The sequence below is a fragment of the Protomyctophum parallelum genome, assembly GCF_964188405.1.
Source record: "Protomyctophum parallelum genome assembly, chromosome: 21".
NCBI classification, from domain to species: Eukaryota; Metazoa; Chordata; class Actinopteri; order Myctophiformes; family Myctophidae; genus Protomyctophum; species Protomyctophum parallelum.
The window spans coordinates 34494280-34782637 of record NC_139713.1 but is presented as its reverse complement, the minus strand read 5'-3'; the positions used below and the strand labels follow the sequence as shown (position 1 = coordinate 34782637).

General features: G+C 42.3%; 17 protein-coding genes across 24 annotated transcripts in view; 5 read left to right on the top strand and 12 right to left on the bottom strand.

The window, feature by feature from the left end:
- Positions 1-4761, top strand: part of LOC310878959 (retrovirus-related Pol polyprotein from transposon opus) — a gene marked incomplete at both ends in the record, with an annotated part of 5713 nt that extends 952 nt beyond the window's left edge. Inside the window, 2 exons of the mRNA XM_083793375.1 lie at positions 341-3503; positions 4701-4761. Coding sequence (XP_083649501.1) covers positions 341-3503; positions 4701-4761 — 3224 coding nt within the window. The remainder of the gene's footprint in view (positions 1-340; positions 3504-4700) is intronic.
- Positions 1-9420, bottom strand: part of mfsd14ba (major facilitator superfamily domain containing 14Ba) — a 26622-nt gene extending 17202 nt beyond the window's left edge. Inside the window, exon 1 of the mRNA XM_083794060.1 lies at positions 9332-9420. The gene's annotated coding sequence lies outside the window, so the exon portion shown is untranslated. The remainder of the gene's footprint in view (positions 1-9331) is intronic.
- On the top strand, positions 8112-19805 carry LOC310878958 (uncharacterized protein; the record flags this gene model as incomplete). Its single annotated transcript, XM_083793374.1, has 18 exons — positions 8112-8173; positions 8339-8411; positions 8932-8974; positions 9353-9431; positions 9960-10048; positions 10897-11043; positions 11169-11220; positions 11948-12048; positions 12620-12705; positions 13573-13654; positions 13922-14007; positions 14592-14679; positions 14777-14825; positions 15111-15204; positions 15546-15646; positions 16727-16811; positions 17862-17966; positions 19701-19805. 18 exons carry the CDS (start codon positions 8112-8114, stop codon positions 19803-19805), a joined length of 1527 nt encoding a protein of 508 aa, XP_083649500.1.
- A 5994-nt stretch (positions 19806-25799) lies between these two features.
- On the top strand, positions 25800-38675 carry LOC310878957 (spindlin-W-like; the record flags this gene model as incomplete). The annotated part of the gene is made up of 5 exons (XM_083793373.1): positions 25800-25907; positions 30648-30791; positions 35359-35476; positions 36790-37041; positions 38406-38675. The coding sequence occupies 5 exons, from the start codon at positions 25800-25802 to the stop codon at positions 38606-38608; spliced, it is 825 nt and encodes a 274-aa protein (XP_083649499.1). The 3' UTR covers positions 38609-38675.
- Positions 38676-83872: 45197 nt separating this feature from the next.
- Positions 83873-115090, bottom strand: fsd1l (fibronectin type III and SPRY domain containing 1-like). 4 transcript variants are annotated; one of them, XM_083793082.1, is made up of 15 exons: positions 114962-115090; positions 110880-110975; positions 109651-109782; positions 97264-97365; positions 95636-95658; positions 93734-93855; positions 92883-93098; positions 92359-92457; positions 91264-91393; positions 91135-91167; positions 88718-88824; positions 87352-87421; positions 86978-87162; positions 86306-86394; positions 83873-86063 (listed from the first exon to the last, which is right to left on the bottom strand). In XM_083793082.1, the coding sequence occupies exons 1-15, from the start codon at positions 114974-114976 to the stop codon at positions 85941-85943; spliced, it is 1542 nt and encodes a 513-aa protein (XP_083649208.1). In that variant the 5' UTR covers positions 114977-115090; the 3' UTR covers positions 83873-85940. The 4 variants fall into 4 exon arrangements, with proteins under 4 accessions (XP_083649208.1, XP_083649209.1, XP_083649210.1 ...); XM_083793083.1 differs by having other exon boundaries at positions 88718-88821; XM_083793084.1 differs by lacking the exon at positions 91135-91167.
- A 1627-nt stretch (positions 115091-116717) lies between these two features.
- LOC310879145 (ADP-ribosylation factor-like protein 15) lies at positions 116718-124773 on the bottom strand. The gene is made up of 5 exons (XM_083793586.1): positions 124406-124773; positions 122116-122266; positions 120228-120287; positions 118653-118861; positions 116718-117666 (listed from the first exon to the last, which is right to left on the bottom strand). Exons 1-5 carry the CDS (start codon positions 124415-124417, stop codon positions 117511-117513), a joined length of 588 nt encoding a protein of 195 aa, XP_083649712.1. The 5' UTR covers positions 124418-124773; the 3' UTR covers positions 116718-117510.
- A 642-nt stretch (positions 124774-125415) lies between these two features.
- On the bottom strand, positions 125416-136546 carry LOC310878725 (hydroxysteroid dehydrogenase-like protein 2). The gene is made up of 11 exons (XM_083793100.1): positions 136322-136546; positions 132979-133142; positions 132018-132116; positions 131629-131743; positions 130641-130744; positions 130369-130467; positions 129851-130045; positions 128868-128939; positions 128589-128729; positions 127639-127767; positions 125416-126337 (listed from the first exon to the last, which is right to left on the bottom strand). Exons 1-11 carry the CDS (start codon positions 136336-136338, stop codon positions 126222-126224), a joined length of 1251 nt encoding a protein of 416 aa, XP_083649226.1. The 5' UTR covers positions 136339-136546; the 3' UTR covers positions 125416-126221.
- A 5417-nt stretch (positions 136547-141963) lies between these two features.
- On the bottom strand, positions 141964-161109 carry ptbp3 (polypyrimidine tract binding protein 3). The gene is made up of 14 exons (XM_083792900.1): positions 160964-161109; positions 154089-154149; positions 151166-151332; positions 150223-150369; positions 149657-149857; positions 149128-149238; positions 148714-148879; positions 148332-148400; positions 147300-147427; positions 147157-147190; positions 146053-146145; positions 144965-145181; positions 144085-144162; positions 141964-143901 (listed from the first exon to the last, which is right to left on the bottom strand). The coding sequence occupies exons 2-14, from the start codon at positions 154111-154113 to the stop codon at positions 143769-143771; spliced, it is 1569 nt and encodes a 522-aa protein (XP_083649026.1). The 5' UTR covers positions 154114-154149; positions 160964-161109; the 3' UTR covers positions 141964-143768.
- A 2939-nt stretch (positions 161110-164048) lies between these two features.
- wdr36 (WD repeat domain 36) lies at positions 164049-184122 on the bottom strand. The gene is made up of 23 exons (XM_083793481.1): positions 183832-184122; positions 182145-182172; positions 181604-181704; positions 180778-180895; positions 179770-179902; positions 179568-179622; positions 178879-179011; positions 177908-178083; positions 177610-177730; positions 177328-177393; positions 176469-176552; positions 175298-175452; positions 171275-171389; positions 170820-170985; positions 170518-170626; positions 169932-170011; positions 168618-168725; positions 168365-168462; positions 167105-167247; positions 166497-166610; positions 166300-166381; positions 165600-165787; positions 164049-164969 (listed from the first exon to the last, which is right to left on the bottom strand). The coding sequence occupies exons 1-23, from the start codon at positions 183991-183993 to the stop codon at positions 164820-164822; spliced, it is 2685 nt and encodes an 894-aa protein (XP_083649607.1). The 5' UTR covers positions 183994-184122; the 3' UTR covers positions 164049-164819.
- A 1096-nt stretch (positions 184123-185218) lies between these two features.
- ugcg (UDP-glucose ceramide glucosyltransferase) lies at positions 185219-199481 on the bottom strand. The gene is made up of 10 exons (XM_083793795.1): positions 199252-199481; positions 195843-195981; positions 194689-194791; positions 193804-193905; positions 191193-191305; positions 190282-190460; positions 187821-187907; positions 187462-187569; positions 186957-187035; positions 185219-186486 (listed from the first exon to the last, which is right to left on the bottom strand). Exons 1-10 carry the CDS (start codon positions 199347-199349, stop codon positions 186316-186318), a joined length of 1179 nt encoding a protein of 392 aa, XP_083649921.1. The 5' UTR covers positions 199350-199481; the 3' UTR covers positions 185219-186315.
- Positions 199482-202918: 3437 nt separating this feature from the next.
- slc25a46 (solute carrier family 25 member 46) lies at positions 202919-212594 on the bottom strand. The gene is made up of 8 exons (XM_083793789.1): positions 212183-212594; positions 210220-210262; positions 210018-210075; positions 209480-209557; positions 209121-209221; positions 206925-206981; positions 206660-206717; positions 202919-204959 (listed from the first exon to the last, which is right to left on the bottom strand). The coding sequence occupies exons 1-8, from the start codon at positions 212418-212420 to the stop codon at positions 204390-204392; spliced, it is 1203 nt and encodes a 400-aa protein (XP_083649915.1). The 5' UTR covers positions 212421-212594; the 3' UTR covers positions 202919-204389.
- Positions 212595-214465: 1871 nt separating this feature from the next.
- pja2 (praja ring finger ubiquitin ligase 2) lies at positions 214466-224181 on the bottom strand. 2 transcript variants are annotated; one of them, XM_083793142.1, is made up of 11 exons: positions 224094-224181; positions 222572-222680; positions 222406-222472; positions 221991-222139; positions 220430-220965; positions 218315-218440; positions 217825-218049; positions 217640-217745; positions 217366-217471; positions 215913-216025; positions 214466-215311 (listed from the first exon to the last, which is right to left on the bottom strand). In XM_083793142.1, exons 2-11 carry the CDS (start codon positions 222674-222676, stop codon positions 215174-215176), a joined length of 1671 nt encoding a protein of 556 aa, XP_083649268.1. In that variant the 5' UTR covers positions 222677-222680; positions 224094-224181; the 3' UTR covers positions 214466-215173. The 2 variants fall into 2 exon arrangements, 1 of the variants encoding a protein (XP_083649268.1); XR_014570919.1 differs by lacking the exon at positions 214466-215311 and adding an exon at positions 217108-217227.
- Positions 224182-224868: 687 nt separating this feature from the next.
- On the bottom strand, positions 224869-244795 carry fer (fer (fps/fes related) tyrosine kinase). The gene is made up of 20 exons (XM_083793527.1): positions 244640-244795; positions 242304-242551; positions 240553-240693; positions 239610-239783; positions 239202-239301; positions 237490-237673; positions 237072-237209; positions 234529-234648; positions 233724-233846; positions 232586-232760; positions 232309-232404; positions 231583-231789; positions 231138-231260; positions 231000-231056; positions 230390-230505; positions 230210-230304; positions 229923-230046; positions 228574-228728; positions 227206-227328; positions 224869-227039 (listed from the first exon to the last, which is right to left on the bottom strand). Exons 2-20 carry the CDS (start codon positions 242388-242390, stop codon positions 226903-226905), a joined length of 2475 nt encoding a protein of 824 aa, XP_083649653.1. The 5' UTR covers positions 242391-242551; positions 244640-244795; the 3' UTR covers positions 224869-226902.
- Positions 244796-246671: 1876 nt separating this feature from the next.
- On the bottom strand, positions 246672-249989 carry atp6v1g1 (ATPase H+ transporting V1 subunit G1). Its single transcript, XM_083792893.1, has 3 exons — positions 249739-249989; positions 247707-247807; positions 246672-247420 (listed from the first exon to the last, which is right to left on the bottom strand). The coding sequence occupies exons 1-3, from the start codon at positions 249818-249820 to the stop codon at positions 247247-247249; spliced, it is 357 nt and encodes a 118-aa protein (XP_083649019.1). The 5' UTR covers positions 249821-249989; the 3' UTR covers positions 246672-247246.
- Positions 249990-250824: 835 nt separating this feature from the next.
- Positions 250825-261609, top strand: ncaph2 (non-SMC condensin II complex, subunit H2). Of its 2 annotated transcripts, none has more exons than XM_083793804.1 (20): positions 250825-250896; positions 252682-252805; positions 252910-253011; positions 253235-253296; positions 253985-254066; positions 254450-254512; positions 254610-254689; positions 254895-255058; positions 255322-255481; positions 255733-255826; positions 256302-256365; positions 256936-257034; positions 257792-257836; positions 257936-258006; positions 258753-258873; positions 259136-259204; positions 259512-259549; positions 259671-259772; positions 260944-261093; positions 261205-261609. In XM_083793804.1, exons 2-20 carry the CDS (start codon positions 252698-252700, stop codon positions 261331-261333), a joined length of 1803 nt encoding a protein of 600 aa, XP_083649930.1. In that variant the 5' UTR covers positions 250825-250896; positions 252682-252697; the 3' UTR covers positions 261334-261609. The 2 variants fall into 2 exon arrangements, with proteins under 2 accessions (XP_083649930.1, XP_083649929.1); XM_083793803.1 differs by having other exon boundaries at positions 259500-259549.
- Positions 261610-270573: 8964 nt separating this feature from the next.
- slc31a1 (solute carrier family 31 member 1) lies at positions 270574-281818 on the top strand. 2 transcript variants are annotated; one of them, XM_083793493.1, is made up of 6 exons: positions 270574-270753; positions 276877-277053; positions 277905-277977; positions 278187-278355; positions 279067-279111; positions 279977-281818. In XM_083793493.1, exons 2-6 carry the CDS (start codon positions 276877-276879, stop codon positions 280176-280178), a joined length of 666 nt encoding a protein of 221 aa, XP_083649619.1. In that variant the 5' UTR covers positions 270574-270753; the 3' UTR covers positions 280179-281818. The 2 variants fall into 2 exon arrangements, with proteins under 2 accessions (XP_083649619.1, XP_083649620.1); XM_083793494.1 differs by lacking the exon at positions 279067-279111.
- Positions 281819-282402: 584 nt separating this feature from the next.
- cdc26 (cell division cycle 26 homolog) lies at positions 282403-285071 on the bottom strand. 2 transcript variants are annotated; one of them, XM_083793597.1, is made up of 3 exons: positions 284959-285071; positions 283083-283168; positions 282403-282709 (listed from the first exon to the last, which is right to left on the bottom strand). In XM_083793597.1, exons 2-3 carry the CDS (start codon positions 283161-283163, stop codon positions 282533-282535), a joined length of 258 nt encoding a protein of 85 aa, XP_083649723.1. In that variant the 5' UTR covers positions 283164-283168; positions 284959-285071; the 3' UTR covers positions 282403-282532. The 2 variants fall into 2 exon arrangements, with proteins under 2 accessions (XP_083649723.1, XP_083649724.1); XM_083793598.1 differs by having other exon boundaries at positions 283083-283171; positions 284959-285066.
- Between the last annotated feature and the right edge of the window lie 3287 nt (positions 285072-288358).

Genomic DNA, 288358 nt, shown 5'->3' with positions numbered 1-288358 from the left:
AGGCCACATCCAGAGGCGCTGCCCACAGGAGAGGAGGCATTTAAACTAATAGCCCCAGCCACTGGGAGTCAAGTGGTTGGGGAGGGGAACCAGGGGAACCGAGCAGAGGAGAACGCTATTATTGGTACGTGTCCAGGGGTGGAAATAGCCGTTGCAGGGGTTAAATTACCCTGCTTGCTCGATACAGGTTCACAAGTAACATTGTTCAGTGAATCCTTCTTTAAAAAATGGCTCGGTGGGGAACAGACACGGGACCCACAGGATCTGTACTGGCTGACCCTAAAAGCTGCCAATGGCCTACGGATCCCCTATACTGGGTACGCCCTCTTGGATTTCACAGTGGGAGGGGTCACTGTGTCCGGTAAGGGGGTCATCATTGTCAAAGACGAGTGCCTGAATGCTGAGAAGGGCATTCTGGGAATGAATGTGATCTCACACTTCTGGAAAGAACTGTTCCAGGGAGTCCACCCAGGGCTGACGGCATTTGGTGCTACCATGTCCCGGCAGGCCAAAGGTGAGTGGGAACGGGCCTTCGCCGTCTGCCAGAGGGTGTCGCAGGCTGAACCATCAGATGGACAAGTTGGAGTGGCCCGGTTGACCCGCCAAGATCCAGTCTACGTCCCTCCCAACAGCGAGATGGTGTTATGGACACACCTGTACGGGACAAGGTCCAGTTCTGACTTCTGCGCTCTTGTGGAGGGCCCAGAGAGAGATGATGAATGGCAGGTGGCCCGGTCCGTTGCTTGGGTGGTGAAAGGGCGCCTCCCCATAAGGATACGCAACGTGAACCCATACCCCATCTTAATACCTCAACGACGCCCCCTTGCTAACATCTTCCAGGTCGATGCAAGCCAGGTGCGGGGTGAGAAGGACCTGGTGTTGAAGGCTTCAGACCCAGGGGTAGTTGAAGTTGATGTCCAGGTGAACCAGGTCACCACAGAAGACCAGCACCCAGTCCACCTACTGAAAGGCGATGGGCTGTCCGCAGAGCAGCAACAGACGATGGATTCCTTGCTGCAGCGATGGAAGGCTGCCTTTGCAGCAGGAGACGAGGACTTCGGACAGACTGATGCAGTCCTCCATTCAATCCCCACAGGCTCAGCACCACCTAGCAGGGAGCGCTACAGGCCGATCCCACCAAGCCTCTACCCAGAGCTGAGAGGGCTCCTCCAAAACATGTTGGACACAGAGGTCATCAAGGAAAGCTCCAGCCCTTGGGCGGCACCGATTGTCCTTGTGAAGAAGAAGGATGGGTCATGGCGCTTTTGCGTGGACTACAGGAAGCTCAACGCCCTCACACACAAAGACGCCTACCCTCTACCAAGGATAGAAGAATCCCTCACCTGTCTAAAACAAGCGGCCTGGTACTCCACTCTCGACCTCGCCAGTGGGTTCTGGCAGGTGGACGTGGACCCGAAGGACAGAGAGAAGACTGCATTCACCACACCCATGGGCCTCTACGAGTTCCAGAGGATGCCTTTCGGCCTATGCAACGCCCCAGCGACGTTCCAACGTCTGATGCAGCGGTGCCTGGGGGGGCACGTCAATGAGTCTCTCCTAATCTACTTGGATGACGTGATAGTCTATTCTCCGGATTTCGATACCCACATTGAACACCTGGAGCAGGTCTTCGAAAAGCTGGTAGCCCATGGCCTGAAGCTGCAACCCAAGAAATGCCACCTGTTCCAGAGGAAGGTAACCTACCTTGGCCATGTCATCTCCAGTGAGGGGATCTCCACTGACCCTGGAAAGACCGCTGTCGTAAAGGACTGGGCCGTCCCTTCAACTGTCAGCCAGGTACGCTCATTCCTGGGGTTCGTGGGGTACTACAGGAGGTACATTAAGGGCTTCTCCAAAGTAGCTGCACCCCTTAACGCCCTCCTAGTAGGCACAGCCAGTTTGCAGAAGGGGAGAAGCATCGACTGGACTCCGGACTGCCAGACGGCGTTCGATGCCCTGAAGACCGCTCTGGTGAGTGCCCCAATTTTGGCCTATGCCGACTTCTCAAAGCCCTTTACCCTTTATACTGATGCTAGCCTAGGGGGTTTGGGGGCCGTACTATCACAAGTACAGGATGGCAAAGAGAGGGTAGTTGCCTACGCCAGCAGAAGTCTGATCCCGACAGAAAGAAATGACCAAAACTACAGTTCCTTCAAACTAGAGTTTTTGGCCCTCAAGTGGGCCGTTACAGAAAAGTTTAAGGACTACTTATGGGGCAATAAGTTCCTGGCCTTTACTGACAACAACCCCCTTGTCCATTTGGACACAGCACGCTTAGGGGCTGTTGAACAGCGCTGGGCAGCCCAGCTGGCAAATTTTGACTTTGAACTGAAATACCGCCCAGGTACTGCCAACCGTAACGCTGATATCTTGTCCAGGTTACCGCAGGAGACTGGATTCGTCCAAGCCGCAGCGGCTGCAGTGGAATTGGAGGAAGCCCCGGAAATGGAAGACCAGTGGAAGAACTGGCAGGATGGAGACCAAACCCTGGCCCAAGTGAAGGAGTGGGTTGCAGGAGAACACCTCCCAGGAGCGGAGGAAAGGAAAGACAGCCTGCCTGTGGTAAGACGCCTCTTGCGAGAATGGAGCCGCCTACACATCCAGGAAGGTGTGTTGAAGAGGAGAGCGCAGGAGCGCAACACCGGTTTGAACTTGGCTCAAATTGTGGTACCCTCAAGCAAGACCAAGGAGCTGTGGGAGAAGTACCACAACTCCTCTGGCCACATGGGAGTGGCCAAAATTGAAGCCCTACTGAGGAAGACCTTCTACTGGCCAGGGATGATTACTGACCTGCAGGAATGGGGGTCCCAGTGCGCAAGTTGCGTCCAACAGAAACGTGGCCCAGAGGTAAGGGCGCCTTTGGTGCCAATTCTCACATCTTACCCCATGGAAACTGTCTCAATTGATTACTTATCTCTTGGCCGGCATGGCGACACCTACCCTTACCTGTTGGTTATGACTGACTTATTCTCCAAGTATGGGTGGGCCATCCCCACGAAAGACCAGACAGCAGCCACTACTACCCGGGTTCTCTGGCGCCACCTCATCCAGGCGTGGGGGTGCCCGGAACGGATCCTGTCTGATCAGGGGGCAGCGTTCGAGTCAAACCTGGTAGCACAGCTGTGCAGCCTCTACGGATGCTCCAAGATCCGAACTACACCTTACAGGCCTCAGGGGAACGGGGCTTGTGAAAGGTTTAACAAGACTATTCTGTCTCTCCTAGGAACGCTGAGTCAGGTTGACCAAGCACACTGGCCAGATCACTTGCCGACTCTGCTCCAGATGTACAACAACACCACCCACGAGACCACCGGACTGACCCCGCACTATGTCATGTTTGGTCGACATGCCCGCCTGCCTGTGGAAACGGTCGTAGGAGCACCGGCGCTGACCCAAAGACATGACCTGGAAGGCTGGGTTCATCAACACAACCAAACACTGCAGAGAGTCTACAAACAGGTTGCAGTTAAGACCAGAGAAAACAGAATGAGGGACAAGGATAGGTATGATGAGAGAGCAAAACACCTACCCTTGTTGCCTGGAGAAAGAGTGCTCTTACGCAACTTCCGCCGCAGAGAGCAAGGCAAGCTGGCACCCCACTGGCAGCCTCAACCCTATGTTGTTCTCGACCAATCACGCCCCGGCGTGCCAGTCTTCCAGATCAGGCCAGAAGGGAAGGAAGGACCCGTTAGGACAATCCACCGGAATCACCTTCGACCATGCCCTTTCAACCCCCCTGAAGTGGTACAACAAGCCCCAGAGACTGAAACAATGCCCTCTTACCCAAACGAACACTTTAGGCCAATATTGTTACCTCTGACCTTTGTGCCCACAGCATCTACAGGCCCAAGAGAAGGTGACCCAGCAACCCCGGCTATAGCTCAAGATGATGGACAAGAGCAGGAACACGAAGTACCTTTGCGACGGTCACAGCGACCCAATAGGGGTAGGCCTCCAAACAGGTACGGTGACTAGACGTTGTCGGGACGACAACGGACAAAGGGGGGAGGTGTGTCATAGAGTGGAAAATGTCATTTGGTTTAATGTCACAGAATGCACAGTGCCACGTAGAGCAGCATGATAAATGGTTAACTTTATATTGTGTTTTATTGCTTTATTTATATTTTGTGTTTCATTTTGATTATGCATGCTGTGTTTCATTTGTGTTATTTGATGAGTGCCGTGCGCTATGATAGCGATGGACAATGAACATTATGCCACAGTATTGTTTACCTGTCAGGTGCTCTAACCAAGGCGTGTGCACACTGTGCAGCCTATCAGACACAGACTGAGTCAAGACATTCATTCGCCAGTGAAAACTCCACGCCCAAATAAAAGGTCCACCTAGATCCCACCTCAGGGCTCTCTCTGCTCAGACGGTGCCTGCTGCCGCCGTTGTCGGATCACGCCAGACCTCTCTCTCATGTCCTCTTCTCCCTACATGTTGTAGGCCAGATAGTTATCTCCTCGTCTCTCCACGCTGTGCTCGCGGACCGGACTTCTCTCCTCCTCCTATACTACACCGTGGGTCCGATGTCCTCATCGCCTCCTCCACGTCGCTGAGATTGATCATTCTGCAATGTCAACGCTCTCTATCATCTGAATTAAGGAAAGTAACTATATGCCTCCGTTCTATTGAGTGCGTGGCTCTTTACTAGTGTGACAGTAAAGTTGATTCGAGTTCCCGTTTCTGTGTTGAGGTGCTGGAGCCAGCCGGATGTGGTGACGGCGGTGGAGCAGCAGTCCGAGATTGATTATTGATATGCTCGTCCTACTCCTTTTGAAAGGAAAGTAATAATGCCAGCGTGCGTGTTGTATCACAGTTGAAAGTGCCGGTTGTGAGAGGGCTGTCACTTATTGCACCATTCTCTTTGCCTAACAGCGGAGCGTCAGGACGCCCGGATAGCGGCGACGCGGAAGACCCGGACTGTACAGTGTGGATCGGACTAAACTAAATTAGCTGTCTCGTCACGGCTGTGGCGAGGCGCAAAACCCGGATCGCATCCACTACTGGACTGGACTGTGGTATTTCTAACCCCTGACTCACTGACTCTCTCCCCTCTAGTTTTAACCATTGCTGCTTGCTATTTTAAATGTGATGAATTGATTAATGTGTTGAGTTGATTTATTGTTTTGTTTTTAAAAGAGGGTACCCTTGCATTATAGTATTTGTATTGTTGAATGAATTCATATGCTTAGATTATAATAAAAAGGCTTTTGTACTTTTATACCTTATCCTATTGTGTCGTGTCATTTGCTCCGTACTGGTGTGAACTGGAGTCCGAACTTTAGAGTAGTAACAACTCTCCCAAAAACCTGTTACATTTATACCTTGCTTACTGTATATCGTTCTGGATTAAGAGCGCCCATAAAATTGTAAATCGAAAGGTGCTGTGCACACAATGCTTATTCCTATAAAACATCCATTACAAACATCTGTGTGCAATGCACGTAAACACTGTGATGTGACCTGTGCCCTTGGAATTGATCGAACGACGCATGCACGCACGCACGCACACACGCACGCACACACACACACACACACACACACACACACACACACACACACACACACACACACACACACACACACACTTTTGGCATCAAGTTGACGTGTCCTTGAGCATGACACTGAACGTGCTGCCTGCAAACAGGCTGATGAATACACCTTGCATGGCGTGTGTGTGCGTGTGACGTGTGTGTGACGTGTGTGTGTGCGTGTGCATGTGCATGCATGTGCATGTGCATGCGTAATATACAATATACTTATTAACTGATACCCATTCGAGAGAAGAGGAAATGTCCGTGATAATTCTCTGATAGTGGAGGATCGAGCCTAGGGATATTTGCATATGTTGGGCAATTTGCATCACCCTTATCTCTCCCTAAGCTCCTCCACTATGAAAGGAGAGTGTTGGAGAATTTGTAACTCTGAGAGTATGCAAATGATGGTCGCATTAGCACACGCTCACAGTTAAATTAGCAGCACTCAAAGGTTTATATACGTCGTGGTATTGCAAGAGGTGATCTAAGGGGCCATCCAGACGAGGACATATTTTGAGTTACCTGGGCAAGTATTTAGCCGATCTGCCCTTTTTGCCACGCGGAGACGGCGTTTTGGGGGACTTAAACTGCTCATTTTGAAACCACCTTCCAGAGTGGGAAGGTTTGGAGACGCGACTTTCTCGTCTCCGTGTGCATAGCAAATGCCGTCTAATTTGCTGATACGTTCCCAGGTGACTGCTTTAGTATAGCTGTTTGCTGGATCGAGTTACGCAAGTGGCGCATGAATAATGCAAACTCAGCAAGTCATCCTGCAGGGCTAGTCAAACCTCATGCACTGCAAGCTCATTTATATTGAATCGAATGTACACTGTGCGTGTACTAATCATAATATATTATAATATATATATATATTGCATTGGTTGTCATCGTGGGGTCTGGGGACCCCCAAGGTCCTTGAGGTGGATTATGTATTATGTGTTCATGTTTACAGTTAGCTTTCAGCATGATCACAGGTTTAAAAAGACGTGGGTGGCAATCAAAAACACGAAAGGGACATTTCATGGCTGGAAGGAACTGCAGTCACTCCATAATAGTATTTGTAGTAGAGTTGCAGTTGCACGGCCCCTCCTTGTGGAGAAGGGGAGGCTGCGTGGAGGTGTGACATGTAGTCCAGGAAGGAAGTGAGACCAGAGTTTCATGACAAATTTTGTCATGAACTAAATCATCATGACTAAAATATCTAAACACATATTACACACATAAAAACCCCAGGAAAGTGTTACTTGTGCCCTAAACATATTAAAATAAGATCTGGTTGCAAAAGTTAAAGTTTAGTTAAAGTGGCCCTTTAACTAAAGTATCTTATTACTTAAAGTAATATTATATTAAGATTTTACAGTAACTATTAATAATTAATTAAGTAACTAATTACTTAACATTTTGAGTAATAATTATTACTTCTAATATGTTATACTATTTTCCAAAAGTAACCAAAAGTGCCTTAATTGGCCTTGAGTGTTTATTAATGACAGACTGGGTTGGGATGGAGTTGCTTTGCAGGCTGCTGGTTCAGTCTAGATCCAGACTCTATAGGGCGGCTAAGGAAACGATGCGCACTTGTCTGTACGTGTGAGGAATGGCGGGCCTTAAACCATCCAGAACAAACTGGGTATAGTGTGAGTCTTTTGGGTACAAAAGATGCAAGTATTGGGGGCAAGAAAAATAATTAGTAACGTAAATGCAAATTCAAATCGAATGACCTAAAACACAAATCTGGTTTCAAGGGGGTAGTACCCACTGCCCCGCAGGTAAAGTATTGATTGTTAGGAACCAAATGGACCATTATGGGTCCCTTAACCCATTCTGACCTGAGATCAGATTCATACGAGGTTTCCACTGGACACACACTGGTCTGATTAACCCATTCTGACCTGAGATCAGATTCTAAAAATGTCAGTCGCTCTTCGATTTTTCAAAAATAGCAGACCTACAAGCTCGTATCGCGCCACTCGGTGGCGCGATATGAGCTTGTAGATCTGCTATTTTTCAATAGCTAAAGCATAACATGATGCTGACACCAAAATGGGTGCCCGTTCAGAATGGGTTAACTTTAACTCCAGGAGTTAAGGAGAATTACGGGCTTTTTACTTGTAACAGAGTAGTTCTATATTGCAGTATTGACACTTTTTCAACCATTTCAATAAGTCAGTTTATACCTTTCAACCCATCGGAGGTGTCTGTGTATCCTCCTCGCGGAGCTCTGTTTGGAGTGGTGTTGCTAGGCAACCTTTGCAGCTATAGCCAAACAGCCAGTCTGTCGGGTGGTTGAAGTGACGTTCACCTGTGGATTCATTCATTCCTCCCCAGATGTCAGACTGTGAGTACAGGCCGAGCTGTCAAAAGGACAATACTTGAGTGTACGTGGCTGTAGAATCCATAACAGTAAGTCACAATGAGAAGCTTTGTGGATATTGTTGTTTATGGAAGGGTTGTTCATGCTTTGGCATAGGACGGCTCAGTCTGAACATACAGTAGTAATAATTGTCTGTGTGTGTGTGTGTGTGTGTGTGCGTGTGCATGCGCGCGCGTGTGTGTGTAACAGCAGGATGGCCTTAGCCAGTGGTCACTGGATGGAAAAGGAGATTAAAGGTGAAGCACCATGTCCTAGGTGGGTCACAAATCCTGGTATATATATTTGTACCTCTCTGTGTGCGTGCGTACGTACGTGCGTGCACAACCTCATTAGAATAGTTTTGCATGATTTTGAAGGTCAACTAATAACATTACATGCTCAATTAAAGGTGACAGTTTACCATTTCCCTGTGTCCTATAGACATGGCCATGGTTTAGCGGTTGCCGGAAACATCGCTTTCTTGTTTGGAGGAGTGTGTACCATCGATACAGGGGTAACCTTTTTTATTGTACTGTAGTGTACAGAACATTTACTCTCTTTTTCATTCAGGCCCTGCAATTCATAGCTTGAGCGGGCAAATGTCCACACACTGGTAGCCTATACTGTAGAGAGTCTGCAGACATACAAGTCCTCGTCTTGTGTACCAATGAGTATGCCTTTAACCCATTTCAACCTGAGGACGCATCTGTGTCGCCTTATAGCTTTTAATCACTTTAACCATTATTTGAAACTTTAGCTGATGAAAAATAGCCGATCTACAAGCTCGTAGGGTGGCACAGAGTGGAAATCTTTGATTATATATTCTTTCCCAACGAACGTTTTTAACTGAAATATTTGCTTCTGGAACAACATATTTTCAGGTGGGGGTCCGTGGCCAATTACATATACTTTTTGGGGTCCTTGACATGAAATGGGTTGAGAACCACTGACATAGAAACAGGTTTTTCAGATGTCATGATTTAGAAGACATTTGTTGAAACGGCTTGAGGTCTTAACTGTTTTTATTTGTTTAGGAAGAACTGCCATTTTACCTGAATGACTTCTACATGCTCACTGGTACGTGGTGCACCCTCAGTGCAAAGAAAGGGAATACAATACAATAAGAACATACACTGTAAAACCATCAGTGTTCATTGAACTCGCATAGGAGTAGTTAACCCCCCCAAAAAAATGACTTATTTTTGATCGATTATACACCCCTGAAGCCTTGAATTCGTGGAGTATTTGTCCCATTCCTAAGCCAATCAATCAATCAATCAATCAATCAATCAATCAAACAAACGACTGGCTCAGGAATGTTGCGTGTAATGGAACCAAATGGACCCGTCTTAAATCAACACTGAGGATTTGACAGTGTGGGTTGTCTCTAATACAAAAAAACAAAGAGCAGACCAGACATGAGAACTAACTCACCTCGTATACTGATGTTTTCAGTGTCACCTGACGAGGTGACGTGGGAGGTGATGCCACAAACTGGACTTGTACCCTCAGCGAGAGAAGGACACACTCTCTGGTAAACTATACCTGCAGTGCACAAGCAAACAAAGTGCCCTATTATTAGTACCATAAAAAACACTTGCGACTTCATCCACTCACACACACAGTAACAGCTACAAAATGCACATACAGTATTTAAATGTAGTGCTTTGTGAGTGTGTAGATTTATACAATGAGTATCAATTAAGTAATGTCCAATTGTGTATTTACGTTGTTCTTGCTTATTGTAAATCGCTCTGGATTAAGACCGTCTGCTAAATGCCTATAAATTGTAAATTGTCAAGGCCAGTTTTTTGCCACTCAGTCAGTATAGGCGTTCCCGCATAACCTCTCCGGGTACGATGTTGATGCCACGCACATAGCCTCTATAAACGATAATAACGCCTTATCGCCCCATCTCTATTCAATCTCAATGCTCTGCTCAAGAGCACCTTGAGGCCCGGTAGTCGTTGAGATATCGATGCTTTTTCCATGTGACATGTTTGCTCAGATGTGTCTGAGGGTGGGACACACTGGTCACGTGCCTCTTTTGTTCTGCCCACAGTGTGGTGAAAGGCAAGATTTATCTGTTTGGAGGAGTGTCCAAACCTCATGCCATAGAATGTCTCCCAGGAGTTTATTGCTTCGACATAGGTGAGGAAAGGAATATTGTAGGATATTGTTTGCAAATTCCATAAATTAGAAAACCAAATGTTTAAAAAGTAGTGAAAATAGCTGATCTACTGTACCAGCTCACAACACGGCTCGAAGGCAGCTTGTAGATCTGATATTTTCACTAGTTTGGGCCTCGGGCTGCAAAAACGTTTGGGGAACCACTGTTGTAGAACTTACAGTATGTTACTGTATCTGCTCTGCTTTTATGTAGGCCTATCTATCTGCCTACACTACAGTATGGGCAACCACACATACCGTCATTGCCTATCTATTTGTAGTAGATTAAAAGTAGCACAATTTGAAATTTGCAGAAAAATTATGTAGTCTGTCACTGTCTGTGTGTATTTGACTAGGGTTTGACTGGATTGCTGGATTACTACAATGACCATAATGCTTTGGTGCACTCACCCCACCTTGTGGAGAGGGGGAGCCGGGCGGGGAGGGCTTCCAGGAAGGAAGTGAGACCAGTGTCTGTGACATCACAGACACTTTGAAATACTAAAATATCTAAAAACAAATATTAGCCACATAAAAAACCCCAGGAAAGTGTCCTGTCTTTTTGAGTGGTGCAGCCACTCCAAGGAACAGCAATGTCCCTGGTCCGTCCATCCCTATATCCCTATGTTTAGGGTACCAATAGGGGCAAAAGTGGCGCTGTTGTGCTAGGAAGTAGAAACAGAGAGAGATAGTGTTGCACTGTTGCCTGATAATTACAATGTGGAGCGTGCAAGCCGTGCATGAGAGAGAGAGAGAGAGAGAGGCTACATACCGGTAAGTAACAAATGCGAGTACTTGTTCTTCCACTATACCGTCTCCTTCTCTCCCAGTCTCTCTGACGTGGGAACTCCTAGCGACAGGGGGCATGGCCCTCAGAACAGTGTCACACAGCTCCGTTGCCGTGGGGGACAACATCTACGTCTATGGAGGGATCCTCGGTGGTGTGCCGAGCGACGACCTCAAGGTCTTTAACACAGGTCAGACCTGTCTGTCTGTCTGTCTGTCTGTCTGTCTGTCTGTCTGTCTGTCTGTCTGTCTGTCTGTCTAATCTTACAGTTTTGGTGTCACCTGTCTCAATAAACATTGCCTCTCCACTGTTCAGTGTCACTTAACTGGACTCCGGTGAAGACTACAGGATCCTTGCCCTCTGCACGGTAACACTTACGTCTCAATGACAATCCCGCACTGAGAACAACTATACACTAAATGGAACAGATCAGCCTTCATTAGTACCATCAGTAACACCTGTGAAGGAAGGTTAGGGTTTACTCTAGATCAGTGGTTGTCAACCTTAGGGTCGGACTTCCAGGGGGGTCCCCCACATAATGTTTGGGGGAAAATGTAATGCCTACAGTCACACCGCGGCCTAAAAAGGTTGAGGGCCCTATCTTGCGCTATCTTGTGCCATTTTTTACAAAAACCTTTTCAAATAGTTCAACTAGCCAATCTACATCGACACGTTGTCAGCTTGTAGATCAGCTATTTTAACTATTTTAAAGGTTTTTCAAAATTGTAAAAAATAGCAAATAAGTTTAGGGATCAGTGGTACGGGTAAGGGGTAACAGATAACCCAGAGTCTATATAATACAATACCAGTGTTATTGAACTCAGAAGAGGTCCTAGGCAAATATTCCAAAAATGTTTGTACATTTCCGGATGCATTTACTTTCATCAACTTGCTCTGAAAGTGACCCCAACAATATCATTGTTGGTGTGTGTGTGTGCGTCTGTGTGTGTATGCGTACATGTGTGTGTGTGTGTGTGTGTGTGTGTGTGTGTGTGCGTGCGTGCGTGTGTGTGTGTATGTATGCGTACATGTGTGTGTGTGTGTGTGTGTGTGTGTGTGCGTGTGTTTGTGTGTCTGTGTGTGTGTGTGTGTAGGTACAATCAGAGCTTTGCCCTGGTTGCTGAGCAGGTGATAATGTATGGAGGTTGTGGAGTTGATGGAGAATACTTTAAAGATGTCCATGTTCTGAACACAGGTAAGAGAAGCCAAACATGATTATAAGTGTTCACATCACTGCACTCACTTGTGAACAGTGGCGTACATTTAAGTACATATATATATATATATAGTACAATTTTGAGGCATTTTTACTTTACTTGAGTATTTCCAATTGTCAATACTTTTACTTATTGTACTTTTACTCAACTAAAATATTATTTGAAAACCTATTTACTAGTTATTTTGTAGATCTGATTATTATTAGGCATACACAACATTCAGTAACCACTTCAGGCCTATATACATTTTGGTCATTTGAAAATAGTCTTGAATCGAATGCGTTGCATTGTGAGCTTGTAGATCGTCAGAGATAGCAGATCGACAAGCATACAAACGTATGTGAGCTTGTCGATCGGCTATTTTCAGCAGAAGCTTTCCACACAATAACTTAGTTAGGCCTACAGCCTACTTACGTTTTACACAATAACAGAAAACAGAAAATACAGGAGGGCGACTATACACTCAACAATATGGGGTTTAAGTGGTAATATTAGCAGTGATATGAGACTGTGTTTTTTCTTTGACCTTCATTATAATTATGTCCTCAGAGAGCCTGGTGTGGCAGAAATGGGAGGTGAAGGGAGAGTGTCCCCAGGCCTGTGTAGGACAAACCCTGTCAGCACATCACGATAAGGTAGTATTTACCATATAGGTCACCATGATAAATACTACCATACTGTGTAGGACGCACCATGATAATACTACCATGCATGGGCGGAGCTTGGGGGGGTTCAGGGGGTGCACTGCACTGCACTGCACCCCCTGAAAAAAAAAAAAAAAAAAAATACCTTCTGGCTTCTGACTGTAGTTTGTAATCATCTCTCTTATCATGATATGATGACTCGCTGTATGGCTGTAGTGCATGTGTGTGAGCTGCTGTATTACCTAAATAACTCATTTTTAGGGGTTAGGGCATTGTAAAAACGCTAAAATAATGGCCAAGCAGGCGCACCCCCCAGCGTCAACTTCAAGCTCCGCCTATGCTACCATGATACTGTGTATAGGACATACGGGGGCCGCATCCACCTTCACTAAATGCGGAATCGGAATACTGATATCATATGAGGGCAATAATACAAGTACAAATAATTCACCTGTGCTAATTGTTGCTACTATACTACTTTGGGATGTGCAGCAGTACAAATGCATGTACACACACACCACACAAGACAACTCTGCACTTTGGGTATGTCATATGACTATATTATAGTAGGCCTACATCTTTTATAACAAACAAACGCTCTAAGAAAGGTTGAGGATGGTCCTCTGCCTTTGATATCCCCTCTGGCCATTCATTGTCATGGCCGGTGGGGATTATTTTTTTTATCCCTCCATGCTTCTGGTCAGATTGAATTAAATACATGCAAAGTCTGTCTGATTTATATCACAATTTACATTGCAATTCAATTACCCGCACATAAACCATGGTGTCCACATTTCGATAAAAAAAAAGAAAAAGGAGCAAGATTTGTCAAACTTTTTGTGTTTTTTGTTATTGTAGGATGTGTACTTGTTTGGTGGAAACATCACTGGTGATGATGAAAGTGTTACGTCAAACAATGAGATCCATAAGCTTAGTATTGGTAAGTTGTATAAGGCTCATTTATACTTTGTCTTACAAGACTATCATCAACTGATGCTCAATTTTAGACTAAACTGAAAAAAGTGGTGATTTGTACACACTTTCTGTCTGTCCACACACACACACGCACGCACGCACGCATGCCATACAAATATGTGCACGCACGCATACACACACACACACACACACACACACACACACACACACACACACACACACACACACACACACACACTTTCTCTCTCTCTCTCTCCCTCTCTCTCTTCAGCTAAGATGAAATGGAAGGTACCTCTCTACGTGGGAATCCCTCCAGCTCGCAGATATGGACACTCTGCTTTCATTCTGCACAGCCATGTAATTAGAACTGTCACTGTATGTGTGCATGCGCTGCACCACATTTCCAGCATGCAACCAAGTGTGAAATAATGACTTATCCCATTCTGACCGGGCACCCATTTTGGTGTCAGCATCATGTTATGCTTTAGCTATTTAAAAATAGCAGATCTACAAGCTCATATCGCGCCACCGAGTGGCGCGATACGAGCTTGTAGGTCTGCTATTTTTTGAAAAATCGAAGAGCGACTGACATTTTTAAAATCTGATCTCAGGTCAGAATGGGTTCATCAGACCAGTGTGTGTCCGGCGGAAACCTCGTATGAATCTGATCTCAGGTCAGATTGGGTTATACTAGTCCCTAACATTTTAGTGTAGCTTTTATTTGTTGGAGAAATTGACATGACCACAATTTAAATGTATTCATAGAAAGGTTATATAGCGCCACTTTAAAATAAATGCAGAGAGCTAATTTCAAGAAAGTACGTTATGTACTTGTTATTAACAATACAGTTTCACCCTGTTTATTGGTAGATACTTTCATGTTGCACAATGCACCCTTCAACTCAAACACAGATTATGTTTGTTCTGCATTTGATTGACAGCTGTATATCTTTGGAGGGAAGAATGAAGAACAGGAGTTTAATGACATCAAGGTGATGAAACTAATCAACCCCTCAGAGAGGCAGCCAGGTACTACATGTCTGTCTGTCTGTCTGTCACAGACCTTTCCATACACCGAAAAATGTAATAAATGGTTTTCATTCATTCATTATTGCATTCTCTCCAGTAATGAAGGAGATTCTGTCCGAGTTTGGTCTCCAAGGGCTCAGTCATGGGTGAGTGCAATCAACTACACAGGCAACTTGGCAAGGCAGATCTGTGTTTGTGCGTGCGTGCTTACACATTACATTAGTTACTCGTGTAACGATTAGTTACATTAGTACATTAGTTACTCGTGTAACGAGTAACTAATGTTTACAAATAGTGGGGTAAAAAAAGATATAGAAGTAAAAGTAAAACATATCTCAAAAGTTTACTTTTTTCTATCGATTACTCACCCCATGGAGGCTTTAATTCATGGTGTGTGTATATATATATATATATATTTGTCATTGTGTCAGGTTTGCTCCTACAAAGGTCCCCAACGTCAAATATGGACTGAGTGACGCGGCCACATCGCCGGTGGCGACCAGGAAGACAGTCACTTCCTCACAAGTAGGCCTATGTCTTCTCTCACAAACACACTGCACTCACCCTTTTTTTTATTCTTTCTCGTTCACTGGAATAAACTGAATTATTTTTATTAAATATGGGTTACAATAACAGATATTTGTAAATACCATACCCACAGAGATTGTTTAAGGACTATCTAGAAAATGAAGGTATTGCACAGAGATCGCTATACGATCATTTACTGCTAATTATACGGTGCTAATGGACCTGTAGGTTAACACACAGAAACAACACTTTCACATTGATCGCATTCTCAAAATATTGTTAGTATAAAATAAATATAAATAAATATTATGTAATAATAATGAGTATTCTCTCTATAGGTGAATGTCCACAGAGACTTCAGTGTGGTGAGAGATCAGGCCATGAAAATGATCCACGCAGCCTTCGCTCTATTGGACCAGGAATTTCAGAAACTGGATCGGTACTATAGCATCAATTACATTTTTAACTCTTCATGTCATGTTCAGTTAAATGTCTGTCTGTCAGTCAATGGTGCATTTATATAGCGCTGCTATCCAAAAAGTGCTTTACATAGATTGTGCATTACATTCACACATCTATGGCGGAGGAAACCACCTGCACATCCGGGAGCAATTAGCGGTTCAGAGTCTTGCTCAAGGACACTTCAACACTGGGGGAGCCCGGGATCGAACTGGGAAGTGGGAACCTTAAGTTCCCATCCGGTTGCTCTACCGGCCACTCTACCCTTGAGCCACCCTTCAAGACCTGCACCTGACCTGAAAAAATGGTCAGGTGCAGGACAAGGTTATAATAGTTTTGGTTTTTTCATTATAGTTTAGTTTTAGTTAGTTTTGACATATTTTTTTCGAATTCAGTTAGTTTTAGTTAGTTTTTAGAGCGGGTTTGCTAGTTTTAGTTTAGTTTTTATTTTGTGAAAATGCTTAGTTTTAGTTTAGTTTTAGTTTAGTTTTAGTTTAGTTTTAGTTTTTGCTGCCTTACGGTGCTGAAAAGTGCCGTAAAAACGGCTCGGGAAATAAGGAAAAGTACCGAATTAATTTAAAAGGTTTATATTCTAAATGTCCGTAAGGCATATAAATATTGTTAAAAAAACGATAACGAATGCCATTTTGTCTATCATTTCAGTTCGTTTTAGTTAGTTTTGTGAACACACAATACAGTTTTAGTTTAGTTATCGTTTTTTAATTTATTTTAGTTTCAGTTTAGTTTCAGTTAACTAAAATGTTTTTTTAATTCTAGTTTTCGTTTTTTCGTTAGTTATAGTTAACTATAATAACCTTGGTGCAGGATTGAAAAGGGCAAGAGTAAGTATTGTGTAATAAAAGCTCAAGAAAAGATAGCATTTAAAAAAAATATTCAGTTACAAATTAAACTTATAAATAAATTGACAAAAACTAAGTCTATCATTTCAGTTTTAGTTTTGTAAACACACACAGTTTTTAGTCATATCTGACTCACTGATTGACTGCTGAATAAATAACGAATGAATTGTTCAATCGATTGAAGTTCTTATTTCTTCTAGAGCTAAATCGGAGCTTGCCCAGGCTGCTGCTGCTTTAAAGAGTGAAAAGATAGTCCACCAATCACGGAGACAACATCAGGAACAGGTACACTGTCAGTGCACGGCACAGCATGCACGCACACAGGGGCAGCCTTAGGGATCTGGAGTCCCGTTTCAAGACCAAATATGAGGCCCCCCACCCCCCACCCCTCTCCTCATCCTGTCGTCCCTTCACAATAAAGCGTCTCCCCTTTACCTCCCAATGCCGCACATTTTACCCAGGTTACTCTCTCCCACGCTGTTAAGTTACACCTATTTCCATTGGTGTGACTTAACAGCGTGGGAGAGAGTAACATATAAAGGTAGATAGATGCCTCTTCTGTCTTTGGGGCGTCTGTATCTCAATGGAAAGCAACAGGGAGGCAATGTGTGATTGCATTGGCAAGCTTTCCCGAGATTCCTTGCGAAGCATAGCGGAAGCGAAACGGAAGAACGGAAGGGGCCAATCAGAGGCGCGTGCCTTCGCTCCAAGGAACTGCAGCGGCCAATGAGGCATCTATATTTTTTAAATATCTATGGAGAGGAAGGCAGAGAGTGAGCGAGAGAGACAGGGTGAGCGAGAGGGCCGTTTCAATTGAAACTTATCAAACATAACAAAGGCCTCCTATGCACACGCACACATGCAGAACTGGTACAGTTACACTGGCACTGATATTGATGTATGTGGTTAATGTTAACAACTCTAAGTTTTAATGACATATAGTTCAATGTTGAAAATGAGTGGTATTCCCCTTTACTTGATGACAAGCCAAATGTGAGTACTGTAGAGGTATTTTAACTAAGTCATCGACTATACCCCAAGCACCGTCCTGCTGGCAGTAGCGATGGGCGATGGTCCATGTTGGAGGCCTACTTGTATGCCACTAATTTTGCTCTCTTGGCATTCCGATAGGCACACAATAGTAAATCATCACCCCACCTATACAATGAACACAGCGGAGCAAATAAAATGCTATTTAAAATGCTACTGTCCAGATGGCATATAAGATGCAATATACTGTACCTGTATTTGTATGTTTATTGATATAGCCTACCAGTGGAATATGATTGTGTGAAATATTGTGCATGCCTGTATGTACGTATACGTGTGCTATAGGAGGTGCAGGAGATGCTAGAGAGACATCGAGTGCAGAATGAAGCCTGGCTCAAAACCCGTGCCGAGGAGAACGACCGAGAGAGGAGAGAACTCTGCAAACTGAGGGTCAGTTTGCACGTGCACACACACACACACACACACACACACACACACACACACACACACACACACACACACACACACACACACACACACACACACACACACACACACACAATGACAGTAGTGGAAAAGGCAACACCATGAGCCCTACGTCATGGTGTTTAAGGTGAGGACCCATGCAGAAGCAGAACCAGGCAGGCAAACTGATGCGGTCCAATCTATTCATTAACATCAAACAGGCAGGAACACAACATTAACAACAAGGACTATAAACTGGCAAGTGAACACTGACACAGGGAGGTTTAAATACACAAGACTAACTAGACACAGGTGCAACATAACTACAAACAACACAAGATTGGCTGACACTATCAGGACAGGTGAGACAAGGCATCAACATATATACACATTACCAAAAGTAAAAGTAGTCATTGTGCAGAATGTTCCATTTCACAAGTTCAACGTGTATAAGAAATCTTCTGAAAATAGCCGATCTACAAAGCTGAACTTGTAGATTAACGTTGCTATTTTCAAATGGCCAAAATATATAATGCACTATAGGGCTGGAGTGGTTAGTAGCCTATGTGTTTTGTAATACATAAGCAAACAAAATACAAAGTAACTAGTTAAAAGTAGGCTATAATAGGCTATTTGCCACTGCGATGTAATGGAGTAGAAGTTAAACAAAAGTACAGTACTTGAGTAAATATACCACTGCACTCATCACCCTCACTGCACCTGTCTTCTCGGACAGGATGATGACAATGCGTTTCATGCTGTATACCGTATGCATTGAAACACCCGTTTCATGCTGTATGCCGTATGCATTGAAACACCCGTTTCATGCTGTATACCGTATGCATTGAAACACGCGTTTCATGCTGTATACCGTATGCATTGAAACACCCGTTTCATGCTGTATACCGTATGCATTGAAACACCCGTTTCATGCTGTATACCGTATGCATTGAAACACCCGTTTCATGCTGTATACCGTATGCATTGAAACACCCGTTTCATGCTGTATACCGTATGCATTGAAACACGCGTTTCATGCTGTATGCCGTATGCATTGAAACACCCGTTTCATGCTGTATACCGTATGCATTGAAACACGCGTTTCATGCTGTATACCGTATGCATTGAAACACCCGTTTCATGCTGTATACCGTATGCATTGAAACACGCGTTTCATGCTGTATACCGTATGCATTGAAACACGCGTTTCATGCTGTATACCGTATGCATTGAAACACCCGTTTCATGCTGTATACCGTATGCATTGAAACACGCGTTTCATGCTGTATGCCGTATGCATTGAAACACCCGTTTCATGCTGTATGCCGTATGCATTGAAACACGTGTTTCATGCTGTATACCGTATGCATTGAAACACCCGTTTCATGCTGTATACCGTATGCATTGAAACACGCGTTTCATGCTGTATGCCGTATGCATTGAAACACCCGTTTCATGCTGTATACCGTATGCATTGAAACACCCGTTTCATGCTGTATGCCGTATGCATTGAAACACCCGTTTCATGCTGTATACCGTATGCATTGAAACACCCGTTTCATGCTGTATACCGTATGCATTGAAACACCCGTTTCATGCTGTATGCCGTATGCATTGAAACACCCGTTTCATGCTGTATGCCGTATGCATTGAAACACCCGTTTCATGCTGTATGCCGTATGCATTGAAACACCCGTTTCCTCCCCTCTCCCCATGCAGGAGGAGGTGGTGCAGGAGCAGGAGCACTTGAAGGAGGAACACAACAACATCCAGAAACGCAGCGAGCATCTGCTCTCCATTATGCAGCAGTTCAAAGGCATGTGAGGCAGGCAGGCAAGCAGTACATACAGTGTGACACTGAAATACCTCCCCAATGGACGGAGGGCCGCCGTCTCTACCGAATATATGAGCCACGTGAGACACCACCGAGTGGCCTGCGAGTTGCCGTGTCGAGTGTTGCGAAGTTCGGTATAGAGCCGATTCAGCTCCGTCCGAGTTGTACACCAATAGGGCCAGAATAGTATTTTTTACTATTCTGGCCCTATCGGTGTAAAACCGGTGTAAAATCTGTGTAAAACCCAAATTCACCCAGCCCGAACCAGTGTCGTGGAAGTTTAGAGATAAACATTGTAAGAATACTCCAAGTGTTTTATGACGTCACTGTCCGTCACTGTCCCATGTGGTGAAATGCCTTGTGGCTATGTTGGGGGTTGTCGTGTGGGAGAAGAGAAGAGCTATAAAAGCTGTCAGTTGTTGACACGCGGGGAGCTAGACTGGGTTTCCAATACATGAGGAGGTTCATGTAAGTCTCGTCTCCTTACTCGAGTAAAATCTCTATACTCTATAACTCCGAATTCTTGTGTTGTCTCATTATTCATTATTATGATTTGTCTTTTGAGCATATGTCCGCAGATTCCATTACATATTTGGAGGTGTCCCATCGAGATGTGCTGTGCTTGGCGGGTTGGCCCGGTGGGGTAAAGTTCTGTCTTTCGGCTGGGCCGACGTCGCGCAAGTGAGTATATGGGTCTGTTTGGATGTTCAGAAAATGAGGTATTGCTTTTATTCGGAGTTTTAAAGTATAGTGATGAAGTTGGTTGTGATCACAATTGGTTTTTTTTTTGGATGGCCTATACTAAAGAGGGAAACTGTGAAGTTTTGCCTTTCATATGTGCATATGAGAGACGGAGGAATAGTGTTTGGTTGGTTGAATGGCTAGGAAAAAGTAGTCTATTCAATAAATCATTCATTAAGTTGCCTGCTGTCTAATAGGGGGACAAGAGATCCTGCCTAGGGGTATCCTGTTGTTTTAAGAAACAACGAAAGTTGGCTAGCCAGTGTGTGAATGTAGGCCTACGGTGTGTGAGTGTTTGAGTGTGTTTGCCTATCTGCCTGTGTGTGTGTGACTGTGAGTGAGGCAAGGTGTCAGGATGACAGGGAGAGAATATGTGGAAATGGGAGATTTTGATGATCTAAAATGGAGATATGGTAATACATTTTAGTCACATGATATGACATAATTCTCGAGTCGAGAAAATGGAAATGGTTCCATAATATGGATGAAAGTAAGGATGTGAAACGAAGGAGAGTGTGAGAGTGGTATGGTTTCATTTTTTTCTTGGCATATTATATTTGGTGTGTTGAAATTATAAGATATTCTATTTTAGATATTGTTACTGTGTAATTTGTGGAGTTAAAAGTACATCTTGATGAAATAGTGAGCCTATGGTAGTTTAATCTATCAACTACATTTTATATGTGGGGTCAAAGTATTCTTGATGGAAATGGTAACTGCGGAAATACCTCAAATGTGCAGTGGAATGTCTGAATTAGGACTATTTATTTTTCTTCCTCCTTAACCTGGCATGATGGCAGTCTATATGGCTCCCTGCAAGGGGAGTTGTCATAAAGTGTAGGATTGTTTTTATGTAGAAAAACAAAATGTAATCTAAATTCCCCAGGCAGGCCATGCCCTGATTAATATTGTAAGTTAGTTTGAGGGAAAATACGTGACGTGTTGTATGAGTATGTTATGGGTAGTCTTGTAAATCGCTCCGGTTTGAGAGCGTATGTGCGAGAGCCTCAGGGAGGTTTAAAATTGAATTGGCTTTCATTTGGGGTCCAAGATGAAATTAGAAGGTCCAAGCTAGGTAGATGAGATATATTTCTCATTGTAAATGATCACATTTAGGACATTTCATATCCTTTGTAAAATTAGGTATAGGTTAATGTGGGTTGTTAAGCCTACAGGTTTTTATCTTAGTCAAAAACAATATAGCTGCATGGGTAATTTGATTCATTTCTATGGTGGTTTGTTTTTGAGTTACAGATTGATACTGTCAGTAGGTTTCTAATTTCTTTGTTTTACACTTTCCTGTGTGGATGGTGTGAGAGAGACAGTATTGAATGTTTTCCTTGAAGTGAGTTTATACTCATTCTGTGGGGACGGTATGCACATGAGTATGCATGTCTGTGACTGAGGGGAGACACAGCAAAAGCGTGTCACAGTGTGACTGTGTGAAGTTTAGTGTCTAGTGTCTGGATTATTTACTATTTAGTGGATATGATCGACACAGGGATAATCCCAGTGGACATTGTCCAAAAGAAATATTCAGTTTCATGCAAGGATATTTTGAAGATTCAAAGAATATATTGGACTGTGTAAGAAATTGTGGACATGTCAGATTGAGAATAATAGTGTTGATTGAGAAAAGGAAAAGCAATAGTGACAGATAATAGTATGTTGTTAATGTCAAACTGGTTGAGGTTTAAGATAAAAGCATGTGGGCCGAATTATAAATACCTCTTGCCTTGGTAAAAATAGGAGGTTAAAGAAATGCGGATGGAAGGATAAGGTTAGGCTATAGTGCTGTATTGTTACAGCAACAGGGTGACAGATGAGACCAGTTGCATACTACTCAAAGCAGCTTTCAGCTGCTACAGCTGGTCAAAGTTTCTTCATCTTTGGTGGCATATAGACAAGAACTGTCTTGGTTCCACATGCAGTCTCGTCCAAAAGTATATGGTTCAAATCGACATGCACCGGTATGTGCCCCCAGGTGTCGGCCTCGGCCATATCGCCCAGCTGGTGATTGTCCCAGTGACCCCAGAGGGGGGGTAGTAGTGGTTAGTTGAAATAGTCAACAGGAAGAAACAGCTGGTGGTCTATATAGGAAGAAAATCAGTGCTCACAGCGTCTCTCTCACTGTCAACCCCACTGTCACAGAGACGGAGCAGTTGGGTGTTGCCATGTCCGCTTATTATAAGCGTTTTTGGGCTTGTATTGTAATAGCCTAGTCAGGCTTCTTTTGGGCTTGTTTCCATAGACATGGCTGCTTGTTTCTCTTCCAAAATCTGGCAACACTGCCAGTTGGGAGGGTCTTGTTGTTGTAGAACGCATGTGCCCTCTCAGGGTCACAATCACTAGTTAGTGAATGCAGAGATGAATAAACCAGATATGCCGACATGAAAAACTACATTTAATGAGCATGTAACAGTATTATGAGATTATTTGAAGGACAGGAACCCAAAAGTTAAAATACGGGAGGGGACATAACAGCTACAACTACAAATTGCAAAATTTAGTATGCAAAGGATTGCAATATTATGGAAAGATAAATGTACAACTGTCAACAAAGCTTCATCCTGTTCCGTTGAGAAGAGGATACCACGATCAAATCCAACCTACTGGTTTTGTTTTTTCCAGTATGAGGAGGGTTGATACAACGTACTGAACATTGAACATTGGTCACTAAATGGACATAGATGAACTGACATTGTGAGATGAAAAACCTGGCAGACAGTGATGGGGGAATCTCCGGGAATCGCTGAAAAAACTGGGAGTGTGAACATTTTCAAGATTCTGGAACCAACATGCTCGCGACAGCTGAGTGCAAAGGAAGCTATTTTTGTGACTGATTGTGTTCTCTGCAGTGATGGAGGGATGAGGTGAAGCCGACAGGTGTACATTGGGATCAAAATGATAGTGAGTGAGTAGAGTTGCGTTTGTGTAGTTGTAGCTGCTATGGAAAACAGTAGGTTGTGGTTGCTGTGAGTGACAGGACGTAAACTTATCTTAAAAGAGAACTGGGGGGTTCCAGCTGTCGCAAGGCACTTGTCTGAGTTCCTCCGACATGGTTAATAGTGGAGACAATAAAACCCCCCTCCTGAATGTTAATGATTTTACAACTTGTTCAAGGCATAATCAGCTGCTCAGAGCTAGGCTTGCTGAGCCATGAGGCCAGAGGGGCGGGAGCCTAACTCCTTCTGTAGCGTGAGGCATCTGATGTACAAGTACACCCCTGGACATGACGCTAGTGTGTCGCGGGAACTTGCCCAGTCCAATTATTGATGCTGAGTGTCAAGCAGGGAGGCATTGGGTCCCATTTTTACAGTCTTTGGTATGTCCCGGCCGGGGATTGAACCCAACCTCTCAGTCTCAGGGCGGACACTCTAACCACAAGGCCACTGAGCTGGTGGTCAGAGTTTAGATACTACAATACTAATATAAATTAGTGCAGTTCAATAGTACAGTACTAAATAAGAAATAGATCATATGTGTGTGCAGTACGACGCTCACTCAAATAAGAAGATGGGCAGTTAAGATTCTACTGCAGTCATATAGGTCATGTTGGAAATCTGTAGAAATGGAACAGTGTAAAATCAGTCAACCCCTACATTGTATTGGATCGGTTAGAGAATTAATTAGGATAAGTACAGTATATTGAGGCATAGTTTTGTTAAATAACAAGTGATTTGAATAGTATTAGTGTAATGTGTGTCACAGAAGCGGAACTTCAATACAGTTCAGTCAGACAACTCAAGGAGGATGTAATATATATATATTTATTGATGTAAGATAATCAATGCAATATATCTATTATGGTTTGGCGATGTATTGGATCTGTTTTTTGGGTACTCAGGTCAAGCGCATCAGTCCTGACCATAGGAACTCTGAAACCCCCGTGCCCAAGCAGTAGATCCAAAACGGAAGGTGGGTGATCACTTTGTATACAGCACAGTATACAATAACCAGCAGTAAGCAAGCAGAATTGAGCTCAGGTTGTGTGACAGCAGCACGCGAGCGAGCAGGAGGATGAATGCAAAACCTTCGGTTAAAATAGCCGGTATGAGAGATTGGGTGAGCTGTGATTGGCTGAGTGAATCATGTGGATGAGAGCCTGATGCTGCAGTGGTCCAATTAACGGCCAGCGCGCTGACTGAGGTTCCCTGACTAATGTGTGAGTTAAATGTAAAACATACTGTACTAGGATAACCTGTTTACATGGTCAGAATATGATCAAGCCGGAATAAGCTAGGCTTATTAAAGATAGGCTAGGCTTATATTGATGAGTTATACATTGTTCGATTATTCAAAAAGTCCGATAAGGGGCTGTATACTACAGATTAGATAGACCTAAGTTAGGAAAGTGTTTTAGCATTACATATTGGTCTGACCACATATGGCCGGTGTGAACATTTTTTAAATAATGGTTGTTGTTCTGTGAGCTGTTTGTCATCATAGGGAAATATCCGGGAAAATAATAAAAACAGGGGATGATGCCGATGACCAAATGAACGCATGGTAGTTTAAAAAGTTAGAAGTTCCTGTGTAGTTTTGTTTAAAACTATTGATTTGAGTGTCATTTGTGAACTTTGATACTAGAATAGAGTACTATTATGATTCTGATGTCTTGTTTTCGGGGGACGCCCCGGAAATAAATAGGCAAAGATGCGTGTTGTGTCATGAGATTGATTTATTGATCCCTCACATGTGTGTAGCATGATTACTAATGGAATGGCTAACCTAATTGTGCATGCGCGTCGAAAGTGTATATATATTGCTGTGATTGCAGGAAAGAGTATCATTGGATTGTGGAAATCAGATCTGTAAGTATTAAATGCAACATTTTGATGTTCTGAAGAGATTTCCTTGATACTGCTGTATGTTATATTGTAGTTATATTGTCATGGCTGGCTCTTGTTATGACAAAATCAGGAGCAGGGTAGGCTAGTAAAAAAGCAGGCTGAATAAGTCAAGGTGCCACTTACACCTTCTGTAAGTAAGGAATCAACAGTCTATAAAGTAACAGCTGACTGGTATATATATATGTGTCCATGTTAAAAGTATTATCATATTCCCGTCATATTACAAAGTGTTGAGTCCACCGTCAACACTCTAGACAGACTAGATAGAGTAGGGCTTTTAAAAATTTTTTGGTTTGTAGTATGTTTTTTTCCAGCTCCATATGATCCTATGAAGACGACAACATGAATGATGATGATGATGAATGATGATGATGATGATGATGTGCGATCATGTCTGCTACTATGACACTGATGTTCCTAAATGAGAGTGCTGTTAGCACTCTGGACTCTGAACCCGGCGATCATGTGCGGCATGTGCTCCGGGAACGTCACCTGTCGGTGACAACTTCTGGTCTTTTGGGAGGCCGTGACGTGTGCTGTTCTGTTGAAAATGGCCAATCTGCAAATTCGCAACATGTCTGGGCCCTGCACATTGTGAAAGAACTAAAAAAGACTTGGCTTGCTCCTCAAAGTGGGCTGATGGACAATTCTGAATGGACACACTATGGTGCTGAGATGTTTTCTTGGGTCCAATGTCGGCAACGGTTATTGTATGTTTAATTTGGCGTTGCCTTATTTGTTTGTTGTTATAAAACCATTGTGTCACTGTATATTGATTTATGTTTGTGCCTGAATACCTGTGTATTTTGATGTGTTTTGTTGTGTATACTATGTGTTGATTTTATGTTTTTATCATGTCGTAAGCCATGTGGTGGTCGTTTTCTCTTATGAGATAGGCCGGTGTAGGAATTTTCCCAGAACGTTACGAGATAATGTTGTATGAAAAGGGGTTTTTCGCCTGCCCGTACGATATGAGTGAGTGTTTATTTTGTGTTCCAGGTTTTGCTTGCATCTGCAATGTACTGATAAATGGTGTTTATGAGTTTTTAAATGTTTAAAAGTGGGGTAATGTCGTGGAAGTTTAGAGATAAACATTGTAAGAATACTCCAAGTGTTTTATGACGTCACTGTCCGTCACTGTCCCATGTGGTGAAATGCCTTGTGGCTATGTTGGGGGTTGTCGTGTGGGAGAAGAGAAGAGCTATAAAAGCTGTCAGTTGTTGACACGCGGGGAGCTAGACTGGGTTTCCAATACATGAGGAGGTTCATGTAAGTCTCGTCTCCTTACTCGAGTAAAATCTCTATACTCTATAACTCCGAATTCTTGTGTTGTCTCATTATTCATTATTATGATTTGTCTTTTGAGCATATGTCCGCAGATTCCATTACACCAGCCACGGTGAAATGCCACTTACAGTACGTGTTTGTGAAAGCCACGCCTACGTCAGTAGTAGTATATTAGTATACAGTATAGGCCTATAGTACAGTATATGTACAGATTTGTGGGTTTTCTAGCTGTGTATATGCATGGAATTGCAATTCCGTGCAGACAGACAGACATACAGACAGTACAGTACAGTAAAGATAGACATGTATTGTAGCTTCGGATTGTAGACACGGACAGATTATGCAGAGTGATAGATCTCCATCTGACAAATTGACACTGACAAATAGACTGACACGGCTGACAGGCTGAAAGGTTGCCTGACTCCAGATCATGTGGCTTTCTAATAAATGTTGACTGAATAAACCACGATTGTGTTATTTGTAAAGGCATGTGTACTTTATATAAAAATCTTTATATTATTGCTGGTAGCTTTTTTTCTAACATGGGCTTGGCATGAGAACAAAAAAATTTATATTGTCAATCAATATTATTGTTTTCATGCGTTATTTCATGCACTAGAATGAATTCTCCCCAGTGTTTTGTGTTTTACAGACTTCATACCGTTTATCTGGCTGGCAGTCCGGGCACGGCGGGCAGCATGCAATGCAGACATTTTATGTAGGCCTACACATAGTACAGTATAGTGTTTGTCTTTTGGTTCCATTATTGCCGGAACACCCTGAAGCTATTGTGAGGCCGATTCTAAAACAGTTTTTTTAAACGTATGTTTCTATGTCAGTGGTGCAGCGCTGCGGTGCTCAACCTTTTTCATGTCAAGGACCCCAGAATTATCTGTATTTGGCTGCGGACCCCCATCTCAAAACATTTCCACGGACCCCCTCCCCCCCCCCCCCCCCATCTCCATCAACACCAAAATGCTCATCTTCAACTCCAGTGTGAAACAGGTGCTGCAGCAGTGCTGTACGGAGCCGAGACCTGGAGGACAACAACACACAGGCTGCAAAATTTACAAAAACCTGCCTCAGGAGAATCCTCCACATCTGGTGGAGGGACAAAGTAAGCAATGGAAAAGAACAAGCCAGGATCCCAGTGATTTACAAATCCGAAAGAGAAAGTGGAGTTGGATTGGCCACACCCTCAGAAAACATGCACAAACATCACCCGAGAAGCCCTGAAATGGAACCCCCAAGGAAAAGGACAAAATGTATAGGCTGAAGTGGTTAATATATGTTTTCTAAATCCAAATCTAAAAAGTAACTAGTAACAAAAGTTACAATAAAAGTTAGAAATCAAATACAACATTTGCCTCTGAGATGTGCAATACTGAAGTAAATGGACCTAGTTACTTTTCACCACTGGGCTTGTCTGTGATCATTTTATGATATCTGATCTGACTGGTACCAGTGTCTTTTAATAACAACTCTGACGGTAGTCCCCCCCCCCCCCTTTCTCTAGTATCGTCTCTGCATTGGGGAAGAGTGGGTGGGTATAGTGGGTGGACGGGTGGGACATGAGGGGTGTCTAATATTTATGCATTGAAAATACAATATATACACAAATGTATGTTGACATGAACAAGGACCCCACATGGGAGGGTGAAAATGTAAAAAGAAAACAACTAACTATTATAAATCAACTTAAACAGTTTTGTATATCATCCTTTCCAGCAATTCACTCGCGTTGTGTTGACCTTTGGTCCCATGCAAACCATTGAGACCAATAAACAGTTACGTGACTGAATAAAGTACTACTACATACTGTACTGTACCGCACGACCAATGATTTAATGACTCGGTCAATAAAGATAACGATTTTTATAACCCAAAGAATGTTATCAAACATCAGAGCCAGCCCAACGGACAAACGGCAGCGAGAAGTAGACTCGCTATAGTTCTCAGCTGAGCTACTAATTAACAGAGAAACAATGACAAAAAATATAAACGATCTTGCTACTTTCGATATCCACCATACGAGAAATATTACTGGTCTTACGTAGTTGACATGTTTGTAAAACAGAAGAAAGTGTGCTTGTGTACACTATATTTCATGTATAATTATTAATATACTGTGATGGTGCGTATTCGTCCCCAGAACATGCAGGTGTTTCTGCAAACATCATGAAAAAGAAGAATCCTCACAAGTAAGTCTGTTGATCATGCTACTAGAGAATAGACACCACCGCTACTCAGTGGTGGAAAAAAGATTTACTCACATTGTTTACTTCAGTAAAAGTATCAACACTGCCATGCAGAAGCTGAAGTAAAAGTCTGGTTATCAATATTTATGTACTTGAATAACGGTATCACAATATACTATAGGCCTATAGTACTATAGTGTCAAAACTTAAGTAAAATTATGCAGAACGTCCCGTTTCACAAGTTATCATTTTGAAAATAAGATCTTTTGAAAATAGCAGATCTACAAGCTTGTAGTTCGGCTATTTTAAGTAGGGCTGAAGTGGTAAATGTATGTTTTGTAACAATAATCAAAATCTATTACATAACCAGTAACCAACATTTTCAAATAATTGTAGAGTAAAAAGCACAACATTTGCCTCTGAGATATCGTGGAGTAGAAGTAAAAGTATTATGTATAATGTATACTCCAGCAAAGGAAAATTCTCAAAATTGTACTTAAGCACAGTACTTGGGTAAATGTATTATGTACCTAGTTCCTTTCCACCACTGTACGTTTCTGTGTTTGTTAAACAGCTGCTCCTCCTGAGTCTTGGCCATGCACGTTTTATCGGGCACACTCATAGCTCATGATGTCAAACTAAGGAGTTGCAGATCAAACAGAAATATATTTTAGTGGACCGTTCATGAAAGACTAGAAAGTTAACAAGCAAAGCCACCACTTTATTAAAACATTATGAGGCACAAGTCAAGGAACAAGGATCCCAAGAAATATATTTGGTGCCATCTGCTGTACGTTGGGAATGAGTCTATAGATGCCCACTGTTTCTGACAGGCTACAGTATTTCAGGGTGAAAAAATGAGTATGGGGTCAGACTCCTATTGATGACTACATTTCATGAGCTGTTATTATGTCAGGTTTCACCTGACAAAAAGTATTGTATTCTGTACAATACAGTTGCCTCTTGCAATTTTCAAATGCTTCCGTCATACAGCAACAGAAGCTCCATCATGAGTAAAATGGAGTGGAGACCCTCCCCACTTCGTTTTTGTCTTTACAGCCGCGCAAATGTATCCGAAATATGAATAGAAACTACCTAAGCCTGCTGCTTAGCAGAAATGGAAAATAAAAATAAGATGTAAAGATATTTTAAAATATATTTCCGTGAACGGAGAATAGTTATCTGGCTAAGCGAGACTAGGTGGAAACCTATTATGTCCAAAACTGTTACTTTTCAGGATTAAAATAAAAAAAACTAGCAAAAGCAGCAAATCTACAAGCTCAAAACGCGGCACGAATGCATTTCTCTGGCGCTGTTTCTCAAAATGCCTCATAAATCCTAAGAGTTTTCTGAAAAGCTCATATTGCTACACTATACAGTAGCTATAAAGTAGTAGGGAGGACACTGGAACAAAATATTTTGAGATGGTCAGTGGCAATTAAATACATATAATCTTTTTCCTTCCTTAATATGAAACAGCATGAGCACTAACTGATATTGCAACATACGTTTTTCAGAAAACTGTGTAGGATTTAGAAGCTCTAGTATGTGACGAGTCTGCCTGTGCTATTAACTCATTTTGGATAAAAAATAAATAAATTCAGTTTTTCTCCTCTGGTGAAAAGCTGGAGGTTGCACGCTGGATGTTACTCTCAGTCAAATCTGGTCACATTTGTAGATTCGGCCTTGGGTTTAATATAGTACCAGTATATTTTGTATATTCCCTGTCAAATGAATAATTTCTCTTGTCAAGAAACACAAGAGTAAGTGTGAGCTCGAGACCATCACCATGTCCCTGTCTTCTCATCCCACGAGAAACATGGTGGGCTGTCGGATACAACACATCTGGAGGGAGGGAGGAGGACATGTGATCAGGAAGGGAACCGTACTGGACCAGGTAACGCCTGACTTGTCTTGTATTACCCCATTTAGACCTGAGGACGCCTCTGGGTCACCTTAGCTTTTAACCACTTTAACCATTATTTTAAACCTGTAGCTGTTGAAAACCAATCTGCTATTTTCCAAATGCACCCATTTTGAGAAAAATAGCTGGGGCGGTCATATAAAAATGCTTTTTGAGTGGTGCTAGTGTAGCATTACGCGGAAGCAGGGATTGAACCCGCGGGGCTCCCACTCGCCAGACCAATGCTCAACCTACCATGCCAATAGGGCTGAGCACGATTGGCAGGGCTGTTGTGGGCTGGGTCTTGGCTGGGGGCTACAATCACCCCCCCCAGTCTTTGAAGCACGTCCTCGCGCTTCTCACTTCGCACCGCGGACCGCCGCACACGATGTCCCTCATGTCCCTCACGCGAGGATATCACGCTACACGTCCTGCCGACTACGCCAGATTGTAGCATTATGCCGCGCGGAAGCGGGGATTGAACCCGGGGCTCCCACCAAGTCCCCAGTGAGGCTCTCCAACATTGAAGCACTCTGCCCTACTGGTCAGACGTGGGACTGCAGGCGGACCCGTGGAGCTATGACGAGGAAACCCCGTGCTGCTGGAGTTTAACATTGAGCGCTCGGTTGCAACATAGAGTTATATATCTATAGAGAAGACACCCGAGTTCTCCTCCCATCCACTTGCATTAAGTTGCTCAAAAGCGCATGAGGCGGATTCACTCCTCCTTCCTGGTAGGAACAGAGTGCATTCTGGGACGGATTGCAATAGTGAGTTGAACGCGCACGAGCGTCGTCCGTCGTGAACGTGTACAATGTTAGTCAACGGACAGCGCGTTCATGTGTTTGGGGCCAGGCTGCAATACCTTAATTCGGCCACTATGTCCATTTCGCCTCAAGATTTCCTCTGGGTGCCTTCTCTATTCATATATATACTCTAAGGGTTGCACTCGTGGGCACCAAAATATGGTGCCCAAATCGAAAAATGCGGAAGTAGACCGTTCTTCTGGGTGCTTCAAAACGCCACTGAGCAACTTTCACTGAAATGAAATGAATAGCAGTGTGTCACTGTGTCGGGGACCAGAGTTGGTCAGCAAAGAGAGACACCAGAATTCTTGCGTGGTTTTGTCTTCAATCATCATCATTTTTCGACCGCGGTCGAGATCATGGATTTCACAATGCCACGCCAGACTTTCCGGTCCTTCATTGCCATCCCTAGTTCCTGCTTAAGCAAAATGCTAGCTAGCAAAATGCGACATGAGGGGAACATATAGTGGGTGATCAAACCACTAGTGACTGGCTGCCATATTTCAGAAAATGTCAAGAGTGAGACTCTAGTGTCTCAAAAAATTTGCTTTTCTTATGTCGATTTGGCCCGTTTTAACGTTGATATTTAACCTGATGTCTTCACCTCCATGCCAGCTGCTCTCCCTGCACTGACAGCCTCCTCATGCTTAAAGTAGAAATGAAAAAGATATCTATCTATCTATCTATGCTCCTCAGACCCAGCCAGCCAGCCAGCCAGCCACACACACACACATAGTGCTCAGACCCAGACAGCCAGCAAGCCACACACATAGTGCTCAGACCCAGCCAGCCAGCCAGCCACACACATAGTGCTCAGACCCAGCCAGCCAGCAAGCCACACACATAGTGCTCAGACCCAGCCAGCCAGCAAGCCACACACATAGTGCTCAGACCCAGCCAGCCACACACATAGCTCCGTAAGGCACCACTCAAAAATTCTTCAAAAAACTGAAGAGGCTACTGGAGATTGGAGAACCTGATTTGGACATGATCTGATGCAGGACAATGTCACTATGACAGAAAGAGAAGATGGGTCTGGCCACATTCATTCACCCCATAATCTCAGTGGAAATTGGGGAATATGTCAGAAAACTGGAATGTGGGAAAATTCCTTATTTTTACATTTTCTTAGTTCAAACACATCTGTGGGCTCTCTCTCTCTATGAACAGAAACAAGTCGCGATGCGGCCCCTCCCCCTTCACTTCACTTCACTTCACTTCACACACACACACACACACACACACACACACACAGTCACACACACACACGACTTAATTTGTCCCTATAATGTGCACGCTATGGCACCATTCCACTTCCTCATATCACGCAAGAGACGCCACACACCAGTATAGAAGAGAGATAGTCACAGGTCACTTACTCACTTGTTGTAACTTGTGGGGGCTATATTGTCTTCCATGAAAAATATTTCGAAGCGATGTTAAACTCCGCATGGCTCATTTCCATGCGTCACACAGTCAGGGACCCTGCTGAAGATTTGGTCCACTGTTTACCCTCCTGCATCAGCGCTGCATGCAGATCGGCTATTTTACCGTTTGTGAGGAGCGTGCGTTATTACGCGGCGGAGCCGCAGAGAAAAGTGTTATTTATCATTATAATGCGTGTGAAATGGCATGTGTGGCGTGGTGCGTGGTAAAGGGTTAAATTGCGTGACTGTCACACTCAAAGGGTGAGACATGGCAGCTCTGAGTGACACAAACTCACAAAGGGGGAAGACAAATGTCATAATTTAAACAAATGACTACAACATAATCCACTACAACACCGTACGTCACTAACTCATATTAACAAAAGAAAATAAGATGAAACTGAAATATCAAGAATGCATTTCTTCAAAATACTAATAAATTCAAACATAAACCCATCCCCATGCAAAGGGGACATGGTGCAGTCCAATTAGGCAATTACCCAACTGCTTATAAGCCAATCGGAAGCAGCTGGTCCTTTCTTAGCCCTGAAACATGACTGCCATGATGATTATCATGACAGTCATGCAGAAACTTAGCCCTGTTTTTGGCGCTCGCTGCATTTACAAGATTTCCGTATATATAAACATTCAGATTTAAAATATAAAGTACTCACAATTTGTCCCACGGGTGTTAGTTAGTAGCAGCGCCAGCGATTAGAATTGCTGCATCCCGCGTTGTTTAATAAAAAGCATTTTTGTCCGAGCTCCCCGGCTACTTTTTTCAAACGGGGTTCGTTTGGGAAATCCACAGTTGCACACCGGGAACGCACTCGCCTATTAGTCTGTATTGGCAGGGCGGTCAGCGTACCTATATCGAACACACCGAGTGCCACCCTCCTCCCGACCGATAGGGGCGCGTAGTTGAAAGCCAATGGCAAAATAACACCTCGGATAAAAATGCTTTTTATTAAACAACGCGGGATGCAGAAATTCTAATCGCTGGAGCTGCTACTAACTAACACCCGTGGGACAAATTGTGAGTACTTTATATTTGAAATCTGAATGTTTATATATACGGAAATCTTGTAAATGCAGCGTTCGCCAAAAACAGGGTGAAGTTTCTTCATGACTCTCGTATGAATACGAGAGTCATGAACCATGGCTAGTCCTTTCTGTGGCCAGCCATTTAAACTCCAGTATATGCATGAACTGATACTCAAAACGAGGATCAGATCCAATCTTTTTTCAATAGATATTCTTCTGCAGAACATGACGACACATGTGGAAATGAAATGTGAAATATGCTTAGAAATTGAAGTTGTGCTGTTCATAATTTGAAGGTTCGTGTTTTTAATTCATTGTCTTGAGCTCCCTCTTGTGGCCAGTGTTTACAGTATAGAAGGCCCATTGCACCTGTAGTTTAGCAGTGTTGTAAAGTAGATTTAAGCTACTTAAGTACAATTTTGTGGTATTTGGGTATTCGTACAAAACAGTATTATAACCACTTATATACCTGCCCTATATACATTTCGGCCATTTGAATCTATGTCACGTTGTGAGCTTGTAGATCTGCTATTTTCAAAAGATTTTGTATACATTTCAAACTTTGTGAGATGGGACATTCTGCACAATGAGACCTTTAAAGGAGAATTCAGTGATTGTGGTGATTTGGTAACCCCCCCGGTCCAACTTTAAAATTTCGGGCCTAGTTTTCGCCAGCTGCCGAACAGAACAGGAGAACACCCTGTTCTGTTCGGCACTTCTAGTCGAGTAGACTGTCATGGCAGCTGACTACAACCGAAACAACTTCCTCTTCCTCTTCAGAATAAAAGCTAATTTTAACAATACTTTTATTTCTTTTACTATCCTAGTGTTTTTTTTAAAAACACTATCCTGGTGTTTTTTTAAAACACTATAGGCTACTGGTGTTTTTTAAAAACACTATCCTGGTGTTTTTAAAAACACTATCCTGGTGTCTTTAAAAACACTATCCTGAGTCGTTGAATATATCCGACACAAACGATAAAAAATTAATAAAATCTCTCGTCTTTCTGTCTCCACTAGGTTACAGTGAACCCGTCTTTCTGTCTCCACTAGGTTACAGTGAACCCGTCTTTCTGTCTCCACTAGGTTACAGTGAACCCGTCTTTCTGTCTCCACTAGGTTACAGTGAACCCGTCTTTCTGTCTCCACTAGGTTACAGTGAACCCGTCTTTCTGTCTCCACTAGGTTACAGTGAACCCGTCTTTCTGTCTCCACTAGGTTACAGTGAACCCGTCTTTCTGTCTCCACTAGGTTACAGTGAACCCGTCTTTCTGTCTCCACTAGGTTACAGTGAACCCGTCTCTCTACCTGATAAAGTACGATGGCTTTGACTGCGTTTTTGGCCTGGAGCTCCACAAAGACCCACGGGTCCAGGGCCTCGAGGTCCTCCCTGACAGGCTGGGTAAGGCTGCCTGTTAAGCGTCACTATAAATCAACCACCAACCCATTACCACAAACCTACAGTCAACTCACAGGTGTCCATTGACCATTTGCAGATCACGTCCATCTTGCCAGTGTAGCCCCCAGTCAAGACCCAGGCCACAACAGCCCTGCCAATAGGGCTCAGCCCTATTGTCACGGTGGGTTGCACGTTGGTCTGGCGAGTGGGAGCCCCGGGTTCAGTCCGCACGCAATGCTACAATCTGGCGTGGTCTGCAGGACGTGGAGCGTGTTATCCTCGTGTGAGGGACATGAGGGACATTGTGTGTGGCGGTCCGCGGTGTGAAGTGAGAAACGCGAGGACACGCTTCAAAGACTGTGGGGGTGATTGTAGCCCCCAGCCAAGACCCAGCCCACAACAGCCCTGCCTATATTGGCACGGTGGGTTGCGCGTTGGTCTGGCGAGTGGGAGCCCCGGGTTCAATTCCCACTTCCGCGCAATGCCACACCAGCAAGGTGGTAACTATAGGTGCAATTTGCCATTGACAGCCCATTCATCCAAACAGAAAAGTCCTATCTGATTGTATTAACCAACGTTAAACACACCAACATTGCAGCTGTACGAAAAGCATGAATCTTTCTATCTTTCAGATGATTATTTTTCTAAATGTCCCACGATTTTGTAACCCAGTGCAAATTATCTAATGTAATCCTGGGCGCTACACTTCCTCTGCCAACCTGGGGGGGCAGCGGACTGACCTCATGCCTCCTTCTATGCAGGAGGAGTCCAAGCTGCTTCTTTTCACCTGACAGAGGGGAATTTCCCAGGCCGGACGTAGCACGTGGAAGGGACACGTTATTCCGACCAGTTCCTTTCCCCTCCATCAGGCGCCCCGGCTGGCCAGGGGGAGGTAGTTTTAGAGACCAGGATTACGGCATGTTTTTGTGAGGGTATCTACCCTAGGGGACACCACCAGTGGTTTTTGAGGGGGTTCTAGGTAGTCCCCAGATAAATGATGGAGAGTTTGTAACATCCTTTTGTAACCAAATGGATGTTTATTAGGTCTTTAACTTTTGAGTGTAGCCTACTGTAAAATGACACAGTTAAATAATTGTTAAACATGGTCGGCATTACTTAAATTTACAAGAAGGATACATAAGAGAATGGAATTGTGGACAAAATCATATCCAACAATAAGTCTAAATCTCATCAAAATAGTGGTCCGTGGCTCAAATGCATGCTGAAAGAATAATGGGCCTTGATATGAAAAAGGTTGAAAACCACTGAATCAACTCAGCTCACAGATGACGCCATTATATTACATCCCTCTGCAGTCAACTCCCGGCTCGCCGCCGCTGGCGTCCTGGCAGACTCGATGATTGGCAAGGCGGTGGAGCACATGTTCGAGACGGGGCGGGAGGGGGACGGACCAAAGGAGGAGTGGAGGGGCACGGTTCTGGCCAGGGCCCCTGTCGTCCTGACCCCCCCATGGTTCTACATCACCTACGAGAAGGACCCCGTGCTGTACATGTACCAGCTGCTGGACGACTACAGGGAGGGAGACCTCCGGATCATGCCTGACTCCGGTGAGTGGAGCAGTGTTGATTTCGTTGACTAAAACTATGGCGAGAAATGTTTGTCGACTACCTTTTTTCACTAACGAAAACGTAATACAAAGTAAATAGAAACTAAGCTACGATGACTAGGATTCTTAATAGGACTCGACCTAAATATTCAGCACAACAATTGAATGGATTGGAGATGTCCTCTTGGGTGGGGTGGAATTGTCAATGATGCTGTGGTGCCACCAGTACGACACATCTTCAGTTGTGTGCCCCGACCTCATTGGGTGTTTCGGCCACTTAGTTATCACAAGACAAGACACCCTCTGCCGAGGTTGGCCCACCACAGGCTTATCAGACCTGGGTGTATGTCGCATGGTGGCACCACATGGTCATCTGGAAGCCCATGTTGCGTCTCTACGTTTCAGCCACAGCCAGTGACTGCTCCGTTTTGCCGCAGTGGAAAGTTCTTTGATTGCCTTCCGTTGGGCCTGACCTCTGATCCCTACTTCCTTCAGGAGCCTTGTGGTGGAACTGGCTACAAAGCCTCTGCAGCCCACCTCCACGGGCCACACCTTCACAGCCACGCCCCTCTACTAAACTAAGACTAACTAGAAATACACTCTGTGCCAACTTGCGCCTTGCAAGCAGAGCGCGCAAGTACTGCTACTAACTAATACAACTGCTGTTCTAAATCCATTATTGACCTTTTACCAACCTTGAAACGTATCTTAGTTACGTCACCATCAACAGCCAATAAGGGACCACCATTCCTACCCCGACATATACATACATACCCAGCCAATCACCAAACATACCTACGTCATCAAGAATGGTGGCCAGTGGACAACACCGACATACATACATACCCGATCGCAGTACTTGTAATGAAATAATGACAATTTCGTCAACAATAAAAACTAGACTAAAATGTTAGGGAAGGACTAGTGGACAAGAGATCCAGTTCTGGAGCAATGGTGAAAAAGCACAGATCTACAAGCGCAGAAAAACACCCTTTTTTGCGGCCCGTGGGTCCCCGGAGAACCACGGTCGCCTCCGGGGAACCTGTCCGGTTCCAACTGACGGTTATCATGTGTTCCATACATAAAGTCAGGGTCAGCGAAGTGTAGGCTTTTAATTGAATGGAGGTCATTATTTGAGGATTTACGTAGGTATGTACACACACACACACACACACACACACACACACACACACACACACACACACACACACACACACACACACACACACACACACACACAAGCAATCTCCCTCTCCTTATGAATCTCTGCCTTTCTCCTTCTCACTCCCTCTTCCCACCACGATACACATATGTCTGATCGTCTCTCGATCACCATTCCCTCTGGCCTCTCTCTCCTCCATGCAGGTGACGGCAGTGTACCGGCTGAGCGGGAGCCAGGCGAGGTGGTGGACGGCCTGGTGGGCAAGCAGGTGGAGTACGCCAGAGAGCACGGAGGGAAGCGGACGGGCATGGTCATCCACCAGGTCGAAGCCAAGCCCTCCGTTTACTTCATTAAGTTTGACGATGACTTTCTCATCTACGTTTATGACCTGGTCAAGGCGTCCTGAGACTCCAGATCCTGTGAGAGCCGAGGAAGTGCCACCTGCATGGGTCCATCATTTGCTCTTTGGGGCTGTGCAGCCTTGAGGGTTGCACAGAGGCTTGAAAGTCCAATAGCATTAAGGAGACGTCCGGAGAGAGCATATTACTCCAGTTTTAGCCTCATTACACTGGCTCCCGGTTGTTTTGACTAGGATTGATTTAAAAGTAATTTTACTTGTGTCGTATATTAGAAAAACAACTAACTACCTAAACCATAGAAGACTGGAGTTCTCTAAAACAAACTATGGACCAGAGCTAGATGCCAGCCTAATACAAAGGGAAGGAACGTAAAAAAACACTGTGCACTTGATAAGCACAGAGATAAGCATTGGCACCTATTTTTATATAAAGCCATTGCTGGGATGCTCCCTGACTATATTTGTTCCATGATGGAACTGAACAATAGCACCTATCAGACCCGCTCTAGTGATTTCTTAAGGCCCAAGGTTCCTCAGGCCCAGACAGAGTTGGGCAAGACAGCTTTTTCTGTCAATGGCCCAACTTCGTGGAATGAACTCCAAAACTCTTTAAAACTGAGCTCCCTGCCATCTTTCGGTCAGTTCAAAGGAATGCTCCAGAAGACTTTTCACCATGATTGCTCCTGCTTCAATTGATCTATTTTACTGATGGTTGTTCTGTATAAAGTTCCATTGTAATTTATCCTGATTTATAATGTTGTTTGATGTATTGTTTTTTTACTGTATTTTGTCTATTGTAAACCTCGGCTACATTGAAAATGAGGTCTTGCCCTCAACTGTATTCCTAGTATAAATAAAGGTGATGATGATGATGAAATGCCTCGACTTACTCGTTGTTTGAAAAAAACAACAAAGATGCACACCTCCCCTAAGACAGTGGTTTTCAACCAGAGTCTGGAGACCACCAGTGGTCCTTGAGGGGGTTTCAGGTAATCCCCAGCTAAACGAGGGAGTTGGTAACCAAATTGACCCTTATATCTTCAACTCTTGAGAGCGTTAAATGAAACCAAATGTACTCTTATGGGTCCATTTGGTGTACACGATTAGAGAATGTAAAATAATCAACATTTGCCTGTTCTCTCCTATGGAACAAAATCTTATCCAACGATAACAAAATAGTTTGGGGTCTAAAACTATAAGCTAATGCTAACTAAAACGAATATATCGACCATTTTGTCAACAAATAAAAAACAGACAAAAATGTTAGGAAGAGACTAGTGGAGATGAGAACCGGTATAGAACTAAAAGACAAGTTTGGTTGTGCTCTGAAAAATAGACAATCTACAAGCTCACTTATGAGCTTGTAGATCCGCTATTTTCAGCATGCAACAGCATGCAAGTGTAAAGTCAGGCATTACACATTTTAGTTGACTAAATCAACTATAAGAAGAATTAAGTATCAACACATTGAAACTATCAAGTAAAAGTGTGTCAAGAAAAGTACAATAGGCTACAAGTTGCTTCCCTCCACTGGTCCACAATGGTCTTTTTAGTTTTGTGGATGTTGAGATGGAGCTTGTTACTGTTATTGTGTCGCCACATGGAGAACCCCTGAGCGCTGTATAGTTTTGCTGTAGTTTATTTTTCTTGAGAAGACGGCAACAAAATTAAAGGTTTGAATCAAAAAATGTATATCCCACATTTGGAAACATGTGATACATCTTATGTTTTATAATCCCGTAACGTAAGGGATGGGTCTTTTTTACGACACAAAAATATAGATGAATTCATTCATTCTTTTCAGTGGTGCTGCTGCTGCTGACAAGAAATGTAGGGGCACTTAAGTTGAGCATCACTAAAAAGGGTTGCTATAACAAGCAACTATTTTCTAAATATTGAAATTTAGGTGTGTATAAAAGTTCTGAAGAAAACGCCCCTGCTTGGCATACATGCTGTTTTCCACTGTTGGGTTGCAGAAACCCAACATTTTAATGTATTTTTTATTTATTTTTAAATGGCGTAAATCAACGCCCTTCTTCATGAAGAAATAGAAGACGTACAAATAAAAAAAAGAGAAAAAAACAGAAGACGTGCAAGCTCTCAACCCGTCGCTGAGGGATTTGCACGTCTTCTGTTTTTTGCTAATGAAATGTTTCTTTTTGGACATAATGAGGTTTCCACTGGACAGCAGGAAAGCGTTACTGCACTGGTAGCAATTATAGGCTGCTAGGGGAGTTGGAATGTACGGGGCTGAGTTTCCTGTAATTGTTTCTAAACATCTCCCTTCAGTTTCTCAGCTTGTGTGGAGTAAAGCAAACAAGGACATGTACTTCACTGGAGTATTTCCAATTTTCTATGCTTTTACTTTTTTTCCTACGCCATATACTGTACACTTCAGAGACAAATACGTACATTTAAGTACATTTTACTCCACTACAAATTATAATTTGACCATTTTAGTTACCATTTGTAGATTTTGATTATGATTGCAAAACATACATTTACCACTTCACTTCACTGCAAATCTACAAGCTCACATTGTGAGTTGGTAGATCTGCTATTTTCAAAAGATTATACATTTGAAAATGTTAAATGATACATTCTGCACGATCAGTACTTTTACTTTGGGTACTTTAAGTACATTTTGAAGCCAATACTTTTACCCAAGTGAATGTTAAATTCCGGACTTTTACTTGTAACAGAGTATTTCTATGTTGCAGTATTGACATTTTGACTTAATAACTTTGAGTAGCCTACTTGATCCCATTCCCACCACCGGTTAAAAGACAAAAGGATCTGCATACTTCTTCCACCAATGAGCTTGTGTTGTATGGAAAACAACAGGCCTGGACAGAATGAGAACTGTCAGCTTACATAACCACATGCTGGGGTGATGTCAGGACGCGTTCCACGGCCCGTTACCTTATCTGACCCCGTCTTCATTAACTAGACCTGACGTCGAAATAAATACGTCTTCTGAAAGAATATATGTTCAATTTTCAAAGATTTGTGCCACATTTTCACGATTTAAAAACCCACCGAGTGGCGCGCTACGAGCTTGTAGATCTGCTATTTTTCAATAGCTAAAATATAACGTAATGCTTAAAACACCAAAAGGGGTTCCCGCCCAAAATGGGTACCCATTTAGACCTGAGAAGAGAACAGATTCTACAAAATGTCTTCTAAATCCTGACAGTTTTCTGAAAAACCTATGTTTCTATATGTCATTGGTGCTCAAACGTTTTCATGCTGCAAACTCCTGAAAATATGTTGTTCCACATTTAAAGGTATATTCAGTGATTTCACTCAAAAAACCTTAGGTTTCGTTTTTGGCTGTGGGACCCAGCCTTTCGTCCAATCAGGATAGAGAGTCAAAAACGAAACCTAAGGTTTTTTGACCCCCAGGGGTTAACTGGGGACAGGGAGGAACTCCTTATATGGCCAGCACACTCTATAGTAGGGAGGATTATCACAACAAAACGGAAAAAAAAGGTGATATTTGAATTAAGTGAAATCACTGAATATACCTTTAACTTCTAAAATAGCAGATCTGCAAGCTTGTAGATCTGCTATTTTTCAACAGAAGTTTAAAATAATGGTTAAAGTGGTTAAGCTACAAGGTGACACAGATGCGTTCCAGTCCTAAATGTGTAAAAAAAAAAACAAGAAAGAAAAGGTATAAGTATAAATAGACACATATATTGCCGCTGCCGGGTGGAAATCTTGCACTGTATGTCCCAAAAAATCCCAAAAGATCCGATGTAGGCTAGTGAGTCACAAGTTCACAATAATTGTCAATGGTTCAATGTTCAATGCGCAGACACACAAAATGTTTCTTACAATAATAGAAATATCAGACCTACAAGCTCACAACGTGTCACAAAGACAAGTGACACGTTGCATGAGCTTGTAGGAATGTAGGTCGACAAGACAGAAATTAAAGGTTTGACTCAAAAAAATTATACCACACATTTGGAAACGTGTGATTTATTCATCATTTGTGCTATATAGTATTTTCACACTGCTGTGGGTCAAGTCAAGTCCCACTGCACATTCTCTTTACACAAATCCATATGTGCCGTTGCCATTTTTAATCCCCGTTAGCTGCCAACAACAAAGACACTCTCTTCTTGGCGTTTGCATATACAAGAAAGAAAACAGCATAACATAACAAAGCTCTTTTAAACAAGTCGTCATGAAAAGCATTTGAAAGACTAGACTAGAATTACATTTTAAGTAGTCATAGCACTTTATAGTACATATGTATAGTATAACATAGTATAGTATGTATAGTTTATATATAGATTCATTACATAGATAGTCCACTGTTACGTTCTTAGCTTACGCATGTTTATGTGATGTATGCCTTAGTTTTTGTTATTGCTTAAATGTAAATCGCTCTGGATTAAGAGCATCTGCTAAATGCCTAAATTGTAAATTGTAAAGATGAATAAAAGTAAAGTAAAAGAAAGAAAGAAAACATTACAACAGATCAAATTACATACCATTGCAGCTGATCAGGTCAGTTAATTGGCATTTGTGGCATCGTTAATGCATATTTAGTAGCCTAGTGTTTTTGTTTAGTTTTTTTTTTACTTGTGAGCTTGTAGATCTATTTTTTCTGTTGTGTTTCTGGGTTTTTTCCCTTTTCCCTATATGGTCTGACATGGGCGTGTGACTGACTTCCTGGGCTGTGACGTGCTATATCTACCTCCTGTGGAACTGCACACCTTGGGGTCATCTCCTCATCAAGCCCAGCTGATAAAAACCCTGGCTCTTCACTGCAGCCCTTGCCAGTTGCCGATCGTGTTCTACGCCGCCTGCCTGCCTTCCTGCCTTCAATGGCTGCCAGTTCCCACCTGATGTCGTGTGGGAGTTCAGACTGTTCCAGATCGTACTGAATAACCGCTAGCTTGCATAATGTCTTCAGGCTAGGACTCAAGTCTAAGATGAAAGTGCCATCAGCAGTAGTCCAGTTGCCTGTGTTGTCTCTGCGTTTGAATCCTCCAAAGAAGATGATACGATATCCCACAATGCAACAGCACATAGCATACATTGGACCCGGGCCTTTCCCTTTGGGCTCAACCTTCTTCCAGGAGAAGGTCTCTGGACTGGAATTCCACAGATCATTGAAGAACTTCTGGTTATTGTAACCAAGGCCACCAAATATGTACAGCTCTCCATTGTAGGTAAATTCTGAATGATTGTAGCGTACTTCTGGAACAAGCTGTGCAGAAGGCGTGCTCAGCCAGAGGTCGGTCTCTGTGTCAAACACTCTGAAGGTATGAAATACAACCCCTGGTCCCCCGCGCCCGCAAATACAAACATCTTTGTTCCGATGAGGATGGCAGGGTGACCTGTTGGTGGAGATCCTCTGGTGTTAATTAAAGACCAGACCATTGTCCAACTTGTACATGTCATTAGTGCCTCTAATCAGGTTGTATCCTCCATAGATAAACATGACCTTCCCCAACACAAAGGCTGAGTGGCCGCACCTCCCCTCTGGAACAGTTCCAGAAACCCTGCTGGGTTTAAACCACGTGGGCGTCCACATCAAATGCATAAAGCTCATTGGAGTACCCTGCCCTGCAGAAGCCTCCCCAGATGTAGACTGTATCTTCTATCAGAACAGCTGTGTGGCTGTGGCGCTTGGATGGAACCTCAAGGTGACCATCTCCTCTTCCAGGACTCGCTGGAGGAAATTGTTGATATATGAAGCCCCATTTCCAGTTTACAGTTTAAGTCTGAACACAAACAAGTCACGTGTAATCAGATCTTTATACAAATGTGACTTGAACCACATGATTCTAATCTGTTTTCAGGAGATCCGTCTCAGTCTGAACGCAGTAACCTGATCTAAATTGGATTCCATGTGTTTAGACTATTTTAAACAAATCAGATTCCAATCTGGATGTGGCACAGCACAGATGTGATTCAGGCTGGATTTGGCTGCCAGTGTGAAATGAGTCTGTTCATACAGATCTGTGACAGATCCGATCTGGTCTCTTGAAAATGCAGTGTGAACGGTCTGGTCAAAAGATCAGTCTGTCGTTCTGTCTTAATTCTCCACAAACCTCTGTGATTGGAATTTTACTATAATCAGCAGTGTCAATTCCTTGTGCTTATTATTAATTGTCTTGTCAAAGAAGTTATTAGATTTGCACGAGTGAGGCTGTGTTGGAGCTACATCAACCCTGAGGGGGATAGACAAGAGATAAATTCTAAATTAATATGGCAACGTACAGTATCCATAACAGAGTAGACCAGGGATGCCCAAAAGGTAGATCGTGATCTACCACAAAGGCTGTGCATGACTGCCCCACAAATATAAATAATTTAAATAAAATAAAAACTATTTTGGCATATGCCACTTAAATTAAGGTGACTTGATTGATTTACATCAAAAAGGGCCTGCCAGCTCAAACCCACAATGCAATACTGTTTTCAAGATGTTGCACATAAACGTCAGTAGCATTACAAAGTTATATACAAAAAAGAAAAGAAATGCCCCAATTATTTCCCATTCTGCATTTGTCTAATATGTAACTATGTATTAGACATATGTAATGTCTAATGTGACAGAGCCCCCATTCCTAGCAGTGTGCATGTGCGCACATGCATCCATGCATGCTTACGAAAGTGTATACCACCACCACAAAATCTGGATTGTTAGTTTAACCGCAGCAGCCTTGCATCTTTATTGTAGCCATGTCTTAAAAATAGGGAACATTCGGCAAAAAACAACATTCCAGCCGATGCATTCTGAGCCTGTAGATCAGCTATTTTCACTATTATGCATGGTTTAAGTTAGGGCTGGGCGATATGACAAAATCTCATATGACGATATAGATTTGTTTTATCACGATAACGAAATATTCACGATATAGCATATCTTTTACGATACCGATTTTTATTTATTTAAAAAAATAGATTTTTGTTCAGGCCGAGTACTTTACTGTACTGTACAAGCTCTCCTCCCTGGCCTCTGTCTGTGTGTTAGGCTGCACAGCAGTGACACTTGGTTGTGCCAATAATTATGCTATTTCAGTGCTCGGATACAGGGACACACACAGCTGTCTATAGTGGTTGCACGACTCAAAAAACAGGAAAAGAACACTTATGACAATATCAAACTTATGCCAATTACAATATGTAAAATCACAATATCCAGTCTAATTATATGAATATAATACTGATGCCCATGCACAGACAGGCCTAAGTACAAAAATAATACAAAATAAAATATCTATAATAATAATAATTATTATTATTAATATGACAATTAAAAAGCAACACATGTGTTTCCGTTCATTTTAAGCTCTGTATAGAGCGTCGCAGTCCCTCCCCCTTTCAGAACAACGAGTGGCCCAGGAAATGAATCCCAATGCATTTTTCCCATAGGCATTTCTTAATTATTTTATTTAAAGACCTTTTAAGTGTCGTACGAAGCCAACTATTGTCGTGACAAATCATGACAACAAACACAATTTGTTCTGAAAGGGGGAGGGACTGCGACGCTCTATAGGGAATCAAAATGTTCTGTTGTAGTTGTAGTGTAGTTTGTTAAAGACGTTGGGAAGCTTAACGATGTTTAATTGACTACAGGCGATAGAGTGAGAGAGAACGCGACCGCGTCGTCAACTCTCCATGGCCAGCTGTGCGTATGGGATGAGGGGATGTTTTTCCTTTCCTTTCTTTTTTTGATGATCACAACTTAAGTTAGCGTCTTTTGTTGTTGTTGTTGGAAGCTGTTGCTGAATTAAGGACTTTTCAAATGGAATAATTTATTTTGAACAATAAAACAAGACACTAAAGGCTCATACATAGTCTGGATTTTCGGTGGTGGGGTGACCACCGAACTACAACATGACGTCACAAGCTGCGGTGAAGAGCAAACCACCGCCACCGCTCCAGCCCTTCTCTCTGTTTTTACTCACCACCGCTCAACGTTATTTCAGCTCCGGTGGTCAGCTCACCACCGGAGCGGTGGTCACCTCACCACCGAAAATCCAGACTATGAATAGGCCTTACAATTTAGGCATTTAGCAGACGCTCTTAATACAGAGCGATTTACATTAAGCAAGAACAAAGAAGCATGGGAATACATCACATAAAACATTTATCATGAAACATGCATAAGCTGCGAAAGTAACAGTGGAATATCTATATAATGAAACTATACATGTAAACTATACATCTATACTACTATGCTATACATCTGTACTATGACTACATACAATGCAATTATAGTGCTGTCTACATAACATGCTATAAGTCTGTATCAAATGCTATCTAAGTCTACAGAAATGCTATCCAAGGGGGTGGGGTAAGTGCTATGGGCCATGATGGAGTCTGAAAAGGTGGGTTTTCAGACTACGGCGGAAGATTGGGAGTGATGCTGCAGTTCTGACTGCAATGGGAAGTGCATTCCACAGTTTTGGAGCCAGAAGGGAGAAGAGTTTGGGACGTGTGGAGCGTTGTTCCGGCGTTTTTAGTGAGGGTACTTCCAGCTTCCCTGCGTTGGCTGATCTGAGTGCACGGGAGGGTTTGTAGGGTTCGATCATACTTGCAAGATATGGGGGAGCCATACCTTTGGTTGCTTTGAATGCCAGCATCAGAGTTTTGTATTCTGTGCAGGCAGCGACCGGGAGCCAGTGGAGGGAGCGGAGCAGGGGACAGACACGCAGCAGGAGGACTGCACAAGTAAGAGGAAAGACGTAGAAGAAGTTTGCACCCGACCGACAAGCTCAATTGTTCAACTGTGTAAAACATGCGTCTGATGCGTGGCTCACACAGTTTATCAATTTGACCCAACATGAAACCTGCTTTTATAACAGTGAATGGCCGGTTACTTAGTGTTACTCCGCTCTGAATCTCGTCAGCCATCATCTCCCTTCATGTTTGTTATGAAATAACAGCACAGCGTGGCTCGGCGCTGTGACGTAAAATACTGCCGTAACGCTTGTTTTGCGACACAACGATATAAACGATATAGAAGAATTTTCACGATAGATATTTTCTATCGTATATACGATATATATAGTCATAGCGCCCAGCCCTAGTTTAAGTGGTTAACGGAAGCCAGTCATCCAAAATGGAAGAACAAGAAACTGCAGGCATTGAAGGAAATGAATCAAGGGAAAAAGAGACCTTTATTTTACAATTATGTTTCAAGTTTTCACTGTACACACGGCATAAACAATATATTAGTTTGCCTCTTCTACAAAACATAAAAGTTACTGTCGCGCGTGCCAAGCTATCATTCTCTTGTAATTATCGTACTTGTATTATTTATTTATTTCCCACCACGGAGGCCTCATTCACACGTACCAAACAAGCAAATGTTTGGGCCACCACAATGCTTTTTTGTTTGATGAGGGGGAGGGGCAGAACACCACCAGCAATCAGCAAACCATGTGACTCCCATTGGAAAAGCATTGTGGTGGCCCAAAAAAAACAAAAAACGACCAAACATTTGCTTGATTGGTGTTTGGTACGTGTGAATGAGGCCGGAGTAACTTCTTGGCAGACTATCCTCCACGCATGTATCTTCCACCTCGGAGGAAACTCTGGTAAGGCTGGCAGCATATTTAGCGACTTGTTCGAATTGCCTCCCTGTCAAAATTGCTAAAATCGCAAAAATTAACACTTTCTCTAATAACAGATTCTATACATAGGACGTCTGAGAACGTCATAAGGATCCCGAAATATTAGTACTATTGACGTGTGAGGACGTCCTAGCGACGTCCCAGCGACGCGGGGCGAGATAAGAATATTCAGAATTTTTCCTTTTTTTTTTTTGGCATTTCGCTTTTCGCTTGCCGTGTGCTAACGCTCAGTGCAACTATTAGCTTGTCATTGACTCCCATGTTAGCGCGGCGGAAAGAATGACTCGTATCTCCTAATCCAGGGCGCTCTCCGTGGTGATGAATGGATCGATATGCTGGCGCTTCATTTCTGCTCATCATCCGTCTGTCCCGCAAAATATGAACGCTTTTTGGAGCGTAAAACAATATATTAAGATGATCGGGGATGTGAGGTCCCTTTTTAAAGTCAACTTTTTTAGGCAAGTGTTTCCTGTTTCATGGCTTTCAAAGTAAAAGCGATCAGACAACTCAGGCACTCTATAGCCTTTATTTTGAAGGCACTTCCTGTACTAAATGTGATAACAGTCTATAAGACGAACCTTGGTTGAAAAAAAAGGTTGTCCTTTAACAACTTCTCCCCTGTATGAATCCTCATTATCTTCACATGTGGATTTTGACCAAAGCATGTGACACTAACTTCAACAAAAGGTTTTATTCCCCTGTATGAGTCCTCATGTGTGTTTTTAGACTACTACTTTGACTGAAGCTTTGTTCACAAACAGTACAAGCAAAGGGCTTTTCCCCTGTATGAGTCCTTGTGTGCCTTTTTAGTTTATCCTTTTCAGCAAAGGCTTTATCACAAACTGTACAAGTAAAGGGCTTTTCCCCTGTATGAATCCGCATGTGTTTTTTCAGTCGACTACTCTGGCCGAAACTTTGTTCACAAACTGTACATACAAAGGGCTTTTCGCCTGTATGAGTCCTCATGTGTGATTTTAGATTACTAGTAGTACTGAAACTTTGTTCACAAACAGTACAAGCAAAGGGCTTTTCCCCTGTATGAGTCCTTGTGTGCCTTTTTAGTTTATCCTTTTCAGCAAAGGCTTTACCACAAACTTTGCAAGCAAAGGGCTTTTCGCCTGTATGAGTCTTCATGTGTGATTGTAGGGAGACATTTTGACTGAAACTTTGTTCACAAACTCTACAAGCAAAGGGCTTTTCACCTGTATGAGTCCTCATGTGTGTTTTTAAACTACTTGTGTTAACACAGCCTTTACCACAAACAGTACAAATAAATGGCTTTTCACCTGTATGAGTCATCATGTGTGATTGTAGATTACTTGTGGTAGCACAGCCTTTACCGCAAACTGTACAAACAAAGGGTTTTTCGCCTGTATGAGTCCTTGTGTGTTTTTTTAGAGTACCCCTTTCAGCAAATACTTTACCACAAAATGCACAAGCAAAGGGCTTTTCCCCTGTATGAGTTCTTGTGTGTTTTTTTAGAGTACCCCTTTCAGCAAATACTTTACCACAAAATGCACAAGCAAAGGTATTTCCACCTGTATGAGTCCTCATGTGTAATTTTAGACTACTACTAAAACTGAAACTTTGGTCACAAACTGTACAAGCAAATGGATTTTCCCCTGTATGAGTCCTCATGTGTGTTGTTAGAGTAAACATTTTAGCAAAGCCTTTACCACAAATTTTGCAAGCAAAGGGCTTTTCGCCTGTATGAGTCCTCATGTGCGATTGTAGGGAAACATTTTGACTGAAACTTTGTTCACAAACTCTACAAGCAAAGGGCTTTTCACCTGTATGAGTCCTCATGTGTGTTTTTAAACTACTTGTGTTAACACAGCCTTTACCACAAACAGTACAAATAAATGGCTTTTCACCTGTATGAGTCATCATGTGTGATTGTAGATTACTTGTGGTAACACAACCTTTACCGCAAACTGTACAAACAAAGGGTTTTTCGCCCGTATGAGTCCTTGTGTGTTTTTTTAGAGTACCCCTTTCAGCAAATACTTTACCACAAAATGCACAAGCAAAGGGCTTTTCCCCTGTATGAGTTCTTGTGTGTTTTTTTAGAGTACCCCTTTCAGCAAATACTTTACCACAAAATGTACAAGCAAAGGGCTTTTCCCCTGTATGAGTTCTGATGTGTTTCTTCAGATGTCCCTTTTGATGAAAGATTTTGCCACACTCACAACTAAAGCTTTTCTTCCCTATATGACTCCTCATGGAGTGAGTTTGTTTTGATGATTTCAGGTCCTGGGGCAGCTTATTGCTCAAAGACAATCTTTGTCCTTCCACGTGTTGTGTCTTTTGTGATTTCAGAGTGTTTGAAGCTAACTGACCTTCCCTGGTCTCCTCCCAGTCATCACTGTCGTCAGTGTCAGATTCAGAACAGTGCTGGTTGTCACTAGTTGGTTGTGATGTTCCACAGTCCTCTACATCAGCTTTTGTTTCCGAGTGTTGAGTTGAGGTGCTGGCTACAGGCTGAATATAAACAGTCCTGGCTGGAGTACTCATCTTCACCTGCAGGCTGGACTTCACACACTGGTCTGGAATGAAGGAATAAAATAAAATAATAAAAACTTTGATGGGACATGAATAAGAACTTGAATGTCACATGGGTTGTAGGGACTTCCCTACTTCTGCATTAATGCCACACACTATGGACTACATTTGATATCACAATATTTTTATGTTAATATATAATAACTAGATATTTCGGTATAAGCTTGAGTCTATAATGATAATAATAAGCACTTCTACCTGGCCCCTAAAGGGCGAGGTCGCGTGCACGCATCCGCCTCATTGACGGCAGACTGCTGGGCGAGCACTGGCGCTTTGGCATGGGGGGCATCAGCTATAGCTATAGTGTCTCCATTAGAGGTGCACCCATGTATCGGTCGACAATCGGTAAATAATATATTTAGACCCGGTCCAACAGGGTCTCTAGACCCATAACATCAGATCACCATGGTATTCAGATTAGCCATGCTTTGTAAGTCACCTCCTCCTCGGCCTCTCCATCAACTAGTACTCACAGCGTTGCCAGGTTCGTTTTCCAAGCAAACAGGTCTATGAAAACATTGTGTTTTGTTAAAGTGAAACTGACCGCAGGGCGGCGGTTGCTAAGTTAATTTTGCAAGCAAATGGGTCTAGGAAAAGATAGTGTTTTCTGAAACTGAAAAACATAGCTTGGACTAGTTATTCCATATTATATATGGAATGTCCCAATTTATTTTTCTTTTACTATAGCCTACTATACCTCAGTCAGGTCTAGGAGCTAGGTCAAGAGTTTTGTTTGTACTGTAATTTTGTTTATTAGAGGACCCTGAAGTAAACAAGTCTTAGTGCTTTTCATGGTTTCGTCCTGAAATGTAGCTGTTTTTGTATTGACTTGTGCTTTCGTTTGAAATGTACCCATTCTACATACTGTAAAATAAAATAAAAAATTCAATCAATCAATCAATCAGTTACTGTAGTAGTATTCAAGCCTCTCTTCATGCAACACTTTGTCTGATATATTGAAGCAAAAAAGCTGATATACTGTACTGAAAATAAATCGGTATCGGCAGACCATAAAAAAAAGAAACCGGTGATTGGGATCGACCCCAAAAAACGTGATCGGAGCACCGATACTTAGGGCTGGGCGATATGACAAAATCTCATATCAAAATATAGAATATTTTATATATCCCGATAACGATATAATCACGATATGGCATATTTTTCCGATACCAATTTTCTATTCAAGAAATAGATTTTTTTTTTTTTTCAGGCCAAGTACTTAATTAATTGTGTGTACTTACTTACTTGCCAATACAGAGAAAAGAAAACAGGAAAATAACACTTATGCCAATATCAAAAACATATGCCAATTACAATATCCAAAATCACAGACGATATCCAGTCTAATGATATGGATATAATACTGATGCCATGCCCATGCACAGACAGGCCTAAAGCAATTACAAAAATAATACAAAATAATAACTAAATAAAATATATTATTATTATTATTATTATTATTATTATTATTATTATGACATGAAAACAAAGAAATACGGGCCCATGTCTGCATTACATTGTCTAAGGAAAAAACAAATACCTCATGTCACTCACTGCTCCAAAGTTGTTTCAGTTCATTACAAGGTCTGGGATTCAAAATGTTACACTTATATATTGAAAATGTATTTCCTTTAGAGGATAGCCCCTTGAGATGTAACATCTCGTTTTAGAGGGGGTCCTCGGGCACAACACAATGAATACAGTACATAGACAAAACAATACATTAAACATGTCGACACAGAACAATACACTTACAACATCAACAAAACATACAGTAGATGCTCTCCAAACCACTCAAACACTACATCAAGAGTCTCAAGACCAGAAGCAACTGCACTGAAACACCTAACAAAATACTAATAGTGATAATAATGAAAATATGATCACAACTGCAGTTAGCGTCTTGTGTTGTTGTTGGAAGCTGTTGCTGAATGAAGGACTTAGTTTTCAGATGGAATCATTTATTTTGAACAATAAAACAAGAAGACACGCAGCAGAACTGCAGGTAGGAGTAATGAGGTAGAAGTGTTTGCACACGACGGACAAGCTCTGTCTTTGTATAACAACATCACCGTGGAAAACTGTGTGACCCACGCAGTATATCAATTTGACCCAACATGAAACCTGCATTTATAACAGTGAAGGGCTGGTTACTTTAGTGTTACCCCGCTCTGAATCTCGTCCCCTATCATCTCCCTTCATGTTTGTTATGAAATAATAGCATAGATTAGCAGTGTGTCTGGGCGCAGTGACGTAAAATACTGCCGTAACGCTTGTTTTGCGACACGACAATATAAACGATAGAGAAAAAATTTCATGATAGACACCGCATACCTTGCAGCACCTAAGACGTGGTACTCAATAGCCAAGTTGGCAGATCGAACCCATGACCTTGTGCTCTACCGACTGAGCTACCCGGACACATTACTAATAAATGGATCCATAATTTACCTGACAGAGCGTCACATCTGCTCTTCCTGTGTATTGAGGTCAATGTTGACACATCAGCCTCCTCTTCATGTTCCTCTTGTATCTGTGGAGGTTGTGGTTCCTCCTGGACCAGACTGGGGTGCCCTGAAAGCAGGGAATCATAGCTTAAAATTGCCATACTAGGCCTTGCCTTAGCCGTTCTAATAATATGAACTGGAAATTACGCACAGTGTGGCTAATGCGATATAAATTGATTGGGAGGGAAGTGTTAATGGATGACTTTGGCAAGTTGGGTTGAATTTGGGCACAAAATAAATGTTATTATATAAGATAGATAGATAGATAGATAGATAGATAGATAGATAGTCCTCTAGTTTCATATCCTTCTGGCACAAAACGTGTATTTAGTCAATTATCTCCACATTTTCACGAGATGGACACGGACGTCTTTCTCTCTGGACAAAGGGGCCCGGGAATGATCGATGGACTGATTTTACCAATACTTCCTGTTGTTTACCACAGACGTCATCAACAATTGACCAGGGAAACACAAAAGTTTGGGTCACATAATTGGCAAGTGGTGTGATTAATTACCCAGTACCTATCGCAAGGCACCTGCCAATTGTGTGTCCCAAACATTTGTGCTTCCCTGGTCAATTGGTGATGACGTTTGTGGTGATCAGAGGAAGTTTTGATAAATGAAGTCCAGCTGTCATTCCGGGCCCCTTTGCCTGGAGAGAAAGACGTCTGTGTGCATCTCGTGAAAATGTGGAGATAATTGACTAAATACACGTTTTGTGCCAGATCTTTCACATGGATATGAAACTAGAGGACAATATTTCACTCCACGTCTTTGGAATTATTTAATGGGTGAGTACACGGAGCATTTATGCCGCGCATTTGAGCGGCCGCGACCAGAAATACACCAGGGTGTTCTATGGCTACTGTATGTGGAATACTGTACAAACTGTATGTAACAACAGGAGACATTCTAGGGCTACTGCCCGCCATAATAGCTGAGAAGCTAGGCTGGTGTTCAATGTGATGTAATGTGTACTTACATGATTGATTGATTTTGATTGAAATATTTATTAACAGTTTGCAGAATTACAAGTACATTTCAAGCACAAACTCAATACAAAGACTGTTAACTGTGAGTGGACGACCCAATTAAGCATTACACTTGTTTACAAGAGGGTCCACCTTGTTCAATTCATCAAAACATTTAGAGACGTACAAATAGACACTTCTATATAGTCAAAGAACAGAACAGGAATTCATCATAAAGGAGGGAAAAAGGGAAAAGAAACATATACAGTGAGGGGAAAAAGGGGTGGGCGGTGATTCAGATTTTACGGGGGCCAGTTTCGAATTGTAGCCGTCCGTAGGTGCCCTTTGAAAGCGGTTTTGACGGAGTCATGGGATTCACATGTCTTAATGACTGTTGGTAGGGCGTTCCACATTTTGGTGGCATAGGAGCGAAAATAATTTAGTCCCTTGTTTGTGCCGAATCTGGGTTGTACATGGTTTGTTGCACTCCCTCTGGTGTTGTGGGTGTGGACTTCGTTAACATTAAGGAAGTATCTAGACAGGTACATGGGTAGCCCCTCTTGGGACCCCCGGTTGAGCTCTTCGTTCACCCATAGGGTCCCTTAGCATTTATTCCACTGTCTATGGTACACAGCTGTACATACGCTCCGTTCAGGCCGTGCTGCGCTCCACTTAAGTGGTCGTGAGATGTTTCAAAGATGCATAACACTGCTATAGGAGACAACGGAAATGTGGAAGAATTTTCATTTGGCGCAGATGCCGTTAAGTATTTTTAATCTTTTTTTCCCTGTTTTGGCTGCTCTGAAATTCTCTCTTCCTTCCTTGACTTCCTTATTGACTTCCCATTGTACCGCCTCCCGCACCGACACTGGCTAGCTGCGACAGAGCAGATCAGAGGCAGGAACGTAGGGAGGCTCAGCTAGCCAGTGTCGTTGCGGGAGGCGGTACAATGGGAAGTCAATAAGGAAGTCAAGGAAGGAAGGAAGAGAGAATTTCAGAGCAGCCAAAACGGGGGAAAAAACATACTTAACGGCATCTACGCCAAATGAAAATTCTTCCACGTTTCCGTTGTCTCCTATAGCAGTGTTATGCATCTTTGAAACATCTCACGACCACTTAAGCGGTGTAACATAGACAGTGGAATATATGCTAAGGGACCTACGGGTGAACGATGAAAAGAGCTCAACCGAGGGGGTCCCGAGAGGGGCTAGTACATGGTTATCTTCATCTTGGTGGTGTATCGAGTCTTGTGGACCAGACCCAGACAGCAAGATGCTGTACTCTGTCGTCGACCCTAAGCCATTCCAGCAAATAGTCTACTCCTAGCCATGGTTCATGACTCTCGTATTCATACGAGAGTCATGAAGAAACTGCACCCTGTTTTTGGCGCTCGCTACATTTACAATTTTTCCGTATATATAAACATTCGGAATTCAAATATAAAGTACTCACAATTTGTCCCACGGGTGTTAGTTAGTTACAGCACTAGCGATTAGAATTTCTGCATCCCGCGTTGTTTAATAAAAAGCATTTTTATCCGAGCTGTTATTTTGCCATTGGCTTTCAACTACGCGCCCCTATCGGTCGGGAGTAGGGTGGCACTCGGTGTGTTGGATATAGGTACACTGACCGCCCTGCCAATACAGACTAATAGGCGAGTGCGCTCCCGGTGTGCAACTGTGGATTTCCCAAACGAACCCCGTTTGAAAAAAGTAGCCGGGGAGCTCGGATAAAAATGCTTTTTATTAAACGCGGGATGCAGCAATTCTAATCGCTGGTGCTGCTACTAACTAACACCCGTGGGACAAATTGTGAGTACTTTATATTTGAAATCTGAATGTTTATATATAGGCCTACGGAAATCTTGTAAATGCAGCGAGCGCCAAAAACAGGGTGCAGTTACTGCCTGTCATGATAATCATCATGGCAGTCATGTTTCAGGGCTAAGTCTACTCCCTGCTCAACACATCACAAATGTAAACATGTGTTTACTTAGCCGCAATTTGCAACTCTAGATTTTTTTTACAATGGGTTGAATCTAGAGTTGCAACAAGCTCCATCCACTTCCTATTCATCATTTTTGGTTTGTGATCTGCTTGTCTTAAACAACGTTATACTCACCAACATTGCAGCTGTAGTCCAAGCTTGAATTATCCTCTTTCAATCTGCCGAGCTTGTTTTTCATAAAAATCCACCGTAGAGATGTTATGAGCTACTTTCTGTCAAGACATCCTCTGCAAGTGATTCTTTTTCTAAGTGCTGGAGTTTGGAAGCACTCGTCATACGTCACTGAACGGCCCTGCGTTCCACGTGTTTCGAATTTGCACATAATGCAGGAGGCAGCAGCGCGACCCGTTAACAGAAACGAGTGCTTCCAAACTGCAACACTTAAAAACAAAATCATTTGCAGAGGATGTCTTGACAGAAAGTAGCTCATAACATCTCTACGGTGGATTTTTATGAAAAACAAGCTCGGCAGATTGAAAGAGGATAATTCAAGCTTGGACTACAGCTGCAATGTTGGTGAGTTTAACGTCATTTAAGACAAGCAGATCACAAACCAAAAATGATTAATAGGAAGTGGATGGAGCTTGTTGCAACTCTAGATTCATCCCATTATAAAAAAATCTAGAGTTGCAAATTGCGGCTAGTGTTTACTAACCTGCTGTGTGTAGATCGAAGTCCATATCAACATCAATGTCCAGCAGTTTGTTTTGTTTCTCCAGCAGAGTTTCTAGTGTCTCCATCTCTCTCTGGAAGAGGTTGCACGTGAACATTGCGGCCGCGCTGAGGCGCTCCAACACAAACACTCTGACATCAACCTTCACACAACAAACATCAGCACCACGCTGCTGTTTGTCCAAAACACACAATATATCTTGTCCCACCGACGTCATGTATTCATTTATCGACAGCCGTAAAGACTCCATTTGACTCATGTTACCTCCTTTAGACATTTTTCACCAAGCTCTTTGTTCCTAGCTACTGTAATGTAATATACTTAATGTATAATGTATAGGCACCATGAGGCTTTGTGCGGCTAGTCGGTTACTGAAAACACATTTATTTCCGGGTCAACGCTTGGTCAACGTGTCTTGAGCGTGCGCAGCGAAGGAGCCAGGATTCCAGGCACGCAACGTTGTCTTACTGCCACCTGGTGGAGGAGGAGGTGTGTAACTACTGAATAAAGATTTACGGTAGATAGGAATCGGATAGGATAGAATAGGCCATAGCAGTGGACAGTGGTCGTGGTTTTCTGGCACTGTTGAAAAATCTGCCATTAATATTTGAGGGCCCCTCCTATAGCCTATACAGGTTTAATGTTTGTGTTTATAGTTCAATGTTTGTTTGTAAAACACCATTGACAATGGAGGGAAAATTTACGTCATCTTGTCCCTATCACAAACATTAAATGCCATTAACAATAAAGAGAATTTAATGTTTGTTTTGACACCGTTTGTTTTACATCATCATTACATCACCTAATCAAATTGAATCATTGAATTCCCTCCTCAATGTTGTAAGATGATAAGAGCGCCCCTCACTTCACACGGGTGTGATTTTTCCCTGAGATTTACAAAAACAATGTAGCAATTATTTTAAGCCTATGTCCTAGAATCAAGCCATTCAGGATCCTGGAGATTCATGACCATAAAACCTTTGATTCTGTGAAAACACATTTCTGAATATTTAATTATATGATACATTTAATAAATATATACCAACAACACAATATAATAACATAGAATAGCTGTTCTCAGGTGTAACAGCGGATCCTACAACTCTAACTCATTTGGACAATACTGGAATAAAATAAATAAATAAATATACAAAGACAACTTAATTTCATTTCAAATCATTTTATTTGACTGACCCAGTGAAACATTACAGTTTCCTCCTGACTCGCTTTCTCTCTTCCTTCAGGTGAACGTTAAAGGGACACTTCACCCCTTTTGCAACAACAATCTTATTTTAATGATGTTTGGGAGACAAGAAACACTTTTTTTGTGGGCAATATGTGTTTTTAGATATTTTAGTATTTCAAAGTATCCATGATGTCATGGACACTGGGCTCACTTCCGTCCTTGACTACATGTCTCAGTAAAACAGCCCTCCCCCTATCTACAAGCAAGGAGGAGCAGTGCACCAAAGCATTATGGGAATTGTCGTCCAGGTTGTTGAATTGTTGTCCATACACACTCATGATACATTGTTACTCTTTCACAATGAGTTTGGCAGAGCAGACTGCCTCCGCCTGGTCATTGGTGGCTTTGCAGGTGTAACTAGAAAATTCGCAATTTAAAAAAATTGCAGAGTGTGGTTGCCGCAGTGGCTTACATATGCCCCTCCCACTAGTATTGCCAGCCAATTACAATTTCAAGTCACGCCTTAGATCATGCGTAAGTAATTCGGAGGGGATTTAACCCCCGAAATTCATGTTTTTGCGACAAACGGTTACAAAGGGCGCCCCCTATGGATGAAAATGGAATTGGTTGATTGAACCACCCCGGACATGTGATTCAAATTTGGGATGGATTGGACATTCCGTTCGTGATTTATGGCATTTTTTGTGATATAGGCCCCTCCTACTAACTTCGGAAGACGATTACGGCCGAACGATACGCACTTTCAAAATTCTGCAGTTCAGTTTTAATTGGATGGGTCCAGAGATCACGTGTGCCGAATTCTGTGAGATTTGGACAAAATCTGTAGGAGGAAAAGCAAAAAGTGTGTTTTGGACAAAATTCAAAATGGCGGAAAATCTATCATGGCGGAAATGGGCGTGGCCTATATGGGGAGATGCGTCATGACCCAAGGAATCCAGGGAAAAATTTTTTTTTGTTTTACGACCTACGGTTCAAGAGTTATAAGCCAAAAGGTAAAGTGGGCTGTTATAGCGCCACCATGAGGCCGACGATAAAATTTTAGGGTTAAATAATTTTAGGTATAATGTTGAATTATCCCTAAAAGTTTTGTAACTATAGTGATTACAGTCTCCGAGGAACAAATACTTGAATGTGAATTTTTGCCTTTTCCCATTCATGTCAATGGGGAAATTTAAAAATCACTTTCACCTAGAAACTACATTCACACTTTGTTATTCAGCTTACTGTGGAGACACATGCTGGAACTTTTTAGTATTGAGTTTGTGCTTGAAATGTACTGTAATTCGACAATCAATCAATCAATCACTGACCTTGAGCAGTATAAATGACCTTCATAAGATTAGTAAATGACCTTCACCAGTATATATGACCTTCACCAGTATATATGACCTTGACCAGTATAAATTACCTTGACCAGTATAAATGACCTTGACCAGTATGCGGTCCGTGACCATGGACTATAGCCTTTCTCTTTTCCGCGATTTTCACCTTTTTTTTTCAAATCCTCCGAAATCGAAAAAAAACGACATACTATTGTATGACCTCCGAGACCATGGATTAATGACCTTGACATGTATAAATGACCTTCACCAGTATAAATGACCTTGATCAGTATAAATGACCTTCACCAGTATAAATGACCTTGATCAGTATAAATGACCTTGACCAGTATAAATGACCTTGATCAGTGTAAATTACCTTGACCAGTATAAATTACCTTGACCAGTATGCAGTCCGACACCATAGACTATAGCCCTTCACTTTTCCGCGATTTTCACCTTTTTTAAAATCCTCAACAATGATGAAGAATCGCGCACTATAGCGCGCCGCTCTAATGACCTCTGAGACCATGGACCAATGAACCATGTAAATACAACACATTGAGCAGGGCACTGCAGGGAGTTGAACCCCGTTCAATGAACCATGTAAATACAACACATTGAGCAGGGCACTGCAGGGAGTTGAACCCCGTTCAATGAACCATGTAAATACAACACATTGAGCAGGGCACTGCAGGGAGTTGAACCCCGTTCAATGAACCATGTAAATACAACACATTGAGCAGGGCACTGCAGGGAGTTGAACCCCGTTCCGGTAAACCAGAAGTACGACACCAGTGCCTTAGGTTTTGTGTTGTCCTTTACAGGTCCTTTCGTTGAAATGTAAATTTTACATTTCAAACAGTAAAGTAATGTATAAAGAAGAGAAACACAAAAGCACAAAAATAACATTTTCGAATTACCTTTGCTTTGATTTTTTAAACTTTCTCTTTTGCCGACCTCCCACATTTCATTCGATGATTAACAAAAAACAGTGTTGGATCTGTAAGGATCCATTTGGTTACACGTGCGTGCGTGTGTATATGCTTCGATAACCAGTGTTGGACCTGTAAGGGTCAATTTGGTTACATGTGTTACACTCTCAGAGTTAAAGACCTGTAAGGGTCTATTTGGTTACATGTGTTACACTCTCAGAATGACAGACCTGTAAGGGTCCATTTGGTTACATGTGTTACACTCTCAGACTTACAGACATGGACCAAATGGTCCATTTGGTTACACTAGACCTGTACGTGCCCGTCGGCCACCATATATACTCTCAGAGTTAGAGCTGTAAGGGTCCATTTGGTTACATGTGTTACACTCTCAGAGTTACATTTGGTTAGCGTGTGCATGCACATGTGCGCCCGTGCGTGTGTAGGTGCATGTGTTTGTGCGTGCGTGTGTGCACGCTTCAATGACCACTGTTGGACCCCATGGGGATCAAGGACCTCAGGGAGCCACCCATAATTCACAACGATCACAGCTAACTCTGTTGCGTCACAACTGGTGGCCAACAGTCATAACCAACACCGCCGCCGACCCACAGGAGAATACCATCGCACAGTGGTATCAGACCAACCACAATCAGCCAGCCCTCAAACCAAACCCTTCGACCTAGAAGAACTCGAAACTGCAATGGGAAAGTTGAGCACCTGGGACCTAACGCAAAGACCTGGCTCGTGGGGATACTGAATAAATGCATGGCACAGAAAACCATCCCTTCTGTCTGGAGAAAGGCCAAAGTGGTTGCAATCCCCAAACCTGGCAAAGACCCATCATCCCCAAAGAGCTACCGACCCATTTCCCTCCTCTGCATCACCTACAAGAGAGGCTGCTACTCCAACGCCTCATGCCACTCATAGACACCAAGCTGACTAAAGACCAAGCTGGTTTCCGTCCCGGCCGCTCCTGTGCTGGACAGAGCTCAACCTCACCCAACCTCTGGCTTGCTCAGCTCGCATTCTGAGCTGGCTGGCTTGCCAGAAAGGCTGGTTCTGTTGCTGCAAGGCAGGGCGGAGCAGACTGGGCCAGGCAGACAGAGAGCCAGGCCTCGAGAGAGGCCTGGCTGAGCTGACTGAGCAAGGCTAGTATGGCTGCAGTGGCTGACTGCAAGGGCTGATATGCTCTGGCTTGGCAGCCTGACTTTCTACACTGGCTGACTGGCGGAGCTGACTGGCTGCGTTCGCTGACTGGGCAGGCTTGCTGGCTAGCTGGCTTGCTGAGCTCCCTGAGGGAAGCTTTGGGATGGATCTCTAGGGGCATCGGCTTGTGTTGAGCCTTCCAACGGCGTCTACCTTGATCTCCGTCCTAAGAAAGAAAGACAGAAAAAGAAAGACACGGTTTTCACAAAGACACAAACCCAACTATGCAGCTTCCACCTGAGGAACCGAGACGCAAAAAAAGAACTGAGCGTCACTTGGGATGGTCACAAACTCTCCAACCATACCCACCCCATGTATCTTGGAGTTACACTGGACAGGACCCTCTTCTTCAAAAAACACCTGGAGAACACAAAAGCCACGGTCAACACCCACAATAACATCCTGTGAAAACTAGTGAACTCCAAGAGGGGCGCAGACCCACAAACAATCCGTGCAACTGCCATGGCCCTGTCTTTCTCTACAGCAGAGTATGCCTGCTCAAGCTGGAGCCGATCACGTCACACCAAATTGGTCGACACAGCCCTAAATGACACCTGTCGCATCAACACGGGATGCGTCAAGACAACACCTGTCCCGTGCCTTTATGCACTAGCCGGCACCTCCCCCCGCACATCAGACAACTGTGTATCGCTCAAGATGAATGGAGAACACAGGAGATAGACAGTGAAGTTGGGAATGAACGAAGGAAAGTCTGGAATTAAATGATAGAGAACACCTCACACACACATAGTTTCCTTTCGTGGCTGTTTACATTCGAGGGTTGCCGGTCCTCTCGAACGGAACAGTTTAACGTCATGCCCAGGACGAAAAGATATAGAGAACACCAACATGACAAATAACAGCAGGAAGGCATGGGCCACAATCCACCGTCTTGGCAAAGACCACACCACCCATAATTCACAACGGTCACAGCAAACTCTATTGCATCACAACTGGTGTAGTTATTGGATGGAGCCCGCACACCACCAAAAATAGAAAAACAACATACTATAGTATGCCCTCCGTGACAATGGACTTTAGCCTTTCGCTTTTCTGCGATTTAACCTTTTTTCAAATCCTCAACAATGATGAAGAATCGTGCACTATAGCGTGCCACTTAATGACCTTGACCAATATCAATGACCTTGAGCAGTATAAATTACCTTCAATAAGACTAGTAAATGACCTTGACCAGTATAAATGACCTTGACAAGTACAAATGACCTTGACCAGTATAAATTACCTTCACCAGTAGAAATGACCGTGACCAGTATATGACTGTGACCAGTATACATGACCTTCATGAGACTAGTAAATGACCTTGACCAGTATAAATGACCTTTATAAGACTAGTAAATGATCTTCACCAGTATAAATGACCTTGACCAGTATGCGGTCCGTGACCATGGACTATAGCCTTTTGCTTTTCCTTGATTTTCACCTTTAAAAAATCCTCAACAATGATGAAGAATCGCGCACTATAGCGCGCCGCTCAATGACCTGAGACCATGGACCAATGAATGAAATACAACACATTGAGCAGGGCACTGCAGGGAGTTGAACCCCGTTCCGGTAAACCAGAAGTCCGACACCAGTGCCTTAGTTTTTGTGTTGTTGTTCATTTAAAGGTCCAGGTGTGCATACGCATGTGCGCCTGTGCGTGTGTAGGTGCATGTGTGCATGTGTGTGTGCACGCTTCAATGACCACTGTTGGACCCAATGGCGATCAAGGACCTCAGGGAGCCACCCATAATTCACAACGGTCACAGCAAACTCTGTTGCATCACAACTGGTGGCCAACAGTCGTAACCAACACCGCCGCCGACCCACAGGAGAATACCATCGCACAGTGGTATCAGACCAACCACAATCAGCCAGCCCTCAAACCAAACCATTCGACCTAGAAGAACTCGAAACCCGGAAAAGCAGCAGGGATTGATGACATACTGGCAGAAATTATACAGCACCTGGAACCTAACGCAAAGACCTGGCTCGTGGGGATGCTGAACACATGCATGGCACAGAAAACCATCCCTTCTGTCTGGAGAAAGGTCAAAGTGGTTGCAATCCCCAAACCTGGCAAAGACCCATCATCCTCAAAGAGCTACCGACCCATTTCCCTCCTCTGCATCACCTACAAGAGAGGCTGCTACTCCAACGCCTCATACCACTCAGACACCAAGCTGACTAAAGACCAAGCTGGTTTCCGTCCCGTCCTGTGCTGGACAGAGCTCAACCTCACCCAACACATTGAGGATGGGTTTGAGGGAAAACAAATAACTGGAGCAGCAACTGGAGGGCGAAGCAAGCACGCAGGCAGCTTGTGCCTGCCTGCGTGCCTGCCTGCCTGCCTGCCTGCCTTCCTGCCTGCCTTCCTCATGTGGAAACTGCATAGTTGACTTTGTGTGTGTCTTTCTTTTTCTGTCTGTCTTTCTTAGGATGAAGATCAAGGTAGACGCCGTTGGAAGGCTCAACACAAGCCGATGCCCCTAGAGATCCATCCCAAAGCTTCCCTCAGGGAGCCCAGCAAGCCAGCTAGCCAGCAAGCCCGCCCAGTCAGCCAACGCAGCCAGCCAGCTCCGCCAGTCAGCCAGTGTAGAAAGTCAGGCTGACAAGCCAGAGCATATCAGCCCTTGCAGTCCGCCATTGCAGCCATACCAGCCTTGCTCAGTCAGCTCAGCCAGGCCTCTCTCGAGGCCTGGCTCTCTGTCTGCCTGGCCCGGTCTGCCCTGCCCTGCCTTGCAGCAACAGAACCAGCCTTGCTAGCAAGCCAGCCAGCTCAGAATACGAGCTCAGCAAGCCAACGCAGCTGGCAAGCACGCAGTTAGTCTAAACCAGTTTCAGACAGGCAGGCCAAGGCAGACAGACAGGAAGACCGAGGCGCCTAGGCAGGCAGACAGGCCAGGAAGGCAACAAAGTGCAGGCAGGGGGACTATCCGGCCTAAGGCTGCGCTGCAAGGGTTGGAGCCTGGCCAGCTCCTGCTGGTCTTGGCTGAGTGGCTGTGGCTGCACAGTAAGGCTGCGGTAACCTAGTCTGGGCTTGCTGCTGCACTGGCTTGCTCAGCTCGCATTCTGAGCTGGCTGGCTTGCCAGAAAGGCTGGTTCTGTTGCTGCAAGGCAGGGCAGGGCAGACCGGGCCAGGCAGACAGAGAGCCAGGCATCGAGAGAGGCCTGGCTGAGCTGACTGAGCAAGGCTGGTATGGCTGCAGTGGCTGACTGCAACGGCTGATATGCTCTGGCTTGGCAGCCTGACTTTCTACACTGGCTGACTGGCGGAGCCGACTGGCTGCGTTCGCTGACTGGGCAGGCTTGCTGGCTAGCTGGCTTGCTGAACTCCCTGAGGGAAGCTTTGGGATGGATGGGCTTGTGTTGAGCCTTCCAACGGCGTCTACCTTGATCTCCGTCCTAAGAAAGAAAGACAGAAAAAGAAAGACACACACAAACCCAACTATGCAGCTTGCACCTGAGGAACCGAGACGCGAAAAACCGCCACCGACCCACAGGAGAATACCATCGCACAGTGGTATCAGACCAACCTCAATCAGCCAGCCCTCAAACCAAACCCTTCGACCTAGAAGAACTCGAAACTGCAATGGGAAAGTTGAAACCCGGAAAAGCAGCAGGGATTGATGACATACTGGCAGAAATGATACAGCACCTGGGACCTAACGCAAAGACCTGGCTCGTGGGGATACTGAATACATGCATGGCACAGAAAACCATCCCTTCTGTCTGGAGAAAGGCCAAAGTGGTTGCAATCCCCAAACCTGGCAAAGACCCATCATCCCCAAAGAGCTACCGACCCATTTCCCTCCTCTGCATCACCTACAAGAGAGGCTGCTACTCCTGTTTACATTCAAGGGTTGCCGGTCCTCTCGAACGGAACAGTTTAACGTCATGCCCAGGACGAAAAGATATAGAGAACACCAACATGACAAATAACAGCAGGAAGGCATGAGCCACAATCCACCGTCTTGGCAAAGACCACACCACCCATAATTCACAACGGTCACAGCAAACTCTGTTGCATCACAACTGGTGTAGGTATTGGATGGAGCCCGCACATCACAGGTGTAAAAAAAACGTTCTGTATTGAAATACTGACAACGTTTCGATCTATTTGATCTTCATCAGGTCATGTGTACACAAAACATACACTTTTATACTAAGGGAGTGCCCCCATCAACCAATCAAAACACCACATTTTGGTGCCCCTCCCATCACTGCAGGTGTGACACGTCAACCCTGAGTGAGTATGTGGGGACCCAGACATATTGATGTAAATATAGTCTGTTCAGAAATGTTAGTGCCTCTCATAGAGCTTGTAGGTGATGCAGAGGAAGGAAATGGGTCGGTAGCTCTTCGGGGATAATGGGTCTTTGCCAGGTTTAGGGATTGCAACCACTTTGGCCTTTCTCCAGACAGAAGGGATGGTTTTCTGTGCCATGCACGTGTTCAGCATCCCCACAAGCCAGGTCTTTGCGCTAGGTCCCAGGTGCTGTATCATTTCTTCCAGCATGTCATCAATCCCTGCTGCTTTTCCGGGTTTCAACTTTCCCATTGCAGTTTCAAGTTCTTCTAGGTCGAAGGGTTTGGTTTGAGGACTGGCTGATTGTGGTTGGTCTGATACCACTGTGCGATGGTATTCTATGTGGGTCGGTGGCGGTGTTGGTTACGACTGTTGGCCACCAGTTGTGACCAACACCGCCACCGACCCACAGGAGAATACCATCACACAGTGGTATCAGACCAACCTCAATCAGCCAGCCCTCAAACCAAACCCTTCGACCTAGAAGAACTCGAAACTGCAATGGGAAAGTTGAAACCCGGAAAAGCAGCAGGGATTGATGACATACTGGCAGAAATGATACAGCACCTGGGACCTAACGCAAAGACCTGGCTCGTGGGGATACTGAATAAATGCATGGCACAGAAAACCATCCCTTCTGTCTGGAGAAAGGCCAAAGTGGTTGCAATCCCCAAACCTGGCAAAGACCCATCACCCCCAAAGAGCTACCGACCCATTTCCCTCCTCTGCATCACCTACAAGAGAGGCTGCTACTCCTGTTTACATTCAAGGGTTGCCGGTCCTCTCGAACGGAACAGTTTAACGTCATGCCCAGGACGAAAAGATATAGAGAACACCAACATGACAAATAACAGCAGGAAGGCATGAGCCACAATCCACCGTCTTGGCAAAGACCACACCACCCATAATTCACAACGGTCACAGCAAACTCTGTTGCATCACAACTGGTGTAGGTATTGGATGGAGCCCGCACATCACAGGTGTAAAAAAAACGTTCTGTATTGAAATACTGACAACGTTTCGATCTATTTGATCTTCATCAGGTCATGTGTACACAAAACATACACTTTTATACTAAGGGAGTGCCCCCATCAACCAATCAAAACACCACATTTTGGTGCCCCTCCCATCACTGCAGGTGTGACACGTCAACCCTGAGTGAGTATGTGGGGACCCAGACATATTGATGTAAATATAGTCTGTTCAGAAATGTTAGTGCCTCTCATAGAGCTTGTAGGTGATGCAGAGGAAGGAAATGGGTCGGTAGCTCTTCGGGGATAATGGGTCTTTGCCAGGTTTAGGGATTGCAACCACTTTGGCCTTTCTCCAGACAGAAGGGATGGTTTTCTGTGCCATGCACGTGTTCAGCATCCCCACAAGCCAGGTCTTTGCGCTAGGTCCCAGGTGCTGTATCATTTCTTCCAGCATGTCATCAATCCCTGCTGCTTTTCCGGGTTTCAACTTTCCCATTGCAGTTTCAAGTTCTTCTAGGTCGAAGGGTTTGGTTTGAGGACTGGCTGATTGTGGTTGGTCTGATACCACTGTGCGATGGTATTCTATGTGGGTCGGTGGCGGTGTTGGTTACGACTGTTGGCCACCAGTTGTGACCAACACCGCCACCGACCCACAGGAGAATACCATCACACAGTGGTATCAGACCAACCTCAATCAGCCAGCCCTCAAACCAAACCCTTCGACCTAGAAGAACTCGAAACTGCAATGGGAAAGTTGAAACCCGGAAAAGCAGCAGGGATTGATGACATACTGGCAGAAATGATACAGCACCTGGGACCTAACGCAAAGACCTGGCTCGTGGGGATACTGAATAAATGCATGGCACAGAAAACCATCCCTTCTGTCTGGAGAAAGGCCAAAGTGGTTGCAATCCCCAAACCTGGCAAAGACCCATCACCCCCAAAGAGCTACCGACCCATTTCCCTCCTCTGCATCACCTACAAGAGAGGCTGCTACTCCTGTTTACATTCAAGGGTTGCCGGTCCTCTCGAACGGAACAGTTTAACGTCATGCCCAGGACGAAAAGATATAGAGAACACCAACATGACAAATAACAGCAGGAAGGCATGAGCCACAATCCACCGTCTTGGCAAAGACCACACCACCCATAATTCACAACGGTCACAGCAAACTCTGTTGCATCACAACTGGTGTAGGTATTGGATGGAGCCCGCACATCACAGGTGTAAAAAAAACGTTCTGTATTGAAATACTGACAACGTTTCGATCTATTTGATCTTCATCAGGTCATGTGTACACAAAACATACACTTTTATACTAAGGGAGTGCCCCCATCAACCAATCAAAACACCACATTTTGGTGCCCCTCCCATCACTGCAGGTGTGACACGTCAACCCTGAGTGAGTATGTGGGGACCCAGACATATTGATGTAAATATAGTCTGTTCAGAAATGTTAGTGCCTCTCATAGAGCTTGTAGGTGATGCAGAGGAAGGAAATGGGTCGGTAGCTCTTCGGGGATAATGGGTCTTTGCCAGGTTTAGGGATTGCAACCACTTTGGCCTTTCTCCAGACAGAAGGGATGGTTTTCTGTGCCATGCACGTGTTCAGCATCCCCACAAGCCAGGTCTTTGCGCTAGGTCCCAGGTGCTGTATCATTTCTTCCAGCATGTCATCAATCCCTGCTGCTTTTCCGGGTTTCAACTTTCCCATTGCAGTTTCAAGTTCTTCTAGGTCGAAGGGTTTGGTTTGAGGACTGGCTGATTGTGGTTGGTCTGATACCACTGTGCGATGGTATTCTATGTGGGTCGGTGGCGGTGTTGGTTACGACTGTTGGCCACCAGTTGTGACCAACACCGCCACCGACCCACAGGAGAATACCATCACACAGTGGTATCAGACCAACCTCAATCAGCCAGCCCTCAAACCAAACCCTTCGACCTAGAAGAACTCGAAACTGCAATGGGAAAGTTGAAACCCGGAAAAGCAGCAGGGATTGATGACATACTGGCAGAAATGATACAGCACCTGGGACCTAACGCAAAGACCTGGCTCGTGGGGATACTGAATAAATGCATGGCACAGAAAACCATCCCTTCTGTCTGGAGAAAGGCCAAAGTGGTTGCAATCCCCAAACCTGGCAAAGACCCATCACCCCCAAAGAGCTACCGACCCATTTCCCTCCTATGCATCACCTACAAGAGAGGCTGCTACTCCAACGCCTCATACCACTCATAGACACCAAGCTGACTAAAGACCAAGCTGGTTTCCGTCCCGTCCTGTGCTGGACAGAGCTCAACCTCACCCAACACATTGAGGATGGGTTTGAGGGAAAACAAATAACTGGAGCAGCATTCAGAGATCTCTCTGCTGCCTACGACACTGTCCAACACCGCACAATGGTCAGGAAAAGCCTCCTCAACAACAGGCGCTTCTATGTCCAGTTAAATGACCAGAGGAGTAAATGGAAAGCCCAAAAGAACGGCCTACCACAAGGTAGCCTGCTCGCCCCCTCCTTTTCAATATCTACACAAACGTCCAGCCACTACCCAAAGTAGTAGTACTGGAATGAAATGATAGAACACCTCACACACACATAGTTTCCTTTCGTGGCTGTTTACATTCGAGGGTCGCCGGTCCTCTCGAACGGAACAGTTTAACGTCATGCCCAGGACGAAAAGATATAGAGAACACCAACATGACAAATAACAGCAGGAAGGCATGGGCCACAATCCACCGTCTTGGCAAAGACCACACCACCCATAATTCACAACGGTCACAGCAAACTCTATTGCATCACAACTGGTGTAGTTATTGGATGGAGCCCGCACACCACCAAAAATAGAAAAACAACATACTATAGTATGCCCTCCGTGACAATGGACTTTAGCCTTTCGCTTTTCTGCGATTTAACCTTTTTTCAAATCCTCAACAATGATGAAGAATCGTGCACTATAGCGTGCCACTTAATGACCTTGACCAATATCAATGACCTTGAGCAGTATAAATTACCTTCAATAAGACTAGTAAATGACCTTGACCAGTATAAATGACCTTGACAAGTACAAATGACCTTGACCAGTATAAATTACCTTCACCAGTAGAAATGACCGTGACCAGTATATGACTGTGACCAGTATACATGACCTTCATGAGACTAGTAAATGACCTTGACCAGTATAAATGACCTTTATAAGACTAGTAAATGATCTTCACCAGTATAAATGACCTTGACCAGTATGCGGTCCGTGACCATGGACTATAGCCTTTTGCTTTTCCTTGATTTTCACCTTTAAAAAATCCTCAACAATGATGAAGAATCGCGCACTATAGCGCGCCGCTCAATGACCTGAGACCATGGACCAATGAATGAAATACAACACATTGAGCAGGGCACTGCAGGGAGTTGAACCCCGTTCCGGTAAACCAGAAGTCCGACACCAGTGCCTTAGTTTTTGTGTTGTTGTTCATTTAAAGGTCCAGGTGTGCATACGCATGTGCGCCTGTGCGTGTGTAGGTGCATGTGTGTGCACGCTTCAATGACCACTGTTGGACCCAATGGCGATCAAGGACCTCAGGGAGCCACCCATAATTCACAACGGTCACAGCAAACTCTGTTGCATCACAACTGGTGGCCAACAGTCGTAACCAACACCGCCGCCGACCCACAGGAGAATACCATCGCACAGTGGTATCAGACCAACCACAATCAGCCAGCCCTCAAACCAAACCATTCGACCTAGAAGAACTCGAAACCCGGAAAAGCAGCAGGGATTGATGACATACTGGCAGAAATTATACAGCACCTGGAACCTAACGCAAAGACCTGGCTCGTGGGGATGCTGAACACATGCATGGCACAGAAAACCATCCCTTCTGTCTGGAGAAAGGCCAAAGTGGTTGCAATCCCCAAACCTGGCAAAGACCCATCATCCTCAAAGAGCTACCGACCCATTTCCCTCCTCTGCATCACCTACAAGAGAGGCTGCTACTCCAACGCCTCATACCACTCAGACACCAAGCTGACTAAAGACCAAGCTGGTTTCCGTCCCGTCCTGTGCTGGACAGAGCTCAACCTCACCCAACACATTGAGGATGGGTTTGAGGGAAAACAAATAACTGGAGCAGCAACTGGAGGGCGAAGCAAGCACGCAGGCAGCTTGTGCCTGCCTGCGTGCCTGCCTGCCTTCCTGCCTGCCTTCCTCATGTGGAAACTGCATAGTTGACTTTGTGTGTGTCTTTCTTTTTCTGTCTGTCTTTCTTAGGATGAAGATCAAGGTAGACGCCGTTGGAAGGCTCAACACAAGCCGATGCCCCTAGAGATCCATCCCAAAGCTTCCCTCAGGGAGCCCAGCAAGCCAGCTAGCCAGCAAGCCCGCCCAGTCAGCCAACGCAGCCAGCCAGCTCCGCCAGTCAGCCAGTGTAGAAAGTCAGGCTGACAAGCCAGAGCATATCAGCCCTTGCAGTCCGCCATTGCAGCCATACCAGCCTTGCTCAGTCAGCTCAGCCAGGCCTCTCTCGAGGCCTGGCTCTCTGTCTGCCTGGCCCGGTCTGCCCTGCCCTGCCTTGCAGCAACAGAACCAGCCTTGCTAGCAAGCCAGCCAGCTCAGAATACGAGCTCAGCAAGCCAACGCAGCTGGCAAGCACGCAGTTAGTCTAAACCAGTTTCAGACAGGCAGGCCAAGGCAGACAGACAGGAAGACCGAGGCGCCTAGGCAGGCAGACAGGCCAGGAAGGCAACAAAGTGCAGGCAGGGGGACTATCCGGCCTAAGGCTGCGCTGCAAGGGTTGGAGCCTGGCCAGCTCCTGCTGGTCTTGGCTGAGTGGCTGTGGCTGCACAGTAAGGCTGCGGTAACCTAGTCTGGGCTTGCTGCTGCACTGGCTTGCTCAGCTCGCATTCTGAGCTGGCTGGCTTGCCAGAAAGGCTGGTTCTGTTGCTGCAAGGCAGGGCAGGGCAGACCGGGCCAGGCAGACAGAGAGCCAGGCCTCGAGAGAGGCCTGGCTGAGCTGACTGAGCAAGGCTGGTATGGCTGCAGTGGCTGACTGCAACGGCTGATATGCTCTGGCTTGGCAGCCTGACTTTCTACACTGGCTGACTGGCGGAGCCGACTGGCTGCGTTCGCTGACTGGGCAGGCTTGCTGGCTAGCTGGCTTGCTGAACTCCCTGAGGGAAGCTTTGGGATGGATCTCTAGGGGCATCGGCTTGTGTTGAGCCTTCCAACGGCGTCTACCTTGATCTCCGTCCTAAGAAAGAAAGACAGAAAAAGAAAGACACACACAAACCCAACTATGCAGCTTGCACCTGAGGAACCGAGACGCGAAAAACCGCCACCGACCCACAGGAGAATACCATCGCACAGTGGTATCAGACCAACCTCAATCAGCCAGCCCTCAAACCAAACCCTTCGACCTAGAAGAACTCGAAACTGCAATGGGAAAGTTGAAACCCGGAAAAGCAGCAGGGATTGATGACATACTGGCAGAAATGATACAGCACCTGGGACCTAACGCAAAGACCTGGCTCGTGGGGATACTGAATACATGCATGGCACAGAAAACCATCCCTTCTGTCTGGAGAAAGGCCAAAGTGGTTGCAATCCCCAAACCTGGCAAAGACCCATCATCCCCAAAGAGCTACCGACCCATTTCCCTCCTCTGCATCACCTACAAGAGAGGCTGCTACTCCTGTTTACATTCAAGGGTTGCCGGTCCTCTCGAACGGAACAGTTTAACGTCATGCCCAGGACGAAAAGATATAGAGAACACCAACATGACAAATAACAGCAGGAAGGCATGAGCCACAATCCACCGTCTTGGCAAAGACCACACCACCCATAATTCACAACGGTCACAGCAAACTCTGTTGCATCACAACTGGTGTAGGTATTGGATGGAGCCCGCACATCACAGGTGTAAAAAAAAACGTTCTGTATTGAAATACTGACAACGTTTCGATCTATTTGATCTTCATCAGGTCATGTGTACACAAAACATACACTTTTATACTAAGGGAGTGCCCCCATCAACCAATCAAAACACCACATTTTGGTGCCCCTCCCATCACTGCAGGTGTGACACGTCAACCCTGAGTGAGTATGTGGGGACCCAGACATATTGATGTAAATATAGTCTGTTCAGAAATGTTAGTGCCTCTCATAGAGCTTGTAGGTGATGCAGAGGAAGGAAATGGGTCGGTAGCTCTTCGGGGATAATGGGTCTTTGCCAGGTTTAGGGATTGCAACCACTTTGGCCTTTCTCCAGACAGAAGGGATGGTTTTCTGTGCCATGCACGTGTTCAGCATCCCCACAAGCCAGGTCTTTGCGCTAGGTCCCAGGTGCTGTATCATTTCTTCCAGCATGTCATCAATCCCTGCTGCTTTTCCGGGTTTCAACTTTCCCATTGCAGTTTCAAGTTCTTCTAGGTCGAAGGGTTTGGTTTGAGGACTGGCTGATTGTGGTTGGTCTGATACCACTGTGCGATGGTATTCTATGTGGGTCGGTGGCGGTGTTGGTTACGACTGTTGGCCACCAGTTGTGACCAACACCGCCACCGACCCACAGGAGAATACCATCACACAGTGGTATCAGACCAACCTCAATCAGCCAGCCCTCAAACCAAACCCTTCGACCTAGAAGAACTCGAAACTGCAATGGGAAAGTTGAAACCCGGAAAAGCAGCAGGGATTGATGACATACTGGCAGAAATGATACAGCACCTGGGACCTAACGCAAAGACCTGGCTCGTGGGGATACTGAATAAATGCATGGCACAGAAAACCATCCCTTCTGTCTGGAGAAAGGCCAAAGTGGTTGCAATCCCCAAACCTGGCAAAGACCCATCACCCCCAAAGAGCTACCGACCCATTTCCCTCCTATGCATCACCTACAAGAGAGGCTGCTACTCCAACGCCTCATACCACTCATAGACACCAAGCTGACTAAAGACCAAGCTGGTTTCCGTCCCGTCCTGTGCTGGACAGAGCTCAACCTCACCCAACACATTGAGGATGGGTTTGAGGGAAAACAAATAACTGGAGCAGCATTCAGAGATCTCTCTGCTGCCTACGACACTGTCCAACACCGCACAATGGTCAGGAAAAGCCTCCTCAACAACAGGCGCTTCTATGTCCAGTTAAATGACCAGAGGAGTAAATGGAAAGCCCAAAAGAACGGCCTACCACAAGGTAGCCTGCTCGCCCCCTCCTTTTCAATATCTACACAAACGTCCAGCCACTACCCAAAGTAGTAGTACTGGAATGAAATGATAGAACACCTCACACACACATAGTTTCCTTTCGTGGCTGTTTACATTCGAGGGTCGCCGGTCCTCTCGAACGGAACAGTTTAACGTCATGCCCAGGACGAAAAGATATAGAGAACACCAACATGACAAATAACAGCAGGAAGGCATGGGCCACAATCCACCGTCTTGGCAAAGACCACACCACCCATAATTCACAACGGTCACAGCAAACTCTATTGCATCACAACTGGTGTAGTTATTGGATGGAGCCCGCACACCACCAAAAATAGAAAAACAACATACTATAGTATGCCCTCCGTGACAATGGACTTTAGCCTTTCGCTTTTCTGCGATTTAACCTTTTTTCAAATCCTCAACAATGATGAAGAATCGTGCACTATAGCGTGCCACTTAATGACCTTGACCAATATCAATGACCTTGAGCAGTATAAATTACCTTCAATAAGACTAGTAAATGACCTTGACCAGTATAAATGACCTTGACAAGTACAAATGACCTTGACCAGTATAAATTACCTTCACCAGTAGAAATGACCGTGACCAGTATATGACTGTGACCAGTATACATGACCTTCATGAGACTAGTAAATGACCTTGACCAGTATAAATGACCTTTATAAGACTAGTAAATGATCTTCACCAGTATAAATGACCTTGACCAGTATGCGGTCCGTGACCATGGACTATAGCCTTTTGCTTTTCCTTGATTTTCACCTTTAAAAAATCCTCAACAATGATGAAGAATCGCGCACTATAGCGCGCCGCTCAATGACCTGAGACCATGGACCAATGAATGAAATACAACACATTGAGCAGGGCACTGCAGGGAGTTGAACCCCGTTCCGGTAAACCAGAAGTCCGACACCAGTGCCTTAGTTTTTGTGTTGTTGTTCATTTAAAGGTCCAGGTGTGCATACGCATGTGCGCCTGTGCGTGTGTAGGTGCATGTGTGTGCACGCTTCAATGACCACTGTTGGACCCAATGGCGATCAAGGACCTCAGGGAGCCACCCATAATTCACAACGGTCACAGCAAACTCTGTTGCATCACAACTGGTGGCCAACAGTCGTAACCAACACCGCCGCCGACCCACAGGAGAATACCATCGCACAGTGGTATCAGACCAACCACAATCAGCCAGCCCTCAAACCAAACCATTCGACCTAGAAGAACTCGAAACCCGGAAAAGCAGCAGGGATTGATGACATACTGGCAGAAATTATACAGCACCTGGAACCTAACGCAAAGACCTGGCTCGTGGGGATGCTGAACACATGCATGGCACAGAAAACCATCCCTTCTGTCTGGAGAAAGGCCAAAGTGGTTGCAATCCCCAAACCTGGCAAAGACCCATCATCCTCAAAGAGCTACCGACCCATTTCCCTCCTCTGCATCACCTACAAGAGAGGCTGCTACTCCAACGCCTCATACCACTCAGACACCAAGCTGACTAAAGACCAAGCTGGTTTCCGTCCCGTCCTGTGCTGGACAGAGCTCAACCTCACCCAACACATTGAGGATGGGTTTGAGGGAAAACAAATAACTGGAGCAGCAACTGGAGGGCGAAGCAAGCACGCAGGCAGCTTGTGCCTGCCTGCGTGCCTGCCTGCCTGCCTGCCTGCCTTCCTCATGTGGAAACTGCATAGTTGACTTTGTGTGTGTCTTTCTTTTTCTGTCTGTCTTTCTTAGGATGAAGATCAAGGTAGACGCCGTTGGAAGGCTCAACACAAGCCGATGCCCCTAGAGATCCATCCCAAAGCTTCCCTCAGGGAGCCCAGCAAGCCAGCTAGCCAGCAAGCCCGCCCAGTCAGCCAACGCAGCCAGCCAGCTCCGCCAGTCAGCCAGTGTAGAAAGTCAGGCTGACAAGCCAGAGCATATCAGCCCTTGCAGTCCGCCATTGCAGCCATACCAGCCTTGCTCAGTCAGCTCAGCCAGGCCTCTCTCGAGGCCTGGCTCTCTGTCTGCCTGGCCCGGTCTGCCCTGCCCTGCCTTGCAGCAACAGAACCAGCCTTGCTAGCAAGCCAGCCAGCTCAGAATACGAGCTCAGCAAGCCAACGCAGCTGGCAAGCACGCAGTTAGTCTAAACCAGTTTCAGACAGGCAGGCCAAGGCAGACAGACAGGAAGACCGAGGCGCCTAGGCAGGCAGACAGGCCAGGAAGGCAACAAAGTGCAGGCAGGGGGACTATCCGGCCTAAGGCTGCGCTGCAAGGGTTGGAGCCTGGCCAGCTCCTGCTGGTCTTGGCTGAGTGGCTGTGGCTGCACAGTAAGGCTGCGGTAACCTAGTCTGGGCTTGCTGCTGCACTGGCTTGCTCAGCTCGCATTCTGAGCTGGCTGGCTTGCCAGAAAGGCTGGTTCTGTTGCTGCAAGGCAGGGCAGGGCAGACCGGGCCAGGCAGACAGAGAGCCAGGCCTCGAGAGAGGCCTGGCTGAGCTGACTGAGCAAGGCTGGTATGGCTGCAGTGGCTGACTGCAACGGCTGATATGCTCTGGCTTGGCAGCCTGACTTTCTACACTGGCTGACTGGCGGAGCCGACTGGCTGCGTTCGCTGACTGGGCAGGCTTGCTGGCTAGCTGGCTTGCTGAACTCCCTGAGGGAAGCTTTGGGATGGATCTCTAGGGGCATCGGCTTGTGTTGAGCCTTCCAACGGCGTCTACCTTGATCTCCGTCCTAAGAAAGAAAGACAGAAAAAGAAAGACACACACAAACCCAACTATGCAGCTTGCACCTGAGGAACCGAGACGCGAAAAACCGCCACCGACCCACAGGAGAATACCATCGCACAGTGGTATCAGACCAACCTCAATCAGCCAGCCCTCAAACCAAACCCTTCGACCTAGAAGAACTCGAAACTGCAATGGGAAAGTTGAAACCCGGAAAAGCAGCAGGGATTGATGACATACTGGCAGAAATGATACAGCACCTGGGACCTAACGCAAAGACCTGGCTCGTGGGGATACTGAATACATGCATGGCACAGAAAACCATCCCTTCTGTCTGGAGAAAGGCCAAAGTGGTTGCAATCCCCAAACCTGGCAAAGACCCATCATCCCCAAAGAGCTACCGACCCATTTCCCTCCTCTGCATCACCTACAAGAGAGGCTGCTACTCCTGTTTACATTCAAGGGTTGCCGGTCCTCTCGAACGGAACAGTTTAACGTCATGCCCAGGACGAAAAGATATAGAGAACACCAACATGACAAATAACAGCAGGAAGGCATGAGCCACAATCCACCGTCTTGGGGGGAAAAAAATAGCTGATCAATAAGCCCCAAACGCGTTGCACTGTGACCCGTTTTGAGCTTGTACATCGGCTATTTTTGCTACAACAGCAATATGCAACGTGGCCCTCTGGAGTGAAATATAGTGGAAATATAGTCTCCATCGTCAAAGTTGCCCACCCCCATTCTAAACACTACAACATGCAGAGGAGAAGTCATAACAGAACCATCTAAACACTACAACATGCAGAGGAGAAGTCATAACAGAACCATCTAAACACTACAACATGCAGAGGAGAAGTCATAACAGAACCATCTAAACACTACAGCATGCAGAAGAGAAGTCATAACAGAACCATCTAAACACTACAACATGCAGAGGAGAAGTCATAACAGAATCATCTAAACACTACAGCATGCAGAGGAGAAGTCATAACAGAACCATCTAAACACTACAACATGCAGAGGAGAAGTCATAACAGAACCATCTAAACACTACAACATGCAGAGGAGAAGTCATAACAGAACCATCTAAATACTACAACATGCAGTCATAACAGAACCATCTAAACACTACAGCATGCAGTCATAACAGAACCATCTAAACACTACTCTGTTCACCTCTAGTCGATTATTTATTCAGCCACGGACCACCATTTGAGGCCATTTAGCCTCTCAGACCCATTTGAGCCACTGACCACCATTGTGAGCATAGAGTATATTATGAATAGAGAAAAGGCACCCAGAGGAAACCCTGAGGCCAAATGGACATAGTGGCCGAATGAAGGTATTGCAGCCTGGCCCCAAACACATGAACGCGCTGGTCCGTTGACTATCATTGTGCACGTTCACGACGGCAGCACGCTAGCTAGCTAACGAACACGCTAGTTCGTTAGCTAGCTAGCGTGCTGCCGTCGTGAACCAGAATGCTCTGTTCCTACTGTGTTGTGTTCATATATGTTATTAACTACATTATAAAACCATGATCCAGTAGCCCAATGGATACCGTCGATGGTAATAATGTGAACAACCGGGCCCGGGTTCACTTCCCAGTCGATGACCGAGTTTATTTTCTTCTTAACAAACACAACTGTTTGTTTGCATCAAGTCGAGGTCCTTTATTCATTCGGTATCTGAGCCACGGGACCACCATTTTTAGGCTCAAATACTGAATGAATAATGGACCTCGACGAGAAAAGCTAAAACAATTGTGTTAGTTTGGTAAGAAATGAAGCTAAACTCTCAGTCCTCAATGGGGACTCGAACCCGGGCCCTGGCCGTAGTCTACTAGGCGCCGACGGTAACCATTCGGCTACTCGAACACGGCTTTACAGAGTGGCACGAACATAATATATAAACATCACAACAAAGTTATCATAAAGTGATCACAGATGTTTGAACAACAACAACGTTAAGTATTAAATAACATTTAACGTACCTGCTTGCTGCGGACACGACGACGCCACGGCGGACATGGTGACGTGGCAAAATCAAAACAACACTGAGCAAAACCCCCCTCCACGCGTCTCTTCCGTATTTGAGGGGTTGGCCTCACTTCCTTCCGGGTGTGACGTGACGCCACGCCCGCGAGTCTTTTTTCTTGTAGTCATATATTATTGTAGTCCTCCTACGTTACATCCGGGTCCCGTCCGCTTCTATAGCTATATTATTATGATTCTGAACGCGTGAATCTTTTTATTTTTTACAATAACGTTATTTTTCAGAAAGGAAGCCATTGAGGGTTAAAATGTGTCTTAATGCTTCCAACTCGAGTATAATTATTATTAATGTAAACTGTAAAGTGTCCACGACAAAGAAAATGTATGGCCGACGTGGAGCTTCCTTGAGTAAGACCCGGAAGCGGGTTACGTCACGGCTTAAATAGTCAATACAGACATGAGTCCCTTTCCTGGCAGCGTCCTCAGTGGTCTAGCGGTCTAGACGCCCGACTTCTTAATACAACTTTATAGAACTTCACGGGTTCAAACCCCTTTGATATTTTTCTCAATCATTGATTCACAATATACCAGAATGCACGTTTAATCATAATACATAAAGCAGACAGCCCTGTGATTAAACCTTCAGCATTACATTACACTGCAACCCCACTGTGGCTAATACCTTTTTATTCACAATGCCAAGTTATTGTACTCCTAATAATATATCATGGTGTAGTCTAGCTCTGGTTTGATTGATTGATTTAAATATTTTATTAATAGTTTGTAGAATTACAGTACATTTCAAGCACAAACTCAATACAAAGACTGTTAACTGTGAGTGGACGACCCAATTAAGCATTACACTTGTTTTAGAGGGTCCACATTGTTCAATTCATCAAAAGTCCACATTGTTCAATTCATCAAAAAACAACATTATTACAAACCTACATTATGTGGGATCCTTTAGCTTACAAACGGAGTGACATTTCTGGCCACAACGTGGGTGTCGCTGGGCTGTGGCGCTGCCAACTGACTTTTGTGTTTCCCTCTGCTTCATGATCACCTTTTAGTTCCTTTATTACAGCGAATCAAAGGTGTGTGAAATACTTCTGTAATTAATGACTTGCTGACTATCTCGCGATTTTAGCCTGGATTTAGTGTTCACGCCACATAGGCTATACATTGAAGACCACATAGGCTATAGCCTACATGAAGACCCGACTCCAGCAGCAGAACTGACAGGTAGGCTACAGTACCAAAAAAAAGCCCTATCTTGATCACAGAAACGCCCCTAAAAGACACGGTATCCTACCGTCGGTATACGTGTAACATAGTGTGTATAAATTGGCAGATTTTATTTTTTATTTTGCACGTCACTTTCTGACTTTCCAAAGGAAACGTTTTAATGCCTTATTGCTGTGTTGTTGGTGATTTGTGGATTCGTTTTAGATCAATCAGGGATCTGTTAATAACTTAATACTGTACTGCAGTCTGCAGTTGTTCCCAAATCCACATTTGTTGAGCCCCCATTAGACCCCCATTAGACACTACTTGATATGTATCAAACACATTTGGCTAATAATAAATTAATTAACATAATTTCAAACATTAAACCATTTAAACTTCTTCACCTGAACTGACCAGCTCGGTGAAATAACTCAGTACTCAAAACATGTTAATTTATATCAATTTTATTTATAACTGCCAATGTCATGTAAATGTACAACGCACAAAATGTATGTCACCATAACCAAACATGTATTTCTACTTGATAAACCTTATTTATTGGAAGACGGAGCACTTGCAGCATGTATAGATTTTGAGTCTATAATTTTGTTCTAAATACCTGCAAATTGACAAATTGTACATAACTCCTGTACTGGACGCTTTATCGTATAAAGTAAAGAAAATAAAGAACCAGACCACGTGATTAGACAAAAAGTCTCTGCAAGCTGATAAAAAAAAACAAAAAAAAAACAGTTTCTTACCCAAACTTACAAGTGAAACTTCAGTAGTATTTAACCCATTCTGACCTGAGATCAGATTCATACGAGGTTTCCACATGGACACACACTGGTCTGATTAACCCATTCTGACCTGAGATCAGATTCATACGAGGTTTCCACATGGACACACACTGGTCTGATTAACACGGTTCTGAATGTGAAAATCTGACATAACATTTCTATGTTCCGCATCTAGAGCCATACTGTAAAATAGATTCCAGCCTCACAATAACTATGCATACATTTCACCTGGGCTGGTGGTGATTCACATTAAATGCCGGCAAAGCCATCCATCCTTTAATCACTTGAAACATGTGAAATTATCCTTTACAAATGTTCAAAAACAGCCTCACAATGCTGTGTTGTGAGTTTGTAGATCAGCCATTTTTACAATTGAACATTGTTGTGCGACTAAGTGTATATATTATGTAGGACTTAAGAGGTTAATTACAAAATGATGTAACAATAACTGAACGACTTCTACAAACATCTGTCAAAGGCATCACAAATTTAAAAAAATTGCAGAGTGTGGTTGCCGCAGTGGCTTACATATGCCCCTCCCACTAGTATTGCCAGCCAATTACAATTTCAAGTCACGCCTTAGATCATGCGTAAGTAATTCGGAGGGGATTTAACCCCCGAAATTCATGTTTTTGCGACAAACGGTTACATTTCTCGCATTTGCGGCGCCCCCTATGGATGAAAATGGAATTGCTTTTAGAACTTGGTTGATTGAACCACCCCGGACATGTGATTGAAATGTGGGATGGATTGGACATTCCGTTCGTGATTTATGGCATTTTTTGTGATATAGGCCCCTCCTACTAACTTCGGAAGACGATTACGGCCGAACGATACGCACTTTCAAAATTCTGCAGTTCAGTTTTAATTGGATGGGTCCAGAGATCACGTGTGCCGATTTCTGTGAGATTTGGACAAAATCTTGTAGGAGGAAAAGCAAAAAGTGTGTTTTGGACAAAATTCAAAATGGCGGAAAATCTATCATGGCGGAAATGGGCGTGGCCTATATGGGGAGATGCGTCATGACCCAAGGAATCCAGGGAAATATTTTTTATTTTACGACCTATGGTTCAAGAGTTATAAGCCAAAAGGTAAAGTGGGCTGTTATAGCGCCACCATGAGGCCGACCGATACAATTTTAAGGTTAAATAATTTTAGGGATAATGTTGAATTATCCCTAAAAGTTTTGTAACTATAGTGATTACAGTCTCCGAGGAACAAATACTTGAATGTGCATTTTTGCCTTTTCCCATTCATGTCAATGGGGAAATTTAATTCACTAATAAATTCATATCAATTAAACTATACAACATTTCTCTTAACAAAATACAAGCACACGATTCCCGATTTTTCCGGTCAATTTGACATATGGCTCAAGTGCGTACAGCGTACAGTGTGGGAGGTATAAAGCGTCAAAATAAAGACTACTCCAGTGAAATAATAAAGTGTCACAGTTACAAGAGTCTGGTTGCCCATTCGGGCAACCACACTAACTATTCGGGCAACCACACTAACTAGAAAGGTGTGCTTAGTAGAGCTCAAATCTATATCAGGAGGCATTAATGTAAACCCATATAATTTACTTTGTTGACTGGGGCCAAGTGGTCTGTAGGCCTACTCCTTTTTGCCTCGTATACGCCCCAATATCAAGAATAGTCAAGAATAGTCTATCTACAAGTTCACAATATGTCGCAATGCATTGTGAGCTGTTTTTGCCAAATACTCACCTACAATATTTTTGCCAAATGTTCTAATGATATTATGTCCAGAATAAGGTCCCTAGGGTTCAAGTGGTTAATACTAATAATACTAATAGTCTGATGAAGTAACATTCGGTCAAACTGATCTTGTCTCTTTCTCTGGCTCCCTCTCTAGGAAAAATTGTAAAATACAGTTTATTTTGTCTCCTCGCAACTTGATCCTCATGTAGGAATCTTAAACAGCAGGCCCGAACTCCCTCTGGAGAAAACTACCAAAAGGCACATGAACGTCAACGTACACACGTTATGTGATCCATATACATCCTCTCACTGAAAACTAGATTAAGCCAACATGCACATAAAAGCAGCAGTCATACTGTACGTAAGTACTGAAAACACTCTCTGTCTCTGTCTCTTTCCATTGAGTGGTGGCCCCATGACCATGTTTATTAAGGTAATACAGTCTAGGTGAAGTTGGGCCCAAATACATGGACTTCTATGGGGCTATGGGTTTTTCTGGGTCCAATGACAGCGCCACAACAGGCCATTATATGAACTTTCAGGAAATCCCGATTTCCTTGTGGCTTCACAAAATATCTGTCTGACTGCCCCCCTGGCTATAACCCATGTTTTGTTTTTTTTTTCAAATCCTCAAAAATGATGAAAAACGGCGTGCTATAGTATGCCGTACGGTATGGGCTAAAGCCCATGGTCATAAATAATGAAAAACGAGGTTAAAAAAAAAATCTAAAATTCTAAAAACGATGGGCTATAACCCATATCGTACGGCGTACTATAGCATGCCGTTTTTCATCATTTTTGAGGATTTAAAAAAAATGAAGAAATGAAAAAAAAAAAACGATGGGCTATAGCCCATGGTCAACAATGATGAAAAACGAGGATTTAAAAAAAAATGAAAAAAACTACTAGTCCTACATACTTAAACCTACCAACCCCATTCTAGCCTACTTAGGTTAATCTTACGGTGGACATGTTTGCCTGAAAAGGAATCTTTGAAATGTTTCATAGTTTTAGAAATATAGTGCTTTCAAATTTACAATGGGGCTCAATGGCAGACATTGGCACGTCAAAAATTACTTTCACCTAGAAACTCCATTCACACTTTTTATTATTCAGCTTACTGTGGAAAGTGCTGGAAAGTTTGACTGTTTTGTCGTTTCTGAGTTATTTAACTTAATACTGTAATAACAGATATAACTTTGCTATTACACGTTAGTTACTATATCCACCCGTCCCGTGAACGGATGGCCAGGGCGGGCGGCAGGGTCATCCATGTCCATCATGGTAGTAAGTTATACCAGTCATGCTTCAGGACCATGTTACCAGCCATGTTACTCAATGGCAGTTTTTTCAATTATTTTATTTTCAAAACAAAATGACATAGAAATACATATTTCTCGTTAATTCAAAGTAAAGCAGCTATAGTTTCTATTTATACAGTAGTGTGCAAAAAAAATCATCATCAATCTATCTGATTTCTTAACATGGAGATTCAAGTGGGAATATTACATTACATACATTAAAACTCCATTCAGTTAAAATAAAATATGCATATTAACATTTTTGGTTTAAGTGCTACTATGATGTCTGCTCTTAAATGGTGACTTCAGTTTTAGCCTTAATTTCAGAAGAAATTATATTTCTTATTTCATTGTAGCCTACCGTTTTGTTATATCGATTAAAACACTGCTATGATTTATTTAGTTGATTGTCAAAAGATAATTGATAACTTGTAAATAATTCCTTCTAATACCTCTCTATTTCCTGAAACTATAACTAAACTTCCCAGTGGCTCAAAATGTTTGTTGTAATACAATAAAATAAAAATAAAATTCTGTATGAAACATTCCCACGTGAAAAGAAAATCTGAAATCAAGAAATGGTACCAAACAGATTGTGGCAGTTCTATGTAAACAGACAGATTCATCCGACATTATTGGTCATGCTCTTCTTGTTCTTTCTTTAAACCATCGACTTTCTGATGTTTTGACTTTGTCCAGTAAACTACAGGGGCAAAATCTTGCGAAGTAAGAACATCATTCCCCCTAATGCCGTCCGGAAAAACACAGGAACCCTGACACATAAACATACAATCCACCCCCATTAAAAAAAAAGTAAAGCGAAATAAAGAAATAAACGTAAAACAAGGCTCCAAAAATCAGGAATAACACGTCCTAACTACAACACTGGGTAAACACAGAAATTACCAGGAAGAACATAATGAGAGGCGGGTGGATGAGAGTTAAAGGATGGAAAAAAAACAAAGAGTCAAAGTAAAAACAAATACGTATATGAATGTTTTTCTCTTTGGGATTAATGTCTGTAGCTAAAAGATTTCTTAGTTAATTTGCAGATTTTTATGTACATATATAAATATATATTATACTGTATATTCTTGCTGCAGGGAAGAAACCTTGTATTTCCATATTTCATCTTTTTTGTCAGGTGAAACCTGACTAGTGAATGCTCATGATATGTAGAAGACCTAGTCATACATGAGTCATACTGAGGACCTAGTCCTGATTGGCTGCCACACACATGCTGCTGCCATGTATTGGTTACTCAGGTCACATGACCAGGTAACAGGAAGCAGGTAACAGAAATCTTTAGAGACACCCAATGTTATGTAACATAATGTTATGATTGAGACCTGCCGGTTGAGTGTTTGTTAGTAAATAAAGAAACCAGTGCTTCTTTCACCTGACAAATATCACGTGATCATTTCTGTGATCATTTCTTGTTCTTTCAGAACTTCATCATCCCTTTTGTACTTTTCATATCACAGTGTCACACAAAAGTAGCGAAAGTAGACAATTTACAAGCTCACAACACGTGGTGACACATTGTGAGCTTGTAGATGTGCTATTTTCACTATTTAGATTCTTTGTAATTGTTGCCTATATAATGACGTGCCCAAAATAGGGATAGGTTGGGGCAGGTGGAACGTAGTTAAGTTTGTCTGTTTTATAAATATTTATTAGAAGAGCTTGTTTGCCTATTACTACATTGGAACACAGATCAGTAGTCCACCTCCGGTCCCATTGTCCAAAACGGGATGCAGTACCTTCCCAGACGTATAGCTCCGCCCTGCGAGTAGCTAATATTGCTTTCAATGGAGAACAGAGGCTGGCTGTATAGCTAATATTGCATATGAGTAGAATGGTATTGGTATCCATCTACATTGTTAAGAACCCACAAAGGGTTATTTCTGCATCTTTCATGGTCATTGTTGTTGGTTTTTTTCCCTTTTCTTTTTTTCCCCTGCGGATATGTATTGTGATATTAACGTTTCAAAAGATGATGCCAACACCAGATTGGTCAAGCTGCAATGCTGCATCCTTCCGCTTCGCCGTTTTTGGGGCTGTGGTCTTGTGTGGTTTTACGGGTGTGTGTGGTCTGGATGCGTTGGGGGAGGGGGGGGGGGGGCTACTGTGGCATGCTGTTGAGGCTGTTGTTGGATCCGGTCAGTCCATTCTCTGTTTTCTGTAAGCTTTTCACCCCACTGGGAACTTGGAGTCCAGTAAACAATGCCAAACCGCCAAACCATACCTGCAACATGAAAAAAGTACAAATATTAATACATACTTATTAATATACAAATAAATACAAAACATTTATGCATCTACCATTACCAACACTTTCAAAAGGAAACATATTATGATATTCACTTTTATACATGTACAAATGTATCTACAATAAACCAATTAATAATAAATGCATTGTTAAACATTTACAAATGTTATTAAAACATAAAAATAAAAACATGAACAGAATCAAATGTATTAAGTGACCGTGAAGGCTGGAAGGAGAGGCTGGTTGAACTTGGCTTTAAACGAGTGAAGGAGTTGTTTGGTCTCAGCATTATAGAATGATAGAAGACCTGAGAGACACAGAGAGAGAGAGAGAGAGAGAGAGAGAGAGACAGAGGCAGAGACAAACAGATGTTTATACCTGATAACATGATTACACTTGAATATTGCTTAGTTCAATGTTTAATGTTTGACATTTATTGTTTGGTCTTCTTCCATGTTCAGTTAAATGTTTGTTCTGTGTTTAAAGTTCAATGTTAATGTTCAGTTGAATGTTTAATACTCAAGTTACAGTATGATACTGATGTCAGTATCATGTCAGCATCATGTCAGTATCATCGTTAGTAGGGTTGTCCCGATCCAATCACATGATCGGAAATCGGGGCAGATCGTCATTTTCAAATGATCGGGGATCGGATCAGGAGCAAAGAAAACGTGATAGGGACATCCCTAGTATCAATATTATTATTTCCATATCATGATATTATACTGGATATTGTCTGTGATTTGGGATATTGCACTATTGTGATATGGCATAAGTCTATAAAAATCGGTATCGGCAGAAACTCAAAATAAAATGATCAGAAACGGTTCATGATAACATGATCCCTAATGGTTAGTAGTATCATATCAGCATCATGGTTAACATGTTACCGCTGTCCACGTCGCAGTAGATTCCAATTTGCTCGGGGACAGCCGCGGCATCCAGACTCTTGGTCTTGTTGTTGTGTTTGGCGGCGAGGCTGGTCTGTAGCCATTGGTTGACGTGGATGCACCACGCACCGCCACTCTTCCCCAACAGGTCGAACTTGCCTAGGCTCCGGTAGGCCACACCCACGCTAGGGGGAGGGTGGGGGACACAATGGACGGGGAAGGAGACGTGAGCGTGCGCGCACACACACGCACACACACACACACACACACACACACACACACACACACACAGAAAAATAATAGTTGTATAGTACGAGTAGTAGTAGTAGTATATTAGTACTATAGTAGTAGTAGTACTAGTATAGTGGTAGTACCTGTAGGACTTGCAGTCCTTATGGGGACGAACCTCCCAGTAATGCTGTCCACAGTCTATACTGGTATCTCCTGGAATGGCAGAGACACCTAGTCAGAACAAACGGTGTGGAGATCGAGAGTAGGGATGCCAAACGACTCATATTTGGCCAATCGACGAATCGAGGCCGAAAATCGACGTGTTTATGCAGCAGTTGAGGAGAACGCAACTATGCATTCCTTTAAGCAACACAACTTATGCAGCTGCATCCATATGTTTAGAATGTGCATCAATGTTCAAATCCCAATAATAAAAAATAAACTTTATTTTGTAAAGGAGCAGCGGCGCTATCGGCTAGTAGTCCCAACTCTCAAGTGTCTGCAGCCTGTCACGAGCCCCGTAATGAACTGATACGGGTCGCACGTTGTTCCGTATTTTAATGTCGGGTCGGAGAATAAATACAGTATGAATGACAGCGGGATTTATTTGAAAACTCTGTCCTGCTTTCTTCACGAGAAGAGAAGAGCGCTCACCGCTGCTAATATGGTAGCAGACCTGTGGCTGTCTTAGAGTATATATGAATAGAGAAGGCACCCAGAGGAAACCCTGAGGCGAAATGGACATAGTGGCCGAATGAAGGTATTGCAGCCTGGCCCCAAACACATGAACGCGCTGTCCGTTGACTATCATTGTACACGTTCACGACGGACGACGCTCGTGCGCGTTCAATGGCAGCGCGTTCATGTGTTTGGGGCCACTCACCATTGCAATCCGTCCCAGAATGCACTCTGTTCCTACCAGGAAGGAGGAGTGAAATCGCCTCATGCGCTTTTGAGCAACTTAATGCAAGTGGATGGAAGGAGAACTCGGGTGTCTTCTCTATTCATATATACTCTAAGGTGGCTGTCAGTTCACTTTACGGCATGTGTAGATGAGATGAGAACCTGGGTCAGGGAAGCTCAGAGCTGCAGCCATTGGCTCATGATACGAGCACACGACCAATGGGACAGATCATTCAGTGTTGCTAAGATACCACCCCCCACCACACACACACACCCTTGGACGATGGGGTCTATTCTCAAACTCAGAGCCACAGCGCTCTGCTCAAAGTTAACTTGCATGTGACGAGCCACTGACAGGCGCAGCACAGCAGCTGTCACACAGACACACACGTACCTCTCCCATTTGGAAAACATTTCAAACAGCAACGTTTATAACGTTTTACATTCACGCGGGAGGCATGAGTCGAAAATCGAGTCGATTTTCGACTTTTTTCAACATCCCTAATCGAGAGAGAGACAGAGACAGAGACAGAGACAGAGACAGAGACAGAGACAGAGACAGAGACAGAGACAGACAGACAGATAATGAAGGTTTCCCCTTCATACCCAGTACTGTGTAGGACTCTCCTGTGAAGCGATCACGTGTGCCACCTCCTCCTCTGGGTGCTGGAGAGCGGGTCACTGCCGTCCTCTTGGGTGATGGGGTCCCGCTTCTTGCACAGGGTTGGAATGGGCGAAAAGGTCAGGGGTTAGTACGTGATGGGGTGTTGAGGCCCAGAGGTACCTTGGACTTTTAAAACGTGTTTTCTTTTTCTTTTTTTGAATTACAAGTCAAGTAAACAGAAAGAAAAAGGGAAAGAAATGTCATATAAAAGAAAATACATTCCTCTTACAAGCAATGCTAATATGCTACGATGCTGATATCAGTAATGCTAATAAGCCGCAATTTGGAGGGATGTGGAGAGAAATGTTAGCCCTTGGCTGACAAAAATAAACATAATATATAAAAGTGGTAAGTGTTAAGCAAGTGTTAAACATCAAAGCTTTAAACATTTAGAGCTAAACATTAGACATCTTGAACCAACTATCGCCTTGAATCTGTATTCTTAACATTGTTTGCAAATATGATGCTTTGTATGGTCCCATTAATATGAACCTTGCAGCAATATCTAAAAAATATGCATCATTAGTTATTGGAATTGGACAGGGCAGCAAAACCCAGTGAGATAACTTTGAAGCGATAAGAAGGCAAACATAATATTCTCCCTCTTCTCCCTTTCACTCCTTTTTTTTAAATATTTTTTGTCCCACGATTTTGTAACCCATTTTTCACCCCTGTGTCAATCATCCTGTGATGTGATCCTGGGCTCTACACACCCTCCGCCAACCTAGGGAGAGCAACGGACTTAACTCATGCTTCCTTCATGCTTGAGTGTCCAAGTTGCTCCTTTACACCTGACAGGGGGGAGTTTCCCTGGTTGGACGTAGCGCGTGGAAGGAACACGTTATTCCAACCAGTTCCTTTCCCCTCCATCAGGCGTCCCGTCCCTTTCACTCCTCCTTTCGTTTGTTCATGTTTGTTGTGCGTACGTGTGTGTAGGCCCTTAAACCCCAAGCTGACGTTGGACAGTGTGACATCTGATAACCCAGCCCCGTCACCTATCAAGATATTTCCACTCCTAAATCGAAATATGAGATTAGTCCTCTCTAACCCTAGCCCTAAGGTAAGTGGGGAACATAGAACCCGGGGAACATAGGGATGACCCTTTTCTGAGGGTCAGTCTATCTGGCGACAGTTTCTATTTGTATGTCACTCTAATGTCAAAGTTGGCCTCAGAGATCAGGCCTAAAAAAACTGCATCTGCCCGATGATGGTGAACCGCAAGAGTGGTAAACTTAGTCATCTGTCTGATCTCCCTCGTCAAAATCAGGATCCCAATCACTTCTGACCCGTACTTTCATGTGAAGGATATAGACAACCACAGCCATGTTTAGTGACTCACGACGATGAACATTTACAAAGAAGCGACGCGATCAATCATCCAGCTTTTTGAAACATAACTTCAGCTAAAAGATAAAAGAATGACCAAACCGCATAGCAGCTACATTAAATAAACCCCTGGGGCCACTTCCTCTGTAACCTTACCTCTGTAACTATTCGATTTGCTCACTTTTGTATTATTTGCATTTTGTTGTTTTTGACCGCGGCCAAATAAGTCCTGCAGAGCCCAATTGTGCCAAAATAGATAACACAATCGTTGTGCCAGCTGCCTGTGACATTTCAATCAAACGACTGAGTGATGTCGACACTGTGTGTGTGTGTGTGTGTGTGTGCGTGTGAGTGCATGCGTGTGTACGCACGTGTGCGTGTGTGTCTGTCTGTCTGTCACTGGACAGATCAGCTCCACATTTCTTGTCCAGTAGGGCAAGACAATATCTCCCAACAAGACCCCATCCTGTTGTGTGATATTTCAAGGTATAATAACGTGAAATGTGAATGTGATATGTGGCTGCCAAGGCGTTTCATGAACGGACGAGCAATACGTATTATAATATCAGAGTCCAAGACTTGTTCCAAGTCCAAGACTCTGGGGGCGGGAGGGAAATGGTACCGTGTTCATGAGCACGAACGGAGTAGATAAGGTCATGGGGAAAAGGCCCAAACAGGTTCCCTTAATGTATTCTGACCTGAGATCAGATTCATACGAGGTTTCCGCCGGACACACACTGGTCTGATGAACCCATTCTGACCTGAGATCAGATTCTAAAAATGTCAGTCGCTCTTCGATTTTTCAAAAATAGCAGACCTACAAGCTCGTATCGCGCCACTCGGTGGCGCGATATGAGCTTGTAGATCTGCTATTTTTCAATAGGTAAAGCACGACATGATGCCGACACCAAAACGGGTGCCCGTTCAGAATGGGTTAATGTATTGTGAAATGCCGCCACGTCACATGCTAGCTAGAGCGCTAAGAAAGGTCAGGGGCACACCAGAGGTCACACTAAGGGTCTAAAGGGTTCACCTGGACGAGTTCTTCAGATTGGTAAGGAGGGCGCTGTTCAGGGACAAACAGAATGCACAGGTCAAATGTCACCGAGGAAACAAGAGAACGTAAATGAGAGGGGGATTTCTTCCAAGGAAAGCGACTCACCTGCCCTTGTTCTCTTTGCCCTTGACCTTTCCCTCCTGGCCCTTTAACCCCGTGGAGTCCCACTCCACGGCGGAGCCCTCCACCTTCAGGTTGAGGTGGCTAGACGAGGCATCAAAGGCAAAGATGAGTGCTGTGTGACGGAGAGACAAGGAAACAAGGAAGTTCAATCACTTTCCAAAGTGGATCCAAAGTGTGATTCGTCACAGTTGTGTTGAAAAGCATCTTCGAGAGGTCTTACGATCGCAAACGCGAAGGACTTTAAAGCACTGCCAGTCTGAAGCGAGTGGTGCAACAGCACCCCCTATTGGTACTCTAAACATAGTCACATTGGTACTCTAAACATAGTGACATAGTCCCATAGGGACAAAGCTGTTCCTTGGAGTGTTGCACCACTCAAAAATACTTTCACAAGCACCACAGAGAGGCCTTACAAACACACCTCACGAGCAAATACATTTTAAGCATTATGAATGTTGAGTTCTCTTAACCCATTCTGACCGGGCACCCATTTTGGTGTTGGCATCATGTTATGCTTTAGCTATTGCAAAATAGCAGATCTACAAGCTCATATCGCGCCACCGAGTGGCGCGATACGAGCTTGTAGGTCTGCTATTTTTGAAAAGAATCGAAGAACGACTGACATTTTTGGAATCTGATCTCAGGTCAGAATGGGTTCGTCAGACCAGTGTGTGTCCAGTGGAAACCTCGTATGAATCTGATCTCAGGTCAGAATGGGTTAATCAAATATACTGTGTCTTAATTGATCAATTCCAACAGCACTTTCAAGAACTCGCAGGCGCTTTCACAACTCAAAGCACCTGGCATAGTATTTTAAAATAGTCCTATCAAGTCCTATCAAGAACCATCAACAGTGATTTCTCTTGCTAAACTGATCAGATCAAACTGCTTTTTGAGGGCCGGGAATTATGTAGCAGCCAAGTATATAGACTTTCAGTGTTTGTTTAGACATGTAGCAGCCAAGTATACTTTTTGTTTAGACACATTTAACATCTATGGACTTTTAATGAGCACTTTTAAGAGCACTTTAAACAAACATGACATGAAACATAAATATATCATAAAAATAGAGCCGACCTCTGGTTTCCAAGGTAACAGGGTCAGAGTAGTCGCCAGCTGCCGCCTTGTTCCGCGCTCGGACTCGAAAGTTCATGTAGTTGGAATCGAACCTGAGACCTAGAGAGAGAGAGACATTGCATGTTGTTTGTCATATTTACATGCATTTATTTATCATATCGTCTCTGTCGGGTGAAAACCTGACATTCACCCATTCACACACATTCATACACCAATGGCGGAGGAAACCATGCAAGGCACCAACCTGCACATCGGGAGCAATTAGTGGTTCAGCATCTTGCTCAAGGATACTTCGACACTAACTCGGAATCGAACTGGTAACCTCACGGCTCCCACTCTAACCCTGATCCACTGCCGCCCACACTACTGCCTACTTTGTACTTGTAGGCCTGTAGTGCCTTAATTAAGTTTAAGTTTTTAGTTTTTAAGTAAAAACAAAAAAGACAAATACAAGGTTTCCGCTTGACAGCAACGATGCATGTATATAATGTATGATATTTGTATGTACACGTTTATAATCTGACCTGTTAATGTGTGCTGAGTGGTCCTGATGTCTTCTATCGTCTCCCAGGGTTTCTGGTCTCGGACTCGTGCGAGTCCTTCGTGGTCGGTCTTGCGGTATTCCAATTCATACTGGTCCACCTTGCTCTCATCGCCACCAGGGGGCGATCGCCAAGCAACTGTTACCATGTTGTCACTCACAACACACTCTGAAAGGTCTATCTCTGGAGCTCTGGGAACTGCATGGGATCGAAAGACAAAGCTATGAAACAACAATAATAATAATAATAATAATAATAATATTACTACTACTACTACTAATAATAATAATAATAGAGCATGTAGAAATTGAAGTCACAGTAGAAGACATTCCTAGCATTTATATATTTGATAACAAATACACGCACGCACGCACGCATGCGTGGGCTCCTCACTGGCAAGTGAGTCAATAGGATACCAGCAGTGACAACACACAGAAATGTTTGTGGGGGAAATAATTAGCAGAACGATTAAATTGGGGGAGAAAAAATTAACCTCTGCTACTTGACTTTGAAAGGAGATAGCTTAGGACGGTGGTTCGTGCATCTAGTACGGATGCCTCTCGAGCATCTCCCTAGGGAGGTCTTCGATGCGCGTCCCACTGGGAAGAGAGCCCGTGGCATACCAAGGACCATATGGGGGGATTACATCTCCACACTGGCCTGGGAACGCCCAGGAGGAAGTTGCTAATGTTGCTCGGGAAAGGGAAGTCTGGATATCTCTTGCCCGCGCGACCCGATTCCCGATAAGCGGTTGAAGATGGATGGATGGAAAATGGGGGTACAAAAGCCAATAAATAAATACAAAAATATATAGCAATAATAATAATAAATACCAGGTAGAAAATGGAGGCCCTGTAGAAGACGTTGTTCTATTCTGAAATCTACTGTGAGGTGATTGAGACTCGCAGAAGCCGTCGGCCTCATTGTCAACCGGAAGGCGGGCGCCATGGTAACCCTGTTGAACAAATCCAATACAATAGAATGCAATAAGGCAGAGCAGAATGTAATGGGGTATAATAGAGCGGGAACAGCACAGGGCAGAATAACAGTATAGTAGAACTGAACTGAGTAGAATAGACTAGAGGAGAACACACTAGATTAGAATGGAATATAGCAGTGGTTCTCAACATGTCACCCAGAAGTGACAATGCATGGACTTTTAAGGCCTTTTTAATGTCAACAAAAAGAATGAAAAGAAAAAGACAATTACGGCAACAAAAGTAATCAACAAACTATAGTTTGTCTATACTATAGTATAGTATAGTATAGTATAAGAAAATAATATAAGAAAAAGCCTACATTTATCACTTAGTGGAACTGAGTCAAACTAAATGTAACAGCGCAACTCCTACAATTTAAAGTGTTTGTCAGGGTGGTGGGTTACTGGGTTCCCCAGTTCAATATGATTATTTTGGGGGGTTGCGGCCTGAAAAGTTTGAGAACCACTGGGATATAATATAATAGAAGAAAATGGAACATAAAGAGTGTAATAAACTATAATCAAACAGGATAGTGTGAAATAGAACACAATGGAATATAGTAGAAATATAGCAGTAGTTCTCAAAATGGGGTCCAGGGACTCCTGGGATCCTTGTGGCGCATGGGCTATTTGAAAAAAGCTAATCTACAAGCTCACAACACATCACAATGTGACACGTTGTGGGCTAAAGATCTTGAGTGTTTATTTTTTGTTTTCCATTTTGACAACACAAATCTGTATGGGGGGGTGCATATAAAATACAGGGTAAAATATTTTCAGATGGGTGTCCAACTGTCCACAGCCAAATGCATATACATGTGGGGGTCCTTGATATGACAAACTTTGAGAGCCACTGGAACAGAGTATAAACGAGTAATTGAGTATATTAGAATAGAACAGTATATAGTAGAATAGAATAGTCAAATAGAATCAGTAGAATGAAATAGAACAGAAATAGAACAGTCAAACAAAAGGATAAGATAATTAAAATAGAGATTAGCATGCTCTTTAGCTAGCACCACAGCAAAATCTAACAGCCCCCTCAATGCCACAAGACATGCATAAAGCAAATTACACTTTTTCACAAGTATATGTATACATATACATCTTATATCTGTATATGCACCTATATTTGTTTTTAATATATAATACAACAAACTCATTTTACAATACAATATTATGTAAGATATTTTCTAAACTACATTTTTGTGGTCGTGCTCATTATATTTCTTATATAATAATCATAACGATATTCAAGTGCACTCTCAATATTCTGTAAGACTTGCACTGTTGAACACAATAACAAAAGATGTAGGAAAAGAATAAACACGAGGATGGCATGGAAAGGGTTAGCATTTAAACTGACAACAAATTAGTCAAAAACTAAACAAAAAAACAATGGTACAAAACTACGAAAGTCCAAAAATCTAACAAAATAGAAAATCAACAAGATGACAAAAGGTCGAAAATAAATAAATAAATCTCATAGATCTATTTATCTCTCATAGGTCGAACACAACCCTTTATTTCAAGGCGTTTTTGTTCGTACGTCTCAAATCTAAAATCTGTACTTGGGCGGGAAATGGGCGAACGGAAAGGCATCTAGTGGCCGACATGGATCTTGTTACCACAAAAGCTCATGGTGTAAATGTGCTGATGATCAGCAGCATCTACTGAATACTTCTGTCCTGGGCCCATCTGAAAACTACCACACACAACTTCTACCAGGAAGAGAGAGACGAGAAGGATACCGTACCTATCTTTGATCTGCCTCGCAGCCTTGGGAAAGAAGGAGACGAAAAAGAAAGGAAGAAGAAAGAAGAAAGGAAAGATTTCACAAAAAAACAAAGAGAGAAATGGAAAATTGTTGTTAGTAGGCAGAAAGTGAGTAGTTATTTAAAACAAAAGTTACCGTCACAGTGGGGATCAATGTGGATCACTTTGGATCTGCCCCTAGTTATTACATTAACTAGAGGCATAAACAACTCATTGGGTGAGGAGAGGAATAACTCAGCACGTACAGTACAAAGCATTTGACTTCAGATTGCCTCTACAGTGTGCATGCACAAACATGCAGGCATAGATATAAACTTATAAAGAGATCAACACAACTATTATAATGTTATCCCTATAGTGTTGGACGGCTGTGAGGAACAATACTGAAATATAAATATGAAGTTTTCCACAAGCAAATTGAGGAGACAGCCCTGAGAAGCTACTGATGTGCTGGTTGACGATTATACCATTTGAGCATCCAATTTACTTCACTCTCAATGAAGTCAATGCTTCTGTACTTTGATTATATCGATTATATGTTGTAATGATGAAATTATTCTGTATTCAGGAATGGGTAGAACGTAGTGTGCAGATCTCACACAATGAAATAATTATTTTCTTGCTCGCTCACATTGCTGTAGTGTACAGTATGTCAGGAACAGGCTTGAGTACGTTTGGGCTTTTAAGGAGTGGCAAAAGCACACTGAAAGAGCTTGATTCGTAACACTGAAATGGACGAAATGATTAAACCTCACCTAACTCGTTTTCATAATCAGGATTCTGGACCAAAGGATGCTGTTCCCAAATTATACAAAATAGGTTACACTAATAACATCATCATCCATACAGGCACCAATGACACAGATACAGAGACAGTGAGGGGACTCAATGAGGAGCGTGGACGACAAGGCTCATAAATGTTCCATGATCAAAACATCATCGTCTCAACCCTACTCCTAAGGGAAGACTTTACTTTATTAGACTTTACTAAGGTTTATGGAAATATATTCTTTGGTTAATTATATTAACCAAATGAGCCCTAGCATCCCTATTCTGGGCATACTATAATAGGTGAACATCTGGTAAAAATTCTCAAAAAGTCGTGAAAATAAATAATACATATTTTCACTATTTGACGTACAACTGAACAAAGTATGTAGGGTTTAAGTGGTTCATGTAGTGATGTTGACTAAATGTTTTAATGTTGAGTAAATGTATTCGCATTAATGCCAATAAAGTCAAATTAACTAAATTGAGAAGAGCGGAGATAGGGGGAAGGGGGGCATAAGGGGACAGAGATTAACAGAGAGAGAGAGTTGGGAGAGTGGAGAGGGAGAGATAGAGAGGGAAGAGTGCAGCCATCGCTGTGGAGGGTGAAAGGTTAGCGCTAGCGGCGTTAGCATTCGGTGGAAATCAAAAGGACAAGAATCACAGAACGGGGGAAACAGAGGATGTCATTCAGCAGCCGGAAGCTCGTCTCATTGGCCATTGAACCAATGGCAAATGAGAAGCAATCAGCGGCACATTGAACCAATGAGATGGAGGCCTGTTGGAATCGATCGGAGGGGTCTTTCCAATCGATCCGGATTCATAAAAGGATCTATAGACCTGGGCAAAGTCCTCTTCGTCTTTCAAGAGGAGGGTGCCGTTGGCGAAGTTCAGCAGCTCCTCGGAAGAATCCAGGGCCGCTCTGCTTTGTGCCAGCTGCTTCTACAGAGATGAAACACGCCGACAGTTAGGCTGCTTCTACAGAGATGAAACACACCGACAGTTAGGCCTGTCACAGTCATCACAGTTATTTGAGATAATCTCAATTATTTTGTAATCGTCAATCGTTTTCCATGTTGAGAAATGTCTATACATTTTCAAACATTTTTCAAAAATAGCAGAAATAGCAAGTGTACAAGCTTACAACACGTCATGAAGTGACGCTATTTTGTACATTTTTGTAAAGAAGAAATTGTTAAATGTCTGTGATTTCTTTGCATATAAGTTATTTGTCATATCTGCCCTGTGCAATTTGTGATTACGAAGCCTAAAAGGCAAACAGAAATACAAATTTTAACATTCCAATGTTCAGTGCAAAAAAAACCCCACACAATTAAATTGTTAATCGCAATTATTTGTGTGACAATTAATCGTCAACTTAGATTTGTAATCGTGACAGCCCTACCAACAGTCAGTAGTAAACCAGTCAGTAACACAGTAGGCCTATACAAGTCAATACTAAACCAGTCAGAACTCAAGCCCTGGATCAATTATAGCCCTGTTGAACAGGAAGATAACTAGCTATCACTGCACAGGCTTTACAGACGGAGTTAAAAAAAAGGCTCTGGCAGTGGCCAAACAATGTCACACAAGGACAGACCAGAGGGCAGGCTATAAGCCAAGAACTAAGAGCAGTACCGTAGGTGTGCGTTCTGGAAATCGTGCTCTGCACTCACAGGGTGCCTTTAGTTCAAACTATTTGGGCAGTAGCTCCGCACCCCACTGGGAGGTGCTCTGAGGCAGAGAATGGCTAAACTAAACCAGTAAATGAACTGTAGCAGCTCCCCATACAACTCCAGAGTTGCTCTGCACTGTGCCAGCTGATTTATGACAGGAAACCCACTGACTGTCAGTAAAGCAGTCAGTCGACTAGTAAACCGCTCAGTCAACTAGAAAGGTGCGCTCAGTAGAGTGCAAATCTCTACCAGGACAGGAGACATGTCCAAATAATAGTAGGCTAATGAATGCAGTTGAATTTCTACCAACAAACATTAAAGAGTAGTACGAAACTGCAAATCATATTTACTGTCTTGAATAGTAAATGTTGCCATTTTTTTTAACAGCTCCTTTAAATGTACACACATTCACACACAGCTGGCAGAGACAACCATACAACCACAAACCTGGAGCAGTTAGGGGTTTTAAACTGAATAAATCACAATTTGAATCGTGATGCAAACAGCAAAAATGAAAATACAAGAAGAGAATTGATAAAAAATTTGTTTTCAGTCATTTGCTTCTATATTGAAAAAAATAAGAATAAAAAATTAAAGGATAAATTAAATATAAGATTTGTGTAAAACATATAATTTTCGGTCATTTGTCTGGAAAAGAAATCTTGAAAAATCATATTGTGAATGTAAGAGTTGCCGAGCGGTCAAGGCTCCAAGAATAGACGCAGTCCAAGAATGTACATCTTTTGTTGCATTTATTCAACTCCAAAACGGATGAACAGCCCATATGACGGATTGTCACAGCCCGGGTCTGAGGCAAAACAAAATACTGCAAAAATACTGGCCACAATACACTTTCAAAAACCAAAAGTAAGAAATAAACACTTGATAACTAACAAAGACAAAAACAACAAACCAAGAACTAAAGACACTGAAAACAGGCTATGCCTTCCCTGGAGACCCTGGCAGCTCTCCCTTGGTGTTGTCTCTTTGCTGTCTCAAGCCAACTGAGCAATCTCTCCTCAACATTTCCAGCCTCCCTTATATACCAGGTGAGACCCACCCACAATGATTAGTAATTGGACCATCTACTCAAACAAGGTGAACCACAACCCATGAGATAGACTAACTATACAATTACACATTTCCTTAACAGACTCGGACAAATAAATCACAAAACAATTACAATATAATTAGGCAACACAGATAAGGGTATATGATGCTACACATAGCCACACCTCCAAGGAGCTTGATGACCGTCAATTAATGGAAGCAGCTGTGCAGTGTGTTTGTCATGATCAGTTTTATATTGTGGAGTCTTCTAGTGTCTATAGGGCACGGGTTGCCCCGTGACAGTGAACCTAGTATGGTGAGTTGTTACAGAACTAGTTTGGTGCCTCCTCAAGGACATGTTGACACGACGCCAGGTGAAGCCAGGGATCGAACCGGGAACCTTCCAATTCCCAATCTCCTGAGCCGGAGTGGTTGCTCCCCCCTCTCTTTGGCATACACATAAATCCGTCTACCATTGCTGTGATTCAATGTTCTGTATTATCCGCAACGTATAACTGTTGATTCCTTGTGGTAATGATGTTTGTCAAGAGATGGAGAGATAGAGAAAATACTCAACTCATAAACCCTTATGACGTAATTATTTGACGTTGGATTCAAGTAGGGATGTCCTGATTGAATAACCCAAAACATTTTATTTTCAAATGCAGCGTGCCCATTCAGCAACGCTATATGATTTCTAGACTATTAGGCTTTATTCGTTTTGGTTGGCGAACAGCTCGGACTAGTCAAGGCAGGATTTCAGAGAATGTGCTTATTTAAAGTGCTGAAGGCAAATCGTGTTAATTTATGGCATACATGTTTTCTAGGGGTATTAAGGTCTGCTGAATCCAAATCTGCTGTATGCCAAGCTCAAAAATGGATGCTAAGCCCTCAAAATGGACCATTTAAAGATGGCGGCCACCATTATGCTGAAACATAATAAAACGCCTATATTTTTGACTAAACAAGGTAGAAATATAGACTGAAGTGAATTTTTTTATGTTTTCATATATGGGGAATACAATTCAATATTCTGATTTGGAATCAAGTGTGAGGAAATTGCTTAAAATTCATACATATTGTGAAAATTGACATTTATTGGCGAATATCTTTCCAACCAACTTTATGCAATAATTGATGTTCCCAATAAGTATTTGTACATAGCGTGTACAAGTTAACCAACTCCATAATACTTGTGAAGAAACTGCTTAAAAATAATATTGCATGCCTGTGGTATAAACTGATGGCCTAACTACAATATCAGCCACAAACGGCTTGCTGCTTCTCTATGAATGGTCCAGGCCCTTAAGGAGATAACATCAGTCTAATCACCAAAGTTTCCCCATATGTAGCCATGGTTGGACTAAGACAAAAATTTGGCCCGGAAATTTTCGCGGAATTTGGCCCAGACTGGCCCACCACAACCAGCGTACAGATACTCTACTGACATTTCAGGGGTCGAGGCCCATACAAATACTTGAAATACAAGCCCTTAACACCTCCACATTTAACAGTACAACATAAATGATACACAACCAACAGACAACTAATTTAACATTTGGCCCAGACCGGCCCACCAGAGGGTCAGCCCACCGGGCACATGCCTGGTATGTCCTGTGGCCAATCCAGGCCTGGATGTAGCCCAGCGCATGCTCTAATGATTTAGTTAGGGCACCCAAGTCAGCAACCTTCGGGGTCACCACAGCAGCCAAATCCAATATGGCCACCACATATAAACGGTGTGGGCTGTAATGTTTAAACCAGATGATCAACATATGCAAACTTGTGTATTTCACATTTTTAGACAATTAGATACATGTTGAAATACTTTTCTTTATGATTGGGTGGATGCCTAATTCGTATATTTCCGAGATGGCAGTTATAGGAAGATTTGTTATACCTAAATCTTCCTATAACACTCTTGGTAAACTTGGTGTATTATGATGATTCAATCTATCTAGACTAGAGCACTTTCATTTGCTTATTATTTCCAATACGGTCACCAAAATCTATTGTACATTTTCGCCCAGATTGAGTTAAACTCAAAACAAACAACCTATGCAATTTTCAGATATTGAAACAATAACATAAGTAAGTAAGTAGTTTTGATACCGCTAACATATAAACATTGTTTAGAATTTAAACAATATGTTTAGATCAGACCAGCAATTAATCATTGATACTTCGCCACACGCACACATGCACGCACGCGATTGATGACAACATGTACACCTAATAATGTCTGGTATACTTTCTTCCTCTAAGTAACTGTAGAAGTGACTTTTTGGGATTATCAGTGATGAGCTCATGGATGATGACACGTAGGGTTAACTGCTGCTTTGTAACAAGAAAAATGTGCTCTCAAACTAACCTGGATTCAATTTATCTGCACTACAGCTTTGAAACCATCCTGAAAAGGACACAAACATTGTTCTGTACCTGGCCCATGCTGGGCCCAATGGCCATAAAGGCATTTGTCTATCAATTGTAGTTCTTGCAATCCACTTATTTGAGACATTAAGCATCACACAGCTGGATTGGCTTTGGCTGCGGAAATAACTACTGGGACGTTCCTGTTCATGATATCTGCAATGCTCCTGGTCTCCAAAAGTCACTGGCTTTGCCTCTCTTCCATGTGCTAACAGGCTGTGAATAGGCAGTTTTGGAGGCAACACTGGATCTGACAGGCAACCTACAGTATAGTTGCCCTCACCTTGGAGCCTGTGCAGATCAACTCTGATGTCCAGCGACTCCTTCATCTGCGTCTTCAGCTATCTCGATTCCCCATACAGTACATCTAGCGATTCTAGCCAGTTGTGTTTTCCACATCAACATCTTTCTTTAGCACATCCATGTGGTTGCAGTGGCTAATCCCATCCCCCTGCTATTGTGTCTGCATGGTTGTCATATTCATGATTTCAGTATATGGGACTCCATAACAGTAAGTAGTACAAGTAAGTAGGTCAAAGTGCCTTCTTATCAGAGTCGGAGGTGCCCAGGATCAAAGCCATGGCATAGTCATAGAGGGTATGCACAGGACATCATCATCATACCCGGAAGTTATGCGGGGACGCCTACTGAGTGGGAAAAATAAACACTTTCTGGCCTTGACAGCTCATACCTCCAAACAGAAATCTGATTTCATTAAACAACGTTAAACTCACTTTGCCACTCACTTTATGCATGCACATACCCTATTGTGGTTGAAAGGTGAGTGCTCTACTGAGCAACCAGGCCACCCTCATTTGAGGGTGCCTGCACCAATAATGAGGGTCTACTCTAGACGACAACATACAGTATAAGAACATTCCAATGTTTCTAATGCTAAAGAAAAAACATACAAATAGACACAAGTTTGCCAATATAGTGTGAAATGTTAAGGTACAACAAGGTATTTTCATATTACCTCCATCTTGGACATATTCAAATTAGGTGTCCAGACACACCCAATCATAAAGATAAGTATTCCAAAATGTTTCTTATCGTCAAACATCCTGAAATGGACACCAAGCATGTTCTAAATCATTAGAACATGCCCTGGACTACATCTGGGCCAAATATGGTGCTTTTAGACTGATTAGCACGACATATGCCTAAGGGCATGGACTAAAGAGGACAATTGTCACTATAAATTATATAAAACTGGTTTCTTCACAATTGATCTTAAATCAGAATATTTCATTGTATTCCCCATATATGAAAACATAAAAGAGGACATTTCAGTCTATTTTCTACCATGTTTAGTCAAACATAATCAAACGCAGCACGCGGAGCGGCGGAGTCAGTTCAGTCAGTCAACCTCAAGGGAAGTTCTTGCTTGCTCAAAGGCCCATACTATGCTCAAGGGGTTAACATGCTGCATTACTATGTGGGAGTATACGTGTGTGCAAGTCTCTCACGTCATTCGCTGATGCGGCAGTCAGCTGACTAAGTGGGCAGGCTACTTAAGCTCACTAGACTCCATGCTCTTCCTGCCTTCCTCTGCTCATGGTTCCCCGGTCGTATGTGATGTTTTCTCCCACCACCACCCCAGCACCACCGGTGGGCTCTGCTATCTATGCTCCCCATGGGGGGGGTTATTGTATATCTATCTCCCTGCTCTTATGTTTTATGATGTTGCTTAATCATGCCGAGCAGGGAGAAATCCAGCAGAGCCGAACGCCAAGTCAAATATCATATGCACACTCATTACTCATTCTTCAATAAATATTGTTTAATCTATTCGTGAGTTGTCTGACTGAAATGTGTTTTATTATGTTTCAGCATAGTGGTGGCCGCCATCTTTAAATGGTCCATTTTGAGGGCTTAGCATCCATTTTTGAGCTTGGCATACAGCAGATTTGGATTCAGCAGACCTTAATACCCCTAGAAAACATGTATGCCATAAATTAACACGATTTGCCTTCGGAGTTCATATATTTGGGAAAGTGACCCAGACTAGACATCTGTAGTTGAATGCGTGCAGACATTAAGTTCACCTTCACACCAGGATATCTTACTGCAATTAAAACAAATCCTGCTGCGTATTGTCGGAAGGTGCGCTTCGTTTGGCAGGTGTGAAAGCTCATTTGAAATCTACTTCACGTGAATGCACTCTGCATCAAATAAAGGAAATGAAGCAAACAATGTGGCAGATTGCTACTGTCTGTGCGTAAACATGGAGCGTTGTCACTGTGTGTGTGGAGTGATCATGGGGACTTTCTTCATATATTTCTTCAATATAAATAGGTCTACTTCAAAATTAAACAAAGGTGTTGAGCTCAGCATGATCTACAGTATGTAACTGTAGCTAACATGGCATATACATCATCATTTTATATGATGATGGCTCATTAATAACAAATACATGTATTTGTTATAAATCTTGCGGCATATCTGCAGGGACAGGAGCGTTGTTGTAAATTGGCTAGTTAGTAGGCTAGACCAGTGGTTATCAAACCTTTTACCAGACAAGACATGTACCCCCTGAGATTTCCTGCTGAGCCCCAGCACCACTGGGAGTATAAATACACTTTTTTGAGTGGTGCACTGCACCCACTACCTTACGGAGCTATGTGTGTCTCTGGCTGGCTGGCTGCCTGGGTCTGTCCCTGGCTGCCTGGGTCTGTCCGAGCACGAAAATAGCATGGTTGTTTTTCACCACCAAGTCTCACACGCACATATTAACTTAACTGTATATATGATGATTTCAGGTGTGCCAGTACAGTCATGACAGTACAGTAGAGGGTACAGTAGACGGACCCCCACACGGTAACTCTGTCATTTCTCAACCGTTTCGGACGTGGGGTGGCTTGCCGGAACCGGCCTGGCCCCCTGGGTGCATTCCTGGGGGTCTGCATGTTCTGGGGACCCCCCGGGACCCCCACACGGTAAATGTCATTTCTCGACCATTTCGAATGCGGGGCGGCTCGCCAGAACCGTGGTTCCTGTGGGTCTGGAACTTCCAGGGACCCCCACACGGAGTTGCACCACTCACTTTACACGGGTGTGATTTTTTTAATCTTCTTGAATTGAGCATATATTGTTAGAGACGGCATCAGCTGACGCAAGGCTACACCATGTGTGAATGTGCATGCATGCGAGAGAGAGAGAGAGAGAGAGAGAGAGAGAGAGAGAGAGAGCAGAATGACAATGAGAGCGCATGAGATGAAGCGAGAGAATACTTCTATCACAATACATCTAGTCACTGTTTGGGGAAAATATAACAAGCAACTAGTTTACAATTATAGCTTTTGCATGGCAACAACTCTCTCAAAATGCCTTCCTGTGCGGCTTTGCATGCACGCAATCCGTAACATTTAATAAAAAAATTAAACCAGTGTCTCCGTTAACATAATTAATGGATTGTGTATAGGCGGAATTATGTTGTCCAGCAAAATGCAACGACCCTGCGTGACAGGCTCATACACCGTCAGTGACAGTTCTTGTGAACCTAATGAGCCGTGTTGCAACTTGCAACAGCCTCGCAGAAGCTGTGGTTTGCAACGTTATAAAACTGGACAGTCCACAACAAGCCACCGAGCTGCCACACACGTTTCCACAGCAAACAGGGACTCACATATCACTAGAGACCGTGTGCAATTTGTGTGTACGTGTGGGTGTGGGTGGCGGGGGGGTCTGACATGTGTATAAAGTTACATGGCAGCTTGTTACATTGCAACATGTCGCTTCCGATTTGACAAGCTGAATTCCTTGCGACTTAATCAGCCGGCATCACAGGACCTGCAGCGATTCTCCTCTGCAATGTTCTGGTTTGGACAAATAATTGGTCTGAACTAGGCTTAAATGTTAGGCATTGTGACAGCTATTCAACATGACTGCTTGGGAAGGTAACTTTGACCATAGCTGGTCCATCATCAATGGAGAATCCAAGCTAATAAAAACAAAACAGCAGGCTTTCAATTCCTGAAAAATTGCAATGCGATAATCGAAGCCATCGTATAAATATATATATATAAGATAATCTTGTTTAAAAACATCTGCCTTAACGATGACTGGTGGATGGATGGGTTTCTAAACTGCCCACAGCCCTCCTATGAGACACAGACTGAGTAGAAAAATGGGTGGTATTTTATCATGAACATTAATTATGATGAAGATAGGTTGAAAAGTGGTCCTTTAATACTGCTGCTATAAGAAGTATTTCACATGTGTTTCAATGCTGTTCATGCTTTATGACAACTCCTCATGCACACACATGTAAGTGTGCATCAGCTCCTAACCCTCCAGAGCTGCTCTGCTCTGTGCCAGGGAACAGGAAACACAATGACTGTCTGTAAAGCAGTCAGTCAATCAGTAAACCAGTCGACTAATACTCATACCAGACCAGACAAAAAAAAGGATAGTAATTTCCACCACAGACTAATTAAACCATTCAACCAACCAGTAAACCAGCCAAACAGCCGATGAACCAGTCAGTAACCAGCCAGTCAAGGAGGAACCTGACAACACTCAGTGAACAAGTACCAGTTTGTAAACCAGTAGCATCCAGTAACCAGTCACTCACTCATTCCAAACCAGATTTTTCAGATTTCAGATTTTTATTGAAGGGACAGCCCCTTGAGATGCAGCATCTCATTTTCAAGAGGGACCCATAAAAAACAAAAATACAGAAAAGCATACTGTACACAAATACACAAAATATGCAGTACACAGATACATACAGATATACAAATACATACATATATACACAAATAGCTTGCTCACCAACTTCCACCTACACCACCAACCACCACATAATACACAATGGAGATAAGGTCACAGTGCAGATATCTCAGGGTCATAAAAGGTTACAGTCAGGTTAGAAGCATAGACAAGTTGAGTCTAGATGTGAATGTAAGGAGGTCCTGAAGCTACTATATGATGAGATGGATCTAAGATATAGAGGGAGGTTGTTCCAATCGAATGGGGCTTTGTAGCAGAAAGACCTCCGCCCAACCACATTGGAGATTTTGGGGATTTTAAAGTAAGGGTATTGTAGATGTCTTAGTGGATAGGATGAGGTAGACTGAGTCAGGTACTGTTTTAAGTAAGCAGGGCATCTAAAATAAATGCATTTATAAGTGAATAGATACCAGTGTAGTTGCCGTCTTGATTTAGGCTGCAGCCAATTGAGTGATTTGTACATGAGACAGTGGTGGGTATCATATGGGCATCTCAATACAAACCTGCACAGGGAGTTGTATAAAATATTTAGAGGTTTAAGATGAGAGTCAGTCGTGTTCAGATACACAACATCTGCATAGTCAATCATGGGAAGTATCACTTGAGCAATAATTCTTTTCCTAACATCAAAGGAGAAGCAATTAATAGAACGGTAAAGTGAGCTTAGGCAACCATAGGTTTTTTTGGTAACGTAGTCTATGTGTGGTTTGAAGGTAAGCTCTGGGTCGAGCCACATTCCAAGATATTTAAAGGAGTCAACTTTCTCAAGTTGAGAGCCATTTGAAAAATGAATGTCTATTCCAAGTGTGCTTGCTTGACTGCGTCGTGTGCCAAACACCATGCTGCAGGACTTCCTCTTATTCAACAGTAATTTGTTATTGTGGAGCCAGTTCTGAACAAGGTTGAAATCGGATTGTAAGGATGATTGAATATGAGTTAGGTCAGAGCCAGAATAATATATAACAGTGTCATCAGCATAGAGCTGAACTTGACTGTGTGAGCAAATGTCGGGTAAATCATTAATAAATATAGAAAAAAGGAGTGGACCCAAGGTGGAACCTTGTGGGACACCTTTATCAATAATTGAATAATCTGATTGGGTACCTTGTGAGACAACATACTGGCGCCTATTATGGAGATAGGCATTAAACCAGAGAATGGCATTTCGCTGTAAGCCAATGGCATGGAGCTTGTCAAGAAGTAAATAATGGTCAACCACATCAAAGGCTTTGGATAAATCTATAAATATTGCTCCAGTAAGGAGGCCTTTACTGGAGGATAGGAGTACGTCACTGGTGAATTTTAGCAAGGCTGTAGTGGTGGAAAAATGTGGTCTGAAACCTGATTGGATTGGGGACAGGATGTTGTGGAGACTCAGATAATGTGAGAGCTGATTATAGATTAGTTTTTCAAATATTTTTGCAGTGGTACAGATAATGGAAATGGGACGATAGTTATTGGGATCAGATGTGTCCCCACTCTTAAAGATGGGGGTGACTTTCGCACATTTCCATATTGATGGAAATGAGGAGGTTGACAGAGAGAGGTTAAATAAATCGGCAAGGGGATACATGAGAATGTGAGCAGCAAGTTTGATGAATTTGGATTCAAGGCCATCCGGACCAGCCCCACAGCTTTCCTTCAGTTCACATATGACACGATGTACATCTACAGGTGTGATTTTTTTAAATGAAAAGGATCCATTGTGTGTATTGATTGTAGGAGAGCCGGCTGTGATATACGAGTTTGCATCTGGGGTGTTGGCACAGATAGAGGTAAAGTGATTATTAAGGGCTTGGGAAATATGCAGTGGGTCAGATATTATATCATTATTAATTTTGAGGTGTTTTATGGAGCTTTTATTGTTTTTGTTAAGAAAATGATTTAATTTATTCCAAAACTGTTTGGGGTTATGGAAGTCATGTCTGAAGCTATTTTTATAGTGATCTGATTGTGCATTCCTTGTTTGAGTTTTGCATTGGTTTCTGAGAAGTCTGTAATTTTCCCAGTCAACAGGATTATTGGATGTGCGGTGTTTGAGCCAGGCTTTATCCCGTTGTTTGTATAGGTTGAGTAGTTGTGGGTTTATCCAGGGTAGACGTCTACCTTTTACTCTGAGTGTTTTGAAGGGTGCATGTCTGTCAATTATACTGATAACCTCGGAGTGGAAGAAGTTCCATGCATCCTCAGCAGAGGGAATTATTTGAAACCTATCCCAATTGATGGCAATTAAATCGTTGTTAAAGCTGTCTACATTGATATTTCTGGCTTGTCTTACTGTAATATATTTAGGGGGAGACTTTGGGATTTTTATTTTCCATATACAGTAAACGATGGAATGGTCACTTAGAGCATCAGACATGACTCCTGAATTTAGAATCCTGTCGGGATTACTGACAAGAATCAGTCAGTAAACCAGTCAACCAGCAACTAATGAGAAATCAGTAACCAGACAGTAAAGCAGAAACCAGTCAGTCAGTCAGTCAGTCAGTCAACAATAAGCATCAGTAACCAAGATTTAGGGTGAAGTTGCCTCTAGACATTGATTTGGACTCGAGGCTGGTCAGCCTGACCAGCCTCCAGTCCAACTGGAGGCTGGTCGGGCTGACCAGCCTCCAGTTGGACTGGAGGCTGGTCGAGCTGACCAGCCTCCAGTCCAAATGGAATCAAGCTACGCAAGTATCCCCCGTGAGCACAGCCAATCAAATCATGAGCTGCCTGGAGCACAGCCAATCAAATCATGATCTGCCTGGAGCACAACCAATCAAATCATGAGCTGCCTGGAGCACAATCAATCAGATCATGGGATCAAGAATTCTAGCATTCAGAGTGCAGTCTTGGATGGTAGCCTAATCACCATATGTACTGGGCAATGGAGGTGCAGGTTGGTAGGTTCTCAAACTTTTTCATGTCAAGACCCACAAAATGTATTTGGCCACGGACCCCCATCTCAAAATATTTTGTTGAACCCCAGAAGCAATATATATATATATATATATATATATATATATATATATATTCAATGTGCATACATTTTACGCTATGAGCTTGTATATCTGCTATTTTGCTATAAGTGGTTAAAATCTAAAATGACACAGTCACAGATGCTTTCCAGGTTTTAATCGGTTAAACTTAAAACCAAGGCAGTAGCATGCTCATAGGGAGCGGTGTGATGCCCACGCTGTCGACTCAAGAGCCAGTTGCGTGTGGTGGGAATCAGTTGACCAGTCCTAAAGGCAACTTCAATTTGGGGGGCTTTGACATGAAATGTTTGAGAACCACTGCCCTAAACAACAATTGAACGGGTCAGTAAACCAGTCCACATGAGTAAGCATACCTGCAGTTCCTGTTCCTTTCTGGTGTGATCTTGTCGGATGGCATCACTCATGTTGGCCTTCATCTCCGCCAGAATGCAAAATAAGGAGTCAAATTCCTCCTCCAGATCTCTGGTTACTTCAGATGAATTCTCCTGGTATGACAGAAAGTTATTGGTTTCAGATTCTACCAGGAGCTCATGGCTGTCTAGTACTGTGGGATTTCTATCCTACCAGGATTTGTAGTACTGCAGGTTTTATATCCAACCATATCGCAAACCGCACAAATGCAACTCCTTGGTTTCATGCAACTACTCGTAGTTGCGAGTAGTTGCAAACTTGCATGGCGAATCATTGGTGCAGTTTGGGCTGGATTTCCATCCTACCTATCCAGGACCTCTAGTACCAGCTCAGTGGCCTTGTGGTTAGAGTGTCCGCCCTGAGACTGGAAGGTTGGGATTCGATCCCCGGGCCGGGTCATACCAAAGACTCTGAAAAATGGGACCCAGCAGTGTCTCCCTGCTTGGCATTGGTTGGAATAGGTTAAGTCCCTGCGACATACTAGCGTCATGTCCAGGGGATGTACTTGTATGTACATCATGTCCAGGGGGTGTACTTGCAGAATAAGATAAAACAGCGTACATCCTCCGATCTTGGTGCTGAGCCAAACTGTTAACCCAGTCTGACCTGAGATCAGATTCATACGAGGTTTCCGCCGGACACACACTGGTCTGATGAACCCATTCTGACCTGAGATCAGATTCTAAAAAATGTCAGTCGCTCTTCGATTTTTCAAAAATAGCAGACCTACAAGCTCGTATCGCGCCACTCTGTGGCGCGATATGAGCTTGTAGATCTGCTATTTTTCAATAGCTAAAGCATAACATGATGCTGACACCAAAATGGGTGCCCGTTCAGAATGGGTTAAAGTAAACTAACAGATATCATGAACAAAAACAAGGGCTCGCAACTCACTTTGTAATGCTCCAGGTAAGTTTATTCACAATCACAGCAGGCAGGATTGTGAATAAACTTACCTGGAGCATTATAAAGTGAGTTGCGAGTGAGTTGCGAGCCCTTGTTTTTGTTCAGGTGGTGTACTTGTACATCAAGATGCCTCACGCTACAGAAACAAGAGATAGGCTCCTGCCTCATCACTCGGCAAGGCTTACTCTAGTACAGCTGGATTTCTATCCTAACAGGACCTCAAGTAGTGCTGGTTTTCTATCCAGGACTGGGTTTCTGTGCTCACCTGCAGTGCAGACAACGTATCACTCAGTGTCTCCATGAAGTTATGCAGCTCTTCATTCTTATTGGATAACGTCGCTATAATCCTCTGCAGGGCCTCCTGGGAAGCAACACAGACACACACACACACACGCACACACACGCACACGCACACGCACACACGCACGCACGCACGCACGCATGCGCACGCGCACACACACACACACACACACACACACACACACACACACACACACACACACACACACACACACACACACAATTAGCATAAAGTAGCCTAAAATAGAAACAAATAGAAGCAATTTAAGAGCAGACAGATACAGTATGAGTAACTATATATGAGCACAGAAGTCATGATGCATCATGGGTATAACATTCTGACCTGATTCTCCAGGGCGTATGAGTCAGACACACACACACACACACACACACACACACACACACACACACACACACACACACACACACACACACACACACACATCTCTTAAGGTTGACTTCCCAACTAGGCCAGAGAACAAGATACAACGCAATTGTACTGCTGTTATTTCTAGTAATGCTACTACTATTACTACTAATAAAAATACTGAATCAAGTATTAGGTTATATAGTATTATGATTGTTGTTAGTGTGGTTGCTGTAGGCAACACACACTATTGTTCTAGGTCCGAGAACCTTTATGTCACCTAAAGTAATCCTGTTTTTTGTTAACCTTTTTTTGTTCATTGAGTTCAATGGACGTTTTTTGTAACCTTTTCTGCAATCTGGGAATGCATCTGCAAAACAAACGGCCCTTTTTTCAACAGTCTGTCTCGATAGACTACCTATTCTATAACCCCAAAAGGCAAAAGTCCATTATTGTCACTTTTCTGATTGGACAATATGAGGTCCAATCAGACAGGAGTGACATCACAATATGTAAATATACAAATGGCAAGACAGAATTAATCAAGAACAGAACATTCTGGTATAAACCCATGTGTGCAGATTGCTTCCCACACGAAGAATCAATACATGCGTGGCTCGCGTCAGTGCAACCACACTTGCAATCTCCCAAAATTATTATTGTTATTAATAATAATAATAATCTTGTTATTAGCTGGTGTTTGGCCAGTTACACAGCTCCATGTGTACATGGATACACTGTAGTGGAGTCAATACAGTGAATCCATGTACACACGTCTAGTACTGACCAGCCACATAAAGCCCAATCACTCTGCTGCTGCTATAGAGTCAGGTGTCTGAAACACAATATCTGTGTGTGTGTGTGTGTGTGTGTGTGTGTGTGTGTGTGTGTGTGTGTGTGTGTGTGTGTGTGTGTGTGTGTGTGTGTGTGTGTGTGTGTGTGTGTGTGTGTGTGTTGTAAATCGAGCTTGAAAGCTACTGTTTCTAAACCTGAGGGTTTGGGCTGACTTCACAGCAGCCAACAACTACTACTAATACTAGTAGTACTGTAATATAGTACTAGTAGCAGCAGCAGCAGCAATAGTAATGGCAATCATTACATTATAGAAATTGATTTTTCAGTGGGACAGAAAGAGAGGAAGAAAGAGACGAGAGAATGGACAGAGATGACCTCTCCTCTCCCTCCCCTCCTACCCTGATCCTTTGTTCCATTCTATTCTCCGGTTCTTTTCATTCCCTCTCTCTTTGTGGACCCCAGGAAGAGTAGCTGCTACTAAGGTAGTAGCTAATGGGGATCCAAACAAACAATAAACAATAAATAAACTTTCTTTCCATGTCCACACTGACCTCCATGGCTGCCTACACACACCCCACCCAGCCACCTCTACAGTGGTGCACTTTCTCTGGGGCTGTCACACATTCAGCGGTGGGGATGGACCCTCCAGTGAAGTGGTTCTCAACCTTATTCATTTCAAGAACGTATGCATTAGGCCACGCCACGGAACCCCAATTTGATATAAATGATAATAATGTCTGGGGCCCCAATCTCTGCAAAACTCCTCAGTACACTCTGAGCGTGTACCCTATGGCTATGGGTCCATTTGGAGCCCATTCTGGAGCGGCCATAGCTGAATGGGTAGACTAGAGAGGCTGCCTGCATGAGAAACAGAAGGTCCCAGCATTCGATTCCCCGGCCCTGGTAATCTGCCGAGGTGTCCCTGCGCACTCCTAACTGCCCGTTCACGTCTGACCACTTGGGCAATCAGTTAGGTGAAGCTGAAAACTGAATTTCCCCCATGGTATCAAATAGTATTATATATTATGAATATGATATTATTATCAATCATTATATTATTATTAGCAGATTACTATGAAAAACCTGCAAAAGCCGTCCGACACTCCGTCACACCACCTATATGGCCGTCAGTTCCTCACACCTTGTGACACGACACTGTCCTCATCAAACCCTGGATAGCCATACATGGAGAAGACTGGATCATCACCTAGGTCTGCATATATGGAGCCGGCCAGCAACTCTACATCTGACCTCAAACCTCAAACCTTTAGATCTCCATATGGAGCTGACCTGTTCTGACATTCCATATGTTGATCCTATACCCACCCGTCTATTCTCTTCGATGTCTCCCTTTTGACTGATAACTGTCCATTCAAACTCTATACGGATGAGGTCACTTCTTGCCCTCAGGGCGTCTTACTGGTTATAGGCCTATGACTTACAGAACCCATATAATATACAAAGCTACACAGGATTTAAATTGTAGCTTTGTATATTTGGAGCTGAAGTTGAAACCAGTTTTGCTTTTGTAGCAGCTACAAACATCAGATGTATCTTTGTATCTTAATTTCACTCGCTTCCATCGAAAATGAATGGTAACACAGTAACACAGTATCTTTGTAGCTGCCATTTGTGAATGCAGCAACAGGGTCAATTTGTACGCCTGGTGGCCCCCCGGACCCCACGTTGATACTAGTGTTCCTGCAGAATCAGGTGCCCAGATTCATGCTCTGGGGCACCCTTCCCAAGCTACCCATGGTCAAATAAACATCAGGAGTTAGGCTTTTATATGGTCCATGAATCATGATGATGTCACGACGACCTAAGCCCCCAGGTGCCCAGGTCGTCGTGACATCATCATGACAAAAAGTTTCATATATCTGCGACCTTTGGTCGCAATTTATAGCCTAACATTAGTAGGACTACTGCTATGACTTCTGTTACTTCCTGTGTGTGTGTGTGTGTGTGTGTGTGTGTGTGTGTGTGTGTGTGTGTGTGTGTGTGTGTGTGTGTGTGTGTGTGTGTGTGTGTGTCTATAATCCGATGGATTACATAAGAGTTAATCTGGCTGCTAACTATACCGGTTAGTATATGTACACAAACTGTAAGTACACGTGTGCGTTCGGGACTTCGGGTCTGTGTGTGACTGTGCAAACAATACTTATTGGCATATTGTTAACGTGCAGGTGTAAGCCAATTAAGGCAAGGGAGTTTGTTTATTTGTATAGCACATTTAAACAACCAAGACTACCAAGTCAATTCAATGTGCTTTGTTTATACTGGTGGTAAGCAGTAAAAGTGGTACCACTATAGGCTAGTAGTAGACGTAGTAATGTAATGGTGGTGGTAGTAATACTATACGCAGTAGCAGCAGCAGGTAATGGTGGTATAAGTACGTGTAGGAGCAGAAGGTAGCCTACAGTGGTGGCAATGGCATTACTAATTACCCTGTGTGTCTACATAGTAATTAGTAGCCTAGTAATAAACAAGTTACACTAAGTAGCAGCAGCAGCAAGTGGTGACAGTAGTAGTTCTAATAGTAACGTCACTACTAAAAGTATCCTACTACCATTAACTAAATGTCTCTAAAGGCTCTGAGCAGCAGGTGCAGTTTAATATAGCGGCACTTCCGGGCGCGCGAGACGTAAATAGAACCCTGTAATCATTATTAATCTGCGAACAAGTATCGTCGTATCATCGAGAGAGAGCAACGAAAGGTGAAACACGAATCATACGTCATTTATTTCACTTATATCATGTCGTGACATATTGACATTCTCGCTCTCTCGTTTCTCAGCCTATATTGCAATGCTCTCGCTCTCTCTCTCTCTCACTCCCTTGTTTATAGCCTACGGTCTCTCTCTCTCTCTCTCTCTCTCGCTTACCTTCTGTGCGTCCATTCTCTTTCCTTCTTTCGGAGGACTTTTTTCCCCCTCGAAATGTTTTTAGAACGAAGTATAAACGACAGACGAGAGAGATATCTCTCCGCCCGCCCCCTTTCTTCCTTCTGCCCGGTGGACAGAAGTCTGCGCGCATGGGCGGTCCCGTCCGGCCGGGGGCTCCGTTCCCGTCGTTCCGTTGCCGTTCGGTCAATGTGGACGCCTGGACGCGCGCTGCGTTCAAGGTGCGCCTGTGAAATGGAATGCCGTATATAAACACAAAACACACAGTACCCGTTACTTATGTTATGAGAGCACTATGGAGCATTGCAAAGGCAGATGAGTCTGTCTGGCTAGTGGCTATACGCGAGGCAAGAGCATCCCATCCCCATCCTCTGACAGCACCTGCAAGGTTCTGACAAGAGGATAGATTTTCTGTTTCCCAAATAGCTGGAGTCTTCCAACATTCAGCTCGAGCAGCAATACAGGGCCACAACAATGGAAACTAGTCCCAGGGACTTTTTTGTGTTATCCTTTTCGACTGTATAACTTGTGACGTTTACATTTCTGTCCAATAAAGTATTCAATATTCCAAGCAATGATTACTATCAAAATACAGAACTTTTTTGTATGTAGGCTACACAACTTATTCATAATCGCCACAACTGATTGCAAAATGTAAATCACGCACTGTATCATCTTCTGGGTCAATCAATAAACCAAACACAGAAAGATACTTCATCTTATTTGTGTAAGGTGAACACGTTTTATTGCAAAACTGCAATTCATAATCAGAAATACAAAAATTTAAAACATTCAACAATATAAGATTATGGCACATTCTGAATACATACACACAAAACCAGGGCTGAAAGGTCGTCTGGGAATTGCTGATTTGCACCAACAGTAAACACAATATAAACATATAGATTCACAATACAATAAAAACAAAATAAGTAACAAAAGAAAGAAGAAGAGTAATATTACAGTGCAGAATAATAATAATAAAGGGCAGTGGCTTTTAACCATGATTTAAAAGAAGCTAGAACCTGGCGCTGCAGTTTTCTGGGACTTTGATCCCAGATAATGTAGTCCATAAAAAAATTAAGCTGTCTTCTTCACGTTTATTTCCAATTCTGACCTGTCCCAGATGACGTGGGTGGCCTCACTGGCCTGGATGGAACATGATATCATAACTGTATTTTAGCCATAAACCATTCAATGTTTTAAAACAGCAATATTTTGGATTAAGTCATTTGACATACCGAGAGCCAGTGTTCAAATGGAGTGATATATGCTCTACTCTACTTTCTCTGCATTAGTAAGGACTCGAGCAGCAGTGTCTGAATCAACTGCAGTCACCTGGTCGACCTGTAAAGACACCATTACAGTAGTCACCATTACAGTAGTCAAGCCAAGTCAAGTGTTTCCAAATCCTGCTGAGGCATAACTCCAGTAATCCATATGTTCTACAGTTCTACTTCTATTGGTCATAGTAGGCTGATTTAACCCATTCTGATCGGGCACCCATTTTGGTGTTGGCATCATGTTATGCTTTAGCTATTGAAAAATAGCAGATCTACAAGCTCATATCGCGCCACCGAGTGGCGCGATACGAGCTTGTAGGTCTGCTATTTTTGAAAAATCGAAGAGCGACTGACATTTTTAGAATCTGATCTCAGGTCAGAATGGGTTCATCAGACCAGTGTGTGTCCGGCGGAAACCTCGTATGAATCTGATCTCAGGTCAGAATGGGTTAAGGGTGTTTCTCAGGGTATAAATAATCACTCAAGCTCAAACTAAACATTCACACAAAGACCTGATTCTGAAAGAACCACCACGCACACAGACATTATGTACTATGATGTTAATACGTAATCGTTAATCGATTAATCACCATTAAGACATTCTTCAATTCAACTTTTAACAATTATTTGAACATTCTGTGAAAAAAATCATTGGGCGGTTTTCTGTGAATTTAATGCCGTCTGCGGCTGCGCGCTGTGGGGCATTTTTTTTTAAAGGCCCCTCCACCTTGGTAGCCATGCACAGAAACAGCTCTGCTCTGCACTTTTCATTTCATTTTATTCCTCATAAAAGATGCCATTACCTGGCCCTGCATCTCAAATGGTCAAATAAATATTTTGAATACAATATGCCTTTTTGTATTCTTACTTTATATCAGCAAAATGTTGATTTTATGTTAGACATTAGTGAGGGAAATTAAGATTCTCAAAAAAAAAAGAAAAAAAGAAACAACGCCGCTTATCAACTAACCAGGTAATCGATCGATACGGTTATCAATCAATGAATGAATTTGATAATTAGAATCCCTAATATGTACATACTGTATAAAATACACACTTCATAGCATTGGCAATTTGTTTCCTTATATATTATCGGAAAAAACATTATATTAACACAGAATCTTTGGACATATGAAACTATACTCTTAACTATAGTTTGAGACAGGGAAAAAGATTGTGTGTCTGTGTTTGTATATAATCTTATAGAATATATTTTTTATTTTTAAGGCTTGCTTAAAGGAAACCTCATCACACAGGATTCTGGGTAAGGAAGTCCTTTTCCTCCAGGAGGCCAATGAGCTGGCAGAAGCTCTCTCTAACGGCGGCCATGTCGTCCAATGAGGTGGGCTGCAGCACCCAACTTTTGCCGAGCGCCAAAGGTTCCAGTTCAAGGTACTTCCTGATCTGAGGGAATGGAGAACCGGGGTTGCGTTTAGTACTAGAACAAATACTTTGAACTACAGTACTAGTAATTACTTTCACTGATCGATCGCAGGAACATTCATAGAATTGACATTAAAGTCATGAAATTAAAAATGCATTTATTATTTTACTGTAATTTTGTACTTTACCATCTTATTTTATCAATAGAATTCAGATTCTACTTAACTGGCTCCCCCAGGTTTAAGGTGTACACACTGCTGCATTTTCTGACCCGAATATCGGAGAGAAGTTGGGGTCTGTTTTTCAGGAAAGAAAATGCACCAGTAATACCTTTAGTGCCGAAGTGACCTTGATCAAGATGCTGAACCCCGAATTGCTACCGATGAGCAGGTTGGTGCCTTGCATGGTTTTCCTCTGCCATTGGTGTATAATGAGTGTGTGAATTGGTGAATGAAATGCACAATCTATGTAAAGCGCTATATAAATGCACCATTCCCCATTTATTTATTTACTTAGTGTTGGAGCTATTCACTATTTTGTATTTCACATTTATTTGTTGGATTTGTTTGGTAGAATTATTGTATGCATTATTATTTCAGTTTATTTGTGTTCCAGTTAAAGGCTTTTATTTTGAAGGTATTGGGCAATTGGGTGTGCACAGGTGAATTTATTTAACTGTCATCAGACAGGCACTCATTCAGATTTCAGTTTGGCACTGGGAAGGTGCACAAGTTTTTACCAGGGTGACAGGGTCAAAGCAAACTAGCAAAGCAGTTATTTCCATCATTCATACATAGTCTGGATTTTCGGTGGTGGGGTGACCACCGAACTACAACATGACGTCACGAGCCGCGGTGAAGAGCAAACCACCGCCACCGCTCCATCTCTCTGTTTTTACTCACCACCGCTCAACGTTATTTCAGCTCCGGTGGTCAGCTCACCACCGGAGCGGTGGTCACCTCACCACCATAAATCCAGACTATGAATAGGCCTTAATGTGCTGGTACCTCATGGACACTGCGTGCGGCGGGTCGGTCCATGTGATTGGCCAGGATGAGGAAGGGCTGGGTGCAGAGCTGAGGGTGCTGAAGAGCTGAGTGAAGCTCAGATCGGGCACTTTCCAGAATGGAGTCGCTGGACGCAGAGTCTATGACGAAGACCACCGCCTGGGTTCCCTGATAGTATCTGGACCAGTACTTTCTAATGGTCTCACTACCTGTTACATAAGAGTAGAGTATTTTAAAATATATGTTTCTAATCCAATCTGTAATTAATCTACTTTCAACTAGTAATTACTATTGGAATTATGTAATATATTCTGGGTGTTCTATGACAATACCTGAACCAGTACACTAATGTAGGGGTTCTCAACGTTTTTGGCTGGGGACCCCCGGAAATTCTTTGCCCATGTCTCGTGACTCTTTCCATTTTCCAGCCATTCAGTTGAAATGGCTGGTTGAGAACCCCTGCACTAATTGTCTAATTACACGGTACACAAGTACAGCATTTTAATATTCTAATATCTCTCATCACCCAATACTTAAAGGGACATTTCACCGCTGGAATAAATTGCAGTAGAGAACAATAGCACGATTCGATATGTGCACCCTGTGGCCAGAAAAATAATGTATACAGTCTGTGTGTTTGACTATAGGGTTTGATTGGATTTCTGATTTCCTACAATAACCATGATGCCTTGGTGCACTGCCCCACCTTGTGGAGAGGGGGAGGGCTGTCTTACTGAGACAACATGTAGTCCAGAAAGGAAGTGAGCCCAGTGTCTATGACATCACTGGCACAAATAATAAAATATCTAAAAACACATATTACACGCACACAAACGCCAGGAATTGTGTTTCTTGTGTCCTAAACACCATTAAAATAAGATCTGGTTGCAAAAGGGATGAAGAGACTTTAAAATTAATGTTTGCTGCTTGTCCACCTCTCTCTGCTGATTTATTCTAGTCTTGGGGCCACTGAATGGGGCCAGTCACTGTAAGGGACACACATTAGGCAGTGGCTTTTAATGCTCCACTTCCCCTGCCTATCCTTAAGCCTTATGTTCCCTTTAGATTCTGTGTTTTCTGTGGTCTAAAGCTGGGCTTTGGGGGGTGTGACCAACTCCAATTGTGATAGTAAGTAAGTAAGTAAGTAAGTAAGTACATTTTATTTATATAGCACCTTTCACAGAGAGGACTCACAAAGTGCTTTATATACAATAAAAATACAGAACAAAGTAAACAAGCAAGAAGACAGCGCAAAGTAAGGCACCAGACGTAAAGGTTTTGTATATAATTTCATTGTTATGCCGAAAACACACCCATGTGTATTTTGGGCATAACAATCTATTGACCTAGTAAAATGCCTTTTGACATAAAAATGACAAGGTCTTAGATGAAGGATACGAAGGATCACATCACCCAGGCCTGTACCTCAGTGTTCAAATGGACAAGTTATAATACTACAGAGGGAAATATATTAATAATACAAATAATAATAATAATAATAAGTAGTATTAGAAGTATCTAATAATAAGTAGTAGTATTAGAAGTATATATATTATATAGTAATAGTAACTTTACCTCCCAGTTCTTTAATATTCAAAATGGCATCTTTGAACGGAATGCTCCGGATGTCAAAACCTACAAGAAAGAAAGTAATTAGATCATATCCACAAGGGAGAATCGGGGGAATTTTCCATCAAGTCCAGTTCGAGCAGGTAAGGTGGATCAGGTATTAGGGGGTTGCGTTTACATTAACAGATTGATTGATTGATTGAAATATTTATTAACAGTTTGTAGAATTTACAGTACATTTTAAGCACAAACTCAATACAAAGACTGTCAACTGTGAGTGGACGACCCAATTAAGCATTACACTTGTTTACAACAGGGTCCACATTGTTCAATTCATCAAAACATTTAAAGACATACAACCATTTAGAGACATACAAATAGACATTTCTATGTAGCTAAAGAACAGAACAGGAATTCATCATATGGGAAGCAAAAAAGGGAAAATATACAAGCACTGGGAAAATATACAATATACAGTGAGGGAAATGGGGTGGGGGGGTGGGGGGGATTCAGATTTTACAGAGGCCAGTTTCGAATTGCAGCCATCCGTAGGTGCCCTTTGAGAGCGGTTTTGAAGGAGTCAAGGGATTCACATGTCTTAATGACTGTTGGTAGGGCGTTCCACATTTTGGTGGCATAGGAGCGAAAAGAATTTAGTCCCTTGTTTGTGCCGAATCTGGGTTGTACATGGTTTGTTGCACTCCCTCTGGTGTTGTGGGTGTGGACTTCGTTTACATTAAGGAAGTATTTAGACAGGTACATGGGTATCTTGGTGGTGTATCGAATCTTGTGGACCAGACCCATTGCAAGATGCTGTACTCTGTCGACGACCCTAAGCCATCCCAGCCTGTCAAAGTGGGCAGGGGTGAGGTGGGTTCGGGGGGTGAGGCCAAGTAGGAGCCTGACCAGTTTGTTTTGGGAGGTCTGGAGCCTTGTTTTTAGGGCCTTTGAGGTGCTGTGGTACCAAGAGGTGGATGCATAGTCAAAGAAACCTTGTACGAGGGCTCCTGTTAAGGTCTTCAAGGTGTTTTTGCTGACCAGTGAGGAGATCCTGTAAAGGAATCTTGTTCTTTGATTGACTTTTTTGATTACGTTGGTGGCCATTTTATCACCGGAAAGATTAGCCTCCAGGATGGAACCTAGGTAGGTAATTTGATCTTTTCGTGTGATAATATTGTCACCCACTCTAACCAAGAAGCCATCTGCCTTGCTGAGTTTACTATTTGATCCGAAGAGGATGGATTCAGTTTTTCCCAGGTGTAAGGATAGTTTGTTATCAGCGAGCCAGGTGCAGATTCTACCGAGTTCAGAGCTGAGGGTCTTTTCAACCTGCAGTTTGTTCCTGTCCGAGACCAGCAGTGCTGAGTCATCTGCGAACAGGAACAAGTTGCAGTCACAAGCTGAAGTCATGTCGTTAACATAAATTAGGAACAGTAAAGGCCCTAGTATGCTTCCTTGTGGGACACCACAGCTCACTGGGAGGGGAGGGGACAGTGTTCCGTTCACCTCCACCATCTGTTCTCTCCCCTCCAGGTAGGATTGCATCCAGCTCACTGATGTGCTATCAAAACCAATAGCTTTAAGCTTGTTAACCAGTATGGAGTGGTTCACGGTGTCAAAAGCCTTTTGGAGGTCCAGCATGACCATGCCGCAGTATTTTCCAGCATCCACCTCGTGTTTGATGTGGTCGCTCAAATAGAGGAGGCATGTGTCAGTGGAGTGGGATGTTCTGAAGCCAGATTGGAACTCGTACAGCAATTTATTAGTGGCAAGATACTTTTCAACCTGTTCATAGACTATTTTTTCCATCACTTACATTTTGTACTATATTACCTTATTCACTTTGTACTTTATTTTCCCATCATGCTGTACTTATCAGAACCGGAACCAGTACCTGTGGTGGGTTTGATGTTATTGATGTTGGCGTTCTCCTGACTGAGTCTGGTGAGGAGTGAGGTTTTACCAGAGCCACTCAGTCCGATACAGACCACATCATATTCTGTTTTGAGAGCAGGAGGATCCTTACAGCACAACGTCCTGAAACACTGGCAAGACATAGTACTCATGTTACAGTCTGCAGAGTCCGCACTCTTTAAAAACAAAGACAGAGGATGACCCTCATAGTTATCTCTGGATACATCAGGTAAACAATAAACATTCTTACCGTGTCAAAACCCAGTTTTACTATCCAGAGAGTGAAATGTACACATTCTGCCATGTTCTTTCTTTCTTTCTCTTTCTTTCTCTCTCTTTCTTTCTATCTATCTATCACCATTCTTCTTAAATGCAAACCAGTCTTTTCAATAAATAACGGGAACGGGAAGTTGTGGGGAAAATATTTAACAGCCATTTCTTTCACCGAAGGCGTGAAGTTCAAACCCTTGTTAATCTTTCGCTGGGGAGGTGGAAAGGACGGAATTCACCCCCCCCCCCCCCCCCCAAACTACTGTGACGAGTCTGTGATTACAGAACAAGGTATCAATGTTTTACTTCTGCAGTATTTGGACCCTCCCAGATTCTTCTGGGTGCAGACACGCTGAATCCGGTGACAGTTGTCAAGTCAACACAGTTGCATCTGATACTATTGCGTGGTGGAATACGCCATTTCTGATGGGTTCAACTCAACTTTATCTTTTTTTTTATCCCACGATAACCCTTTTTTTTCACCCAGTGTCAATTATCTAATGTAATCCTGGGAGCTACACTTCCTCTGCCAACCTGGGGGGCAGCGGGCTAACCTCATGCTTCCTTCTATGGTAAATGGTGCATTTATATAGCGCCTTTATCCAAGGCACCTTGCATAGATTGTGCATTACATTCACACACACATTCATACACCGATTGCGGTGGAAGCCATACAAGGTACCAAGTTCAACCAGCACATCAGGAGCAATTTGGGGTTCAGTGTCTTGCCCAAGGACACTTCGACATGTAGACAGGAGGAGCCGGGATTCGAACCGCCGACCCATGGATCATTGGACGACCTGCTCTACCTCCTGAGCCACAGTCGCCGTATGCATGAGGAGTCCAAGCTGCTTCTTTTCACCTGACAGGGGGGGAATTTCCCCGGCCGGACGTAGCACGTGGAAGGAACACGTTATTCCGACCAGTTCCTTTCCCCTCCATCAGGCGCCCCAGCTGTCCAGGGGGAGGTAGTTAGAGACCACGATTATTGCATGTTTTTGTGAGGGTACCTACCCTAGGCCTAGGGGGACATGGGGAGAACATGCAAACTCCACACAGAAGAGCCCTTTCGCCAACCCCGCCTCGGGTATGGGCACTGATGACACGGAGGAGGGAGCACGCCCCCAGCTTCCCCAGTGGGAATCAAACCCAGGACCTTCTAGCTGTGAGGCAACAGCACTACCGACTGTGACACCATGCCCCCAACTTTACCTTATTTAATCAATATTGTTACTGTAATGTGTTTATAGTAGCACAGAATTTTAAATTCTCAATAGAGAAAGAGCAGTGGTTCTCTCACCTCTACCTTTTCAGACAAATAATCATATTTGAACTGAGGAGTCGGGACCCCCTTAAAATAATATTTAAACTGGAGAACCCCACCCTGACAAGCACTTGGAATTGTAGAGTTGAGGCATTTTGACTAGGTTCCAGAGATAAATATTGTGAAAAAATATTTGATGGTGTAATAGTATTTTTTGAGGGGCGCTATCCCCTCCTATGCCCCGATTTTAGTGTGTGTGTGTGTGTGTGTGTGTGTAAAGTTAAACACAATCATTAAATGCCTTTGACTGTGAATGTAAAGTGTGTAAAAACAAACATAATTGCGTAAACAGTACAAACATTGAAGATGAAGGTGAGGACGCAAATTCTCATTGGCCGCCGGAATGAGATGATGTAGTCTATTTTATTATGAATCTGATGTATGATGAGAGCGCTCACTTCATACGGTTGTGATTTATCTTTTTGAGGTCTTGACTTAAAACTCCTTACTTACATTGTCACTTTATTGTCATCTGGGGGATAATACTAAATAGACTAGAGTCTACTAAGACTCCCCCTGGGGGTCCCGACCGACAGGTTGAGAACCACCAAACATAACAGAGTACAAATACAACCACCGCAGACAATTGTGTTAGTTAACATGCTCCACGTACCATACAGATTGGTCAAAACAATTTTAGTGACACAAAAACTTAGTGTTGCAGTGTGTAGCTTACCAGGTACTCCATCCTTGTAGGGGTTTTTCAGGGGTGAATAATCGTCAAAACGCGATACTTAAGACATTTTGTAAAGAACGACGAAGAACTACAAAGTCCACCCGTCCAAGTTCACACCGTTCCTTGTCTTTAAATCGTTAGCATAAGGGGTAACATGCTAACGTTCCGTTGTTGTTTCTTTCTCCCTCCCATTCAAATAAAAACTAAGCAGCAGCAGTAGCTTCCAGGCGTCGCGGCACCATTTTATATATGTATTTATGTTCCAACAACGTGGGGTTGACAACAATTCTGCGTTTTGTTGAACTTCCTAGAAGAAAAATACAACCATAACAAAGAGCCCCTACCTACGTACGTGCTCGCGACCGGTGCGTGCGTCAGACGGCGCGTCTGTGTGCGCGCGCACATACGCACGCGCGAGAGAGAGCTGAGAGAGCTGATTGGCCTATTTAGCAGCCAGGGGAGTAACTACTTACAAATGTGTTTGTAAAGGTAGGCACTACATTTCACAAAGGTTGAAATTCAATCCCCATATGCCAGAGAACCTGTGGCAGTAGACAGGAAGACGAAGACCCCTGCAGTGCAGTGGGAAAATGGCCATGTCCACGCACTCGTCCATTAGGGGTTGGGTCCATCATTTTTAACCCGTTATGTGAGGCCAAGAGCTGTACTAACGGGCGCGTTTGGAAATACCGCACCGGAGCACACTCGCCTATTAGTTTGTATTGCACAGTGCGCCATTTCCGAATGTGCCCATAGTTGCAGGTGCCGATGTGCGATAGGCAGGTGTTGCTAGAAGAGATGCCCAAGCTGCCATATAAACATAATTTGTATTGTCACATCTTATATGAGCATGAGGTTTCTGTTCCTCAATATTATAGCAGCAATAATGTGGGACCTAAAAATGTTATCCTTGCCCGGCATGACTAGTAATACTAGTAAAGTTAGTATTAATATTTGACAACATACAGACATACAGTATATTTGACATTTGAAAATATGACAAACTGACGTCAGAACTTAAACATTTTAATGTGAACATCACCGTTTATGATAACAGATTATAAAATTAATCCACCACCGATGACATCACATAAGTACGGTAGAAAGTTAAACCTTTTAACGGGTAGTATGGTGGCTTTAATGTGGTCTGAGGCAAGGACTGTAGTGTCAAGTCAGCATCCCGTTCACCTCCATTCTATGGGAATAAAGAGTTGGAGCTTCTTGTTGTGGCGTGTTGAACATGGATGAGTTGACCTCACTTGGTAGGCATTTTGCGTGTGGTTTCCTTTAAGGGAGCCAGTGCTCCAACATGAGTCAAACTATGTACACAGCAGAAAAACGGGGCCCACAATGCGCAAGACAACATGGAAAATGGACATATCCGACGCCGCACCGTGTGTTGGCTACAACAAAGATGTGGACGGATGACGAGTTATCACGGTGACCAAGAAAGGTTTAAGGCCATAATGGTGTGCGATTTCTGCATCGTTTGGTTACAGTTCTGTTAAGCTGTCACTAAAAGTTAAGGCGTTACGAGAATTAGTACTGTTACGGTGGTCTGGGGAACTGAAGACGGTCACACAGCCGTTACAGAATTCAGGCATCAGTCGTGATGGTCTAAGGTTATTTTAAAGTGGTATGAAAATAATTCTGGGAGTTATGTTAATTCCTAGGACGTAAGAGTGGTATGAGAATCAGTCCAGTTAAGTTAGTCAGGGAAATTTAAGGGGAAATTTATGGTCACCGCTTCGATCTTCGCCTTGCTGCTGCCCTAAGGTGGTATGAGAATAAAGTCCTGTTAAGGCAGTCTGGGGAGTTAGAGCTTGGATTTCTGCATCAATGACATCATCTTCTCCAGTTTAATGGCCATCGTCATGTCGCCTTTGATTCTCAGCTTCCCAGACATGAACGCCATCGTCGGCTTCATTTGCCCTGGAAACGACAAATGTTAAATATATATGAAAACAAATATCCACACAAAAACAACAACAAGAAAGGGTCTAATTATGGCACGGCTTCCATATGAATCTTGGAAGTTACGTGGCCAGAAATCTATGACGTCAGTGAACTCCATATCCATAACCTTGGTGTCACATTCGTTTCCACCCTCTCATTCCTGCCCCACATAAACCAGATCACCAAAACTGCCTTCTTTCACCTCAGGAATATTGCCCGCCTCCAAACCCTCACCCACGCATTCATTACATTACAAGTTACCTAGCACTGATCTTGTACTTGTACTTTAGAAAAGCGCTATATACATTTAAGCTATTATTATTATTATTATTATTATATATCCAATCCGACCACCATAGACTTCCAGGATTAAAAGTTTAAAAAAGTAAAGAATATTCACAATACATGAACAATATTCAGGGATTTACTTCCTTGGTAAAGGAAAGGAAAGGTACCATGTTTACCCAGGGTAACTGGACTAAGGAAAGGAAAGGTACTATGTTTACCCAGGGTAACTGAACTAAGCTCAAGAACTTGTTTACAGTCAGGCCCTGCTCATAGAACATTTCATGGTAGGGGTTCAATGCCTTGTCCAAGGGCACTTCAGAGGTGGTAATTTTAACGTGCCGGTCCGGGGATACGAACTAGCAACCTTCCGATATCAAGACCGCTCCGCAAACCGTTCGGCCACCGCTGTACTTGCAGCGGGCACAAGACAATTGGTACTGATCAGTCCAGACACAGAAGTTCCTCTTCTAGAGAGCTTGAAGATCTAATATATCTATATCTAATAACGCTTTGGAACACAAATGGGCAAAGCGTGACTAATTATGGAGCTCTGTGTATCGTCTATTTTGAGGCCCCATTGTCTTTCATTAGAACTTGTTGTACATATAAAAAAGATGATGTATATAAAACACTGGGATTCCTCAACGCTTTCCTAAGTGGTGGGTGCTCACCCACAAACGTCCAGTTAAAGAAAAGAACCACACTAAGGTGGAAAATGTGTCCGTCTGTGTATCTGCTTGTCTTTATTTAATGCACGCCCAAAGTGTTATGATTCGTGGAAAGTCCAACCACCGCCGTCCATATGGTGTTAGGACTACAGTCGCAAGACTAGAGTAGACGGCACTCTATAATGTATACGCATAGTTTCCTTAAATAGATATTCTACTGTTGATGACTTGATGACTATTTTTATGTATTTGATGTATTACCATGTTTCTTGTTCTGGCTTACTGTAAATCGTCTGCTAAATGCCTAAATTGTAAACTCACCGGCAAACATTTTGATGAAGTCAGACGAGTCCATCGACATGACAACGTCTGCTTTGGCCGGTGGCTCGCCCTGTCCAGCATCTCCTGAACCAGTCTTCAGGTCAATGTACCATACACCCTCATGCTCACCTGGACATCAATTACAGTCATTAATAATGAAATAAACACTATAAATAAATGAACAAATCACGTAAAATCAATTGCATCCAAATATTATCCCATAACCCATTCTGACCTGGGATCAGATTCATACGAGGTTTCCACTGGACACACACTGGTCTGATGAACCCATTCTGACCCGAGATCAGATTCTAAAAATGTCAGTCGTTCTTCGATTTTTCAAAAATAGCAGACCTACAAGCTCGTATCGCGCCACTCGGTGGCGCGATATGAGCTTGTAGATCTGCTATTTTTCAATAGCTAAAGCACGACATGATGCTAACACCAAAATGGGTTCCCGTTCAGAATGGGTTAACACATTCAGACCGTAGGACGTGTACAAACGTCATTTCTAATTCAACCGTAGGTCCCCTTGGACGTGTACACACATCTTAAAGCTTTTTTATTGGTTGGCTTCTCCTTCTGCACCATACTCCTTGCAGTTTTGCGCATGCGCGCTTCCGTTCACTTCCTTGTTTACGGCTCTGAAAGAATGCCTCGTATCTCCTAATCTAGAGAACTCTCCATGGTTTTGACCAGATGGGCATACTTCTGACTTCAACAAGCCTCTCGTTTGAAATATTAATGCTTCTAGAGACTTTAGTGTGACCAGCACGAGGTAAGAATGGAACATTATGATGTTTATTTTGAAAAATCCAACAATACAAATCAAAGACTAGCGCTCAAGGTCTACTGTTACCGGAAATGTGAGTCTTCCAGGGTTTATCAGGTGAGGCTCTGCTTTCACGCAATACCTGCGAGAAAACAATACAAGAAGGTAAAAAACGTACCGGAAAGTTCAAACTTGTACACTCCCTGAGTGGACTTCACCACGTCAGGATTAAGGACTCCTCTGAGGACGTTGAACGTGGCTTCTATGGGACCTCCTGTAGAACTCCCACTACTGGGTGGCTTAAAAGCCGGGGTGGCCCCTGAGAAACACATAAACGGGACACGAGGTATTAGTAACAGATTCAGTAGGACAGCTATTTGTACTTATACGAGTAGTATTAGTAGTAACAGTAGTACTACTAGGCAGTCCTAGTAGTAACAACAGTAACCATGGGTACCATGTTTCTCCATCTGTTTGGCCAGTCCCTCAGGCTCCTCGTCCAGGAAGAAATCCGGCAACAGCGGGTGACCTGCCGGACCAGTCAGAGTGCAGCGTTACCAAAGAGGCGACAGGAGTAGGTATTTAAGCAATAAGCCACGACCCAACGCGGAGCGGAGGGTCTTCTACCCCCCAGCCATTGTAAAATACCCGGTAAGCTGGGGCCTCGAGTGGCTTATTGCTTTTCTAAAACGGTTACAAACATATAGCAATATTAACCTAATAAAACTATTAAATTCACAAAAGTAGCTACGCTTTGCTCCACTAGAGTGAGCCACATCACTTCCTTGTTTTGCTACAAGTAGCCTATGTGACGGGAGAATAGCGCTTGATGTCTTTACGGGGCTGCCTGGAGCCACACATTCACAGTCGTATGAGCCGGGCGGTGCTTACACGCCCGCACGGCATGTGTTTGTAAAGCAATCAAGCGCTCCCCTTCCCCAGTACAGCTACAGAGATGTGGAATCACCTGCGAATGATATAAAGTGATTGAAGGAGTGGGTTATCGGTGGAATTTACACCGGTCACGTGACGGTAACCAGCCAATCAGAATCAAGTATTGGGACTACCCGTTTTAGAATGAGAAAGTACCGGTATCGGTTCAATCACATTTGGAGCCATTTCCCAGAACTTTGTTTCCCCTTTTTTCTCCACACAGTTCAGAGCTGGCATGTGGACTTCACAACTGCTATGCAATTACAATACCAGTGATTCTCAAACTTTTAATTTCAATGACCATCATAACTAAATGGAACCAAATGGACCCTTAGACCTGTAAGGGTCCATTTGGAACGCCACCCAATAGGAATGGGACCGCTAAAGAGGGAATCGTGTAAGGAACCAGAATCGTTACAATCCTAAAAGGATCCCAACCCTAAGTCGGCTGCTGGGGTTCATGTGGTTATAAATCATAGGAGGGGGGGCTGTAGGAGGACTACTCACCACGCTCCACGGCATACAGATCAAAGTCGACCACACCCTCCTGCCGGAGGAGCGCCTCGTCGATGACGAAGTTTCCAGTATATGAGGTAGGCTTCGACAGGATGGCATACGCTGCGTCGGACATGATGTCTACCGTGCGACATTGCTTGCCTATGTCAGACCCGCCCATCATGTCCATGGCCGCTGTATGGATGGCTAAGAGGGGTGGGGGAGGCGGGTTAGCATCAGCAAAAGGTTTCCTGCAGAGGAAGCTTTAGCGGTGTTATTTAACAAATGACAATGACAAGAATAATAATGTCAAATAGCAATAACAATAATAAATATATCTGCAATTAATGGGGTTCAAGCACATAAGGAGTCACATAATGTGGCGCTTTACCATTCTTCTCAAAGGTGCGCCAGCGAGAAGGCACTCGCAGGAATGGCGCCTATGGGGTTGAGTACCTTATTCAGTGGTGGACAAAGTACACAAGATGCCTATCATTTTAATATGAATTTCAAATGGATTCCAGACTCACCGGTTTTCGGCCAGAGCGCGTTGACGGCGATTTGACCCCTGAACTCCTCTGCCATTCCCAGGACGCACATGGACATGCCATATTTGGCCATGGTGTATGCTAGCAACAAATACAAGGGGAATTTAACCTTTGAACAGATTTGGCCTTTGTGGCACGTGTCACAATATGCCACACACACTGATAATAGAAAGGCATTTATTGACAATTACATATTTATTCACTATAAATGATAACTCATGTATTATCTTTAGCATGAGGTGGTTTGTCGTTACCTGTGTGGTTCTTAAACCAGATGGGGTTCAGGTTCAGAGGAGGAGACAGGTTCAGGATGTGAGGCGATTTGCTCTTCAACAGGTGAGGGATGCAGAGCTTAGACCTGAAGACACCACAGCCACCATGAGACCATTATTCATATCAGGGCCAGTTTTCTGTATGTCTCTGCTACCTGTTTTAAGTTAATTGTCGCGTCATGTGACCTCCACCCATGCATGTTCTTGTAAAAACTGAACTCTGCCTCTGCAGAGCCTGTCTGTATAGCAGAGTTAGAGCAGGCATCAGGCAGGACAGACCATATCAAAAAAAATTGCAAGTTTTCTTTTGCAACTGCAAGTTGACTTTTAGGGCATCACAAGGCAATGGCATAACATTCGGCATAATGGGCTGAGGTTTGAAGCTTAAATCCTGGATGTATTTGAATGAATATGTTGCTACATTAACCAATCTCTGTATTATTGTAAATACAACATGCCGGTAACTACTATTCCGAGTGTGTCGAGTAGGACACCTACTGGTGGAAAACGGCAATGACGTTAGCAGAGGAGTGGGCACCATAATGGTAGGATAGAAAAGGCACACAGTCACCCCGCTGCCTGCAACCCCTATTCACACTTCACAGGTTTTAGATTATGAATACGTTATTTAAACAATAAGTAGCAAGGGCCTCAATTTTGTCCCGGGATTGCAAGAACTGCACATAAATTAATTGATTATATACCCGACCTGTATATGTCCTGATAAAGATCTGATTGATCGACATGTTGACGACACAATAACAATACAGCAGTGCTTTTTCCAGCATCACCAGTGTGCAGACTACCAGTATTTTCTTTTGGGGAGGCATTCCTTTTGACAAATTAATTTCAGCCCCAGATTCCTCACCGGTTTTAGTATTGGTATGTTATGGGTTACGTTATTTTCTATTTTAACGATGTTATTTTTTACATTGTTGGTATGTTATTTGTACAGGTACATTAATCATACGTTAAGTAGGTGCCTCGCAGGTTGACTCCCAACATGAGGTCAACTTTCTTCATCGGAGTCTCTACCGTTCCCGTCAAGTTGATTGCACTGGCATTGTTCACAAGGATGTCAATGCCTGGATAGAGAGAGAGAGAGATAGATACATTATGTGAATGCTAGAATAGAAACACTAGAACCTAATGACACAGAACACTAACAATACATAATAATATTCTAGAATAGAACAGCACCAATAGAATATAAAACATAATTACATTTATTACACTGCTTGGTTGAATGCTTGATTCTGATTGGGAAACCCAAACGGAATAGCATACAACAGGTCACTGAGGACACAGTAGAATACAAAAAAAGTAAGAAGAATAGAACACAATTAGAGTAGAACAAACCTCCAAACTTCTGGACAGCCTGTTCGACAGCGGCACTGATTTGTACCTCATCGCGCACGTCGACGATGCATGGCAGTGCCTTACCTCCGAGAGCCTCGACTACACACACACACACACACACACACACACACACACACACACACACACACACACACACACACACACACACACACACACACACACACACACACACACACACACACACACACACACACACACACACACACACACAATTGAAAACGAAGTTCACTTTTTGTTTTACTGCTCTAAATATGATGACATAAGGGATATTTTGGTTAATAAGATGTCTTCTATCTGTGGGGATTTCCTAGATTTAAAAGACTATGTAAAAATGGAGATATGTTTTGCCAAAGGGACTTTTGATGTGGCAGATTTTATTTGTCAAGCTTGGGAAAGAAGACAGCTTTTTGCTTCTACGGGCCGATGGAACAAACTCCCACTGTACCTTCGACAGGCAGACTCTGTAGACATTTTTAAAGCACAGCTCAAGACCCACTTCTACAACATTGCTTTTAATTGATCTTTATTTTTTTGTTATTCATGTCCTCACTGTATTGCATTACTGCTTGTTTTTTTTATGTTTATGCCTTGCTTTTCTTTTTTTCTCAATTGCTCTGTAAAGCACTTTGAGCTGCATTTCATGTCATGAAAGGTGCTATACAAATAAAGTTTTATTATTATTATTATTGTAATATAATGAATTATGTAATGTAAACATGCTGTAAATGCATGAATTAGGTAATGTAAACATGCTGTAAATGCAATTGTGAAATGGTGTCTTATAAACCCATGTGTGCAGGACATGAAAATAAATAAACAATCACAATCACAATCACTAGTAGCAACGAGCAGTAGTAGTCCTAGTAGTGCTACAGCAGTATAATACTAGTAATAACACTAGTAACAACTAACAATACTACTAGTATGTTCTAGTACTCACTCTCCTGTGCTGCAGTGTAAATGGTTCCAGGAAGCTTTGGATGCGCATCCGCTGTCTTGGCGGCAATGACAACATTGGCTCCGTCCTTCGCCGCCTTCAGAGCGATTGCTTTACCGATGCCTCTGCTAGCGCCCGTGATGAACAGAGTGAGACCTGCCAGTTTACTAGACAGACAGACGGACAGAGTTAAATGGGTGATATGGTCACGTCACGCCAACCACAGGCATCTGGATAAATCCATAATATTCCTAAATTCAAGAGAGGTTACATTTTACTTTGACACTTCCCAGGGCAGGCGTAGTATATGCAGACTATTGCAAGCGTCACAGAACACAAAATATGCTAAAACATACCTCATATTACCGTCAGCTAAAACTAGTATGCTTTTTAAACCAACATGGAGTACATTCCACAAGCTGGCAAACAAGTTTACAGGCACACACACAAACAGGTTTCCAACAAGCATACCTCCACTCACAGAAGGATGTGCACTCTCACTCTGTAGGATGACTTTTAAATGTACAAATAAACATGAGTTCTAAATCAGCCTAACTGAACAACGTCTATGCTGTGTAATGTGTTATGTATCCTAGCACAATCTCAGTTCAATTACATTTCTTTCACACTGCTGTGACGAAAAGAGAGCTGAGACAGGAAGCAAAGCTCTCCGTCTACCGCGCAATCTTCATTCCTACTCTCAGCCATAGTCATGAAGTCTGGATCATGACTGAAACAATAAGGTTGCGGTTACAAGCGGCCAATTTTTTTTTCTTCTCAGACGGGTGGCTGGCATCTCCCTTAGAGATAGGGTGAGAAGTTCAGTCAAACGAGAGACTTGGAGTGGAGCCGCTGCTTCTTCAACTGGAAAGAGCCAGCTTAGGTGGTTCTGGCATCTAGTACGGAACTACGGATGCCTAGGTCTCCCTAAGGAGGTCCTTGCTACATGTCCCACTGGGAGGAGACCCTGGGGCATACCAAGGACCAGATGGGGGGCATAACATCTCCACACTGGCCTGGGAACTCCTCGGGATCCCCCAGGAGGAAGTTGCTAATGTTGCTCTAAAGAGGGAAGGATGGAAATCTCTGCTGCAACTGTTGCCCACGCAACCCAACTCTGGATAAGCGGTTGAAGATGGATGGATGGACAATGACATGCAAGCGGAAAGTGTAATATAAAAATAATACTCATTGCTGATATTTTATCCTCCTGCCAATCAGAATAGGGTATTCTTTGTTTTAGAGTGACCATGACATAATGTAATAGAGGCTATGCACATGACATCGTACCTGGAAGTTATGCGGGAATGCCTACAGAGTACTGAGTGGCAAAAAAGAATAGCCCATACATTGAAACAGAAAAGGTGTACGGAAAGCTGCCTTGAATGCCTATCTGCAGTGTTTGTTTCATAAGAAGCCACCATAAACAAGTAATGAGCTACTTTCTGTCAAGATATTCTGTGTAGGATTATTTTTCTACGAGTTTGGAAGTGCTCGTTTTCAATAACGCAACGTCCTGCTGTCTCCTGCTTTATGTGCAACAGAAACAGGTGGTACGCAAGACCATTTGTGATGTCCAACGAGAGCTTCCTAAATCCAACACAATTCCTGTGTGCATGCTCTCTATAATAAACAATATGCTTTGTAGAAATGTATAATTGTTACTCGTTACATTAATTATTTACAGTACACATACTACTCTACTAATAATAAACAATAATGCTTCGTAGAAATGTATAGTTGCTACTCGAGTACATTATACATTTAATTATTTACAGTACACCTACAACTCAGTTGCTACTAGTTAGCTATACATTTAATTATAATTTACAGTACATGTTCTACTACTAATACTACCTCTACCAGTAAGAGAAGCGACTGAGCTTCTTAATACGGCACAGTTGAGAAGCAGGAGTTAAACTATTAATCAGATCTCCATATACGGAGCTTGTCTTGAGTGTACAGGGTTTGATGAGATCAGATCAACATATGGAATGTCAGAACAGGTCAGCTCCATATATGGAGTTAGAGATCTAAGGGTGGCAGTGGGGGCAGTGTCTTGAATGTACAGAGTTTGATGAGGTCAGATCAACATATGAAAATAATTCTGTATTGGCAGAGTTTGATAAGGTCAGATCAACATATGGAATGAATTCTGTATTGGCCAAATATGGAGCGAGGGGCGTGACTTTAGGACAGGTTTTAGCCTGACTGACTGACAGGTTTTCATAGTAAACTGTGACCTATGGTCGCAACTACTACCAAGAGGGTTGTTTATTGTAGGATTCTTTAATCTTCAGTCTTCCATGGTGAGATTAGATCATAGCAAGCATAGGTTTGACCCCTCATGAAAACAGTATCTCGCACAATACATCAAATTAAACAAACCCTGCATTAGCTGGGACATGATTCCAAGGTTGAGGGGTGCTAGCCCCCTTCTATATTCAAGCTATAGTGTAGATTCGTGTCCCAACACAAACATTAAATGCCATTGACAATGAGTGGACAATCTACGTCATACGTAGATGAGCAAATCGGCTAATTTTGTCCTACACAAATTCCCATTGACAATGATTGGAGGATGACATGTACGATGATAAGAGCGCCCCTCACTTCACACGGGTGTGATATTTTTATACTATTGCATTAGATTGGAATTCATTTTTTTCAACACTGTAATTTGTCGAATCCAAACTAAGTAATGAATGTCCCTGGACCAGGGATTGCAATTTAAAACCCTGTAGCCTACTGTTGTAGCAGTAAACGGTCATAAATAATGAAATAACCATGATAGTCTTGTATAAAGGCTATAATAATAGCACTAGCAGTAAGTGTAGTTAGCAGCTGCAGCTGAACCAAATGCATTGGACTACATCTCTGAGTCCGACCTGGTTTAACCCGGAATATATAACCACACAAACTGGGTCATAGGTAACTGGGTGAAAGTTGCCCATCATCCACAATATCAAAATCTAACAGAAAGCTATACAATTGTAGTCTAAACAAAGCCTATAACAATGGAAGTTTTTAACAAAGACATATGTCAGTGTCAACTGTCAACGCAGAAAAAATAAATACATTTTGCATAATTACTCAAGGTAAAGTAGGCTATAATAAATGAGAAATGTAATATTTCAATTTACATAATGCAAACATATATATTTTTTAAATAACCCCAATCGCTGTAAAGTGATTTGTATACTTTGACATCACAGAAAAAACTGTAAAATTAAAACAAAGATTTTGGTGTTTTGACCTTTATAGCCATAATGCTAACAACAGCTCAGGGAAACTTGCTAACCAGTTTGCACCATTTATTTTTAGCCGTAGAAAAGACGCGACTCACCCAGTGTTTTGCAACATTTTCGCGGCTTCCAACTTTCCCCTTCGTGGAACGAGACGAAAACTTTTTTTAAATTGTTATTTATTAGTTTGACTCAATACAAAGAAAAATCTGCGAGCTTCCTGGAACAACACGTCTGTCACGTTAGACTTCTTGTGGACTACACACACAAGAACACTTCCTTCCTCGTCAGTGTCAAAATAAATGCTCTTAAATAATTCCTCCGAGGTGGAAAGCCTGGTGACGCGAGGTTACAAGGTTTCAAGCGTTTTGACGTATTTTGTATAGTACTAGGCCTACGTCTACCTAATTAGTAGCCCTGAAACAAGACTGTCATGTGAACCATGGCTCCCACATTTATTACACTACGTGACCGTCTACGTCTAGTACTCTTTAGTAGGCTACTGTATTACTATGCTTTATTTTGAAAGGTGCATACTTCCGGCCTCCCCAAAAGCGCATTGTCAAATCCATATTCAGGTTGAATGAATGACGGAATGGATGGATGGATGGATGAATCATTATGAATTAATGAATGGCATGACATAGAGATGACAGTTCAGTGACATGTTGGATATTGAAGCAACAAAAAAATCAAAGGGGGAATAAAGACAAGCCTACAGAGTAGAACTTTGTTAGTTCACGATTAATATAAATTCGAGTCAGAAAACAAAATGCACAAGCAGCAAGAATGATAAACAACATAACATTTACAAACGAAGAGAGACAGACAGATAGATAACGGCCAGACAGACATTGAATGTCTCTAGTCTAGGCCTACATTTTGCTATACTGGGTCATAAAAATCTGTCATTGAGGCATACTATTACACTAAATGATGAAAACATACGTTTTGATTAAAACACATTAATGTACTGTCATAAAACATGCAATACATATATGCAAAACATGCATTTAGGTCGAAATATTCTTGATGTTGGGAATGCAATGATGCTGCACAATAAAATAACCGATAACCTCCCTCAAAGTCATGAAAACTAAAGTAACAACCTGTTTTGAAAATAAAGGAGAAGTAAGTGCAGAATGATAAAATGTAATAAAGGATACCAGATACCTGAAAACCTTACTACTTAGTGACTAAGTAGTAGTGTGCTTGTACTTCGTTACTTTCCACTTCTGTTCCAAGTGTCCTTGATCAAGGGACTTACCTGCTGACTCACTTAATAGGAGGATGTTACCTGTTCATGAATGGACATAAGAACCAACAATATCTAGACTGTAGTAGTATAGACCAATGGTTCTCACAAGTGGGGTCTAGTAGGGACCCTAACCCTAAGGGGTTCCTTGAGGGCATTCAAAATGGACCCTTACAGGTCTGTAATTCTCCTCTGAGTTATTCAAATGGAATTGGAATACTCAGAGTTAAGGGGGTCCTTGGAATAAATTAATATGTTTGAGTACCACTGCTGTAGACAAAAACCAATCAGCACCTAATTATAAGCAGAGATTTGATTAGTAGTGAAGGGCGGGGATGTTGACCTAGCGAGCAGAACGATTGGTCAGTAGCAGAGCAAGTGGGCGTGGTTACGGAGACAGAGTGCATGGTTAGAGAGGGGGTGGGGATTAGGTAGCCATGGCAACAGAGGATAGCACGCAAGCTAGCTGAGATGTCAACATGTTTTTTTTATTCAACGCATGCTACATTTAAAATTCAAATAAGAAATAATAATAATAATATGGTTTATATGCTAATAAATATATCCCCCGAAAATCATTAAAAGTATTTGCAAAAAGGGAATCCCCCAAAACCCAATTTAAGATTCACTCAAAACCATGCACAGCAAAAAAACAAAATATTATAAAATTTGTCTTTAATAATAGGTTCATCTACCAACCCATGGTACCCACAATGCAACACACTTCATTACATATCCAAGCTTGTGTGTGTGTGTGTACACACACACACACACACACACACACACACACACACACACACACACACACACACACACACACACACACACACACACACACACACACACACACACACACACACACACACACACACACACACACACACACACACACACACACAAATACATTTTTAAGTGATCACACCCCCTGGAGACAAACAGCAGTAATAACAGAATTATTGTTGTATCTTAAAATCGAAACCCCAGTTGTGACCTGTGACCTTTAAAAAAAATAACACACACGCATACATACATAGACACACACACACACAACTCAAATGAACTCCAAAAAAAACAAACACCACCCCCAACACAAGACAGCAAGTGCTATTTGCCTGCCAAGGGGCGCTACCATTTATGACCCTTTCTGATATGAAGCGACAGCATTCAGAAGCGGGTCTGGATTCTATTTCAAGGTTTTGTGTTTTTTGCTGACTCACAGAAAAGGGGCAGTCCTGTCCTGCAAGTGCCAGAGTCCCAACCCCATCCGAGAGGTCATAACAAAAAAAAAAACTAAATGTCTGATAGGTAGAAAGGAGCGATAGTTCATCCCAGATTATAGATCAGTAAAGTTACAAATTGATTATCGACGATGAGGGAAATTACTTAAGAGTTTCATTATCAGTCATAGTCATGATATGGATCAATACTTTAAATACGTTTTAAATTAAATTAAAACGATGAACCTGAAGATCAACTTTAGTTCCAGACCTGCTCCACTAATGTTGGGACCCTGGGACCTCATCCAGACCACCATGTACCTCCCTTTAAATTGTTGTAGCTAAGACCTATTTTATGAACACAAAACCTGTCACGCAAATCACTCGTCTCCCGGAAGAAAGATGATTGTTTCGTGGACGACATTCAGTAGCAGAGTTTTTAAGGCGTGTATACATTTTTTGTCTTTTCTCTTCTTTTTTTTTCAATTCTATAATCAACCGCCTGCATGGTTGTTGAGGTACCCGGCGGACTGGAGTAGTTCAAGGCCTCTGCATCTTGTCCATGTACAAGACAGCATGATGGAACTTAGTTAGAAAAATCTGTAAGTGGAATTTAGCTAAAGTAAAAGAAACATTCGACAGCGGCATTCGCTGCTCCAGCAACAATTGAGTGTTTCCCCCAAGATCGAACGAAAGGGTCCTTTGGTTTTGTAAAAGATTCTGTCCTATGGAGACGAAAAGCGGCAGTCTGTTCTATATGGTGACGAATGTCTGACTGCCACGCTAAAAGCGTATTTAGGTGTAGAATGAACTGAAGGGAGTCAAAGTAAAAGGAAGGAGGCACGATCAATTTCTTGGCCCTGTGCATTCAGTGTCAGGCTGTTTGGGAGCTACCAAAGGTCAGTGAGAACATAACCAGGGATTGGAAGGCTTCTCCCATCCAACTCTAGCATAAAATCAAACAAGGCCAATGAGATGGCCTCGTCGTCTCCACGGGACAGAACAGTCGACACACAGTGAACACCTGAGAATCAAAAGAGATACCGAAGACCAAAAGAGAGACCCAGCCCATCAATCCTCCCAGCGTTCAAAAACAACCCAGGTCCATCCAACGCCTCACCCCATCTTACAGCGGGGGTTGTTTTATAATGGAAAAATAATAATTGCATTCGACGGGACAAAAATGTAACATTTTGGTGGCTCGAAGTTCAAAAGTTGGAAATGGTCAAAGGTTTATATTTCTGCATTACAAGCGCCAGGGGGATGGGTGACTGAAGCTGCCTCCTGAATGGTCATTACATAAAAAAACGATATCCATCTGCTTCTAAAACTGTTTGCGGTATTCTCTAACTTTTGGCCCGATTCCGGTTCACTTCAGTTCAACCTTCGGGCAGAACACCGCGAAGCCAATTGTAACACGTCACTGTTATGCAAAACGAATAACAGAGGGGGTCGCGGGTTCAAAAGCCCACTTGATCGCCTGAAGACTGGGGGGGGGGGGGGGGGCAATACCCTCTCCACATGCACGCACAGACACACACACACAAACACACACATGCACGCAGTTGCGCGTGCGCACACACACGCACAGCTAAAAGACAAAACACATGGATTATACCCAACTCCCTGACTGCGGCCCTCATCTACAGGTCACATCCAGGAACTGCTACAACACAAAAACAAATATATACACCGTCACACCCCAAATTGATCTGCAGAGTGTGAGAGACCGTGTCCACCACTGGATGACATTTTTAAACCTGGATCTGAACAGTGGAGGTGGGTGGGGAGTGACTTCCAACATGTCTCTAAATCGATTCTGACTTCGATATGCTCAGAATTCTGACGATTTAGTCTCCTTCGTCCTCAAGAATAAGAGATGGGCGACTGCGAGGAAGTATGAGGAAAATAACCTGGTAGTTACAAGATATATGTAAGATTGCACGCAAACTACAAGCCAAAAAAAAAATACATGGGGAATTTGCAAGGAAAAAAACTGGAATGTCAAAGTCTGATTTTGTGGGGGGGCAAACCCCCTCATAAGTCTAAGCTCTGAAGTCACGCTCACAAGAGCAAACAAACAAAAACCTGCAATGCATTGCTGAGATGTCGGAGGTCACGAAATTCCCCCACCTCCACACACACAATGGTCTATATGCACACAGAATAACTCTTCCTACTTCCGGGCCGCTTCCCTACTTCCTTCACAGGTGTTACTGATGGTACTAGGTAAGGCTCTGTTCCATTTATTGTGCAGTGGTTCTCAAACTCTTTAATTTCAAGGACCCCCATAACTGGGAGTGTACAAATAGCAGAGTGTTTCCAGTGAGCCAACACGCACAATAGCAGCACCTTGACTCTGTTTGACCAGAATGGAACAGAGCCTTCATTAGTATCATTGTTAACACCTATGAATTAAATAGGGAAGGGGGCCAAGTTCTTTCCAAAATGTGTGCATATAGCCCATTCAGGCCTTTTATTCTGCATTTCAATCACATGGCAGAAATTGAATGCTCCAGGAGGAGCATTCAATGAATGCTCCCTCTCGAACCGTTACCCACAATCCCCATCAACCGTCAAAAAACATTTAAAAGTACATAATCTTCAAAAAAACACAGACCACAGAAAGGAAACGAGAAAACATTTTCTACAGCCATTTTCTACCAAAAAACAAACAAACAAACAAAAATATTCAATACGAAAAAGGAAAAGAAAAACCCCATCGCCGCCGATAAAAGATTCAAAATATCATACAAAAAGAAAAAGACTTATAACTAACGCAGGATTTTAAGGCACATAAGGAAACGAAGAGAAGTTCAATCTGTTTGGTTTTTTTGGGGGGTGGGGGGGGGGGGGGAGGGGATGGTTGATATATATTTTTCTTGTGGAGGATGAACTGCGAGTAGGAATTCCTTTTGTTAGCGATTCATCCGATTGCTTTTTTTCCCCCGTCAAGGATGTTTCGGGAGACCGGTATAGCCCGGTTAGGAGATCAAGTGTTGAACTGGGCATCTCTGATGTCACCTGATGGTAGAAGGCCCCTGGTTAAGTCTCCCAGACGCCTGACAGTAGAAGACTGGTGGTCGTAACTGGGTGGCCCCCCGGTCACCTGACGGTAGGAGTTCAGTGGTCATGCCGGGCGGCTCCCAATCACCTGAAAAACTTATCTCCGAAAGAAACGACCCGCCTTAGAAAGAAAACCCCCAGAGATTAAGACCCCCCGCCTCTCCCCACTACCCCCTTCTTTCCCTCCCCCAAGTGTGTCTCCATGGCGATCGTTTGTTGTAAAATCGCCCCCCCCCCCCCTCCCCCCCTCCGATAGTGGTACAAAACCCCCAGCAAGTTTTCACATTGAAACCTTGTTTAAAAAACAAACTAAAAACATTAGAGTGACATACAGGAACTCTGTGATTAGAACGAGCGACCGGGGGGGTGGCTTTGCCCATTCTTCCGGGGGGAACAAAGGAACGTTTGCAAACGTCAATGTCGCGGTTGTAGTCATGGTATTAGTAGTAGTAGTACTAGTAGTAGAAGTAGTAGTAATACAACCTGAATGAAGGATCTTTACCGTAAACCATGTTCCCACCATCTTTCCTCATTTGGGGTGAAGAGGGCAGAGGAGTCGGGTTGTCTTTCAGAAAACCCATTGTAAAAATGTGTATTTTACAGAATGATGAAGGGGTTTGTCGGGCAGGGGGGCCGCAGAAACAAAACGAACACACACGCCAAAGAGTCTCGAAAATCACAACAATGGTCCCTTCCACTTGGGTAGACAGAGCGAGGGGCGGGTGTGCGTTATGAGGAGGCCCCAGAGATGGGGGCGCCTGGGGCAAGCTCCTAGGATCATTCCCCCTTGATGCTACACCGAGGGAAGGCGGTCTCTTCTGGCGGGTCAGACACATTTCTGCATGGATGAGGATTTTGGAGGCACGAAGGCTTGGAATTGGGAATTGCTCGCATTCCTATTGGTTCCGTTGCCTCTTCCCCTCCTGTCCATCCCATGCGGTTGCCCATATGAGGCAGTTGCTTGTCTGCCTTGTCATAGGAGGGCTGTGGTCAAATCCCAAAAAGGCTGGGAAACAGAAACGTTTCCAGAAAGGCCGGTACGTCGACAAGTAGATGGCCCAGCAACTAGCCGAACACTGCCCAAAGCTAGTGCTCCACAAACCGACTAGTCCATTTTCCAGTCAGCTCGTCCAAAAGGCAACTAGTTGCCATCTAATTAGCTTGTCGGTTAGCTCGGTCAGTCAGCTAACGGATCAACTGGCCAACCAGTGAGCCAGATTACGAGCCAGTAAATAGAAGGGGGTAGAGTAGCTGGGTGACTAGTCCAGGGAGTAAACAAGTCTAGGATGTGAACCTGTCCAGGTAGTCAACCTGTCCCGGTAGTCAACAAGTCTAGGATGAGAGCCAATCAACCAGTATGGGGAGTTAAAAGTCAAAGTTTTTATAGTAGACATCAATTACTAGCTACTATATATGCATCAATCCCCCAAATTCACTTAATTATGAAAGTATGAATACTTAAAAATATATGTAATAAAGTAACAATGTACCAGTAAAACCAGCTGGCTTTTATCAGTAATGGTTGATAGGTAATAGCAATGACAGTTAAGTTACTATAGTATAATAACATGTTATTACATCCATTTTACTAGTATGTTAAGGTTTATTACATCTTTTTTTTAACTGGTATGTTACTGGTTATTACATATATTTTACTGGTATATTACTGGTTATGGCATCTATTGTCCTGGTATATATATTACTGTCATATTTTGATCACAATCAATTGTCTGAAATTTAAATTTCATATACGTTCATCCAAATGTCAGAGTTTTGGGATCGTCTCGCTCATGTCACGCCCGAGTCAAAGCTGAAATGGGGCATTCCTACAGTGATGACATCCTGTAGTTCTCCATCAGCCAAATGTGCGTCAAGAGGGTGGAGGTCGACATTTGGAAGTCAATGTTCGTCAAAGGGTCCTATAGGTCAACAGTTGGTCCGTCTCTCCTGTCAATCGAAAATTAGTCACATGGTCGTCACATGGAGGTCAACAGTCACACTGGGGAGGCGTCAGATGGTGGACTTGGAGAAAGACACGCGGAGGTGGTGGTTTTCGGAAAGGTCGTGGTTGTGGAGGTCGATCAGCGCCTGGATGGCCTCCTCCACAGAGGCGAGTTGGATCAATGCCATCTTCCTGTCTTTTCTACAGGCAGAGAGAGACAGAGAAAGATAAGACAAGGGAGGGGTTTGATGAGAGAGAGATCAAAATGGTGTCAGTAGGTAGCTAGTATCAGTGGTGTGATATTAGTAAGAGTATTAGGAATATTAGTAGTATTAGTAATAGCAATAATAGTTGTCTAGTAGTAGTAGTAATACTAATACTCACTGGAAGAATTTGAAGGCCTTGACACTATACCCACTGCTGGAGAACAAATCCTTCAACATTTCATCTGTAATGGAAGGTCTGACAGAGAGACAGAGAAAGAGAGATTAACTTAACCCATTCTGACCTGAGATCAGATTCATACGAGGTTTCCACTGGACACACACTGGTCTGATTAACCCATTCTGACCTGAGATCAGATTCTAAAAATGTCAGTCGTTCTTCAATTTTTCCAAAAATAGCAGACCTACAAGCTCGTATCGCGCCACTCGGTGGCGCGATATGAGCTTGTAGATCTGCTATTTTTCAATAGCTAAAGCATAACATGATGCTAACACCAAAATGGGTGCCCGTTCAGAATGGGTTAATAGGAAAAGAATATACGAGACTAGACGTATTAACTTCATTCTCTGCTTTGTTCTCATCCGAGTAGTTAATAAACTTTGCTATTACCCCTCTGTCTTCATCGTAGTTTACACATAAGAGACACGTGTGCTGAGAACAAGCATGCAGTGTTGATTTTGACGGCAAATTTGTATTTAGTTTTTTTAACAGTTTCATTTCGTTTTTGTCATATTTTTGTCACCTGAAATGTTTTAGTTAGTCTACTAAATCTAGTTGATTTTGTCGTCAAAAATGCATTTTGGCGGACATTGATGGCATCGTAATGGCAGATTTTACACTTGGTTGCATGTGTGTGTGTTACAATAATCAATGAATGAACTCATTCATTAATTTGTAACATACAAAAGTCCATAATAAGACATTTTATGTTATGCATTCCCTTTCTCCATTACTGTAGAAAAAAGAAAGAAAGAAAAGCCAAACTTTTGGTGTACCGCCCTATACTGTGAATGAACAGGTATTTGTACTGATATCTTACGGTATATTAGACAGGTGGAGGGTTGCAGACGGAGGAAAAATGTTCTGGAAATTTTTGGAGCCGGGCTTCTTGAAGCGATGCAGCGGAGAACCAGAATAGTCCTTAGTCAGACCCTGGTCCTCCTGTCCTTCTCTGGGGAGCTGGACCGACTGGTGTCTGGACAGTGTGACACGGATGGTCTTGCCGTGGAGACGCTGGCCGTTGAGGTGGGACATGGCTGCAACGCAAGACGCACAAGGCAATGGATGATTTAATGGTCTGTGACTGCATGGAATAAAGCTAAATAAAAATCTCATGACTGAAATCAGATTAGGATTTGTGTCGAGTCTGAATCCGTGATTTGTGAAACAGCATGAAAGTTTCCTAAACAAGAGAACTAATATGTAGGACTGTGATGTTTAGATGCTATAATTCTATTGTTCTAGATTGAGGCTTTAATTTTCTGATATATTCGAGAGGATTATGGTTTTATGGAAGATACTTCTGAACATGTTTTCTATTTATAGTTTCAAATACTCTTTAATCTTAAAACAGCTAATAACTGAAAATAGACGATCTACAAGCTCACAACACGTCGCGCTGCGATGTGTTGTGAGCTCGTAGATCGGCAAGTTTCAGTACAAGAGATGCTTCTGTGGAAGACATACAGTACTGGCTGCTGTGGAATCCCAAAGACTGAATTGAGTTGTGGTGACTGAGAACTTTAATCCATGTGACGTGATACACGCGCTAAACCCCCGGAAATCTGAAGGGATTTATAACCCCCGCCCCCCGGACAGGCCACCAAAACAGAACATGTCCGGGTAAAAGAGAACGTATGGTCAACCTAGTCATGACTAGTTGTGGAAAGAGGCAGGGGAGAGATAGGGGGCAGAAAACTCCCCCGATATCTCCTCCTAAAGACCATAAAACAGCCATTATTAAAAAAAAAAAAAAAAGAAAGAGTGCTGAAAGAGTGCAATGGAGGAATGTGACAATGCTTAATCTGAGTGGTGTTTTCAGCTAACGCATACTATTTTTAAACAACTTTTGTCAGTTAAATAAAGAGTGTTGGTGGTGTAAACTATTGATAGCGAGAAGTTCAGTACCGAGCTGGGCTTGAGTACCATCAGCCATCTGGACCAGAGCGTTCTCTTTCTTGTTGAACAGAATTTTGACTCTGTACACGTCCCCATACACACCTACGGAAAGAGAGAGACAGAGAGGGAATTCAGGTTTAGGAGGAGAGATTGGTTCAGACTGTTTGTAAATGAAACTTAGGCTACCTGGAGTTTACAAAGCATTCAGAAAGCATCTATGTCATTTTAGATTTTAGCATTGGCCATTAAAAATAGGCAGATCTAAATCTGCTATTTTTGAAATCTTGAAAGAACCTGGTTTAGAAGACATTTGTAGAATCAGCCTCAGGTCTAAATGGGTTGTTTTGACGCTAATAGCCTATTATAGAATTGGTGGCGGCCAGCAACAATGGGTGTTTCATACATATTGGATGAATCTAACAGGATGGCGGCTCTGGATAGAGAAGGTAGTTGAGCTGCCACGCTGAACTACACACATCAAAGCATTGCACAACAATTGTATAATTAATTTATGTGTTAAATCCAGCCTGAGAACTGCTGACGGTGACTTTGAAAAACAGAAGGAGCGTGTAACACTGCTAGAGTATTGTATGAGTTACAATTAAATACAAACTTGCAGTGTTTCCCCTATCATTATAGGGGGGGCTTGAATTATTTAATTCAGGCAACATAATGTTTATCTGTTACTTAATTTATGTGCATCCGATTCCTTTAGGAGTCTCTGTTGAGTTTGTGTAATATACAGTCTCTCCTCTGCTCTGTTTCAAGAGATGACAGGGCTTGGACTGACACAAGCAGAGCAGTCAACTAGTGCGCAATTTTTTTATCAAGAGCCATTTTTTACCAGCTTGCAGAGCTCAGCTGATCAATGATCAGACTTTCTAGTCGAGTCACGTGGTCTAGTAGTGGCGAGATTTTCATTATTGGCTGGCCTCTAAGCCAATGGGAGACTAGCCCTATACGGCCAATGGGACACTAAGCCCACTCTGCTCTCCCCAACCGCACCATGACTAAAGACTGCAAACCCGACTACAGAAAGCCCCACTAAGGTACATAGTGGGACACATAGAGACATACAGAGAGAGAGAGATTGTTTATCAAAGAGAGACTTACCAAATAGGATGAACAGGCTTTGTGGGTTCACAGCCTGTAAAAAGAAAAACAAGTACACATTAATGTACAGCAGTACTACAATGCACATCATATGTGCATTTAGTGTGTACTATGTATGTATTTATTGTGTACTATATGGGTACCTCTGGGTTCAGATTAGACACCAGTAACACAGCATGGCCCAACGGTGGACCTGCACCGTGGGCAAGGGACATTCGACTGACCGAGGCAGAGAGAGAGAGAGGAGCTGGCATCGTCTGCATTGACAGACCTAAAAGAAATGGGTGAAGTAGTCTGTTCATAAGGCAATGGCAACATTCAGGGAATATGTGGTATGTAGCATTTCCTTAATAGCTGCAAATGTTCCCTTGTAAATTTATTTAGTTCATTTTTATTAGTTCTTTGACCATTCCCATGGCAAAGTCACCACACAAGTCTTTTCAGTACTTTGCGTGTAGGCTGACTGCTGAAGAACACGTTTTGTTTTCTTGGAGGGATTGTTAAGAAATCCAAGACACAGTTTATCAGCAATTATAGTCAATTACAGTGAACCCCCATATATAATTTATCTTGCCGTTCAGGCTCTGATAATCTTTTCTCCATGTTCAGCACAAAAAGACAACCATCATTAACCATTAAGGGCAGGGAGATAGATACTATACAATAACAACCCCCCATGGGGAAGAGAACTAATAGAGAGCCCACTGGTGGTGCTGGGGTGGCGGTGGGAGCCAACCGTGCATAACAACAAACAATACGTAACAGCCTCTATACTTTTTAGTTAGTAACTTACCTGCCCGAATCTTGTGGAGTTGGCACTAGATAGCCGCCTCATGACATGTACTGGTGTGTGTGAGGAATGGTGATCAGACTTGATGTATTTTATATATTTATATACCACTGTCTTTTTCTATCGTATGTGCCGTTTTCTTTTACATGGACCCACGGGTCTGAAATAAAGTTTATTATAACACGCTTACGCAGAAGGAACGCAGAAAGAACACAGCCTTGAGTGAGTTTAAAAAACCCACCCAATTGGTCCAAATTGCCAAACACTGCAGAACACTGTATATGCCCACATTGTAATGCACAAGCGTGTTAACCTCTCGAGTGTATGCTGCCTGAACTAACTCACAGGCTACGTTATGTATCATTATTAGTAGTAGTACTAGTACCTGCACCCTGAGGGAATGCCATGGTCGGAGCGAATCCTGCTCCGTACGGTGATGAGATGATGCCAGGAGCTATAAAACAAACAGATAATTACTAATGTTGTTGGCCAATTGCATGGCTGATCGTAGGTTCTGTAAACAAGCTTGTTATCTTAAAAGTTCTCAATGGCAACCCAAGCGACAAGGCATTTTGTTCCCTGAATTAGGAAGAATATGGAAGCCAGCGTGATGAGGATTAGAGAGCACAATTCTGGGGGGGAAAAAAGTATGATTCTGATCTTGTTCAATATCGAGACTCCCGAACAGTTCCTTTATCACAGATCGACGATCAGTCACCCTTAAATGATCCCCAATAAGAAAGACCCTTGTAAGACCTTGATCTTACCGAAGGTCATTCCGGGGTCCATGGGCTGCTGATCGCCAGATGGCAGGTCCAGGCGAGTGAAGTCACGACTCTTGTCGTTGTTGTACTTGACGTTGAGGCTGGTTAGCTTGGAGTACTCGACGCGCAGCGTGCAACATGCATTGTAGATGTTCTGCCCGTCCAGGCTCTGGAGGTCAAGGGGTCACAATAAATACTGTTGGTCATTCATCACAATAATCGGACAACTATCCGGTATCGGTCAAAAAGATAAATTATCATTATCATTATCGGCCACAACAAGAAGATAATTGATGGTTATCAATCAGAGGTGGCAGACAATTACCATTATCGGTCACAAAAAAGCAGATGACTATCATTATTGGTCACTATAAGCAGACAGTTATAGCTGATATTGTAGGTTATCAGTATCCTCACCATCTTGGCGTTGTGGGCATTCTGGGCATCACTGTACTGGAGCAATGCCTGGAACTGATTGTTCCTCGTGAACGTGATGATCTTCAACACTGTTCCGAACTTAGTGAAGATCTGGACAGATAACGGATAACAACACACATCCACAAAGACAAGTTGGAGTATTACAGGTACTATTAATAGCAATATTACTAATAGCACTGCTGCTAGATAATCCCATGAACCTGATTCTATGGTGAACAGTAGGCAAAAACCTACCAGCTCATTAACGCGTCACAATGCGTGAGTCAACATGCACATGTACAGTTGTGACAGCTGCTGAACCAGTCCAGAGCCGTAGGGCAATGTTCAACATGAACTTTATCTTGCACATTTATGTTGCAGTAGATTTCTTACGATCTACTGCCATTCATTATCACAACCATTAACACATTCATACATTCAGGCCAAGTGAGGATTAAAGCAGTAGTACTACTATAAATACTACTGCCAATTTGACTAGTACTACGAAGACCAATACTTTATTTATTACCTGATGGAGAACTTCCAGCGAGACAGGGTAGAACAGGTTCTCCACAATGATCCTCAGCACCGCAGTGCTGTGGCCGGGCGGCGGGGGCCCGCCCCCTTCCACACCGGCGACAGGCCCAGCTCCGCCAGCGGCCACCATGTTCCCAGCATGCATCGGGGCACCGGGCAGTGCATTGACTGCCTGCAAGGCCGCTTGGGCCCTCTGAAGAGATCATAAGAATCAAAATGTAATGCTTGTTTACTCTATGTTTACTCTATGAAAAAATAGATGTTCATTTATTTTATTTTTATAATGATTAAATTTGTCATTGAGCATTCTATATTGTCAATTACTTCCATGAGAGGGGGAGAGGTGGTGGAGTTAGTTTCTTCAGCAGACATTTTGAGGGTCCAATGGAGATAAAAGGTTTTGTCCAAAGCACTTTTTACTATTTTCCATTGGTTAAATATTTTCAAAACAACACACGTAAAGGGTGTTCAATAGCACTGATTTATGCCTCAAAAATGGAGTTATGAGGTTTCCCCCCGACATCATATATATATAATATTATTATTATTTTAACGTACAGCCTGATTGGGCAGGTTGTCAGTCTTGAGCTGTCGGTGGTTGGAGAACTGGATGTAGATTGGCTGATTGCGCAGATGGGCGGGGGCTGCGGCATAGTAGTTCACCATGGCGACCGCCGCCTCCTCGGAAGCCATTTCCAGAAATGCCTAGAGGACAACACACACACACACACACACACAACAAATTAAAAGGGAAAAAAGATTTGTAAATAGGATGCAAATAACAGATTTGATTAAATCGCTAGTCCTGAACCTAACAATAGTAGTACCAGTAGTAGTGCCTGATATTTAGCTAAAGCAGGAATAGCACTAGCGCTTTAATAATATTAGCTCGAAGTACCTGCAGTAGTACCTGGAAATAGCAGATACACAAGCTCATAGCGCATCACTTTGTGTCGTGCTATAAGTTTGTAGATCAGCTATTTTTAGAAAACATTTTTGCAAATCTTTGATATACATTTTTAACTCAAATCTTTACTTCTGGGGTTCCCTGGAACAACATATTTTGAAATGGGGGGTCGGCGGCCAAATACATTTAATTTGGCGGGCCCTTGGCATGAAAACGTTTGAGAACTACTGATACTGAAAAATGTTTAGATTCAGAAGACGTGTATAGAATCAGCCTCAGGTCTTAATGGGTTAAGCTACAGCAGTAGTAGTAATAGTAGCAGTACTACTACTAGTATTAGAACTACCCACAGCTGCAGCAGCATGGGCCGTAAATACCGTGACGCAGACAACACAGTTGCATTGGGGACCAGTAATCTGGGGCCCACGGCCACCCACCCGTGCCGTCAGTAAAATAAAATAATAAATCTGTGTACATCCAGAGATGCAATGACAGTTGGGTTGACAGAAGTTTGGCGGAGCACGGTGGCTGCTGCTATCACACAAGCCCCCCACCTCCAACCCCACTGTTGTCTTGCAGTCTGTGCAGCAGTACCTGGTTTTTAGCTCTTAGCATCAACAGGTTAGTGACCTTTCCAAAGGGAAGTCCAAGTGAGATCACTTCGTTCTCAGAGACAACAGCGGAGACACGTCGGAGGTGCAGCACTCTGGACGGGACCGACTGAGCACGCTCACTTTTGAAGAGTCTGTCACTGCCATTCGCTGACAAGAGGGAGAGAAAGAGATTTACAGTATGTCAGTATGTTAACAGTGTTAATTTTGTTGAGTGTGTCAGTGTAGTGTCAATTTTACGTCATGATGATGTACGATAAGAGCGCCCCTCACTTCACACGGGTGATTTTTGACTAAGACAACAAGACTACGTTTTTGATATTTAGTCGACTAAGACTAAACAGATGACTAAAACTAAATGGTGTGTTATTCAAATGACTAGGACTAAATCAGAATTTGCTGTCAAAATTAACACTGGTGCAAAACTGTATCATTAGTGTATTGGAAGATCGCAGAGGTGAGGAATATGTGTACAAGTTAAATAGGCATGCAGGTTAAATAAACACGTCTTCTGGTTAAGTAGGAATATTAGTTAACACATTGACTGCCAATGGGATACTAAAATGTATTTGAAGAGCCAACCAATGCAAGGACTTTGAAAGGGGTGTTATGTGTGCACTGTGCCTGGTCTTTGTCAGCACACATACAACTGACAAACTGCCTCTTTTTGTACACCAGACATGAGAGCGTTGCAGTGAGTGAAGACTTCTAGTAATAAAGCCATGTATTATTACATTATTGTATTTTCAGTATCAGCCTGAGAGATGTGAAAACCTAATTTTTGTATATTACAGTAAAGTTATAATGCACTATATCAGCTCAGTGGCCTTGTGGTTAGAGTGTCTGCCCTGAGACTGGGAGGTCGGGGTTCAATCCCCGGCCGGGGTCATACCAAAGACTCTAAAAATGGGACCCAATGCCTCCCTGCTTGACACTCAGCATCAAGGGTTGGATTGGGGGTAAGTCCCTGCGACATACTAGCGTCATGTCCAGGGGGTGTACTTGCCTCACGCTACAGAAACAGGAGATAGGCTCCTGCCCTATGGGCCTCATGGCTCGGCAAGGCTACTTATATCATTTTTTTAGGTTTACAATTTAATTTAATGTCATGTTTTAAGGAGAGTGATTATATATGCCATATAACCCTAAAATAGGAGTTCATAATATGTATCTAATATGAATGCTTTACTAACTGATGAAAAAGCAGTAATATTGAAAATTGGAAATGTAGAGGAAAATTGAGCAACTGTAAAAAGCAAGTAAGAAAAAAAGAATATAGAATGGATTAAGAAATGTCACTGCATCGATGCAGAATGGTCCACGTCTGCATCATGTCACATAGAATAACTTCCACAACTATACTGGTTAAATTGGTGTACTGGTAAACATTTTTACAACACTCTTCACGCCCCTAATACAGTGGAGGTCTGGGGGTTCCAGCAAAATGAGTTAATATAGTATTGTCACAGTCAAAGACTTTGCTTGCTTGGTGTATTTCTGTATGTTCTAGTTTTCATGGTTCCATGTCCATCTCTTCCCCAGATGTGTCTCATTTGGAATCAGTCCTCGTGTGTATATTAGTGTTGTTCCCCAGTCAGTCCTAGTTTGTTTCTGATGTTCACCTATATTAAATACCCATCAGTGATTGATTGACTGATTGATTAAACACTTTATTAGTCATAAATGCAAACAGCACTTTTAACCTCAGATATTTAGGTTAAAAGGATAACACAAAAAAGGGGGACTCGTTTCCATTGTGGTCCTAACATGGGTTTGAACACTATAGAGGGTATGCGTGTGACATCATCATCATACCCGGAAGTTACACGGGAACACCTACTGAGTGGCAAAAAACCCACATTCTGGCCTTGACAGCCCATACACGAATAGAAAAGTCCTATCTGATTGCATTAAACGACGTAAAACAACGTTAAACTCACTTTGCCACATGATTTTTCATTCACCTGGCGCGCATACCCTCTATTACCACCAGGGGGGCAGTCAGCCAGATATTTCGTGAAGCCTCATTTGAAATCGGTAGTTCATATAATGGCCTGTTGTGGCGCTGGACTGGACCCAAAAAGCCCCATAGCTCCATAGAGGCCCATGTATTTTGGCCCAACTTCACCTAGACTGTATTACCTTAATAAACATGGTCATGAATACTTTCTGCTTCCAGTCACTAGTTTAAAGTCTCATTTCTAATGTCATAATATTCTTTTTTGAAAATTATGGTCCCATTTATTTAAAAAATGACCATAAAGTCGCGCATGTTCTGAGGGGCGTGGCTACCGTTACAGTCTATGATCGGGATTCCCCTCCCACTCGAGTCAAAATAAAAACCAACGGAGAAGAAGGGGGGAAGTCCCGCCTCGTTGTCTGGGCCAGCCAATGGCCAGCTGGGCTAAAACGGATCTAGAAAGATGGCGACTTACAGTGCATTAGAATGCAAGGGATTTCAGGCTTCATTTTACGTTCATGTTAGACCCGGGGAACGCTTTGTCCATATTTTTTACAGTCTATGATTACCACCCAGCGCAAGAGTTTTTTCAATTTTACTTGCCTTTTAAGAAGTCACAGAATATTCATCTTCACTACGATCGCATCCCGGACCGTTGATAACGAGAGCCATTTGCTGTGCGTTTGCGGGGGGGAAATTATCCATCTGTTCAATAGTTAAGAGTCCATTGAAAATGTAACGGTGGTGGTCGTGGCCAAAGTGGATTGATACAGGAAGAGAGAGCGTTCTCGAAATTTCGCTAAATGGGAGTGATGGCAGGCGGGTTTTTGCGACCATGTGATTTCCTTGTTCTTGGTCACTGGGACTTGAATGGTGAATCATAGGTTAGCTAAGATCAGCATCTAGGACACACACACACGCACACACACACACACACACAGCTTACCTGTCAATGGGTTAGTGGTGTTCATGGTAGAGAGAAGCAGACAGACAGGCAGCTAAGATTCCTGGAGAGAGAGAGAGGAAAATGCATCAAAATATTTTCTCATTCTGTTATTTTTCATGAGGTCATACTAGTAAAAAAAACAATTTTATTGGATGAGAACTCAGAGCGTAAAATATCACCTTATACACGATCATATTTTTCACGATTTTGTACGAAAATATTGCGTTTATCTCCTGACAGTCCTGAGTTGATAAAAAAACATGTCTGAACGGGTTTGTTTATGAGCGGAGCATTGAAGTAGAGTTACGACATCTCCGTTCACTTCATGGGGCCAGTCCAATGGCGGCTCTGTGCGGCTATCAGGGTCGGCGATGGGGAGCAGAATAGTTATATAAAGTCCTGGACCCGGAAGTTGACAGAATGCACTGGACTCAGGCAACGGCCCAGCTTAAATGATCTTAGATCCCTTTATTTTAGATCGTTTTTACATAAACATTACAGAGACTTTAGTTGTCACTGTACAATTCTTTAATCAATTCAGGTCGGGAACCCCTTTTGGTGTTTTAAGCATTATGTTATACTTTAGCTATTGAAAAATAGCAGATCTACAAGCTCATATCGCGGCACCGAGTGCCACGCTACAAGCTTGTAGATCTGCTATTTTTGTGAAATCGTGAAAATGTGGCACAAATCTTTGAATGTATATTCTTTCAGAACGAACGTTTTTAACTCAAATCTTTGTTTCTGGGGGTGTCCCCATGGAACAACATATTTTCAGATGGGGGTCGGCGGCAAATTACATATAATTTTGGGGTTTCTTGACATGAAATATTGAGCACCACTGATACAGAAACATAGGTATTTCAGAAAATTCTCAGGATTTAGAAGTCAGGTCTAACTGGGTTAAACAGTTGCACACATGCCTAAAATTGCTGATATCTGTGCCATTGGACGCTCTCATTGAAAACAATTTATTTAAAACTCCATCTTGTCACTCTCCCGTGCTCGAGGGCTGGTTTCTGCCCCCCTCAATGACGCCACTCTGGTTATGAGCTACGTGTGCGCGGATATACATTAGTTTTATTAGTGTTTATCCCATTGGCTGGCACGTCACAAGGACCAGTGTGCTGTGCACCTTTTAATAACCGGGAACGAGTTTGTTAACATAGTTTTCAATGTTTAACCCATTACAGGACATGTAGCTAGGTCTAGAGGGAGGGCGTGCATGGAGCAACCGCTGGCGGATATTGGTTTGTGCGTGTGCACGCACAAGCAAATAATTCTTACTTGTCATTATTATTGAGTGCTTCCAAACTCCAATACTTAGGTAGCTCATAACAACTCTACATGGATGTTTATGAAACAAACACTTTGCAGATAGAAAGATAATTCAAGATTTTTGCACAGCTGCAATGTTGGTGAGTTTGACATTGTTTAATACAATCAGTACTTTTCTGTTTGGATGAATGGGCTGTCAATGGGGAAGTTACCCCTAGTTAGCAGTTAGCACCTTGCTGCCAAGATGTCTGAATATCGTCAATGCTTATTTTCCAATGCCTATTTTTTTGCCTTTTTTCCACCCTAAAACAGGATCATCAGGTCTTATTGTTATATATAAGGAGGAAGAAGTTTTTCAAAAAAGTGTACAGTATAATTTGTTAAAATGTCGTTTTTATGTGGGCACCCCACCAGTTAATTAAGTATGCCTGGTTTGCCTGGTGGGTGGTGATGGTTGGTGATCCACCTGAACTTAAGCCGCACCCACAGCTGTAGTTGTATGATAAAGGGGCAGGGGTATAGGGGAGGGGCTGATAATGTGATGTCACTATATTAGTTTTTTTCATTGGCACGTTTGACTGTCAAGGGCTCAGCCTCCAGGAAGAAACCCTAAATACAAAGGGAATACATCATTGCACATAAAAACGACTCCAGGGTGTCTAATGAAGTACTGTCACCTCATAGACACATGAAAAACTGGAAAAATACAAAAATTGTGGCACTCCATCTTTAATTGCCGGCATCAGAGAAATGGCTAAGCATTCAAAAACAGTACTGAGCGAGCAGCACTGAGCAGAACATTTCAGATCAGACCTTAGCATACTGAAACTGCAATTATCATATTGAATGGAATGCATTTGCATCATGGCAGAACCATTCAAAAACAATAGCATGGGCAGTAGTGCAGTTCACCTTGTACACTGTGCTTGTACACCGTTCAGGTGAATGGGGGAAGTGAATTACTAATGGTTACGTGTAGCATTAATCCAACAGAAAACTAACCCTCACATGCATTGCCTGATAAATCAATAGAGAAGACACAAAGGACATTTTCAGATAAGCGATTAAAACAGGGAAAAGACCTGTGTCCTTTTGCATAACTTTTCATCACAATTAATTCTGGAGGTCCCTGGAACAAAATATTTTGAGATGGGGGTCGGCGGCCTTATGGGGTGAGAACCACTGAAAAATAACAATAACAGCTTTTTCAGAAAACTGTTAGTATTTAGAAGGCCTCAGGTCTTATGGATTAACCTGTGTCCTGTTGGCCTGGACAACAACATAAAATATCCCTGTAATGCCTTTATAAAGATTGTAAAATTCTATATATATATAGTGTCAGTGGGTTCATAATGAATACATATGGAATCAGTTCAACCAGTGACTGTCCAAAGCCCACATCCCCAGCACTGATCCGCGAAAAATAATCATAATATATTGAAAAGTGGTCCTAAGGACCACTTCTGCATAAAATATGCGTCCTTTTAGAAATACCATTTGGCTGATTATGCAATGAATTCTGCGATCGCGTTTTTCTGGAGAGTGTATCCTTGGTGCAAAGCAAGATAGAGACCTCTGATGTAAACGATTGCACTCAAGTGCTGCACTCAAGTTGAACAAAACCGGTACTGTCACCAGTGTCAGCTTCAATCCATTACAAGATCATTTGGGGATCCGCACGTAATTCCGACGGAGCATTAGTCCGACATGCGGGAACCGCTCGAACATGCGCTGCTCCTGTGCTTGCGGTTATGGTTAGGTTAGTGTTTGAGGTAGGTTGTCGTTTGTCGGACCAATGACTAGTCTGAACTAAGTACTGCACCGGCACATTTGTGACTCTAGTGCAGTGTTGATACTGTGGCGCCGGCAAAATCCTTACTGACATTTTTCAATTATTGTCTTGTCACAGCTGCCAGAAGTTGTAACCAGACAGTGCATTCCAGATTTTTTTACATTATATTTTTTAAATGGCAATTTAGAATTGGCCTACAGTAATTGTTCAAAATGGTTGGGTCAAGAGTACGGCAATCTTCAACTAATCAGGGACTAGATAATAGAGCTATTAAAAATGGAATACATGGATGGATTGTATATTATCAACAGGGCGCATTGTGATGTGATGCATTGTGATTGTGAATCGGCTATTATTATTTTTTCACTATATATTTGTACGACACCATTGTATAGTATAAAATGGAGCTTAATGGTTAAGATGTTCTTCACCTGAAGAGTTCACATTCAAATGTACCACCAGATTAAGAGATGGTCAACTGTGTTGAATACAAACCTAGGACTGAATGTGTATTGGCAGAAATTGGATCAGCAAGATATTTAGCTCTAATAGTACACGTGGTACTTGTAGTAATACTACTATATTAGTAAATAATAATAATCAGTGGCAGCCAGCAGTAGCAGAAAATAGTATGTCCAATCAATCATGATATAAATATTAGAGAAGGCAGTTCCACCCTCCAACCACACCACAAATAAATAAGTTCCCTGTGCGCGTGTGCCCCGTACAACCACGTGCCCTCACTCTCTCTCCATCCTACCTGCAAATGACTCCCCCGCAAACAAATTGATATTTTAAACAAACCGTCGTCATCGAGAGAGAGAGGGGATAGGAAAGGAGAGAAAAAGAGAGACAGGCAGATGAGAGGATAGGAAAGGAAAGAGAGGGAGAGAGGGAGGGAGAGAGAGAATACGTCTAATATATAATTCAAATGGGTTCCTACCCCTTGTAATAAGACACTTCAGGACAGATTATAAACCTCGTGGATGGACATGGTTGTCAGTTCATTCTCCCCCTGGGAGTAGTAGGGGTCCAGTTGCCCTCAAGCAAGGCTGCTAGAAGTACTACAGTATTACTATGCCACTGTGCGTAGACGTCGTACTACATGCTCCTACCGATTGAATGGTCGCTAAAACCGTGGAGCGCCTTGAAATTGGATCTCAATTCAACTTCAAACCCATGTTTTCATTGAGAAACCAGACACCACCAGACCCAACATGGCCGACACAGCTCACATACAAATACACAAATGTACTACAGACTGTATGGTGGGTTCAGTATTGTAGTAGTAGTATCAACTATTTGTGGTAGCTTAATAATAGTTAAAATATCAGCAGTAGCTGTTACAGGATCGGCAATAGTATAAGTAGTAATACTGGTGATGGTGGTAGTAGTAGAAATAGTAGTTACAGTATCAGAAAAAGTAGTGCACTACAGTATCAGTAATAGTAACAGTATTAGTAATAGTTACAGTATTAGTAGCCTAGGTAGTTGTTCAAGTATCAGTAATATTAGTAGTAGTAGTAAAATAGTATGTAATAGCACTAGCATTAATTGTTACAGTATCAGTGATAGTTGTTGTTACAGTATCAGTAATATTAACAGTATTAGTAATAATAGTATAGTTACAGTATTAGTAATAGTAGTTGAATCAATAATAGTAATATTTAGTATCAGCAATAGTAGTAGATTGACAGTATCAGTAAGAATAAGTAATAATAGTTGTTACAGTATCCGCAGTGGTTGTTACATAATCTCAGCAGCCGTAGTAGGAACTCTGTAAGGTTCTGCAAAAAGCTTGCACACCATTACCCAACTATTTAGCCTAAATTATTATAGTTGTTATATTACAATGATACTACATTAATGCAACAGTATTATTATTTATATATCATCCTGATATTCAGTTTCACATTATCAGTTAATCATGTAACAGTATTATTATGTATATATCATCCTGATATTCAGTATTCACATTATCAGTTAATCATGTAACAGTATTATTATGTATATATCATCCTGATATTCAGTATTCACATTATCCGTTAATCATGTAACAGTATTATTTAAATATCATCCTGATATTCAGTATTCACAGTTTATCAACTTTCTTTTGATTATGCTTCATTATCGATTTGATACTATCAATCATGGCTACCCTAAGTATCTATGTGTTTACATTGATTCTACTATGTTTGCTATGTCTACTGTGCATACAACCAGGTGTCTACCACTGAATTAAATGCCATTAGTCTTTGTCGTTCCGTGTGTGTTTTTAACCCATTAAGACCGGGAAAGCATCTGTGTCATTTTATAGATTTGAGCTATAGTTTTCTCCTACAATAGATTTGAGCTAAAAAGCAATATTTTAGATTGTGGCTATTCAAAGATAGCCGATATACAAGCTCATAGCTCGTGCTCTGAACTTGTAGATCTGCAATTTTGTTATCGGGAAAAAAATTGTGAAATCTTTGCTTCTGAAGGTCCCTGGAACAAAATATTTTGAGATCAGGATGAGTGGCCAAATACATATCATTTCAGGGGTCCTTGACAATTTCCCCTATAGGCTTTTCAGAAAGCCTAATACTAGTAACAGTAGGCCTACTGTTACTATTAGGCTACTACTACTGTTATAACTACTACTATTATAATTACTACTAGATTTGTTACGACTATTGTAATAGTCGTAACCGAGTCGTAACTTATAGGCTACTGATCCTGTAACTACTACTGCCGCTAACACAAAAATACAACATGATCATGTTGAGAGCCAAAAAACTACTAGACCTATTGGTAGTGGTGGTGACAGTTAGTGCTTGTAATACTATACTCATATTACTATTGTAACTAGTTTTTACACTACAGTACTACAGTGCTATTACACTTTCATTGCGACTGCTACTTGATACAATTACTGTTATTATTGTGACTACTACTATTACGAAACTACTACTGAGTAATTACTAGGCCTACTGTTACTACTAAGTGCATGCAACATGGCCCTTAAATTCACACAAATACTGGAAAATGTACCAATATTCGCAGTAATTCAACCATCACCTCATCCATAACAATGGTCACGCCCCCTCTCCCATCAACAACAGTGTAAACAGCGCAACTTCCTCAACAGCAAAACCAGAATGTATCGTGAGAATACTATATTGCTGTTCGTGTTTGTTTATTTAAATATCGAATGGGCCCCCACAGTAAACACATCAAATATACATGATAAAAATGCAGCGTTTTTGTCGGAATGAACGCCCCTCTCTCTCTCGCGCGCGGCTGGTGTTTTGGAAAATGGCCGCGCGCACTCTCGTTCCGTCTGTTTCTATAACAACCACGAACGAACCGCTCGCGACGTCGCCGTTTTTAAAGGTTGTTTTCGCCCAGAATGTTCGACTAAAATGGAAAGAAAGGACGCGTCGATTTTTCGGCATTTATTTGATTTATTTATATTGGTTTATTTCCTGCTCGAGCGTCCCCTCCCCGCTCTTCCTCGTGACAACTTTTTTTTGTTTCCTCCGAACGCGGAAATAAAAAATAATAATACAAAACAAACAATAACAAAACAATAAACGCGGAAATTTAAACAAAACTCAAATATGGAAGTTAAACGAGGAGGCCGTTTATAATGAAAATACTTTTTTGGTATTAATCTATTTTATCCTAGTGTTGTTTTTTTTCCTCCCTTCTCATTTGACGAAGCGCACGCGCCCCTCGTTTTTCGACGGGAAGGAAGAGAAGAAAAAAAACACACAAGAATGGTTGGAAAAGAACAAATTGAAACAAAATACAAAACACTCACCCGTCCATTTCCGAATGAGGGAGGAGAGGAGGAGGAGGGAGAGAAGAGGAAAAGAGAGGAGAAGAGAGGAGGAAAAGGAGAGACAGAGAGAGAAGACAGAGAGACAGACAGACAGGAGGCTCGCGGGCGGAGGAGAGAAAATGTTGTGGTCCTCCAGCTTCCGGTTTCTCTTCGTGACGTCACGACGACAAAATGGCGGCGCTGCCTCGAGACCACACCCATCAGTGGACACACCCCACCCTTAGTGTGAACATAAACAAACAAACAAACAAACGAATAGGCAGGCCTACTTGTATTACTACTACTAAGCTATTACTAATTAATAACAATACACTAATAATATTATTATAATAAGACATGTATAATAAAACATGCATATTGCATACTGAGGGTAATAATCTAACTAGGCCTAAATTAGGCCTACGCAAATCTGTGTGCTTGCAATGCATGTGTGTATCATGCATGTGTGTGTACTGTACTGTGTAGGCTAGGTGTCTGGAGTTCACCTCAGGAACTTGACTTCAAACTGTGGCACTCCCGGCATCGATTCAGTCGGAACTGTCGGATAGAGACAGACTGTTGTCCAGAACCACTAATTCAACTGGAGATCTGGTTCTCCAGAACCACTATTACAACCGATATAAACCCTATTATGGGCCAGTTGGTGCATATCACCATTCACCAAGGACCCGTTAACACAGGATTATAAGGCTACATAACATTAGTAAACACTCATGATAATTAGGGATGGTGGGTGGTGAAGGTGATGGGTGGTGCTCCACCTGAACTGGAGCAGCACCCACAGCTGTTGACAAAGGGGGAGGGGTTAGGGGAGGGATGATATTGTGATGTCACTATATCACTGTTGTTTTTCATTGGCACGTTTGACTGTCAAGGTTTCAGCCTCCATGGAAGAAACCCTAAATACAAAGGGAAGTCATCATTGCACAATGCACATAACAACAACAGCAAGGGGTCTAATGAAGTACTGTCACCTCATAAACACATGAAAAACTGGAAAACAAAATATACAAAAATCACAGCATTCATCTTTAATGTTTGAATGGATGGTACCATTATCTGTCTTCTCACTCTGTCTCTCATGGACAATACAGAAACCAACCTGCCTACCCATAGGGATTCCAATTTAATAGAAATTACAGCCTTTCTGTTGCTGGAAAGTTAGCATGCTGGAATAAAAGCCATGACCAAACCTGCCTACCGATAATGCCATTGCAGGTTTCTGAACCTTCCCGGGCTGCCCACCCAAATCTGTCAGAATAATTGTGGAAAAATTTCTTAAGAAAACAGTACTTTCATTATGGAAGTAATAAAAACTAAAGGGGTCAGCATGATAGTACTAGTCCTCTACACATACAAGTTACAACATTTCATACACTGACTGACCGATTGGTTGACTTGCTTTGGCTACATGTTATACATTTGACATCACTTTGGACAGATGTGGGGGCTGCTGTCATTTAAATTCCCTTATTGCTTATTGTTCCCAGTCCGCCCATGTACAACAGAATTGACAAAGAATTGACTTCCATACACCGACAGAAAGATGAGAGGTTCTACTGAATGCACCTTTATATGTACCTATTCATTCTGCATGTACCAGTAGCAGCAATTTTAGTATAGCATTATATATGGGCCATAAATATTCTAAATATAATAATCATAATATAGAACAATAGCACCACCTAGTGTCCGAATGTGGTGTATAAGGTGTCCACACACAGTCGATACCTGGCATTTGTAGAACTATATTTGAAGGCCACTATACTGTATGCCTTCACTACAGGATTTGAAGTGTTAAACATTGCTGTAACACAACTGTAGAGCCCCATATGGATGCAATTAACTTTTTTTGGTGTGGCTATTCTCATGCCAAACCCCCACATTTGGTATGGATTGGTGCATCGGCGTGCCTGTGGCCCCTTAGCCCATTCTGAACGGGCACCCATTTTGGTGTCAGTATCATGTTATGCTTTAGCTATTTAAAAATAGCAGATCTACAAGCTCATATCGCGCCACCGAGTGGCGCGATACGAGCTTGTAGGTCTGCTATTTTTGAAAAATCGAAGAACGACTGAATTTTTTTAGAATCTGATCTCAGGTCAGAATGGGTTCATCAGACCCAGTGTTTGTCCGGCGGAAACCTCGTATGAATCTGATCTCAGGTCAGAATGGGTTAGAGCCCCTGGTATGACTATAGTCATGGGAGAGCTCTGAACAGTGTTTGTGCCAAGTTTGATGAGGATAGGAATCAAACCAAATTTCACAATTGAGTTCATTTCACATTGGCATTACATCTCGCTTTGCTGGTTTATGGCCGGAGGTGGATGTTTCATGACATTGTACATGTGGTGCCATGAGCTGTAACTGGTTTACTTCTTAGGGAACGGATAATATCCCTACATTATACATACACAGTACATACAAATCCTGTTCTAGGCCATGCAGATGAAACAATAATTGTATACTACTGAACCTGATGTCTGATGCTATTTTAATATGCTGGATATGTTGTCCACCTGCACAAGAAGCATTCGTCCCTTCCATAGTGCCACCTATGCATTGAATTAGTTTTAACTGATCATGCACCTTATGTATACCTGTTGTACAATTTGTACATTTGACTGCCTTCCTGCTTTGACTTGTTCTAAGTTGTGGTCCTTTCTTCTCTATTCTATCTTCCCTATTCTAATCTCTTCCTGTAGCTGCAATGTTGAAAGCCAAAATAATTTCAGCCACTTTCACACCATCACTTCGTTACGTCTCAGAGCAATGAAGCCTCGTTATGCGTCGACAGGTGTTGACCATGCAGAGACTGTTTTCGTAATTCATGCATCATTCTACAAATGCCTTCTAAAATCAGTTGTCACACTTTCAAGATCTTTCAAAAATGTTAAACAAACAAATAGCAGATGTACAAGTTCACAGCACGGCACGAAGTGACGCTCTGTGAGCTTGTAGATCTGCTATTTGTGAATAGGCAACGCTAAAATGACAAATGCATTCTTGGTTTTAATGGGTTAATGTTATTCTACACCATGAGTGCTACATGAAAATGCCATCAAGTCAATTTGTTCGCTTCTTTATTCTATTGTCTTATTCCAACTCCTATAAAATCAGTTATCAAATCAATCTGTTCAACATGAAAAACTTTATTGGACATCTCACAGCTGACAAACTGCAGCCTTCTTTCAAATACCAGGTACAGTATGAGAGTGTATTCTATAGGTGTACAGTTTATACACACATAAATGTGTATTCGTGTATATGCTTGTGCTTCTAGTACAGTGGTTTTCAACCAGTCGTTCGCCTGAAGGGATTCGAGGTGGTCCCCAGCTAAATGATGGGGAGTTGGTAACCCTTATAGATGACTCTTGAGAGTGTAACATGACACCAAATGAACCCGTACGAGTGCATTTGGTTTCACGTTACGCTCTCAAGAGTTAAATGATTGTTAAACATCTGCATTATTTAATTTACAAGAAGTCTACACAATTAGAGAATGTAGAAGAAGAATTGTTAATTTGATCAACATTTGCCTATTGTCTCTCCTATGATAGTCTCTCAAGACAGACTGTTGACTCAAGGTCGCTGTTTTTCCGTTATTTGCCGATGGGATTCTCAGATTGCTGTATCCACCATTAATACAGCATGGAAATGTGGACATATTCTTCTTTTGGGTCTGCAAGGCTAAAAATCTCATCAAATGGTGGTCCGTGGCTCAAATGCAGAAAAAAGAATGGGCCTTGATATGAAAAGGGTTGAAAACCACTGTTCTATTACATCCATATCATGAGTGTTGTGTGTGCATATTCATGTAGTATTGTATTACTGTTTACAGTAAAGCCGTCTTGCTGTATGCCAACACACACAGGCTCTTGTTGAACGCCGTCTGCAGCTCCCCCCACGTCTCCTCCAATCGGGTGGACAGGCGGCTGAGAGTCGCCGTGGCGACCGAGTCCACGGCGATCTGCCTTAGGTGGAGCTGAGAAAGAGCGAGAGAGAAACATTGGTTTGGAACGGAGAGATAGAGGCACTGGAGATAGAGGCACTGGTATATCATTGAAAGATACCAGTGGTTCCCAGGGGTCCTTGAGGGATTTTCAGGAGGTCCCTAGCTGAAATACACTCTGAGGGTGTACAAATGAAACTATTTGCATGGTGACCCTTTGGTGTGGTTTGGGCCATTGAATTCCATGCGTTGAATCACTTGGGACAACATGGGATGACGTGCGGCAACGTGCAAAAGGACATATCACACCGCTGGGACAACACCCTGTGGTTAGGTCTTAGGGCTACATCTTGCGCCACCCTTATCCCTTACTAATTTGTAATTTTTTTCTATTTTGAAAAACATTTTAAAATAGTTCAACTAGCCGATCTACATCGAGACATTGTGAGCTTGTAGATCGGCTATTTGAACTATTTTAAAAGGTTTTTTAAAATAGTAAAAAGAGGGTTAAGGGGTGACACAAGATATAGCCCACGGTCTTAATGCAAAGTAAATTTTGCCAGAAAATATTTAGTCTTAGTCTTTTGAATACACACAATTTAGTCTTAGTCCTTTTTAGTCTTTTAGTCTTAGTCAACAAAATTAACACTGTTGAATGCACACCTTGAGGAACAGAGCCAGATATGCTTGGGCCAGGTCAAAGTCCCGCCTCCCCTGCAGCATGCTGTCAATCATCTTCATGAAGGCCAATAGGACACAGGCGTCTGCGCCCATGTCCGGGGACAGACCACGGAGCTCTGTCTCTATCGCCGAGGGCCCCATCTGCTTCAGCAACGTGATTGGCTCGCTGTCTGAATAGCAAATAGTGGATTAAAATTACATTAACCCATTTAGACAAATTAGACCTGAGGAGATGCATCTGTGTCACCTTATACAGTACTAGCACTAGTAATAGCTTTTAACGGCTTTGTCTTTAACCATTCATTTAAACTTCAGCTGTTGAAAAATAGCAGATCTACACGAGCTTGTAGATCTGCTATTTTTGAAACATCGTGAAAATGTGTGCAAATCTTGAATATATATTCTTTCACAGCGTTTTTAACTCATATCTTTGCTTCTGGTTGGTCCCTAGAACAACATATTTTCAGATGGGGGTAGGCAGCCAAATACATTACTATCAGTGTCCTCGACATTAAATAGTTTGAGCACCACTAACAAAGAAACATGTTTTTCAGAAAACTGACATTTGTAGAATCTGTTCTCAGGTCTCAATGGGTTAATAATGACTATAATATAAGTACTGCCAGGTTAAAACAAATATTACCATAATGTCTATAATGACAGAACTACAAAGAGTTCTTACAAATATCTGTCCGGTGAGCATCTTCCAGCGCCAAGTAGAAAGGAGACTTCTGAGCCAGAACGCCCAGGTTCAAAATCTTGGACTGGAAATATAATAAAAATATATACATATATATTATTAATATTATTATGAATAGCAGTAGTACTTAAATGGTAGCAGTAATATTAGTATCAGTAGTAGTAGTAATAGTACTGTACCTGCGTGTCAGTACTAGTAGGAACGGTAAATTGTGGTAGCAATCCAGCGATGGTTGGCAGGAAGAAGGGAGCGGACTGTGGAACCTTCGGAGGTTCTTTGGGTTTGTTCCGCCTCTGAAAAGAGAGAGGAAGTCATTAGTGAGAGCGAGAGATCCCATTCACACACTGTAACTATTACTACTAACAAAGGCCTTGTTGCTGCAATGTCAAGGAGCCCAAAACCACAAATGCTGTACTACTCTTGTATAATGGGATGTAACAAAACACTTCAACACAATTGAAGTTTGCACATAGGCCAGGACAGACAACAGATAGCCTACATGACAACAATCACAGAGCAGATACAGAACAAAACAACAACACCATTACTCAAATTGTATATTAATGAAGTAAACTATACTACTATTAAAATGAAGGGGGGGGGGGGGGGTGTCCAATGACTACGTAGAAAATACTACCGCAAAGTAGGTCAGAAACGGTTGCCAAACTCTGGTATATTTCTGAGTGTATATTTAAGTTCTTCGAGTTTGAGATGTGACATACGGTAACAAATACAAATACAAAATACAAATCAATGAGAGAACCACTGCTATATATTATAATATTACCTTGATAACATCTAAGCTCAGCAGGTTCTTCCACCTGGACTCGGGTAGCAGTGATAAAGTGACCAGCTTAGCATCTAGCTGTTGAGGCGATTCGTAGTCCTGTAGCTCAGACGGCTCCTCGCTGGCCTCTTCTAGGTCCTCACCTGGGTGGGTTGAACGAATTGGGTTTTATTTGACCTTCATTGTTTAAAAATGTCGGCATTACGTCGTAGGACCTGTAGTAGCACTACTTGTTTTATATCCGACCAAGACTGCTGCTTCCAACAAAGACGTCATTACAACGGGTTTATATCCTACCTGGAGGAGTCTAGTACCGAGTGTTAGATTTTTACAACTGGCTGCCTGGCTGGACAGCTGTTATTCACTTGGATATTCCAAGTGACTAATTTTGTTAGATAGATTATTCTTAGATGGGAATTAGACCTTGCCAGTGATGGGATAGATGGGCAACCAATCAAAGTGACATGTGGAGGCTATTTTCTCTCCCATCGCTGGGGTGGAGCCAACCAATTAGCAGCAGACACAAAAAGCACAGACAGACAGACGTTTCATTGTTTCAGGGATCCAATGCAATACAGATCAGTAAAAATCATACTTGTGTGCAGTGAGGGCCGCTCTTGTCATCATACATCACATTCCGTGCTCAGCCAATCAGCTGAGCACATTCCGTGCTCATACACACAAAACAGTGCATTCCGGGCACACGCACTCACACACGCACACGTTGTTTTGCATTCTACCATGACCTGTTATGCTGCTGCTTTCAGAACGACAGTTACCTTGACTAGGACAGGTTCCAGGTAGCATTACAGTTACCTTGACTAGGACAGGTTCCAGATAGCATCACAGTTACCTTGACTAGGACAGGTTCCAGGTAGCATTACAGTTACCTTGTCTAGGACAGGTTCCAGATAGCATTACAGTTACCTTGACTAGGACAGGTTCCAGGTAGCATTACAGTTACCTTGACTAGGACAGGTTCCAGATAGCATTACAGTTACCTTGACTAGGACAGGTTCCAGGTAGCATTACAGTTACCTTGACTAGGACAGGTTCCAGGTAGCGTTACAGTTACCTTGACTAGGACAGGTTCCAGGTAGCATTACAGTTACCTTGACTAGGACAGGTTCCAGGTAGCATTACAGTTACCTTGACTAGGACAGGTTCCAGGTAGCATTACAGTTACCTTGACTAGGACAGGTTCCAGGTAGCATTACAGTTACGTTGACTAGGACAGGTTCCAGGTAGCATTACAGTTACCTTGACTAGGACAGGTTCCAGGTAGCATTACAGTTGTAGGTTCATAGTCTGCTGGTAGAGGGCGCAGTGATACCATGGTGCAGAGACTCTTATTGGACCTGCAACATTTTTAAATTTTTTATCATCAGAAATAGTATCAGTATTATATATTATATATACATTTTCTATTCCATTAAAATAAAGTAGATCAAAGCAAAAACCTATGACCCAATAGCAATTCATTGTGCTGACCGCTAGCCATGTGAGCTCTCACCAGAGGTACACCCCCAGGTTGTCCACGTGTGCAGAGGCAAGGTAGTCACCCGTGGGAGACATGGACACGCACACCGGCGCTGATGACACCAAGAAACAGTCGACGAGGCTATGGCAAACACAGAAGGGACCAATGTTGACCACGTTCATATCAATTAATCTAAATAAAATGTCATAAATAAATGAATGATGACGCTCATAACAATAGCAACAACAAACACTCTCTACTAAACTTAAATCAAGCTCTGACTGAACCTAAACTTAAAGGTATATTCAGTGATTTCACTTAATTCAAATATCACTTATTTCTTTGTTTTGTTGTGATAATCCTCTCTTTTTTTTTTTTTTTTCTTTTAAGATATTTTTTTGCGGCTTACGCCTTTTATTGATTTTTGAAGGGACAGACAGTAGGCTGACAGGAAACGGGAGAGAGATGGGGGGATGACATGCAGTAAAGGCCGTGTCGGGTCCGGGAGTCGAACCCGCGGCACACTGCGACTGGATTACCAGTCCGGTGCCCAGACCGTTACGCTACGGCCTGGGCCGTGATAATCCTCTCTACTAGTGTGTTGAGAGTGTGCTGACCATATAAGGAGTTCCTCCCTGTCCCCAGTTAACCCCTGGGGGTAAAAAAAAACCTTAGGTTTCGTTTTTGACTCTCTATCCTGATTGGACGAAAGGCTTTGGGTCCCAGCCAAAAACGAAACCTAAGGTTTTTTGAGTGAAATCACTGAATATACCTTTAAGCTCAATCCTGTGGAATGCACTCCCCAATACTCTGAGAAGCCTGCACCCTCCAAACCCTCCAAACCGCCCTCAGTCAAAACCCACCTCATTCAGGCATTCACCAGCTAACTCCACCACCCCTCTTCTCATCATTCCACAGTTTTCTTAAGAGGTTTTTCTCCACTAGTGGTTTTGTTTCTCATGCCCCCCCATGTAAAACGTCTTTGGGTACTTAGAAAAGCGCCAGGTGCTTGAAATGTAGCTGGACTACATTTGCTACTACCTCTAGTAGCGACCGTAGTGGACACCTTTTCATGATTGGCTGACTTGTCTCTAGGCTGCCTCTCTAAGCCAATGGGAAACTTACCCATGGCATAAGACCCATACTCTGAACGCTGCAGCGTGCAGCTGTGTGCTGAGGCTGCGGCACACAAACTGATTATACCATAGAACGAGAGCTTGCTGCATCCGGAAGTTATGACTGAGTCATTCTTGTTTATTCACTTTTAATCAGATCTAATTTTCAACTTAAAACTAAGGGATGAAGTGTTCAGATGAAGTTAATTGAACGGAAGGTTCCATTTGTTACCATCCTGAGGGCAGGTCCCACGTTCTGATGGTACAGTCCATTGCTGCCGAGATCAACCAGCGACCATCTGGACTGAATGTCTAGAATGGATGCAAGGAAGGAAAGAAGAGAAGAGAAAACAAAACCATATAAGAATATAACAAACTCATATCTTTCAAAAGCCATACATACTGCACTAGAACAGGAGAAACGTGTTCGTTCCTGAAGAGCTTCCTGACCCGAAAACACGGGTAGACAAATGGAATTTAATTTACCCCGGGTCGCTCTGCTTGTCTTCCTTGTTTTGGATAGCGGTGGTGGAATATCTCTTGACATTATGAGAAACGATCGCGCAATTTTTAAGGCAGACAATCGTGAAATGGAGTTACATTCACGACCGGGTGATTCTTCAACGGTTAGTGAAAAACTGCTGCATCACCGATAGGATGCTTTTCGGTGTATAGAGGGGACCTCATGTATTGTCTTGGTATTGTTTTTGAACAGACTGAAGAAAAATATACTTTTGGGGACTATTATGACTATTATGATTATGATTATTAGTAGTAGTAGTAGTAGTATTAATATTAGAAGTAGTTGTAGTACTCACCATATCATTAATCTGTCCTCTGTGTCCAGGGAATCTCCTGACAATGCGCTTGGTTTCTAAATCCAGGATGTTTATGGTGAAGTCATCCAGCGCCACACCTAGCATGTTGCTAAGACAACATTCAAATTCATTCATTAACAATCCATTATAAAAATCAATACCAGTAGATTATGTTGTCAAACGTTTCCAGATTCACAAGACGATGAATTTAGCTTTTAATGTGATGCATTATTTATTTAATTATATTCTAGTTGTAAAAATATAAGTGCGCGCACACACACGCGCACACTAATAATTGCTACCTGTCTCTGTGTAGCTTTATGGAAGCCGGGGGGGCAGGCAGCTGTGTGCAGTGGCCCAACGTCTTGCTTTTGAAGTGCCAAATCTTCAGGAGCCGGTCAGAACCAGCGCTCACCGTGACCTGACTCAAGCCGTCCACACAAACACCTCGCACAGCCCCTTGGTGGGCTGGAGAGAGACACAGAGACAGAGAGAGAGATGGAGATGGAGAGGTGGAGAGGGAGTGAGATATAGAGAGGGAGAGATAGAGCTTAATAAACTGGCGAGAGCAGTAGTATGAACTTAGTTATAACCACTTAAACCCCCAGCATCCGCCTTTGCATGAAAATAGCAGATCAACCTCACAATGCATCGCAACGTGATGCATTCATTGTGAGTTTGTACATCTGCTATTTTCAGCGAAGATATAATATGTAGACCGAAAAATAAGTATTAGGGTTTAAGTGGTAAATAGTACCTGTATCGTCTCCATACTGCCCTCGGTGGAGTCCAGACTGCAGGTTGTACACATCAATGTGTCCCGAGGACAAGCCGACCACCGCAAAGTTCCCACAGGACGTGATGTCAACAGCCTGCCCGAGACAGACAGAAGACGTTATCAATCAATCTTTATCAATCAATCTTTATTTGTCACATACATATTAAAAAAGTAGTATCTTTAAAATGCAGTGAAATGTATGTAGGTCAGCCCCACAGAACAGTGAACAGTAAAACAGGACAAGAGGACTAAACTAAAACTAAAAACCATTTAAAATACTTCCAACCCTATAAAAGCAGACTATAATAAAAAGTAGTTAGACTACAAATAAATAATGTCCATAGAGGTATTATGTCATGTCCATGTGAAGGGAGAGGGGGGGGGTTGTATGTGCGTACGTGCACTCAAACTGCCCGTCTCCCAAGGTCCATGTCATCATTTAAAATCCTAATGGCCTGGGGGAAGAAACTTTTCCTCAGTCTTTCCAGGACAGCCTTGTGTATCCTGTATCTTCTCCCGGACCTCAGCAGCTCAAACAGACCATGAGCCGGGTGGGTACTGTCCTCCATGATCCGCTTGGTCTTTGTTCTGCAGCGCTTGGTATAGATCTCCTGGAGGGCTGGGAAGCTGCCTCCTGTGATCCTCCCCGCCATCCTGACGACCCTCTGCAGGGCTTGCTGGTCTCGCACCGTACAGTTCCCATACCACGCTGTGATGTTTCCTGACAGGACGCTCTCTATGGTGCAGGTGTAGAAGTTGTGTAGTGCAAGAGGAGACACTCCAAAAGATCTCAGGCGTCTGAGATGGTACAGCCTCTGCCGTGACTTCTTCACCACAGCGTTCGTCTGGGTTGACCATGACAGGTCTTCAGTCAGGTGTACACCTAGATATTTAAAACAGGTTACCCTTTCCACCGTGGTCCCACTGATGTTAAGGGGGGCGTAGTTCTTGTTGCCCTTTAACCCATTCTGACCTGAGATCAGATTCATACGAGGTTTCCGCCGGACACACACTGGTCTGATGAACCCATTCTGACCTGAGATCAGAATCTAGAAATGTCAGTCGCTCTTCGATTTTTCAAAAATAGCAGACCTACAAGCTCGTATCGCGCCACTCGGTGGCGCGATATGATCTTGTAGATCTGCTATTTTTAAATAGCTAAAGCATAACATGATGCTGACACCAAAATGGGTGCCCGTTCAGAATGGGTTAACCTGAAGTCCACTATCATCTCCTTTGTTTTGCTGGTGTTCAGGAGGAGACTGTTATCCTGACACCAGTGAGTCAGTCTCTCCACCTCCTCCAGGTAGGGGGACTCATTCCCCTCTGAAATCAGGCCAATCACAGCCGTGTCATCTGCAAACTTCACAATCGAATTTGATTCCTGGGTGGCTACACAGTCATGTGTGTACAGAGAGTACAGTAGTGGACTCAGTACGCAGCCTTGTGGTGCACCTGTGTTGAGGGTCATGGTTGATGAAATGTGTCTTCCGGCTTTCACCGCCTGTGGTCTGCCTGTCAGGAAGTCATGGATCCATCGACACAGTGTGCGGCTGACTCCTAGGTCCCTTAGTTTGCTGATGAGCCTGGATGGAATGATGGTGTTAAAAGCGGAGCTATAATCAATAAATAATAGCCGCACGTAGGTATCCTTCTTCTTCTTGTTGTCCAGGTGGACAAGAACAGTCTCAAGGATATGCTCGATGGCATCATCAGTGGATCTATTGGGACGATAGGCAAACTGTAGGTTGTCAAATGACCCTGGCAGTAGGGAGGAAATGTGGCCTTTAATCAGCTTTTCAAAGCACTTCATCACTACTGATGTTAGCGCTACTGGGCGATAGTCATTTAGACAGCTGGGTTTTGGGATCTTGGGTACCGGTATAATAATGGACTCCTTGAAGCATGTGGGAATAATGGACTGGGCCAGAGAGTGATTGAATATTGCTGTGAATACTGGTGCAAGTTGGTCGGCACATGTTTTCAGTACTCGTCCTGCAATGCCATCTGGTCCTGCAGCCTTTCTGATGTTCACTTTACTGAACATCCTCCTCACCGAATGCTCAGATACTGTGAGAGGGCTATCCTCTGCCTCTCTGACTGTCTCTGCTCTATCTGCACTGACCTGCCTGTTACCAGGGGTATCAAAGCGCGCATAAAAGATGTTTAGTTCATTTGCCAGAGACATGTCAGCATTTTCCAAGGAGGGGGGAGGTGCCTTATAGTCTGTCATCTCCCTCAACCCTTTCCACAAACTCCTAGAGTCTCCCTGTTGAAACTGTAGATCCACCTTTTCTCCATACTGCCTTTTGGCATCCCTCACTGCTCTCCGCACGTCGTAACATGCTGCTCTATAGGCATCCTTATTGCCCGTCACCAGCCCTGACTTATGAGTGGCTGCTCTCCTATTCAGAGCCTCGCGGATATTCCTATTTATCCAGGGTTTCTGGTTTGGAAATATCCTAATGGTGGACTTGGGGATTACAGCCTCTGTTGTCTTACAAATAGTGTCTAGTACAGACGTAGTGAAAACATTAATGTCACTTATGGGGGTTGAGCTGCTATACTCAGTCCAGACGGCGTCATGCAGTGCAACCTGCAGCGCAGCTTCTGACTGGTCTGTCCAACGAGAGACCGCCCGCGTCACCGGTGCACTCCCCCGGCGTTTGTTGACATACGCTGGTCTCAGTATAATAGCAGCGTGGTCACTCCCCCCAATAGCAGGAAGGACTTGGGGTTTATACCCTCCCTTCAGGAGAGAATAACAATGATCCAAGGTATTTTTACCTTGTGTGGCGAAGTCAATGTGTTGATAAAAGTTAGGCAACACTGACTTTAAATTAACGTGATTAAAATCACCGGCCACGATCAAGACGGAGTCGGGGTTCTTCGTCTGTAGCCCACTTAGGCTGTTGTGGAGAAGCGATAGAGCAGTCTCCTTTCTCGCGTGTGGTGGAATATAAACAGCTGTAAATATCACCGATGAGAATTCCCGTGGGAGAAAAAAGGGTCTACATTTTAATGTCAATTGTTCCAGATCGGGTGAGCAGGAGCTGGCCAGCTTTGTAACACTTCTAGAGTCACACCAGTCCTTGTTGATCATACAACAGACACCACCTCCCGTCTGTCTCTCAGATTCCTCCGTTCTGTCCTGGCGATACACATTAAAAGTGTCCGATGGCCTAATCGCGTGATCTTGATCATCGGGTGTCAGCCAAGTCTCCACGAAACAGAGAATGTTACAGTTTTTAATATCTCTTTGATATTTTACTCGTCCCCCGTTATGTGTCATACGGCACATTGAGCTGTAGTCTCGCGTAGCCAGACAACTATTCCACTAATGTCCGAATGCTATGTGTCTCTGTGAAACTACAGGTCCCGAAAGCTGAGAAAGGAAGCTAATTTCTTATGTTGAAAAATGCTCATACACTACATTCATATATTCAATGTGTATTCAACAGAAACACAATCAAATCTTACCATAGGCGTGAGGCCAGTGCCAGTGTAATGTGTGAAATAAGCAAAGAAGAAGAGCCTCATGCACCCGACCCGGAAGTGATTGTCCTCCATAGCTATAGTCTAGCCTCAGACTCTAGGCTGTGTACCAACACGCGGTGGATTCATTTTCTTAGCGCGAGCACAGATTCATGTTTTATTTATACACTCCCAAACATGGTACTTTGTCCCATTTTGAGCAGAAAAAGCACTAATAACCGCACGTGAGGCCGCGTGCACAGGGGATTCGGATGTAGGCTGTTTCTACCATGAGAATACAAAAATAATAATTATATATATATATATATATATATATATATATATATATATATGATTTTTAATTCTGGATTAAATCATATTAATCAAACGGGTTGGCAAAGGAGGTAAAAAGGATTAAACCCAAGATTTTGGTCAGGTAAAATGTCATAATTGTAACAGCCCTAGTCAGCAGGTACAACACAGACACACACACACAGATTTCGAGATAGATCGCTAGAAGATCGTTACCGTGGCATGGACATTGAGTGCTCGGTTCCTATGGAAACGCTCTGGCTCCAGACGGTGGCTTCCCATGGTGCACCTGTGGTAGCTCCATGTGCTGGTTGCCAGGTAACCACGGTGACATGACACGATGCCGTCCCATTCGCCCTGCCGAGCCGTCTCTGTTGACATGGGACACACACAATCACATTTAGTCTAACTAATGTCTAGAAGTCTAATCTCATTATCTCTGCCAGGCTAAAAGCCAAAGGGGCAGATTATGTTTTCACCTGTGTGTTCGTTTGTCTGCAGCTAATGTCACAAACCGGGGGATGAATCAGTGCCAAATGTCTTGTGGATGCTGCTAGTCGGCCAGGAAGCAACTCCACTCCATACTACATTTTTTCACACGTTTGACTTTTTAAGAACTTTAGAGCATATGCCTTTCATGCGGGAGGTTGTGGGTTTGAACCCTGCCTGGGTCGGTCGACATTAGCAAGGGCATGCGGTCGCAACGGGTTCCTAACACCGAATAAAATGTGTTCAGATCTGAGCTAAGTCTCCTGAGGGGGCGCGTCGGACGCCTGTCCTGGACACGGTCTTCGAGACGTAAAAGACAAATCCATTTTATACTAGAATTCAAAGGAAGTTGGATTGGGCTGGATTGGCATCATCAATATAGAGTCCAAGGGGAAGCATGCACATCCCAACAACAATTTAAAACTGCTGAACTAAAATACCCTAGAAGGTCTTCATCAGGTCAGGAAATCCTGCTCTGATCTGTTGAAATCTAATCCAATGTAGTCTAATGAGTTGAATCTGCTGCTATAGAAGTTTACTGCAGTGTTGATTTCAGTGACTAATACTATGACGAAAAATGTTCGTCAACTACCGTTTTTCACTGATGAAAACTAAATGGAAACTAAGCGATGTTGACTAAAACAATACATTGAGAATTTCGTCAACAAATAAAAACTAGACTAAAATGATGACTAGTAGTTTGACTAGTCGACAAGAGATCCAGTATAAGTAAAAGATGCAAGTAATTTTACACATGCTGAAAATAGCCGAACCACAAGTTCACATCGTGTCAGCAAGTGTAAAATCAGCCATTACGACGGCATCAAGGCCCGCCAAAATACATTTTAGTCAACTAAATTTAGTTGACCAAAATCTGTCAAAATCAACTTTACTGTACCGCAGGCAAATGTGCTGATAGCAGGAAGTCGAACTTCTTCGTATGAAAGACCTTTCTTCTTTGTCTTTTTCTTGTTAATAGAACCTGGAGTAAAGCACAGTAGAAATCAATAAGTAGAGTAGAATAGAATTGAGTAGATTAGAATACAATTTGTTTTGACGTTCAATGATTTTCCATTGAGTTTTCAGAACGAAGCTTCGAACGTCAGTTGTGATTTCACCAATAAGACATGACATCACATCTGAAAGGACCTCACTCTGAAAGGTTCAATCAGTGAAGAACCAGATCCAAGATTGAGGAATCGGTTGCATCACATTTGGAACTGTTTTTAATCACATTGTCAGAGCTGGTATGTATGGAACAGTTTTTATCACATTGTCAGAGCTGGTATGTATGGAACAGTTTTTATCACATTGTCAGAGCTGGTATGTATGGAACTGTTTTTATCACATTGTCAGAGCTGGTATGTATGGAACAGTTTTTATCACATTGTCAGAGCTGGTATGTATGTGGACTTCACGTTTGCTATACAATTACCGGTGGTCCTCAAACCTTTTCAAAACAATTCCAAGGACGGAGAATGTACAAATGGAACCAGGTCCATTTGGTTCCCTTGTACAATCTCAAGAGTTACAGACATTTGGAATCCGCTATACATAGGAAGACCGTTAAGAGGTTATCGTTAAGGAACCTGAATCGTTAATATCCTAAAGGATCCCAACACAAATCAGATAACATAAGCAAGTCTGATTGGAAGCCACTGAGTTAGTACTGCTGGTGGCCAACAGGTGACACTGTTGTGTCAAACATGAAAATGGATGCAGCTATTCAAATGGCATACAAGAGGCAAGAGTCTTACCATGTCCAAGGCTTTTGTTGAATCTTTCGTGGACAGTGGAAAAGGAATTCAGAGTTCCATCTTGACCTGAAGAGAAGATAACATTGTCTTATTTTAGATACATTTTAATTTTAACTTAAGCCATTGGCTATTAAACGGTTTCCCTCTGAGCCCTCTGAGAAATGCTGAGACACCCCAGGTCCCTAAACGGGGATATTACTTCGTAATGGAATTGGAATGCCAGGTTAACTTCAAAGTGGACTAAAGCAATTTAGGATTTAACACCAAACACACACGCGTTACCTGCACTCAGGATGTTTTGACCATTCTCTCCGTGATGCTGGATCTTGGTTGGCGGCGCTGAGTGCCCCTGGCGACTGCGTAGCAACCGGGCTCCACCCCCAGCGGTGTCAAATATCCACACCTGCAATATATGGTCAACTAAACTATTATTAACGATATGGTTGCCGTGTTCACACAGTTACAGTTACTAGACTGCAGTTATGTTTGTCGTCTTTTGCCGTTCTCCCACATAACATATTCTGAAAGTAATAAGAAATACTAAAGAAGGAAATCATCACGACTTGAGTAACAATCCGACCTTGATGCAGTTGTCGGCTCCGTTGGTGACCAATAGCGGCTCGTCGTGGATGAAGGTGGCCGCGGCGACCGACGCGTGGTGTGCGTGTCTGAGCTGGGACAGGAGCGTCTTGGTGTCCAGGTCCCACAGGGCCACATGGCCCAAAGGGCTACCACTAGCCAAAATCTGATGGCCATCTGACAAGGCAGAAAGACAACCACTTAGAATGCAAGTGATGGAAAGTAACCTAGTTTACTTAAATACTGTACTTAAGTACGATTTTGAGGTATTTGTACTATACTTGAGTATTTCCAATACTTTCACGTCTACTCTACTTTAGTTATTAGTTACTTTGTCGATTTTGATTATTATTACAAAATATAGATTAATAACTCGTCAAACTTATTACATTTTTCCCTTACCATCGTGCATGTTTTTGAATCAGCCCTGTGGCCCTATTGTCCTCTAATGGAGATAGCCACTTTGAATGTGGGATATATACACAGTATATAGAATCACTTACACTGTTGCAGAGAAAGACCAGTGATGTAAATAGGTTTCAATGTAATGAGTCCCAGAATGAAGGGATGGTATTTTAGATGAGTCCCAGGGACATTTTATGAGTCTCACTTCAACTATTTTGCCATTTTTACAAATTGCAGCATTTAACTCCCATTTCATTTCATATGGTTATAATGTGGTTATATTCATGAAGAAAATATTACTTTTAAAATAACTAAAGCCACCAAATTTTGCATTTTTGTTATTGTATTATTTGTATTATTCTTACTGTACATGCTGACTGAGTACAGTAGTGCATCCCGTGGATGCAGAGGGCGTTGTTTTATTGTGTCCCTTAACTATAAACTGCATTTTGGGATGCAAAATGCACCCTATTTTAATCTCTGGAGAGACACTGATTTATAATAGAAAGAGAGAGAGAGAGAGAGAGAGAGAGAGTGGTAGGTAAATAAAAAAACAGACAGATGTACCTGTCCTAAAAGAAAGACAGGTCACTGGTCCCCAGTCTTGTTGGAATGACATCACAGTTTCGTCAAACTTGATGTTGTGGAGAATTATTCGTCCTGAACTCAGGCCAACAGCAACGACGTCAACAGCAGGACTCTGGAGCATAAACAAAACACAGTATGAGAACAGTAACACCAAATGAAGTACTAGTAACATCAGTAGTAATATTAGTAGTATAAACGTATTAGTCACTCTGGGTCAGCTCGTCACTGAAATGTTGTGGGGGAAAATGTGTATTTAGCCAAATATTGTATGTAACGGGATGACATTCATAGCAGCACTAGTAAAAATGTAATCTTCAGTTAATATGTATGTGGGACTAGGACATTTGACACAATTTACAGGTGAATTGCTGTTGGTACGGAATCGCTCGCTAACAATTAAAACGTTGGCAAGATAGCTGTAGTAGCAGCAGCAGCAATAGTAGTAGTAATAGTGCTAGTAACAGTGTTGCCAACTCTCGTGAGGCCAACCCACCTCCAAACCAAGGGGGGAATTATAGTATTTACATCAAAGAAATGTCTGTTACGCTATTGCGTTTTTAAAACAAGCGACCCGTGTGTGACGTGTTATTTATTTCCCTGCAACTCTGTAAAAAATAACAAGCCAAAAGCTGTGGTGACTAGTGAGTCATAGTACTTGAGGTAGATACCTGTTCTAGAACGGTGACCCCTGCAGACCAGCCTGTGAAGTTGTACAACAATTTGCTGGAAGTAAAAACAAAATTAAATAAAACAATCAACCAATCAGGAACTTTGTTGTTAATCACCTCACAACATTATAATGTTCAATCAGTCAAACGGCCACGTTTTACAATTCTATCAGTCAGCCTAGTCATAAAACATTAAACATACTTGGATTTGATATTCCACAGCTGCATGGTGCCCTGTGTGCTGCCCAATAGGATCTTGTTGAGGTATGTGCTCGGGTGCATCATGGCAGAAACGCAGAATTGGGTGGGGTCAAACTGGAGGCGGAGATACTCCTCTGGAAAACAATTCAGGAGTTACCACAACCACACACAAAAGGCTACTTCATAGCAATGGTTTGGGCCAGTAAAAGTAGTACATAGTACAAATAGCAGTTAGAGTAGCAGCAAGCTTTCCACTAAGCCATTTTCTCGGCCAGCAAACATGGCCTGATGTGCATGTAATGTGCACCACCTGACTGATCGCTACACCTCGTTTCTGTGTAGTTATTCCACCACTTAAATTTGTGTTCATACTTGTTATTTCAGTTACTGTTAAAGGGATATTTCACTTTAAAAAATGTTTTCATCTTATATTCAGGCTTATGTGAACACCCCAGACAGTTTTTAAGTTGCTTGATTTAGTATTTAGATATTCATTTCAGCTGCCCCCGCCCCTTCCTAAGTTCCTATACAACCCCATTGTAACTTCAACCTCCATTTTAACCATGTTAGATTCATTGAAAACACGTCTGTTTTTTTCTGGTGACTGATACTGCCCTCCTAAAACGTGAGCATAGTTTTTTTGTATTATTATACATAAACACGGGCATCTCACGTATTAGGAGGGCAGACACTAATTCAGTAATTAAGTCACTGAAGTTACTTTCTTAAAACGATCTCTACACCTGCATCAACTCTTTTACAGATTGTATCAGTGCTAGTAATAGTCCATCCATCCATCCATCTTCAACCCGTAGTCGGGTCGCGGGGGCAACAGCTCCACCAGAGAGCTCTAGACTTCCCTCTCTAGTAATGGTATAACTAGTAATGGTAACAACAGTAGGAGCAACAGCACTAGCAGCAGCAGTACTAGTAATAGCAGGAATAGTAATAACAGTAGTAGCAACAGTACTAGTCGTAATAGTAGTATTAGTTAGAGCACTTTTCTTACCTTCCTCCTTTAAATCCCAAACTATGACCACACCCTCTCGGTCAGCAGAGATCACATGATCGCCGAATGGGAGAATTAATTGGATGTCAGCCTCGTGGCCCTCGTATGTGTGGACGACCTATTGGACATAAATTCCACTCATTACCATAATCGCTGTAATGGCAATAGTGCACTGTCAGGTGAACCAGTAGGGTACAATAACAGTGGCAACACAGAAATGTGCCAATTAATTGGCACATATTAATAACTCTAAATAATAATAATAATAATAGATGAGCTATTTATGCTGGAGAAAAAAACAACATGATTTTATTGCGAATGCAATGAGCACTAACTATGAGACCCTGCAGATCATGTCTGTCTGTCTGTCTGTGTGTGTGTGTGTCTGTCCCGCTGTTACACCACCCGCCCGCCACCAGAGGGCGCAGCTGTATCACACAAAACACACACGCACGCACTCACACACACACACACACACACAACTTAACTTAAAAAAAACTTAACTTAAAATGAAAAAGAAAAAATTTAACCTTTAAAAACACTTAACTTCAAAAAACTTAACTTAAAAATAAAATCTTAAAAAACACAAAAAAACTTAACTTTAAAAAAAAACTTTAAAAACTCTTAACTTCAAAAAACTTAACTTCAAAATAAAATCTTAAAAAAACACAAAAAAGAGAACTTTAAAAAGAAAACCTTAAAAAAGTATGTAATTTATTCTAATTGTTGTTATTGCCATTTACGAGCTGCGTTCGCTTCCCGCGTTTGCTCGTCTTACTTGTATATACATTACTATCCAGTGAACCTTTGGTTTACGACCGCTTACCTCCTTGTTGCGTGCATAGGCAGCCATCTTGCGGCCAGTGGCGGCGAACACCAGCATCCTGTCTGCCGCCAGACAGGAAATGTCCTCCGACAAGCTGTTACCTAGAAAGCACGACATCACCATATGTGTCCACCGTCACTTTGAGAGAGGTTAGAGTATCCACAATGCTGAAGGAGAGTAAAGTATCAATCCGTTTTATAAATTGTGAAACTGAAACCATTTCAGAATGATCCAGGGATGACGATAATGATCAGGCGGTTAAAGATGCCCCTAGACAAATCTGCAGAGCCGTGCCCTGGTGGCCAGCTGTATGCAATCAATGCTGCGCTGTCAAGCGCCACACTGTGACACCACAACTATGATTGCGCATGATTGCGTGGATTCATCTATACTGTACATGCACTCTTGCTATCGTCTAAAATGTTTCTACATGATGCTCTATTGACTTATTTGACTATATTCACACGGCTGCTATTTTGCTCTCACGTCAAGAAAGAAAGAAAGAAAGAAAACAATTCCCTGAAATGTCTCTAGTACTTACTGACAGCAACGATGCCCAATTTCTTGACCTGGAAAAATTAATAAATACAACACATTTTAGAAACATTACTGTAACATTGCCGTAATTACAGTGGAGGGCGGTGGCTCAGGGCAGTGGCTCAGGTTGCCAGTTCGAACCCGGGCTCCCCCAGAGTGTCGAAGTGTCCCTGAGCAAGACCCTGAACCCCAAATTGCTCCCGATGTGCAGCTTGGTGCCTTGCATGGTTTCCTCCGGCATCGGTGTGTGAATGGGTGAATGTAATGCACACTATGTAAAGCGCCTTGGATAAAGCCACTATATAAATGCACCATTTACAGTAAATTGCACTTGGTTTTGTGTAAGTAAAAGTAGCATCAGAAGACGGCGATCAATGTTGAAAGACAGTGTGTGAGAGACAGAGACTGATATTCATATGAGAATGATGATGAACAATGAACATCAAAATGAACACACACACACGTCACACACACAGGTCAGGTCATTTCTTTTCAGTACTCGGGTCAGGTCAGGACATGGCCATATACACTCACTCAACTACAAACACAGCAAACCATTATTTTGACAGGTGAAGGCTGCTCAGTTTGCTGTTGCTTGAGGCAGGATATAGTCTGATTTAGGATTGGAATCCGGAACCGGAGCAACCGGAAGAAAGATTGAGGAACCGGAATCGGTTCACATTTGGAATTGGAACCGTTTCCAGAACCGGTCAGAGCTGGTATGTGGACTTCACTTCTGCTATACAATAACAATTACAATACTATAGTGGTTTTCAAACTTAACCGAGTGTACACATGGAACTGGATGCATTTGTACATTCTCAGAGTTACAGACTTCTATGGGTCCATTTGCAACCCACGGAATCGGACCGATAAGAGGGATTGGGAATCTTTAAAATCCTAAAGGCTCCCAACCCTAGTATGATTGAAACAAAAATGCTTTTTTATCACTTATTACTTATTTTCTCGCTTGCCTGCACACGTTGCTGTATGTCAGCTGTCATGACGTGCATGCCAGAGAAAACTAAACATTTCAGCATAGTATAGTATGTCAGAGAGGAGCTCCTTCACAAAACTGCATTGAGTGATGAACTTATATGGCTGTGCGTTATGGCATATACATGCAATGGATGGAATATCTAGGGCTAGCCATTCTAGGGCTAGAGAGATGACATCTGATCTTGACTCTGACAACTGAGTGCTGACAGAACATTAAAGCCTGTGTACATTCAGCTAATACTGTGAACCTAGTGTGTGTGTGTGTGTGTGTGTGTGTGTGTGTGTGTGTGTGTGTGTGTGTGTGTGTGTGTGTGTGTGTGTGTGTGTGTGTGTGTGTACTACTACTCGGCAGTGGTGCTGACAGATTCTGCCAGCAGAATGTGTCTTGAGAGATGAAAGCTATGCAAATATAAAAATCGATGTAATACATACATGACACTCTTGACCCAAGGCTGGTTTACATTTAGCCCTCCAAGCAGAACCCAATGGTACTGAAGTTTCTGACATGTTTTAGACCCAGACCAGAAAAGCTTTATGGAGGGTTCCGAGAGGGGCTAGTTTACATTAGGGACTGTCTGAGGCTATCGGGGCTAAAACTGCCTGAGGCTGAGCTCAGCTCAGGCAGGGTCATAATAAACCATATTCATATCTCATACCCTAACCAAATAAGTAGCACTTAGTTAAGCACTCACATTGTACGTGTGGAAGCAGGAGCCCACGGCCGTAACGAGGTAAAACTCGCGGTGTTTCCCATGGTAACGCAGCACATGTGGTAGATGGTTGGAATAAAGTCCCAGCGCGCGGAACCCGGAGAACAGCTCGCTTCCCTTCCTCGTCCTCACCCCGTCCGACATGTCGTGTCTTTATTTGTGTCAAATTATGAATATATATAAACATACAGATATATTCGATGTGACCCACTAATATTTACATGGGACTCTCGCGCAGACTGCCAGACTCGCATGTGGGGATGTGTACAAGCGAAGAGGGGGGACGGAAGGATGTGTTACACACACCATGTGTTACACCGGAAACGTTCCGGCAGGCGGCTGAATCCCTCTATGGATTCCCTTCATGCACTCTCAAACATATTCATGACCCAAAATGTATATGATGATGGCCACGGACCCCATTTTAAATAGTTTGTGCCCCATATTAGATTTTTCAGTTTATTTCAAAAACCTAAAATAAATTATTAACTTAGGCCTACTTCTTGATATACTGCTGCCTTAGTAGTTCACCCACCCAAAAAATACTTTGTTAATATTTAAAACTATTTTTTGTTTGTCACATTCCTGGGACAATAAATTGATGACCGGCGGCGGCGGAATGTCTCAATGACTCTCCAAAGATTAAATTATTGGTTTAGGAATGTGACAAAAACAAAAAATCTCAAGGATTTATCATTTATGGGGAGTGTATTCAATCAATCAATACTTTATTTCAGATCCAGGGAGATCCATATCACAGAAGAAATAAATACAATATAGCCTATCTAGCCTACTGTATTATTGATAGAAAATAAGTAACTTTTTGGGGTGAACTACTCCTTTAAACTCTTCCTCATTTTGCTAGACACAGTACAGTAGCCGATCCCCTGGAACACCCTCCAGGACCCCTGGGGGTCCCCGGACCCCACTTTGAGAACCAGTGGCAGTGGTCTAAATATTGATGAAAATATGATGATGGCGGACTTGGCGGTTAGTTTTTCTACATATCAAACTAAGCATTAATTTATTCCACCAGACATGTTTTCATTAACTTCTTGTTGTATAAATACCAGTAATGTAACATTATTAGAAGTGCAGTTCAAATTAGTTAACCTGTCCCTGCTTGTGCCACTACTAGTCTACTACCCATACACAAAATATCCGTAATAACAAATTTGAATTAGTATTATTTTATATTGTAATTCCATAGGCCTACTTGATTACCTTATTTTACCACCATTTGATTTGATTACTTGATTTACCTTATTTTAATTTAATTTAGTTCACATCCATGAATAGACAATCATGTAACTTTGTTCAAACCCATGAAGAGACACTAAGAGACAATAAGAACAAGAAGGACTCAACGCCACAGAGACAAGGTTTATAGCAGAAACGACAAACAAACAAAAATGGTACAATTCTTTTTTACAAAACTCAGTGACAACAGAGTCTCCACGCATATTTACAGATAAAACCAATGAAGGCTGACAAAATGATACATTTCACAGTTCATACTTTAAATATTTACATAAAAAAGGCAAAAAAGTGAATCTATTCACCAGGGGAGGGAAATATCTTATTTTTCTTATAAGGAATAAAATAATCCCCACGTCCAGCAGAATACTCATTATTGTAGCATTATGTACACACGACGCTTGGCAAATAAAAACATTTCATTAAGGTACTTCGGGTCGAATACCGAGTACTTTTTGGCTGCTCAAGATACATTTTCAGAGTAACTTGCCCTCGGGATCATACACACACAGTCACACACGTACACACACACATGCACGCACACACACAAACACACCTGAATAGCGTCTGAAATGTCACGCGGGGGGAGGGAAGACGTCCCGTCCGATTTTCACTTGAGAGATTGGAAATGTCTGGAGATTCTCTTCATCTTTTGCATTTTCGATTTCGAGTGGAGTGTGTGAAATCCGTGGACCGGGGGCCGTTTTGATTTCTCGAAATGTACATCAGCGAATCGAACGATAGAATGCTTCTCTGGATGGAGAGTGAGTGAGAGAGAGAGAGATAGAGGGAATGTTCATCAAGTCTTGAAAAAGTTGCAGTATCATCGGCGTGAACTAGAGGGAGACAGAAAGAAAGCGAGGGGAGCTCACTAAATACTACTAAAATACTGTGTACTTGTAATACTACTGATAAGTCAGTACTTGTAGTACTACTAAAAACACTTGTGTACTCGTGCACACTGGCAATACTGTTGGGAGTACTACAAAGTACTTCTCACGACGGAAACGGTAAATCGGAAGTGTATTCGTGAGTGACGCAGTAGTACTAGTAGAAGTACTAGTAGAGATACTAGAACTAGATAGGGGGGGGGGGGACATAACACCTGTCTCCCCCTCCTAGAGGCATGCCGTGGGTGAACAAGTGCGTTGGACAAAGCCCCCCTTGACAAAGCCCCCCTTTGTCCATCTCTCCGTCTCTCTGTCTCTCTCAGACGTCCAGGATCTCCTCAGCGGTGCCGCCGCAGCGGAGCCGGTAGCGACCCGTCCTCCAGCTGATGGTGGGGTCCCAGAGGGCCGACAGGAAGATCTGCACGGCGAGCGACTCGCGGATGAACCACGCCACGGCATAGTCCAGCTTGGAGAAGGACACCCCGCCTCCCTGAACACAGGGGAGAGAGAGTATTTATATTTATTACTGGGTATATTGTGTATTACTGTGTAATACCAGTCTATTACCATGTATACCAAATGAACCCCTAAGGATCCATTTGGTTCCTGTAAATTAACTTAAGTAATGCAGATGTTTCAACTCTTGAGGGTGTAAAATGGAACCATTTTATGGTTTTAATGGTTTCATTTACACTCCATCATTTAGCTGGGGACCACCTGGAACCTCCTCAAGGACCACTGGTGGCCCCCGGACCACTGGTTGAGAACCACTGTTGTATATTAACTTATTATGTAATTAACTATTGCAGGAAGCTGGTGACGTTATTATGTTACATGACTGACCATTTTCACGATTGTTTACTTAATTTAATGTACAAAATGAATGAAAGTGCAAAGTGAGTAAATTGAACAGAAATGACAGCCCTACTGTGTAGTAATATGTAGTTATTAGAACTGTACCTGTATTCCAGTGAGTTGTATATAGTCTGCTATGAACCAGGCCAAACAGTGGCACATGAAGAAGACCATTATATCCCACCTAAAAAAACAAAATTTAAGATTAGTTTATTACAGTATTTTTTTTTCCTTTTGGGAAGAGGGCACTTTGCTGTACAGAGGGCAAAAGGGCAGGTGCTCTAGCACCACCAAGTTGTGTGCACGTGACGTATATCAGTGGTGCTTATATCATGTTCATGCCCCCCAGAATTATATGTATTTGGCCACCGACCCCACATCTCACGCTGTCTGGCTATAATGGAGTCTAGGTGCCCGGAACGCTAGGCCAGCAGTCCGGGTCTTCTTAGCTCATATCGAAAATGGCACAGATGCTTTCCCGGGTTTTAATTGGTTAATGCTTCTTTGAGTGGCTTAATTGCACAACACGGTTCATCATAGCACTTCGGCATGTGCTCGTGGCCAAAGTATTTGGCCCTACTACTAAGGGATCGTGTTTGGGACATCTTACCTGAAGATGTGATGCGCTGCCCAGCCAATAATCAAACTGGCCACAAAACACTCCGATATGGGCTCCACCACAGTGGCAGGAAGCATGTTAATACGTAATTTTGCCCACCTAGCAATAGCATAAAGAACACAATAAATACATGGATTATTCATTTTAGATCAGGGATTGAGACAAAAGCAGGGAGGAAAAACATAATTGATCTCAAATCAGGGATTATGAATAAAGGATTACTACAAACAGGGATTATGACAAAATAATTATTTTGTAACAAATTGAATATTTATCTGGGATCAGTGATTATGAAATAAAGGATTATCAGGGATTATGTCAATTGATCTGGGATCCGAGGTTATTAGTACCTGATCATGCGGGATTGGAACTGGGCGATGGAGTAAGAGCCAGAGTTTTGCATTGCCACCTGCGTTGCCATGGCAAACTTCCAGCCCCTGTTTGGATGAGAGAAAAACAAATAGCTAATTAAGACATTAGGACAGAACATATTAGAACAGAGTAGATCAAATTAGAGCAGTCGTTTCTGAAGGAATCTTCAGGGAAAAGCAAGTGCCGTTTTTTTAGACCTCCTGTGGTCAGAGAGAGTGCTTTTGGAAGCCACTACAAGACCAAGACTTTTGACTCCGAACCAACCTGCCATGCTGGCAACAGTCAGAAACAGCTACTTTATTGAAATGTCACATTTTGCAATACACAATTACATTTATATGAAATAAACCATAAATTAGGGCCGGGACTAATTGTAATTAATTGCGATTAATTAACTACAGAAAAATTAATGCATTAAAAAAAATTACGCACTATTTTTTTCACCGCGGAACGTTGTCACTGGACAGTTTTCAGATGGACCTGCGCACCAAGTGTCCGTGTCCTCTTCAGACAATAACACCACCAGACAGACACCGCAGACAGTTCACCAGACTGGGGGAAGCCGCTGAGATCACTTTGCTAGTTTGCTTGTCCCCGTGGATTGGAAATAGGATTTAAAAGGCTATCCGATGGTAGCGTGGATTACAGCACAGTTGTGTGCAATTATTCAATAAATAATTATTACCCCTATTACTACAAAAACAATGTTTTATTGCTTAAACCTATGTATTCACTATTCATTGATTCACTGACAAGTATACCAAAATCCATTTGAAAAAATGGCTCTCACAGTTCTTGGGTGAAATAATGATATGCGATTAATCTAGATTAATTAACTACAAAGCCTCTGATTAATTAGATTAAATTTTTTAATCGAGTCCCAGCTCTACCATAAATATATTGCGTTATTCCAATGTGAACACACAATTCCATTGCAAAACATTGTATCTCCACCTGGGATTTGAACCCAGTATTAGACATACTGTAATAAACCTTTAAATGTTCACCAATTCCTCTTTTCCCTCGGTACTTGGTGATAAAAGTGTTAGGATTAATGGTTTTACAGAAAAGAAGATCAGAAGGAGTCATGGTTCTCAAGCACAACTAAGTGGTTTGTGCAGAGTCATGGTACTGACTCAAGTCAAGTGGAGACTACAAGTGCCCTATGCGTTTGTAGATGTAGTAAAATAATTGTGGGAATTCTGAAGAAATTACAGCAACATCTTTTGAACTTAGCATGGACATTCAATGTCCTCATTCATGAAGGCTAAAGGGGATGTGACAAAGTGAACATGCGACAGAAAACTGGGCGTTTTATTTACTGATCAATTTGTCATCAATGTCACATGAGCATATGATCAAATCTCACTTCAACTCTCTTCAACTGTCTTGTGTACGCAAATGTTTGAGTTTGTGTGGTAGTTGAGATTCTGACAGGCATCTAAACAAAATGCAGCTGCATTTTCACTTAAAAACCATTACGATGTTACTTTTGTGTAACTGCCAGGTGTGGCAGCAGGTACAGCCAGTTCACCAGCCATGGCACATCATCAGATCAGATGGCAGATCACATTGTGATCTCACCTCCACTGTGTTCCTGTTGGTAACAGGCCGTTTGTTGGCCGTCACAACAGGACGTGACAGGACATTTTCTTTCTGTGCTTGCCTGTGGTTTTGTATATGTGTGCGCAGCAGTACTCAAAGCGGCACTATTTAAGTGGAACTATGTAACGTATTGTTTATTTTAGATCCCCATTAGTGACTGCCTCAGCTGTTACCAGTCTTCTATATTCGTTCAGTCTTGGCTCTAAACCCAGACTGAAGGGTAAACAGAACGCGAAAGCTTGGGAACAATGATCATTGCTTCTGTTTTATCACCCCAAAACAAGTTTTAATATATATATATTTAGAAGAGTCATGGGTTGACAGTACTTTTGAAGGAGTCTTTATTAACCAAACAAAAAGAAAAAGATTTGAGAGTGAAAAAATATAAAGTAAAAAAGTAAAGTAAAAGAGCAAAAAAAAAAGATAAGATTTGAATGTTTTCTCCATGGTTTGCAAAAGAAAGTTATTTTGCCTTCTCTCTCTCAAAACGGAGTGACTTTCACTCAGACTTTCTTAATACATCCCCCCTTCATCCAACCATTGATCCACTGCTTACATTTGTTATAGCCGTAGGTCTACTCCTTATAAGAGTCCAAATGAGAAGGAAATCCTCATCACCACGCACACACACAAACTAAATCAATAGCCAAAAACAATGCACATCCAAATATATTTTCCTGGAACTTTGATCAATTCCAGGACCCTTGTAAATTCCAAACCTTTTCCGGGACTGGAAAATATTTTTTCTATGTTCAAAATATTTCATGACCGTGGGTGTTGTAGGTCTCATCTCAACATATAATACTGTGCGTCTGTGCTGTAAAAATAATATACCTGTCTGCAATGGCTTTGGCCATGAAGTAGTCCTCTGCAATGTACTGGGCGAAGGCCACCAGTCCACCTGCCTGATCCAAGATCTCCTTCCTCATCAGACATGACATGCCTGTTACACATTTGATGCCCGTTACATTGGCCGAGATGTACGAACGTGGGTGAGATGTCCCAAAGTATACCTGTGAAAAAAGAACCAGAAATAAAGAAAAACAAATTAGACCTGTGAAAAATCACACCCGTGTGAAGTGAGGGGCGCCCTTATCATTGTACATCATCATTTGCTCACACAAATTCTCCATTCATTGTCAATGGGAATGTAATCTTTGTGTAGGACAAAAATAGCCAATTTGCTCAACTGACATGAACTCTCCATTCATTGTCAATGGGAATGTAATGTTTGTGTAAGACGAAAATCTACACTACACTAGACACAATTTGTGTCTCAAATAGAATCTTGAGGTTCTCAAAATAGAACCGTGAGGTTCTTCACATGGAATAAGTCACGATAATATACCTTTGATGTATTCCACATGTGGTCGCTGCCTAAAATAGTACTTTGAGCTTCATCACATTTGATAGGTGCCTAACATAGAGCCTTGAGGTTCTCAACAGGTAGATAAGTAAGTAGCCTTGCCGAGCCACGAGGCCCATAGGGCAGGAGCCTATCTCCTGTTTCTGTAGCGTGAGGCAGCTTGATGTACAAGTACACCCCCTGGACATGACGCTAGTATGTCGCAGGGACTTACCCCCAATCCAACCCTTGATGCTGAGTGTCAAGCAGGGAGGCATTGGGTCCCATTTTTAGAGTCTTTGGTATGACCCGGCCGGGAATTGAACCCCAACCTCCCACAAGGCCACTGTGATGGTCAACAGGTAACAGATAGGTGCCTAAAATAGAAGCTGCTCCATACCTGTTCGAGTGTGGCGGCAAATCCTGGTCGGTCAGCGACATACGGAAGCCCGTGCACCAGTCCGACCTTGTCCGTCATCTGATTGGCCATGTCTGTCAGGGTGTCGGGCTTCACTAGAGGGACAAGGTGTCAAAATGTAAATAACAAAATATACTTGGAAGGTAAGTATATTGGTTTACATATTACAGTACCTGTCAAAATGGACGTTTCAGTGCCACAAGCAGTAGTAGATCATATTAAATGTATATAAATAGCAACAGTATTATTTCTAGTAGTAATATTTTTTTTCATATTAACATACTATGTAAGTTCACATTGTCTCTTATTCAGACAGCACACAAACAATTTTAGTGTGTTACATAATACAGTATAATACATTTTCAAACATTATTCAACCAGGACTGGAAGAACTCTAAATTAAGATGAACTCTTTACACATTTACAATTGTCACACTGCTGCTTAGAATAGGTTCAAACTTCTCCTTCATAATTATTATGACGTAATGAGCTAAACCCCTTAGTTTGCATCACATAATAACCACATTATTGGTGGTAATGCCATTATTATCCCAGCCCTAACTAGTAGTTTTAGTAGTAGCAGTAGAAATAGGCGCTCACTGCCTGTTTGTGTACAGTATGTGGGCTTGTCAGACACCAAATTAGAATCAATTTAGGCATTTAGGGGCGCGTTCGGAAATGCGCCCTGAACGCACTGGTGTGCTCTCTTGTCGTTCGTTTATTCAGTGCACTCAGTGCGTTGTCGTTCGAAAATCCAGTGCGCTGCGCACCGGGTGTGCCGAGTGCACACACTGTCCTGGTTGTCCTGGTTGAACCCTCAGGGTAGGGTTGCTCAGTGTGAATGGTGTGATGTAACTGGTCGTTCGTAAATAAGGCACACTGAACGCACTCTGTGACGTCACCGCCCACCACACTCAACAAACTGACCACAATCCCGGTGCGCATTTCCGAACGCGCCCTAGGAGACACCCTTATCCAGGTCTGAGATCGAAGTACGCAAAGCATTAACTCTCAACAAATAGGGTATTTACCCTAGTCACACAAGCAAAGTGCAGAGAGAACAATGTAGTGCCTCAAATAAACAAGGATACCATGAAAACAATGAACATACCATCTCCAACAACATGATATCTAAAATGACATTTCTTAACATTGTAGCGTCTATCGAATAAAAGTGGCACAAAGGGGTACAAGGAGGGGTGAGGTGGAGTCTGAAGAGGTGAGTCTTCAGACTACAGCAAAATGGCCATAGCCGTCATGACAAATGTGATGAGGTCAGCACATTTGGGCAAGTGGCTATGGTTGTTAGCCCAAGGAGTGTTTTTTGTGCAAAACTAATGCTTGGAATGGATTCAGAATCATGAAAACCCCGAGTTTGACATGTCACATGCTACTTAAAGCATAAGGAAAGTTTGAAATTTTTGCCTTACATAGGATGTGAATGGTAGGGTCACGAGAAACCCCTATACAAACAATTGCTCAATACAGACAGCCGGTCAGCAAGTGGATTCATGAATGTAAGTATATAGACAATATTTTAGGCCAATAAAATAAATGACTATATAGTATACCAAATCTCCCACTTTAAACAAAAGAAGCCTGTCGGCTGCCGGACTATTATTATGTCATGCCTTTGGTTACCTTGTAGATAAACACCATTGTTTATCTACATGGTAACCGTAGATAAACCGTAGATTGGCAGCAAACAGAAGCCAATGAAGGGAACAGTAAAGGGGGAGACTTAAACTTTGGGAGGTTGAGGACCCGGCTTCAGTGAACATGCCTGGAGGCCAGTGGAGACCGTTCCTCACTTGGGAGTCTTCCCAGCAACCTATCCAGGCCTGGATAGGTTGCTGGGAAGACTCCCGAGTGAGGAACGGTCTGATCTTTTGAAAAGTGTAAACATACAAGATCGAGTGATTGCGGAAATGTGTACCTTGAAGTACAGCTGACCAGGACAACGTCTAGGCTCTTGGCAGTTGGAATAGTTGCCAAGTGAAATGTTATGCATTGTTCAAGACATTGTGGAAGATATGGTTCAAATAAAATAAATACCGGTACTAACAAAAAACTATCTTTATCTGTCAGATGGAAATGTACAATCGGACATACTTGACCACAGTAGTTGAAATTTGACACGCTCAATTGTTTTGTACGCATTACTATATTTATCTAGAGCAGGTTCGCTGAGCACGAATGCTCTTATTCAGCAATGCTCACACAATCACACACACATTCACACCTGGGAGCTGCCCAGTACAACCACAGTCTGTTGACGCCCAACTGCAGCAGTTGGGGGTCTCAACAGGTCTGGTCATTGTGTTGGTCATTCACTTCCGCAATCGGCACCAGTCCTGGGATCAAACCAGGAACCTTTCGCTTTCGGCAACAAGCACGCTCCTGAAATCTGTAGGCCACGGCTGCCCCCTTGTATGCTATATGCCTATAGCAATAATAGGAAGACCCCTGGTCCATCTATGCACCATTCATACCACTCCCACGCCCTCCATGCAGCAGGACTATACACTTGTCAGTAGTAAACAGTGTAGTAGTGGTAGTATTGAAGTAGTATAAACAGTAGTAACCATAGTACCTCTAATCCCACTATCACAGATCCAGATGAGGTTATATTTTGCAGCTTCATAACCCGGCATCAGGTTGTTGATCTTGGGGTTGATCCCCACCTTCTTGCCTCCTGGAGAAGAAAGCAAAGTTTCAGATGGAACATACTGTATCTCTGCTGTCGGGAAGAACCCCTAAAGAAGAAACTGGGGAAGAAACTCTAAAATGTTCATTTTTCAGGAAATGAAAAATCACACTCGTGTGAAGTGATGGGCGCTCTTATCATCATACTTATTCTGGCGAATCACATTTTGCATCCTCACTTTTGTCATCAATGTTTACTCAAAACTAGTCATAGGAAACGGTAGCAAAACAATGTTTGTGTTTACACAAACCCTCAAAGCTGGACGTAGGAAGGGCTACGGCCCCTCAACAATAAACCTTTTTCAGGAAATGAAGAAAATTTAACATTTTGAGTTGGTGCTGTGACTTTATATAGTCAATTACGTCCATGAGAGTGGTGGAGCTGGCTGTTTTAGCAGACAGTTTGTCCGAAGCACTTTTTAATACTTTTCATTTGGTTCAATCTTTTCGAAACAACACACAGTCGTAAAGGGTGTTCAATAGCACTGATTTATAAAACTAAAAAAAAAAAAATTGAGTTAGGTGGTTTCCTCCCAACAGCAACGATTATAAGAGAGAGAGAGAGAGAGAGAGAGAGATAGAGAGAGAGATAGAGATAGAGATAGAGAGAGAGAGAGAGAGAGAGAGAGAGAGAGAAAGAGAGAGAGACAGAGACAGAGACAGAGACAGAGACAGAGACAGAGACAGAGACAGAGACAGAGACAGAGACAGAGACAGAGACAGAGACAGAGACAGAGACAGAGACAGAGACAGAGACAGAGACAGACAGTACCTATGAAGAGTTTTGCGTCAACGTTGGGGTACTTCCCCAGGAGCTTCTTGCACACTTCGATTGCCGGGTCGTCTGAGTCCTGAACGCACAGTAGGACTTCATACTGCACACAAACAATATACAGCGAAAAGTATACATTATACAAGCAGATATACATACACACATAGAGAAACAAACATACCTACCATTTCTACTGTGTGTGCGACATGCATAGGTGCCGGAGGGGGGGGGGGGGGGGTAATTTGGCTGGTCTACTGGTCAAGATGACTGGTCTATTTATTTATTTACGCAGCACTTGCCTCTCACTGCAACGACTTGCAGTTGCTCTCTCAAGGTGCCTGACAAGCCAATACACAACAATCATCGTTCTTTGTTTGTATGCTGGCTGTAGGCTAGTAGGTGTGAAAACAGCAGGGGCTCAGGCTGATAGAAATGATGTGCTGTGCCTGTGAGTCTGCTAGTGATGGGCAGTGAGTGAACGATTCGATTCACGCTCACGACAATGATCCGATTCAATGATTCGATCACGTTCACGGTTCAGTACAGGAAATCATCATCTTAAAGGAGGTAAAAAGGGAAAAGCAAGTAGTGTAGTGTACACTTCCATTTGTATAAAAATATGTGGTTTTATTAGTACTGTTGTGTGGTAAATGTTGGATGACTGTTTTGGACAAAATACACACTTAGTAGCCACTCGACTCCAATACAATACCAAATTACCAATTGCATTCGAGGCTACACCCCAGAACTAGTCTAATGTTGCATATTTGCATCTCGCTAGTCATAGCCTATTCATACTGTTGTAGTGTTGTGTGGTATGTTGGATGACAAAAGACACACTTAGTAGCCACTCGACTCCTATACAACCAAATTACCAATTGCATTCGAGGCTATACACGGCCAGAACTAGTCTGTCTACTGTTGCATATTTGCATCTCGAGTCGTTAGTAGTAGGCTATTCATTCAGATTCTGTACCCAGTTCAGAGCAGACCAGTTCTGCTCATCCAAATGATAGACTCCAAACCTTTTGTGTGTGAATGTGAAGCCGATTGGTTTGACGGTTCTCGAGATATGAGAAAGAAGATAATGTCCTTTGCATATCTCCAGAACCGGTGCCCATGTGTTCTCCTGGACAGGAGGGGAGTATCCTCACCTGATCGTAATCGAGGGTGAAAAACGTCTCCAGGTTGCTCGTGAGGTTGGGGTCGATTCCTTTCAAAGGCTTCAGCAGCGAAACCCCAGAGTACTTCAATGCCGGCTTCTCCGTGGCTCTCCTGTGCATGTGCAGGCGACTGAGCAAGAGACAGAGTCAGGTTTCTTTATTATTGCAGCCACGTTTTGTCTCTGTATACAGAATACACCAATATGAAAGGTGCATACACAAAGCTGCCCCATCTATGATACTGAGTACATCGCTGTGCAGTTTAACCCAGTTTACCAGCCATTGCTTAAAATGAAGAAAATAGAGACTAGGAACTAGGGATAACAATGGCTGGTTGACCAGTTAGCCGCTTATTTAAACAATGATCTGAGAGATCTTGAATTAGCCTCAGAGTTAAAAGGACTAAAACTTCCTATTCTCCAGATATACAAGAAAACTTTCAGTATGAGGATGCTCGGTGCATTCAAACTATCACCAACAACTACAAGAGGAACAGTCCTAATGTACAAACGAATGACAAACCCCTGCCAGACACACAGGGGTCGGCAAGTTATCCCTCTGGCTCTGGCCAGATATTATTATATGATATGATTATATACACAATCAATGGCTAATTAGAACTGGAACATGCAATATATTTGTACAGTGTACATACATACAATAATAACTGCTATTGCTATAAACGTTAATAAATAGATGTGGTATAATTACTGAAAGTCACGTTATTTGCCTGCACCCTGTAAATACAAAAAGTCAGAGTTTGCTCCAGTGCCTTCCTTGTTCTAGGCCTTGTTTAGTTCATCAGAAAGTTAAAAAAAGAAAATGTTATCCGGAGACAGACAGCCATGCTCATTTTCGAACAAGAGCTCTTTCATGGTCTCTACTTAGAACGGAGAGAAACCGTGTAGTTGAAGGCACGTGAAACATACACATGTTATGCTTTTTAAGTTTATTCCTCCAAAAGTCTAAAGAGTAAAGTTGACAGTGACGACAGAACATTCAAAGAAGAATGGGAAGAAAACTATAAGTTCATGATCCTACTCAGTTTCATCAATTCAAAGCCATTGCTTGTCCATCCATATCCAGTGGGACTGACATTTGCAACATAAATGTTGTGTTAACATTGGCCATACTTGGCCAAAATAGAGTTGAAAGATATATTCATCCAATATGACAGGTCCAATTGTTTTGTGCAATGTGCGTATTAATATATTTATCCAGGGCAGCTTCACTGAGCAATGCACTGATAATGCGTACATTATTTACAATGTATTCGCCATGCCAGATATAGTATAGGGTATGCGCATGACATCATCATTATACCCGGAAGATATGCGGGAAGCCGGGAATGCCTACTGAGTGGCAAAAAACTGCTTTCTGTCCATGAAAGCCCATACATCTAAACAGAAACGTCCTATTTGATTGCATTAAATGACATTAAACTCACTTATTGCCACTCACTTTATGCATGTGCACTGCATACCCTCTATACCTCTGACGAAATGGGCCAGTTCTGCCTACCTATCCTTGCTCTGCGGCGTATGGTGAATTTATTGGACGATTATTATAATGATAATTTCTTTCAATATATTTTTTGACAGACAGCAGCTGAATTCCTTGTCATGTTTGTCTATCTATCAGTCCCTCCTAGTACACACAACATCACTGACCACTTTCTTCATGCTGAGAAAGGCTTTGACACTGAAATGCTATTAAATTCAAGTACCAGAAGGGTTTTTTTCTCACTCGCTCATGCCCTTTCTGTCTCCACTCCCATGAGTTGGTGCTGCTATCTATCCATCCATCATGGATTGGCAATCCATGACATGCATGCCTTGCATGGATGTATTGTGCACTGTGCATAAACACACCACTTCACACCTACAAAGCTTTACAAAGCTGCAGTGTCAATAGCATATAAATGGTCCGTTGTTGTGTGACCTGCTAAGTAAAAGCCAATGGCCATGCTACTTTAACTTCAGCGGGTGGGCTATCAAATTAATGTAATGTAAAATTGCCCCGCGCAGCGGACACATGTCCTGGGTGCTTGTAATTTCTCAAGGGTGCGCCAGCGAGAAGGCACTCGCATGAACGCCGCCTATGAAAATGGTACCATCTTAAAATGAGCATTAATAGTGAGTACCGATTACATGAAGATATGGGCGAAGTGGTCCTTTAAAGGGATAGTTGACCCCCAAAACCTTTTTCAATTTTGATGACGAGCAGTGGTCCCCTATGGAGACACAAGGAGACTCTGTTGTGTCTCCATAGGGAACATTGCTGGTCATCAAATTATTGTCTTGGGAATTAGGAACTAATTTTAATAAAAACTAAACTAAATACAAAAACTAAACTGAGACTAGCAACCCCCACACTGGAAACTATAACTGAAACGAAAATGAATTAAACAAAAATGACAGAAAGTAAATAAAAATGTAAACAAATGCAAAAAGACAATAATAACACTGTAATGAACTAGACTAGAGAGTAGAGACTAGAATACGGTAGATACTTCCCTGTGATTTTCAGAAAGCAGGCTTCACACACACACACACACACACACACACACACACACACACACACACACACACACACACTTGTCAATGAGGAACAACAAACACACAGGCTACACAGTTTAGATTTCACACACACACGACACGATAGCTAATTGCACAAGCACAAATGCACAAGACAGCATCACACACACAAGATAGCTAATTGCACAAGCACAAATGCACCAGACAGCATCTCTCACACACACACACACACACACACACACACACACACAGTCACACACACACACACACACACACACACACACACACACACACACACACACACACACACACTCACACTCACACTATACTCATAATAATAATAATAATAATAATAAGTAGCCCACTGTAACTACCGGTACACACGCCCCTAGGGCTAGGTGTTTAACGGTTAGCGGCTATAGCTCTTCCTTCACTGACAGGTGAAATCAAAGTCCAGTCAGAAAACAACATAAGTAGAAAACAAAATATCACGTAATTCTAAGCAATTCTCGCTAATTCCTTTAACAACCTTAAACGAACATTCATAATTTTAAAAATGATCACCCGGCAGTTTAAATAGCCTGCTTCCCGTTAGCATAGCCTGATAGCCTATCCCGGATATTCTACTTCTCATCCTAATTTACACCAACAACAATAATAATAGTACAGATTTGTTTTAATACAAAACAAAAAATATATAATAATACACAGCAACTAAATCGGACGCTTGGATTTAAAAACACGTCTCTGGAACGTCAAGAAATAAGAAAAAGATAAAATAAATATATCGACATGGGCTGTTTATTTTATTATTTCCCCAATTTTTATAGGTTGAATGACGGGACGATGCGATATATACTTACACGTAGATGATTGACATGAGGTGCATCATCCAGAGGACGCAGAATAACACGACTCCGACGACGGACAGTCCCTGCATAGCGAGCTCCAGGAGAGCCATGGTTCCAGAGGATCGGCCGGGGTGCTGCGGGGCTGAGGGCTCAGCTCTCTGGGCTTGGCAGCCGTCAGCAGACCGGCGGTCATATGGTTTGCTTATGGTCGGGGGGTGGACGGACGGTGTTGCTGTTTCACCGACATCGGTGTCCACAGCGTCTGTCCTCTCGAAGAATCAGGTTACCGCATGGGCGGGTTAGTGGCAAGCGATTCAGTGTTGCCAGATTCTGCCAGAAGAAGCCACATCGTGAGCGCTTTAATTTGAAAATAGCTTGTGTAGATGCTATTTTCAGAAGATCTTGTCATAATATTTTGAAGATTTTGTCATAATATTTTGAAGATTTTTGTTTTAGAAACAAATAAGCCCCCCCAAAAACGCAAGCAATAACAAGCAACATGTAGAAAAATACACTAATCCCTTATAATAAGTGGACATGGCAACGCTGGCACAGAATATGATGGGTCACCGATTTCGGCGAAACACCGAGTCCGTCACTGGGTAGAAGCACACCTATGATTCCATACGCGGCCAAAAGCCGCGGTCTGCCGGCGTCTTTTCCGGGTTTTTAGACAGCTGGTGGATGGAAATGAAGCTCCACCCACGTGGCAGATTGCCGCGTCGGCCAGATTCCCGGAATAGCTTGCCCCAGCGGTATTCTGCCGCGTGGGTGGAGCTTCATTTCCATCCACCAGCTGTCTAAAAACCAATAAGAGACGCCGGCAGACAGCGGCTTTTGGCCGCGCGTGGAATCTCAGGTGTGCCTGCGCTGAATGTGAGCCGCACGGGGAGTCTTTCCAAAATAAGAAAATCTCTATGGTCAGAACACGTTGTGTTTTTTTCTGTTTATAGAGACCGAGTTGCATTAAGTACCTAATAAACAGTTACTATACAAAGTAAATAATGACATTTGGGTGAAAGTGAATGAATATATCCATTTGAACAGATTACTTCATGAATTAATGATATATTTATTCTAATTTTAAAGCATCATGGTCACTTTCTACCCCTTTATTTTGAAAGAAAGGCCCATGAAACGGAAGCTTGAATGCAGGGTGGGTGAGGCTGCTTCCACGACGTCACATGATGAGGGTTGTGTCAGAAATCATTCATTCACCCATCCCATTCTCATTCTCTCCTCGTTACTCATCTAGAGCAGCCAGGTTTCACTGATTGTGAAATTGATCTCAACCGTCAACGCTGACTAATCGACACTGGGCCCACTTGTAATCTGTTCCCATAATGTTATTTATAACACATGGACCATGGTTTCTCAACCAATGGTCCACAGACCACAAGTGGTCCATCACCATCATATAGCCTATTTATTTGTATTAAAATATGATTAAGCGACATTTCATAAGTCAAAATGTAAGAAAATAGTTGAATAAATGATGTGTGTGTGGGTAGCTTGAAATTAATAAATAATGACTTGAGGGCTTGATATTATAATAATTTGATGTGCGATAAACGCACAGCAAATTATGGGTCACCATATAATGACCTTAATCATTATTTAACTGAAATATTCCTATCCCATATGGTCACCCTTATTCCGTTCTATTACTGTATCCATATGTCTAGGCCTATATTAAACTCATGGTAACTGCATGATACTGATTCGTAACTTATATGAGCACAGACACACACCTAATAATGATGACTCAACAAGGCAATCCAGTCTTTCTTGAGATTTTTTCAGTAGAGTTTCCTGTTAATATTGTGAAACGAAAGTTTCACAATATCCACACTTTTCCTGGGCTGTGTGTGCTCCAGTTCCTGTTGATTTCATTGGATATCATTGGTCATCTGACCAGTTTCATTGGCTTTCATTGGATCAACTCGACAGGAACTGGAGCACACACAGCCCAGGAAAAGTGTGGATAAAACAACCCTGAATCGTCATCTTATGGCACCAGCACCACTCACCAGGAGGTCATTTAGTAGGCTACACTTTGGTCCATGTCTGTCTCTTCTTGTCTATAGTGATGGACAACTGGACACTCATGCAGAGGCAGTTGTAATGGAAGTTTTCAATGTTACAGTATAGGTAGGTTTCAAAGACATATCTTGAAGAAACGCAGCATACAGGAATCAATTTCTTCTTTATTAGACGTCCTCATCGCAAGTACAGTCAAAGACCCTGCCGCCTCATACAAATGTATTCACAGACCTTTTATAATAATAGGCTACCAAGTGACAAGAAGAATATATATAAAATAGCTCAAAGCTCTGAAGCCGACCAGGCTTGTCACGATGACTAAGCCAGTTAGATCTATCCATATATAGTTCTACCACATCTATCTGATATCAGCACTAGGTCCGAAGGTCGGCTCGGGCCCAAATATAGGGATTGTCATATAGGACATAATCATAACATATAGCCCCAGCGTCCTAGTCGGATATCCCCATATATGGAGACTGTATATCCAACGAACACTCTCCCAGTTCGGCTAATATGATGGGAAGTGAGAGTTTTCATTACAGCCTATATGGTCATTCCTTTATGGGAACTCAAGCGTACATCAGTCAGCATCTTTGAATAGGTTTGTAAGGCGGTTTGTCAGGGAAGAACAGGTGCTTTGTCCACCACTTTGTCCCTTACACAATTCTTTATATGCCACTGTGGAAATACCACTGTCACAGAGTGGTGAAAAGCTTTTTGCTTTTACTGTAAGCTCTGGGAATTCTCCCTGACAACTCATCCAGAATATTTGTTTCATATAATGAGCCTGTGGACAGAGTCTGTGTACATGTGAATGAGCTTATCGTGTTTTGTAAGCTTTACTGGATTTGAATAAGCCTCCTCAAATGACCACTGATAATGTCTTTAAGGCCACTGTCTTCATAAGTTACTATTTGTTTCATTGTTCCAAATGAAACAAAATAAAATGGAGAAAAAAACTTCACTTTCCTATACTGAAAACTGTACCATGGTTGCAATAATATCACACTCCCTCAGATAAATAATGAAAAATGAGGCACAATACATAATACTCCCGGGAAATCTCCCCAACTCACTGCTACGTACATATGTACAATATGTATGTAGAGCAGTGCTTATATGAATGTATTCATATTCAATGTTTAACTATACATATTAGTATCTAGTCTAGCAACACAACTGTGAATATATTAATTAATTTGTACAGTCTCAACAGTAATTATATGAATCAATAGTACTATTGCTAGAACTACTCCTACCTATACTATTACTAAAACTAGTACTAACAAAAAATCACACCCGTGTGAAGTGAGGGGCGCTCTTATCATCATACATCATTTCATTCCGACCAATCACAATCTGCGTCCTCACTTTCATCTTCAATGTTTGTGTTTTCACAAAGTTTGTTTCCACAAACACTCAAAACTGGCCATTCAAAGTCAATGGCATTCAATGTTTGTGTTAACACAATGTTAGTGTTTATACAAACCCTCAAAGCTGGACATAGGAGGGTCTAGACTAGAGCTCCTCAGCACTCAGCCCTCTCAGGGAGAGAAATCAGATACTCCAGAAACAGAAATCATCAGCCAAGGATTTTATTGGATCATTTCATTTCAACCAATCATGTCCTCATACACCAGTCAATCTCAACAAACATCCAACACGACATCTGAGGCGAAACTAGCCCATTCTGGGCGGGCACCCATTTTGGTGTTGGCATCATGTTATGCTTTATCTATTGAAAAATAGCAGATCTACAAGCTCATATCGCGCCACCGAGTGGCGCGATACGAGCTTGTAGGTCTGCTATTTTTGAAAAATCGAAGAGCGACTGACATTTTTAGAATCTGATCTCAGGTCAGAATGGGTTCATCAGACCAGTGTGTGTCCGGCGGAAACCTCGCATGAATCTGATCTCAGGTCAGAATGGGCTAGTCAGTGCCGTTTCTTCTCCGTACTTTCCCATTCCATGTTCATATGTTCACAGAATGGACGGGGGGGGACGGCACCGTCTCCTAACGAACCCTGTAGCTCTGCGTGAATCCAAACCACATTTTTACTGCAAGAAAAACGCAATCCCACCACCCAAAACAAACGACACATTTTGAAATGTAATAAATAAACTTGAATTTGAGTTTTACAAAACAACTTCTCTCACTCCTTTTTCTTATACAAGATTTCACAGAACACAAGATTCAAGCGGTGATCGGCAGCTTTGCACATGACACTGTATCTCTCTGACAGAAGGCATTACTGAACCTTAAGAGTTCAAAGGATTTTACCAGTGTACTGTTATCCATCGACACAGTCGAGGTTTTCGGGTATCATTTGGTGATGTTTTACGGCTTTACTTAGTTTTTTTAATTGCTTTTCTAGTGTTTGCTTCATTTCTACCAGGTATGGTGGCATCTTGTGGTTAAGATTTTCCAATTTCCGATATCGTATCTTTGAATCTTATCTAAAAGGCGCGTGAAACGGATGTTTACAGAGCGAATGACATCTGCATGAAATCGATCCTCCCCATCCCGGTCGTGACTTCTGTGTTCAAACTTTAAAGTCATACTGTGTAACTTTGGCAATTAAACTAAAGTTATTTTTGATATAATCTGTACTGTATGTTTATATATTTCACAATAACCATTCCACATACATGTGTTTGACAGCTTCTCCAAGCACTAACAGACCTTATTTTTAATCGTGAGAGACGGCCTTGATACAATGACGTAGGCACCGGTAATGTACCGGCAATGTATATATTCCTGTATTTTACAGTTGATAAATACCATCTCGTTGCTTTACAAAATATCCGTGGGAGCTAGAACATTGCAGCATTCCTTTTTCAATGCTCCTTCCGTAAAATACAAATGCGCAGCTACAACGGGTGTCGCTAAATTAGACAGAAACATTTATGCTACACAGTATGACTTTAACCCAAGCAGGTTGACGAAGTGATTCGGGGGGGGAAAAGTGCAGGAGTGTGGGGGAGTTTGGCGCAAGAAAACAAATGCAGACGTGTGAATAGAACCACCTGGCCCGCACAATATCTTTACAGCCAGACGGTAGATGGACGCAGTCCGTTAGCCGTCCAGCTCACTGGGCTGCTCCTATGCATTGTCCTGTAATAGGGCAGTGTACACCACCTTGGTGACCTGCAGCACAGCCGCGTGCATGGTGTACTGCACCACCAACGCCCCGAAACCCTTGTAGAACCCCAGGGTGCCCTCTTCGCGGCCGATGGCCGCAGCGCAGTCTCTCATCCCCTCGTATTGCGAGTTGATGGGCAGGACCTCGACGCCCAGGTCAGTGTTGTCAATGATGGTGCGCGTGCCCTGGACGCTCAGCCGGTGCAGCACCGTCTCCAGCGGGTAGAGGACGGCGTCGGCCACCAGCCCGGCAGCGAACGACGCCATCAGCTCGGGGAAGTAGGCGTCCAGGACCGTCTGCGGCGGGCGCTGGTCCAGCGGCGGCTTCCTGCGGCTCTGGATGAGCCAGAGGATGAGCTTCTGGACGGCGGAGGACAGCAGGTACCGCAGGAGACCATGGAGGACTGTCGGCCCCGCCAGGGACAAGAGGGGCAGGAGCCTTTTGCTGTGCGGCACGCCTAGTCCCACGACGCGTCCGACGCCCTCGCGCACGCAGTCCAGCACGCCGGGGTTGTCGCGGATGATCTCGCTCTGGAGGGGGAGAGAGAGCAGACATGAGCGGCCTACAGTGAATAATGGATAAAATAGGATAGAATGCAGTGGAATACAGAAAAATATGGTATAGGATACAGTGGAACATGATAGAATGCAGCTGGAATGTAGTGGAATACAGTGGAATAGATAGAGTAAAATACAGTGGAATATGGTAAGATCAGTGGAATTCTTTATATCTTCAGAGAGTTTTATGTAACAATTCTTTTCATTTGTTTTGTAAAGATGTTTCTTTAGAGTCTAAACAAACATCTTTAGAAATAGGCATTTCTCGTTTGTCACTCTAACCTTTAGACAAACGAGAAATGCCTATTTCTCAACAGAACCAGTAAGCTTACTTTAAATTATATATTTCTTATTATATCCTTACATACCGCAATATCGTATGGGCTAGCACCTATCCCTCTCATCTCAAATTACATAATCATATTTCAAAATTTTCTAAAATGAGTTAGAATATCAACAGATTTCAGGGATTTCAAGGAACCGTCTCCACACACATCGGAAAATATAAACTATCTATAATATATAGTATAATATATATAATAATAATATATAGTAACAAACTAATTATAAACATCCTTCAAACATGTAGTTACAAGATTTACAAATTAAATGCCAATTTAACCTCCCAGATCACAAGAGAGGGAGTTCCACCGCACATCAAACCATTAAAGGAGAATTCCATACTAAAAGGCTTTCTTACCTTTCTTTGTAGTTGTTACGTCCCCACCAAAGAGGTCCAGGTGTTATTTTGTGCAAAAGCTCCTTATTGGCTATTTCCCCTACCATAAGCCCTAAATGAATTGCATTTAATTGAATGGGAATTGAATGGGGCTATGGGGTGTTGTGCTAATTCGCTTATTTCCATCGCTCAAAATTACAATTTCTTTGTATATATCCTCTCTTCATAATGTAAATAATATCCCAAGCGGCACACTTTACTACTTCTTTCGATGGAAATAAGCGAACTAGCATAACACCCCATAGCCCCATTCAATTCCCATTCAATGCAATGCAATTCATTGAGGGCTTATGGTAGGGAAAATAGCCAATAAGGAGTTTTTGCACAAAAAAACACCTGGACCTCTTTGGTGGGGACGTAACAACTACAAAGAAAGTTAAGAAAGATAAGAAAGCATTCTAGCATGGAATTCTCCTTTAACAGCAGCATAACTACTAGGTAGGCAAATCATCTACTGTACATGTCTCCAGATGTTACAACACCAGGGGGCAGTTCTGTACCAAATTCAGAGGCGTCTCATCCATCTACAAGGCGGTTCTTTTATTTTTGAGTGGTGCAACCACTCCAAGGAACAGCTTTGTCCCTATGTCCCAACCTCTGTGACTATGTCCCTATGTCCCGATGTTTAGAGTACCAATAGGGGGTGCTGTTGCACCACTCGCTTCAGACTGGTCTGATTTTTTACTTATACAGGTGAGATAAAAGATTGTATCAAGTTTGGTTCTTAAGATACAAGAAGCAATTGATTCCAACTTGGGCTCGGAACCAATTCATTTTCAGTGGAAACACTCGGAAGCGGTTCTAAATTAGGCTGAGGGAAATTAACGGAACCGGTCCCTCTCTGGTGGATACCAGTGAGACCAAACATGAGTGTGCTTGCTGGCTAGCAAGACACCTTATACAAATTCATATTAGAGTAGAATATAATAAATACCTGGACTGTCTCTATTAGACTGGCAGAGTAGAACGGCATAGCAACAACATAGGTCAGACTGAAGAAAGACAGAGAGAGAGACAGAGAGAAAGTGGAGAGAGGCAAAGAGACATACAATGAAAGAGTGGGAGAGAGGCAGAGAAGTGACATTAACATAGTATAACAAATTGAAAATATTTCTTATTGATTCATACATTTGATATTCAATAGAATAGACAATGTTTCATATACATTTCATATTTCATATCCAACATTGAATATTTACCCCTTAAGAAGCAAATGTCCAGCAACTTGTCTGAGGTTCCATCGATGTGACAGTTCTCTAAAACGCAGACAATTATCATCATCATTAGCAGTAGTAGTTAGTAACCCAGTACTATATACCTTGTGGCAGTATTATAATGTTCAGACATCATATATAAACTTTATTACAGGCTCGTGGCCCACAGGGTAAGACAGTACATCACAAATAGGAGAATACAAAAAAAAGAAAAAAAAAGAAAATACAGTACATTTACCCAGCCCAAGAGGTTACTACTCTAGGCGAGGCTCTTATACCAGTGTCCTCTGATGGTAGAAGTGTACCTTACAGAACTACGGCCTGGGTCTGTCAACTGACCAACTGACCTTGTACATAAAGCATTCTCCTCTGTCTAAACATGTCCTCGTCATCCTCTAAGGTATCTGTTATGATATGCCCAAGATATTTTGTAATTTTGGACACACCCATAATTTGACCAGACAGATGAAAGGCAGGAAACTTAAGTTCCAGATCTTCTTTAGTTCTACATATGAGTATCATGCTCTTCTTGGCATTATACTGAATATCAAAGTCAATACCGTAATTTGTACATATATTGAGTAGCTGTTGGAAACCACTGCTACTTGGGGAAAATATGGCAAGGTCATCCGCGTACATAAAATGATTAATTAGGCTATCACCCATCATACAACCTGTTCTGCACCCCCCCAGCTGCATTGATAGGCCGTCCATATATAAATTGAAGAGGGCTGTGGATAAAATCCCCCCCTGCCTGACGCCATTACCCACCCTAAAAGGGGTGGATAATGTGCTCCCCCATTTTACCTGCATTTTCTGGTTAGCATACCAGTAGACAAGAATGCGTAATAAACATTTTGGCACACCCCTAAGCTTGAGTTTATTAAAAAGCTTGTAGTGATGGATTCAGTCAAAGGCTCTCGACGCATCAATAAAACCAACCAGCATAGTAGAGCCCTGCCTTTTATAGGTCTCCACTGCTTCTTTCAGAGCGTAAATACATAAGTCTGTACTATGTTTGGGCTTGAAGCCAAACTGATTGTCCGTGGTGGAAATGTAAATACTTAGTCTATCAAGGAGTAGTTTTTCTAGTACTTTGGACACAATACTAGCAAGAGCTATGGGTCTGTAGTTATCTATACTCCCTACTTTCCCAGCTTTGTCTTTTATTATGGGAACCAGAACGACAGACATCATGTCAGGAAAATGTCCAGGATCAGATCTTTTTCAGTTTTAAAGACACCGAAATCACATTACAGTCGTATTTATTTGTGCCATAATTATTGGAATGGTGACTTAATGTCAAAACACACTCAACAACAACTCATTGTACAGAACATTGATACATTTGAGAACCAGGAACCAGGAGACATAATATGATTGGATGTATGATTGTTCTATACAGGGGCCAAAGAGGGTGGGGGAAGACGGTAAACATTCCTGCATGCGTTTTAAATTGAATACTTGGTTATCATTAACTCGCCCAGTATGGCCAGCTTATCAACATTTTAAATGTAATATTAATCTATATATCGTCGCTGTCGGGAGGAAACCACCGAACTCCATTTTCTCCCTGACAGCAGATATAATATTGAATCAATAATAATATAATAATAATGGTGGCCCTTAAAGGGTTAGGCTGTAGGAAATACAGGTGTTGCAAAGGTATTAATTGATTGCCTGAGTCCCCCCGTGGTGGGGGTTCTGGTCTGGTTTTGGCGAATATTAAGTAGTTCTGGTCATTTGGTGGGGGTCTGGGGGCCAATAAATTAACCCAGTTAACTAACCCATTCTGACCTGAGATCAGATTCATACGAGGTTTCCGCCGGACACACACTGGTCTGATTAACCCATTCTGACCTGAGATCAGATTCTAAAAATGTCAGTCGCTCTTCGATTTTTCAAAAATAGCAGACCTACAAGCTCGTATCGCGCCACTCGGTGGCGCGATATGAGCTTGTAGATCTGCTATTTTTCAATGGCTAAAGCATAACATGATGCTGACACCAAAATGGGTGCCCGGTCGGAATGGGCTAAACCAGACCAGAACTCCCACCACGGGACTCAGACAATCAATAAATACCTTTGCAACGACTATATTAATGGCAAGTATATTTCCTGCAGATTTAAGTCCAAAATCTGAACTAACCCTTTAATTACATTGTTATATTTTGTAGTTACCGTGGTAACGGAGTACACTCACTGATGATTCCCTCTGTTCCCAGAGTGACTCCCTGAACAACAAAAGTACTTCCCATTCCTTTCCAGAGCGCCTTGGGACCCTGAAAATATCAAAAAGTACGGCATCAGTACATTTACCACAAATTACTTTCTCTGTAGTTTACCAACATAATAGGATAGACTGACTTATACTTCAATTAGTATAGGCTTTCTTGCACAGCGCATTTCGCCATCACGCTTCATCAGGTAAATTTTTGTTTAAGGAAGGTTTTACTATTACATGCAACCCTGATATAAACAGTGTATATATCACACACACACACACAGTGATCCTAGAAAGATTGTCTGTGAGCGCGCACCTGACTTTTGGTTATGTTGTACATGATGCTGACTGCCGTCAGCGGGGAGAGGTGGTAACAGCGAGCCTGGTAATTCACCTACAACAGATTACACACACAGTTAGTAAGACAAAAGAAAAACAAAAAGTCATCATCTTATCTAAAGAATACAAAATAAAGCGACAAATGCTGTTCTATGAGATTACACACAAAACCAGAACGTTTTTGGTAAAAAGAAAAAAAGAAAAAAAAGGGGGGAGTAATATAACAGAACACGAGAACAATAACGTATAAAACCAAAAGGGGAGATTTTAGCTTGTTTATTCTTTCAAACGACCAGTTTAAATATATATATCATCAGACTACCTTAAATTCTCATTGCATTTACGTGACATGGATTAACGGATTACATGCCATGGATAAATAAAAGATAATTTGTAGATATATATTTTTTTTAGGTTTCACATTGACAATTTATGACTGGTTCTTTTAAACTCTTGATGAATTACAGTACATGCTAGGCGGTGAAAAGGAAAGAACAGGCTGGATTCTGACGTACCTGGCACTGCCTTCGAAAGACTACGCAGGGGTGAGCGAGCACATTTTCTGTGAAAAGACTGGAGAGATAGGTATATCAGTTTATAATGTGAAGAGAGATACAGAAATACTGTTACTGGTGCTACTACACTACTACTACTAACTATTATTATTACACTAATACAATACGACTACATACAAAAACTACTACTACTAGTACTCACCTCGCAAGTCCGATTCCAAAACCGGCAAATCTGTTCATTTGTTCTGTGGATGAAAAATGAATCAATTATTAAGACCCAAAAAAGGTGTGTTTGTGTGTGTGTGTACGCGCAGGTCTATGTGTGTCTGAAATCTGAATCATGAATAGGTTGATCACAGGTTTACAGGTGTAAAGATTGAAGTGGGTGAAATGTTTGTGCAATATCCATCTTTTTTTGTTGTTTTGAGAAAGAAGAAAAGAGAGCAAGGAGAGAGAATTAAACCTTAAAGAAAGTCACGTCAAGGAAAGGCAAAAATCTAAGATATCTACATAATTAAATACACATACGTTTAGACATGAGGTGTAGCGTGTGTGGGTGGTGACCTCTATGGTGTTGACACTTCGATAGGTCCACATTAATAAGCAGGTACATGATATTAGACATTATTATTATTTCAACCTGTCGCGGCTATCTAGGTGGGGGGATTGCGCATTAGTCTGTCCTTCATTCCCTTATCCGACTACGACATGGCCGGTTAAGACTCACCCCATGGCGTTTATGGTTTGGGGTCGGAGTAATGAGCTGTCGGACCAGTGGCACGCTACCATACCATCTAGGTCTAGGACGTGAGGTCACTCAGAGTCCGAACAAATCATTGGTGCCTTTACCAAGTACTACCAACCCCCAGTTGCGACCACCTGGAGCCTATCTTTGCAAATGAAAAGTCAAGAATTATAAGTACTAGAACTACAGCACTATTATTATTGCCAGCCCAGAAGCCAATGTCTGCAAGCAATAAGTAGTCGAGGTATCATATGCACATACTCATACTTTAATACGACGGTTTCGTTCGCCAAAAAAGTATTTTGATCTAAATGGTCTGACTGCTACTGCTTTTTGTTACCTTGTAGACGGTATCTACATTATACAACAAGGTTGAAAAGTAACCATAAAAACATGAAAAAGAATCATGATAATATATTGTAAATCGTGATACTGCTTGAAAAATAATTGTGATATTGTATTTTTCCATATCGCCCACCCCTAGATGCAAACTGTGTCAAACTTGGGGATTCTACTAGAGATTCAGAAGGCACACACAATCTAATCGATAACATTGATTGATCGCATAAATTCAACAATAAATTCTGCTCTCCTAAAGGGGAGTTTTTCGTTGCATTGTCGCAAATTCGCAATATTGCTTGCTCTGGGTGGATCTTTGTTGGTTGTAAAGTGTCTTGAGACAACTCGTTGTGATTTGACACTATAATTAAATTGAATTGAATTGAACAATCAATATGGATGAGCAAAGGGTGACCAGATTCAAGAATTCGTTGTATGAGGTAGAGCTAATTTAAATGATTGCACGTGCTAAATTTAGTTACAATGCTGTGTTATTAAATGACATGTTGCTACTTTCACAGGTGCAGTTTGATATTAATGTTGTTTGGCTATAGAGGACAGATTATGGTCTGGTGCTCCATGGGTCTAAAATAAACAAATCATATAGTTATACCGGTAGATATATGATCATGTGTATAGACATAAGGATGTTGTTTTGTTTGATGCCTCATGCATGTTATTTTATTACTTGGCCTCGAGTTGGCATACAGTAGACATTTCTTATTGGCATCATAATAACTGGCATTATTACCATAAATAATGTAGCCTACCTTTTTGTTGTCAAAATCATAGACTGTCCCACCCCTGCTTGCAGAGGCTATATTATCGCCTATGACAGCAGCCGTAGTGCTACCTAGTAGCAGTTGATGCATTGAATAAAGGACCACAATGGAAACCAGACCCTCAGGGCTTTTTGTGTTGTCATTTTAGCATCACTGTAGTACTATTCAATCAAGCAGTACTACTAGCAGAAGCAGCAGCAGTATGGCAGCCAGCCAGCCACTGCCAGTACTACTAGAAGTAAACAGTAAGTAGCCTACTACTACAAGTGCGTTCGAATCTCTCACAGGATGAGAGCTACCTGGCGGAGGCTTGTCGGGCGGATCATCCATAAGCCGCCCGGCATCGTCTCCTGAAGGGGTCTTTTCCCCGAAGTGCAGGTTCCGGCTGCCGGGGATGTCGGGCGGGGTGGTGACCCACTGGACGTCCTGCTGGCCGGCCCCGTATGACCTCCCATAGCCGCCCGGGTAGGACGGCTCGCCGCGGTATGATCCCACGAACGCGCCCCCCTCGAAGCTGTCCGGTCGTCGCGAAGTCATCGCCTCGCCGGACCTCGGATCGCTTTCCCGGGATATATAGGTTCGAGTTGCGCACGGGATTATCGCAACCGGGGTTCTATCTCAACGGGGGTGAGAACAACAAGAGAGACTCAGGTCCTGACTGTTCATTAATGATCACTGTGGAGTGTGGAGTCGTCTCCTTCGCCTTTTGCAAAACAGACACAACTGTCAAGGCTAATACCGGAAGTGCACCATTGTACTTCCGCGTTTCGCCGGGCCTCATGGGATTTGTAGTTCAACTGTTTCAGTGGCAACGACAAGGTCCAAAATGCAAACATAAACAGACACTGTGAACCACATACATACACATTAGGTAATAGTGGACATGATCATCAGATCACAGTGATTCAAACTCAAAGCCACACTGATTATGATCTGTTATGACATGTGAACTGATTTCTGTGAGCAACAGCAGCAACCATTACATGAATGGTTAATGGTGAATTAATGTAGCCCCTTTCGGGACCCTACGTAAAACTTTTATGATATTTTGTTGAGTTTTACGTTGGGTCCCTGCTCACTACTGTATTTTCGTATGGAAATTCCTATTTGCGGAAGTGGAGATTCTCTCTAAAATAGGACCCGCGGCATGTGACGCCATTATTTTCCTTGAGTTATTCTGAATTCGGTAACTTTAAGTAGCTATACATCCAGCTGCGAATATCTCCTGTGGCGCGGAAGCCGTTAAGTATTTTTAATCTTTGTTTGACCGATTTGGTCGCTTTATTTCTTCTTGTTTGTTTACCGTTTATTGTACCGCCTCCCGGTGTGCGGTTGGCTTGTGAGGCTACGTCCCTGCCTCTGATCTGCTGTGTCATAGCTATAGCGCCACTAGCTAGCCAGATAGGCGGTACAATGAGGTGTCAATAAACAAGGAAGGAAAAGAAGAATCCAAGCTTCCAAATCGGGCAAACATATATTAAAAATACTTAACGGCTTCCGCGCCACAGGAGATATTCGCAAAGGTATGTATGTGTACTTATACTTTACATATTCAGAAAGCCTCATACTGAAGAATATCGTCAAAGAGCGCGGGGAGGCGTTTAAACATGTAAACATGAGCCAGTAAATGTTTTAATCAGGTGGCATGGACGACGTGGAACAGGACCCAATGCACTGGGTCGAACAAATGTCAGAAACTTCAGTAGCATTTGGGTTCTGCTTGGAGGGCTAGAATTAATGGTGAATTGGATGAATCTGAGTGCAGATTAAAAGGACCCCAATGGGAACAAGCCAATAGGCTTTCTTGGATTAATCCTATTTAGCAGACCGTTTATTGTACCGTACTTCCCTGTGCTTATCCATGCGAACTGTTAAAAGTATTCAAAAGATGTTTTTGTTTTTTAAAGTAAAAAAATAAATAAACTGACCACCTGGGAGAGTGAATGGACCCAAGTAGCAAAAGGCGGGGCGGTGTCATCAACTGGCTTGGTCAGGGAAGTGTTAAGTAGTTTGTTCAGGGTGAATTTATTTATTTTAGGCATATTGTTTTGTTTGTTCGTGTCTTACTTTTAATATCATCACATTATTCTCAACAACCATGGCATGTTTCGGTGGACATCCCAGACCCGTAAACCATGCAGGAAGCAGAGTGAGCTGCGGTAGTAGCAAAAAAACACACAAACATCAAGCTAAATCTAAAAGGAAAAAGGGAGATTTTAATTAGGCAGGGCAAGAGGTGGGAATGAGTTCCAAAAGGAGGGTTGCTGCAACTGAGAAAGACCAATCACCCCAGACCAAGGTCAGACAGGAGGTAGCCCCTTTCGGGACCCTCGGCTACCTTTAAGGTATTTCTTTCAAAATACAGAAAAGGTAACTGAGGTCCTGAAAGGGGCTAGACAGGAGGCTGGTTACATTACAGCCTGTGCACAGTAAAGACTGGGATTCTCCACACAGTAGGAAAAATAAATCCTGCTCGTCCAGGACAATGATTGTGGGCTCTAGGGCTTGAAACTTCAAACTTCATAAATTACTACTTAATACTTATATTATGTAAATAAGTAACCACAATTGTAGGCAATGAGTTATGTCCTTGAAACAGCTTTTTAATGAGTTCACATATGCATCGTGTGCATTTGCATTATAAGCCGTGCATTTGATGCTGTCCACAAGCAAGTGCAAACAAAGTTAAAGAATAACTATTTTTTTCTTCTTTTTCTTTTTTTTTTTTACATTCCAGTCATTTCTCTCTTGTCTCCAGCAGCAGAATAATGTTCAGATCCTACATCAGATGACATTACAGTCAACCAACAGCAAAGAGTACAATGATCAGATCCTAGATTAGCAACGTTACAACCAACCAAAAGTATTGTTAAGGAGAATAAGGGTTAGGGGTTGGGATCCAGAACCGGAGGAATCTTATCCAACATTGTGGAAAAGGTATCGGTTCCATCACATTTGGAACCAGTTTTGATCACACTGTCAGAGCTGGCATGTTAAAGAATTGGAAGAGGATTAAGGAACCGGAATCGTTAAAAGTGACATTACAATCAAGTTCCCGGGAGTAAGGAGAATAAGGATCAGATCCCGGATCAGTGGACACGCATCATATTCCTGTGATCCTAGAAAGATCATGGAAGGAGGAAGTGATAGAACCAGAATAGAAACAGGATGAGGAGATGAGGAGGAGGAGAGTGGAATCAGGAGTAGAGAAGTAGAAGGAGGAGTAGAAAGGAGAAGGAGCCATACAGCTTTAAGCCTGTTGATCATTTATTTCAATCATAATTATCAAGCTAAATCTCTGGATCTGGGAGGAAAAGCAGAGGGGGCGTGACCTCCGCTGCAAGGTGTGTGGCTTCCGCAAGATGGGGCGTGTCTGAGAGGGGAGTGGGCGGAGTCAAGACGTGGCGACACACCGGGCACGTTCCAGACTGAAACAACAAATATGCATGATTATTCAAATGTATTAGTATTATCTAACCCATTCTGACCTGAGATCAGATTCATACGAGGTTTCCACTGGACACACACTGGTCTGACGAACCCATTCTGACCTGAGATCAGATTCTAAAAATGTCAGTCGTTCTTCGATTTTTCAAAAAATAGCAGACCTACAAGCTCGTATCGCGCCACTCGGTGGCGCGATATGAGCTTGTAGATCTGCTATTTTTCAATAGCTAAAGCATGACATGATGCTAACACCAAAATGGGTTCCCGTTCAGAATGGGTTAAATATACAAATATGAAATATGAGAAATATAGTATAATTTATTTTAACAATATATAATGTAAAAAGTATAAAAAATATGAGAAATATTAGAATAAATTGAACATTTTATTCTGTAGTTAATTACAGAAATTACCGAAAGTATTACTTAAGCAAATCATTAATTACAGTAATATTACATCATATTCAGCTATTATAAATTGTATAATATGTGACAATCCCTCCACTCCACTAGGTGGAAATGTAATACATTAAATTACATTATATTAATACCAAATTTAAACTATTAAAGTATTATGTTTTACCTTTTGGAGCCACAAAGCGACACACTGTCTATGGAAACCATGGTTACAAGGCAAATGAGTGGACACCTCCCCTTGGATGTATTCACTACAGCAGATTGGACATGAGTCCTCCACTGGACACAGGGGAGACACAATAGTGTCAATACCAGCAGTAGTACAATCAATAATAATACTATAAACAGTAGTAGTAATCGTAGTTACGTTTCAAACAGTGTTGTTTTCGTCGACTAAAACTATGACGAAAAATATAGACAATTTCGTCAACAAAACAAAACTAAAATGTTAGGGAGGGACTAGTGGACAAGAGATCCAGTATAAGTAATTTTACACTTGGTTGCATGCTGAAAATAGCATTTGTGAGCTTGTATATCAGCTATTTACAGCAAGTGTAAAATCAGCCATTACGACGGCATCAAGGCCCGCCAAAATACGACAAAAACTAAACAAACACAAAAACATTCCAGGTGACTAAAATGTGACTAAAACTAAATGTAAACTATTCAAAAGACTGCCAAAAACAACACTGGTTTCAAAGTGCTACAGAAATAGCCAATAGACACATACATGACATTCAAGCTGCACTAAGTAACCTTTTGTTAATGAACAACATGACATTTTGTCCAATCTGTATGGTAGACTCTACCATAAACATACTCTACCAGGTGGAGTATGTTAATACAATATAATGTATACAATTGGCTTGGTTTGTACAATGGTTGTATTAGGTGTCCCTACTCTTCGATCGAGACATTTAGATGTAGGTGAGACATGACCTTTGACAACCTTCCTGTTTCTGGTAGGTCAGGATTAAATTTATCGCCAGGCCAGGCTCTATTATAGTGCAATAGGAGAAAAACAATTACACCCATGTGAAGTGATCACACATCACATCACATCACGTTCCGGCCAACCACAATAATTGGCATCCTCACTTTTCTGTCCTCACTGTTTGAGGGGCGCTAGCCCCTCCTATATTCAGCTATTAGTGTAGATTTCCGTCCTACACAAACATTACATTCCCATTGAGAATGAATGGAGAATTTTACGTCATAGTGTCTGAGCAAATAGGCATTAGGCATAGTGTCTATTTTACATCATGATGATGTATGATGATAAGAGTGGCCCTCACTTCACACGGGTGTCAAGTCCAATCCGGCGAATCACATGTGGTGTCCTCAAATTTCCTAATACGTACATTGCTCAGCCAATCAAATCATCGCTATGGGGTGCTCAGCCAATCAAATCATCACTATGGTGTGCTCACTGCTCAGCCAATCAAATCATCACTATGGGTGCTCAGCCAATCAAATCATCGCTATGGGGTACACACAAACACAGAGCTGGGCATAGTAGGGGCTAGCGTTCAAACCTGGGGTAACAGTAAAGTAGCTTTCAGTTGGATAAAAAATAATTAAAATAAATAAATTTAAATGACAGCAGTATCATCACCTACCAGTATCTTCCACAGTAATATGTGGCAGACAGTTTATTAGATGCTGATTGGCTGGTGGAGACGCTTGGTCAAACTCAACAGCCAAAGATTCTAGGTTAGCAAGTGCCTGCAAGAAAAAGGAAAAAAAGAACGTAAACCTCACATACAATATCAAAATACTGCCTTCTGTGGTACCGAGTAAATCTGTAATATAGTATAGGGTAAACTGTGACATTTAACTAGTATATTCTTCTAGGGCTGTAGTAGTATTTATAAGGATTTATTCAGTATTTACCTCCATGGCCTGTGCCAACCTCTCCTCCAGAGCCATGTATGTCAGGAGTTGAGGTCCGACGTACGATATCGGCATGGAAACGCCTTCCGACAGATCGTCCAATAACCTAAATACACAACAATAATGAAAAACATACAACAATTTGCAACAACAACTTTCCAGAATGCCTGATCAGACAATCTAACCTCCACTCCAGTTCCAGGTCCTCGTCACTGTCACTGGACTCGTCATCCTCGTCGTCCATGTCGTCCCCTAGGAAGAACAGCCCCGGCTGGACAAAATGGCCACCGCCATCCTCCGACTCCTCACTGCTGCTGCTGTCTGCGTCCCGGTGGCTGAACGTGAGCCAGGGTAACTCGCCGTCTTCCAGCGGCGGAGGAGCAGGGACCACTGCGGCTGGTGACCTGGAACTAGAGGGCAGAAGATCGCAGCCAATCGATTGTAAGGGCTGTCACGATCATCGTATTCATTGCGATTGACGATTTAATTGCGTTTCTGTCGTTGGAACATTTCTGAATATGTTTGGCTTTCAGGCTTCTAAATAAAAAGGTGCCCTGGGTAGATATGACCAATAACTTGCATAATTCAATAACTTTATAGTATATATGAATAGTTGAAATGGCAGATCTACAAGCTCAAAACGCGTCTCATCGTGACGTGGGAACAGAAACGTACCCTTCCTCTGGATCTGGGTCCCAGACTAGCTCCTCCTGTTCCTCGCCTTGATCGAGTCCCGACAGTGTCTCCCAGCTGCTGCTGCGTCTCTCCGATGTCGAACCCTCCCCGTCGCTGATGTCGGCACTTAAAAGAAAAAACTCAAACGTTTAAGCAGTGACGGCCTTGAATTGGGACCACGAAAAACTCCCAGATCCTTCTGGGATTCGTTTAACACTCTCTTAAAAAACATGCAAATGCTCCTTCCAGACCCCCATTGAGGAGAATGCAACCCAGGGAGAGGGAGGTGTTAATCTTTTTGGAGATTTGGACAGCAGTGTCCAGGATTTGGGCCTTACAATATTGTCCATGAGGAAGACAGGCAGATATGACAAGGAACTGAGCAGGGGCAAGCTCTGGGTGCTCTGGATCCATACGGTTCCAGCTCTGGGTGCTCTGGATCCATACGGTTCCAGCTCTGGGTGCTTTGGATCCATACGGTTCCAGCAACTGGACCTTGTAGGGGGCGGGGCCTTCATTCCATCATCAGTCTCCGACTGGTGATGAGGCAGTTTAATGTGGGAAATGTGCAGCTCCGCTGGTAATTTTACAAACAGACAGTCAGAGTAACGAGGTGCTACAGGAATGATCATCATTCAAGCAGCGGATATTAGTTGGGGCGTTCAAAGTATCATGACATTAAGGAGTTGTCTGGCCTAGATTGACGTTTTGTTTAACCAGGAAAGCGCCTGTGTCATTAATTGTTAAAGCTAAAAAGCATTTTTTTATACTTTGTCTATTCAAAAATAGCAGATATACAAGCTACAAGCTTAGATTAGCTATTTTTTATTTTATTTTAGATAATCCGTGCTAATCTTTAAATTGAAAGGCTAACATTTTAAACTCAAATCTTTGCTAGTGAGGGTCCCTGGAACAAAATATTTTGAGATGGCGGTCGGCGGCCAAATACATATAATTTTGGGGTCTTTGAGATGAAAAGGTTTGAGAACCACTGATAGACATGGGTTAATGTGTTTCAGGACATGAATCAACAGCACCTGCTCAGCCAACATAGGCGGGTGAAAGTGGGTAGCTCACTGAACAAGTTGGCTGTGAACAATGAACAGGGCAGCATACAAAATCTCTCCCCAGGCATGATTGCTAACTCTGTCACCACTAACGTTTTGTTTTTTTCTGTATATTGGTGGTGTTTTTTGTTAGTGGTGCAACCACTCCTATAGACAGCTATGTGTGTGGCTGTGTCCCTGGGTCCCTGTGTCCGAGCACGGAAATAGCGTTATAGCGTTTGTTCACCACCAAGTGTCACTGTTGCACAGCCTAACACACAGGCACAGACGCACACAGGCAAGGGAGGGCTTGTACAGTACAGTACAGTACAGTACAGTACAGTACAGTACAGTACAGTACAGTACAGTACAGTACAGTACCACTCACTTCAGACGGGTCTGATTTTCTTGTAAACAAAGACATAATTCTGCCTCTAGCTGGCGTTCAGAAAATTCTCGGCTCTGTGCAGGTTATCATGTGAAGCTAACATTTCATTACCTTTCGAATACTGACAATGACAGCAGCTGTATCATAAACAATAAATATAAATACCGGTCCTCCCGTTGAGGCATCTTGAAGCTCCGACTGCTGAGAACATGTTTTGCTACTCTTCGTCACACAACACTGTATATGTACACATCGGCGTCTGTTGCTATTTTTAAGCTCATGTACATACAGTACTTGTTACTATATCTCTGCTGTCAGGGAGAAACCACAACTCCAAAATGTACATTTTTCAGGAAATGGAAAATATAATATTTTCCTCCCGACAGCGCTGATATGCTATATGTACAGTATATACATGTAAATATATTTCTGAGGGGAGCTAACCCCTCCAATACATGGCTTTTAAAGATTACGTCATATGGCAGCCAAGTCTATGGGATTTTTCACTCTACTCAATCCAGGAACATTCGATTTTTGCCCCGTTACTATCGTCCTTTTCTCGGCTCTTGTTTCCTGAGAACTACAACTGCTTGTACAAAAACTGATTTCATCCACTTCTTTAACCCTGCAAACATGACAATAAAGTCCAGTTCAGGTGGAAGTTCTGTCCGGTTCGGTCACCTGTTTGTATACGATGGGGCAGATGCCTCCTCTCGACTCCTCCCACTCTCCTCCTCCGCCTCCTCCTCCTCCTCGCCATGCCTTCGATCCAGTCTGGTAGAGCTCGACTGGGTCCGGGAGTGCTTCCTGGTCTTGGGTCTCACCACCGCAGGCTCGCTGTTCGGGACAGTGTTCGGAGTGACAACGCAGTGGCTGCAGCCACTGCCGCCAACGTTGCTACCGCTTGCACTAAGGCTACAGCTGGCACCATCCTCGGACTCGTCTGTACAAGGACACAAACGGGTCCCTTCCTCAGGGTCCCTGGCACCGGAATGCGGAACGTCAACAGTCCGAGTACCGCCGATCCGGAGGGCCAAGCGTTCCAGCTCAGGGTCCGACCAGTCCTCCCCCTCGCTGGGCTCGTATGAGTCGATGCGGACGAACCCGCCTAGTGGTGGGTGAGGTCCCGGAGGCGAGGAGCCAAAGAAGTCGTCCCCTCGCCCGACACAGTCTTCAGCCGTGGAGCAGGAGGTGCTCCCACAGGAATCACAGGATTCCTGCGGGAGGGGATTAAATGAGGTGGATTAGGACACCGTTTCCCAAAGACTGGGTCGGGACCCATGTTCGGCTTGCAGATCAATTTTTATGGGTTGCAAGTAAATATAAATTTTCAGGACTTTAATAATCAATAAATCTAATCAATCAAAAGGATTTCATCAGTAACAAAAGATATAAAAGTAAAAAATACATTTAAAAAAAAAAGTAGTGACAATAGCCAATCTAAAAGCTTGTAGAAAAGCTATTTTCACATGTTTCACTATAGCTGGGGTCGAACTCGTAAGAAATCACCACGATTAGTGACTAGTTTTTTAATTTTGGCGAGGTATAAGGTTTTCAAAAAGCTGTGCAAACGTGTTGGGTGCGCCCTCTAGTGGGCTGTTTGCACAGACTCAAATATTAGATAAGTATAGCTATGTATGGTTATAAACCAAAATAATTGATAAAATAGATGTTTCAATGGATTCTGTTACTATTGGGGGTGCTAAATAACATACTAAAATTTTAGGAAAAACGAACAACCAGAAAGGCATAGTTTTCAAGATGGCGTCCACTGTGGCTAAAATGAGCTAAAATGCCTATAAACTGGGATTTAATATGTAAAAGATCATAACAATTATGCACTTCGTAACTACTTTTTTAATTTTGGCATGGTGTTAGGTATGGGCATAAGGTTTTAAGTGTCTAATATTTGAGTCTGTGTAAACAGACCACTAGGGGGCGCTCCCAATACGTTTGCCCAGCTTTTTGAAATCATTATACCCATACCTAACACCATGCTAAAATTCAAAAACTAGTCACCAAAAGCCAAATCTTTACAAGTGCGCCCCCAGCTACTATTTACCAGGGAGACAAATGTCTCTTTTTGCGTCTCGAGCTAAAAGGTTAGGGAATCACTGGGTTAGGAATAAACCATGACATTTCTATTGGAGTCTATTCAATTGTCAACACACAGTCAACACTCAACACTAGCACGTGGCTACTGGATTCTGCTGTCAACAGGCATCAGCACTGACTGACTGACCTCGCTGCTCCTCTGTGACCTTTGCCCATCGTGCTGTCGTAGGACACAGTTCAGGGAAGGATCCATCCGCCTCATCTCTGTTTGGACGTTCGCTCGCTCGCTCCCCATGCGATGAGTGGATATGTGTTTCTTGGCCCCGCCTTCTCTAACTTTCAAATAAATTAATGGACAGACGGATGTCGGATATTGGTGAAAACGAATAACTGGCCTGCAATGTGATCTACAAATGTACAGATCGAACGAGTCCCAGAATGCCATAACTGTAATGATGGCAAAACCATGTTTTAGTATTGGTCATTATTACCAGTCACCTGTGGAGGTACTACAACTACTATACTGATTGAAACTAATCTAGGAGATAACTGTTTATTAAAGGGTTCAAATTAAAGAAACTTAAAATGTATATATTTTTTACTTGTTTGTGCCTCCATCAAATCACAGGTGTCCATCGGTGCTGGGCTGCCACAGAGACTTACCGATACCTAGAATGGAAGGAAAGAAGTACAGTATTTCTATATTTTTGGCTAATTTGTCCAAAAGTGTGAAAATGTATCACCCAGCAATGACGACATTGACACTACCTTGTTGGCGGGTCTGAAACCAACGCGGGCGTGTCGTCTCCCGTAGCGGCGACCGGTTGCCGTTGAGTATCCGATGGCAGGGCGGGGCCACGCCCCCTGACCCATAGAACTACAAATGAACAGAAGATATTCAATGATATATAGTGCCCTATATCCAAAGCGCTTTGCAATAGAGATGTACCTATACCATGTATTCGACTTGTGTATCGGTCGATATACTTAATGAGTATCGATCCGATACATGCGTGAATAAAAACAAGGAAAATAAATCTAGGACAGTGGTGTTCCTTGAGAGGGTTCCAAAATTCTGAGTGTACAAATGGAACCAACCCTTGAAATTAAAAGTGCAACATCAAATGACGCATTATTTCAAAATACAAAATAATTGAAGACTGTAATTAATCATCATCATCATGTGATAAATGATGTGGTATGGGTTTGGCATAGACTAGCATGGCATAACAGCATTTTAGGCAGTATTGGCATGCTTTTACGATACTGATATCGGAACAACTCCAGACTACTTTACTATGTGCATTACACATTCACAAATTCACACACCGACGGAGGCAACCATGCAAGGCACCAGCCAGTTAGGGGTCAAGTGTCTAGCTCAAGGACACTTTGACATTAATCCAGGGGTCGAATTCCGATTCCCAAGCAGCCCAGCCACCCCTTATAATTAATTCCCCTTTAGTTGTTGTGGTATTTACCAAATACACTTGCACTGGAATTCTTCCAATGCATTTAGACATCCTAACTAGTCTATTTCTATTTAAGTCATTACAACTGAATGGTATCAGTGCCTTTATCCAAGGTGCTTTACAAAGTGCAATGTATTCATCCCGGCACCAACAGAAGTGGCTCATTGGAAGTCCAGTGCTCAAGGACATTTCAACACCAAACCAAGGGAGGGGAAACCTTTAACCTCCACATCCAAGACTGAGCTGCCTACCTCCACCAGAGCTATGAGTAGGACCAACAACATGTACGAGAAAGTACACTAATAGTACTAGTTAGTAGTTAGTATTACTATTATAAGCAGTAGTAATAGTAACAGAAATAGTAGTAGAAATAGTATTTGTATAACCAATCCTCTGGTAATACTACTTCAAGTACTATGAGGGGTGAGGGGAATCCCTTTAAAACCTTAACGTTAATCCAGGAGATTGTTAGCATGCTAACACACCTAATTCAGCTTAGCTGAGGCTTTAGCATGTGGCTAACGTTAGCCAGGAGGACCCTATACTCCCTGTATTCTTCACGTATTGATTTCAATAACTTCATAGTATTGTTTTCAAACATTATTTAAATTTAATTATTATGTCTCCCCCTACCCCCCACCTCTCTGAATACTTCCTCTTCGTTGGCTATTAAACTCGCTAGCTTAGCCACTCGGGCCAACGACAAACATTATAATAAAGAAATAAATATGTGACATTAACGTAAAAATCACCCGAATGTGGAAAAGTGTACACTAAAATATATATGAATGTGTTCATGAATGGAGGTAATAAATTACCCGTTGATTGTTGATATTTCCAGAATGTTTTCAACAAGCTTTGGCCGTTTGTTAGTGTTTGTCGCCTGACTGATGACGTCTCCTTCCCCTTCTGTTTAGTTTGATCACAAAAAACAGCTGGCATCCATTTACGTTGCATTGCCGCCATCTACTGGATTATAACAGCTTTGTTCATAGTGCAGAACTAATATTGTATTATGTACGGTCCACTAGTATTGTATAGTACAACAGTGTCACCCAAAGTGAGACCCATCCCATTCACTACATTATGCATGCATTCAGAACCAATAATTGTCTGACTTAATTCCACAATAATCTAAAAATAAAATCTCCTGGCAGTGTCTAGTAACATCTTCTTAATTATCTGATTTCTCTTGTATTTTACCAGCACAGTTTATTGGATGGGCCTCGTTTAATCAGAGGATCATCTACCAGTTACAGACTACAGACTTGATAACCACAACCACATTGAAATGACACCTTTCATTAGAACAGAACTGAGCATGTTGTGGTCTCTGGCAGCACTTGATTGACCACATGTTACAGTAAGACATGCCATTAAAAACAATAGAATAACCTATTTATCTGTGTGCAATGAAATCAACTAAATAAATTAGTTGGTTTCAAATGCATTTCATAATTCATATACATGCAGGTATATTGGTTGGGGATATAAGTTGTTTTCATTAGAGCACTTTGAGGTGAACGAGCAAGATGGTTGATATTGGCAAGAATACACTTTGGTTTATAATGGAGAAAAGAGAGCCAGTCACATATATAAATGCATTTATGAGTAAATGTGTTTGATACAAAGACATTGACATTTTGACAGCGATTAGTGTTTTGGAAAAAAACATTAAAAAACAAAACATAAAAACCATGAAACATTGAAAACATGTACAAGTATTTACAAAATGTGATACCAGTACTTCCTGTATGTTGTAAAGGTCAGAGATCCATTCCACAACTAGGCTTCAGAGTTCATATCAAAAATAATTCCACCATGATTGTTACCAAACTTGTTGATGGTACTATTGCAGTAGTAGTGTATGGAGGTACTGTTGATAGTAATTCTGCAGTGCTAGTACAGCTAGTCAGCTACCTTTACTGTTAATCGTACAGTTAAGGTCCTTAAACACCTGGAGCGAGACGAATAAACAATACGAAAATGTGACTGAATATTTCACATTCAAACTATTAATTTGTCTATGCTGGTTGCTTTTATTCGCCCCTTGCTTGGAAAATGAATCACTTCGCTCTATTGCCATGTAATATTTGCGTTGTGTGTTTATGTACTCATGACACAAACAGCAGTTTGAAGTAATGCAAATTAATCGAACATAATACATGCTCCCAGTGTAAGGACCTTCATTGTTAATAGTACTACAGCAGTACAAGCAGTTACTGTTACTAGTACTACTGAAGTACTAGCACAGCTACCTTTACAGTTAATTGTACTATTGCAGCACTAGTAGTTACTATTGCAGCACTAGTAGTTACTATTGCAAGTACTAATGTTTATGCTGTAGAACTACAACAACAGTTGTTGAAAGTGCCAACTACAGTATAAGGGGCCGTGTTCAGTCCCACAAAGCGTTTGAGGTGCTTTTGGAGATCATGTCCACAGCGCTCGCATGCAGTGTTTATTGACACGGATGAACCGTTGCTGTGCTTGAATGTCATCTGCGTCATCGGCACAAATAGCTTAGCTGAAACGGTAAAAAATTGACTTCTCATAGTTGTGATAACGGTTCAATGTCGGGTCGTAAACAACCGGCGTGTCAGACACAGCCAGGAGGATCAAAAGAGCTGTGCTCCTCGCCAAAAGTTGAACTATTGTCCGTTTGAAGCGCCCAGGGCGCTGCGCCCCCAAAAACACCAGATGCAGAGAGCGCTGTAGTGTGATGCCAGGGCGCTGGGAAGAGGAGCGCATCAGCGAGTCTCTACCATAGAAATGCATGTCAGAAGGGAGGCTGGCAGCTCAAAAAATAACAATTTGTGTGGACACAGTCCCTAATATTACAGTAAATGTTCATATTACACTAATACAGTCGCTGTTGATAGTGCCATTACAGGACTAGTACAGGTGTTGTTCAAAGTACTACTGTAGATAGTGCTACTGAGTACTGTACTAGTACATTTACTGTTGAAAGTACTACTGCAGTAGAAGTACAGGTGGTGTTTTTGTTGATAGTACTGGTACAGGAGGTATGTAGGACAGACATGCAATAATACAAAGTAGCACCTCGTCACAGGAAAGTCGCCCCCCAAATAGTGTTTAAAAGCAACTTTACAAAGGAATTTGAACGCTACAACGTTAATAAATACACACCCTTCATTACTAAAATACTTATTTTTTTCCAGGGGCAGAGCTCGCATTTATCTATTCTACCCGGCAATGGTGAACAGAGGAGCCTCACTTGGCTCTCACCAAATGAACATGTTCAAGTGAGTTGGAAGGTCACGTAATACTGTGACTACCAGACTATGAAGCGCTGATGGGAAATGTAGTGTTGTTCGATGACTCAGCATATATATATATATATATATATATATATATATATATATATATATATGTGTCATAGTGTCCATTATCACTCCTCTTCCAAAATGGCCTACTTGTAGTTCTTTGGGCTGGGAATGTAGTCCTTGGCAACAACGCTAATGGCACATTTAGCAAAAGGTCGGGCCAACATTTAGCTAGCCAGTTAGCTGGTCAGGAAATCAGTTGATTTGTTAACTAGTCAAACAATAAGTCGTCGGTCGGTCAGTCAGTCATAATATCAAAGGCAGTAAACCAGCTGTCCGTTCATTTCTTCTTAACAGCAGCCAGGTCTTTCTGAATTTCAGAGAAGTTGGATCTGTTCTCAGGCTTGTAATCCCAACAGCGGGTCATCAGCTTGAAGACGTCGTCCGGACAACGCTGAGGACAGGACATCCTGTAACCTGAGAACAGGACAGGGGCCATGTGACAGTGGGAGGGGTCAAACAAGTAACTAGCAAATGGCAACGATGTGTTCCTAACTGCGCTATTAGCACAACAAAGAATCTAAAGTACCTTTGAGTACAAAAACAGCACTATATAAATCAGAGTATATATTATTGTTGCTACCTTTTTCCACCTGCTCACGGGCTTGCTGATTTGTCATTCCCGGGTAAGGACACACCCCCAGGCTGAAGGTCTCCCACAGAAGGATTCCGTAACTCCAAACGTCACTTTCTGAACTGTATCTCCCTGAAAAACAACAAATAAAAAATGGTGCTCACCGGAAACGTACTGTATAAGTCCATAATGTTAAAAGAGTTAAAAGGTGCTCCTGGATCAGTGCCAGCTCAGTGCCCTTGTGGTTAGAGTGTCCGCCCTGAGACTGGGAGGTCGGGGTTCAATCCCCGTCCGGGTCATACCAAAGACTCTAAAAATGGGACCCAATGCCTCCCTGCTTGACACTCAGCATCAAAGGGTTGGATTGGGGGTAAGTCCCTGCGAACCGTTTCAAGAATTATGTCCCAGTTGTGTGAAAAACGTTTTGACACTCCTGGTTTTGAGTATCACAGGTGCATGTGTATGATCTGTTAATGCAGTGGTTCTCAAACCTTTTCATGTCAAGGAACCCCAAAATGATACTCATTAGCCCCCCATTTGAAAATATATGCCAAGATCCCCCATAAGAGAAGATTTTTACGGCTCTAGCAGTGATTTTCAACCATTTTCATTTCAAGGGCCCCCGGTTTGACTGGAATTAGGCTACGGTCCCGTAATTCATGGCATTTCTATCTCTGGCACCCCAATGTATATTGTAAAATCAAAGATAATTTAACTCTGAGTGTACAAATGTAACCAAATGGACCCGTTTTGTACACTCTGAGTTACAGAGCCACAAGGATCCATTTGGTTCCTAACTATCATTTAGCTGAGGATCCCCTGGAACTCCCTCAAGGACCCCTGGGGGTCCCCGGACCCCACTTTGGGAACCACTGTGTTATTGAACTCTACTGATGCTGGAGTGAACGTCCAAGCTATGCCAAGACCTGTACATAAATAGGGTTGTCAGAAAAGAAAGGAGAAGACAAAGAAAGCCGTCAAGGGCTTTTAAGGCCAAATAAACATGTAATTACCAACTTAAGTAACGGTTTGACTCATGTCATAACATTTCAAACGTCGCCAGGGCTGGTTGGTGACAACATGTTTCTCAAAAGAAAAGGAAAAAACGATATGCAATCTGTGCTCACATACACAACCTCTGTCATGTGAGACAGCATAAACATAAAGGCAGTGAAAGGCTATGTTAGAGTGAATGGTCAGCTATATGGTCAGACGGTCAGTCAATACAATCAGCAGTGTCAGTAGTGTCCAACAGGCTACATTTGACTGGGCTTCATTCACCCAAGTAAGGGAAAGTTCAAATTAAATATAGTTGAAATGGGAACGTAAGGTTGAGGGAATACATATATTCCCTTATTTATTCATTTATTTTCTTACCATAATTCAAGGCCTCCGGCGCCGTCCACTTGATGGGAATCTGCTTCAATCCCGAAGAGGAATAGATGCCATCATCTTCCTGACGACTCATCCCAAAATCGCTGATCTTTAACATGTTGTTATCACTCACCAGACAGTTCCTGGCTGCCAGGTCTCTGTAGAAAGTAAACACGCATAAGTAATCCCATTAATGGCACGAATGACATCTAGTAAAACTAGCACTGAACCATACTATTACAGACTGATGGAGCAGTAGAGTGTTCAGTTCCCATTCACACCACCAACTGTAGTAGTTGTAGTAATCAAAAATACAATACAATAAAATCTCACAGCTGAAAATGCTTATGACCTAATGTGCGATTTGTGAAACAGTGTGAAAGGAGCCCCCCACACTAGCGCTGATTCCAAAACAATTACCGTAACATGATATTGATGTACAGTCATGATTTTCTACTAATGTTCTTCCTGCTGTTCTACGTACATACTGTATATATACTGCAAACCAGGTGAAGAAATCACAGTTTGATTGCTTGCTTTGAAATATCTGAGATTATCAAGATTTTGTGGAAGATGCTTACAATTTACAATCTAGGCTGTATATTGAAACTAGACAACCTATATTTTTTGCCTTTTGCCTGATGTATTATTATTATTATTATTATTATTATAGGATGAACAAGAACAATGACCTGACATCGGTCTAAATAACATTGAGGCCCACTCACTCTGGTTTTAAAACATTGTTTTTGTCCTAAACTTTTAATCCAGAGTGAGTTTTATTTATGTTGCTTGAGTCCATATGTTATGTTTGTGTTTTTATTTCTGACTTATGTGCTTCTTGTACTCTTATTTGGGTCTCTGACATTTTCTGTAAAGCACTTTGGTTAACTCTGTTGGTTTTAAATGTGCTCCATAACATGAATAAAGTTGGATTGGATTGGATTGGAACGTGCCATCTAAATTAACCCATTCTGACCTGAGATCAGATTCATACGAGGTTTCCACTGGACACACACTGGTCTGATTAACCCATTCTGACCTGAGATCAGATTCTAAAAATGTCAGTCGTTCTTTGATTTTTCAAAAATAGCAGACCTACAAGCTCGTAGCGCGCCACTCGGTGGCGCGCTATGAGCTTCAAAAGCTTCAAAAGCTCTAATCTTAAAATCACAACCTAAAATAGGAATAGGCAGAGAAATAACTCGTAGATAGGCTATTTTCACTGTGCAACATGCTTCCATAGAAGACATGCTGGCTTCTATTGAATCCAAATGACTGAAATCAGTTGTGGCGACTGAGAACTTTAATCCATGAGTAGTAGTAGTAGTAGTAGTAGCACCAGTACTCACCTGTGTATACAGTTGTTACTTTCCAGGTATGCCATCCCATTAGCAGCGTCCAATGCAAACTTCACCAGCTGTTTGGTTTTCAAGTCCTCTTTTCTCTTCCTCAGAAATGACAAGAAATCACCTCCTAAAAGAATGAAGATGGTAAAGTAGAAGATAATAGTTAGAATTGATCATAAAATAAGATAATGAAGTAGAAGGAAGCCACATTGAGATGGATATATTCAATATACTCAATAAAATTTTAATAATGAGATTAATGAATGAATAAATTAACCAACATACAGTACCTGGTACTAGTTCCATCACAATATATATGGGCTGTCTCTGGGTACAAACTCCTATCAGCTTTACAATATTTGCATGGTCGTATTGCTTCAGAATCCTACAACAAAATCAGACATCGTTTTATTAGCATTATATTTTAACTGATTTAATGGCAATAAGAATAAAAATGTAGTTTTACATGCCTGGCTTCCGACAGAAACTTGATTTTCAGCTCTTGCGGTAAATCCTCTTTGCAGGTTTTGACAGCGACTGGGGTTTTATCCCGTAATGTCCCTTTAAAAACCTCTCCAAAGTTACCCTGACAGACAGACAGACAGAGTTTAATCACCAAATATATGACAACAAGACTTAAGAATCTAATGACACTCATCGGCTAAAGATCTATCATTGATGACACTCATCGGCTAAAAATCTATCATTGAGCGTCTGTGGCCGGTAATTGTCTGTAGTTTTTTGGCGTCCTGTTGATGGTAGTTGGGCACAGAGTACTGCAGGATTGAGTCCTAAAACCCCGGAAAAATGTTAAAATCTTTGCACTTCCGGTTCACCCATCTCCAAGTTGATGGGGCTTTGAATCAATCTATTCAAAATTTACATTTTATTAGTAGGCCTAGTATGCCTCGTTGGGCCTCCGCAGAGACCAGGGGCTTGAGTAATTTCACTTTCAGCCAAAACAACATGGCTGCCTCCTCTTCGCTCATGTTGCAAATTGGCAAAAACCTGCTACATAAAGCATCTACCGCCCCTGGTGTCCAAGGAGTTAAAATAACCAGTAATACTAGAACTACTAACCTTCCCCAACAGTTCTCCTAGAATCACATCCTCATGGTTTAAGATCCACTTCTTGTCCTGTACAATCAAAATGTGAACCGTTATTAAATGTATCAATTAACAATGACAAGTTATATCTCTATGAAATCAATACGTTACCTTGACAACAGGGTTGAGTAGAACCACGCCAGACTTCTTGGTGATGACATGTTTGGAAGTGTAGTGATGCTCTATCAACTGCGGGATTGTTGGAAATCCAGTACCTTCAAACCGATACTGATTCTGTCTCACACACAAAGAGAGAGAGAGGTAGAAATAGAGACTGTACTTTAGTATAATTGCTTGCTAGTAGTGCTAGTAATACCATTACAGCTGAGTTTTGCTCCATCCATCCAGTGTTCCATTCACTATGTTGGCAAAAAACTAGTGTACAGTGTTACTGTATACCAACACTTGATCCACTGACGTCAACGTTGCCACTCACTAGTATAGATATTCGAACCCACAACCACCGTGGAGAGCAGGCACTTGACCGGGCAAGCCAAGCGACCCATCACAGCTAATACTACTATAGTACTACTACCGTAGCGGTACAAGTACTCACATCGGCGTACTGGATGATGAAGTGGCGCCTCTGACCGTCAGAGAACACCGACAGCACGTACTCCCCTGGTTTTCCGTGACTCTCTCGTACCAGGAAGTCTCCCTGCTGCCGGAGGAGCTCCTGAGCCTCTGTGCGAGGGATGGCCCCGTGGTACCACTCCTGGTCCGACAGCGGACGCTCACTGGTCGCAATGACGTCAAAGAACTGCTGAGAGAGCAGAATAAAGCAAAATAAAATCTCAAGACTGAAAATGTAATGATGTTTTAGGCCGACCAGCTGAAGAAATCACAGATGAGGCATTAAGGTTGCATTTATGACATTTCTGAGACCATTCATGAGCACCATTTCTAGAAGATCCTTCTAAACTTGTATTCATTCTATTGCTAGTTTGATCACTTCAAATACTCTTTCATCCTAAAATAATTAGGCTAATGACCGAAAATAGCCAGCCCATCTACAAGCTTATGAGCTTGTAGATCTGCTATTTTCGGTGCACAGCATGCTTTCACAGAAGACACACTGACTTCTATGGAATCCAAATGACTGAAATCAGTCGTGGCGACTGAGAACTTTAATTTAAAGTGAAAGAGGGAAGGAGAGAGAGAGGGTAGGGAGGGCAAGGGAAATAGGGAGGAAGAGGGTGGTTGGAGAAACAATTATTCAACATTATTTTGATGTCGGAGAGCAATAGACGGAGATGGGGAAAAATGGATCATTGAGGCTTACCGAAGACGAACCCAACATGGATTTAGGAGATCTGATAATTCCAGCGATGGAGTGACGCAATGTATCAAACTTGCTAGATACTTTATGACTTTTATCCTGAAAAGCAAAACACACAAGAAATATTTGACCCACAATGTATTCTACACCTGCTATGATTTCTACAGGCAGTACCTACTGCTTCTAGAAATATACTTCAATTTGTTTTATCGATTTCAAAATACAAGAACTATTTCTACCTCTACAACTCAAACTAGTCTAGTGCTACTACTGCTACTACCATGGAGTTAACGGAGCGAGCGTCGTCTTCGTAGTTGACGACGACGACAGAGTCGGCCATTTTGTTCTCCAGTAGGGTCTTCTGGCTGGAGAGTTTGGCTTCAGAGCAGCGCAGCGATTGGACGGTCTGCCGGAGCTCCTCCAATGACTGCTTCTGGCTGAGCAACAGGACCACACTGGGAGAGCCAATCACAACGTGATTATTATTATTATAATAATAAATTCTTCACAAGAGTGACTTTTTTTTATATTAAAGCAAGCACTATGTAACTTTCCTCTTCTACCCCAGTTTCCTGCGCAAGTGCTGATATTTTTACGGCTGAGCCAATAGAGCCTGCCTGCTTGCTCTGAAAATAAATTTAATCTTGACCATCAGGTCAAAATCGGTGTCAGATCCTGTGTCTAGGTAAGACATGACCTTTGACATGATCTAAATGTCTCAATAGAAGAGCAGGGAGACAAAATACAACCACCCCAATTGTATAAAGGTATATTGTATTAACATACTCAAAATTACATTTTACTCATTAAAAAAAAGGACTGAAAATGTAATGATGATGAAGAAATCCTATTTTTTACACAGTGCCACCTGGTGGTCACCAGTTTAGGCTCTGAGTGCCAATTCTCCCATTATAAAAAAAGAGAGGGCGTTTTTTTTTGTTGAAATTACGTCTTGTCGGGATTGGCACCCATTGCAAAGACGTCTAGAAGACGGGATTGCGGTTTTGGCACTTAAACAGTTTTTAATGTTTAATGTTTGACTTTAGTTCAATGTTTGTTTTGTAAACGCATCCATGCCATAGAGTATATATATCTATAGAGAAGACACCCAAGTTCTCCTCCCATCCACTTGCATTGAGTTGCTCAAAAGCGCATGAGGCGGATTCACTCCTCCTTCCGGGTAGGAACAGAGTGCATTCTGGGACGGATTGCAATGGTGAGTGGCCCCAAACACATGAACGCGCACGAGCGTCGTCCGTCGTGAACGTGTACAATGATAGTCAACGGACAGCGCGTTCATGTGTTTGGGGCCAGGCTGCAATACCTTCATTCGGCCACTGTCCATTTCGCCTCAAGATTTCCTCTGGGTGCCTTCTCTATAAATATATATACTCTAAGATCCATGCACATATACCCACTCTGATTTCTTAAGGCAGGTTTTAGACGACTCCTCCAGTTTGGCCTCCAGGTCGCTGACCAGCTCCTCCTTGCTCTTCAGTGTCTGCTGAATCAGCATTAATTCTTCGGCTGTCGACTTCAACCTGAAATATAGCCAAGATAACCATTAAATTAATCCTCTGTTTTATTTGATTTCATATTCATTATTGTTAGGATATATATTAAAGTCACTGGCAGGTATTAATTAGTAATTCCCTCCAAGATCACCAGCGTTTTTCAGTCAAACCTTTATTTTGAAGGTGTGTGTGTGTGTGTGTGTGTGTGTGTGCACGCTCGCGTGTGTGTGTGTGTGTGTGTGTGTGTGTGTGTGTGTGTGTGTGTGTGTGTGTGTGTGTGTGTGTGTGTGTGTCGAAAAATGGTCAGCCAAATGAAAGTGCAGTGTTGGGTGTGAAATCGGTTGTGTGTGTGTGTGTGCATTCTGTAATTAACATATTTTGAGAACCACTCAACCAATGGCCTTCACAAAAATGTAAATTGCCGACACCCTAAGGAAGTGCAGTGTCGAGTATGAAGTCTGTGTTATCCAGAATCATCACAAGCTCACAGTGCGTCACTTTGTGTCGGGCTGCAAGCTTGTACATCTGCTATGAACAGTTTACAAAACAAATCGTGAAAGTATGAGAACTACTGATTTAGAAGGCATTTGTAGAATTGGCCTCGGGTCTTAAAGCGTTAGACTTAGAGGATTGACCTTTTTTGTGTGGAAACTATGCGGTGAAAATGAGCATTTATTACTCGAAGGGCAGACAACAGACGTTTACTCACACGGCCTGCAGGCTGTCAGCTGTCAGGTTGTTCCACAGGATCTCATTGGCTGGCAGGTTTTCAGTCTCCTCCAATAGGGAGGCGTCGAACTCCACGCTGGGCTCTGACATCTCCGGAGACCTGTTGAGGGAGGGAGGACAATGGTTGGATTAACGGTCAATTACTACTCTATAACAGTTGATTATTCAGCTTAATGGGATTGTGACATGAATTTTTTTTTAGTTTGTGTAATTTTTCTTAACTAGCCCTTACCCGTTGTGAGACGGGCGCAGTACCCCCCTTGTGGCCACGGGGGGGTACTGCTCCCTGGGTGCGTTTTTAGCTTTTTTTATTCACTAATAAATTCATTATTAATCATTAATGTGATCGAAAAAAGGGATTCGTTAAGACCTCCATATTATTATGGTCAATGCCTGTGTGAAAAGTGGGAGTGATTGGTGCAGGCAGTGAGCAGCTACGACAGTGTTTCTGACACACAGACAGACACACAGACACACACTCAGACATTGACTGAATTATAGCTAGCGAGCTAAAATGAAGACATCCTTGCTCTAGAAAGCGCCAATGTTCCCATCTAGACCACCGGATAATCAGCAAAGACCTCTGAACACCGCACGCTTTATCCAAACCATGGAGAGCTCCGTAGATTTCGAGTTATTCAGCTTTTTAGTCAGCCTGTATAAAGGGAGGTGAACAGCAGCGCCGTTGCGCAATCTGGTCTAGGATCGCTAAATAAGGAAAGGCCAAGCCAGGAAAATAAATAAATCTGCAATCCGTTTTGATATCAATAATAAAGCTTATCAGACAGAACATTACGCCAGAAGCAGTTGCCGGTTGGATTCCAACTGGCGGAACCTTCCGTCAGAAGCAGTACATTTGTTAACATTCAGTAGATTTTCTGTGGTCTGGCTCAAACAAGTGCTCTGTTTTCCTTCTGTTTGTGATGTCACAGCCTTCACATCCCATATATGTCAATGGGATTTGCCAGCAGATTTCAATGTTTTGCCTGTTGTCATTGCAGCTTAAAAGGCTTTTTTTTTTAATGTAATTGAGGTCATAAAACTGAAAAGAAAAAAGTTAAATAAAGTAAAAAGTAAATGAAAATTAATGTCTTTAACATAAGAGGCTCAGGGTTCAAAGTTAAAAACGAAACGTTTCACGCCGGCAATGATGTTGCATACCCTTTTTCAGTTCCCAGTACTACATGGCATGTCCCTCCAGACAATGGAATCTAAATTACAACTACCAGTCCTTTCCAGACAATGGGAGTTAGACTATCGTCTAGCCAAAGCCAAAAATTCTTAGGATTTTTTACGGTGTGGTTCTTCAGGAGGCTAGCTATCCATAAGCGTGTGTGTGTGCATGTGTGTGTGTGTGTGTGTGTAGGGGGGGGGTCTACACGGTCCACTATGCAATTACAACTGAACCCGTCGCTCAGAGTCCATGGAGACCATGAGATCTACACTATCATCTATAGTAGGAATAATACTAACAGGGCCTGGATTTCAGTCACTGCCCAAATATAGCCATCAGCAAGCTCACAATGCGCTGCGTGTTTACGACGCATTCCCTCTCTGTAAATTATTCTTTTTAAAGACCAGATCAATGAGTATGGGCTACTACTTGTTTGCATTCCCTCTTCTCCAAATCTCTCTGTACTAGCCTGACCTAAGCAGAGACATTTCTGGCCTAGATGGGAGGGTCGCGCCTCAGAAAAGCGCGCACCCTGATTGGATCTCATCGATCTGTCCGTCACCCCCGGCCCCTCCTCTCCCCCCTAGTGCAGCGCTACGTCACATCATTTAGAGCGACGCCCACCCGGAAGGGTTGACTCCCACTTTTAGACTGGTTCAGCCCACGGCTTTTTCCAGGCTTTCATCTTTCGCGCAGACGAAATGAAAGCCTGGGTATCGAGGCTACTCTGTACTGACTCTGTTTACTTCCCCCTTCTGCATTGTGTTTGTCTGCTTGGTTCTTTAGTTCCTGTCTGGCCAGTTCCCATCTGTGAAAATGTTTTTTGTCATATGATTATTACATTAACTACTGTAAACTAACAACTGTCTACAGGCCTACACACATCATGTTTATATACAATCTACATTTAAATAAATTCTACAGATATTCTAAATTCATTAAAACTGCCCATACTGTACTAAATTGAGCCCGATCTCACCCAAACATGGTGAAATAACACTGATTGGAAATTCTGTGCCTATCATATTGCAACTCGGACAAGGTTGTGTCGACTCAATCGGACTTCGCAACGTTCGACAACTCGCTCGGTGGTGGCTCTCCTTGCTCTTGAGACGGCGCCCTTCCGTTGCAGTCTATGGGGAGGATTTCAGTGTAATATGTACGGATTTCAATCTGTTATTTCACCGTCTTTGGGTGAGTGTTATATGTACGGATTTAGGGGTTTTCTAGTAGTGTATGTACGGAAGTACAGAATTGACTAAATTATATACTATCTGTCCATCTCTTGTCTCTAGTAGTAGTGGTAGCAGTAACAATAGTATAGTAGTAAAAGTAATAATTGTACTTACTTGTGTACTTCTATAAACTGTTCATACTCAGTCACAGAGTCAATGCTGTAGATTGACGTGTTAATTTCTTTGTGAACTTTAACGATTTCGTCCGTCAGCAGACTGGTGATGTCACTGTAGTCCTCCAGTATGCCTTTCCTGTAGATAAACACAAACACACACACATTATATCAGGGGTGTCCAAAACCTTTTTCAAAGGGGGCCAGATTTAAGAGTAGAAGAGGGAAGGCCAAAGAGGAGGTTCATGGATGCGGTGAGAGAGGACATGCAGGTGGCAGGAGTTGCCGAGGAAGACACAGAAAAGTGAAACCAGATGGAAACGGACGATCCACTGTGGCGACCCTGCCTGGGAATTAACCGAAAGAAGAGTGCAATTTAAAAAGAACATGTTATACAAGTAGTAGTGAGCGCCTCTTACAGCGCACTGGTCATGTCCTCCTCCATCCTCTGGAGGGAGTCGAGGAGGCGCGGCAGCGTGTGCTCCTGGTACTCGTCCTGGTGGAGGCGCGCGTTCCGGACAGCCATCACATACTGGTTGTGCAGGTTGTGGAGTTTGGTCGTGGCTTTGTCATAACGCTCCTTCGCCTTCTCCGGTTCCTTGCCTGCCACAGGGAGACGAAGTCTGTTATTCCAGTACTCTATCAGTCCATTATCTTGCTAATTTATTGCTTTACTTATTTACATTCATCTCCGAGGAGCACGTTTTCTAGATATGCATGACACATTCCAAAACCGGTTATTTTTTTAATAATGAAAAGAAAATCATAGCAGAATGATTTTATAATAAGCCACATGCACTGCAGTTGAATGCAGCAGTGTTAGCTAACCTGAGTAGGATTATAACTAGGATTACATAACTATACCAATGTTTTGATTTGCAACAGGTTAATCTGAACATAGCCACAGTATTTTTTGTAAACTGACAAACTGGTTATAAAGGAATGTAATATTGACTTTAACTGATGGGCACAATCTATTTTTTTAAACTGACAAGCTGGTTATAAAGTAATGAATGTAGGCTAATATTGATTTTAACTGATTTATTTGTGTTATGAAAACTTATGTGATATGATTTGCTATTTTAATACTTAACAATGTCCAAATTGCCCAAATACTTCAACCTATTTAAACACCTTTTGGTGTTTTTAGTACCCTTTAAGACTTTTGGGGTTCTTGTTGCTACTGTATGTACAGTATATAGCAGCATAATACTTTTTGTGATTTTTGAATAAATATTTTATTTAAGTTTTTCAGAAAATGTAGGTCAGGATTTAGAAGGCGTTTTTAGAATCGGCCTCAGTCTAACTAAATGGATTAAGATAACCCATTACTTTCCAGCTATGATACATTGTATTTTTGTAGATTGTAATACAATATTATTTGGACATGTTTGGATACAACACATGTTGTGTCGTTAACAAATAGGCCTGTACGATTATACATTTGACCTTTAATGATTGATTGATGATCGATTCTTTATTTAAGTGTCATGCTTCTAGAGAAGCCCAGCCCATATGGACTTACAGGACACGTTTTACAGTTTACATAAACAATGACAATAAACCGACAATAAACCTTTACTCTTTTCAGGAGCATTAACCAAAATATTATGGAGCAACCTCTGCACCTGGATCATCCATGTGCAGAGAGAGAGAGTGTGTATGTGTGTGTGTGTGTGTGTGACACTCAATTTCGTGGTTGGCCACCAGAATCCTAGGGTTGCCCCAGAATAGGGAAGCTTCAAGTGGTAAACTAAACTAGACCCGTACGTGCCCGTTGGCCACCGGCCTACCTGGGACCTGCAACTTGGGAACCTAGTAATACCCGTTGTCAACTTCTCATAGCACCCGTTTTAAATATCTGTCTGTGTTCCTTTTGTGCCCATACTGTACTGTATATGGAGATCTCTGTAGTATGCAATACCTGTTGTTATGATAGCACCCATTTTAACTGTCTGTCTGTGTCCCACATGGAGATCTCTGTATCTGTCTGTCTGCCTGAGTGTGAAGAGTGCAAACTGACTGTGAAAAGTGGACTGGTGACCCTCTATTCGTTGTGCTGCGTCATCAACAAGGTATAAAACAAAGTGCTATACTGACAAAAAAGAAAATGATAAAACAGACATATTACCTTTAGCCATGGCTTCCCTGTATTTCTCTTTAGCACAGACAGTGTCTTTCGTCAGTTGCCGATATGTTACTTTTAGCTTCTCCAAGTCACTCTTGGTCACCTACAAGTAATAATTATACAATTATTAACAGAAGCTTCATTCCAATTAAATCGAATATAAATATTCTCATTATGAGTAGACTAGTTAGTTACATAAATTACAACCGTGGTTAGTGGAAAAATTGAAAAACTGCAAAATTCTATAATGAAACTATCATAACAGCAAATGAGGAGGTGATGTCAACATCACGTCTAGTTAGTACCCTATTAAATGAGAAAATTACCACACTTTTCACCCCAGGTTCAAATCTAGGTGGGTTTGCCAAAAAACTTCAATACTAAAAGTAAAACTCCCCCCTAAAAGCCCACCTTGTTCAGGTCACTCTCGAGCTGCTGATGAAGACACTGGTAGCTCTTCTTCAGCTGCTGTTTGTCCTTGATCATCATGGTGAGGCGATGGAGTGGACCGGAGTTCAGGTCCTCTGCATGAGTCTTCATTATCTTACTCAACTGATCTGTCTGCTGGACGATCTGACACCAAGACTGAGAGAGAGCAATGGAACCGAGAATGAGACATAATGTTCTACATTTCTTGCACTGACTCTACAAAGCATTAATATCTATGTTAATGCACTACTAACTAAGCTTTTCAGACTAGCACTCGCTGAAAACAGGTTTGACGCAGGACACACTACAGGGACAGCAAAATAATTTGAAGGGTATAAGATACTGCTGTTAGCTGTTGCTTTGGGCAGTTCAAGATATAGTCTGACTGAAACAATTGCTTTTTGAGGGCCTCCTATGTCCAGCTTTGAGGGTGTGTGTAAACACAAACATTGCGTAAACACAAACATTGAAGACGAAGGTGAGGACGTAAATTCTGATTGGCCGGAATGAGATGACGTATGATGATGTACGATGATAAGAGCGCCCCTCACTTCACACGGGTGTGGTTTTTAAATGGTTGAAGACCCTCTGCTACGCGTCGGGTCTCACTACGCCTCTCAGCCATTATAAAATACACTGTACACCTGAGACCAAAAAGAAAAAAAGCTATACGCAATATACACAATGAGCTATATATAAACTACAGAGAGGCATGTAATACAGAGAGGCGTGATGACCCACGGTTGTCCAGAGACCAGAACCGCCACAAAATACCTCTGCCCGGGCTCTGGACAGGCCCAGGGTCCATATATGGAGCTGGCCTGTTCTGACATATTCAAGAGACTAACTAAATCTAAATTTGCTTGTCAAAATCAACACTGGTTTGAGAACCACTGTACTAACGAGGTATCATTGAAGCACATACCTTGCTGACGGTGCTGACGTAGTCCAGCTGAGGAGTGTTGTCGTGGCGTTCAGCCTGCTGAGAGATGTTGAGCAGCAGGGAGGCGTACTCTTTCTCACTCTTCACTCGGAGTGTCATGAAACGCTTCACAGATTCCAACAACTGGAAACACAAAATGTATTATTAGCACGCTCAAGGAAGGATAATGTTTTAGTGTGTGTGCGTGTGTGTGTGTGTGTGTGTCTGTCTTGCATGTACTGGTAGGTCCTCCCGGTTCGAATGCCATTAATGCACTGAATGGGAAATTATTACATTTATAATGGTCTCAGTAGCCGTCTACTGACCTACCAAGATCTCAGAAACTGCATTCTGTGTGTTGATCACGTCTGTTTTATTGTTGGGGGGGGGGGCATACGTTAGTCCGACATACGTGGCCGGTTAAGGCTCACCCGTGGATTCCGCGTGCGGTTAGAGTTAGGTTTAGAGGTAGGGTTAGCAATGTCGGTTGTCGGATTGGCCATGGCAACTTGCTCGCTTTAGCTCGCTCGGTGGTGGCTCTCGTTGCTCAAGTTTGCTTGAGATGGCGCCCTCCGTCACTGTCAAAACAGTAGCCGTGATCAATGCACAGAATGCAGCTACTGAGATCTTGGTGGGTCACCAGACGGCTACTGAGACCATTCAATGGTCTGATTAAAAGGTGATAATGTCCCATTCAGTGCATTGATAGCATTCAAACCAGCACTTCCGTAGACTTAGATAGCATTTGATACAGACTTATAGCATGTTATGTAGACAGCACTATAATTGCATTGTATATAGTCATAGCACGCCATAGTACATATGTATAGCATAGTAGTATATATGTATAGTTTCATTATATAGATATTCCACTGTTACTTTCTTAGCTTACGCATGTTTCATGATAAATGCTTTTATGTGATGTATTCCCATGCTTTTGTTCTTGCTTAATGTAAGTCGCTCTGGATTAAGAGCGTCTGCTAAATGCCTAAATTGTAAATTGTAAATTGTAAACAGGGTGGAAGGTCATGGAACTTAATCCCAGAATGACGAGATTTTATTAATTCGAAATCTCAGATTCCAGAGATTGGTGGAACTCCATACTGGGATTACAATATGACATCAAACTGATGATGTTGATTGCACAGAGTGCACCTTTCTGGTGAGTACAGCAGTTTCAGCATTCTGCAGCTACGGTCAAAGGTCACGGTTACTATAAGTAGTAGCAAAGATGGTTGATTTCCCAATTGGAGCCCCTAAAGGCAAAATGGTACACAAATCCTACAAATGGTCTCCGTCTGACGGCAGATCTCGGGAACCGTACGTCCTGTTTACTTGTGAAAGAGTGTGCTGCTGGGACAGAGAACGGTTGATAATAAATAAAGTTGATTTTCTCCTGAGAGACAAATTCTTGTTGCTTGTGACGAGTTTGGTGACCATGGGGCAAAAGAATATTTCAGAAGCTGTGTTCACATTCACCCCTACAAATAAATGAACTCCAACCTGCTTCCGGTGGCCACCTACTTCACGCAGGGGAAGGGAAGTATGAATGTCTTTCTTTTTATTTTGTCTTTGGTAGTAGTTCTGTTACTATAAGTAGTAATAGAATGTTCTCTTATACTCTGACAACACAGTGATCAAGTGATGTCACGTCAGGAATACAGTATGCTGTTTGTCGAGGTTTGTTTGTTGTCGTTTGGTTTATATTACCCTTTAAGTTAAACCGGTTTGTTAGTTTTAATTCTTTAAAATACCTTTAGTTCCCAGTCTTGAAGCTTCAGGAGTCCTTCGTGGGAGTTGCGTAGGTCTCGACCGAACCCCATCATGGACACAACATACATACACCCCAACACACTACACACACACACACACACACACAACGCACTAATACATGCTAACAAACATACATTAACACACACTGGACACTAATTCATAACACACAAACATGTTAATACCACACAGGCACGCACACACACGCACATCAAGTTGACAACATGATGACCTGTCAGAGAGATTATTTAAAAGAAACGTTACATTTAATAATAGTTTGCTCAATATATCAAGTTTTTATTTGTATAACTGACTTATCAAATGTGACACACACACACACACACACACATTACTTAGTAAATTGTATTTACTATTTAGAAGATGAGTGGTATTAGGCTATTAGCTAGCCCCTCTCGGGACCCTACGTAAAACTTTTCTGATATTTTGTTGAGTTTTACGTTGGGTCCCTGCTCACTACTGTATTTTCGTATGGAAATTCCTATACGCGGAAGTGGAGATTCTCTCTAAAATAGGACCCGCGGCATGTGACGGCATTATTTTCCTTGAGTTATTCTGAATTCGTAACTTTAAGTAGCTATACATCCCGCTGCGAATATCTCCTGTGGCGCGGAAGCCGTTAAGTATTTTTAATCTTTGTTTGACCGATTTGGTCGCTTTATTTCTTCTTGTTTGTTTACCGTTTATTGTACCGCCTCCCGGTGTGCGGTTGGCTTGTGCGGCTATGTCCCTGCCTCTGATCTGCTGTGTCATAGCTATAGCGCCACTAGCTAGCCAGATAGGCGGTACAATGAGGTGTCAATAAACAAGGAAGGAAAAGAAGAATCCAAGCTTCCAAATCGGGCAAACATATATTAAAAATACTTAACGGCTTCCGCGCCACAGGAGATATTCGCAGCGGCATGTATGGGTACTTATACTTTACATATTCAGAAAGCCTCACACTGAACAATATCGTCATAGAGCGCGGGGAGCCGGGGGAGCCGCTTGTTTATGTTTAAGAATGGGTGCGTATCAGACGGCATGGACGACGTGGAACAGGACCCAATGCTACGAGTCCGTCAAAATGTCAGAAACTTCAGTAGCATTTGGGTTCTGCTTGGAGGGCTAGCTATTAGCAGGGAATCGTATTGCAGAGATGGTGTGTGTGTGTGTGTGTGTGTGTGTGTGTATGTGTGTGTGTGTATATATATATATATATATATATATATATATATATATATATATATACACTGTCATTTTCAGGTTGAATTTAATTGCAGTTTAGTTTAATTTAGGTTAATTGCACAGTACACTGTTCATTACCAGAATCCTAGCTCTGGTCCATACCAGAATACCAACCACTGGAGCATAGTTCAGTTCAATCAACAAACTTACTACACTTCAACAAACCTATTTGTAGTATAGACCAGCACAACTTTACATTATATTCACATTATTCAGAAAGGAGAAGTGTCAAATTCACCTTAACAACCCCCCCCCCCCCTTCTCACAGAAAGTGTGTTTTTGTTTGGTAACGTCAGTCTGAGGAAAAATGTTCTTATACTCTGACATCACAGTGATGTCACGTCGGGACTACAGTATGCTGTTGGTCGAGGTTTGTTTGTTGTTGTCAAATAAAGTTATATTGCCCTTTAAGTTAAACCGGTTTGTTAGTTTTAATTCTTTAAAACCCCCTCTTTCACGCCAAGTCACCGTGTTTTCTTACCCGTAAAGTTTAACAAAACTTTGTTTTTATTTTAGGAACCAGTTAGCTTCCATGCTAAGCTAGCCTTCCCTGCTAAGTCCGGGTGGTCACGGCCGGGGAATCGGTCCCTATAATAATAATGAATAATGATGATAATTATAATGACATTATTAGTTAATAATAGCACCTCTAATCTACTTCACACATGGTTAGGACCAGTGAGGGTTAGGGTTAGGGTTACCGGACCAGTTTAAGATGAGAACAGGCTATCCTGGGATAAGATCCACACCCTCCTCCCAACACTGCATTCACTGCCTTTTTTCCCCATTCCCACTAAACACCACCATTCGAGAAACCGGGGGTTCGCCATTGGCCCATGTCAGACGGGACGTTGCGTTAAAAGATCCCGATCCAGGTGCTGGGGAATGATCGGGGTCTTTAACGTCTGCCCGACCCGTCCTTCCTGGGTTTGTTGTCGGCTCTGAAGGAAAGTAGGAGGACTGGAGGGGAGGGGGGGGACGAAAAACCAGGCCCCTGACTCTACTGAAACCGTCCGAACTGAAGTGAAAACCAGTGGAGATCCAAAACTGACGTGAGGAAGGGGGCTTCACTCACCGGTCGGTTCCGAAGGAGAGGTCTCGGTTCTCTTGTAGATTCTTCTGGTGGTTTGGTTTGGAAGTGAAATCCGTGTATCCTGAAAAAAAACGTCAAGTTAATTCCTCCTCCGCTCCACTCGTTTCTTCTCTCTCTCTCGGTCTCACTCTCTCGGTCTCTCTCTCTCTCTCTCTCTCTCTCTCCAGTCCCAACAACCGGGAGGGGCTTCCGCTGAGGCTGTGTGTGTACTGCGTGTGCGTGTGTGTGTGTGTGTGTGTGTGTGTGTGTGTGTGTGTGTGTGTGTGTGTGTGTGTAAAAAAATAATACTGGTGATATTATACATACATTATAATATGATTATAGACTTCATCTTAATTTACCCTAATTTTGTGTCTTTATCTTGTCATTTTGCACTTTACCATACGTTTTTATTTATACCGGTATACATCTGGTGAAGGTGTATTTACTATTTAGTCACCCTGGTCCCACTCTGGAGATTACGAGGGACGTAGGCCTATTCCTAATCCCATATTCTTAAAATTTGTATTCATATCTGTGACATAGCCAAATACAAAATCCTCCCCAATATGAGCATAATGGAGTAGATATAATTTTTGTTCATATCTGAAAGCAATTTCCCAAATTTACACTGGTAGTTTAAAGGACAACTTTAGTTTTTTTCAACCAAGGTTCATGTTTTAGGTGGTTATTAGAGAAAGTAAAAGATGAGTCTTAATTTTTTTTTTTGCTGCTTTCTTTTGTTTTAGGGACTTTAGCTCTTTTTGACAGGGGGGCGGGGGCATTCGAGCATGGGGCTAAATATGTACTTTTTTACATAATTTTACGGTGATTTCTTTTTTCATGGTTTACTATAGTCCTAATAAAGGCCAGGAAATTACATCTGGCAACAGCAGATCACAAGAACTACTGAATGTGAAGGTAGCCTACTGGGGGAAGGCTTATACTGTGTATAGGCTAGGCTCAATATGTCAGTTTGTCACATTCAATAGATCCTGTGATCTTTTGTGGTCTGATGTAATTTCTTGGGGTTTAGTAGGACTATAGTAAATAATAAAATAATAAATCGCCATAATATTTTGTAAAAAAATACATATTTAGCCCCATGCTCGAATGCCCCCGCCCCCCTGTCAAAAACTGCAAAAATCCCCAAAACAAAAGAATGCACCAAATGAAAGAAAAATAACACTCACCTTTTAGTTTCTCTAATAACAACCTAAAACATGAACCTTTGTTGAAAAAAACTAAAGTTGTCCTTTAAAGCAGGTGGCTTGGTGTATCAGAGAGATGGTATCATTTAACCAAATGAGCCCCATAACATTTGATGCTCAAGTTTATCTCAACAAATATTTCATCCAGATTATTATTTTTTTTTTACTATAGACACATCAGATAATGTTCTGCAAACACAGATCATACATAGAGCAGCCCTAGGTTCTACACCTTATACTTTGGAAAAATGATCAAAAATAAATGTTGATCTCTTCCTAGGAAAGTCCGGTCAGGAGGCCTCCATGAATGTTCATTTGTCTGTGTTTCAAGTCAAAACATGTTTATTACCATATTTAGGGTAAGTGATATATTTCTGGTTCATTAGCCTCAATTTTAGTGTTCCAGTTACCATTTTGTCTGATTTCTGTCATCAGTATTATCCTTCATATATATACTCTCTAAGGCATCATCACTTAATCTATATCCTGTGTGGGCTCTCTGATTGGATACAATTGGTATCCCGATCTGAAAATGCATTTCCTGTTACTAAACAGCTGGAGAGAGATGGAGACTACTGATGCTAAACAGACAGTCTATACTAGCAATGAGTACTATCAGAATATAGAACTATTTATCACTTTAACAAAACAATATCACTTACACTACCTTTATGCATGTATTGTAATTGTACATGCACTGCAAATAAGTGCATCACGTGTGCTTGTATGTATGTGTACATAGATGTGTACTGGCATGCATCAAATGTCCATACAGGACACCTGACAAATACTAGAAATAAGAAGAATGAGTGATTACATTTCACTTAATCATTTAACATTTAATATGATTTTCCCACTGGATATTTCAGAGCGCACAATACCATAGCAATTAGCAACATATCATACAGGGTCCGACATTAAGGTTTTACCTACTTACCCTGCAGGGAAAGTACTTCTTGCCCCATCCAAATTTCTACTTGCCCTGCCTAGGGGGTACCATTGCCAGTGGTGCAGTGCACATTTCTGATAATATACTAATCCATTGCCTGTTGATCGTGTACTGTGCACTACAGTCCGACAAAAGCAATATGGCAGAAACTGAACCATGATCAATCAAGATGCCCCAGGCAAGCGGGTAGAGTCCTTATTGTCGGACCTCGTCATAACAAATATAATCCAATACAGAAAGACTCAAATAACAATTTCACAAAGTAGCCATGGCGCTGGCAAGGGAATGAAAACGAGCATTATCAGTCGTACCATAAATAATCAAAAGCACCTTCCAAATACAAACACACACAAGCAACAGAATGGTGTCATTTTATCAAGAGCTACAGAACATCGGGTAGGAACCGAACCCTAGGATGGGCTGATTGGGCCGGCAGCATTTATGTCCCTTTTAACCAGCGACCCTGTAGTTAATGTGGATCTCAGGACGGATGTCGCAGACGGCCGCCAGCAGATTCGCCAGCACAGGTTCACGGTTCTGCCCGAAGCCACTCTGGATCTGGGCCATCCTGACGACAGTCTCACGATCCACCTCCACCGCACTGTTACCATGGGAGCCCAGGGCCTGGATGAAGAGAGGGTCACATTATTTAATTTGTTTTTATTAATTTATTTTATTAAGAAGAATCAAATACGTTTGAATTTAACATTTTCGTTAAAAAAAAAAAGTTGAAAATTGCACATGAATTGACATCTTTGATAATCAAAGAAGTCATATAAGTGTCGTATGAGTGTTTTACTTAATCATTCATCATTTGCCGGGATGAAGGCATTAGATATTATACTCTAACATCTTTGTTGATTTCCCTCAATGTAAGAAAAATACTGCTTTGCTTGCTAGTAATACTTACAGCAGCTTCTTTGCTTTTAAACTCCTTTTCTCTCTGGAGTCGATATTGTTCGATTTCAGCCTGAGCTTCCTCTTTGGCCTGTTTCAGACGACGGTTTTTACCTAAAACACAAAGAAAGGTACAAATTCATATCAGATTTACATTATACATCTCACTATACAATACCGGTAAGTAGTTAAAGGGGACACTGGAGTAACTAAAACGATATATTTTTCTTTACTGGCCAATAAGTGCATTTTATGTTTATGTTCATGTTGTGAGGGGCTCAGAGTGCGTTCACTAGGGAAAGTAGACTTTCTTTGCCACAAAAAAGTATTTGAATTGGTCAGTAGCAAAAAGTAACATTCTTTAGATTTTTTGCAGACATCGACAGGCTGTGCAGTCTTCATGCAATGGCAGGAAATGGAGAGTAACAGCCTTAAGGAGAAGTCCTTAAGGCTATGGACCAGAGCTACTTCCCACCTACAGTATACTGCTCAGTGACACTGCATAAAATAAAGTAAGCTGTAATGGAAAAGCAACAACACTCTTTGAAATGATGATGATAGACAGTCAAGTTAGTCAACCATATCAATGGTATCCTGTCTATTAGGTGCTTCTATTAAAATAACGGACGAGGGGCAGTAAAACGTATCAAATGGTATCTTTCTTTTTTAAGGCGTACCTTGTTCTCTCAAAGTGAAGTGTACTAGTCATTTCGTTTAGTTTGGAATATTAGAAAAAAAACATTTTCATAACACAAATCTTCTATGGGGGTTACTGGCAAATTAATTCTGTTTTAGCATACATGCCAATTGTGAGATAAAAGCAGGCTCCCATAAATATATGGGAATGTGTTTTCAATGTATTTCATCAGTATATTTTCGCCATTATGAGGATAAAATAATTTGACAGTTTCTGGGCCTGTGGTTAAAATGGCAGTTACCTTGGAGAGAAGGAGACATTTTTAAAATAATAATATAAATAATAACAGCTTGATTCTATGAGTGAAACATTATAAAATCTGCATGCACAATTGCACATCTGCAGTGGTTAGAGCGGTGGTCTACTCTTCAGCTAAGATTCAGAGCCGCCTACTGACTGACTTGACAAGTAGTTTGCACAATATACTGTATATAATATACCCTGCGTGGACAAGTGGGGGATTCCATCATGAAAGAGTAGTAGAATTTTGGCGTCTCATGTGGGAGACCCGGGTTCAAATCACGGGTAGGACATAGAAGTTACGTATTGCAGCTTTAAAGTCACAACTGCTTACAACTTAACACGAGACTGGAAAATTCCATTTGACTTTGTCAGCCGACTGTGACACACAGGTTCACTGTAACGGAATAACATTTGCATAATCATTGTACTATACATACTACACTATATCTCCCAATGTGTAGTACTGTAGTATACTACATTATGGAAGGCCACAGTATAATCTATGACACATTGTAGTAGTATACTATACACTGATACAACCCTGACTGTATACATTGTAACGACACTGACAGGTGTTGAAAATCAGCACTACTGAAAAATATATATGTATAGTGTATTACATGTTGTAGTAGTAGTCACTGTAACATTTGCAGTACTAGTTCGACTCGTTCGAGTACTAGGAGTATTAGTAACTGAAAATAGCAGTAGGACTAGTATACTAGCTCTTAGTCCATAGCCTTAAAGACTATAGTACCAACGGCAATATTATCTAAACAGCAGCATTAACAGTTAGTAGCTGCAGACATATGTTACCAAAGTGAGTTCAGGGACCGTCGGGGCCAAATGTACCCTTACATGTCTGTAACTCCACACACAATCGGAGTTGTGGAGGTTCTTGAAATATATAAAAATGTTTGACAGCTACCGACTTAGCTATAGGCTAAGCACGACTTTGCTCAATCAATTCGGTAAGGCAGTGAGTGACACGGACAGCCAAACACACCCATCGTTGCGGCAGTTTAATACGATTTTACATCATTCATTACTTTAACTATAAAAGTAAGACATTGGATAGGTAACGTAAACGTTCTGCTCGGTTACTTACGCTTGCGGGCCTCGGCCACCTTCTCTGCGGCTCGTTTCTCGGCCTGCAGCAGCTGTTGGATGCCCTGGGACTGACTCGCCATGTTTTCGTATTCTCGTCTCAAAAAAGGCCCAAAACAACAACGAGTTGTACAACAACAGTACAACGAAACAATAAATGAACGAGTTTTTAAGATTTAAAAAACAGAGGATGAGAGATGGGCTCGTGAAGGTCGGGAGGAGGAAACAGGAATGATGATGCTAAGGCAAGTCAGCTGACGTCGTGGTGCTTAATAAAGTCATGTGACATGTCAACGCGCAGGGTGATAATAAATATTATGAATTGATGATTATTTACTGTTGTTGTTGTTGTTGTTGCTGTTATTTTGTTGTTGTTGTTGTTGTTAGTATAGTAGTAGCATAGTATTAAGCAGATTTCTATTTGTATTATTGCAATAATTTTATGAATACATTATCGACAAATAAGTCAGCTGACCTCGTATGGAGAATAAAAAAGCACGTGAAGTACGTGGGTCTTGTAGCCTATTTACATATCAGTTAAAACTAAAACAAAAAATGTTAAAGACAGTCAGGATCAGCTGACATTTTTCATGTGACAAACTGTGGGTGTTCGTTTTGCGAGACGGGCCGGCGGGGCGGGCGGCCTCGAGCAAAGCAGCGCTTGTAAGGCGGGTCTATGGGTGGGATATTAACCTCGCCTCAATGGGATATGGATCATGAGACATGATATGGATTCATATTTTTTGCCCCGAATAATGAAAGCCTGGGTATCACGCTGTACTGCCACCTCCTGGCCGATAAGTGGCAGCAATGCGTTCTGAACAGGAAGAGTGTATGAGCGGCGCGCGCGCTTCTGGTAGTGTTGCCATATCCGCTAATTATAAGTGACGGACAAGTATTTGAAAATAGTAGATCTACAATCTCATGCGCTTGTAGATCTACTTTACTATTTTCAAATGGCCTACCGGTATATTTACATGTTAAAGGTCGAAGTGCTTGCTTCTTTTGGGCCTGATTTCATTGACCTGGTTTGCTTGTTTCTCTCACACAATCTGGCAACCCTGGCTTCTGGCCGTTGCGTTAGGCGGTTTATTCAACAGAACTGCAGGCAACGACAACAACACACTGAACTGAACTAAACTACATTGAGCAAATACAGGTAATGTTGTTGAATAAACGTTACAGGCAAAGGAATTGCGTGGGACACTCTTATCTTACATTTCTTGATCATTTCCTCTGTACCGGTATAAATAAATAGCCGGAGACCGTCCGTAATGTTCCATCAATCAACAAATAACACTAGCCACGTCGTTCGTAGCTAGCAGTCTACTAGCCCCTTTCGGGACCCTACATAAAGCTTTTCTGAAATTTTGATGAGTGGGTCGAACAAATGTCAGAAACTTCAGTAGCATTGGGTTCTTCTTGGAGGGCTAGCAGTCTACTATAACCTCGTCTCACCAGGCTTTCCACCTCGGAGGAAAAGCAGTCTACTGCAGTGGTGGAAGAAGTACTCAGATATTTTATATTTTTTTATTTAAGTAAAAGTAGAAATACCACAATTGAAAGGACTCTGATTGTTGCAAGTTAAGTACAAAAGTATTGGCATCAAAATATAAAAGTATTACCGTAGTAAGTAGTAAAATGTTTGAAAATAGCACATTTACAAGCTCACAGCGTGCCGTGATGCGACCTTAGAGTATATATACTATATTAATTAATATATTATAAGTAATGTATAAGAGTTAATACATACTCTTCATGCTACGCGTTTTTGAGCTTGTAGATCTGCTATTTTCAAATAGCATATGTATAAAAGGTCTAAAACATGTAATGTATGTTTTATAATACTCATTTACTTGTTTATTATGTTTTATTTCTTCATTTTCTTAGTCACACATAATAATAACCTCCAGGGTTTTATTCTGTACATAGTATAACACAATATTAGTTATAGTTACCGGTATATTAGTTATAGTTATAGTTAGTAGCCTCCTTAATTGACTTCTGTAAGAATAATGAAGTCAAGAAAGGTTTAGCTTTTTGCAAACTGAACCCACTGACAGTGAGATGGGTTACCAAGAATGATAAGTTGGTAATGATAATGAGCATTATGAATGATGACATTCTGTAGCCTACACAATAGAGAATGTGATTGCCCGTTAGAGTTTGTTCCCAGTGCCACCTGCCACAGAGAAAATAATTTGGAACACTCAATAAGGAACCCTGGGGGTCCCTGGACCACACTTTGAGAACTAATAGGGATCCAAATAAATATTACTGTCAAGTATTACAGAGATTGTCATACAATAGTCTTTATTTATTGTCCTTCAGACAGTTCAGATCTTTGGACTGTGTCACGTCGAACAGAGATTGTCCAGAAGACGCCGATTCCACCATGGTTAGTAGGCCTATCAGAGGCAGGCGCAGGCGGGTCTTTGCAGTGTTACAGTCCCCGCAGGCACACTGTCGCGCGCAGACGCGTCAGAAGAAGAGCCTGATGCCCTTCTTCTTCGTGGGGTTTTTAGACAGCTGGTGGATGGAAAAGAAGCTCCACCTCCGCGGCTGACTGACACGACGGACAGCTTTCCGGAAATGCTCTCCGTCGCGTCAGTCAACCAGCTGTCTAAAAACCCCACGAAGAAGAAGGGCATCAGGTTCTTCTGACACGACTGCGCGCGACAGTGTGCCTGCGGGGAATGTTGTACATTCGAATGACACGCCTCAGAGTTACACACCTGTACGTGGCCATTTGGAACCCACTCAAGGACACTTTGAGACCCACTGGTGTAGCAGAGTGTTTCCAGTGAGCCAACATGCACAATATCAGCACCCTGACACTGTTTGACCAGAATAATATCATTGGTAACACCTGTGAAGTAGGAAGAGTTATTTCCAAAATGGTGCAATTTGAGCCTAACACAGTTGCTGTATTCCCTTTGTACAGCGACAGAAAGGGAGCCATGGAGGCCACAGAGAGCCGGTATGCTCACATATTAAAACCAATCCGTGAGCTCACCCAAAACTGGGAAATTGACGTTGCGTCTGAACTCAATGATTATTTGGAGGAGGTATGAATGCTAAATTCACAAATTCTGTTGTAATGTTTCACACATTTATAAGTGCAAGCATGAATGGTGTCATGTATTGATGATCCCTACTTCTGCCCTGGTAGCTGGAGGAAATGAGCATCACTATTGATGGTGGCCAATTCACGCTGAATTTTGCGGAAGCAGCGTTGCTCATTCAAGGATCGGCTTGCATATACAGCAAGAAGGTATGCATGTATGGCTGCAACGGGAAACACACTAAACAGTAAACACCATTTCCATGATGTTCCAACAAACTTCCATGAGTGTGAATGTCCCCATCTTACTCTTGTCTTAACCAGTAAAGACCTGAGGCCGATTCTACAAAATGTCTTTCTAAATCAGCACACACACACCAACACACACACATTCCTGGTTTTAATGGGCTAATGATTTCTATTTGTATTTCAGGTGGAGCTTCTACATAGTCTGGTATACCAGACTCTGGAATACATCAATGACAGAAACAAGAAGTGAGCAAGTTCACATTAGCAGTGTTATTGCATGTTGAAAGCAGAAGTTGCATTTTAGTTTGCCTTGTGTAAACTAACAAACTTGACCTTTTGGAGCACTATTGCACATTTGCCCATACAAATATATTTTTTAGAATGAGGTCAGATAGATAAAAAACACAGAATGAGGTCAGATAGATACTATGGTGTTTACATAACGAAATAATTTGAATCATTGAGGTAGGTGACCTACTTTACAACCTCCTCAGGCTAAATCAGGCTAAAACATTAACTTGCTATATTAGTCATGCTATTGCCTTAGGTTGAAGGTACTTTAATGTTGCTTATTTTGTACATATGCATATTATAACAGTAAAAATACTAATTTAAGATTTAACGGTTATTGTACCAGGTTATTGTACCTGTTGCTATATTTCTTTCATGTCGCAATGTGAAACTTTTGAACATTTGACATATTTTTGAGTCACATGATGCCGGTTAAACTGTCTCAATAATCTTATGAATTGAAGTGAATCTCACTGGTTCAGGTCACAGAAAGGTTCCATGGCAAAACCTTGCTCTCATGTACCCATACAAAAGATGTAACCATAAAGAAACCTTGAACCTCTAAACAGAAATAAATGCCAACCACTTCAGCCACTTCAGTCTTCATGTGAGCAATCTCTTCTGTGTTGTGTGCTCCTGACAGGCGCGCCAAGCAGGCGGCGACATCTGCAGATGATGGCGAGGACCAGGCAGAATCCAATCAAGACAAGAAGGAAGACTCTGAAGTAAGGAGAGAAGCAATCAAGCAACATCACCTATATCAGTGGTTCTCAAACATTTTCATGTTTGGAGGACCCCCAAATTGATCTGCATTTTCCCCACATACATACTCCTTTTTGAACAAATTTGTGCCAAGGACCCTCCTAAGAGATTTGATAACATTTTCCAAAATGGCAAATTTACCAGCTCGCAACGTAATGTGAGAATATGGGTCTTAAGCTTTTTAAATGTTCCTCATTTTGCTTAGGAGGGGACCCTTTGGAACCCTCTCAAGGAACCCCAGGGGTCCCTGGACCACACTTTGAGAACTAGGGATCCAAGTAACTAAATATTACTGTCATGTATTACAGAGATTGTCATACAATAGTTTTTGTTTATTGTCCTTCAGTTCAAATCATTGGCCTGTGTCACGTCGAACAAAGATTGCCCAGAAGACGCCGATTCCACCACGGTTAGTACCCTTACCCCTTAAAAACGCACAGGTTTGAGCAGGAAATCTTGACCATGTGCTCTCCCAACTGAATAATGGTGTGTATCTTATATTGCAGAATGTGTATATGCCACCTCTCCCTCCTGAGGCTCTCATTCCTTTTGAGCCCCGTGAGAAGCAGAAAGCACCCCTCATCAGGTGAGTGCCGACAACATTTCAGATGACCAAAATATTGCAAAATTAGCACTAGCTTTCAATTTCAATACTGTTTTCAATATGTAGCCTATAGCGCCACAATTCACTTTGGTACAATCTGATTGCAAATATATAAATTATATTCATTATTATTGACAATTTATGAACCTCACACAGACTGTAATGTATTTTTGTTTGCTTGCCTTAGCCTGAAAGGTGAGGATTTAGGCAGCTGGAGGGACTTTCGGATAAACAACTACATCCCAGATGCTGAAGATTTCATTGACATCCGCTTCAAACTAGACACGGTGTGGTCCAAAGCAATTGGGGAGAATTGGCGCAATGACCAATGGTCCCTTTCTCAGCACCAAGGTGAGTCAGAAGCAGAATCACAATGCCATAGAAAAGTGGGAAAATAATGTTTACTGTATGTAGTCCTAGGGGAACAATACACATATTGCCTTTGGTATAACAGTTTCTATCTAGAGGCCACAAATCTAAATTATCTTTTGCATAAGTGTAGTGCACTGAAAGTTTACTGTACTTGCAAGCAGATTGTGTGTGTTGGTAGCCACTAATGGGACTATACTGTCTATAGTCCTCTGGCTCTGTTAAATGGTGTACCTGTGTTTTAGGGCCAGGTGGGCCAGTTGAAGCACCAGTCATGGGTGCTGCCAACGATGACGCGGGCACAGGCGACAATGGAGGCGGGAGCTTCCTTCATCTGGAGGACAATGGCATGGAGATGGATGTAGAAGGAGAAGTCTCGCGGGAGCACATTGAACGAAACCAGGTACCACATCACACCCCGTACACAAAGGTTGGATATAGAATATAATACAAGCGTATGGACCTAAACCTTTTATTTCTTCACTTCAACCCGGTGTCCTAATTTTGAGGGGGAAAACAATACCAGAATAGATCTGCAAGCTCAAAGGGCATCACAATGTGAGACATTGTGAGCTTGTAGATCTGCTATTTTCACTATTGATCATACACCCTAGCATATAGGCCTGACTTTTGTTCTGTGTAAAATCCCAGGTGGTCGCTGGTGAAGGCAGAGTGCTTCGAGAGAGACACGTCCAGCCCTCAGAGGAAGAGCAGAAACGGAAGGAGGAGGAGATGGCGGCAAGGAAGCATGTATGTACATTGTACAATGCCTTACTGGTTCCATTTACCGTCTTAATGATGCTCGTAGCAGAGTAGCCCCAGAAGCCAAAGGGTATGTATTGTTCACACCATCTGCCTTAACAAAAAACAGAAATGTGAAGGCACTCCCATTCAAACCAATGAGAAATGACCAAAAAGCCATAGCAGCTCAGTGTGCTATTTTGGCTAAGCAGAAGGCTTTCAATAGTTGAGAAGGCCAGGCGAATATCGCAACCTCATGCAGGAGCTTCATCTCGGCGTGCAGCAGCATATAACGTCTTTCATTTTCAACAGAAAGTGTTCTAGTAAGCAGTACTTTTCATATATTGTATCTCAATTGGCCAGGGGGATGGATTCCTCTTTGGCTGAGCAGTAAATTCTTGATTTCCAATGGGAGAGACACGGGTTCAATTCCAGTCTGCAACATACTCAAACTGTCAAGTTTACTGGCTTGCTTTGTTTATAGGCAGACATTTGGAAGTTACTTGACCCCTATGAAGAAATCGGGGAGAATAAGCCTCTAAAACCAGGTAAGAATTGGCATTCAAGTACGTCAAATGTCACAAGAAATCATTTTTGAATGTTTGCACCAACCTGAAGGAAATACTTGAGGATATTCATATAGCAGCTACATTGAGAAATGACCATGGTGGCAATAAAACAACTTATCATAGTTTGCACTAGAACACTCAATACTTTCTTTAAAGGATCCCTGGCTAATAAGCCTTATATGCCTTAATACGTTATAATATCTATAGTTTATAATGTAACTAAAATTATTCAATAGGGACCGCTCCTGTCGCAAGTTGATGATGTAATTTGTCCATGTGTGGCACAGCCCTATGAAATGCATGCGCTAGTAACAATAACGTAATACTTAATAAGGTTAACAAAGCAATGTTGAAATACTTTTTTATTAGAACATGCATTCCATAGGACTGAACCACACATTGACAAATTACATCAACTTGCCCTTATTGAGTGAAATATTCAAGGTGGTTTTTATTTTAGTTAGGCAATTATAATGCATCAAGGCTTATTAGCCAGGGATCCTCTTAAAAAGTGTCTTTATTTTATTATTATTATTTTGTTTTTCAAAGGGAAATGTTTCTGTGTCCCTGCGGGTCTTGATGGGGGCAAGAGAAAAAGGAAAAGCGACTCTCAACTTGAAGACTTCCGTATCTTCCTCAGTGGGATGTGTAAGAGACTGTGATCATACCTATCAGTGTTGCAGCAACATTTGATTTTAGTTTTAGCCATAGTCTTTTGAATAGTTTTCATTTAGTTTTAGTCACCTGGAATGTTTAATGCTTTTAGTCCACTAAATATCATAAGATTTTAGTTGACTAAATCTGCAGTTGATCTAGTTGACTAAAATGTGTTTTGGCGGGCCTTGATGCTGTCGTAATGGCTGCTTTTACACTTGCAGAAAATAGCCGATCTACAAGCTCACAACGCGTTGCAGCACAGCGCGTTGTGAGTTTGTAGAACTGCTATTTTCAGCATGCAACCAAGTGTAAAATGACTTGTGTCTTATTGGATCTCTTGTCCACTAGTCCCTTCTTAACATTTTAGTCTAGTTTTTATTGACGAAATTGTCAATATATTTTGTCTTAGTTTTAGTCATCATAGCTTACAATTTACAATTTAGGCATTTAGCAGACGCTCTTAATCCAGAGCGATTTACATTAAGCAAGAACAAAAAAAAGCATGGGAATACATCACATAAAAACATTTATCATGAAACATGCGTAAGCTAAGAAAGTAACGGTGCTTAGTTTTCATTTAGTTTTGTCAGTGGAAAAAGGCAGTGGACGAACATTTTTCGTCATAGTATTAGTCGAGGAAATCAACACTGATACCTATTCTAATGTGTTTCACTGCACAGGATGCTATTAATGGCTAAAGGCTGTCCTCATTTGATAAAAAAATATATATATGTTTTTGTTAATGCAGGTGACCCACCTGAACAGAAGTTACGAAGTGGGCCCACGTTCACAGGTAATGCCCCTGCCACAAACGGTCGACACATAAAATAAACTTGTCAATACATCATACATGGATTAAGAGATATTTATTAGACTGGTGGTTGTGTTGCAGATCTCAACTACATTTATGTCGGCAAGATCAAAGAGAAGCTGAACACACGAAAGAGGAACTTGAGAAGAGCGGTAATGAGTGTACTTTACATTAAATGTATGCATAGAGCTGCTGTGGTGTTGGTCCTTTCTGTGAGAATGAGCACAGTGTGACACTATACGATCATGACATTTTACTTGACGATTAATTGCCATTAGAATAATTGCGATTTAGGCGGGGGTTGGTGATAGGGCCTTTCTGTGTGGAGTTTGCATGTTCTCCCCGTGTCCCCTAGGGTAGATACCCTCACAAAAACATGCCGTAATCCTGGTCTCTAAAACTACCTCCCCCTGGCCAGCCGGGGCGCCTGATGGAGGGGAAAGGAACTGGTCGGAATAACGTGTCCCTTCCACGCGCTACGTCCGGCCGGGGAAATTCCCCTCTGTCAGGTGAAAAGAAGCAGCTTGGACTCCTCATGCATAGAAGGAGGCATGAGGTCAGTCCGCTGCCCCCCCAGGTTGGCAGAGGAAGTGTAGCGCCCAGGATTACATTAGATAATTGGCACTGGGTGAAAAAGAAAAACTGGGTTACAAAATCGTGGGATAAAAATTTAGAGAAAAAAAAGAATAATTGCGATTTAAAAACATTTGTGTTATTGACATTGAACATTGGTACATACCGGTAATATAAGTTGGCCTTCCGGCCATGTGTTAAATTATGGAAATAGCCACACTCGCAACGCGTTGTGAGCCTGTCGAGTGTGACTTGTAGATGGACTATTTTCACTTAAAATCTATGAAGAAATTCATAAACGGAAATTGTTATTGTCCTCTTGCAGGGTGTCGTGGTTTCTGACCAAGTGCTCGAAGAGGAGTTTGCTAAAACATACCTGCAACCAGAGGTAGCAGCGCAAGGGGAGAATGAGGACGGGGAGGCGCTTCATCTCCCAGACCTTCCCGGTAATTTGATCCACCCCCCTTCCTCTTGTTGTTAATGTTGTCGTTGCGGAGCGCCCGCCCCCTCCTCCCCTCCCTGGTAGAAAACGGCAGAGAACACTTGACGTCACCAAAATTGGAGCGACGGCCCTCTGCACTGTTATTAGTTAGCGAAAGGACGGGGCCTTCCTATGCCAGATTTGTGCCCCCCCAAAAATGAAATCTAAAGAGTGGTTATGTTGAGAGCTGAATTGAATGACTCATTCTACTATATCCCTCTTTGAAGGTGGTGATGATGATCAGAACTCTGATGGTGAACATGAAGCCCTGCCTGATTTTGATATACCATTACCAGGTAAATGATGGGCTTTAAGTTTGATGCCAGACCCACCAGATGGTGATGTCCATTAGAATGTAAACTAATCCCAATCCTCGATCGGCACAAATCAAATGCAATCGGTAATTGAATTATTGGTTCAGTGATGTTTCGTATCATGTAAACATTGGAAAAATAATACAACCACAATTTAAAAGACAAAGCATTCACAAGCAGCCTAAGCCTTGCTTCTTTCATTGAATTGTGATTTGCAGTGATTGGCGGTTTTCGATGGGCGGTGATTAACTTTTTAATTTTGTCCCGTTGATTCCAGGAAGCCAGACAGATGGAGCGAGCTATGAGGACCTTGTGCAGAAACATGTGGTATGCATTCAGTGTCTCTCTCTGGCACAAAGCCCACTCTTGTCGTTGACTGATCAATTTCCTTCAAAGTCACACAGCATGGAATTTGATGGTAAACCCCGTCTTCTGTAAACCTCTCCAGGAACGGTTCCTTAAAAATACTCAAGGTTATGCACAAGTGACGGAACTGTCGCGCAGAGTTGAAGAATGGGAGGAGAAAATCCGCCCCGTGCTGGAAATGCAGGTACGACGGACACTACCTGAAGTTTCACCAGACATAATCCATAGCATTTTTTAAATAATAATGTCCGTACACTGGTTCTCAGCGCCACTTGTTTTTAATCAAAAGATCTTCATCAGGGCCTGGGCCATGGCTCAATGGTCCAGGCACCTTGGCTGGTAATCCAGTCTGGCAGTGTGCCGCGGGTTCGACTCCCGATCCCGACGGCCTTTACTGCATGTCTTCCCCCCATCTCTCTCCCCATTTCCTGTCCCCCCATAAAAAATATATAAAAAAGCCACAAAAAAAAAGATCTTCATCAGGAATTACAAATGCCATCAATTTCCTAATGGAGATCTTGTGAAACGGTGAACGGCAATAAACAATTGGAGCTGAGAACCAGTGTGGGGACTTTTAATCTGCCATTTATCCAGCACACTAATTTGGATGTATGCATTCTCATTTTGCCATAATCCATAACGTGCCTCAGTAGTAATCTTCATTAGCTATTAGCTGTACAACCATTGGTTGTCAGAATGCGTTGGTTCACTCAATGGCCCCTTTTCCACCGGTTGGTTCCCAATGGGAACCGGTTCAGTTATTTTTGGTTCTTAGTCCATGAGCCAGAGCTCCAAAATTGGAACATTAATTATGAATTGAGTGTGCAAAACCATACCTATATTGGATTGTTATCACCATGACACTTCCCCAATTGATTACTTACACAAAGACAATGTTTAGTTTAGTTTAGTTTATTTGATCATCCTTCAGTTTCAAATACAATATTTAAAGACAATGAATGTAAGCCGTTATGAAAACAGAACAAAACCGAAAACATGAAGATGATCAAAAGGAGTAGGCAGAAGCTAAAAGCTTATAAATGCCTATCCTACTTATGATTTATTGTATTACAAATTTTACATTTTTAAATATGCAAAATGAGGCATTATGTAGGAAAATATGACAAATAATAGAAAATATGAAAAAGCTACTACTGTGGAAGGGTTATCATTGTATTTATCCTATAAACAATTTTAGGTCTAGTTTTTCCCACCAATTTTGGAGCTCTGGCTCATGGACTAAGAACCAAGAAGAACTGAACCGGTTCCCATTGGGAACCAACCGGTGGAAAGGGGGTCTCTGTGTCACATACCACATACTTTTTCTCTCTGCCTGTATTTCTCTCTCTACCTAGGAGACACGTGCCGTATTTGACATCCACAAGTATGGTGACAAGATTGTGGAAAGTTTAGGCAGCGTGAAGCAGAGGAAGTCCTTTGCCTCTATTGTGTGTGGCCTGGACAGCTTTGAAGCGTGCAAATACATGCTGGCATCCCTCCAGCTGGTGAGCAGTCACATGTTTTAACTACTTAGAATCAAGCCGAGCTCTTTGATTTGGACTGACTGAAGTGCATCACACTTGACGTGAATGTTGTCTCTCTCTCGTCGTTACCAGGCCAACGATATCACGGTGGAGGTCGACCAGGCTGAGGGCCTGGAGGAAAGCCTGGACACCATGGCACTGACCCTTCTCTGCAAGGACAGGGCTACTGACCGCTTTAAAAACCTCCAAAGCAGCCAATGATTCCCAGCTCCTCCTGGCAGAAAAAACATTTTAAGGTTCCGAGTTTGGAGAAAGACTATTTAAAGTTCTGGATGAGTGTTCTTTTTTTTTACAGTCGTGCATGCATCTCTAGTCTAGTAAAGTCTAAACACCATACGAAAGATTTGTAATGGAACAGACATCATTGCATATTTTAGTTGTGGTTGTATATATGTTATACTGTATATGTTATATATCTGTTCCATTTATGTCAATGACTAAACCTCATTAAAGTTGAGGGGCACGGTGGGTGCCCAATGTTCATCTCTGAGAGTTGTCTATATGTATACCTGTATATCTGTATGGTGTGCTCTGCACTGCATTGAAACAATTGGTGTTTGTAAATATCCTGCAGGTGGCGGCAAAGCCAATAATTTAGAAAAAGCAGCTTAATTCCATCAATCTGGGACTTTAACCGATTGAGATTAATTACAGAAACAATAGCGTGATTAAAAAAAATTAACACATTTTAATCGTGCCTAGTTTTTGCACCACAGAACCTTTCTTACTGGACGGATTTCAGGCGTACCGATTATACCGATGCACACAATGGGAGAAGAAGCCTATCTGTCCGCTTTGCTTGGCCCAGTGGATGGGAATGTTAGATTTAAAAAACTCACTCATTGATTCACTCGTATACCAAAATATGTTTTAATTGACCAGGTCAAATATTGATATGCGATTAATTACAATTAATGCTTCAAATTAATTAGATTTTTCGAGTCCAGCCCTAATAATTACATAAGCCATAAAGAATGAATAGTCATATTGAATTGGTTATGGATCACCATTATGTTCATGTTTGTCATAGGCGGTCAATTATTTACCACATTTTGGCAATCTACCAGACAGATTTTCCATTCAGTTGATCAGTTCAATGGATTGAAGACTAGGACTGTTGCTCCCTGACTTGGAGCACACACTGATCTAACCTGCATTCTGTCATTGGCAAACAACACACTAAGGTATTTTCAGACAGGGAGTGACTGACATGCTTAGTCATTTTCAATGAGGTGTGTGTTTATTTTGGACATGGAGAAGTTGAGGGGCGACAACGCAAGCGTATTTACGTATCAGTATCTTGAGCAGGTGTGCCCAAAAGGTAGATTGCGATCTACCAGTATCACTAAGGTTGTGCAGGTACACCACATGACATGGCCTAAAAAACATCTGCCAGACTGCCACTTGAATTAAGGTGATTTGATTGACTTCAAAAGGAGCCCGTCAGCTCAAACCCACAATGCAATAGGCCTGCTTTCTTTCCAAGAGTGTTGCGCACAAACGTGAGTATATTACAAAGTTATTATACAAAAACAAAGAAAACCCTACCAATTAAAAATGTCCCTCTCTATTTGTTCCCATTCCATGTATACATGTATCTTATACTGTACAGTATGTCACACCAGCGCCGCTATTCCAAAGCCCCATCAGGTAATTTTTTTTTTTTTTTTTTTTTTTTTTTGCGGCTTACGCCTTTTATTGATTTTTGAAGGGACAGTCAGTAGGCTGACAGGAAACGGGAGAGAGATGGGGGGATGACATGCAGTAAAGGCCATGCCGGGTCCGGGAGTCGAACCCGCGGCACACTGCGACTGGATTACCAGTCCGGTGCCCAGACCGTTACGCTACGGCCTGGGCCAGGTAAATTTTTTAACTATTTCCAGCAATGGTATAATATTTTTTGGGTGGGTAGATCTTGTTGAGCCGGTCATTTTGAAAGTAGAAGTAAAAAAAAGTGGGCACCCCTGATCTTGAGTGTACAGGTATTGATGAGGTCCCAGGTTGGGCCGGGCCTTAATTTTCGGACCTGTTGATAACTAGTTTTCACCGGCTGCCGGGCGCGGCTGCACTCATAACTTTGGGGCAGGCCCGTCTAGAGTTTGAATGGACAGGTATCAGTCAAAAGGGAGACATCGAAGAGGAAGGATGGATGGGGAAGAACATGGAATTTCAGAACAGGTTCTGACATATATCCATATATGGAGATCTAAGGTTTTGAGGTTTGAGGACAGCTGTAGAGTTGCTGGCCAATATTGATGACATCAGGGATCTCCATATATGGTCAAAATGTACTATGTCATCAGGGATCTCCATCCCTGATGATGTCACGAGACCTGGGCACCATATATGGGGGTTTTCCCATGCATGGGGATTTTGAGTGACACACTGATTGACGTACGATTTCATACTTCATATCCTGAGCTAACGTGTTGGGTTTCTGGTCTAGAGGTGGTGGGTCGACCCGCCCCCTAGTGCAGCGCTACCCGGAAGGGTTGACTCCCACTTCTAGACCAGAGCTAGTGGCCAATGCGTTCCCCAGGCTTTCAATTTTACGAAAATTAAAGCCTGGGTACCGAGGCTACATACAGTACTTCATAGTAAATGCAACCTACCGTCGCAACAAAATGCATAGAGCATCCTGCTCTATGCAGGAATGAGTAAAGTCACAGTAACTGTCTGATACCAATGCAGTTTCACCAGTAGTATACATCCATACAATAACTACAGGCTACAAGGCTACAGTATCCATGCACAAGAATGTCATGGGTATCATATTGTCATTAATATTACATTACAACTATCATTACACCCAGATAAAACTGAATCCATTCTTTTTTGCGTCCTGAATCAACAGGCCACAGACTTCACAAGGATTTTATAAAAGGAAAGAAGAGGTTACCTATCAGAGATAACCTTTCTGGTGATAAAATAGAAAACAAAAGTAGTCAAAGTCAACCAAAGACTTTTGGCTATGCAAGCACCGCCTGGTACGTAATCTAGCACTTCAAAGGCACTTAATCAATACTATACAGACTCAGTACAGACCTCTCAAAACAAACTAGGACTCAGACTACTACTACTAGACCTCACACGTATAGGACTCACCCAGTCACCCCTCTATATATTTAGTACAACAACTTGCAATGGGCCTTGATACTCAAGGGACCAGTGCCCATGTACCTGTCTAACTACTTCAAAAGACTGAGTAACATTCTCATTCATGATCTCATTCCCCCCAAACATGTGTGTCTTTATCAAGTTTTCTTTCTTCATTATCACAGCACGGTTGTTGTTGATTAGACAAATGCATACGTAAAATACTAATAAATTACATCACTTGTTTCATGTTTGTACACATTATTTTTATTGACTGAAGAAGTCCTGACTGTCCTGTTGAAAGGGTAACATGTCATTGTTCCGACCTCCCGTTAGTCCAACTGTATTAATGAGTTCAATAGGCTGGTATATTTATTCTCCAAAAACACCAATACAGATAACATTCAATCATCGTTTTCTACATTGGCATGGTGGTGTCCAGCCTTCCACACTTAATTCTCTCTCTCTCTCTGCCAACTGGCAGCCTTTTATACCAGGCTGCAGCTAATGAGCCTGGACTGCTCCATTTGCAGGGGTGTATTCAAACTCTAAACATACAATAACTACACGCATCACTTATTACAAAACTCTCAAGAACTACAACAACAATAATGAGTCTTTATCCCTCTTCACACTATACTACAACATAAATATCATCAATAGCAAAAGCACATCACAACCCCCCCCCGGCCCCTCTGTCTCTGACATCCGGACTGTCCAGCCTAATCTACTGACACACACCAGGTACAGTTAAGTATTCAATCAGATGCAACAATAAAACTTCACAATTCACAGCACTTCAACATTAAAGTGCCAATGTGCTGTGCAAAAATATGTGTCAATGCTCTGCAAATTATGTCATTCAATAAATAAAGATTATATGTGCAAACATGAATAACAGAGAACGTCTCTCTGTTACACCGACTGATTACTAACACTATCCCTAACCCTAACCTCAGTCTTAACCGGCCACGTAGGTCGCTAACCCTAACCTCAGTCTTAACCGCCCACGTAGGTCGCTAACCCTAACCTCAGTCTTAACCGGCCACGTAGGTCGCTAACCCTAACCTCAGTCTTAACCGGCCACGTAAGTCGCTAACCTTAACCGGTCATGTAGGTCGGACTAACGGCATATCGGACTTATGTGCAGTCCCCATCAGATAAGAGGTCTTCAGTATCTAGGTCAGAACTACCTGGCAGTGGCACATAGTAGGGCAATGCCATTTGCCATACCGTCGTGAGGCCCGATAAGCAACTTTTAATGACTGCATGACTCATTTAATTTGCACTGGTACAAGGGGTCATTTACGTATTACGTAAGCAAGTAGCCTATGTGCTTTTGGTTATTCCAATTGGCTAATCGAAAAAGTTCCCTTTTCCAATCACAATGTATGCCTTTGGCTCATAAACCTAAACTGTGCCACATTGTAGCACTTTGAGACAACTTCAACTTCATCACGATGATGATTTATCGTTTTATTTGACCGCGACAGCATTCCTCAGGGATTGAGGATAATAAAAGTCTTTGTGTTTTACCCCACCGGCCCACCCCACCACCCCCCGTGAGTCGTGACGCTGAGGTCAGGTCTTTGGTCAATATTCAACGCAACACATACTTTGAGCCCTCCTCCATGGGCAGGGACAGTGGGCTCTTAATAGTAAAGTCTGCACACTGGTTAATTCTCAGCTCCACTTTTTTTGTATTGCCGCTTTCAACGTTTAGATCAGGAATTTAAGATTTTTTGGCTCTTTTCTGAGTGGAGAATAATCATGTCTAGGTTGTGGAGTGTTGTGCTGCTGTGGAGCTTTGTATCTCAGCAAGGCCCAATTGGAGCTTTGGTTGATGCCGATGATGCTGCTGCCATGCAGGTAACAATGCTGCTTCTTTTTCTGCTATTTTGTAGTGTAATTTACTAGATTGACTGTTGGAGATGCATGCCCCACCAATACCCGTTGTACCCTATTAGAGACCTGTTGTGTCTGTCTGTCTGTCTGTCTGTCTGTCTGTCCGACTCCGTCCCATAATTATGGAGATCTCTGATCTGTCTCATGGCACTTCTTTATTGGCCATATCAGTATAGGGGGAGAACGGGGTAAGATGAGCCAGTGGGTATGTTGAACCACCCCCTTTATCTAGAAAACTAGAAAACTGTGTTGCCATGTGACCTTAAATCTAGTAAGCATCCATCATTTACACCTGGCTGTGAAGTTGTGAAGCACATGGGGAAAGTAGAAAACATTCTTTTACACAAAAAACAGGTTTTTGTATGTCAAAGTAAAATTTCGACACATCATGTAAAATGAGCAAAAAGTACCTAGGTCTAAAATGTAATATCATACACGTTGATGATTTGCCAATGGATAGAACCATGTGAATCATTTAGCAAATAAATTGTCTGAAGTAACTTATTCTAGTCATTGTTTTCTAAAATGGAGGCTGGGGGTAAAATGAACCAATGTCCGGGGGTAAATTGAGTCAATGGGAATCACTATTCATATTTGTTTTATTAAGTCTTTGCTACTCAAATTATACTGAATGACCTTTAATTTGCATGTACATATACTCATTTAAGAGAAGTTTGCAATATTGTATTAACAATATTGCAAATATATGGTTCTGAATAACAAACCTTATTTAATTGTCTTAAAAGTTTAAATTATAAATAAACAAATAAGACTATTTGCAAAAGGGAGAACTGTTATTTATATTATTATCGATAAGTGAATACATTATCTGTTCAAGTTTAAGCTTTTAACATTCAAATATCATGTGGTTCAACTTTCCCCTTGACTTGGATCAACTTACCCCTTGCATGGGGCAAATTGAGCCACGTTACCACTTTTTTTTTAAAAGGTCATATTTTCATGGCCCTTTGTCATAGATGCTTACTCATCATTTAAATTGATAGAAGACATCCTGAAATATGGGTAGATCATTAGATTTTACTGCCATCTCATTTTGCCTTGCTTCCAGGACAACTTAAGCAAAAAGTGGTTCATCTTACCCCGTTCTCCCCATATGGAGATTCCTGATATACTGTATGAGCATATCTGGCATATCGATCAAATCGTTACGTGGTTCATCTGGACAACCGGATCTCCGTCCCTGTGGGCATATTAGTCGTTGTATGAACCAGAGTGTAGATAGTCTCGCGTAGCCAGACAACTATTCCACAATCTCCGAATGTAGCCTATGACGGAAGCATTTGGAAATTGTGAGAGGCAACGGTCTGGCAACCTAAGAGTGTTATGAACCACCTGCAAAGGTGGTCTGTTAACAAGTAGGATTATGTATCGGCTGTTTGTCAGTGGAAAAAAAAACAACCTTAAATGACAGTATAGGTAGGCTTTTTTATGTGTTCCAGGCCTGGATAACATTAATGAAAAAATTGGACAACTAAAAGGCAACTCAAACAAACATAACTTAAACAGAGAGACACAGGTGTCAACCTCTCTCCATGGTAGCCTACACTCAACTGAACCATTTCCCCTTTATATAGATTACCGACTCCACCCCTGTCTAAGGCCCCTTTTCCACTATGTGGTGGAACCAGAACCAGAACCAGAACTTTCCAGGACCCAGAACTACCAAGAACCATGTGTAGTTCCAGAACCAAGTTCTGCTTCCGTTTCCATATAACCAGAACCCAGAACCTGTTAAGTCTGCCCCCCCCCCCCCCTATTCCCCCACTGCTGAGTAGCTTGGCCGGCAGGGCCCCCTCCCCCTTGGCACGGCCGGGGGGGTCCCGGAATACAGAGATATTCATGTTTAAATAATGACTGGTTATTATTCAACAGTGGTGGAAAGTAGCTATGTATATAGTATTCTACTTAAATACATTTCGGCCATTTGAAAATAGACAAACTACAAGCTCGATGAGACACGTGAGCTTGTAGATTGTCTATTTTCAAATTTATTTGCTTTATTGTACTTTTTTAAACCAATAATATGAACATATTTTTATATGCCACATGTGCCACAGCTGTGGCAGCCACATGCCACAGCTGTCACATATATTTCTTATACATAATAGATATACTGTATATGCACATACTGTAGTTTATATGAACATGGATATATGCAGAATACATTATATATAGGCTATATTTGCCGATATGGATTTCCTTTCCATGTGGGGAGTGGGACAACAGTAAAACACCCGTTTTAAATGCATTCGACCAGTTGTTCTTTACCTGTCTACAATATTTTGCTTAAACTGCAAGAGAAAAATATATCTCATATGGGCTATAGCTCATATGATGATAAATGATAACCCACCTTTTGAATATAGCATTTAACATTGTGTGGGTTGCAAATATAGTGCCTCTTGAGCAGATTGAGCAAATTGTGCCATAACATCCAGTCCAGTTGTAATGTCAATATCAAGAAATGTGCAAATACAAATCATTTAACCGTTGTGCTAGTTGAATTTAATTCTTCCAATGTGTAGTATTGTGTACTGTATTGTACTGTATTGTAGCACATTTCTAGTAATGATATGCCTAATGCCTTGCCCTGAAAAAGAAAGAAAATTCTGTTCTGGCAATTTAGAATAGATTATATGGCGCTCTCGCGCGCGAGCACACGCACGCAAACACATACACGCACGCAAACGCAAACACATACACACACACACACACACATCTGCAGTTAGCCTAGCTGTTAGCTGTAGTGTAGAACAACAACAACTGCAAGCAAACAACTCGTCGCGACAGCTTTATGGCTCTCTCTCTCTCTCCCTCACGCACACACAAGCTCTGTCTCTCCCTCTCTCGTGGCCATAGTGTTTCTGTGTGCTTTTCCAGGTTATTTTTCTGTGTGTCCGCTGTCGCTGTGTCGCACTTAGGAGTTTAAAATGTGCGCTGTTGTGTTGTGTGCGCTTCTCCTCGCTCCGGTCTCCTCAGATGCTCAGAGTGCTGTCACCTCAGCTCGACCAATCGAGAGCAGCAGCGCTGCTGGCCCCGCCCATAGGTTCCCAGAACTCAGCGTTAGTACTACCTCAAAAGCAGGGCCGAAAAAAGGTTCTGAGAACCTGGTCTGAAACCGTGCCGTACCGCGCTGTGCGCTGTGGAAACAAACCCAGAACTAAAAAAAATAGGTTCAGGTTCTGGATAGTTCTGGTTCCACCCCATAGTGGAAAAGGGGCCTAAGTAATCAGCAAATCACAATGTAGGCCTACCACTCAAGATGCTCCCCATAATGTAATCAATCAGCTCTTCAGCAGATGAGAAATGGTTCACACGGGCAGCTGGTTTCCTTTGGCAATGAATGGTAGACTGCATCGTTTAATGAACGCAACATAAGCCTGGGACGAGGCTAGCTCTGGCCTATGGTCGAATATGACATCAAGGCATAATAAGCTTAAGCTTTAGGCAGCTTAATAAGTTGCTAACCCCACCCCGTCCCACTTGCCCCACAAAAGTGATACTTCTGTCCCTCAAATGAACAGTTTGGATCTGGTCAGTGGTCACCCTACTGCCTACTGGGACCCCATATTGTAAAATCACTGTTAATTTAACTCTCAGAGCAGGGGTGGACTGGCCACAGGGCGTACCGGGCATATTCCCGGTGGGCCGCGACCGTAGGGGGCCGCTCAAGTTATGATATGATGAAAACAAAATTAAAAAAATAAAAGAATTGACAGGCAGGCAGGCCACCGCCGCGGACCAGTCCGGGCCTGCTGCCATTCTGCCAGTGCCATCATGATAATTTCACTGTACCTGTCTGTTGGTTTGTAGGCTATCATTCATGTTGTTCTGTAAAAGTGGTGGTATTAGGGCTTGTTTGTGTGTGTGTCGACGGAGCAGGCGGTATAGTTTCTGCTATCTGCGCACTGGTTGTGGTGGGCCGGTCTGGGCCAAATTTGTGCGAAAATGACCGGGCCGAATTTTTTCCCCAGTCCACATGTCTGAGAGTGTACAAATGGAACCAAATCTGAGTTACAGCCCCATGCATATAATGGTCCATTTGGGTCCTAATCCTAAATTGTCTATATCCCTAATTGGTGTCATCCCTATGTTCCCCAGGTTCTATGTTCCCACTCCTCTCGCTCCCCAAAAAAGGTCCCATGTTCCCCACTATGGCTCTGCACTCTGCAGGTGTCTGTGGACAGTTTAGATGTCCGCCTACCAGTGACATCATCAACAGGGCTTTCTATTAATGGGAAGTTATATGCCATTATGAAAGGCATTGTTCTCACCTCTAATTTAGCTAGGGACCCAAGCTCCCTGGTAGTCTACCCCTAGGGGTCCCCCGTCCCCGGGCCGGACCCCACTTTGAGAACCCCTTCACGACACGTCAGACGCCGCGGCGTCGTGACGTCAGTCACTTCAGTGTCACGAGCACGAGCGCGTCACTCAGTCGTGGCAGTGTTGCTGTGTGTGTCTATCGTGTGGTTTTAAAGTTCCAAACGGACAGGCTTTCAAAGCAGATGCAAGTGTTTGACACTCCGACTAAACATCTCTGTCTACCGTCACTGAACTCAGTGCAGGATCACGGCCACGGATAGAAGGCAATAACACACGGTACGTAGTTCTGCTTCTCTGTGACCTCCACCTATGCTAACAGTTAGCGCTTACATGCACAGAATAAATAGAATAAAGTTCATAAGGCGACAAGACGCAAAGGACAAATACCCGGATTTTAAACCGTTTACACGTAGCTTTTTTGTTCTTGGAGTGGTACTTTGTTAGCGGTGTTTTAGTACGGGTATGTGTGTATTTATTCAGCTGTATTTCGTGTGTGTGTGATGTGTGTGTGTGTGTGTGTGTGTGTGTGTTTGCGCGCGCGTGCGTGCGTGAGTAATAAATGGAGGTCAGTGTGGAACTGTGGATGTATTTGTGTTGGGGCTAGTGAATGTGAGGAATGTCTGGAAGTGGAACTGTGGAACAGGACTGTTAATTGCAAGTATTGTACTACTTTTCTTGCACAGTAATAGCCTATTAGTACAAGTAATAGAATTATAGCACAAGTTGTTAGCTTAGCTGTACAAGTATTGATTGATTGAAATATTTATTAACAGTTTGTAGAATTTACAGTACATTTTAAGCACAAACTCAATACAAAGACTGTCAACTGTGAGTGGACGACCCAATTAAGCATTACACTTGTTTACAACAGGGTCCACATTGTTCAATTCATCAAAACATTTAAAGACATACAAACATTTAGAGACATACAAATAGACATTTCTATGTAGCTAAAGAACAGAACAGGAATTCATCATATGGGAAGCAAAAAAGGGAAAAGATACAATATACAGTGAGGGAAAATGGGGGGGGGGGGATTCAGATTTTACAGTAGTATTATTGTAGTATAACAGTCAATTATTATAGTGTAATAGACAGTACAAGTATTGTGGAACAAGTAGGCTATTGTTCACTATGGTTTGTGTGGAGAACAATCTGACCCTGCATATCAAAGCGGAACAAAGGACATTTTTAGACTTTGAGGGGTTGTTATTGTTGTTAAAGGGTCATTTTTAAGGGAGGGAGTTTGAACTTTGGGTGTGGGGTTGCACTGGGAAGTTAACTACCGCAGAAGGTTATACTTATATTAAATAATTTATTTATTTTTCCGGAAATTACTTTTGTAAATATATTTTCAATAATGCTTCTAAGGGTGTTAGTTCTAAGGGTGTTAGAACATGTTATGTTGTTACGGTTTGCATTCCTAACACAAATCAAATCAAATGGTGTAGTGTTATCATCAAATGTGGCTAAAATAATACAATGACTGGTGAGGTTTCTGCATGGAAGAAATAGTCATGGAGACTTTTGATTGGACTTACTGACTATTATTTTGAACATTGCACCAATTCATCAAATCAACTCAAATCAATACTAAAACCTGGAACTAGGAGGTGAGCATCCGGTTACCGCTACTACTAGTACTAAACTACATTGGGCGCATCTCTGATCCTTAAATTAGATCCTTGTTTCCCTCACTTGCATCCTTTCCGTGTGTCTTAGTCCCTCCCACCAAGAATGTGTGGAGGAAAACGAGGTGAGGAGAGAGGAAACGAAGACATGTTGTTTCGAGAAGTGGACCATAATTTCCTCATTCCATCATGGCACAAACTGTTTCTGATGACAACAATGTCAACAACTTCAAGACTGTTTAGACACATAATAAAACCTGCTGGCATTGAAAGAACAGTTTTAACTTGTGCCACAATTATTCCAGAACAGGTTCACATCAGCATTTCCTGTGACACCGACACGTGAACATGCATGCGTGCGCACACACATTACATAATATCGCCAGTCATTAGCTGGTAGGACAACATTTTTTTCCAGCGTCAGTATATTTATATTTCAGCCTTTAGCAGGTGGAGGTATAGGTCATGGGTGTCATGAATTACACTCAACTCTTTAAGTAGCCTCGCCATTCTCCACAGCCAATCAGAAGGGCAGTCAGATTAGTCAAATCTGCCCCTGTCTCCTCTTTGTTCATGTTTGTATTGGCGAGGGTCATTGAACATTGATCGAGTTGTGTATACATTTTTTGGGCTGGTGAACATGACCTTTGGGCAAGTAGAACATGAAATGCTTTTTGAGACCGCTTAATTTATTACCTGATTGGCTTTAAACACACACACGAGCGAACTGTCCCAACACTCACTCTCTGTCTCGCACGTGCGCACACACGCACGCACACACATACGCACACACACACACACACACACACACACGCAAGATAATTATTACCTAGCCTCGGAAACCCAGCTTGACCCGCATGGGGTGAATCACTCATCTACGTAAGCATAATTGATACCCTTTGATATGATATGATATGATATAACCATCTAACTTCCAACTACTTTATCTGATAGACTGGCGTCTGTGCACAATGGTATGAGTTGCATGTTCTATTCCTATCTCCTTGTCTCATATCTTCTGGTCACGTCATGTGTTCAATACTGTACATTATATATTCTCTTATGTGTGTATTAAACTTCAGAATTGACCATGTGGTACTGCCTGGTGTCACCGTGTTCTGCACGCACGCGATTCAACTGAAACTCTCCACCCTTAGTTAGATGGAGAATCCTTATCCTAAGGGACCACATGGTTGAACTGAAACTCTCCACCCTAAGGGCCGATTCATACTCCTATTTTAGAGCCGAATAAAAGTCGGTTCGGTGCTGTAGAGCCTACAATTTGACGTCATTTGAGGTTCCGGGGGGCGGGTACCGTCCTAAAGTCGGCTCTTCGGTGCTACTGAAAATTTCTGATGAGCCGAAATCATTTCGGCACTACAGCGCCGAAACAGTGGTAAAATAGGAGTATGAATCGGCCCTTAGTTAGATGGAGAATCCTAAGGGACCACATGGTTGGCCAACCGAAATCACAACAACAATAGCACCCTACATTCATATTCGTATAACCTTTTATCCTTTGCAGATTGCAGTTTTTAACTTTTTGTTGTTTTCTTGTCGTCTTAACACAAAATTAGTAGTAGTAGTAGTAGTTAGTAGTTACCTCTTTATGGTGTGCACCACATGCACAACACAAACATTCATTATACTAGATAAAAGCGGTGTTCGAGTGTTTAGCTTGAACAATGAGTCCACCCAACTGTGGCCATCACCATTGAGTGTAATTAGGGATGTTAATAGTTAATCGATTAATCGCCGTTAAGAAATTCTTAAATTTGAAAAAACAATGGCAGCGGTTGGCGGTTTTCACGCGACCAAGGAACGAGGATGTGGGCCAGTTAAAAAGAATCACACCTGTGTGTCTGTGAACTGAGTGGTGCAACTCTCCCCCAACCCACCCCCCCCCCCCCCCCCCCCACCTTCCTCTAATTCTCTCTCATTAGGCAACAGTGCAGCACTATCTCTTTCTCTGTTTCTGACAACAGCGCCCCTACTGGTACTAATAGTCATACTGGTGCTCATTAACGTCACATACATAGGCGGACACATACTGTAGGTGAACAACACGGACATTGCTGTTCCTTGGAGTGGTTGCACCACTCAAAAACAGTTCCCCCCCACCTTGGTGAAGTTGGTAGCCACCACAGAAACATCTCTGCTTTTGCATGTGATGTGACAGACAAGACACTGCACTGCACTTTTCATTTCATGTTATTCCTCATACCAAGATGCCATTGCCCTGTATCTCAAATGGTCAAATAAATATGCCTTTTTGTATTCTTTCTGTATATCAGCAAAATGTAGATTCTTATGTTCAACATTGAAGGATATTAAGATTCTCAGATTTAACCCATTCTGACCGGGCACCCATTTTGGTGTTGGGATCATGTTATGCTTTAGCTATTGAAAAATAGCAGATCTACAAGCTCATATCGCGCCACCGAGTGGCGCGATACGAGCTTGTAGGTCTGCTATTTTTGAAAAATCGAAGACACTTTTAGAATCTGATCTCAGGTCAGAATGGGTTAATAATGAAACTGTCAGGATGTAATAGACATTTTTAGAATCTGATCTCAGGTCAGAATGGGTTAAGAAAGAAAAGCCGCTTATCAACCAACCGGTTAATCGATTGATAAGGTTATCAAAACTTTTTTTTAATGAATTAATCAATAATTAATCTATATTGATTAAGGCTGCAATGTAGTGCTGTTTCTGAAAAGCAGAAGTGCACACTGGTAGCTACTGATAAATGCTGATACTGTATATAATGCTAGTGTTAGTGATACGCAGTCCAGCTGTGAACTGCAAGTCCTGCAGGGTTAACCCACGGGTTGAGTGGGTTTAGGTAAGCTTCAGACTCCATTATTTGAGGGGCGGGTCAACACGTGCAAAAACAAAAGAACAAAACCAAAAAAAAAACAGCAACATTGTGGTAGCTTTCTCTCTCCTATTCCTCTGTGTCTCTTCTCCTCTTCTGTATCCTCCTGGAATCGATCTGAGCTCGTGTTCAATGTGTTATTGCTTTGATTAAGGTTATGTGCAGCTGTGTCTACTGTCACTGTCCCCTTGCTGTACAGCCATGTGGCGGTGTCGACTGAAGTGCAAAGAGAAATGTGTATTTCTTGAGATTGTATTACCTCGTGTTTTCCTTGCTTACTGTAAATCGCTCTGGATTAAGAGCGTCTGCTAAATGCCTAAATTATGTGTGCTCACTGTGCTGGCCACCGCCGTGGTGCTGAAGCATTCAGCAATAGGCAAGATCTACGTGACAGAAATCTGTTTAGAATTGACCGGGGACATGCTGGTGTGCACATACTGTATAAACATAAGGCAATAGACCTTGACTCTGTGACCCATCATATGTTGCGTAGCATATAGGCTAATAATAAACCATCCGTCTTATTTACACAGATTCCATATCGGGACCAATCTCTTCTTTACAAAACACAATTACTAAATAGGGGTACACGCACACATCAATATTGCTTAATTCTTGACCACCTGGCGATGCGGCACCTGACTGTTATTGCCTATGCTGCTGTCTAAAGAAAGACAAACGGAAAATAAGTTTTACCTGTACACAACTTATATAAAATAAAGAACAACCTTGAACCTTGAGCCTTTACCGAGCTCACATTTTTCTGTAAATATTTGTAGGTAAATTACATGGAATATTGATAAAGGTGATGGTGTGTGTACTGTACGACTGTACTTCCAGTGTGTTTGTATACGCTTGTTCTATGTTTGACAAGTTCATTTTGATCTAAAATGACTATTTGTACTATTAAATAATACAGCTATTGCTACAACTAATAATAATACTACTAAGCTATGGGCTACTGCTATGACAACACATAATAATACGGCTACAACACAACTTCTACAAACTCTTGATACTGCTGTTACTATTAGTACTTAAACAACAATTATTGATACTACTACTGCCTTTTTTGTTTAAAGTTTTACAATAGTATTAGCTGTAGTATTAGATTAGTATATTGGCTCCCTTACTAACCGTAGTAATAGTATTAGTACTATTTATAGTATTAGCCCGGTGTATGTTTCAGGAAAGAACAAGCCGCCTTAAAACAAATGATAATCACAGACAGAAAACAGACGTTTGTCACCTGCGGCAACCACTAACGTCCTTAATTGTAATTGGCCACAGCCCTGACCTTTTGTCATCTAATGTACTTACCCACTGATTGGCTGATAACGCCCAGAGCTCCTCAATTCTGATTGGGTTAAATGCGATGGAGACCTTTGACATTAGATTAGAGAGAGAGGGAGAGACAGAGAGTGACTGAATGGAAGGCACAGAATATACATTTGTACTTTACACACACACACACACACACACACACACACACACACACACACACACACACACACACACACACACACGCATGACAGACAAAGAAGACTGAATAAATCCCTATCCTTGAATGTGCACGTGCAGCATCTCATGGGATTATCCCCTGGACTCTGATACGTAATACTTCTGTATGTACAGTACATCAGTTATCCAGGAGCAACATAAAACATACTAGACGTTTTGTGAAATCGCCAATATAGGCCTACTGTACTGTACATTCTGAAATCTCCTGATAATGACAAAACCTCCGGAAATCACTCTAAATGCCTCCCTAAAGATCTCAAGCTGCCTCTTAAAGTGGCTTAAATATACAGCGCCTCCTGAAACTGTTCAATGGACTTCATGCTGAAACCCTACATAAAGACTAAAACCAATTCATTATTATTATTCCAGATGGACCACAGCAGTCACGACCACAGCCAGATGGACCACAGCCACCACGACCATGCCATGATGCATGCGACCACCGCCTCTCCAGTCGTCGCGGCGGCAGACCATTCTGCCCACGCAGTAGACCATTCTGGCCATGCGGGGCACGGGGCACACGGGGCAGACGCCAAGTGTGGGATGGTAATACTACCACTAAATACAATATACGAAATAGTACTTTATACCAGTGGTTCCCAAACGTTTTCACATCAAGGACTCCCAACTTTACACTGCTTGACGGTGACGCCCATTTGAAGACACATGCCAAGGGACCACCATAAGAGAAGATTTTTACGGCTCTAGCAGTGATTCTCAACCATTTTCATTTCAAGCACCCCCCCAGTTTGACATGCATTAGTCTACGGACCCCCGTTTAACCCATTCTCACCCATTTTGGTGTTAGCATCATGTCGTGCTTTAGCTATTTAAAAATAGCAGATCTACAAGCTCATATCGCGCCACCGAGTGGCGCGATACGAGCTTGTAGGTCTGCTATTTCTTTTTTAATCGAAGAGCGACTGACATTTTTAGAATCTGATCTCGGGTCAGAATGGGTTAATCAGACCAGTGTGTGTCCAGTGGAAACCTCGTATGAATCTGATCTCAGGTCAGAATGGGTTAATGGCATTTCTATCTCTAGGACCCCCAGTTTATATTGTAAAATCAATGTTAATTTAACTCTTAGTGTACAAATGGAACCAAATGGTTCCATTTGCTACACTCAGTTACAGATCCATAAGGGTCCATTTGGTTCCAAACTATCATTTAGCTGGGGACCCCCTGGAACTCCCTCAGGGACCCCTGGGGTTCCCCGCACCTCACTTTGGGAACCATTGCTTTATACTACTACCTACTTCTACTACTGGTGCGTCAATACTACTGTTACTATTGTGCTGTTAATAACTACTTGTTAATACTACTACTGTTACTACCACTAGTACTACTACTACTGTTAATACAAGTAGTAATTACAGTGTTGTTGTTTTTCCCAGGCGATGTCATTCTACTTTGGCTACAACGGCATTGAACTTCTGTTCCCAGGAGTAGTGATCAACACACCTGGAGGTAAGAACACTGAAACGCCCAATAACACGCCAATTATATTTCAGGATTTACTTTGAATCCAAACAAGTATGACTTCACATCTCTTTTATGTCTTCTGATTCACTTTTAGCTTTTATCTCATGCTTCACTTCCTTTATTCAATTTCTATCCAAAGTTTGTTGCTTTATATCTCACAATGAACCTTTAATCCAACAACGGCGACCACACAGAGATGGTGGGGGCGTGTTTTGCCATGTTCATATTGGCCATCCTGTACGAGGGGCTGAAGATCGGCCGGGAATACCTCCTGCGGAGGAACATGGTGAACGTGCGCTACAACTCCATGGCGGTTCCAGGGGGCGACGGGACGGTGATGATGGAGACACACAAAACCGTTGGGTAATCCATCCAATAATCTATCTATCTATCTATCTTTTTTTTTAAGACAACATTTTTAACTGAAATCGTTGCTTCTGGGGGTCTGTGGGAGTCCGAGACCAAATACATATAGTATAACTTTGGGGGTCCTTGACATGAAAGGTTTTGAGGACCACTGATATAGCAACATAAGTTTATCAGAAAACTGTTAACAATAACAATTAAGGAACCAATTATAGCAAAAATGAGGGAGGTGGTGGGTCAGTTCAGAATAAGAATAACTAAAGAAATCAATAAATAAGTTTAACTGTAATTTATTAAATCAAAACTAAATAAAGTTTTCAATAGCAAAACGTTCACTTAATGAAATCAAAATAAAATAAAACTGCCTCAAAAAGAATGGGTGTAAATCTCAAGTGTCCTGGCACTGTCCAAAACTAAACTTAAATGTCTCAAAATAAATCAAATGGAAACCAGTCTCCAGTATGCGCCGAGTGTAGCCAGTCTCCTCTGGCCACCCTTAAACTCCTTCGCAAAGTCTGGTCCAATATCCAGGGAAATAATCCAAAATGGAAAGAAGGTCACTAAATCCAATGGTAGAATCCACTATTCAGGAAAGTACTCCAGAAAGGAAATATGGCAAGATTTGGGAAATATTCCTCTTGCCTCTCCAGTAGCCTGTCTGTCTCTCTGTTCACCTCCACTCTGGACTGACAGAGTCAATCTCTCCAGGTGGCCCAAACATTGTGATTGGCTGCCCATCACTCCATCAGCCAGGTGAGCTGTGGGCGGGGCTTCTCAATCACTGCCTGTTGCCATAGCAACACAATGTATCTCACTGGTTTCTTGTGGCATATAGTCCAGCGGATAAATAGGAAAATCTCATAGAGTAGCGGTTTGGTGGAAAATAGTACAAAGGTACATGAAAATTGAAACATTGCAAACAAAAAATACGACAATGTGACTCTGGGCACAGAGGTTACAATGTTTAGTATCGGCATCAGGTCTTTAATACTGGTTTAACTAACACAAGTAAGACGCGCAAACGTGGGAAGCGAACGCAGCTCGTAAATGGCAATAACAATTAGAATAAATTACATACTTTTTTAAGGTTTTCTTTTTAAACTTCACTTTTTTGTGTTTTTTTAAGATTTTATTTTTAAGTTAAGTTTTTTGAAGTTTAAGTGTTTTTAAAGGTTTTTTTTTAAGTTAAGTTTTTTTGTGTTTTTTTTAAGTTTTTAAAGGTTTTTTGAAGTTAAGTTTTTTCTTTTTCTTTTTAAGTTAAGTTTTTTTTAAGTTAAGTTTTTTTTAAGTTAAGTTGTGTGTGTGTATGTGTGTGTGTGTGTGTGAGTGCGTGCGTGTGTGTGTTTTGTGTGATACAGCTGCGCCCTCTGGTGGCGGGCGGGTGGTGTAACAGCGGGACACACACACAGACATTCAGCCCTTGCTTTTGTGTGATACAGCTGCGCCCTTTGGTGGCGGGCGGGTGGTGTAACAGCGGGACACACACACACAGACATTCAGCCCTTGCTGTCATAGTTAGTGCTCACTGCGTTCGCAATCACTGCGTTCGCAATGACTGCATGTGATGATGGAGCCACTGCTAGCGTGCTAATGTCCCGCCCCCACTTCTCCCATGCAGGGCGAAGATGTGCAGCCTCTCCCACTTCCTCCAGACGTTACTCCAAGTGGTCCAGGTGGTCGTGAGCTATTTACTCATGCTCGTCTTCATGACCTACAACGGATACCTGTGCATCGCCGTGGCGCTAGGCTCCGGTGCAGGCTACTTCCTGTTCAGCTGGAAGAAGGCGGTGGTGGTGGACATCACAGAGCACTGCCACTAGGGGGGCATTCACAAACGTGCTTAGAACCTTAGATTTGTATTAATTTCTTTTTGGATCATTATTATAGCTTTAATTTATAATTTAGTTCGCAAACGGTCAAAGTCGTTCTTTCGGAACGACGGTTCAGACTGGGGTCATCTCGGATCGGGCTTGTTTTGGTACATTAGCAGTGATGTCAAAGGGAAAAGTTGAAGGGTTGGTCTGCCTTCCTCGAGACTTCCCCGGCTGATGAAGCGAACTAGCCTTTTATTTTATTTTATTTTTATTTTTATTTTATGGTAGCCGTTTATCTCGATAACTCTAAGGTAATTACAAAACTGGCCCCCCTTTAATGGAATGCCTCATTGGAAGGAAAAAAAGAAATCACAGAAGCGAGCAAGTGATTCTTCATAGCCTGGGACCAAATAGACATTGGGGGAGATGCGGGCGAAGCCGAAGCCGGCAAACCTTAACAATAATGCCTTAATGAGTAATGACTATATCTACTGATGTACAGACCAGTGACAAATTAAAGGAAACCCCTGAATAAATACAGGTGGACTGCATGACACAATTAAATAAAGTCACAAAGTCTGCACTACTGGCTTATCGGAACAGTGACATGTACATTTCCATCCATGGCAAAGACATCAGTAAATAGAGTCAACAAGTGCACATTCAATGACCATGATACTTGTGCAATGTGCATTTTTGTGATGTGTAAAGAACAATAGAGTAACACTGTGTTACTCTAACACTTACTCGGGGGACTGACAATGACAATGTGGGACATGATCACACTGTGCCAGCAAGAAACAGTCTGTCAACAACTACATACTGTGGGATGATATAGTGTTGCAGTGCATAAACCCTTCATTATGAAGGCAAATGCACATTTGAGAGTTCAGTGGTGGAACAAAACCACAGGCACTGTTCTACAGAGATGTGGGGGGGAAATGCAATATGGTCAGGAGTCATCATCCTTCATATTCTCCACAAATGTACAAGAAACCCAAGAGGGGGCTGTATGCTTGACCTCAACAGTGAAGCGGTCTGATGGCTCTTATTCTGTGGGGGCATTGTTTGGGAAGAGTCACTGCACAAGTGCACATTCTGAGTGATCACCTTTATCCTCTGATCATGTAATGGCTTGTAGTATGAAAATGATGTGAATCAAATGCTATGGCCTTCGCAGGCACCAGATTTCTAGCCCGTTGAACACTAACATTAGACTACTAGACACTTAAAGAGCACTCTCCACCGGCATCATCACAACACCCGATGAGTAATATATTTTTGTTAGAATGCTGTTCAGTCGCTCAGTAGTTTCAGAGACTTTTACGTTGTGTGATCTATGCCAAGGTGCATTGAAGCTGTTTGAAGGATTTTTTTGTCACTTGTACACTGTACACACACATCTACATGTCCCAATTCAAGGGAGATCATAGGGTAAGAAACACCATAGACGTAGCATTATGAAGAGATTTGTTGCCATCTGACAGTATTTTGTTTTTGTTTACGCCAAACCCCTGTGCACTTTGGTTGTTTTCAGTCTAATTTCTTTTCATTTTTGTTGTAAACAAGATTACTTATTCTAAACTTTTGTACTCAATGCTGGAATCGTTTGTTGAAGACAATGAATAAAATAGATGTTTATCAAATGCCGGTTTGCCCAATGCATTTGTAGGTAACAAATGTTAGTCTATATGCTAATAAAAAACTTGTTAGTTCCATTGATCCAAGAACACAAACGTGCTATGAATACACAGCCTCTGTACTAGAATGTTTCACAGGTAAGAAATATTCCTGTACTGTAATGTATCAGAAGTAACAATGTCTACTAGAATAATGAATCAGAGGTAACAAATATCCGTGTCTACCAAAATATTAAGGTATCGGAGATAACCATTAGAATAATGTATCGGGGGTAACAAATATAGGCGCTGTGCATTACTGCAGTCCTGGTTTCCCAAAGATGGCATACCAGTGTCCATCTGATTCAGTTCCCTGTAACTTCATTTGATGTGGCAACTAAAGCACATGAGCGTTTCCAGTTGAATTTTGATGCTTATTGCCTAGTGGCCTAGCCAATCAAGCAAATCTTTGGGAAACGGAACTGGACAGGTATGGCACCTTCAGGAACCTGGGTCAATAGTTATGCAGATATAGATATTAGACATTAGAATAATGTCACAGAGCTAACAAATATTCCTGTCTAGGACAATGTTCTAGAAAAGAACCATAATAACAATGGTAGAAAAACTTTATTTTTACATTACAAAACAAATATACGATCACAGATTGTTTTCACAATATATCACACAACTCAGTTATCCATTGTAAATAATTTGTCATTGGTCCAACAGTGACAAAACTCAGAACTGCAGGTTGCCAAATAAGGACGGCAGTGTGTTGGGCTTTGGGTGGGGCTTGTAGCCAATTCGCTCGTTCACCGCCTGCTCCCGTGTCTTGCCCACGTCTCCGGCGGCAGATGTCCCTCCATCACTGGCCCCGCCCATGGCATCAGCATCCTCGCACTGCTTCCTGCGATTCTGACAATTAAGAAATTGATACCTGAGACCAGATTCTACAAATGTCTTCTAAATCCTGACCGTTTTCTGAAAAACCTATGCTTCTATAAAAGTGGTTCTCAAACTATTTCATGTAAACTATTTCAGGACGCCCCCTGTGAAAGCAAATACATTGAAAGCGCCAAATTTTCATAATTTTTCAAAAATAGCACATCTGCAAGCTCGTAACGCGGTTATGATCTTGTAGATTTGCTATTTTTCAACGGCTAAAGTTTCAAATAGTGGTTAAAGGCTAAGGCAACACAGATGCGTCCTCTAAATGGGTTAAGTAATTGTTATTAGCCGGCTGCTAGGCGGATACTAGGTATGAGTTATGTTGATGCTACAGTTCTACCTCCAGCTCCTTCTTGATGGTTTCAAACTCCTCCGTGTCATCCATTTTAAGCTCCAGCCTAGTTGGCTTTCGTCTCAACATGGCCGCTGCTGATGAAAATAAATAAATTAATATAAATATCTAAATTTGTATGCTAATACAAATGTTTTATATTTCTTTCACACACACATCACATGTATATACATATAATTGTTTAAATATAGCCACAAAGGTGATTTGGGAGTTAATTCCACCACAGATTATTAGAAGTTGAACGCTGTGTCTAGGCCTGATAGTTTCCCACACCAGTATTACAAATAATAATAACAGATTGGACACATGCTCATTTATTTACAGACAAATAAGTGCAAAGCAATGCCATCACCTCTACTCTTCAATCTGTAAAACATGATTTGGAGAAGTTTCAAGTAGCTTAAACAAATAAATATACGGTATAGCAAAGCAAAGTTCTTTGTTTACCCAGGGAAGTGGACTAAGCTCGAGATGCTTGTTTACAGCCACACCCTGCTCATAGAACATTTCATGGTAGGGGTTCAATGCCTTGCTCAAGGGCACTTCAGCTGTGGAAAATTTAACGTGCCGGTCCGGGGATTCGAACTGGCGACATTCCGGTATCAAGACCGCTCCGCAAACCGTTCGGCCACCGCTGCCGCCTACATTCCACTTAGTTAAAGCAGAAGGGAGTTCCAACCTCGCAGGCCAGTCTGGTGCATCGCAGAGACAGGACAGGTTACACTACAGGAGGAAAGGAGGCACTGGAGCAACTCAGACAGTTTAAGCCCTTATTTTATTATCAGGGTGCAAGTAGAAAAGCAAAACATTTCGATGTTTCAGTTACATCTTCGTCAGGTCATCTCATTCATGACCCGACGTAAATGTAACTGAAACATCGAAATGCTTTTTTACTTGCACTTGCTGATAATAAAGTAAGGGCTTAAACTGTCTGAGTTACTCCAGTGTCTCCTTTCCTCCCATATCCACTTAGTTACTCAAAGTCGCTTTACGTGTGTGTGTGTGTGTGTGTGTGTGTGTGTGCGTGCGTGTGTGTGCGCGTTATTTAATACTTTTCTTTATAAAAACAAGAGTTGAGATCAGAGTCAAGTCGGAAAAGCAATTCTAAACAGGAGGGTTTTCAGGGCGGTTTTGAAGGAAGGAAGGGAGGGATGGGGCATCTCTCTGATGTGTTTGGGGAGTATTGTGATGAATGGCCCAATGGTTGCTTTTATGTTCTCCATGCCCTTTTGAAGTTCATTGGTCAATAAATGTCTTCAAATTAAATAAGATGTCAAGATGAATGTATTGAATACCAAGGAGTAAAGGACCATAATGGAAACAAGCCCCTCTAGGGCTTTCTGGGTTAACCTTTTAACAATCATTGTAAACCGTACCTCTGTACAAATTGCAAACTGTTAATAAAGTATTCAATCAATCAAAGTAAAGAAGCTGTATGTACAGTGTTGATGAGCTTGGTCAACAATGTTCTAAAGATAATTCTATCAACTGGACCTAATGTTTGGGGGATGTCATAATGTGTTATTCAAAAAGTTTTAAATGACATTTGTTTTAGAAGCATTCATATATTTGAAATGTGAATCAATAGATGAGTATTCATATAAACTAATATTCTATAATTTATGACTAATATAAAACATAATTATATAACTCATTGTAACATTATGACAGAAAGCTATTGAGGAACAGTTCATATTAGATGTTTTTATATCACTTTAAACGTGTTGTATGTGATTTATTATTAGATGTTATTATGTTAGCATTTAGCATCACAGCCGAAGAGGTAGCCAGACAACGTTTTAACGCTCTTTTGACTATTCTCAACATATTGTTGTTGCTAATTATTATTATAACTAAAACTTACCGGACTAAATGGACGTTTTAAGATGTATTATTATTGTTTTGTTTTAAGTCGGTAGCCAAAGCTCTGTCGATAGCGCGTCATCATGTAAAGCTGCACTAATGCTTCCGGTCTTCATTTCTTCGAATGTACACTGAAAAGCGCAATGCTGCCCTCCACAGGCTTGTACAGGAAATCTATGGAGAATACAGGATCAACATCAAACTAATTTGCAAAAAACCCAAACTTAGCTGATTTTGCATCTTCAATTTATCCTGAATAACAGATTTGTTTTTAATTTAGCCCAAGGGGTTATTCTGTGCGAAACTAATGCTTGGAATGGATTCATCATCATGAAAACCCCGTAGTTCTTTGACATGTCACATGCTACTTAAAGCATAAGGAAATTTAGAAAATATTGCTTTATAATAGGATGTCAATGGTGGCCATACTGTACAAGCCATTTTCAACACTTTCCCCTCAATTCCAGGCAACTTTTTTCTGTTATTTAGGATATATTGAAGATGCAAAATCAGCTGAGTTTTCTTTTTTTTCTTTTTCAATTAGCTTGAGGTCAAATTACATTATTACTGGACTAAGGCTTGTGCATGAGAGAGAGCACATTGAACGATGACTGGTACCACTTTATTCTAAATTAGATTTATATTTTGTTACTCTGTGCCTGCGTCTCCCTTTCTCGTGAGCCAGTTTTTTTTAACAACATATAGGTGCAATGTTTGTTTAGAAGAGACAGTTTTAACTACATTAAAAAGCCTGAAACCTGAACTGTACCTACTACCCAATATGAATATAATAAAGACAAATACATTATATCTAATATCCTTGAAGAAATCGTATCGTATTAGTAAAGTAAAGTATTAGATGCTGTAATGATTAAATGTAATGTATCACGTTTAATCTTATTTTAGTTCCATCTCATATATTATACTATCTCATATATACCAGTAAGACCTCGCCCTAAAGGGCAAGGTTGATGGCATAATGCTGGGCGAGCACTGGCGCTTTGGCATGGGGGGTCAGATCAACATGTAATGAATTCTGTACTGGCCATATAAGGAGCATGTCTTGAGTGTACAGGGTTTGATGAGGTCAGATCAACATATGGAATGTCAGAACAGGTCAGCTCCATATGGAGATCTACGGGTGGTAGCGGGGACATTCTCTTGGGGTTTGATGAGGGCCAAGGTAGGGTTGGGACTTAATTTTCGGGCCTGTTGAGAACTCTAGTTTTCGCCTGCTGCCGGGCGCGGCTGCACTAATAACTTTTGGGCAGGCCCGTCTAGAGTTTGAAATTTCAATGGACAGGTTTAAGTCAAAAGGGAGACATCGAAGAGGAAGGATGGATGGGGAAGGATCAACATATGGAATGTCAGAACAGTTTCTGAAATATATCCATATATGGAGATCTAAGGGTTTGAGGTCAGATGTAGAGTTTCTGGCCAATATATGGGCTTAACTGCGACAGCAGGTCGCATTTACTATGACATCAGGGTCTCCAAATCTCCATCCCTGATGTCACATGATGTCACGAGAAATCAATCACGAGAAATAAAAGAAAAAGAAAAGAAAAAATCCATAGTTAACTGCGACCTTTGGTCGCAATTATATTCATATGTTCAAATTCTATTCTTTGGAAATATGTGCACACAGATCTGTGTCATATCAATAAAGGTCACTGAAATGAGACAGACCTGCTTTATAATTGTTCAATTCATTATAGAGCAGTGGTTCTCAAAGCCGGGTCCGAGGACCACCAGAGGTCCTTAAAGGACAACTTTAGTTTTTTTCAACCAAGGTTCATGTTTTAGGTTGTTATTAGAGAAACTAAAAGGTGAGTGTTCATTTTCTTTCATTTGCTGCTTTCTTTCGTTTTGGAGATTTTAGCAGTTTTTGACAAGGGGGCGGGGGCATTCGAGCATGGGGCTAAATATGTATTTTTTTACAAAATATTATGGCGATTTATTTCTTTATTATTTACTATAGTCCTAATAAACCCCAAGAAATTACATCTGGCCACAAAAGATCACAAGATCTATTGAATGTGACAAACTGACATATTGAGCCTATACACACAGTATAAGCCTTCCCTCAGTAGGCTACCTTCACATTCAGTAGATCCTGTGATCTGCTGTGGCCAGATGTAATTTCCTGGGGTTTATTAGGACTATAGTAAATAATAAATAAATAAATCACCATCAAATTTGGTAAAAAAAATACATATTTAGCCCCATGCTCGAATGCTCCCGCCCCCCTGTCAAAAACTGCTAAAATCCCCAAAATGAAAGAAAGCAGCAAATGAAAGAAATTTAACACTCACCTTTTAGTTTCTCTAATAACAACCTAAAACATGAACCTTGGTTGAAAAAAACTAAAGTTGTCCTTTAAGGGGTTATGAGTCTATGACACTCAGAGTTAAATTAACACTTAAAATGGATATTTCATTTTCAAAAGTTTGTCATTTTATCATCTACTCAGGCTTATGTGAACACCACAGACATTTATTAAGTTGCTTGATTCAGTATTTAGTTATTTGATATTCATTTTAGCTGAACAGGCCCCTTCTTATACAAACCCATTGTAACTTCCAACTCTATTTTAACCATGATAGATTTTTTCTGTTGACTGACAGTGTCCTAATACGTGAGAGGGCTTTTTATTTTATTTTTTTTAATATTGCCTATATTTATATTCTTTAGTCTCCTCCGTCGAACAGCAGTCTGCCACATTTTCCAAAACGAATATTAGAAATCACACCCGTGTGAAGTAAGTAAGTAAGTAAGTAAGTACATTTTATTTATAAAGCACTTATCAAAACAACAGTTACAAAGTGCTGTACAACAAGGTAAAAAACAAATAAAAAAACAATCAATTCAAAGCGACAAATCACAGCTCAAAATACAAACGAAATAAATATGTTTTCAGTGACTTCTTAAACATGTCAACAGACTCTGCATTCTTTATAAAAAGGGGGAGGGCATTCCACAGTGTGGGAGCAGCTACGGCAAATGCCCGGTCGCCCTTGGTTAGTGAGTGGTGCAACTCTGTGTGGGGGTCCCCGGGGGACAGAGTTACCATGTGGGGGTCCCCGGGAGTCTCCGGGGGTCCCCGGAACATCCAGGCCCCCAGGAACGCGCCCCCGGAGGGCTGGGCCGGTTCCGGCGTGGTGCCCCGCGTCCGAAAAGGTTGATAAATGAGTTACCGTGTGGGGGTCCCTCTACTGTAACCTCTACTGTATTGTACTGTCACTGCACTGTACTGGCACACCTGAAATCATCATATATACAGTTAATATGTGCGTTTGTGTGTGTGTTAGGTTGCGCACAGGTGGTGAAAAACAACCATGCTGTTTTCGTGCTCAGACCCAGCCAGCCAGCCACCCACCAACCCACACACATAGCTCCGT

Bases quoted from the DNA above. Each gene is read 5' to 3' on its own strand.
- fsd1l (XM_083793082.1), bottom strand. The intron at 109,783-110,879 runs GTGAGCACAGAA...CTGTCATACCAG, and splicing joins ATACGTTGTCTGCACTGCAG to GAGAATTCATCTGAAGTAAC. The intron at 87,422-88,717 runs GTATGAAGGGGA...CTGCCATTCCAG, and splicing joins AGAGTCCTACACAGTACTGG to GAGATACCAGTATAGACTGT.
- LOC310879145 (XM_083793586.1), bottom strand. The intron at 120,288-122,115 runs GTACTGGTTCCG...TCTTTCTTGTAG, and splicing joins TAACATCAAACCCACCACAG to GTTTTGACATCCGGAGCATT. The intron at 117,667-118,652 runs GTACCAGCACAT...CCATTCCCTCAG, and splicing joins CCGCACGCAGTGTCCATGAG to ATCAGGAAGTACCTTGAACT.
- LOC310878725 (XM_083793100.1), bottom strand. The intron at 131,744-132,017 runs GTTTGTTCTACT...CTCTCTATCCAG, and splicing joins GGCTGTCCAGAAGTTTGGAG to GCATTGACATCCTTGTGAAC. The intron at 130,468-130,640 runs GTAACGACAAAC...ATTTGTTGCTAG, and splicing joins CTGGTTTAAGAACCACACAG to CATACACCATGGCCAAATAT.
- ptbp3 (XM_083792900.1), bottom strand. From the start codon at position 154,113: ATGAACACCACTAACCCATTGACAG. The intron at 148,880-149,127 runs GTGAGGATACTG...CTTGACCTCCAG, and splicing joins ATGCCCACAACGCCAAGATG to AGCCTGGACGGGCAGAACAT. The intron at 143,902-144,084 runs GTGAGTATTAGT...CTCTGCCTGTAG, and splicing joins AAGGCCTTCAAATTCTTCCA to AAAAGACAGGAAGATGGCAT.
- wdr36 (XM_083793481.1), bottom strand. From the start codon at position 183,993: ATGTCGGACGGGGTGAGGACGAGGAAGGGAAGCGAGCTGTTCTCCGGG. The intron at 179,012-179,567 runs GTATCTACCTCA...TTTATGCTCCAG, and splicing joins GGGTCACCGTTCTAGAACAG to AGTCCTGCTGTTGACGTCGT. The intron at 170,986-171,274 runs GTACTATTTACC...GTCTCTCTCCAG, and splicing joins GCAGTATGGAGACGATACAG to CCCACCAAGGGGCTGTGCGA.
- ugcg (XM_083793795.1), bottom strand. From the start codon at position 199,349: ATGGCTCTCCTGGAGCTCGCTATGCAGGGACTGTCCGTCGTCGGAGTC. The intron at 190,461-191,192 runs GTATGGAGCAGC...CTTTTTTCACAG, and splicing joins TTGCCGCCACACTCGAACAG to GTATACTTTGGGACATCTCA. The intron at 187,570-187,820 runs GTACTAATAACC...TGCTATTGCTAG, and splicing joins TTCCAATCCCGCATGATCAG to GTGGGCAAAATTACGTATTA.
- slc25a46 (XM_083793789.1), bottom strand. From the start codon at position 212,420: ATGACTTCGCGACGACCGGACAGCTTCGAGGGGGGCGCGTTCGTGGGA. The intron at 206,982-209,120 runs GTAACTACAAAA...TCTGCGTTTTAG, and splicing joins GAGTGTACTCCGTTACCACG to AGAACTGTCACATCGATGGA. The intron at 206,718-206,924 runs GTAAATATTCAA...GTCTTTCTTCAG, and splicing joins GGACATTTGCTTCTTAAGGG to TCTGACCTATGTTGTTGCTA.
- pja2 (XM_083793142.1), bottom strand. From the start codon at position 222,676: ATGGGTCAGGGGGCGTGGCCCCGCCCTGCCATCGGATACTCAACGGCA. The intron at 217,472-217,639 runs GTAAATACTGAA...TTTTTCTTGCAG, and splicing joins GGTTGGCACAGGCCATGGAG to GCACTTGCTAACCTAGAATC. The intron at 216,026-217,365 runs GTAGGTGATGAT...CCCTGTGTCCAG, and splicing joins TATTACTGTGGAAGATACTG to TGGAGGACTCATGTCCAATC.
- fer (XM_083793527.1), bottom strand. From the start codon at position 242,390: ATGTATGTTGTGTCCATGATGGGGTTCGGTCGAGACCTACGCAACTCC. The intron at 234,649-237,071 runs GTAAGTACAATT...CTCCCTCAACAG, and splicing joins CAGTTTATAGAAGTACACAA to GTCTCCGGAGATGTCAGAGC. The intron at 230,047-230,209 runs GTACTGTATGTT...TCATTCTTTTAG, and splicing joins TGTGATGGAACTAGTACCAG to GAGGTGATTTCTTGTCATTT.
- atp6v1g1 (XM_083792893.1), bottom strand. From the start codon at position 249,820: ATGGCGAGTCAGTCCCAGGGCATCCAACAGCTGCTGCAGGCCGAGAAA. The intron at 247,808-249,738 runs GTAAGTAACCGA...TTTGTGTTTTAG, and splicing joins GGTGGCCGAGGCCCGCAAGC to GTAAAAACCGTCGTCTGAAA. The intron at 247,421-247,706 runs GTAAGTATTACT...CTCTTCATCCAG, and splicing joins TTAAAAGCAAAGAAGCTGCT to GCCCTGGGCTCCCATGGTAA.
- ncaph2 (XM_083793803.1), top strand. From the start codon at position 252,698: ATGGAGGCCACAGAGAGCCGGTATGCTCACATATTAAAACCAATCCGT. The intron at 257,837-257,935 runs GTAATGCCCCTG...GTTGTGTTGCAG, and splicing joins AAGTGGGCCCACGTTCACAG to ATCTCAACTACATTTATGTC. The intron at 259,773-260,943 runs GTACGACGGACA...CTCTCTACCTAG, and splicing joins GCCCCGTGCTGGAAATGCAG to GAGACACGTGCCGTATTTGA.
- slc31a1 (XM_083793493.1), top strand. From the start codon at position 276,877: ATGGACCACAGCAGTCACGACCACAGCCAGATGGACCACAGCCACCAC. The intron at 277,054-277,904 runs GTAATACTACCA...TGTTTTTCCCAG, and splicing joins CAGACGCCAAGTGTGGGATG to GCGATGTCATTCTACTTTGG. The intron at 277,978-278,186 runs GTAAGAACACTG...GCGACCACACAG, and splicing joins AGTGATCAACACACCTGGAG to AGATGGTGGGGGCGTGTTTT.
- cdc26 (XM_083793597.1), bottom strand. From the start codon at position 283,163: ATGTTGAGACGAAAGCCAACTAGGCTGGAGCTTAAAATGGATGACACG. The intron at 282,710-283,082 runs GTAGAACTGTAG...CTTAATTGTCAG, and splicing joins CCATCAAGAAGGAGCTGGAG to AATCGCAGGAAGCAGTGCGA.